Source organism: Pleurodeles waltl, chromosome 3_1 (genome assembly GCF_031143425.1).
Source record: "Pleurodeles waltl isolate 20211129_DDA chromosome 3_1, aPleWal1.hap1.20221129, whole genome shotgun sequence".
NCBI lineage: Eukaryota > Metazoa > Chordata > Amphibia > Caudata > Salamandridae > Pleurodeles > Pleurodeles waltl.
Genome location: NC_090440.1, coordinates 1,993,692,722 through 1,993,981,079, shown reverse-complemented (window position 1 = coordinate 1,993,981,079; position 288,358 = coordinate 1,993,692,722). Strand labels below are relative to the sequence as shown.

General features: G+C 44.2%; 1 protein-coding gene across 3 annotated transcripts; it reads right to left on the bottom strand.

The window, feature by feature from the left end:
* Nucleotides 1–110,565: 110,565 nt before the first annotated feature.
* Nucleotides 110,566–279,426, bottom strand: YPEL2 (yippee like 2). 3 transcript variants are annotated; one of them, XM_069226418.1, is made up of 6 exons: nucleotides 279,237–279,426; nucleotides 209,153–209,334; nucleotides 187,353–187,674; nucleotides 141,638–141,681; nucleotides 128,939–129,047; nucleotides 110,566–117,903 (listed from the first exon to the last, which is right to left on the bottom strand). In XM_069226418.1, the coding sequence occupies exons 3-6, from the start codon at nucleotides 187,467–187,469 to the stop codon at nucleotides 117,814–117,816; spliced, it is 360 nt and encodes a 119-aa protein (XP_069082519.1). In that variant the 5' UTR covers nucleotides 187,470–187,674; nucleotides 209,153–209,334; nucleotides 279,237–279,426; the 3' UTR covers nucleotides 110,566–117,813. The 3 variants fall into 3 exon arrangements, with proteins under 3 accessions (XP_069082519.1, XP_069082521.1, XP_069082522.1); XM_069226420.1 differs by lacking the exon at nucleotides 209,153–209,334; XM_069226421.1 differs by lacking the exons at nucleotides 209,153–209,334; nucleotides 279,237–279,426 and adding an exon at nucleotides 260,420–260,532.
* Between the last annotated feature and the right edge of the window lie 8,932 nt (nucleotides 279,427–288,358).

Below are 288,358 nucleotides of genomic sequence, written 5' to 3'. Positions count from 1 at the left end.
GCGCATATCCAGTTAGAGCCATGATTTTTTACTCTAACCTGACTTGCACCATTTTTTGACGCACAACCCCCATTCTTCCCTACAGCTGCGCTGCCCGGTTAGAGTAATTTTTTTTACTCTAACCAGCCCGCAGCGGCAGCTACCGCCAATCCATAAATAAGGCACCCGCCTGGCGCATTGGAATGGCGTTAGCCGGCAGTAATTTTTTTGACGCAAACCAGCGCTGGCACTGGTTTGCGGCAAAAAGTATAAATATGGCCCTTAGTGTTTTAGTCTTTAGGCTACACAAGTCAGTGGTGTTTCTAGAAGACATTTTTAAGGTGGGCATAGAGGCGGCATAACAATGCTTAATCTGTAAAATAAGTGCCAGGGTCAAATTCAAATGCCTCCAGCACTGCCTGAAATCGGAATTACAGCATACCAAGGCTGTCTCGTCGCAATTCCAATCTTAGGCCTACGCCATCCACTCCCACACACTCCTTGCCCCTTTCTCTCATTTTGGAAAGTTCTTTTTCCCCTGATTTGTCTCTTTGTTACTGTTTTCCTTTCTTTCCCTTCCTCCTTCTTCCCCCCTGTTCTGCCTTTCAACTCTTGCTCTCGGGCAAAGTCTGATGATTAAAAATAAGTAATGGTTCTCACAAAAAATAGTACTGGTGGGCTCCACCTACAGCCACCAGCTCAAATTATGCACTGGGCCTCAGATGAAACTGGTGGAGCCACCTACAAGGGCTGGTTTGAAAACTGCATGTGTGTGTTTCCACATGTGGGTTCAATGCACATGTAATCAAGGAGGGAGTATCACGTCTCATTGATTCCCCTTCGCATATATGCCAATAAACCCTATTCAGGCAGGGGACTCACGGTTTTTTAAGCTGTCTCCTGCCTGAAATTGCCTCTTCTTCAATAGAAGTCAATGGGAGAAGAACATTCTCCCGGTTATATTTTTAAAATCTCCCACTTTCCTCTTCCAAAATGTTGGCATGTATCCCTTCGATTAATGTAGTTCTGCATGCTGAGAGTGTCTTAGAGTGCTCTGCAATACCCATGGCTGGGCCATCCCATCCCCCAATGAATGCCACCTCCAGCTCCCTCCCTGCCTTCTAGTACCCAAGGCCTAGATTTAGATCCAGAGCTGTAGAAGGCCACTCTACCCTTCTGGTATTGGCCATCGAAAGGCCAGTGGACAGCTTATTACAGTCTGCCATTCATAGGCCATCACGGCAACCCATGGTGAGGAACACGAAAAGCATCATAAGTCTGACTAGAATTACAATAAAACAGGTTTTAAAAAAAGTCTGACCAAGACTGACATTATTTCTCAACACAGGGTGGCTTTTGTGGGTGCAGCATGGTTCAGCTGGAAATTGGCACTTTTTGACCAATGAGGGTTTACAAATGTTTGAGGCTGGGAACGGCTTCATATGTTTTTGATACATTTATAAACTTAGGGGCTTACTTACAAGCCCCTCTGAGTCATCTGGATGTCACTTTTAATGATGGTCTGGTGGCACACATTTCAGGACCATATTTACATTCCCTTCTGCGTGATGAAACATCACTTTTAGTGATGGTCCAGTGGTACGCACTGTAAGGTCATATTTACAAGGCCACATAAAGCCACCCTTGTGTTGTCTTGCCTCACCCTGCAACAGGGAGGCGTACCATGGGCGTGACAGTGGGTGTTATCATGAAACACCCATGGCATTTGACACATTTCCAGATTTACGAGATTATGTAAAACTGGGAATGCATCAAAAGCCTACGTTTCCCCAGGGGAGGCGTAAGGGAGGAACACCTAGGAAAAATACCTTTATTTCTCCTTGTTTTTCCTTTTTCTATGTGTACTGCATCTTGCATTTATTATTGTTTAATTTTGGGGTGCACAGCTATACGTATGTAGATTTTATTCATAATTGCTTTCTTATTGGAAAGGACAGATGCATGAAGAAGATTAGGGATTAATATTGTGTTAAATAAACCTTTAAGGAATGTTCAATAGCTCGCCTTCCATAGATGCTGGATAATCTTTCTTTTTATGGAATTTACCACAATGTTAGCTTTCTTTTCTTATTTTGAGTTATGGCCCCTCGTGATTGTTTTTCTGCAGGAAGTTGTCCCTTGCTACACAAAAACAATCACCCCAGCAATGCAGACACCCATGCATCATGGTGCTAGGGTGCAAGCATTGGCGCATGGTAGTCCATTGTGTGCCAGCGCAGTTGATCTTACAGATACGCACATTCCCGCCCTTTTCTTTGATGCAGGGCGGCACTGCAAGAAGGCTTGCAGCACTGCCCAGCACCGTAAACTTGTAAATATGTCCATTCGATTTTATCACAACTGTGAAACCATTGCATCTGTGTTTGTGAGTGAAAACAAATGAACTTCAAACTGAAATTATGTTTTATGGTTTCTAGTTTATATGTCTATTGAAGGGCTTATTTTGGTACATTTCTATGGAAACAGGGCAGTCAAGCACAACGCACTGACATTGATGAGTATCTTTGAAAATCATGGACTAGTTGTGACATTTTGATTTGAATTACCACTCAAAAAATGGAAGAAGAACTCTCAGAGTCCTGTTTGCTTTCAGTTCCTGCTGAGGTTATCATGACTTTTAAGGCCATTGGTAGAAAGTCCAGTCAAGTGCCTGATGTCCCCTAGGGCATCTTCTACCTTGGACCACACATAATTTATGTCGCTGGGTAAGACTAGAGTAGCCATATTACTCTATGTCATCATAGACAATATTTCTAGTTGTGGGTTTATCAAATCTCTGACATTAGGGGGTAACAGAGACATCCTAAGGCATGGGAAAAGAGGGCAAATGCCCAGAGACCCCATCATCCAAGGGACACCTCTGGGTTAGAATTCCTGCTTCACAAATGTTGCTCATAAAACACCTTCTTTTTTCTAATTTGACAGCTGAGCATGCATATGGCCAGATTTATGAAGTGGTTGGGCCAGGGCAAAGTCATTCAATGTGATGCAAAGCAATGTACACTCTTGCAAAAGTATTTACTTTTCAGTGCAAAAAGTGTTTTGCGTCGGAATAGTGTCCTTTTCTCAGCAAAATAGTGCTTTGCACTCCTTTGCAGCACCTTGCATCAAGAACTGCTACTTGGGTTTACCTTGGACATATTGCTGCACGCTCTCATAGTTCTTGACACAAAGTCAGATATACTAAGGCTAGCTTTTGCGTAAAAAAGTAATGCATCCTTGAAGCAGGTGCTATCATGAAAAAATGTTTTCATTTCTCCAAACATTCCATATATTACTTGAACTGCACACACACTGTCTATGGAATGTTCAATATTAGACTAGGCATACAATTTTGTACTTAAAGAGTATTCTTCCAGTACAAAATTTAGATTAGATAGTTTACACACACCTCTGCACCACGGTGCAAAGGTTGTATATGGCACTAGGCAGCCTGAATGTATGCTAGCACAGGGGAGAAAGCAACAGGCAATTCGTTAACTTACATGGCTTTACTAGACTTTCTCCCCATTTGCACAATGCAGCACAGAATTTTTGGTTGTTAAGCTGTGTTGCACTAAAAAATAGTAAATATGTCCCTTAGAGAAGTGTACGTCTGGCCTGCTCACCCTTAACCCTTCTCCTTTCACACAGTTGGTGGCAATTAAATTAAAAAATATGTGTCAATGTTCTCTTCTTACTTTAACTCCTCTCGTCTACCTTGCCCCTCCCTGTTGCCCTTTCTACATCTCTCATTATCTATGTACCTTCATCCCCTTTCTTCATCTCAATTCTCACTACCTGAGCTCTCTCTATCTCATCTTGTCTACCCTAACTCTGCCGGAATATAACTCTACATCTATATCTATCACCTCTGATTCCCTTTCTCTAGCTCAGCTCTCTCTCGTGCATCCCTCTGTACTACACTGCTTTCTCATTAGACCTCTGTGACATTTATCAAAAAGTCATGTAACACATCAAGACAATTTGCTTTGCTGCATTGTGTGACAGGGAGAGAGCAGAGATGAGCCATGTCCACTATGAGATGGTGCACTCTTGCTCTCTCCCTCTGCAGGTGCACTGACTGCTGCCCAGCACCAATGCAGGCACCCTTGACCCATGGTGCAATACTGCCTACATTGCAAGCAGGGTTGTTTTTGTTCAGAAAGGGACAACTTCCTGCACAAACGTCTTTGCAGCATAGGTAGAAAGATGAAATAGTGAGGAGAAAAAAATATATTTCTCCTTGTTGTGCCTCTGTTGGGAAGGTATTCCATTTTGATGCAACCAGGTTTACTAACCTTAGTAAATATGAGATTGCATCAAAATCCAAGGGTGGATGCATGGTAATGCCCATGCTACATCCATTGAGCGCCTTCCCAATGCAGAGTAACTTAAGCCCCTGGGTTCCAAGGATGTAATGGTTACGTCCAGTGGTACGGCGCTCGTGTGCCACGGATGTAACCATTACGTCCTGGCACCTGCCCTCAGGGGAAGCGCTAGCGCTTCCCCCAAGGGCCTGGGGGCAGGGATAAAAGGGGAATCGCTTCCCCTTCCAATCTGAAGACGCCCCCATCACTCTGGATGCTTGCTTTTCTCTTCCGATCGGGGATAGGGGAGATCGGAGAGGCATCAAAGGAAAGGACAGGCTTTTCCTTTCCTTTGATGTCTTTCTGAACATTTCTGCAGCATGATCTCATAGCGATCGTGCTGCTGAAATGCCTACTGGACACCAGGGATTTTCTTTACATTATGTAAGCAAAAAAGGGGAATGGCCCTTTGGGCAAGGGACGCTCCCCTGGAGGCCTAAGTTATTTTAGGCCATTTCTGCCCCCGTTGGGGGCAGATAGGCCTATTTTTATTAGGCCAAACCACTGGACACCAGAGATTTGTTTTTTTAATGCCAATTTCACGCAAATGAGCGACCCCTTAGGCAAGGATTGTTCCCCTGGGGGGCAATTTTATTTTAGGCCATTTCTGCCCCCCTTGGGGGCAGATTGGCCTATTTCTATTAGGCCATTCTGCCCCCAAGGGGGCAGAAACCACTAAGGCACCAGGAATTGGTGTGAGTGTGTGTGTTGTGTTTTGGAAGGCAGCCCCTTGGGTAAGGGTCGCTCTCCATGGGGGCACATTACTGTTGGCCATTTCTGCCCCCCTTGGGGGCAGATCGGCCTATTTTTGTGAGGCCCACCTGCCCCCAAAGAGGGCAGAAGGCCCACTAGACACCAGGGAAGATTTTGTTTAAAAAAAAGAGTGGGGGTATTGCCATATCCCCACCCCAAATAAATGGGGACAAATGGGGAACTTACCGCCGATCCACTCCCCGGAGGGGGAGGGGGGTGCAGAAAGCCTACTAGATGCCAGGCAATTAAAAAAACAAAATAATGGAGTGGTGGCTACCGAACAGTATGGGCATGGTTATGCCCCCACCCCAACTTCTTTCAACGGCAAGCAAGAGGACATTTGATTATTTGGGGTTTTGGTTTTACATTTGGGCCATGAGAGAACTCTCAACATTCAACTCTCAAAATTGTCTCACTTGGAATGGTGAGGGCTGCACTTTTTGGACTTTGCGATGCTGCCATCTAGAAAAATCGACGAGACCTAGACACATCTGAAAACTAAACTTCTGGGTGAGTCCAGGGTGGTGTGCTTCACATGCACCCTGCACCATTTTCTTACCCACATAGTCCTGCAAAACTCCAACTTTGTTTGAAATCACACATTTTCCCCATATTTTTGTGATGGATCCTTCCGGAATCCACATAATTCCTACTACCCAGCATTGTCACATCTATACCGATAAAAATTCTGCCCCACTTGTCAGCCTATAAACTTTTTTTTCCAAACTGCCATTTTGAACCCGCTTTGGTTCCCCCTCAATTTCGACATGTTTTTAGCTTTTCCCTGTCACAAGCATTTGCCCCACCTACACAAGTGAGGTATCATTTTTATCAGGCGACTGAGGGGAACATTGAATGGTAGGAAATTTGTGCTGGTGCGGTGATCACACACATAAATGTGGGGAAAATGTGATTTTTTTAGCTAAATTTGAGGTTTGCTGAGGATTCTGGGTAAGAAAACACTAGGGGATCCATGCAAGTGACACCTCTCTGGACTCCCTCGGGTGTCTAGTTTTCATAAATGTCTGGGTTTGGTAGATTTCCCTAGATGGCTGCTGAGCCCAGGACCAAAAACGCAGGTCCCCCCACAAAATCAGGTAGCTTTGCAATTGATGATTTTGATGTGTCCACATAGTGTTTTGGGGGCATTTCCTGTCACGGGCATTAGGCCTACCCACACAAGTGAGGTACCATTTTTATTGGGAGCAGTGGGGGAATGCTGGGTAGAAGGAAGTGTGTGGCTCCCCTCAGATTACAGAACTTTGCAGCATCGAAATGTGAGGAAAAGGTGTTTTTTCTGCTAAATTTTGAGGTTTGCAAAGGATTCTGGGTAACAGAACCTGGTGAGAGCGCCACAAGTCTTCCAATCCTGGATTCCCCCAGGTGTCTATTTTTAAAAAATGTACAGGTTTGGTAGGTTTCCCTAGGTGCCGGCTGAGCTAGAAGCCAAAATCCACAGCTAGGCACTTTCCAAAAAACACATCAGATTTCAATGTAAAAATGTGATGTGTCCATGTTGCATTTCCTGTTGCGTGCACTAGGCCTATCCACACAAGTGAGGTACCATTTTTATCGAGAGACTTGGGGGAAAACAGAATAGAAGAGCATGTGTTATTGCCCCTTGTCTTTCTCTACATTTGTTTCATTCCAACTGTAAGACAGTGTGTAAAAAAAGACGTCTATTTGAGAAATGGCCTGTAATTCACATGCCAGTATGGGGACCCCTGGAATTCAGAGATGTGCAAATAACCACTGCTTCTCAACACCTTATCTTGTGCCCATTGTGAAAATACAAAGGTTTCCTTGATACCTATTTTTCATTCTTTATATTTCACCAAATGAATTGCTAAATACCCAATAGACAATGAAAACTCATTGCAAGGGGCAGCTCATTTATTGGGTTTGGGTACCTAGGGTTCTTGATGATCCTACAAGCCCTATATATCCCCGCAACCAGAAGAGTCTAGCAGACATAACAGTATATTGCTTTCACAAATCTGCCTTAGCTGGAAAAAGTTATAGAAGAAAACGTGGACAGAAATCGCTCTTTTTTTCATCTCAGTTTCAATATTTTTTTATTTTAGCTCTTACTTTCTGTAGGACAACCTTGAAGGATCTAAACAAATTACCCCTTGCTGAATTCAGAATCTTGTCTACTTTTCAGAAATGGTTAGCTGTCCGGGATCCAGCATTGGTTTCACATCCATATCTGTCACTAACTAGAAGAAGACTGAAAGCACAAAAAATAGTCAAAATGGACCGTGTCCCAGTAAAATGCCAAGACTTTGTTGAAAAATGTTGTTTTCTGATTCAAGTCTGCCTGTTACTGAAAGCTGGGAAGATGGTGAATTTAGCACAACAAACCCTTTGTTGATGCCATTTTCAGGGGAAAAAACACATGCTTTCTTCTGCAGCCCTTTTTTCCCACTTTGTTGAAAAAAACACGGAAATGTTAGCTGTGTTTCGGCTAATTTCTTGGTCTCCTCCAGGGGAACCCACAAACTCTGGGTACCTTTAGAATCCCTAGGATGTTGGAAAAAAGGACGCAAATTTGGCGTGGATAGCTTATGTGGACCAAAAGTTATGAGGGCCTAAGCGCGAACTACCCCAAATAGCCAAAAAAATGTTTGGCACCTGAGGGGGAAAAGGCCTGGCAGTGAAGGGGTTAAGGCAGCGATTTGTGCTACCTTTCGTTACTCTGGATTTGCCAAGCCACGCACAGCCAGTTAAGATGGCTTAGTAAGTCTCACTTAAGCCCTTGAGTTGCTTTGCGTGATGCAACAGTGATGCAAGGACTTAGTAAGTCTGACCCCCTGTATTTCTCCTCTATCTACTCTTCTTCTCACAGAACGTCATCTCTATCTTTCACCTCTGCCTCTCCCTCCATGTCGCTACTACCTGACCTCGCCCTACCTATCGCAGCCCTTTCTTTTCCTCTTCCTCACCACTCTTTCTAATCTCACTATCTCATGTCTCTCTATTTCACATTTCCTTCACTACCTCGTCTCTTTCTGCCCTCCCGCTTTCTCTCTTACTAACCAAGTTCTCAATTTACCTCACAAACTCCCTTTGCTCTTGTTCTACATCTGTTCCCTTTCTGGCACCTCTCTGAATATCTTACTGCTTTCTGGCTATCTCTATTGCTCTACCTTCTTTTCTCGATAATCATCTCCTCTTTCCGGCTCTTTCTATCTCTCTCTGGACCACCTCCACCTTTAACTCACACCCTTCCCCTCAACTATCTCTTTTTCTACCTAACCATCTCTCCCTTGCACAACTCTTCAGTTCTGTATAAACATTGCCTTTCTGTCTATTTTTCACGGCTCTCAACCTCCTTTTTTTTGCTCTATCCTACATGCCTATTCTCTCTCTTCCTTTCTCTCTTCCCCACTACTCTCTTTACCTCATCCGTGTTTCTACACAAACTTCATTTTTTTCCTCTCTACCTTGCATTTCTTTTGTTTTCCTCAAGGTTTTCTGTCTACCTCTACCCCTTGCTGCCTTTACCTTTCTCTAATTCACCTCTTTTTCTACATTGCCTTTCTTCTTACCTCATCTCTTGGAGTACTGTACTCCTCTGACTCTGAGACAGACTCACTCACTCTCTCTCTCTCTCTCTCTCTCTCTCTCTCTCTCTCTCTTTCTCTCTCTCTCTCTCTCTCTCTCTCTCTCTCTCTCTCTCTCTCTTTCTTTCTTTCTTTACATAAATCTTCCTCTTTCCACATCTATTTATCGTTGTCTGGCTAGCTCACCTCTCTTCATTCACTTTAACCCTCTCCCTACCTCATACATCTTTCTACATCATGTCTTTCTCTACGTCCTTCACCCTCTAACTCAAATCATCGTCTGTTTCCTGCCCCATCCCATTTCCCTTACTCAGAAGGGTCACAAGTAACTGTCTAGTTGGAGAAGTGCACACATATAAATAGGACAAGAGGGAAAGGGAAGAGAAGAGAACTTAGAAGAACTGGGAGATATTAGATTTTTAGCCAATGGAATGGTAAAAATCCTCAGACCTGCAGTTTGATGTTCACTGTTGCAGCAAGAACACAAGTAGTGAACGGGGTTACATTTGTGATTACAAATATTTGGCGATTAAAACTGCAGTTTCAAGTGCTATATGCATGTATCTTATTTTGTAACTGAAGTCCTATTTCTTAGTTGGGTACTTGGGGACAATGTGGTAAGTTAGCTCAGTGGGTAAATTCTTCTCTGCAGAGATCTGTGTTTAAGCAGCAGCTCAAACGTTTGTTTTTGGGGTATGGCAGTCGGTCTAATTAATTCTTCCAAGGTTGATAAAATTACTAGCATTAGAGGTGCTCTAAAAAGAAATGCTACTATTTAAGCATAACTACTGCTTCTATTTGTGATGTAATACCACACTCAGTAAATACCAATGGTGCAGGATGGAATTTACAAGATGTGATATTTACACGTCATTTTGAGTTCTGCACCTCAGAATGGTGGCAAGGTTGAAATACTGCTTTTTCTCTGATTCCGAGGGGCAAAAACTAAAATGTAGCGGTTTTTCCCAAAAAGAATTCCACAAGGTTTTACCTGCCAAATATTGTGTGGGAGGTTGAGGTGCAATCGTCCATTTGCATATGGAACAGGGATTCCTATTGGACTTGCACTGAATCCCTGACTCTGATTCACAGTCTCTGTTCATAGCAACTTCCTGATGTATTGAGGCAGGTCCTACAACCCCTTCTGCTCTGCTAGGAGACAGTGTGACACTTTTGGCGGCCTGATCTAGACCTCACTCTAAGTGTTCCCTAAACCATCCCTCTTCCTGATAATCTCCTCTCAATCTGGGGAATTTAGAGGGGGGTCTTCCGGTATTCAGGTCTGCCAATTAACAATAAGCCTCTTCCTAGCTGTACCAGTGCTGGACTCTCTTAGCAATAGGTCAACGTGATCTTCTGCTACAGCGTCTTTACTCAGACTGCTGCCTGGATCACTGCATGCTCAGGATCCTTATGGTGTTTCAGTGGGCTTGTAGCTTACCACTCCACTACATATCCTAGCATCTATCGTGCCACTCCTAACTGAAACACTCAACTGCACAATGAACACACCTAAGGTGGTTAGCCAATGCTTCTCGCTGGAACACATCCCTGAATTCCGGGATACTATTCGTTCCTATAAGTGCCAGGGAAAGTCTTCGTACTGACCAAGTCTGGCCTAAACATCTGCATGCCAAGCACAGCCATGCTGCAGGACTCCTGTGGTGCCACTTCTGGCTGAACTGCTCATCTACTTGCCCAAGGCCCGCATGGTGCTGCACCTGGCTTATCTGTCTACATGACTGGGTTTCATATGGTGCCACTCCTGGCTAGTCCATCCCAAGCACACATAGTGCTGTTATCTGGGCCAGGCCAGTGGCCTCATACCTTGATCACTCCTGCGCATATCCTTGGCTCTGGCCGTGCTACTTTCCAATGCACTCCTTCTGCACAAGTCCAAAGATTCTCACAGGATCATTTATCCGTTCGGCTGCGGCATCTGTGGTGCTGCCCCTTTACAAGCCCAGGATGATGATGCTTCGCTTGTTCACTCATTTACGTGCCCAGGGCACTTCAATCCCAAGACTCTTATTGTACCAGTCTTGGCAGGCCCATTCTTCAACATGCCCAGTACCCAGTGAACCTCTTCTCTACACACCCTGACATCCTCAGTGAATCATTACTTCTTGTGCCCAGGGCACTGATACAGCGTTCCGTACTAATAATTTACCTGTATTTGGACGCTCTTTAGGCCGATGAATCTTTTGGCTAAGTGAGACCCTCTCCACCCTTAATCAGTCGATTTCATTAAATCAATAATCAATAACGAACATAAGCAATACCCTGATCAACATAACACTTAACAATTAATCCAGAATACATTTCGGCGAACCCTGACCTTTCAGTCAGGAATAACCACACCAGTTTATTCAAAGTTAGTGAATTTATTTCCCTATATTAACAAAGCTAGCACAATATAGATGTGTCTCAACACCAAATGATAAACATAAATGAACATTAATAGCTGTCCATAGCGGCGAAACAGGTGCAATCTATGCAGCATTTGAATAACAAGGCATTCGATAATAGCAATGCAAATCACTAATACTATAATCTGTAATGAACTAATTGCATACATTTAGTCAGCATAACAAGGTCTCAAATTGCATCGTGCAACAAAAAGGAATCCTCATCTAACCTCAAATTAGCATCGGCATGTGGGGCTTCATGCGAAAACAATTTAGCTACATCAATTTGGAAAAACTCCTAACTAGGGATCTTATCAAAATCAGCAGTTGGTTACCTAAAAGAAACACAATGCAATTTTACAATTTCCTTTCATATTTACCAATTACGATCAGCATACAAGGAAGTCTTCGTCTCACAGGTACCGTTTCTCGATCAGCATGGGACGGGGCAAAGGGGCAAGGTGGACGGGGCAATTGCCTCACGGCGGCAAGGTAAAACTACTACTTCATGCAAGGGATCAAAGTTAAGGTCTCTAGGGCAAGAATCATTTAAAGTCTCTTTCTCTCGATTAGAGAAAGCATCAAAGTCGCTTTCAAAATGGCGTCGCAGCAAGGTGGGCCATAACTGCAATGTCCTGCAAAATGGCGGGTATCGGGCTGGTAATGGCTGTAATGGCTGCAATGGCTACTTTCTTCTCGTGCACCTGGTTTAAATAGACAACAGTTCAAATCCAGTAGGGTCTTCCATTGGAGGGTTCATAGGTTGGCTTCAAATTGTCCAATCAAAAACAACAGTTCTCAAGCTTTTACTTAAGCATACATTATCCTTGGAGACGGGTACGCAAGTTGCAACATTTTATACCAATTAACTCACTTTCAGAGCTTCCATTGTCCGCACCTGCAGATTGACCTTGGAGTAAAGAGAGAAATATGCCAGGCAGGCACGAAACCTTAAGATAAGCATGTGAACGATCTCAGTGGAAAAGTACAGCTTCAAGCAAAAATACACGTTTATTAGCACATTGGAAAAATACGAGCATCTAAACCGTGAGACCAGGCAACTAGCCCGAAGCCTGCACTAAAGTAATGCTAAGCTAAAACATTTCAAACAAGCAAATCATAGCACACGTTTATGATTATGTCGGATTAATGCACTTCTAATACATCACGTTATATAAAGCACGCTTATAAATGTTGGCAAACTACTCTGAGGGCACATTTTGTCCCCGTACAATCTTTATTAGTTCGGCTAAAGTCACACATGATTATTTCTCTCTACGTTTATGCGTCAATAAATGTAAAACCTTCATTTCAGCTTCATCAATCCCTCCTCTGATGACTACTTGTCATCACACAAACTATTCCCACAAATTTTATTCCATTAAAATTCTGTCAGTTCTCTTTTCCTTTTAATTCCCCTAGTTTTTGCTTTATATTCTTCTGCCATTCTTTTCATCATTTTCTCTTCCTTCCTCCTCTTAATTCTTTCCATTATCATTATTATTCCCCTTTTTATTCCCCAAATTCCAAAAATGCAAATTAGAACTATTAGAATTCCCTGTATTATTTTTAGCAATATTCCATTCCAAATGCCCCCAATCCAATTTCCCACTGAAGCAAGTCCTTTTCCAACCTTCTCCCACACTCCTGGTTCTTTCAGTTCCTTCAAATCTGCACTCTCTTTTGTTAGATTAGCAAGCATAGTTTTAATCTTCACACTATTGTCTGGAATATACGTACAACAGTGTCGTGCACCAAGCATTTTGCAAACGCCGCCATCCTTTGCTAAAAGAATGTCTAAAGCAAGCCTGTTTTGAAGAGTCATAGCTCTTTCCGCTGCAAGTTCAGCATCTATCAGGATTATAGCACCTGAAAATTTTGTCAACATGTTATCCACTATAGTAGACAACTTTCTTATTTTGATGGAATTCAACACAACTCCTAATGAAGGAATCATGGCTCCAAATATATCTCCTACCACAGCAGCTGCGGTCTCTCTTTTCTGAATACGATGGGATCCAGATGTCTTTTGAATCATCGATGGGTCATCCAGTTGATAAACCTTTGGGAACACTATACCCAAATAACATCTCCCCCACCATCCCTTTCTAAGACGATAATAGCCATTATACCCACAAATGTAATATACACCTGGAATGACAGGGTCAAGTCCGTTCATCATGAATGTCCATTTGGCCTTAAAGATAAACGTATGTTTACACTCACTCGCTCCTACGAAAATGTTGTCATAATAAGATTCACCTCGATATATACAAAATTTCCCTACATGCCAAGCATCTAAAGCTATTCTCCCTTGTGTCTTTATTGCGGCAAAATCATAATTATCTAATGAAGTCCTCTTATGTAATTCCTTTTCTAATTTCGCATTCATGTGTGCCCTTCTATCATCTGTGCGATCTAAAAAGCTTATTTCTACTGCAGAGAGCGAGCAGGTAAGGTTTTCCCTATGAGCGTGAGCCGTTTCAAAAGGTTGCATTGGCTCGAAAAATTCCCTCATTATTTTAGCATCCCAATCTTTAGCAATCTGGCTTAGCTGCGCTATTATAGAAACATATGCAAAGGTAACATCATAATTTGAGTAAAAATACTGTATGTTAGTTTGACCATAAAATCTAGACATTACTATACTACATGTAATCCCGTATGTAAGAGGCATGTGGTGATAAGTCACCCCTTCCTTTACTGATGTCGGTATCTGTGTACACACATAACAATCTTTCGCATCAATAGTCTCAACATATTCTGTTAATAAGCGATAGAAAACGTTATACGAAAGCTCTTTCTTATCATGCAAGTGTCTCTCATCTAATTCTAGTCTTTTCAGTGCAGTTAGTTCAGTGACAGTAACAGGAGCAAAAGTAGAAGCATCAATTCTCTCATTCTCACCCTTTCCATGCATTGTAAGCACTATTGCCATTATTATTAGTACACATGCAATTATCAAGCCTATACACGCATATTTACAATATTTCTTTCTACTTTTTTTGCGTCATTATCTGTATAGAATCAGAGAGCTAGAAGCACCTATAAAGAAACTATTTGGCAATTCAGTTACGAAGCTGAACGAGCGCAATGTTCACACCGTCTTCTTCAGGAGGCCAGTCACTTATCGGTTAGCAGCATTTGTCTCAATTCGGCAATAACTCAGTCTTTTATCAGTTCAGCAAAAGTCTCATCCGGTTTAGCAATGTCTCAGCTGGTTGTTTGTATCACGTTGGATTGTAGCAAGCAATATCATTTATTACCCTTTTCAATCGACAGAGTCCATAAAACTTTTCTTTTCTATTGGTATCTCTTCTTCTTCGTTCTCGAGGCTAAGAGATACAAACTCGTCAGTCCAATCGTCATGAACTACATATGCCCATTCAGGACCGGAATATCTTCTGTTCGGTATCCTTTTCCTTTTCAGTTTTGCTTCTCTTTTCGATTCTGCTTCGCTGGTACTTTCCACTTTTGTCAAGTCTTTTTCTTCACTCGGGGATGGTACCACAACAGTTACTTCTTTTCTTTTCTCTTTCACTTTTGGCCTTTCTCCGTCGTTCAAACTTTCTTCAGTCCTTTGTTTTCTTGGTGATATACTTAGTCTCCTCTTTGCACCATGTCCATTTGATGGACCTGCAATCTTTTCTGAGGAATCTTGAACCTTTTCGTTCTGTTCTGCCTTGTCCCCTCCTTCTGGGGAATCAATCACGTTCTCTTTTCCTTTTTCTGTATCGTCTGCTTCTGGGAAAGCCTTCCTCTGATCAGGCTCTCCTGCTTTTTCACCTTTTTCGAGCCCTTCGTCACCGTTACTTTCTTCCGGCTCTTTATCACTTTCAGCTGCTTCAGGTTCCTTGTCACCTTCAGCTGCTTCAGGCTCTTTGCTACCCTCAGCTGCTTCAGGTTCTTTGGCACCTTCAGCTGCTTCGTCGCTGTCTGAACTTTCTCCTTGGTCTTCCCCAAGTGAGTTGGTCTCTTCGTCCTCAGAGAATATCTCTCTCTCTTCCGTTCCTGCCTGTTCACTTCCAGTTCTGTTTTGCTCTGTCTCAGCACTCAGCACTGTTTTATCAGGCACTGGCAGTTTCAGCGCTTCAACTTCCTCATCTGTGGGACACAACACTTTCTTTGTGTGACTGGCGTGAATCCAGTTGGGAACCCCCGCACACTTCACAGCAGTAGTTGTCGTCAGGATCACTTGGAAAGGGCCTTTCCAACGGGGTTCCAGACACAACTTCCTCACATGCTTCTTTACCACGACCCAGTCACCTGCTTTCAGTGCGTGTCCTGGACCTTGGATCGGTGGTAAGGTGGTTGCTTCCACCTGGTGAGAGAAAGAGCGAACCACGTCAGCCAGACCCTTGCAGTAGTCTAACACCATATCATCTGTAATATTCAAAAGCGCGTTTGCGGGAACTGCAGGAAGTCTCATAGCCCTGCCCATGAGAATTTCATGCGGAGACAATCCAGTCTTTCTATCAGGGGTGTTTCTCATTGACATTAGCACCAAGGGCAATGCGTCAGGCCATTTCAAATTTGACGATGCACATATTTTTGCCATTCTTGATTTCAGTGTACCATTCATCTGCTCCACCAGTCCTGATGCTTCAGGGCGATAGCTACAATGCAGTTTTTGCTCAATGTTCAGGGTTTCGCAAAGTAACTTTATCACCTCGTTATTGAAGTGGCTTCCCCTATCTGATTCTAAAGAGATCGGGAATCCGAAACGTGGTATCAACTCTCTCAACAATAGCTTTGCAACTGTAAGGCTGTCATTTCTACGTGTGGGGTATGCCTCAATCCAGTGACTAAAAATGCACACAATCACCAACACATACTTCAGACCTCCATGCACAGGCATCTCAATGAAGTCCATCTGCATTCGACTAAACGGGCCACTGGCCCTGCCAATGTGGCTCGCGTTCACAACCGTTCCCTTCCCCGGGTTCATCTGCTGGCAAGTGACACATCGATGGCAAACTGCTTCTGCAGCTTGACGAAATCTGGGGTTAAACCAATCAGTTTTGAACAATCTTATCATGGCATCTCTCCCTAGGTGAGCCTGCCCATGATAGAACCGCGCAAGCTGTGATAAGAGACTATTTGGCAAAACAAACTTTCCCTCATTTGAAACCCATAACTCGTCTGGTCTCTTTATACATTGTGATTTAATCCAGGAATCTCTTTCATCCTCCCTGACGTTATTCTGTAATGCTTTTAATTCATCTATTGTATCTACGACCTTCAAGGCAAATGCTTCAGCTGGTTCGAGTTCTGGCTCACTTATCGAATTCCATTCATCTCTGAGTAATATACAGTTCAAGGCACAAAATCTTGCGACTTGATCCGCATATGCATTTCCCAGAGAAACATAGTCCTGTCCTTTCGTATGAGCACTACACTTTACCACTGCAACTTCGGCTGGCATTTGAATGGCGTGTAACAATTCCCTTATTCTTTCCCCATTTTTCACTGGGGATCCTGAAGAAGTCAGGAAACCTCTCTGTGACCATAGTTGTCCAAAGTCGTGCACAATCCCAAACCCGTACTGACTATCAGTGTAAATGGTGACTTTCATCAATACAGACAGTTGACATGCTCTTGTAAGGGCTACAAGTTCTGCTACTTGTGCGGAATAGACTCCTTGAAGCCAGCCCGCTTCCAAGACACCTGTTACAGTACATACAGCATATCCTGCTTTCAAAATTCCCATCCCATCTCTTAGACATGAACCATCAACGAAAACAATTTGGTCATTTTCATCAAGCTTAGTATCCTTAATGTCAGGTCGAGGTTTTGTGCAAAATTCAGTCACCTGAAGGCAGTCATGCTCGACGTCTTCAGCGTTCTCAATTTCAGCATTTTATCCAGGAAGCAAGGTTGCTGGATTCAACGTAGTGCACCTTTTCAGCTGCACATTCGGTGAGCCCAGAATTATCGTTTCATACCTTGTGAGTCTTGCTCCAGTCATGTGTTGCGTTCGGGAGCGGGTCAAAAGTATCTCAACTGAGTGAGGGACCATGACTGTTACTGGGTGTCCCATCACTATTCCTTCACTCTGAGTGAGGCTGATACCAACTGCTGCTACGGCGCGCAAACACCCTGGAAGTGCTGCTGCGACCGGATCCAAAGTAGCTGAAAAATACGCTACTGGTCTGTTTATGCCACCATGGGCTTGAGTCAAGACAGACAAAGAACATGCATCACGTTCATGACAAAACAATGTGAAAGGCTTTGTGTAATCAGGCATACCTAAAGCTGGAGCCCTGCACATGCATTCTTTCAATTCAATAAAAGCATCCATCTCATCTCCTTTCAGCTCAATTTGATCCAATGCATCCTTCTGGGTCAATTTCAGTAAAGGCTTTGCTAGAGTCGAGAAGTTGGGAATCCACTGGCGACAGTAGCCCACCATTCCCAAAAACTTCCTCACCTCCCTCCTTGTCTTTGGTGGACTCATTTGAAGTACACTCGTTATTCTTTCCTTCATTATTCTCCGTGACCCTTTCTCTATCTGGTGACCCAAGTATTTCACTTTCTTCTGACAGAACTGCAATTTGGAAGGAGACACCTTGTGTCCATTCCTTCCCAAATGGTTCAACAGAGCAATGGTATCGGCTGTGCAGCCACTTTCTGTCTTTGATGCAATCAGTAAGTCATCAATGTACTGTACTAGGGTTGATTCGAATGGCAATTCTAATGCTTCCAAATCTTTCTTTAGAATCTGATTGAATATTGACGGTGACTCAGAAAACCCTTGAGGAATTCGACACCAACTGTACACTCTGTCTAAGAATTTGAAACAAAAGAGGAATTGGCTGTCCTCATGAAGAGGCACCGAGAAGAATGCTTGTGACAAGTCGATGACTGAGAACCACTCGGCATCGCAAGGGACTTGAAACATTATCACAGCTGGATTTGGTACGACAGGGCAACACTTTATTATGATGTCATTTATTTTCCTCAAGTCCTGCACAATTCGGACCTTTCCACTTGGCTTTATTAATCCCATGATTGGTGAATTACATGGACTGCTTAACACTTCTTTCAGTACTCCCTGCTTTACAAATTCGTCAATGAGTTGGGCAACTTTCATGAGGGTGTCTTGTGCCATGTGGTATTGTGGGGTCTGGGGAAAGATTGCATTGGGCTTTACAGTCACTTTCACTGGTTCCACTCCCTTCATCAATCCCACCTCTTTCCCTGTCATATCCCACACTTCCTTTCCGACTGTTTCCCGTAATTCGGCTGGAATATCTTCTTCAGTTATCATCGGGAAAAGGCAAATCAGAGGATACTCTTCATCGACAGTTTCCATCTCATCCCCCTTTACACTGTCCTCTTCTTCCCCATCACTGCTCGTCTGTATTTTTATTCCCTCGTTCGAACACATAATCGAACAACCCAATTTGCACAACAAGTCTCTCCCTAACAGTGCTATCGGGCTTGAGTCACATACCACAAACTGATGTACCCCTTGATAGTTACTGATGCTGACTGGTACCGGATCTGTTATTGGGTTCGTCAGGTGCCTGTTTGCTACTCCCACCACTTGAACTGTCCTCCCTGAGAGTGCCAAATTTGGTACTTCAATGCTCTTAACAGTTGAACGTGTTGCTCCTGTGTCAACCAGGAATGAGACACGATGACCCATTACTCTTCCCTCCACGTACGGACCCTTTTGATCAACTTCCAAGGATGCTGCAAGCACACAATCTCCTTCTTCTCCTGAACTTTCACTCTCCCACACATTATTTATTCCACTCTCACTGTGTAGTGGGAACTGTTGTACGGTGCCATTTGTACTCATTACCTGACCCGAGACCTGTGGAGGAACCATCACTTGCTGCTGACTCATTGGTGCCAAAGTTATTTGCATTTGCTGATTAGGTACCATGGGAAACTGCTGTTGCATTGGCTGCATTTGCGTCACCTGCATACGAGGCATCTGCATCTGCTGCGGCTGCATAGGTTGTAATCCCTGCAACTCATTTACGGTCTGAAAATTTGGGTTTGGACCTCTCATTTTCGGTCCCCTCATTGTCTGAAATGCATTGACATCATTGTTTTGCTGACCAACACCTGCACCTTCCTGCACCACCATCGGGCACTCGCGTTTCCAATAACCGACAATTCCGCACACGTGACATGGCATCACCTTTTTCAATGCCTGCACACCATTCTGAGTCACAACAGTGTTCAAATCCGGACCATTATTCACAAAACTTCCTCTGCCTCTGCCTCTCGCCTGTGGCTGAAACGCCATGTTTCCCTGCAACTGCTGCTGCGGTTGCGGTACCTGCTGTTGGAACCCTTGCAACCCTTGCAAACCTTGCAGACCTGTCTGAGCTGCTTTAAGTTGCATCATCATCACCTTCTCTTTCAACTTTTTCTGTTTCACTTCAATTTCGTCGCTACAGTATTTCGCATAATTCAACACCTCATCAATCGGTTTCGACTGCCAACAAATCAAATGCGACTTTATCATCTGACTTATCTCTGGTCTCAGCCCTTCCACAAATCTGAACACAAAATGAAGCATGTCCTTCGCCTCTATTGTTTCCGTGCCGCTGTAGTTCTTAAACGCCTTCAACAACCTCTTATAGTAACTATGAATCGACTCTTTAGCCTCTTGGGCAGTTCGATCGATCTTCTGCCAATCCACATTTTTCGCGGCCACCTTCGTCTTCAAATGCTCAATCACCTTATAGTACAGGCTCATCACCATAGGTGATGGTGCACCCGTCTCCCTGTCTCTTTCTGGCTCACTTATCGGCCAACCTACAGCTCTTTTGCAATCCTCCCACAAATCTGCCGGAACCACAATCTCAAAGAGAGTGTTCAGGTCTTCCCAGAGGCATTTTGCAAGCTTCACAAACCTGTCAGTCTGTTGATACCATTCAATCGGTTTCTCTCTCAGTTTGGGAAAATCATCCGTAAAAAAGACTGAATGTCGCTTCTGTGCCATGGTACATGTATTAATTTTCCCCCTGCTGTCTCCCTCATTGGTAACATGGTTACTGCATCACTACTCTGCGGTCTTTTCTCGTTGAGCTCTGAGACACTGTCTTTCCTCTTTTCCTTTCTCTTTACCCATCTGCTTTCCCATTTATCTAAGCACCTCCACACTTGTGCACTCTGCAACAATTCTCTAAGTTGGGCCCTCATGCCTGCTGACCTCATGTGTTCAAAATCTGTGGTCCCAAAATCCAATCTGTAGCTCCTGCTCAAGTGTTTTGTCTTGTCTATATCCACCCCGTTTTTGTCAGCTATTTCCTGCAAGCTTTTATGTACCTTATTCACTTCTTTCGTAATCCTGGGACATAGATACCTCAGCTCTTCTTCCGAGTAGGACTCTAACCTATTCACACCCATAGTCCCTTCCACCAATTCTTGTGCTTCCATGTTCAACCTGACCCTATTCAGATAGTCTTCTCCCTTCCCACTGGCTGAGCTTTGTGTGGAATTCAGACTGTTGAACCACTGTGTCAGCTGTTGCGCATTCAACCCCATAAGTGTAGCATTCACATCGACTGCCATTGATGGTTGCGGCAACTTTTCAGTATTCGATGACAGCGGTATCACCAGTGGGGGACTTGACCTCACCAGTGTTGACTGAGCACCTATGGGACTAAACTCCATCAAGGACCCAGATCCATTTGGCTGAGCCGCTATAGGGGTTATCCCTGGAGTGTTTTCTATGCACCTCCTTTCGGTCCCATTCTGCAGCATTGATCCCTGACCGTTCATACTTAAGTTAGGCTGACTGTACAGAGGTACCGGTGGACCTACAGTAATGGGTAGCGATATCGCATCTGGGTTTTGTCCATTTCCCATGTTCTGAGACATCTTCATTCCCACACTGTGGGTTATCATTGCCGGCATGCCCATCTGACTCCCCGTCATCTGAGCATGTGCTGTTCCCCCCTGCATCTGCTTTTGAGGCATCAAAAACTGGGTTGATTCGGCTTGTGCCAATGTCGGGTTGTGACCATTCTGTACTCCCTTTACGGTTGGATCTAGACTCATTCCTGCACTGTTGTCACTGCTGTAGTACCCTGGCATCTGCGGCTGATAATTTTCTGCTGGTTTCAACATGGGCACATCTGGATATATTCTCCTAACCTGCGGTATCTGCGGGGTGAACAGTAAACTCGGGTCCTTAGACCCCGATGATGCTCCTGAACTCTGAGTTTCACTGTTCTGTACCGGTGCCGGAGGGGCAGAACTGGTACTTGGACCTTGTCCACTCTCCGCATAAGGTGGTGGATAGTCGTTCAGCAATTGCATGATTAACTCCTCATCCTCTAACTCCTCTTCTCTTCTCAACTTTTCCTCGTCCTCTCTATCCTTGGAACACCTCCTGTTTGTCTTACAGGTAGCTTTCTTACCTGTCTCCTCTTCTTCCTTAGTAATTGCGGGAAACAATTTTATCCCCTGCAATACATCTGACCTCCACACCTTCTGTGCATTATCCCACCTAGCGTCCGCTAGTGTCTTTTCTACCTTTCTTATCCTGGTCTCGAACTTATTTTGCTGTTGCTGTCTAGCCATTAGTTCCCAAATTGCTAGAGCCTCAAACTGGGTTGGCCTTGGAGGCACCTTCATGTCGTACATCGCGAATCTCAAATTCTCTAGAATCCTTATATTGAATGTCCCATGGATCGGGAATGCTACGCTCCTATGTTTCTCTGTCAACTTGTGCCATTGCTTTAGCCAAAGGCACGGAGCTACCCCCTTTTCCTCCATTACAATGTAAGCTGGTGTGCCTTCGGGCGGCGTCTCCTCTCCTACGCTCGCTTTAATGTAAGACTCCCCCTTCATCGCACTCTTGAATGCTTTAAAAAATTTCATTTTCTCGTCTTTTATTTCACAAAGTTTGTAATCAATAGGTGACTTTAATTCCCGGAATACTCTTCGCTTGCCTTTCCCCTTCCAATCGAGCCCCACGGACTGCGTCCAATCCGTACGCGACCCTTCTCTGCAACCAACCTATCCCAGCGCGGCTCCTAGTGACGTCACACTCACACACACTGCGGCTGACAAAGCCTCGCGGCTAGTCCTCCTTCACTCAGCTCTTTTCGTAACAACTTCTTGCATGTATCCCGAGCTACCAAAAATATAAAACAGATCTGTTGGTTTACTACAGGAAGGGTAACACAATCGCTTCAGAACCTTAGGGATTTTTCACTAGACTCGGCAGTTATTCCATCTTTCTCGGCCCCCACTTTCGCAAGCAAATCTGACCCGCAGACCTACTCTCAACTTGTCAATGATCTATTCTAGTGCACTTAGAATTTTGTCAAAGCCCGAAGTCGAAGTTTCTTTCACTCCCTTAACACACGTACCGACTCGTTGACCACGCCCGATCAACCTACTAAACCGCCCAGACCACAACATAAAACAACATACTCCGGAGTCTCTTGACCTCGCAGGGCCCGTCTCAACAACAACAACCACGTGGACCTTTTTATGCACAAAGCGCCACACGCACATGAAGTTCGACGACTTCCCTACTCTCACACTCGGAGTCGCACCTCCGTTATTTTCTATGAAGTTCGACGACTTCTCTACTTCTACACTCGGAGTCGCACCTCCGCTATTCTCTAAAATCCTCGCGACCTTTTCACACAATCTGCGGCAATAAGCTGTGCAAGCGCAAAATCCTAACTTCACTCATACCATCACTAGTACCGCCAACGCCGATTCCACACCTCCATTCTCTCCATTCGCAAGCTCCGAGATTCCGGGAAAGTCGCGGTGGACCTAGCCCATCATCATTCTGTCAATCTATTTTACGCAAGAAAAATCTAATTCAACTTCTCGAACGGGGTCTCAAAGGGCGTAACCGTCAATTCAACACCATGTACTTTAAGAGTACGGGGTCTCAAAAGGCGAAACCATCAATTCAACACCATGTACTTTAAGAGTACGGGGTCTCAAAAGGCGAAACCATCCTCTGCTACCATCTACTGATAGAGCGTTCCGTACTAATAATTTACCTGTATTTGGACGCTCTTTAGGCCGATGAATCTTTTGGCTAAGTGAGACCCTCTCCACCCTTAATCAGTCGATTTCATTAAATCAATAATCAATAACGAACATAAGCAATACCCTGATCAACATAACACTTAACAATTAATCCAGAATACATTTCGGCGAACCCTGACCTTTCAGTCAGGAATAACCACACCAGTTTATTCAAAGTTAGTGAATTTATTTCCCTATATTAACAAAGCTAGCACAATATAGATGTGTCTCAACACCAAATGATAAACATAAATGAACATTAATAGCTGTCCATAGCGGCGAAACAGGTGCAATCTATGCAGCATTTGAATAACAAGGCATTCGATAATAGCAATGCAAATCACTAATACTATAATCTGTAATGAACTAATTGCATACATTTAGTCAGCATAACAAGGTCTCAAATTGCATCGTGCAACAAAAAGGAATCCTCATCTAACCTCAAATTAGCATCGGCATGTGGGGCTTCATGCGAAAACAATTTAGCTACATCAATTTGGAAAAACTCCTAACTAGGGATCTTATCAAAATCAGCAGTTGGTTACCTAAAAGAAACACAATGCAATTTTACAATTTCCTTTCATATTTACCAATTACGATCAGCATACAAGGAAGTCTTCGTCTCACAGGTACCGTTTCTCGATCAGCATGGGACGGGGCAAAGGGGCAAGGTGGACGGGGCAATTGCCTCACGGCGGCAAGGTAAAACTACTACTTCATGCAAGGGATCAAAGTTAAGGTCTCTAGGGCAAGAATCATTTAAAGTCTCTTTCTCTCGATTAGAGAAAGCATCAAAGTCGCTTTCAAAATGGCGTCGCAGCAAGGTGGGCCATAACTGCAATGTCCTGCAAAATGGCGGGTATCGGGCTGGTAATGGCTGTAATGGCTGCAATGGCTACTTTCTTCTCGTGCACCTGGTTTAAATAGACAACAGTTCAAATCCAGTAGGGTCTTCCATTGGAGGGTTCATAGGTTGGCTTCAAATTGTCCAATCAAAAACAACAGTTCTCAAGCTTTTACTTAAGCATACATTATCCTTGGAGACGGGTACGCAAGTTGCAACATTTTATACCAATTAACTCACTTTCAGAGCTTCCATTGTCCGCACCTGCAGATTGACCTTGGAGTAAAGAGAGAAATATGCCAGGCTGGCACGAAACCTTAAGATAAGCATGTGAACGATCTTAGTGGAAAAGTACAGCTTCAAGCAAAAATACACGTTTATTAGCACATTGGAAAAATACGAGCATCTAAACCGTGAGACCAGGCAACTAGGCCGAAGCTTGCACTAAAGTAATGCTAAGCTAAAACATTTCAAACAAGCAAATCATAGCACACGTTTATGATTATGTCGGATTAATGCACTTCTAATACATCACGTTATATAAAGCACGCTTATAAATGTTGGCAAACTACTCTGAGGGCACATTTTGTCCCCGTACAATCTTTATTAGTTCGGCTAAAGTCACACATGATTATTTCTCTCTACGTTTATGCGTCAATAAATGTAAAACCTTCATTTCAGCTTCATCAGCACCTATGGCGCTTCACTGCTACACCCCATATGCCAACCCGAGAACAATATTGCTCAGTGCGGACACCAGCCATTTGCATCACTAAACCTCTTTCTTCAGCAGCCTACATCAGCTTCATGGGGAGGCCAAAGCCATACCTAAACTGGCGCAGTTCACCTGCACGATTACTTGCACCAAGACACTGACATCCTCACATCAGCACATTCACCCAGTTGAGCGAAAGACCTGCCACGGCCACCTGCTGATCAGCATCACACAGACCTGTGAACATATGGGACCGCGCCCTCCCCAGAGCTCCTGGGATTCTACCAGCCCTTCTGCTCTCATGATTGTTAGCAGTAAAAAACTGTTAAAAATAGTTGCTAAGCGTTCAAGGATGTCAGTTCCAGTCGGTCAGGGGCACCAACTGGCCTTTGTCAGGTGCCGTGGCAGGAACGGAGGGACTGAGTGGCGGGGTCTCTGTGGCTGGGGAATGACTGTTCGGAGGGGCTTGCCGTGAGAGCGTTGGGACAGGTATCGGGGTTTGCTTGTAGATGGTGTTGGGGGACAGTATATAGCTCGTTCGAATGTCGGATATGCGGTCGGAGGGGAGGGGGGCACCCGATGTTTGCTTTACGGTGCTGTTTGGTTGTTTTGATGAGACCATCTGATTTCTCCCGAGGCTGTGGGAATGTGCGCATGTGCGATGCAGTGCTCCTGAGTCTTTGCTCTTTGTTACAAGCTATATTGTGTACATGTACCGCCTTTTACCAGTTCCCAATGTTTCTATTACTATCAGCATTGCTGTGATAAAATAATAAAGACATTTAAAATAAAAGAACCATGTTTACATTCTGTGGTGTCCACTCACGGCTCATCCCCTAGGACCCTCAGCAGCAAGTAGGCTGCTGATGAAAAGTAGGGCGAGGGACAAGAGGTCAACACTGCGATGTCATGAAGTGTCAACATTCATAATGCAATTCTCGGCAAGGAAAAAAATAATAGACTATGTTGTAAGTTGATCTGCCTCTTATTTGCAGCTACACATTGCCAATACTCATACATACAAAAAATAACATCACATCTCTACTGGATGGACGTGTGCTTTACAGAAGAATGGGATTATGCTGAATCTTAGTGACAGAAATCTAATTGTATTAAAAAAACGCTCATTTTATTTGTATCATTTTGTCCAGCACTAAACTAGCGTTTAGAGCACAAATTACTGAATAGAGGCAGATTGATTTAAGCAATTTGCACTTATTTAATCTACTGAAGTTCCTCACTTATCTGTATACAATATTCTGTTAATTTCTTTCTTTGAATCAATATTTGTCTCATATGAATGCTGGACAAAAGGATAGAAGGACTTTTTCCCTTTTTAGGGTCGAGCCTGCATTGCATGCGCTGCGCATGTGTTTCACACAGCGAGACGCTTTAGTAATTAAAAAGGGCTCGGAGCCCTGTCCATGTCACGTCAGTGTCTGTCATTGGCTTGTGGGCTTGCCTGTTAGAATCTGCTTGATTTGATTAGTGGAAGGCAAGCATATGTCATGCCTTTTACAGTGGTTAGCCCTCCTCGAACCCATCGACCAAGTACTGAAAACATGTGAGGCTCGCTGTTTTCTGTCCGGCTCGTGCACTACTTTTTATCTATTTTCCCAGCGCGATCTCGCTTGGCAGAAGTCGAGTGCTTGACATAATATCGTCCCTGTTACACAGTTAATTGCGCTTTTTCGGTTACGTACATAAATGCACTTTTGCCGATAGGTTTCATTATCAGTGAAGAGTCGGGTTAGGAGTTTACAACGCTATCAGCTGTAACACTAGCAAACGCGAGACCCGTTGCATTGCAAATGCTTGTTAGCTTTGTGATCAAAATTGCATTTTAAATTATAGATAATTTAAGTTATAACGTGTTCACATCATAAGGAAACAGAATAACCTTTTTGTAAGTAGGATTAAGCATATTGTCATTCATCTGTAAAAACACACTAGGGTCTATACAACTACATGTTATAGTAACAATTTTGTAGCGCATAAACAATGGTATTGTATATGGCGTGTGGTATTATGTATCAGCAAATAGCAGGCAAATTACTTTACGACTTAGTTTATTTTTACCTGCAGAGAAATACACTACAAACATTGCATACCTCCCTATGCCGTCTGCTGTTACAGGGGACTCTCTAATCTGGGGGTCAAAAGCCCCTTCACCATGCACCCCTAAAGTTATGGTGACTGGACGTCGGTTCTTGCGTTATTAACAAGGTTCAAAACTAGCTTTACAACCAGGTCACCATTGGTCGAAAGATTGACAGCATCCTTGGCCAGTAAAATGGCCAGGTAGAGATATGGCTTAACGTGTGTGATCCTCACCTTTCAACGTCCTTCATATATTATGGAGCAGAGACCTAGGGAACGAAGCACTGAGCCATTCATGATATTATCTCTGGGTGACTTACAAGCCACTCTCCAGGCAGGCCTGGATCTGATGTCATCTAATTGCAGCCTCACTCGCCTCGGTGTTTGGATTACACGGGTAGCCCTGGAGACTGCGGCTTCCCAGAACACATCAGCAGATGGTGTCAATAACTACATGTCCTCCTTTGTCCCTGCGGCCGTGTATTGTGCCTCAGTCCGAGGTAACCGGAGCCAGAGCTCACTCTGGGTCACAAAGGATGTAAACACAGCCAAGCCCTGACAAGAGACACCGCCAAGCGCACTCCACCTCAAGGTAGAACGTGCTCCTCTCTCGTTGAGCCAGGTGAGGGTGCAGCAGAGCTGGAATTGGCTGAAATGTACTCATAAAGAACCCACAAATTGGGAGTCAAGGTGTGGCAGAGGAAAAGAGGTGGACTCACGAGGGGTGGAGCTTGAAAAGCAGAGTCTGACAGTCAGTGTATACATTTACTACAAAAAAAGCTGCTGCAAAGAAATTGGCAACAAGGACAAATGTGAGAGTAAATCTGTTCTAGATTACTTAATCGGTCACAAAGACGTTGCATTTTAATATATCCTACAGGGTAAAGACACTTGCTGCAGAGATCATTGCGTGCCCAGCAATTTTGAGGGGATTATAATAGATAACCCTGATGGTTAACGGATCTGGGAGAGTTCTGTGTTTTGTCCAATCACAGTTTTGAAACATAAAGATGCATAGGCGGTTAATGTTCCTGCTGTAAAGCACATCATGTAACATGCAGATCACAGATGGGTTTTTTATTTAGATAGGTAAGTGGGCTACTTCTTTTGACACTGAGGTAATTTCATTATTTCCAGTTCATAAGTTGCAAGCCGTCTAATATAGCACAGCAATCTATTTACCACATCAAAGTAGTGCATGCAAGCTGTAAGTCATGGGTTTATATTTTTTATTTTTTTCTCATTCTGTTATTCTAAGGTTGAAAGGAAGGCTTCCTTTGGGAGATAATAAGTCTTCTTAGTACAGTCAACCACTATCACTGCATCATAATTTACATCCTGACTTTGTGTTCAGCCCAGCCATTCACTCGTAACATATAATATCTACAAATATGGATATGTGACTCCTACACCTTATAACCCTCATTATTTTAAGTAACATTTCCTGTACATTGATTTACACACTTGTATGATTTATTGTGCCTCTGTTTGTCATGTAAAGTACTCTGACACCCTACACTGCAATGAGTAGTGCTATGAAAGAATGAAATAAAAAAGCAGGTGCCATTTAAAATAATATGTTTGTAGTAACTCATACAGACAACCACACCTTCCATTCTTACAGTGCGAGCACAGCTCCCAAAGAGGGAGTTGAACAAAGTTAAACCAACTGGCTCCAAATCATAGTTTCTCTTAAGTACTTGTGACATGATAATAAGCTGCACCCCTTTCTTTTCTTCCATTGCATTGACTCCTAGGTGTTAGGCTTCAGATGGCTCCCAGCCAGAATGATACTTGAACAAAAGGAAGTCTGACATCCCTTTAAATCAGGCATTTGTTATGGCCCAGCTGGATGATAAAATAAAAAATAAAAAACCCTCGCTGGAAGTAGGTTTCTACTCTAAAGGGAATGCAGACAACATGGGGGTGCTGCTGGATTAAGTCCCGGTGTTGAAAAATGACACCAGGACAAGTTCAGCAAGTTTCCCTGGAAAATAGTTACCGGACCCGGTATTCGGCAGGTTCCCTCTACTTTCTACCACTTGGTGCTAAGGTTCTGGTGCATGGGCTCAAATTCATTATTTGCTTCGATGCTTGTGCAGCATATATGGCAGCACGGATCAACTTTTGTTCTAAAAAAGTTGATGTGAGCTTACTTATATATAGTGGATACAGTTTAGTAAATAATGGCCCCATAACCCAAATAGCAAACTCACTTGGCTACATCAAAATCCTTCACTATATGGTTCCCTCATTGTGGAACTCTCACACTCAAACTAAGGCAACCGTAAAACCTCCTACAATTCTGCAAAAAGCAAAAAACTTTCCTTTTCAGCATCTCTCATTGCTAACTATCTGTTCCACCTTATTATGTTCTTAATTCAATGCAATATATTTGGTGTAAGACATTTCCACCTTCCTGAGAGAAATTAGTTTTGCTGAAATGTAACTGTTCACTCGCTTATCCTGTTCCATGTATTGGTTCATTAAGAGCCATTTTCCAACTGGTTCCCTGCAAAGCCAATATCAGATTAGGGTAAGAGCGTGCTATAAGGGTGGTGGGAGGGTCGGTGCTGAGTTCCCACTCACCCCTGCAGGATCACTAGGAATCCTGAGTGCTGACATACCTGAATCAGCCCCCAAAGCACCACTGCACCTACTGGGGATGCTAAAGTAGCTGCAGTTGATTTAGGTTGTCAGATTGCTGAAATGTAGCAAGCAAGGGATCGGGTCCTCCCTGCGTGGCTGCACCACGATGGCTCCCACAATTGAGCGAAAGACCAAAGCTGAGGAAGCCATCTACCAATTCTGGGATTCAGGACCTTTATAGAATCTGGTGCCTGTAGGCCTGTGTAAGTTGGGCCGCTGCAGAAACCGAGAGGTTGAGGCGGCCTAATGGAGATTCGGGGGACTGGGCGGACTGGGCCTCTTCGCTCTGTGGCAATGAGATGGGCACAGCAGTTGAGTGAGTACTGGTCACCTGAAGCAGTTGCCTGAGGCACTAAGATAACAGCCCAGTGCAGGATTCTGCAGATGTTTGTGACTTGTGAGACAGCTGCAACGATGTCTGAGAGCCTGGAGACACCAGATTGTGATGGGCTAGGGGTGACAGCCAATGATAGGCTCAGATCCCCGCTGAGGTCTCAGAAGGCAGTCTGGTGGGAGCGCAACAAGCCCTCCCGCATTTTTCCCTTCTATCGAGAATGGATGGGGCACTCCTCTAGTCCTGATGTCTTGCCATTCACCTGGACTGCCTGAAAGATCACCTATTGGTGGAAAAGATTGGCAAGGGCTTGGGGTTGGACCCAGGCCCTTGTTAGTTCCTGGGATTGGGCGTAGTCAGGGCAATAGAGGGAGAAGGAAATTTACTCTCTAGAAAAGTGCTTCCCAAACCTTTTAAGAACTATGACACACTTTTTAGAACAACAAACGTTTGTTACTCACCTAGTTTTAATGGACATGGGACGGGTGATTATTTTTATTATAATTAAAACATCATGTTTTAGCCCATTGTCATTTACAGACAGTATATTTTCCATTGAAATTGCCACTAAATGTGCACAGGCATACATTTTTACTGATAAAACAGTATTGTACACAAATTATAGTGTTGTGAAATCGGGCTTCAATCAATATTTAATAATTGTGCAGCACCAACTAAAGTGTCTTGATTTGTTCTGATCCTATTAAAATCTTTGTTTCCAGTGCACTACAGGATTACAAAAATTGTGCTTCATTTATTCCTTTTTTAACTGCTGAGTGTGTAAAGTTAATTTACAGGCATTTATATTTTGTTCTGTGTTACAAAACATACACCTTAGAACCATTCCTTTCACACTCCATGTACCCCAGCAAGAATGTGACATAATTCACTTTACCTTTATTTCTCTGACAGCAGATTGAGAGGAGTTTGCAAACACCAGTCACCATCTTACTACACTGGGTGTTCCCGCTGGTGGTGTCTGACTCCCATGAAGCCCTCTAGTGGTGGTATGTGCGGATTGAGGGTCAATTAGAAGACAGACAATTTCTATTCGGCCTATGTTCCCCAGTAGCAACTCCAGTCCATGCTGCATACACTTTGGGATCTTCTGCTGACCCTTCCTCAAGGTGTCCCATGGATAAGAGAGGACTTTAATGTCATTTCTGACCCCATACACCTTGTACCCTCCCCGACTGGGCCGTTGATCGCGTTCCCAGCAGCTTTCTTCCACGGTGGACTTAATGGGGCTTTGTGGCGCATAGATAACTTGGCACCCCCACAGACATGCATACACCCATGCATTGGCAGCACATAAGACCATGTCGCGCATTAACTAGATCTGACTCCTGGCAATGCAACTCATGCAAATTGAGATCCTCCTCAGGGGCATATCATATCATACCCCAGTCCACCTTAGGATAGGCACCCCCATGGTGACTCTGCAACACATATGGCACTCTAACAGCTGGTATCTCACAGACCAAGACTGCTCTGACATTGTGGAAACTGAGATTTGTTAATATTTTGAGGTGAACAAAGGCACAGTGGCATCTGCCGGAACTCTCTGGGTGGCCAGCAAACCTACCCTTGGGGGTTGATTCCGGGGTATGTCCGAGGCAAAGAGGTGCACAAGTTGCCACAGATGATGGCTCTGGAGGCTTAAATCCTTTCCTTGGAGTGGCGGGTGTATCAACGGCTCTCAGCTGACCTGGACTGCAAGTTGACACTGGTGAGGTAAGAGGACTTGGAGGGCATCAACGCAATGTGTATTCAAACAGGAGGATTAATCCAGGAAGCTCCTATACTGGCTAGCCACTAGTGACAGTGCCTCTAGAGTGGTGCCCTCTGTGTTGCCTCTGGGAGCAGGGTCCAGAAGTAGCGCAGATCTTTTACGATTACTATCATGCGCTGTATGCAGAGACACCCAGGCCTCTACGAGAAATTGCACACCCGGTACTTCAGGACATTCCATTGCCCATGATCCCTCCATCTCTGGCCCAGGATCTTGATCAACTCATTTGTTGTTGAGGAGATCCAGAAAGCACTGTCCATCATGGCTCCGGGAAAGCCTCAGATCCCAATGGATTTCCGATTGAGTTTCTCAAATTAGTTAACCTCTCCTATGCCCCCACCTCCTATCGCTATAATTCGAGGCAACGGAATGGGGGTCATTTCCCCCAGAGTTGGACACAACAACTATTGCGATCCCTAAATCAGGCCAGCCCTTGGATAGGTTTTCCTTGTACAGGCCTATCGCCCTTATCAATGAAGATGTTAAGGTATTCGGAAAATTCTTAGCTAATCGGCTCAGCCATACCCTACCCTATCTGGCTCACTCATTTCAGTGTGGGTATATATGCCAAATAGGAGCACTCAACACTGTATCCGAAGGATCCAGATGACCCTCTTCAAGGCTAACCACCCACGAGGTCCTGCGGCACTGCTCCTAATAGAGTTTGAGAAGGCCTTCAACACCGTTGACTGGTCCTCTTGGAGGGGGTGCTGCAGAGAGCAGTACTTGAACCTCACTTTTTTAGACTCATTGGTCTCCTCTAGGCCAGCTTAACTTCCCAGGTTCAGGTTAACAGGATCCTATCACCACCCTTCCCAATTAGTAGAGGCACACACTAAGGATGCCTCTCTGCCCTCTTTTATTTGCCTAGAAGATTGAGCCCTTGGCATACCTCATCTGGTGCATTGATGGTCCTGAGGGGGAACGATCAAAAGAGCAGATAGCGCTACATGCTGACGACATTTTGGTGTTTCTGGAAAACCCACAGTTCTTAGGCTTGTAGCGTTTGGAAATCTTCAGTTTTATGGAGATGCCTCTGGATGCCAGGTCAGTGAATCCAGATCCTTTTTGGTACCTATTGGTGAGGACGAGAGCAGCTGTTCCTAGCATGCCACTATCCTGATACAAAGCCTATCCTTTAAATTTCTAGTGGTCTATATCTCCTGCCTCCCAGATTTGGCCCGGAGCCTTAAACTGACACGTCTGGTTGCCAGGATGAACAGAGATTTGCTGTGTTGGGGCTGTCTGCTTTTGAATATCGTGGGGCGAGTGGCCCTTTTTAAAATTATGATTTTGCTGTGCTTTTTGTATATTTTTTCTAACTTTCCCCACCGGGTCCCAAAGAGGTGGTTTCAGGTACTGACTTTGATGGTTGCCACCTTTCTCTGGGTGGGCGGCTGCCTTCGTGTAGCCTTTGTTAATGGACTACAGTTCCCATATGATGGGGGAATGGCAGACCTTTATGGTTACTACTTAGCTACGCAACTAGTTACAACTAATGACTGGTTCAATGGGAGATGGGATGACCCAACTTATCGGGTGCAACTGGCCTTGCCAGGCCAGGATGGGATACTGGGCTTACCTTATGGGACCCTGATCCCCTGGGCCTTCCCTGACTGTACATAGGTGGTGCCACTGTGCTGAAGGGCAGCACTTCAATTAATTAGCTGGAAGCACAGACTAACCAGGCTGTCCCCACTGTGGCAGGGACATGGTTACACCACACTGCCAGGCTGCAGGGGTATGTGAAGTGGGACATAATAGGCATCATTCATCTTAGAGATGCGTGGCAAGGTGTCAGCGTACAGACATTCCAGGAAATGCAGAAGCAATACCAGCTCTCGCACACAGTTCCACCAGTACCTGCAGTTTCATCATGCCTTGTTATCTAATATTCCCCCTGGTGTACAACTTCCAGAATTCAGTCCCCTTGAGGCTAAGATCTTGATGGGGAGGTTGGGCAAGGTAGCTATAACCCGAATTTACAGATCGCTTATTATTAATTCTCAATAGCGCTTCCCTGGACTACACAGGATGTAGGAAGGCCTGGGTGGGCGACCTCGAAGATGATAATGGCGTGATGCCAGATTTGCCACCAGAGTAGTTGCTATCTCCTGATGCCTCCGAATAGTCCAACTTAACTATTTGTAACTTACGTACACAACTCCCCTGTGGCTTCTACGAGCCAGCAGGGCCTTCCAACCCCCCCAGGGTTGCTTTACTGGGACTGTTTAGGGAAATGGGGGGACAGAGGATGGAGCACACGTTTACCAGGGTGGCAACACTGGTCGTGAAATGTGATATTGCTCACAAGTGAAAATCCCTGGAAACCCAATAGGTGGCGGAGTGGAGAAGGAGGTAGACTGGTGTGCCCAGCAGGAATGGCTTCTATACGAGGAGTAGGGTTGCCCCCACAAACATTTAATGACTGTACTTATGCATTGTAACTACTGTATCGACGTGCAGATGATGGTCATGTTGTACATTGTTGCTGTTGTGAAAATATATACAAAATTGGTTATTAAAAAAACATCAATTTGTCAGAAGACCTAGCCTGACATTTGACCTCTGTCTTTGAAGCACAGTAAATGTGACAAGATAAATAGAGAATGCAAAGGCATCTTTTTGTCATTACTTTCACTTTCACAACTTACAAAAATAAATGGGCTTGTAACCCATCATTGGGTTGCAACCTACAGTTTAGGAAACACTGCTCTAGATATCTGACTCCCTGGGACATAACCTTGGCCCAGAGGGCCGTGACTGAAAGACTCCTGGGCCTGTAACCTGTAAGTGCACTTGATAGATTAGACACAACGGGACGAGTGAAGATAGGATTTTTACCTAGTTTTATTGTTTTTAGTTATGGGGGTAAGAAATGCTTCTGGGATGGAACTGTGGGAAAGGGGCAAGTTGGGTGAAAGGCATTTGGTTTAACGGTTTGATTCCCACTTTCTCGGGTTTTCCTAGTTCATGCACAATGCCTGTTTTACTGAAGGTACAGTTCCTATGGAGACAACATGAGTCACACATATTATCCCCATGTGTGGGCCCGAGGTTCACAGAGGTCAAATGACAGCTGCAATCCCAGCCCCTATACATTTATTAGATTTGCTACCTAACCCACATGTCTGCCTTCAATTTAATGACTCAGAATGTCAATGGTTTGAATGACCATATTAAAAGCGGGACAGTCCTAAAGTTTGTGAAACGGAATTCGCTGATGGTCCTAATGCTACAAGAGACCCATCTCATGGGCACTAATTACTCCTTCCTTGCCCAATATGGCTATGAAAGGGTATATCACGTGGGACTCACTAGCGGGTCCTGATGGGTGGCTATCCTCCTGCATAAACCTTTTTCCTTTGTTATCTGCCAGACTATTTTAAAGCCACTTGGGAGATATGTGGCCCTTGAGGGCTTCCCCAAGAACTGCCAACATAACCTGTTGAGCATTTATGTTCCCCCACTTCTTACTAAGTCTACTCTTGAAGCCATTAGAGGGCTTGTGTTAGGAGTGCCAAAAGGGGTCAACATTAATGTAGGTGATTTCAATTACATTATGAGTGAAGTATACTCCACTATACCCCCTGTGATGAGACACATAGGAAGGAAGGGACTGGCGGAATTAGTTTGTATGACACATGGCAAGTTTGGAATACTCAGGATCTTGTATATACTCATGTCTCAGAAGCCCATAAGTTGATGTCCTGTATTGACTTGCTACTTCTCCCTGCCATTCAATTCCTCCACACAGCAGCTGTACACATCCTACCCCAAGGAATATCGTATCGTTTTGAGTTTTGGAGAGTATGAAGAAGGCTACCAACCGATATTGCACCTGGTTCCTAACTAAAAAAGTATTCACACAATTCCTATTGCAGGAGCTGCAGGCCTTCCTACACTTAAATAAAGAAAAAATGCATTCACTGGCTACCCTATGGGCACATAAGACAGCTACCATGAGAAAGATCACTAGGTCCTATCTGAGAGGTAGGGAGAGTGAAAAAATACAGCCAGTTTTATAAGTTGGAAACACATATTCTTGCCCTGGAATGGGAAAACCATGGACATCAGACTAAGCAGGTGACACACTGGCCCTCATTACAACCCTGGCGGTAAATGTCGCCTACCGCCATGCTGACGGCCGCCAAGATACTGTGACCGCGGCGGTATACCGCTACGGGTATTATGACCCACACAGAGAAATCCACCACTATACAGACACCTACACAAGTCCGCCACACCAAAGGTCAGTGATAAATTGGCGGTACCAAAACCCACACATTACGCCAACAGGAATACGCCCACAGTATCAGGACCCATGAATCACCGCGGTAAACCATTGGCGGTACACACCGCTGCGCTCAAAATACACACATACTAACAAAACTACACCACATTGGACAATTCAAAATACACACACCTGACACATATACACACACCACACCCACACACTCACACCACTATTAAACAGACAACCACATTACCCACAACCCTTTCAATGAAAAAAAAGATTGCCAACAGAGAGAGACACAAGCGAGGAGCACCCACTCAATCTGAGCCACAGAACACCATCACCCATACACCATCCATGCACCTCACAGCACACACCAAAACAGATCAACCCACACATCACCCCACACATCCTCACACATATCACTCACACCACATCCATGGCACCCCAAAGACACCCCAGGTTTTCAGAAGAGGAGCTAAGGGTCATGGTGGAGGAAATCATCCAGGTAGAGAGCCACAGCTACTTGGATCACAGGTACAGTGGACGTCCATTGCTAGGAAGATGGAGCTATGGTGGAGAATCATGGACAGGGTCAATGCCGTGGGACAGCACCCCAGAACAAGGGATGACATCAGGAAGAGGTGGAACGACCTACGGGGGAAGGTGCGTTCCGTGGTTGCAAGACACTAGGTAGCTGTACAGAGGACTGGCGGTGGACCCCCACCTCCTCCCCCACAACTAACAACATGGGAGGAGCAAATCTGGGCAATTATGCATCCTGAGGGCCTCACAGGAGTAGCAGGAGGACTGGACTCTGGTAAGTCAAATCTTTACTACTATATCCCCCCACCCTACCTGCATGCCATCACAAACTCCTACCCCTACCCTCACCCTCATCACTCCACCACCTCACATATACCCCACTATCACAACCCACCCATCTCAATACCAAGCCCGGCATGCCATAACAATCCATGGACCCCCATCACAGACCTTCATGGACACCCATCACCACAGCATGCCCATTAGAGAGAATCACCTAGCCCACAAAATAACCATGCACACAAGGCAAAGCTGAAAGGGCAATCACAACCATACAGGGTGACACACCCATTCACAAGATGGCACACGCAGATACAATAACACTGCATTTTCATCCCCATAGCACCCCTACTCAACGTCACCAGAGAGGAGTTGCCAGCAACATCCAGTCCCCCCCAGAGGAGGCCCAAGGTGATGACAGCAGCTCTGCACGCCTGGATCACGATGACCAACCTGGCCCATAAGGGACCTCTGGACAGTTGGATACCCTGCCACAGTCCCAGCCCACCACAGACCCTCCCCCCTCAGGAAACACCAGCACAGCACCCACCCAGCGGGCCCATGCCACTGTCCCCAGGACACGTCAATCAGCAGTGTGTCCACCACTACAGGGACCCCAGGCAACCCCACAAACACAGGACGATCAGGGGCCTGGGGTCAGTGGCAGTGGGCACACGGTTCAGGGGACAGAGGCACAGGACAACAGGGAAGCTGGGAGGAATGCTGTGTGACAGGGGGAGGACAGGCCCAGGGAACCCACTCTCCAGGAGGCACTCACTGACATCCTGGGAGCACACCACCATTACCAGGAGACCATGGGCCAGATACTGGCCAAGTTGCAGGAGACCCAGCGGCTGCAGGAGGGACAGTACCTGGGGATCAGGGAGGACCTCTACACCATCCTGGTCACTATTGCAGGGGTGCTGGCTGACATGGGCAGCACCATGAGGGAGGCAGTGGCACAACAAAGGGCCCCTGACACTAGCCACACCGAAGAACAGCCCTCCACCTCCGCCGACGCTAGTGGACAGGAGGCCCTGCCACAGGAACAACAGGCCACCAGCACCCCACTCCCTGCAGAAGGAGAACCACCCCGCAAACGGTCCCTGTGATCCAGGCAGAAGCCAGAGAACATTGCCAAGACCCCCGCCAGGAAATAGGACTCTCCTGATTGTCACCCTTCTGTCCCACTCTGTCACCCTGTCCACCTTGAACTGCCATTACTCCCTTCCTATGCCCCATTGGACAATGCATCTGTGAAACTAAGAGACTGGACTCTAACTGGACATTCCTCCACCATCACCCCAGCCCATTGCACATCCCCCTCTATGTATGAGCACTTAAATAAACACCCTTGGAACAAATACAAATCTGGAGTCTGTCAAATGATTGAAATATGTATTAGTACAACATTCTGAAAACATTACAAGTCATATGTACAGTTATCTATACATTGGTATGACCTTTAGTGGGCAGCAGTAAACATACCAGGAGCCAGAGTGGGCCACAGAGATCTGAAAATAGAGATGCCAAAGGGTACAGTAAGTGGCCATAGACATAGGGAAATCAGGCTGCCATGTACAATGTCCAACACAAAACTGAAAAGTAAAGTGAAGTTACAGTGTCTTACCTGTGTGTCACTGGAAGTACTGCTGTATGACATTACTTCTGTTGTCCACATCTTCCTCTGCCTCCTCTTCCTCACTGTCCACAGGCTCCACCGCTTCCACAAGACCATCTCCAGGCTCATCCTCCTGTAGAAAAGGCACCTGGCGTCTCAAGGCCAGGTTGTGCAACATGCAACATGCAATGATCACCTGGCACACCTTCTTGGGTGAGTAGTACTGGGATCCACCTGTCAGATGGAGGCACTGGAACCTGGCCTTCAGGAGGCCGAAGGTTCTCTCAATTATCCTCCTTTTTCACCCATGTGCCTCATTGTAACGTTCCTCTGCCCTTGTCCTGGCATTGTTCACTGGGGTCAGTAGCCATGAGAGGTTGGGGTAACCAGAGTCACCTGTAAATTTCGAGGGACAACTGTTAGACACACACTAACACTTAGGGACAACCTCATACCCAGGCACCAACATATACTGGATGGGGACCGTGGGCTCACCTATTAGCCACACCCGGTGCCTCTGGAGTTGTCCCATCCCATATGGGATGCTGCTATTCCTCAAGATGAAGGCGTCATGCACAGAGCCAAGATACTTGGCATTCACATGGGAGATGTACTGGTCCGCCAAACACACTATCTGCACATTCATAGGGTGATAGTTTTTTCTATTCCTGAACGCGTGTTCATTTCTCCGGGGCCGGGGCCAAATGCTACATGTGTACCATCTCTGACACCAATGATGTTGGGGATATGTCCCATGGAATAAAAGTCAGCTTTCACTGTGGCCAGATCCTCCACCTGGGGGAATACAATGTAGCTGTGCATGTGTTTAAGCAGGGCTGACAACACTCTGGTCAACACGTTGGAGAACATTGGCTGAGACATCCTTGATGCCATGGCCACTGTTGTTTGGAAGGAACCACTTGCCAGGAAATGGAGCACTGACAGGACCTGCACCAGAGGTGGGATACCTGTGGGCTGGCAGATAGCTGACATCAGGTCTGGCTCCAATTGGGCACACAGTTCTTGGATTGTGGCTCAATCAAGTCTGTATGTTAGTATAATGTGTCTGTCCTCCATTGTTGCAAGGTCCACCAGGGGTCTGTACTCTGGGGAATGTCTCCATCTCATATTCATCCTCAGCGGTTGAAGCCTAGGGAGGAAAACGGTGAGGAGAGGGTCATAATCACACATCTAGTGCAATAATTATGCATTTCTACATTTACAGAACCAGTATGTGAATCCGAGAGTCAGTTGTTGTGCCAATGTCTGCTGTGACGCAGTTAAGTGCCATGGCCTGTGCCTCCCTGAAATGGCGGCTGCCTGACCTGTGAGGCGAGACAAGTGGAAATGGAGTAATTCCGCTGGCGTTGTGCGCCGTTGCGGTAGGCGGTCGATGACCGCCGCGCAACTTCGCATTGGGTATCATTGGGCCCTATGGGTTCCTGGAGCCAATGGCGATGTACACCGGCGGTGACGGTACGCACTGCCGCGGACGTGACCACCATTTTCGATCTCTTCACTCACTTGCTACCTGACCTCCAACAGGAGAGGACCTACACTGCAAGTGCTGCTGTGTCCTGTGTCTGAAAGGGACAATGGCTCATGTGTCTGGGGAAAGGGCCCCTGCCTTCACTGTGGAGGAGTTGGAGATACTGGTGGATGGGGTCCTACCCCAGTACGCGTTACTCTACGGTCCTCCAGACAAACAGGTGAGTATACTGTGAGCATGATGCGTGGCCCATGAATGTATAGAGTGCTGTGTAGGGGTGGGTTGAGGCGTCCTGGCCAGAGTACTGCATGTACAATGGTCAATGTATGTGCGTCAGGGGATGGGAGGGATATGGTGGGCCATGAGTGTGACGGTCCGGACGGTTAACTAATTCCCTTTTCTGCTGTTGTTTTCCTGCAGGTCAGCGCCCATCAGAAAAAGGGTATTTGGCGTGCCATCGCCAAGGAGGTGCGGACCCTGGGTTTTTTTTACAGGCAGAGCACCCACTGGTGCAAACTGTGGGAGAACCTGTGCCACTCGGCAAGGAAGGCGGCGGAGGCCCAGCTGGGGCTGGCCTCCCAACAAGGAAGGGGTGCCCGTCGTACCCTGACCCCCCTGATGATCTGCATCCAGGCGGAGGCCTATCCGAAGTTAAATGGGCGCTTGAGGGCATCACAGCAGCCACAAGGGGTTGAGTACAAATTCTGATTCATTACTTAGCGCGTGTTAAGCTTTTACCTGGGTGGGGATGTGGACTGTGGGTGCCCCTAGGCCAGGGCAAACATGGCAGGGTAGGTCCCTTGTTGGGCAGGCTCTGAAGCACTCCAAACCCAATAGTGTTAGTGGGCATCTACTACTGGTCAGGGCCCTGTTTGTTTCAGGTGTGCAGCTGATGGCGTTAGGCATTGTACCGCATGGGCTGGTGACTGTTATTGTAACTGTTAGTGCATGGCCTAGTACATGGGGCTGTTCCCTGTGAGTTGTGTACGCCAACGGTAGTGTTGTTGCTGGCATTGACCAAGTGTATCCTCTGTCTACCCCCCTTTTTGTTTTGTCACCCTGCCCTTGTGTGCATTAGCATCATGTGGCAGAGGAGCAGAGGCACCGGCAATGGAGGGAGCTGCATCCCACATGGGCCTGGAGGCTGAATTCACCGACTGTGAGGGCACCAGTGGGATGGAGGGCAAGGGGAGCAACACGACGGGGACAGGAGGAGACACCACAGACAGCGACTCCTCCTCTGATGGAAGCTCTGTGCCCACCCCAACAACAGGTACAGCTGCCACCCCGCCTACCAGCACCGTCCTCCCAGCAGCCCCTCAGCGTGTTTCCCGTGCCCGCTCACCCAGGAGGGTGGGCATCTCCTTTGCCCCAGGCACCTCAGGCCCTGCCCCAGTCAGCCCTGCTGCCCTCAGTGAGGAGGCCAATTACCTCCTGAGATCCCTCACTGTTGGGCGTTCAACCATTATGAATGCCATCCAGGGTGGCGAGAGGCATTTGCAACAAACAAATGCATACCTGGAGGGCATTCACTGTGGCGTGGCGGCCCAACAGAGTGCATTTCAGGCTCTGGCCTCCGCACTGATGGCAGCCATTGTCCCTGTCTCTAGCTTCCCCCTCCAACTTCCTGTACCCAGTCCCAATCCCCTCAACCTCAACCTATCCCAAGCACACCTTCAGACCAAATCAACACACAAAAGTGGCTCAGGCAAACACAAGCACCACACATCATCCCAGAGGCACTCACACAAGCACCATCCCCATTCAGACACACCAACATCCACTGCCTCCACTGTGTCCCCCTCCTCCTCAACCACCTCCCTCCCAGTAGTGTCTCCACTCACACGTGCATGCACTACATCCTCATCCACTACCTACGTCACCAGCACGCCCATCACTACACGGCCCTCACTGGCAGTCACCACCTCCACATCCATGCACACATCCCCTGTGTCCTCTCTCAGTGTGTCTGTGACCCCTCCTTCCAAAGTACACAAACGCAAGCAATCCACCCACCCAACAGCCATCCACCTCCCAACAGCATCAAGCCCATGCGCCTGCACCCAAACTCAGCAGACAGACACCTCCTACAACCACTCCCTATTCCTCCACTCCCAGACCTTCTCCCTCTTCCCGCCCCAGTGTCCCTAGAAGATTTTCCTGGCAAATATTGACCTCTTCCCTACCCCTAGCCCCGTCCTTCTCATCAGGCCGTGGTGGCCAAAACCCAGCCCAGCAACTCAGCCACCAAGTCCGCGTCCACTGTGGTTCCTGCAGCTGTCAGAGGATCAAAGGGGGCACCCGTCAGCCCAGCCAGTGTGCCACCAACCCCTGCCAAGGCAAAATCCATTCCGCCACCTGGCAAGGTGAAGAAGGGGACAGCATCCAGCAAGGGGAAGGAGCCACAACCACCCAGCAAGGCCACCTCAAAGACTCCAGCTGCAAGACCCAAGGTGACACCACCATCTGCCAAGGTGAGGAAGGGGCACAAAACACCAGGCAAGGCACTTCTGCCATCCGAGGCTGCAGGTGAAGGCCTGGTGGCTACCAGCACAACTGCCAGCACCGCCACCTGCACCGCAGCAGCACCTCCAGCAGCCCCGCCGCTAGCACCGCCGCAAACACTGCCACCTGCACCGCCACCTGCACGTCTGCAAGCACCACTACTGTCAGCAGCAGCAGCCCCAGTGGGCAGTCGTCCAAGGCTGCAGGAGAGGGGCTGGAGCCTCACTCCACCATTGGCAGCACCCCCACCGGCACCAGCACTACCACCAGTGTGCAGCCGTAGCCACCGCGGGATGGAATCTAGCGCTGCCTCCATGGACTATCATGCATCCTGGTCACTGCAAATCTTGTGGCTCAGACACCCAGGTGAGGGACTGTGAACTGCCACACCCCAAGTGTTGCATCACTGGGCACAGAGCCCCCTCCAGAACCAGTGGAGAAATGCATCCACTCACCCTATCCTTTGCAGGATGAAGCACACTGGGCACAAAGCCCCCTCCAGAACCAGAGGAGAAAGGCATCCACTCACCCTATACTTGGCAGGATGAAGCACACTGGGCACAAAGCCCCCTCCAGAACCAGTGGAGAAAGGCATTCACTCACCCGATCCTTGGCAAGATGAAGCACACTGGGCACAAAGCCCCCTCCAGAACCAGTGGAGAAAGGCATGGACTTGAGAGACTGTGGCTTTGCACTCCCCAAGACCAGGCAGTGGGCAAACCACCCACTTGAGAGATTTGAGAGACTGTGGCTTTGCACTCCCCAGGACCAGGCAGTGGGCAAACCACCCACTTGAGAGACTGTAGCCTTGCACTACCCAGGACATCGCTGTGGGCATGGAGCCCCCTCCAGGAGCAGTGGCTTTGTCCCATCTTCCGGCTGAGGTGCACCCCCCGCTTCCCCCTGAGGTGCCTGTGTGTGTTCGGCCTGATGCCCCTGCAGTGTTCTCTCCGTGCTGAGGCAGGAGTCAAGAGTGGGCTTGGCCAATGTTATATGGCCCTGTGGCCCACGGACATTTTGAGTGGACAATGTATCGCCTTATGTACATATTGTATATATTGTAAATACTGTTTTAGAATTTGTAACATATATCTGACTATTTCTAATATGACACTCATTTGACTCAATTCCTTTTGTCCTTGCGTTCTTCCAGAGGATTACGGGGTGTATATGTAATGTTGTTGCATGTGTTTGGGTGTATGGTGTTGGGGGTGGGGGTGGGAGTGGGGGTGTTGCGTGTGTGTGTCACTCTCTTTTTCCTCACCCCTCCCCTGTCTGCTAGGTGCAGTACTCACTGTGGTCGTCGCCACCGACGTTCGTACTCCTGGTAGATGAGAAGATATACCAACATAGGTAACACCTGTAGTTCGGGCTCCATGGCGTCCTAGTTCTTCGTTGAGTGTTGAGAGGTGAGTGGTTTCCCTTCTGTGTACTGTTTCCGCCTTGCTTTTGATGGCGTTGGTACCGCCCCGGAAAAGTTGGCTGATCGGCGGGTTGTGATGTGGTGGGCGGTACATTGACTTCCGCCTGTCTGTTGGCGGTTACCGCCGTGGTGCTTTGTTGTAATGAGGGCCATTGTCTGTTAATAGATAATGGCCTCTTTTTTACAGTTCTCCCTGGAAGAGTCATGCCAATGTTGGGTTCCTATTGCAGAAGCTGCAGGCCTTCCTACACTCAAATAAAGAGTTTATGAATGGAGGACAAGTTGAGGAAGATGTTATATTGGATAGCAGCAAAAGACATTGTGACTCACATGCTTCCCTACTTCACAGATTGCACTGGTAGGCGAATCGCTGCTGCTTGAGATATTGCTGGGGATATTGCATTTGCCTTCGTTGACTACTACTCGTTGACTGTACGCTGTAGGAAAGTAGCATCTTTCTGGCATAGTTACCCCCACATTTTGATTGGTGTCAGTGTGTTTAGACTGTAGTATACTGGGAAGCTTCTAATCAAGACCCCAGTGTCAGTGCTCTCCCCTATAAATTTGGTTGTATGATAACTTTCTGATAGATACAACTACCCGTGGATTCCTCACCTTATGAATTCTCCCAATGTGCCAGTATTCAACCAACATTTTCTTCCTAGCTCCTCACGTCGACAAGGACGTCATAATTGCATGGCTCCGCACGCGACTCCGTCTGACGTCATCGGAGCCATAAGAAGTCCTCGCTGGAGTGCTGAAGTCAGTTCTCTTTTTTCCGCACCTTCGACATTAACATTTTTTTCCTACCTCTTGGCAATTACTGTTTCGAGGGAATTGTTTTAGAGCCCTACGATGTCTCCACCAAAAACAAATCGTGATTTAAGCCTTGTAGCGAGTGCATGGGTCACATGTCGGTGACGGATCTGCATGAAAATTGCCTGTGGTGCCTGAGATAGGATCACAACGTGCAGGGGTGCATGTCCTGCCAGGAGATGAATCCGAAGGCCTTGAAAGAGAGAGAGGCTAAGCTTGGCAAAAGCTAAGAAGGAGCAGAGAGGTCGCCAAAGATCAAAGGCAAGGAACACTTCGTCGCATAGATCCTCGAGGTCACAGAAGAAGCGACACCGACAGTATGTATCTCGACGTCGTTTGTTCCAAGATCGGTCTCGGTCTCCTCTGAGACGGCTCCACACGGCGTGGGAGATCAGCGCTACAGTGTCTCCTCAGCCTCAGAGTCCACAGGCTTCTCCGGCGCTGACTTTAATTGAGATTTACGAGTCCCAGGGGAGCCCAATAGCTCATTTGTCCCCTGCATCCACTCATGATCAGGAGTCGGGTGTACAAGCATCGGAGCCAGTCCAACCACCCCAGGAGGAGCAAGGGTTTCCTGCCTTCCCAGCTAAGGGGACCAGATCCATCTGCATTTCTCAATGCTATGTTTAGCGTATTTAGCAGAGTTATGGCCCCCTCTGGAGCACCTGCTGGTCCCACGGGTCAGTTGGCATTCACACTGGGGTCACCGGTGCCGTACAAGCAGGGCCCATTTGTACCCTTTCTTCCATGAGAAGGTACTGGTTCGGCACCAATGACGTCACCACCTCTATCCCGAATGATGGTGCCAGCGGTGCTGACGGAGTCGATACTGGCACTGGATGTATCCCGATCGGCACGGAGTGTGTATTCGCCTCCCTCTCCTCTGCCAGAGAGACCTTCTGTTTTGAAACCAGCGTCGTCAATGTCGGTTAACACTCTATCAATACCACGTTTGTAGTCCAGGGTGAGGTCGAGAAGGAGGGCCTTGAGATGCTTGGAGGAGCAAGAGTATCAACAACAACTATTGGAGGAAGGAGAAATTCCAGAGCCTGTGGGTGAATTTCCGGGCCTAGACTCTGCTAGTGCTTTTGATACATCCCTTGAGTGGGAATTTTCCTCCCCTGGAGGTGAACTCACAGCAGAGGCAGCTTCTTACCACGGTGAGATAAGAAAGGCTGCTGAATTTTTGGACTTACAAATATTGGCATCGGAGACAAAAACAAATATTTTAACTGAGGTGTTGCATCCATCGGCTACAACTTCTGAACCGCTCCTCCCTTTCAAAGATGCCCTCACTGAGCCCATTTTAGAAATTTGGAGGAAGCCTGTCACAACACCGGCGGTTTCCAAGTCTGTTGCTAGGAGGTAGAATTGCCCTGGGAGATCTTCAGTTCCGCTCACAGCATCCAACGCCTGAAAGCTTGGTGGTGCAAGCCTGTTGTTCTGCGCGATCAGCTCCTGGTTAGTTCCCTATGACTCCATCTCATAGGGAGTCTAAACGTATGGAGCAGACAGCTAAGAAGTGCTTCTCCTCAGGCAGCATGGCCTTAAAGTCTCTGAATGCAACAAGTGTGCTGGGGAGGTATTTCTATGCCTTAATGGACAGGGCAGGAGCAGTTGTACCAAATTTGCCACAGGATGTGCAGGGGCACTTTAATGAACTCCTGCAGGACAGCCAAGCGACAGCAAAGCAGGTCAGTCAATCTGGTTTGGACACTGCAGACTCAGTTGCTAGGGCTATGGGCACTTCTGTAGCAACCAGGAGACAAGCATGGCTCAGAGGTTCTGGTTTCTCCTCTGATTTTCAGGCTACGCCGATGGGCCTTCCTTTTGTTGGCGAGAAGCTGTTTGGGGCTAAAGTTGACTCAGCCTTGGAATGATTTAAAGAAAGCAGGGCTACTGCAAAATCTTTGGGTCTTCAAGCATCATCTTCTGCACCCTTTAGGTCTTTTCGAAGATTCAGAGCATTTGGCTAAAATCCAACATCCAGCAGACTACCAACCCTCTCTAGAGGTCTTATAGGGGCAGTGGGAGGGTTAGAATTAGTGAAGCCACATAGCAGCCTTCCGCTTCATCCTCTTCCTCTGGGGGAGCACATCAAGGAAAGCAGCCCTAGTTTTGTCTCCATATTCCAGCATGTTTTACCCGTAGGGGGAAGGCTGTTACATTTTTCCCACGAGTAGGAGTTAATTACATCAGACTCTTGGTTGCTGAGTATAGTAGGAAAAGGTTATGCCCTTCCTTTTCAGGAGTTCCCCCCCTTTCCCTCCCCGTCATTCATTTTACACAGAAGAGCATCTCCTGAAGCTTCAGCAGGAGATGCATGCCCTTTTGTTAAAAGGTGCAGTGGAGTTGGTTCCAGAGCAGGAAAAGGGTCAAGGATGTTATTCAGGGTATTTCCTGATTCCCAAGAAGGATGGTCATTTGAGGCCTATCCTGGATCTGAGGATTTTGAATTGGTTCCTCAAACAAGAGAAGTTCAAAATGCTGACCCTAGCACAGGTGCTTCTTGCATTGAACAAGGAAGACTGGATGGTGTCTATCGACTTACAGGATGCCTATTTTCATATCCCTATTCTTCAGTCGCACAGGAAGTATCTCCAATTCATGGTAGGGTCACAACACTACCAGTTTGCGGTCCTTCCTTTTGGTCTTACTTTCGCATCTTGAGTCTTCACGAAAGTGATGGCAGTGGTGGCAGCGGACCTCAGAAGGAAGGGAATATCTGTATTCCCTTACATGGATGATTGGCTGATCAAAGCTGGGTCCCCAGAGCTCGTGCTGCATCACTTGCAGGTGACAACCCAGTTGTTATTCAACCTGGGCTTTACAGTAAATGTGCCATAATCTCACCTGGAGCCCTCTCAGCGCCTCCTGTTCATAGGGGCAGTACTGGACACAACATTGAATTGGGCCTTCCTTCCTCTTCAGAGGATTCAGGACATTCAGGCGTTGATTCCAATGTTTCAGAAGGGAGCGGCTGTTCCAGTCCTCAAGGTCTTACGTCTGCTTGGTCTGCTCGCTTCCTGCATTCTGTTGGTCACTCATGCACATTGGCACATGAGGGCTCTCCAGTGGTGCCTCCACAAGCAGTGGTTTCAACACAAAGGGGATCTCGAGGAGTCAATACCGATCTCCAGAGACGCTGCAGTGGATCTACGATGGTGGGCTGTGGATGGCAAACTTTCTCAAGGAAGGCCGTTTTGTCTTCCACCTCCAGTGACCACAGTTATAACAGGTGCTGCCACTCTAGGGTGGGGAGCTCATCTGGGGGACCTAGAGATCAAAGGTCATTGGTGTCCAGTGGAACAGATGTTTTGCATCAATCTGTTAGAATTGCGGGGCGATACATCTGCCTCTCAATGCCTTCCTCCCATCTATTCGCGGTCAGTCAGTTTAAGTCTTGACAGACAACACTACTGCGATGTGGTACATCAACAAGCAGGGAGGAGTAGGGTCATACCTTCTCTGCAGTGAGGCCTGCAGCTCTGGTCCTGGGCACAGGACCATTGGATTTACATAGTAGCAAACCATCTGGCTGGAGTTGTCAATATATGTGAGAAGAGTCTCAGTCGGCATTTCTCGACCGATCACGAGTGGGGTCTCCATCCGGACGTGGTTCTTCGTGTCTTCCGGATGTGGGGAGTTCTCAGATAGACCTGTTTGCCACTTATGAGAACGCATACTGCCTGTCGTTCTGCAACCTCCAGTATCCAGTGCAGGGGGTGTTGGGGGACGTGTTTCAGCTCTCTTGGTGTGACCAACTGCTTTACGTGTTTCCTCCCATACCCTTGATTCCTCAAGTTCTGAGAAAGATTAGCCAAGATCGGGCTCAAGTCATTTAATAGCCCCGGATTGGCCAAGAAGGGTGAGGTACACAGATCTTCAACTCTTACTGTGCCTTCCACTCCATCTCCCTTACAGGGTAGACCTCCTCTCACAGTCGCAGATTCTACACCCCCACCTCCTGAGCCTGCACCTACATTCCTGGGGATTGAACAGGGTTCCTTTTCTCTCCCTCCAGAAGAGTGGATGTTATCTTATCGGCCAGGCGACACTTCACCAAGACTGTCTATGCCGGCAGATGGACAAAATTTGTTACTTGGTGTGGAGAGAGACAAATTGATCTCTTAAAGGCCCATTTATCTGACATTTAGCCTTTTGCCCTTTCCTTGGCACAGAAGGGTTGTGCAGTTGCAACAATAAAAGGCTATATGTCAGCGCTGTCGGCTTTTCTTTGCCTTCCTGATCAGCTTTCCTTATTTAAGTCCCCTATAGTTCTTAGGTTCCTTAAAGGTCTAATTAACAAGATTCCTCCCACTCCGTTTGTAATGCCTCAGTGGGATTTGAACTTAGTTCTGACTTTTTTAATGGATTCATCGTTTGAGCCTATGCATTCTAGCCCGTTGAGACTTTTAGTTTTAAAAACAGTTTTCCTAACAGCTATCATGTCAGCCTGACATGTGAGTGAGCTTTAGGCTCTTAGTGTGAAACCTCCTTTGACAACCTTTCATGCTGACAAGGTGGTGCTGAGAAACAGGGCAGCTTTCCTTCCTAAAGTTGTCACCCCCTTTCATCCGGGACAATCTACAACATTCTCGTCCATTTACTCTCCTCCCCATCCATCAAAGGAGGAGGAAAAACTGCACTGCTTTGATCCAAGAAGGGCTCTGAGTTTCTACATTGAGAGGACAAGAGACTTCAGAATTGATGATCAACTCTTCATTGGATATGTGGGGAAAAAGAAGGGCAAAGCTGTCCACAAGAGAACCCTTTGAAGATGTGTCATTCTTTGCATAAAGATTTGTTATTCGCTAGCAAAGAAGGTTCCTTCTGAAGGTATTATGGCCCATTCCACCAGGGCTAAGTCTGCCACTTCAACTTAGCTAGAGGAGTACCAGTTGTTGATATTTGTAAGGCAGCAACTTGGGCTTCCCTCCACACTTTCACATAACATTATTGCTTAGACTCAGAAGTTAGGAAGGATGACTATTTTGCCAGATCTGTTTTGCAGGACTTCTTGGTTTGACCAGTCGGACACCCAGCACCGAGTGCGGTATTGGTTTGGGATTCTATTCATAGGGTGAGGAATCCACAGGTAGTTGTATCCATCAGAAGAACAAGTTACCTACCTTCGGTAACGCTTTTTCTGGTGGATACAGTAGCTACCTCACAGTCCCTCCCCGTTGCCTGTCTGGTCATACCAAGACTTTGATTATCATAGATAGAATGTATATATATATTTCTCTTTTTATATAAACAGATATTGCGATCTATATATATATATATATTTGTGTGCATGTTTATATATACATATATATATGTATATATATATATATATATATATATGTATATATATATATATATATATATTTTTTATTATTGGCAAATGGTGTGCTTGTGAGGTCGGTATTCACCTGTTCGAAGGCATGGTATGAAATGGTGAAACTGACGTCAGCACGCTGGTGAGGACTTCTTATGGCTCCGATTATGTCAGACGGAGTCACGTGCGGAGCCGTGCAATTGTGCCATCCTCATCTACGTAAGCAGCTAGGAAGAACATTTCCGTCTAATCTAGACGCATTGTATCCACCAGAAAAAGCGTTACCGAAGGTAAGTAACTTGTTCTTTACATCCCACAATTGGCATACAGGTGCACCCATGTAAGTCCCTGATATATGGTACTTAGGTACCCAGAGCATTGGTTCACTAGGGGTCTCCCATAGGCTGCCACATGTATTACGCCACCCATGGAAGCCCATGCAAACTCTATTTGCAGGGCTGCCATTGCAGCTTGCGTGAAATGGAGCATGCACCTTTCACTTTAGATATAAGGCTTGCCTTATATCACGGTCACTGCACTTGGACACTTCAAGGCACCCCTATGGTAGGCCCTTAAGCCCAAGGACAGGGTGCATGGTCCTGAGTATGAGGGCACCCCTGCATGAGCAGATGTGCCCCTACAAACGCCAGACTTCAATCCCTGGGCTTTGTAAGTGAGGGGCAGCCATTTTGAGGCATGTAGTGGACACTGGTCAACACGAGTAGTACAACTACATAATGGCATCACCGAACCTAGGCATGTTTGGTATCAACATGTTCCAACATGTTGGAATCATGCAACTACACCGATTACAGTGTTAGTTGCATGATACCATGTAGTCTGGAGATTTCTTAGAAGATCCCCCAGATCTGCCTGTACAGCCTTGCAGGGTCTACATTGCCCTAGACACTGTTCTGTCCTGCTGCTGATGAGCCTAACTCGAGCAGGGGAAGGCAGAACAACGGATTTCCTGTAGGGCACTCTGCTTTCCTGGGTATTCACGGGTGGGGCACTATCGAACCTTTCTCGTGCCAACAGGTTACCTCGGGGTCTTTTGGGAAGGGTCCTGGAACCATGAAAATTCCAACTGTTACTGTCCTGAGTTAGCCTATGGGACACCTGGCTAGATATCACCTCTGCACACGGGCACCTGGGAGGTATCTATTACTACCTTGGGTAGTTTTGTACTTCCCAAGTCCCTGGGATCCTAACACACTTACCTTGGTTGGGCACCTCCATTCTACACCACTTTCTTAGTATATGGTTTGGCCCCTCCATAGATTCCCGTGTAATTCTATGCTTTTCCTCTTTGTTACTAAGTATATTTTTTGTGTGTAGTTATCTCCAAGTGGAGACATACCAACGTTAGGATAGTACTAGTGTTATAATAAAGAATACTTAATTTCTCTAACACTTGTGGTTCTTTCTTGTGTGAACATCACTGTCTGATTATTGTGGTATTGCAAGTGCTTTACACTTCTCACTGAATAAGCCTGAGACAGATGGGTCAGATACTTACTCAGGAAATCATATATGAAAACAAAACATTTACCACGCACATGGATATGGATAATGAGGTATTCTGATCCTCTTCTCTTCTTATGGACTGCCTGTGGTTACTCACTGCTTGATATAATGTATTAAGTCGACCGTGTTGTAATGTGACTCACCCTTCATAGTAATTGTTACATTTAAGGTAGTATCTGTGTTTCGTTTAAAAATGTAAAAGGATTTTTGTGTGCACCGAGTATATGAAAATTTCAAATAAAAAAGGAAAAAACACTTTTTACCATTAAATTAAATATATATATATAAGTTAACATAAATTAATTTATTTGGATATTATTTCCTAGAGGGTTCTTTTTCAGTGCCTGCCACCGTTATTTGTTATGGGTGGTTGTTATAGTAATAGTGATTGGCCAAGTGTAGTGCTGGGCATCTTCCAGGTCTGAGCTTGAGCACACTCAAACTGGACATTGGATCCTTGTTAGCTGTAGTAAGTTTACAATACTAAACCACGCCATGTTTAAGGGGTGGACACATGTAAGGCTACATTTTGTAGCACATTTTCACTCTGAAATGGTGAGAAGTGTAAGAGTATATTTACACATGTAGATTAACTCACATGTAAATTTACCTTTGTGAATAGGACGAAGGAAGCTATAGAAGTGTTGTTATTGGTAAAGTTGCCAAGAAAACTAAAGTATGTTTTTGCAACTATAAACATTGACCTATATACATTAGCTACAAAGCAAACACATGCTTTTCATAATATTCATAATAACAAAAAATCATGTCTCTCTAGTAAAAATCATGCTGAAATCGCTGCAGCAGAGACTCTTCCTGGCAACACGCACCACACATGTTCAACACCCAAAAGGGAAATGAAGGTTCAACTCGGTACGATTTGTGCACATTTTCAGAAAAATACCCTTTCTCTGCCGTGTAATCCTTTACCTGGGACCCAAACAAACCATGTGGGTGTTCACTGCCTATTTACCCCACAATCTGATTTACCCCTGCCTTTTACATGAGAAAAACCTCCAACCCTTTCCACAGTATATATAACCACAGTCTTGCCCTGGAACCAAGTATTCCTTTCCCAGTATGAGACTTAGTCACACAAAAATCTATGTGTGAGTATACCATTTTGCAAGTATAAAGAATTACAGTAGTTAGAAAAGGCTTTTGCCCATGTAACTTTCATGTGCAAATACCTTTCAGCACCACAGCACCCACTATCAATTTTATGTGCTTGTTGTCCAGTTAGTTTCATTAATTATCTTTATCAGACAAAGCTTCTCACATTTTCTACCCCCTACACATTCTCAATCAAACAGCCAGCTACACAAGTGTTGGACTTGGCCATTTCTGCAGGGTCACCACCAAACATTTTGCCTTCTCCCTACTGTTTTCTGAACCTATTTGTGTTGGCTTTTAGGACTCTGTGCACTTTACCACTGCTAACCAGAGATAAAGTATTTGTGCTCTCTCCTTTAAAAATGGTGAAATTGGCTTACACCCAAATGGCACATTTAATTTACTTGTAAGTCCCTAGTAAAGTGGTCCTACACGTACCCAGGGCATATAAATTAAATGCTACTAGTGGGCCTGCAGCACTTATTGTGCCACCCACTTAAGTAGCCTTTTAAATATGTCTCGGGTCTGGCAATTTTAAAATGCCAATTTGACCTGCCAAAATAATCCTTTTGCCATGCCCAAACCTTTCTTTTTAATACATATGTCACCCCTAAGGCAGATCCTAGTAGGGCTATATGGTGGGATGCACTGTATTTAAAAACGAGGGACATGTACTTCTAGGTTTTGTATGTTGTGGTAGTGAAAAGCTCTTAAATTCATTTTTCACTACTGCAAAGCCTGCCTCTCCCATAGGATAACATTAGCTTACCTTATTACATTTAATAAGTGATAACTTTCAACTGGCACCAGGTAAGAATGTCGGGTTTGGTCTCTAAAGAATTGTAGTGTAAACTCCTCCTTAGGGTACAGTCAGATTTTGAGTCACAATTCTGAAAATGCCACTTTTAGAAAGTTGCAATTTTCTTGTCCCAAACATTTGGTGCCTGCAGCCTGTGTCACATGACTAGATGCAGCTGGGAGCTGGTCTTCGTGTATTGTTTCCTGTCAGTGATACAAAGGGGGAATAGGTGCAGGATGGGCCATCTCTGACTTCATCTGGGGGAGGAACTGGCACCTACCACACTTGCACTTCACAAAGGCTCAGCCTCAGCACATTCACAATTGAGTTCACACTAGTATTTTGTGCTCCCAGAAAAGCTGGGGCCAGGACAGTGAGGTAGGGCATTCCTATCACCCTTGGGGTTGGAAACATCCAGAATATTTTACTTCAAAGCTGGCACCAAGTTAAAAGCTGGCATCCAACTCTTTAGTACACCTATGGGCCTGTGGAAGACTCAGGACTGCTGTGCTGCTCTGTTGGAAGAAGGGCTCTACCCTGCTGCCTGAGTGAAAAGGACTGGACATGCATCTTGAACCCAGGACCACCAGAGTGGCTGGCCTCCTGATCAGAGCCTCAGGGACAGAAAAGGCTCTAACCACCTTGAACCTAGTACCTGAACTCTGCTGTGAATTGTGCCCCCCTCCCCCAATTGGTGCCAGTTGAGTTTTGGACCCTTGGAAGTGTTCCTAAAGGAGCCAACATAGCGCTATGCATTCAGGCTCATGACCTTGCATTGCAGCGCACAACTACTCAGACCCGCTGCTGCGAAATGCATCCCCGAATCAGGACTTTGTATCACAAGTCTCCATCAACGGCATCCTCAGCGAAGAGGCAGGCCCACGCATTGCAAGCTTCATCAGAACCACTGCTGTGTGATGCATCCTTGATGAAGGACCTCGCCTCACTGCCCACAGCTCATCAGAACCACCGCTGTGTGACGTATCGTTAATTTGGGATCTCCCAACACTCTTGCAACCCAGAACTAAAGTACTTTCTTCAGCAGGCCTAACTTGGTCCCTGCACCCGGCCCATGCTCCATCGTGGTCAGCCTGAACTTGTGACTTTGTACCAGTTTGGCATGGCCAGATAACCACAGCTGGTGCTTTGTGCTTTTAGGTACTATTTTCACTTAAAGCTTTAAAATTGCATATCCCTGGTTCTACCGATTGGAATTTTGTTGTTTTGGTCACAAATAGTTTATTAAATTTTACTTTATTTTTATAAAATGGTGTGAAATTTTTCTTGTGTTGTGTTTTCACTTTTTTACAGTTAGAAGTGCTCTATAAATACACATTGCCATTAAGTTGAGTTAATCAGAGGTTATTTTGGGGTTGCTTGTGATTTCACCCTGACAAGAATTGTGGTTGCTGCTTGAGTAGGGTTCACTCCTCTCAACCAGCAACCCAATTTCATACAATAAGCAACTCTCTTTTCTTTGCATACACCTAGTCTCACATCAAATTTCCTCCTCCTAAGAGTGTGCTTGTGTCACAGTCTCTTACAGAATCCACTGTATCCTAACTTCTCACTCACACACCAATACATCTACAACCAAGCCAATTTTAGTTTATTGTGCACATGAATAGGTTGAATTTGATCTGTGGGGCTGGATGTGAGCTGCGATGCCTTAATGGCGCAGGCAGGCAGCATTCCCATTTTAGCCATGCACATTATGAATATGAGGCATGTTGAAGAGCCTTTGTGTGACAAACTTGTGTTTAGACTAGACTTGTGTCAGAACGCCTGTCAGAGGGTCACAGAGGACGCAGGGGCTACTGGAACCAGTCGTGGTGATTGAAGCCTTTTACTCGTGATGTCCTGGAGCGTGACCTACTCTGGATCAAGCTCAACTACGCCAGGCACCCCTTCTGCACTTGGCTCTCAGTGATAGCTGTGGACGACTATTCAAAGGCTCAGCAACATCAATAAATCAATGTACAGGTAAATACCTCTTTTATACATAAAAAGAAGAATTTTATTTCTAACTGTACACATTTAACCCCTTTGCTGCTATGCCTTTTCGCCTCCTGTGCTAAGTCTTTTTTTGACTATTTGGGGTAGTTCATACTTAGGCCCCTCATAACATTTTGTCCACATAAGCTATCTGCACCAAATTTGCTTTCTCTTTTTCCAACATCTTGGGGATCCTAAAAGTACTCAGGGTTTGTGGATTTCACTGGAAGGGACAAAAAAATTAGCCAAAATACAGCAAAATCTGGAATTTTGGGGGGGTGGGGGGATGAGAAAATAGTGCTGCAGAAGAAAGTAACTGTTTTATCCCCGCAAATGGCATTAAAGAAGGGTTTGCAGTGCTAAAATCGCCATATTCCCAGCTTTCAGGAACAGGCAGACTAGACTGAGAAAGCTAAAAATGTCAGCGCCGTTTTGGTATTTTACTGGGACATACCCCATTTTTCCTATTTTGTGTGCTTTCAATCTCCTTCCAATTAGTGGTAGAAATGGGTGTGAAGCCAATGGTGGTGCCAGAATGCTGTACATGTCTGAAAAGTAGACAAAATTCTGAATTCAGCAAGGGGTCAGTTGTGTAGGTCCTTCAATGTCCTATGGAAAGTAAAAGTTGAAATAACAAAATATTGAAATTGAGTTGAAAAAAACAGCCCCTTCTGTCTATCTTTTCATCATGTGAATTAGAGGACAATTCTCAAAATGACTTCTTTCTTACACACTGTCTTACATTTAGAAGGCACAAATGCAGAGAAAGACAATTGGTAATAACACTTGTCCTACAATTCTGTGTTCCCCGATGACTCTAAAGAATAATGGTACCTCACTTGTGGGAGTAGGCCTAGTGCCTGTGACTAGAAATGGCACAAACTTCAACATGGACACATCACATTTTTCCACTGAAAACTGACCCGTTTTTTGCAATGTGCCTAGCTGTGGATTTTGGGCTCTAGCTCCGCCGGCACCTGGGAAAAACTAGCAAACCTGTAAAGTTTTGAAAATTAGACACTAAGGGGAATCCAGGATGGGGTGACTTGTGTGACTCTCACCACATTTATATGAGGAGACTGAGGGGAACACTGGGCAGTAGAATATTTGTGGTTTATTTCTATTTGTGGAAGAATATGGCACAGAAATGCAAGGAAAATATGTGATTTTAGTCACATGTTGAGGTTTGCAGGGTACTGTGGGTAGAAAACTTGTTGGGATCCACAAGAAGCCCACCACCCTGTACTGCCCTGGGTTTCTAGTTTTCGAATATATCTAGGGCAGGTAGGTTTTCCCTAGACAAGAAGCGAGAACGCAGCCAAGTTGCTTACTTCTGTGAGGTCCCAAACACTCAAACTGTGAAAAAACAGGTTTTGTTAAAAAGACCCCTCACCCACCAACTTAGCTGGTGTCATGCTTTATCATTGGGGTCCCAACCGAGACACCTAGTGTGTCAGAAGTGTGCTTCAACACCTGATTACTGCTGAGCAGGTTTTTTTCGTGAGTTGGATTCCCAAATGAGAGGAGAAGTGCAATAAAAATGTCTTCTGGCTTCCCACCGTTCTTTGTACATATAGATACTGGTTGGATTTGGCACGATAATGAGTGATGGTTCATTTTATAACATTTTACTAACAAGAGATTTCACAAAAATAAAATGCACAGTTAATAACTGAAAGATCAAAAAACTGAACTAATGACTTACAGCTCATGAGCTATAAAGCTGTGACAAGGCACCAACCGCTTTACAGACCATTCATACTTCTTTTCTATGTGGCACATACAAGACCATTCACACTGCCATCCGAGGACCCAGCACATTACAACATTCTCAACAAAAGACAATGTTGAGACAATGTACACCCTGGCAGGGAAATACAGAAAAGACAATTATTACTGCACAACCACATAATTATCAAGCACACACACATACTGGTTTGATTTAGCACAAGGGTGAGTGATGGTTCAACATATAACATTTTATCAACGAGATTTCACAAAAATGAAATGAACTGTTAACATTTGGAAGGTCAAATAACTGAACCTGTGACTCACAGCTCAAGAGCTGTAAAGACGCGTCAAGGCACCAGTCTATTCACACACATTTCGTACGTGACACACACAAGACCATTCACTCCGCCAGTCGGGCGTCCAGCACATTACAACACTTACATCAACAAATAGTGCCATGCAAGGGCCTGTCACTTTCATACGCCCACATGCCTGACACAGCAATCACACTGACTTTCGGAGTGTGTGGACTGGCATTTGGCTAGCAGGATGTGTACTGACAAGCAGCAAATCACTTCTCACACACTACCTGCCAAGCGGCAACTCACACACACACTGCCAGCCAAGCATCAGTCCATGCACACCACCAGTCAACCGCCAGTCCATGCACACTGCCAGCAAAGCAAAAGTCCATGCACACCCAAAGCCAAGCGCCAGTCCATGCACATAGCCAGTCAAGCACTAGCCCACGCACACTGCCAGCAAAGCGCCAGTCCACACACACAGCCATCACATTTTTTTAATAAAAAGAAAACACAAACCAATTGTAAATGAATACAAAACTACAAACACAACAGCTCTAACTAAACACATACACTATTACCAACCATGAAATAGAACAAAAAATAGAAAACGATACATACCAAGCAGTTCACTTTTATGCTCACGGTTGCTCCCAAAAACTCTTCTGTGTGGTGCTGTCTAAAACATGCGGGCACACGCATCCCAGGTTTAGAATGACAGTTAGAGCAGTACATACGAGTTTCCTTCCACTCACCTCTTTGCATACAGACTCTATATCTCCTACTGGGAAAGTCTTTTTTAGATGTGGGAGGAATGTGATCAGCAAAGTTGCAATCTTTCAATTTAGCCACATCCTCCACCACTTCAGCTCTAGGACCACTTGCCTGTTCCACTACAAAGCTGCCTATCAAGGACTCCTGAAATTGAACAAATGTGATCTTCGACACTGGAGAACAAGGCTTAAATACAACAAAATCATTTAAGGTTGCTAACTGGCAAAATGGATAGCCAACTTCTTACACCAAATGTAAGCCTTACGAACAGCAGTGTAAAGTTCCAACCCCTGATATACTCTATCAACACCACCCATGTGTTTATTATACTCTAAAATGCACACAGGTGTGTGCACTTTAGCAGCCTGACCCCAAACAGTCACATTTGAAGTGCTTTCATCATGGATGGTAGTCAGCATGTAGACATCTCTCCTGTTTGCAAATTTCACAGCGAGAAGTTCATCACTATGCAAGGCACTCCACTGTCGCCTCTCATTTTTTTTTATATAATCAAGCTCTTTTGGGTAACATTGCGGCTAGAGTGGGTTGTGTCCACTTTGACCAATTCCATGAACAATTGCACACCAATGTAGACGTTATCTACATATAAATGGTGACCTTTGTTAAAAAGTCCTCTACAAGTTCCCACGCAATTTTCTCACTAACTCTGAAAGTGGACGGACAACCAGGGGGTCAATACTGGATTCCCTACCAGTGTACACCCTGAAATTATAGAAGTATCCAGTCCTAATATCAGACAGCAAATATATCTTAATTTCATAACGTGCCCTCTTGCTAGGAATGTACTGCCTAAAAACCATATGGTTCTTGAACAGAACCAATGACTCATCCACAGCTATTTCTTTCCCTAGAACATAGAGAACACAGACCTCTGAAAACTGATCTAAAAAGTAATCAAGGACAAGCCAATTCTTAAAAAGATGGTCATAATCAGGTTAGTCTCATGGCAACGCTAAAGCATTATCAACAAAATGCATTATCCGAAGTAGAAGTAAATACTGATCACGACTCATGGTTGTAGGAAATATAGCCATTGCCATCAAAGGACAAATAGACCAATACAAACACAGCGACGGCTTCCTTATCAATCCCATCAAAAAAGTTAAACCCAAGAACTTCTTCAACTCATCCAGATTTGTGGGAGTCCACACGATTGCTCAAGAGTGGGGCTTAAGTCTGGCACTGTAGTCTCTCAAATACTATGCAGCATACAATTAGTCTGCTCAATCATCTCATCCAAAAATACATCATCCATAAACAACTGAAAGAAATTTATAGGCAAAAGGTTTTCAGTATTCAGTCTATACCCTGAGACACCAGTAAAGGAGGGCAACGCCGGCTGCACCATGTTTGGGGCAACCCAGAGTTCGGCTCTTCCAATGGAAAGCTTTGCAGCCCCAGGCCTCAAACACATCAGTCTCTTCTTCTAATAGAGGCACTTCCTCCGCACTGTGAGTGGCTTCATCATCAGATGATTTTTCTCAGACACAAAATTCACTGCCAGAATCTTGCACTTCCTCCTCTGCCTCAGATGCAGAGTCAGTCTCATAATCTTGGTCAAAGGAAGATTCGAAAAGCATACCAACATCCTCCTGAGAGGTAATCCTGCAGCCAGCCATAATCCTTACTCAAATAAGTAACATGACAAATAAGTCAACGATAACCAACACAGTGTAAAAAAAAGTAATAAACAAAGTGTGTCTGTATCACAAAGACTTAATTACGCACAAAATGATACCACTCACTTGCCACAGACAGCTAGACTCAACAGCACGTACTCTGCACAGACACAGCAAGCACCAACAGTATCCCACCAGGAAAGCAAATTAAAAAAATGACTCACAAGACAACACAATACACATCATGCACAAATGCAAGGAGAATTTCACACATAATAAAACAGAAGCTAAACATGCTGACATTATTACACTATTTACAGAAAAACACATTCATGCAAGGAAATGGTACTCATTTAGAGTAAATAGTACACAAAATGTTTTCTTACCAATGCAACTACACAAACTGCAGATCAACCTATGCCAAAACTACAAACAGTAGTCGCAGCGAGGGAAATCAAAAGCTTTGTACTAGAATAAAAAGGAGAAATAAAACATTACAATCACAAATGCAAACCAGGACAAGAAATAAAACAATTAACATTATAAAACAGAAACACTTTCCCTGGTGTTTAGTGGTCTTCTGGCAGATGGGCCTAAAAAACCAGCAGGGAAGCTCCCTGAAATTGACCAAATAAGAAAGATCCCTGGTGTCTAGTGGGTTTTGACCCCCCGGGGGCCAGATCATCAAAATAAATGGCCAAACTAGCCTCTGGGGTGGAGGGCAAAACATGGATAACGAATGCCCCCAGGGCACCAACCCTTTTCTAAGGGGTCGCTCCTCAACATTTACCATAAATAAAAAGATCCCTGGTGTCAAGTGGGTTTTGACCCCCTGAAGGATGGATCAGCCAAAGAAAATGGCCAAACTAACCCTGAGGGTCCAAAACACAAATAATTGATGCCCCCAGGGGAGCAACCTTTTCCTAAGGGTTTGGTCCTCAAATTTTTCCCAAAAAGTAAATCCCTGGTGTCTAGTGGGTTTTGACCCCCCCTCCCCCGGAGGCATATCAGCCAAAAGAAATGGCTGTTCTAACCCCAGGGGGGGCCAAAACATAAATGATTTATAATTGCCCCTAGGGAAGCAAACCTTTCTTAAGGGGACTTTAGCCAAATTTTGCCAAAAATGTAGATCCCTGGTGTCTAATGGGTTTCAACCCTCCCCCCTCCTCCCCCCCAGGGCAGATCATCTGAAAACAAAATGGCCAATCTAACCCTAGAGGGGCCAAAACATAGGTGAGTTAGAATTTCCCCCAGGGGAGCGGCTGTTGCTGAAGAGGGCTGCTCCCCAAACAACAACAAAAATCCCTGATGTCTAGTCAGTTTGGATTCCTGCTCCGTAATCACAGTCATACCTGTGATTGTGGAGCAGGAATCCTAGAAATATAAACACAGGGGGGAAGGAAAAATGCTTCCTTTCCCCCTGTGTCTGTATTGTAAACAAACCCCCCATCTCCCACCCCGGAGAAGCACTTATCTCAAGTGCATCCTTCGGCCAAATGGGCTGGAATCCAAATGGCTTCCAGAGTGTCCTCAACAGCTTCTGATTATGTTGGCACGCCGTACGCGCGCTTACGACATCAGATGTCAAGCGGGAGGTGTGAGGGTGGCAGTGGCATTGCTTCTGCTGTCATCCCTGTTTGGGGGGTGAAATGGGTGGCCCACGGGGAGAGCGCCAGCACTTCCCCTGTGGGCAAGTGTGAGAATGGTACGGTTCTGGCCTCAGCACACACCCACCGCTGTTTCCGTCCTCAGCTTGCAAGGGGTTAAAGGAATAACAACATTTGTGAGCAACAATCCAATTCGCTTGAGGTCGGGGCTCTAGTGTTTATCTGGCAAATCCCTGTCCCACCCTTGTCCATGCAGTGTGATCATGGTTGTTCCCCATTCCCTGGTGGCCACATTGAGGGAATGCTCACTTGTAGACCTTACTCAAGAGTCCCCTTGGTGCCCTTACCATGGTCACTTGCAGCTCTGGTCCTTTTCAGAGGAGTTGGGCAGCTCTTGATACATGCAGCAGCACATAGTAGGTGCAGGCTCTCTCTCCCAAGTGGCACTGCCAGACTCACAGTGATCAGAGGTGTTCCCAGCTTCCGTCAACTTGGAAAGTTCAATTCCCCTGCATAGGGGAAGGGGTCGATCTCCGTGCTCCAGATCGGGGCCCAGCAATAGAGTGAAGTCCCAAAGGCATCCTCTGACTTCCTTGGGGTCAGACAAGGGGCAGGTCTTGATGGTAGGTCACAGCTTCAATTTTTCCAGGTGACGGCCTAATCTTTGGCAAAAGTCAGTACCGGCAGCCCCACGTGGCTCATCAGTTGCTGCAGTTCTTGCAGGCAAGGTGTAGCTGTCTCCGGTGTGACCACCGATACCACAGTGGCCTATTCTGGCATGTAGAGTCATCATCAAGGCTTACACAAGTCTTGCCACTTTGTCAAACAGTCATATCTATGGTGGCACCGCAATGAGGCAGTGCAGGCTTGGCGCTCCCCGACAGCACTCGATGCATGGCTCAGTCCATGGTGGCTCTCACCTGGCATACAGAGATCACCAAATCACTCCTGCACATGGGCAACAGCCCCATTGGTGCACAGTAGTCTCCACACACCTTGCACTGGGTGTCCTGTCAGTAGGGTTCCCTACTGGACCTCACTCCCTCCAACACTCTCCTCTTCCTCATAGGCACAATGGTCTTGGCAAGCAGACAGACGCTTGTGCTTCAGACTCCAGAGGAGGTCGTCTTGGTTTCCCTGGCTGATTTCCCCTCACCCAGCAGAGAGACTAGTAAGCTATAGCCTTCAGTCCTGATTACAGACAGAAATCTTGCACATCTTCCCCTTCTTATACAGCCCATCTGGCTGCCTGGCAGATGGCAAATTTTGGTGTCTCAACTTCCCCTTCTTATAGTCCATTTCCAGACACCAAATGCAATTTAGGGTCTGGGTCTTTAAAGTTTTATGCTGAGGTTGCGCTTCTTTTGAATTGCACCCTAGCTTTCACTTCTTTTCTCTTGAAAATCGGTCTGTCACAGCAGGAGAGTCTCCCCAACTGATAGAGCAAAATCACAGGCCATGGGAGTGATAAGCATTCATACCTGGATGTCAGCCACAGTGATATTGGGCTCCTAGACCTACTCTTTTTGATCCCCTTATCAGCCCCATCTCCTTGGGGACTCTCTCTTCCTTCCTCCAGTGTGTCCCATCAAACTCACAGGATTTCAGTAATACACAAATCTGCCTGGACGCATTCCTCTACTCCTCATGTCTTCAGGTACGCCTGGGCTTTCCAAAATGGAACCCAAGGTCCTCCATGCAATGTACCATTGCAGGCACACTTTCCACACAGTGTACACACAAAGCACACATACTGTCCAGTACTGTCACCTCCATGTATTATGTCACAGGAAGCGCACAAGCGTCAAGCACACAGTCACTCTGTGTGCATTGCTCAGGACTGTACTCTTTCTGCATTGTGCCATGGTATACTATTTACAAGCACACAAACTCACTATGCACGTGCTGCAAAACACTTCACACATCATGTATTTTATTGCTCCCAAGCACACATACACCCAGCACATAATTTCATTGCAATCACACTGCACAACACTACATCGCCCATATAATGCATTCCTTGCAGGCACACTATAGCTCAATAAAACACACTAATGTGTACTACACAGCACTGCTCTGTTCCTGTACAGTATCATTCCCAACACCGAGTCATGACTCCTGTGCTGAACAGCATTCTACATACAACTCATTTAGACCAAGAGTGAGTTAGGCACTCAGCAGGGGACCTTAAAAAATGGTGAGTGAGCCTGTAGGCCTCACTCCAGTGACATGGATAAAAATAACCTGTTCATTGTTCCTGATCACTACATGGTATGCGGCCACCACCACACTGGTGCTGCTTAAGACTTGGTGAAGGTGGTAGCCTTCCACTACCATGGAGGTAGCGCCTCCAAGTCTAAAAAGACTGCAAGCCATGAGACTGGCATATTTCATGGTGCACGTGCATGATCTGTGTTTACCTATAAAAACAAAAATGAGTATTAGGGATCGAGACAACAGTACACATGGGCACTCAGGGCAGGGAGAACAAGTCTTTTATCATGCAGAGGACTTTTCTATCCCACTAACTTGTGAATCAGACACCGGAAAGTGTTGCACTACAAGAGGAAATCCCCAACAGTGGCAACAGTGACAGTGGAAATTACTTTTTTGAAACTGCAAGCCTCACTATGAAAGACTGAAAAGTTGTAATTTGAAAGTGAAATAAGTGTTTTGAATTTTATCCCAAAAATAAATTACAGGAAAAATAATGATTACATAGTGGCTGGCTAATATCCAGGAAGGAAACAAGTGTTAGTCACAGACATACTACAAATATTGTACACAAAATATTAAGTAAAAATATTCAAAAACTGAGTGAAAATGTTTGTGATGGCATTACAGATTCATTATGATTTGTCAATTTGTACATGTCCCAAGATCCAACTATGAGCTGCTATGTAACTATCCAACTATGAACAGCAATTTAATACATGTTATTGGAGCTGGAATGACACCAGGCTTGCTCTTTAAAGGGTTCTTGTGTAAAGTGTACCCATCCCATTTACAGGGCCTCAGTTGAGTCCTGTGTCAATACTTTTTGTCACTGCCTCCCCACGTTGGGAGTAGGTGCTTTGCGCCCCTACTGCCTTCCTTGGATGTGGTATCTATTTCTTAGGCTTTCCACTTCAGAATCAAACCCTGATTCCCAGCACAGAATGTATTGTCAAAAGTTGATGAGGACATACATCTGAATATATTGTTGCCTTCACAAGGAAGAGTGAATGGCCCAAGGTTTTTGAGAGTCATTGAAACAGCTGGGCAAGCCCATATTGTTTTTAGTTTGATAAAAGCATGCATTGTGGGAGGTCAAACCTCAATGGCAAGTATTTAGCTCTAGAGTTACCGGAGTTGTCTTAGTAACAGACTGTGCAATCAAAGGAACCATTACTGATTTAATGAGCCATTTGCAGTTTCAATATGCTGGCAGGGCATACATGCACGGGCATGGCTTAATCTTTGAGTCAAGCAGTGTTGAGAACTGATGTTCTTCATTTGTCAGAAATATGATCATATTTATGAAGGTTGCATACCAACCTCACAGTCAGCCTTTGCATTCTTTGACATTTACATAAAGAAGAGACGATACTCATTACCAAATTAGCTGCGGCTTAGTCCTACCTAGAAGAAATGAATATATTTGCAGGAAGTATACAGCATTCCTGAGGAGGGAGTTGGAATATTTTAGCAGTGGTAAGCAGGAGGTGACAACAGTGCATAATACAGGGTAACTGAATTGAAAATCTAGAGTGTAGGCCTTGGAGTGTGTTATACAACTGATCACAATGGTGATGACTGTGTTGATGCATTTACAACACGTCCTGTATCCTTCCTGTTGAAAGGCTGTCCACACAGGCTAATGCGCCACTTGATGGTGTATTAAGGGATTGCAGAACACTGGCAGAAGAGTGATAATATGACCTTGCCAATGACCCACCTGCATTATGTAGTGAGTAATACATTAGTGAATCGCATTTGATGTGTAAGCTTGTTGGTTTACAGGTTGTTGATCATTTCTGGTGTAACATAGAGAGGAGCCATCTGTGCACCAATACAAGTCAACACAATTTTCCAACACACTGTGATCAGTTCAGAGATCATTTGCTAATGTGTGTTCATACGTCGTTGTTTTACGAAGCAGAAATGCGATCCGCAAATATTTAACCCAAGCTGGCACAAAGCACACCCATCCTCCAAGAGCCCAGTAAGGACAAATGCTTCAGCTGAGAAAACACCTGTTTAGGGGTATGCTTTAGAGTTGATCCTCATTAAGATAGGCAGTAATTGAGCTATTTTTAAGCAGGACGTGCTTTGGAACATCAGCTGAATGCGTCACAGCCAATCACCCTTCTGGACGAGAAGTGCGATGAATTTGTATTGAACTGCAAACTCCTCAGTTATGCAAATCAGTGGTTGGTCATTTTCCCTAAGGGTCTACGGTCCACTGAAAAATTCCAGACCATTATCATGAGATCTAGCAGAGCTGCCCCAATGAATAATTGGGCACGGACAGGAAACAGAGGCTTGAATAATAATTTCCCAGTTGCCTCAGGGTTATGCCACCATCTCTTGGGAGACCCATAATGCTGCTGGACAATCAGATGCTTCTCATATATGCATGAATGATGCGGAATACCAGATCAGTGTCACTGCTGAGTGATGTGCAGTTCCATACATGGTAGACCCAGAAAGCACGTGCGCAAAGAATGGACCGATGTACAGAAATCATGCACTGCGATTTACATGTGTGAAAACCAGTGTGCATTGTCACCATAGAAAAAGATAGGACAGAGATCTCGATATGGGACTGCTAGGAAGACTCGTAGGTCAGACAGGACAGCTGTCCAGCAAGTAAAATATAAAATAGCTTTGACTCAAATAAGAGGTTAATTCACGGTAGGCTTCTGGTAAAACAGCCTAATGTATTCTAGATCGTTAAGTAGGATCATGGATCTCTGTTTCAAAAGATGCAAAGACTCCAACCCCACTCTTGCTACCCTGATGATCCTTGCATGCCTAATCCCAGCACCCTTCCCCTCTCCACCATATACCTGCACTCCCATGATACTGGAGCCCCAATTCACCTTCCCTTCATCTGCACTCTTTACTGTAGAATCCACATCGAGCATAGCACTTCACTGTCTTATCACTAGGAAGCATATTTATGACTGGGTTGCTCCATGCTTGCACCATGCAATGTGGTGAATGTTTGGCACAAACCACAAAGTCATACTTTTGAAGTTACGCAAAGCCATTTTGTATGTCTTTGAATGGCTTAAAAATATGTAGTAAGGCAACACAGCGCAAATCGCTGCATTGTCTTACTCTGCCCTGGGTAGGTGTTCCATGGGCGTTGTGGTGTGTGCAGAGGTGGCTGCCGTAGATAGCAAGGGGAGGGGCGGTGGGACGACGGGGATGGGGTGTATATATATATATATATATATATATATATATATATATATACAGTATATATATATTTATTTTTTTAAGCTTACCGTTCGTCGCCACCTCCGTCTTCTCCTGCTGCCTTGTTCGTCCTTCTGTCTTGTTCTGGTGTCTAATCATTCGCTAGAACACCAGAAAAGGTTCCACAGCAATCCCTGGCGCTGCTTACATGCTAAACATAGAATGTAATCAGGATTGGTTTGAGCTGCAGTGACTGCCGCTCAGACACAACCCTGGGGCCTGTGCACTTTCTCCATGCTGGCTGTGTACACAGCTGGCCTGGAGAAACCTAAGTGCGCATGTGTGTTTGGACAGCCGTCTTAAGCCATCCAAAAGCACATGGGCACTTAGTGCACACAAGTTCTCATTCCCTCTCCCAACTCCCAAGACCCCACACCACCCCTCCCTGCACCTGCTGGCTGAACCAGCAGCAGAAAAATACAACTATATTCAAATATCGTTTCATTTTTCTGCTGCTGGCTCTTATCCAGTGGGCAGACGCTCCTCCGCCATTTAGGAGGAGCCGCCCATGGGTGCGTGTTCCCACGCAACTTCCATGGATTTTGATGCATTCCCAGATTTACAAAGACTTGTAAAGCTAGGAATGTGGCAAAATCTTATGCCTCCCCAGAAGAGGCGTAATAAAGAGAAATATCTTTATCCTGAAGCACACATAGAAAGAGGAAAAAGCCTCTCTGGATTGTTTTTGTGCAGGAAGGTTTCCCTTCCTGCACAAAAACAATCAGCATGCAACGCAAGCACCCTTGCAGTATTGGTGCAAGGGCATCTGGGTTGGCGTTAGGCTGCCAAAAGTGCGCCAACGCAGGGGAAAGGACAGGAATGTGCCATTTGGATAAATATGGTGCATTGTTGTCCCTTTCCTGTGATGCAGCGCCGCAAGGTGACTTGCTGCGGTGCCCTGAGCTATCACACTCATAAATATGCCCCTACATTTAGATTGTATGTGATATATATACGTACTGAGGTTGACCAGAATTCACATGTACACATTCCTGGCATCCGTCACAGCTCCTATTTTGTCCTGCACTACAGTTTGTGGTGTTCCAGGAACCTGTCACCCTATACATTTGTATGACGAAAACAAAGGATTTACGAGGAAGGTCAATATTTGGCTGGTACTGGGTTAAGAAACTGAAAAATGGGTTATTACCGTAGGCTTCTTTCTCTTCTCATGAATACTGTTTCTTCCCCCATATTTATCACATTAAAAGTATCCCTATGCATCAAGAACCAGAGACTGTGAAACCATTCTATGCTAGCCTGTGCCAGCCTCTGAGTCACAGACCAGTGCTTAATTTGTGCTTGTTGTTCCGGTGTTGATCACCGACACTTATTTTTCAGGGCCGGCGCTTATTCTTCTGCCTCAAGCATTTGCTGAGAGCAAAAGACACCTATGGGAAAGACGGAGGAAGAGAAAAACGAAAAAGCGTCACAAAAGGAGAAAGCAGAAAGCTGCTTGAGTGCGCTGAAGGGTCAAGGAGTGGCTTTAAATAGATTGAAGAGGCCTGAGATGGCTTCAGGATTACGCTGCCTCAGTATTCCGTGCTCGCACATTTAAATGCAGCAGCCGAGGAGGGCTTCGAGCACCGGCACGTTTTAATATACAAATTAAGCACTGCTTCTCCACTATATATTTTCGCAAGTTCATAGCACAACTTGATACACAGCATCACCTAAATGGTCTATTTCACTAATGCTCGGTTTTTCTGGACTCAAGAGAAACAAATTAACTGCTCATCGAGCACATACTGTTTAAGATGTTCTACATACAGCACAAATTTAAGGGGTAGATTTAAGGAAAGTGGCACTGCACCCAGTACCCTTAGGGCACCCCTACCGCCACCAGGTGTGCACCATATCTAAGATACGGTGCATCATGGCGCAGTGTAGAGGGCAATACGTCAAAAATGTTTACGCTATTGATGTACTGTTCAGGGTTAGCTAACATTTTGGTGCTAACCTGAACAGTACATAGGGGCCCATTGTAAACAATGGTGTGCCCCCTTTTAACGCATGCTCTGAGCAGGTGTTAAAAGTGCTGAAAAAATGACACAAAGAAATCTCTTAGATCCCCCCACCCCCCAACGGGGGAACGCCCCATTTGCATACATTATGGGGGTCATTCTGATCTCGGCGGTAAAAGGCCCTTATCGCCAGTCAGAAGACCGCCATAACACCGCCACGGCCGCGGTTAACCGCCACGGTCATTCTGACCCACAACGGCCAAACCTCCAAAAATCCGTCCTCCACTGCAGCCCGCCACATCAGCGGGCAGCGAGAAACTGGAGATGACCAAACCTCCACCGTCACGCCAACAGAAATACGCCCATGCCATTACGACCCACGAATCCACACGGCGGTCATTCAAACGCGGTATTCCATTGGCGCTACACACCGCCGCGGTCAGAATACACACACAGCACCAAAACACAGCCACATTGGACAATTTGAAATACACACACCTGATACACATACACACACCACTCCCACACAATCAACCAACTATAAAACACACACCCACATCACCCACAAACCCCTGCGACCATAATTACTGAGAGAAGGAGAGAGAGACACAGCAGACAATCCATAGCAAGACACACTGAGGCACACTACACCATCACACATACCACATAGTAGCACAAAGCACCACTCACCAACATACTTATCATCACATACACCACCCCACACCTCACCCACACCACCCCATGGCACCCCAAAGGCACCCACGCTTTTCGGACCAAGAACTCCGGGTCATGGTGGAGGAAATCCTAAGAGTGGAACCCCAGCTCTTCGGCTCGCAGGTGCAGCACACCAGTATAGCTAGGAAGGCAGAGCTATGGCAGCGGATCGTGGACAGGGTCAACGCGGTGGGACAGCATCCCAGGAATAGGGAGGACATCCGCAAAAGATGGAACGACCTACGGGGGAAGGTCCGATCGATGGTCTCCAGGCACAACATCGCGGTCCAGAAGACTGGCGGCGGACCCCCACCCACCCCTCCCGAATTCACATCGTGGGAGCAAGAGGTCTTGAACATCCTGCATCCTCAGGGCCTCGCAGGAGTAGCCGGAGGAATGGACTCTGGTAAATCCAATCTCAACTACTATATCCCCCCCACCCCACCAGCATGCCAACCCACACCCCCACCCTCACCCCCAACCCCCCAGCACACATCCTCCCTGACAATGTCTCACCAGCACAACCCACCCATCCCAACACCAACTCCTGCATGCCAACACAAATCATGGGCACCCATCACCTAAGCATGACCACTGCACTAACCCCCCCCCCACTAACTACCCTCACAACACCTCCCTCAAGGGAATGCCTGCACTGGGGGACAAGGGCACCCATAACACGCACGCTATTGCACACACAGAAACAATAACCAAACTCTCTTACCCCATGCAGGACCCGAACGACAACACACCAGCCAGGAGGGTCCAGAAGTGTCCATCCCACCACCGGAACAGGCCCACACTGAGGATAGCAGCTCTGTCGACAGTGAACCTGATGACCAGCCCGGACCATCGGGGACCTCTGGGCAGTCGGTTCCCCTCAGGCAGCCACAGGCCACACCAGACCCGACCCCCTCTGCCAACACCAGCACAGCTCCCACCCAGCGGGCCCATGCCTCTGTCTCTAGGACAGCTCAATCAGCGGTGTGTCTGCCACTACAGGGCACCCAGGCTAACCCAACACCCCAACAACAACAGGGACCTGGGGGCAGTGGTAGCGGGCACACCGTCCAGGGGACAGAGGCCGGGGGAAACCGGGCAGCTCGGAGGGCTGCTGTGCGACAGGGGGGGGAGGAGAGGCCCAGGGAACCCACTCTCCAAGAGGCCCTCACCACCCTCATGGGGGCATACCACCACTCCCAAGAAACAATGGCGACGGTACTGGCCAGGTTCACTGAGATCCAGGCACAGCAGGAGGAACGCTACATGGGGTTCAGGGAGGAGCTGAGAATCATCGGGACCGCAATGGGGACCATCGTCCTGGCCCTCCACAGGATAGAGGACGCGTTGCGGGACCATGGTGCACCACACAGGGCCCCTGTCACTAGCCCGGACCAGGAACAGCCTACCACCTCCGCCGGCGCTAGTGGACAGGAGGTCCCAACACCTCGACAGCCCCCCAGAACCCCACCTCCTGCTGAAGAACAACCACCCCGTAAGAGGAGCCTGAGACCAAAAAAAAAGGCAGAGTAGGATGTCAAGACCCCCGCCAGCAGGACATACCCCCTCAAGTCTTCCCACTGTCCCACATTGCCACCCTGTCCAACCATGAACTGCCTATGCTCCATCCTTCCACAGGCAAAAGGACAATGCACCTGTGAGACTGAGAACTGGACTCTGCCATGGATATTCCTCCACCCCCACCCATCACCCTTAGAATCACATGTACCGATATCTAGCACTGTAAATAAATCACATTTTGCACACAAATCTGTTTTGAGTCATGCTGTATTATTAACAAATGTATTACATATTACTGTTCAATTTCTGTTCTGTCAATTAGTCATGACAACATACCAATGTCAATACGCTGTATTTCATGGGCGAACCAAGCAGAAGTCAGGTACTGAGTCAGACAGCACTGAGAAGGGAAGGGAAAGGCAAAAATTAATGAAAAACATCTGTGGGGAACTACAGAAAGTACAGATGCAGGAGGCTATAAGCAATTGTGAAATGGCGTGGGTGATTCTTACCTGTGTGTTACTGGAAATACTGTTGTATCACTCTGTCCCTATTGTCTGTGTCGTCCTCAGAGTCTTCCTCCTCTTCACTCTCCACAGGCTCCACGGCTTCTACAACACCACCATCTGGACCATCCTCCTGCAGGAAAGGCACCTGGCGTCGCAAAGCCAGGTTGTGGAGCATACAGCACGCCACGATGATATGGCACACCTTCTTTGGTGAGTACATTAGGGATCCACCTGTCATATGTAGGCACCTAAACCTGGCCTTCAGGAGCCCAAAGGTTCGCTCAATCACCCTCCTAGTACGCCCATGGGCCTCATTGTACCGTTCCTCTGCCCTGGTCCTGGGATTCCTCACTGGGGTCAATAGCCACGGCAGGTTGGGGTAACCAGAGTCACCTATTAACCACACACGCTGTCTCTGTAGCTGTTCCATCACATAGGGAATGCTGCTATTTCGCATAACATACGCGTCATGCACTGACCCTGGGAACTTGGCATTTACATGGGAGATGTACTGGTCAGCCAAACAGACCACCTGGATATTCATTGAATGGTAATTCTTCCTGTTCCTGTACACCTGTTCATCGTCATTTGGGGGGACTAAAGCCACATGGGTCCCATCAATTGCACCAATGATGTTGGGGATGTGTCCAAGGGCATAGAAATCAGCTTTCACTGTAGGCAAATCACCCTCCTCTGGGAAAATGATGTAGCTCCGCATGAGTTTCATCAGGGCAGACAACACTCTGGATAAGATCTTGGAAAACATAGGCTGAGACATCCCACATGACATGGCCACTGTTGTCTGGAATGAGCCAGTTGCAAAGAAATGGAGGACAGACAGAACCTGCACTAGAGGGGGAATTCCTGTGGGTTGGCGGATGGGGGACATCAGGGCTGGCTCCAGCTGGGCACACAGTTCATGGATGGAGGCTCGGTCAAGTCGGTATCGTAGTATTATGTTGCGTTCTTCCATTGTGGACAGGTCCACCAGCGGCCGGTACACGCGAGGATTCCTCCTTCTCATCGCTAGTCCCAGCGGACGGTGCCTAGGAAGGAGAATATGGAGTACAGAGTCAATCCACTCACAGGTACGTACAACACAGCTTGCACAGTACAGGTAAATGTATGGGTTGATATGTTTGTATGTGTGCCATTGCAAGGCCTAGGCCTGTGTGACGCATTAGAAATTAAGCCATGTGGGCCCTTGAAATGGCCGATGCCTGACCTGTGAAGTGGGACAATGGGATGTGAGGTCACTGCGCTGGCGGGGCACACCGTGGCGGTAGGCGGTCGAAGACCGCTGTGCGAAGACGCATTGGTTAACATTGAAGCCTATGGGTTTCAGGAGCCAATGACGATGTGCGCCGGCGGTCGCGGGACGCACCGCCGCGGTACGCACCGCCGCGGGCGTGACCGCCATTTTCTATCTGCTCAATCATTCGAGACCTGATCATCCACAGGAGAGGACCTATACTGCAAGTGCTGCTGTGAACTCGGTCTGGAAGTGACAATGGCTGCTGCAACTGGTGAAAGGGCCCCCGCCTTCAGTTCAGAAGAGTTGGAGAAGCTCGTGGACGGGGTCCTCCCCCAGTATGCGCTACTCTACGGTCCTCCAGACCAACAGGTGAGCACACTCAGTGCACATTGAATGGGTTATGCCTGTGTGGAGGGGGGGGGATGTAAGTTGGTGGGGTGTGGAGGGAATGAGGAGTGCAACGCACGACAGATGAGAGAATGGGAACCATGACAAGGTTGGGGAGGGGGGGGCATGTACTCCAAACATGCAGATATGTGACGGTTTCTCTTTCCCACCCTGTACATGTCAAACAGGTGAGCGCCCACCAGAAAATCGATATTTGGCGTGCCATCGCCAAGGAAGTCCGGAACTTGGGGGTCTACAACAGACGGGGCACCCACTGCCGCAAGAGGTGGGAGGACATCCGCCGCGGAACGAGGAAGACCGCAGAAACACTGCTGGGGATGGCCTCCCGACCTAGGAGGGGTGCCAGTCGCACCATGACCCCCCTGATGTCCCGGATCCTGGCGGTGGCCTACCCTAATTTGGATGGGCGCTTGAGGACAGCACAGCAGACACAAGGGGGTGAGTATCCGCACATTCTCCTATCTGTATGCGCATTGGAGGCGTCTGGGTGGGGGAGGAGGGCTGTGGGTTACATTAGGCCAGGGCGCTCTCTGTAGTGTAGTCCGCTCCCTTAGGCATGGCCCTGTGCCCCCGCCCCCACCTCTGTAGGGTGCCAAGTGCAGCTACCCATGCTCCAGCATCACACATGTGCGCGTGTGTTGTCCCTAGACCTGTTTGCCTAGTCAGAAGTACTGAGTAGTGTACCCCAAGTTCGCGACTTAGTGCACGAGGCACCTGTGTCTGTCCTCTCCGCAAAGGGTATTGCTAAGGCATGCACTCAACTTTGTTTCATTTCTCCCCCCACCCTAAATCTTTGTCTTCTTGTGTTTTAGCATCATCCGGCGGAGGAGATTTGGCGTCGGAGCAGGAGGGAGCTGCAGGTCACCAGGCCCCGGTGGGCACTGACACAGACACCGAGGGCACCAGTGATCCGGAGGGCGAGGGGAGCACCACAATGGGGGCCGGTGGAGACACCAGCGACACGGACACGTCCTCGTTTGGGAGCTCCCTAGCGGTGGCGGCACCATCTGTGCCCCCCGCAACAACAGGTACAGCCGCCACCCAGCGCACCAGCACCGCCCTCCCAGCAGCCCCTCATTCTTCGCTCCGTGGCCTCTCGGCCAGGAAGGCACGCGTCTCCTTCGCCCCAGGCACCTCAGCCCCTGCCTCTGTTATCCCTGCTGCCCTCAGTGCGGAGCTCATTGACCTGGTGAGGACGGTCATTGTTGGGCAGACTACCCTTCTGAATGCCATCCAGGGGGTGGAAAGGGAGGTGCATCGGAGCAATGCCTACCTGGAGGGCATTCATTCGGGTCAGGCTGCCCATCAACGAGCGTTCACTGCTCTGGCCTCAGCACTGACGGCAGCCATTGTCCCTGTCTCCAGTCTCCCTCTTCTATCTGCCTCCAACCTTTCTCTGTCTCCTGTACCTCAACCTATCCCATCCACACCATCAGACCAGCCTGCACACACCTCAACACCCAAGGCCAGCTCATCCAAACATAAGCACCACAGAAAACACAAGCATTCCCCCAAGCAACACACAGATGCAGACATATCAACAGTCATTACCACCTCTGTGTCCCCGTCCTCCTCGTCTCCCTCCTCCCTCCCTGTGACGTCTACACTCACACCTGCATGCACCCCAACATCAGCCAGTTCTTCCACCACCAGCAAACCCTCCACTACAGTCCGCACACCTGCAGTCACCACCCCCACTGGCATTTACACGTCCCCTGTGTCCTCTCCCACTGTGTCTATCACCCCCTCTTCCAAGACACATAAACGCAGGCAGACACCCAAACAACAGCCAACCACCTCACCACAGCCTACGTCCCAGTCACCTGCACCCAAGGACAGCACACCTGGCTCTCATACAACCACATCCTCTTCCTCCACTTCTCTCACCACTACTCCTACCCCTTACCTTGGTCCCAAGAAAAATTACCTCTCCAGTTTTGACCTCTTTCCCTCCCCCGACCCACCCCCTCCAACTGGGAAAAGTCCCAAGGGCACCTCAGCCACCACCAGCCCAACTTCTACAGTGCAAGTGGTGCATGGCATGTGGAGTCCACCCTTTGGCGGCAGTAACACTTCGGTGAGCAGCAAGGGGACAGCCAGCCCCCCCCCCAGGCAAGAGGACCCGGAAATTGAAGGGCCGCCGTGAGCGGACAGAGACGGCTGCCCCCAAGGAGGTGACTCCGGCCACTTCACCGGCCACAGCAGCCAGGGGAGGCAAGGGCCCGAGAGTCCCATCTAAGGAGCGGAAGGACAGCAGGGCGGAGAGGACAACCACCAGGAGCGCGGAGCAGGAGGGCCCCACAAGCCCCATCCCGGCTGCAAGGGACGACACCAACGGGCCCAGGACTCACTCCCCGAAGGGGCCTGACACAGCACGGTCGGAGGGCGAGTGAGCAGGGTGTCCAGGCCAGGTATGACTCCCTTGACATACTGCAAGAGCACCGCTGAACAGGGCCCCGCCGTGAAGACAGGTACCACTGAACAGGGCCCCGCCGTGAAGACAGGTACCGCTGAACAGGGCCCCGCCGTGAAGACAGGTACCGCTGAACAGGGCCCCGCCGTGAAGACAGGTACCGCTGAACAGGGCCCCGCCGTGAAGACAGGTACCGCTGAACAGGGCCCCGCCGTGCAGAAGAGCACCGCTGAACAGGGCCCCGCTGTGAAGACAGGTACCGCTGAACAGGGCCCCGCCGTGAAGACAGGTACCGCTGAACAGGGCCCCGCCGTGAAGACAGGTACCGCTGAACAGGGCCCCGCCGTGCAGAAGAGCACCGCTGAACAGGGCCCCGCCGTGAAGACAGGTACCGCTGAACAGGGCCCCGCCGTGAAGACAGGTACCGCTGAACAGGGCCCCGCCGTGAAGACAGGTACCGCTGAACAGGGCCCCGCCGTGAAGACAGGTACCGCTGAACAGGGCCCCGCCGTGCAGAAGAGCACCGCTGAACAGGGCCCCGCCGTGAAGACAGGTACCGCTGAACAGGGCCCCACCGTGAAGACAGGTACCGCTGAACAGGGCCCCGCCGTGAAGACAGGTACCGCTGAACAGGGCCCCGTCGTGCAGAACAGCACCGCTGAACAGGGCCCCGCCGTGAAGACAGGTACCGCTGAACAGGGCCCCGCCGTCTCAAGCACCGCTCCGCTGGGCCCTTCCTGTCAAGCACCGCTCCGCTGGGCCCTTCCTGTCAAGCACCGCTCCGCTGGGCCCTTCCTCTCAAGCACCGCTCCGCTGGACATCGCCATGTCATGCACCGCTGCGCTGGGTCCCGCCGTCTCAGGCACTGTTTATGGTTCACTGTGCCCACCATGCCTCCTCCTTGACCAGTGGACTCTGTAATCCACCTGAGAGACTGTGGCTTTGCACTCCCCAGGATGGTCCAGTGGGCAATCCACCCACTGTAGAGACATTGAGAGACTGTGGCTTTGCACTCCCCAGGATGGTCCAGTGGGCAACCCACCCACTGTAGAGACATTGAGAGACTGTGGCTTTGCACTCCCCAGGATGGTCCAGTGGGCAACCCACCCACTGCAGAGACTTGAGAGACTGTGGCTTTGCACTCCCCAGGATGGTCCAGTGGGCAACCCACCCACTGTAGAGACATTGAGAGACTGTGGCTTTGCACTCCCCAGGATGGTCCAGTGGGCAACCCACCCACTGCAGAGACTTGAGAGACTGTGGCTTTGCACTCCCCAGGATGGTCCAGTGGGCAACCCACCCACTGTAGAGACATTGAGAGACTGTGGCTTTGCACTCCCCAGGATGGTCCAGTGGGCAACCCACCCACTGCAGAGACTTGAGAGACTGTGGCTTTGCACTCCCCAGGATGGTACAGTGGGCATGGTGGCTCCTCGTGGATCTGGCGTCGTGGACTCATGTGGCTGTGGTGGCCCCCCCTTCCCTTCCCCCTGAGGTGCCTGTAGTTTTGACATCAGATGCCCCTGCAGTGTTCTCTCCAAAGGACTCAGGTCTCGTGTGTGGGCTTTGCCCTTGTTTCGCAGAACCTTGGCCCACGGACATGTTAGATTCGTAGGATGTGCAGGACTTGTTACTTCAGTGATACACTGATGTGTATATCTTTTTGTTTTTTGTAAATATTTTTCACGGTTGCTCAATTATTTCCAGGTGCTTTTTTTGTACATGAAAATTTATTCCAAATTTGGTTGTGTCATTGTATTTTTAAAGGGTCTTTGTGTGGTGTCACTGTGACTTCCTGCTCTGCATTGGTGTGTACATATTGGGGGGGTGGGGGGATCGCATATGTGTATGCACGTAACCTTTCTTCCTCCCCCCTCCCGTGTGTCGTAGGTGCAGTACTCACCGTTGACGTCTGCGCCGGAGTTCGTACTCGTGGTAGATGAGCAGGTAGACGAGAGCAGGTATGATGTTCAATTCGGGTTCCATGCTGTCCGGATTCCGCGTGGAGTGTCTCGAGGTGAGCGTTTTCCATTGGAAATGTCTGTTCCCGCCCCGGAAAAGGTGGCGGATTGGTGGGTCGTGATAGGGTGGGCGGTACATTGTCTGCCGCCTGGCTGTTGGCGGTGACCGCCGCGCTGTTTGTTTGTTCCGCCGTGGCGGTCGGAGTGTTAATGCAGCGGGCTGTGTTGGCGGTTCCCGCCAGGGTCAGAATTGCATTTTTTTGACCGCCGGCCTGTTGGCGGGTTGGCTGCCGCTTTATCACCGACCGCCAGGGTCAGAATGACCCCCTATGTATTGCACATGCATAATGTAGCACAAAGGGTTACAAAGTGGTACAATGCATGCATTGCGCCACTTTGTATATATGGCGCAGGGAAAAGGCCACCTTAGCGTCAAAAAAATGACACTAACACAGCGCAAATGTGGGGCTAGGCTCTCTTAAATCTGGGCCTAAGTCTCTTTGGACATGAAAGGATTAACCTTCAACATCAGCTGGCAGGATGGAATCAAATATAGGATGGGATCATCGGCAAAGCCTATGACTTTCCACCCTTGTTCCTTGCTTGTCACTGAGAAAAAAGAAAACTGTTTTCAAGATCAGTAAACTTGCCAGGCAGGAACGCAGTGAATCAAATGGACATGCTGTCATAAGCATAAACTAGAAATAAAAGGCGAAAGCATAAATGTATTGTGCACTTTTTCAAAGACAAGTAGGTGAAAAACCATCTCAGAAATAATGCAGAAATAGATGCTAGTTATCCTTTCTCAGTAACAGCATTTAGTCTCCCCTTGCCGGGAAGCGTCCGAACTGCAAGACCACAAATGCCATCATTGTCAATGATTTTAGCTCCTGGACAAATACTCAGTAAACCTTTATCAATTTTCAGATTAAACCGACATTGAGAACAGAGGTTTTTCCTCTAGAGCTGTCTCCTCTGCTTCAAGAAGAAAAAAATAAGAAACTAGCACTTAGCTGTAAGCTTGTAAGCAGGAATTTCATATTTGTACAGAACACCCTATTCACTTTTTCAGATATATGATTTCCTTTAATCTGGTATTGCCACAGTGGCTATAGAACCACGTCTAGTAAGTCTATATACCGGGTTATTGTGGCTTACTCTGCGACAATCAAAATGATTTCTAGCAACTTGCACGGTCCTGCTCTATATCGAGTGATGTCAGTACTCTTCACACGATCACCCAGCAAAGAGATTTCATCAGTGACCATCAAGGTAACTCTTACAAAGAGTATGCTTCTAGTTGTGTGTGGAGTTTCTACTCCATCATTCAGTATTTTGAAACTTCACCAGGACATAGGAGGTGTCTCCAGTTATAGTTGTTCCTACCACTGCAAAAGATATCTGTGGCTGATAAGCTAATCAAGCACTGTCTGATCTCCAAATCACTATCCCCTTTTCTGGTCCATCCCCTATGAGGCGCCCTCTACTCCTCAACCTAGGATCACATAGAGGAAATTATTCAAAGATTGTCAGATCCGCTTCAATCACCTGCCTGCCTTGACATAATACCTTCAAAATTAAAAGACCTGGAGCGAACCAGTAGTACTCCAGCCACACAAATTTCTGGCAGATAGGTTTTCAGGGAGCCCCTGTTGAGGAAACTCCAGATACTAGAATCAAATGTAATTGGTGTTTGCTCTTGCAGCATTCATTTTAGGGGGCGAGCCTGCAAGAGCATGTGCTCTCCCTTACGAGACAGTGTTGTCTACAAAAAAGGACTTTGAGTTCACTCACTGCTTTCCATTTATTGGCTCTCTGCTACTCTTCTTTGCAGCCTCCTTAATTGGCCAGTGCAGGCCAAACATCACTTGCGACCATTTCGGTGGAGCACGGACCAAGCACAGATTGATTCAGCTTATTCAGTGCCTGTCTGCTGCTTCCAATGTGATCGAGGTGCTATTTCTTCCCCTCCTACTCCCACATTTGCTACTCTGATTTCAGGTCATGTTGCACAGTAGCTCATGCTGATGTGTAACGTGACTAAATAACATTGATAAAGCATCCATGAAACGACCTGGAAACCCTAAGGATGCCCACAGAAGAGACTGAGCAAAGCGAGATGAATTTGTTCTCTGATGCTTCCACCGGCAACGCAAATTGGCAATTTTACACTGTTTTTTTTTCTAGTGAAGTAAGTTGCCAAATCTTTACTTCTACAAGATGAAGTTGGAAGGTATCAGTGTGCGAATACATTTATTAGGAATATTTTGAAGTTCAGTCAGGTTGTCATTTCCATGACACTTCTGTTTGCGTGAGAAATTGTTTTATGTGCTTTCCCTCTTGCAGCTAAAATATTTCCATACTTAGTAATGTGAACCATTTTTGCAGATGTTTAAAACCTGTTTGGAGCTTGCACTGATGTATAATTTACACACATTATCACTAAGTACATTCTGTCTTTATTAGAGTTGCTCATAGCTCAATTGAAAGGTTTAGACTTAATCAGTTGCCAATCAGAGAACGCTGAATATAAGGCTGCTTCTTTATCTCTTGTTGCAGCTCAGACACCTTTGAAGGAACGTCGAGTTTACAGTGTCCAGGGTACCATCATAAGTGGGTCATTCACGTGGATAATGCCAGCCTCTCCCTACTCATTGACATGAGTAGAGATTCCAATTCGCAATATGGGAGACCAGTATCTCCTCACAAGTTACAGATCAGTCTCCTTACCTGCTGTGGTGGAGAAATAAAAAAACTTTGCATCTCCTGCAAACCTTGGGGGCATATTTATACTCTGTTTGCTCTGAATTTGCATCATTCTTTAACGCAAATTCAGTGCAAACTTAACTCCATATTTATATTTTGACTCTAGACCCGTCTAGCGTCAAAATATAGGAGTTACCCATTTTTTGGATGCGTGAACCTACCTTGCCTCAATGAGATGCAAGGTAGGCATTCCCATCCAAAAAATGACTCAAAGCCCCATGTGCCTTATTTATCCTCACGTGCAAAAAAGGTTCACGGGTGGGAGGCAGGCCTAAATAATGGTGCTAAGCTTGCTTAGCACCATTATTCAACACCGGGGTCAGACCAGGCGTTAGGAGACCTGTGGACCCATTTCCATGGTCAAACACCATGGAAAGGGCCCACAGGTGCCGACCCCAAAGCCCCAGGAACACCCACACCAGAGGGACACCAGAGGATGAGGGACCCCATCCCAGGTAAGTAGGGTAAGTATAGGTAAGTATTCATTTTTAAAATGTCTAAGTGCCATTGGGGGCCCTGAAATGGGACCCCCTGCATGGCACTGGGTGCAATGGCCATGCCCAGGGAACACAGGTCCCCTGTGCTGGCCATTGGGGTGGTGGGCAAGACTCCTGTCTTTTATAAGACAGGAGTCATGTGGTATGGATGGTTTTGCCTCAGGAAATGACGCTAGGCTGGTTACCGATTTTTTTTTTTCCTCTAACCAGCCTAGCGTAATGTTTTAAGGCAAAACCCCCTTCCCCCGGACAGCCACCCGGCTAACGTAATTTTTCCTGATGCTAGCCTAACCTCAGCGCCGGCTTGCGGGATTCCATAAATATGGTGCCCGGCTGGCGCTTTGGATTGATGCAAGCCGGCGCTATACTTTTTGCGTTTATGCAGTTTTGCGACAAAAAGTATAAATATGGGCCTTGATTTCTTAGCATAGCAAACATTATTTTGTGGTAAGGTGACACCTCAATGGCCTCAGTATGCAGGTCTAACTGGGTAGTGTAGTGTTGTATGAGTAGTAATGACAGGCTCCGTTTGGTTCCTGAAGGACTCTGTAGAGGTGTGACGTGAGCGTTTGGGTGTGGTGACTGGATTTCAGTTTTAGAATGCTGAGTTTGCACTTGCATGCAGAAGCATAAAGACATGTAAGACCAAGCTCTGTATGTGGTGTGTTCATTTTAAGAGTACCCACTCCAGGGAGGACGCTACAACTGGCAACAAGATAGGGGATACATAACCCGAAGAACCAACATTGCTCTCCCAGAGAATTTGCAGTGGCCCAGCAAATTAAGCACTGTACACGACCAATTTTTATCCATGCTTAACATCAGCCATGAGGCTGTACTACTTGGCTAAAAGACATTGGCAAAGCCAATAGCTCTCACATAGGCAAGACTTATTGGCTTTGCAAATGCTCTTTACACATGGTGTGGACTTTTGGTAAAACTATACTGTCCTGCTGGACTTCCTGAAATTAATCTCTTTAGAGCATCAGCTGTCAGTCTTCGCACAAGCAAAATTAGCGGTCAGTAGTACAAACCACCTTGATCAACCCCCAGAACGAGAGACTGCAGTAACCAACTCCCCATCCCAGTTTTGCTGATAGTACATTGCCACTGTAGCACTCGTTAGTGCATGAACATGATGGTTCTCCACTGAGGAGAAGAAAGTCAACACACCAACTGCATTGACCTCACTGTATTCAATTGTTTTATGGACCCTCTGCTAGTTGGAGACCTTTTGGAACTGGACTGACATCAATAAGGCTGCATGAAAAATATTTCTTTAAGGTTGGAGTCGGATCTTGAGAATTCTTCTTAACAACAGATAGTTGTGTTTTCAATCCCAAGACACTTATGCTGTTTCAAAGCTCTTCCCTGTTCTGGAGACTGCTGCGACACATCTCCCAAAATCAGCCCTCTACTCCTGCAGGGATGTATATGTTAAAATGATCACCTGAAGCCAATCTGGCTGGAACAATTTCCAAGCCCAAATGTTTTAAATGGTGCTTAGTTTGAGAAAAAGGATAAGTGCAGGGACCCCCGAGCTCGCTGCAAGCACTGCCTAGTGCTGGGATTGCAGAATACCAATGTTTCCTAGTTTTGGTTCTACCTCATTACTTTTTCTTCCACCACTCTGCCTTTTGGTCTCCTTATCTCATGAGTGACTTTTAAGTTTTCTATCACCAATTTCTTTCTCTGCCATTGTTTTTATATAATTTTCTTCTTCCTTCCTTCTTCCTTTTCTGTCTTTCCTCTGTTGCTCTGGGTCAAAGTCTGACAATGAAAAATAATTGCCTTTCCCCAAAGAAAACTGTGCAGGTGCCTAACACCTGGAACACTGGGCACAAACTAAGCACTTGTTATTCCCACAAAGCATCCATGAAGTAATTATTTGGTCCTGCATAAGTCCACAGAACTGACTCCACTGCAACCTGTAGCAGTGAGGTACTCAACTTCCAACTTCCTTGGGAGACATTAAAAATAAAGATGGCCACAAGCAATGCAGACCGGAAAAATAAATCGTCTTCAAAGTCCTCAAAACACTATATTGAAAAGCAATTACACCTATTTTTGTCTTTAGGTTACTATAATTTAAAGAAAATGAATTTTGAAAACTGCTTCTTTTTTTATCTGTACAAAAGCAATGTGACAAAAAGACAACATTAGGAGGATGAAAAGGGGTTAATAATGAGGTCAGGTTTATGGTAGGGGTCATGGTCAGGAGTTAAGTTATGGTAAGGGGTGAGATTCAAGGGTATGTTAAGTTTACATACCATTTTCCCCAAGCCAAATCCTCATCACACACATTCCTTGTGGATTTTATCTCTCATGGTACATCACCCCCTAGCATATCATCAATCAAGCATGTTTACTATTTCAAAGTCAGACACGTTACACAGTTACAAACATTTTAAAATACAATATGGGGCACAAATTACATAGTTACAAATGAGTCAAATCCCATTTTTCTAAACAAAATCGGTTCTGAATTTGTTTTAGGGATATATATTTGGAGAAAATATAATTACTCACGTAGTAGTTTATGACTGAAATGAAAATATAGAGTATGGGCCATCCCTGTATATAGTCAATGTATATTTAAAGTAAATATATATGTTAGTTTGATAAGGGCTGTTATGAGGAGTGTCCCCTTACTTCATGCCATGGGTATGCATTTTATAACTATGTAAATGTAATAACAAAAATGCTAAAACATTGGTCACGTTAACAGTGCCATTAGGGTTAAGTTAAATATCTCTTATTTTAGCTGGAATAATTTAAACACAGTATAATAAATCAAAAATAATTTAAGTAAATACATACTTTGGAAGGTTAAACTGTATTGGAGTAAAGTTAGGAAAATGAAAATGTGAAATGTATTTAAAAAAATGAAATAACATTAAAATATTTTTGTGTATTGAAGGATAGGGTATAGAAAGATTTAATATTAAGATTTAGGATTAAGCAAGTTTAGTTATTTTTTAAATAAGTGACTCCGTAAAAGAATGGGTTATCCAAATATCTTGTGGAAATAACTAAGATGAGAAGGAAATCTGGTAATCATGAAATTAAACTTCCCCATACCTTGACAAGAAAAGGGCAGACAGGAAAAGGCAAGGTCACGGCAGAAGAGGAAGGGGCATGCAAACAAAGTGTTAAGCATTTTATGCATCTTATGTTAAGGGTGGAGTAAAAAACAGGATTAAAGTTGAAGAGTGGGAGGGTAGTTCAAATTCATTTCTTTATTAAGGAATTTGCTACAGAAGGCTCCTTTTTGTAATTCATTTAATGCTAATTGAAATGTTTGATTATGAAAACGTTTTAGTAGGGAGCTCCTCATAATTGTATTTCTTCATTCAGCCATAGATACTGTTTATGAAGTTCTGCATCCTCGCTTTTGAGGGGTGGCTTTCCCAAAGGTAATATCCAGAATTGCACCAATGAATTAAAGTCATAGCAAATGTACTTCAGATGTCTTTAAATTTTAATTTAGGGAAAACACACGCCTGTAGAGAAGGTCACGCAAAGGAGACTAGTCACAATTTTTAATTTACAGGTGAGTAAATGTATGTGTGTAAATTTCTTATACTTTGTAGTAGATTTGCTACTTTTGGTTATTCACTGTGTCGGAGTGTAAACTTACTCCACAGACTTACATGTCTCCAGCCAGAATCAGTATGTAGAGCGAAATTTATTGGTGTAAAGGTACTTGTAGTTTTTCACACATAGGTGGAGATCATTTCCACCGCAGTGGAGATCTCCATATGCGAAAGAATGAAGAAAATGATTAAAGTTTAAAAAAAAAATATTTAATTATAAAATATAAATGCAAAATAAATTTAAACATTCTTTTTTACACAACTAAAAAATTTGAAAACATTACTTCTTCATAATAAATGTTTACTAAATAATTACATAATTAACCTACAATATTTATGTGATAAATATTACAATGTGAACAACATAAAATAAAAACACCTCACCTAGCATTTTATTATAAATATTTAGTAAATCAAATGGAATGTTGTGTTTTATTAATATTATTTTCATTTTTTAATATTTTGGTAATTATTTCATATTTTAAACAACTATTATTTTTAAAACTAATAATATTTTGGTAATTATTTCATATTTTAAACAACTATTATTTTTTAGACTAATAATTAATTATTAATTTTTCATAATGTTTTAGACTAAAACGAAAATATACATAGGCAGAATTTAAAAGTCAAAATAAGTTAATTATTTTAACAGTATTTATGTATTGAAGTGCTTGTGAGGGGCCTTGTGTGGTGCTAGATGGGCAGCAGTAACTTTAGAAGTGTTGTTTCCTAATAACAATGGTCTTTTGTGGGTGAGTGTTTGTATTAGCATGCCTCTCCCTAACATCCTTCTTATCCCTCCCTTAAACCCTCTTTACCCCTCCCATTTAGTGATAGACATTCCCCATTTTCCCACCACTCTCCCCAGTTCCTACCAGAATTACTATGAAGGGGTAAACTTACATGTGCAGGTATCTCCCATAGAAAATATAGGTGTGACAGAGAGTTCCACCTGCAGGTTTACGAATTGCATTTTGTAGTAAGTAGTACTACTTTATGTACTATAAAATGAAGTTTGTGAATCAGACTCTACAAGCGATCCAACATAAAAGAAGAGTCACTTGACTTGGTAAACTGTTTATCAGAGGGAGGAGCTATATATATAAACTACCTTAGATTCAACCACTATGTCAAGTATCATCACAAAAGCCTGTGCAGGTCAAAGTTAGCCAAGCAATAGTGTTGCCATTTGGAAATGTTGTCCTCAGGCACAAACCCTAGTAACTCCTTGTGACAAGACTTGATCAGAACCTGGAAGTATGTATCCTGCAGATCTAATGACACTGACAAATCCTGTAATTTCAAAGACTTATTCTGGGCCACAATCACCATTTTGAATCTTTGTTGACCCAGGAATCTGATTCAGAAATGCTGGTTCAGAATCTGTTCCTTTGAGGCTAAGAAGAACCTGTAACGAATTCGCTCTACATCTCCTTTTTCTAGGAGGATTAATACTTCTTTCATCACGATATTTGTTAGGAAAGAGTGTGAAAGGAAGACAGCGTGGAGGAAAAGAGATTATCTATAAGAATTAAAGGAGGTTATCTTCCTCCATTGCAATAAACAGCATTACACACTTTTCCCAACGGGACATAATAAGCTTTTAAGATTACACTTCAAAATGGATTTGTGCATTTTCAATAACCAGGACAACTACAGGCTCCATATGCTCTGCTTTGCCGGAACTGTCTTGCCGGCAAGGCCAATCTCTAATGCAAAGTAGTACCTCTGTTCTGTTTAAAGCTCTTCAAAATGTTTTCATTTCTAGAAGGAGCTTTCTGCAGAGGGCATCTCCACCAATCTTGCATGAATCTTCTCCAAACAGGCGGATGACCATATTGCAAGTCTATCAACAGCCACACCCATACTCACTGAGCAAGCCACTGTATATACTATATCAAGGCTTGCATGGTAGACTTTTTAGAGGCATCCCTCACACCTCACCATGTCTCACAGGGCACTATCCACTGGCCACCGTGAATGCAGAATCAGGAACCAATATAGCCAAACTGCCAGAAACTAAGCAGCATATTTATACTCTGTTGGCACCGAAGTTGCATAATTGTTTTAACGCAAATTTGGTGTAAAACTAACTCCATATTTATATTTTGACGTTAGACAAAGTCTGGGTATTTTTTTATTTTATTTTTTTTGCCATCGGGGGTCCTAACTTGGGGTCCCCTGCATGGCAGAGGTTGCAATAGCAATTCCCAGGGGACACTTGTCCCCTGTGCTGCCTACTGGGGTTGTGGGAATGACTCCTGTCTTTCCTAAGACAGGAGTCCTGTTTTTGGTGGTTGTGTGCCAGGAAATGGTCCTAGTCTGGTTAGAGGCATTTTTATTTTGCCTCTAACGAGATTAGCGACATTTTCTGATGCACCCCAACTCCCCTTCCCTACCGCCACCCCCACCCGGCTAGCGTCTTCTTCTAAGATGCTAGCCCAAGTTTAGCATTGGCTTGCACCATTCAATAAATATGGCGCCCGGTTGGCGTTGTTAAATGATGCAAGCCGGCGCTAAACTTTTTGCTGCAAAACTACGTTAGCACAGTTTTGTGGCAAAAAGCTTAAATATGGGCCTAAATCTTTCCTTTCTCAAGCATCAGAAACTAAGGTGTCAGAAGAACACTTGAAGAATTGAGCCGGTTACAGCCTATGATTGCTTACTTACTACTTGTCACTAAATTAGTAGAGCAAAGGTAGCTCTCTTCAATGCTCCAAAATTGGCAGCAAAAAGGCCTACTTAAAGGGGAGCAGGCAAAAGGTGAGGACTAACAATAATTTTTATTTTTCTACAGATTAATCGGTATGTCTACTGCTCCTGCATTATTTGAAACTTTCAAAAATAGTGAACAAGGATCCAGAACCCTTCCTTTGTACAAGTTATCTACCATACTTGCATTTAGTAAATCAAATAGGAGTCTCAAGTCTAAGCTACAGATGTTGAACCCATTTACTGATCTTGCTTAGGGCCTGGCTCAAAATTAGAGTTAAACTCTTATATCTGTGGGAGAAGTTCATTTGGCACAGAGCCTCATGCCAACAGAGTTAAAGAGGCTGGAGTACCTTAACCTATCTCTAAGCCACTGGCAATGACAAGTATCCAAAGCAGCCACTGCCTTGCCGCATACTAGTGGCCAACTATCTCAGGCAACTGCCTAAAAGGAATAAAGAAGATAAGCAAAAGTGGATTAACTTAACAGAAATCAAAACAGAGACTCAAAAGGTTAAGATTTGTATTAGAAAATCTTTGAAATCAAACACTGAGGGGGTCATTATGAGTTTGGTGGACGGAAAGGCCATCTGTCAAACTCTTGCGGTCAGGATGACCCAGCAGGAAACAGCCTACAACATTGACGCCGGCTCATAATAGAGCCGGCGGCATTGCTGCAGTGCGTAGGGTGCACCAGCAAAGCAGACAGTGAACAGCGTGACAGGACTGGCCATGGGGGTCCCCGCACTGCGCATGCCAAGTGCATGGGCAGTGCAGGAGTCCCCCTGGAGCTCCTCGCACTCCATCTCTGTCAGCCTTTATATTGCAGTGCTGCCCTGGTGGAATAGGACCACCAGCACCGCCAGTCCATCCTGTGGAGGTAAACTGGAGGTGCTAGCTGTCCCACTGTGGCGCAAGCATTACAGTCGTAATGTGGCAGTCAGACCTCCGCCAAAGCGGTCGGACCACCGCTTTGGCGTCGGTCAGACCACCAAGCGACATACAAATGGTGACAACTGATACTTATTAAATTGTCTGTGCATTTTCACCAATCGGAGTCCTAAAACTCATCTGTTCTACTTATGACGGTGTGTCAAACTTTTCATTGATAGACTCCAATTTTTCTTTTGTAATTTACATTTGAGAGCTGTGTCCCAGAGCACCTCAATTCTGCATATTTTTATGCTGATTATAGCTTACAATAGAATACTCAAGGATGTAATCAGGCCTCTGGAGCCTTTCAGTGCGGGGTGCCCCAACCCTTTAGGGGGCCCTCAACTCTTCAGCGAGCCCATTAATTTCAAGGCCAATGAATATCTGTGAGATGTGGGCCACTCAGGGCCCCCACATCACTCTGCAGAAGTGCCCCATCATTTAAAGTTATACCACTGGGAATGATTGGTTCAATGAGGGTCCAGGGGATCCCATCACACCAGTCTTCCATCCTCACTGTAGTCCTAAGAAATGGGCACTGTGATTCACGTCAGAAGACCTCCAATAGTTGAGTAAGAAGTTACAGTGTTCAGCTTTAATATTAAACTTGAAGAATTTTTTTTAAAAGCCTCACTTCCTAGAGTCTCCATCTCTGGCAGCTGTTAGTGTTGTAGCCAGTGTTTCATGGGCCTTAGCAAAAGAAAGAAAGTGATTACCGTATTTGAACTGCGAAATACCACAATATTGAAGGTTCAGAGGCCCCCCTCCGGCCTCTGGGCCCTGGTGCCACTGGACGTGCTGTACCCTGGTATCTCTTGTCTTGTGCCTGCCAGAGTACCCGTCCTACCCTCACCCTAACATCGCTAGCCTCCATCCAAAGTATCCAATCCCTCTAAACTAGATCAGAGTGTTAGTCTATATCCTACAGCTCAATATTTAAACATTTGGGGGTGTAACATCCCACACATAGGGTTGCCGCATAGCCATTTGATACAGGCCTGACTTACATTTTAATGTACCAGCAGAACAAAAATTAGTAAAATCACCTAAGGCCGAAATTGTTTTTCCTTTTTATACTTAAAGCAGTAAATATAAGAGAAATACAATCTAAAATGTGTTTACAGTTACAAATATGATCAGATTGATCATTAAAGTAAACAAAATCATAAAGGGAATGTTTAAAATGAAAATAAACAATTTTACATTAAGTTCTATTTATACATCATGTCCAAGCCTTTGTAGACTCTCGAATGGTCAATACTTTTGGGTGGTGTGGGAAAGGTGTTAGCCCACCCCACAACATGTTCTTTCTGCTTTGATCTTTATAATCAAACTTTGCCTCACAGCACAATCCGATAAAACAGTAGCTGCAGTGCTGAGGAAAGGTGCAAGGCTGTGGCTGGCTAACTCCTGTCCACAGGTTCTGGAGAGCAAAGGTGTGGCGCACAGAGCAGCGGGCAGGGCTGGCGCTTGGCATGGGTGAGCTGGGCCCAGGCTCAGGGTGCCAATCTTCAGAGGGGCAAAAAGTACTGCTTGCATAAAGGTCCTACAAATAGCAACATCATCCAGCTTGGCTCCAGTAATTCCATCTAAAGTGCTTAAAGTCATTCTTAATGTGCTGCAATCAATAGTTTTTAGCAACCTATCAGTCCCCTACCTTGATCTATCATCTACCTCTCAACCCCTCCGGCCACACTTCAACACTCCCCCTTAACAAACAACTTGGAACCCGTCTGAGGGAGCTAAATTGTGGGTGATTAAGGTGAGCTGGGGGAGGTATGTAAATGTTTGTTCTGAGGCAAGTCACTGCTTCGATGTAGCCAGCCAAGGAATGACCTGTCAAAAGGGCCTGCTGCCTCATTTTATTCACCAGCACTAGCGAGAGCAGCACATTTCTTTCTGCCTGGGATGCTACTGGAGTACTGCCGGCCCTGGTAGCAGGCACCTCAGGATGGAGCCCCCAAACAGCAGTAAAAGTTGCTCTGGAGAAGGGAAAAACAGAGCAGCAAAGAAAATTAAGGATTTATTCCGCTCACCATGCCCAAATGTACCTGCACTAATAGGTGGAGACAAAGCCCACCTCCTTCGATACAGTGATGCTGACCCAATCATGCATTTCTGGTACCAGTAAACAGGAGCTGGGAAAACACCGCAATGTTTGCCAGACAACAAAGAGAAAGTTAGAGGAATTTAACACGTGTGTTTTTGCCTTGGCTTTTATGCCGTATCTGGGAGGGCCAAGGGTAATGTTTGGGTGGGCCTGGCCCACCCGCTAGAACCAGGACTGGTCTTCCCCAGCCTGGGCACCTGCCAAAGAATACACCACACATGGAGCTATGTATTACATGTCTTTATTCGTCTGTGTGTAACCACAAACTTAAAATTCTAAACCTTCATTCACTTCATCACATTCTAACACTTATATCATCACTCTATGGAGTATTTCAGGAGCCAAAATTGTTCTGTCATTCACACTCACACAACACTACACATCCTCCTCTGGTAAATACATTTTTTTTTTTTTTTTTTACAAACGTGCACAACCATAACTCTTCAATAAGCCTTTTTTGCCTTTTGAAGGCTAGTCCCGATTGTGTCCTAGGAAACTGGGAATCAGCAACAAGAATGTCCATAATCTGTGCTGGAGCAAAAACAGTGTGTGATTTTCCAGTTGTCTTTTCTGAACCAATCTCTGTGTTGACATCAGTATCTGATGAGTGATGAGCCACATGTCTGAGATGCAAGGAATCTTGTATGATGGATTTCCCAGGACCCTGGAGAGTCTCCATGTGTCCTTTGCTGGTTACAACATGGAATGGCTCTGCATCAAAATGAGCATCAGATGTACATTTTCTTGGCTGACAGACAAGAGGTTGAGTATGTTGGTTTCATGACTAATGTGTCTCCTCTTATGAAAACAATGTCTTGCATGTTGTCTCTTGTTGGCATAGGCCTTCATTTTCTTTTTACCAAGTTTTTTGTACTGGTCTCTTCATCAGTTCTTGATCTTGTGTTGGTCCACTGAGGTAACTTGGTCGTCAATGCTCTCCTGAACAACAGCGTTGCAGAGCTTTCACCTTTGGTTGAGTGAGAAATCGAACCGTAAGCTAGTAGGGTAGGATTCAAGACAGTCTTGAGGTTGAGCCTTTCTAATGCAGCACACCGAACAGCTTCCCTTAATGTAGTCATGAAATGTCAACAAGGCCATTGGCCTGCGGCCAAAGAGGTCTGTGCTCTTCTGATGCTTCACATTAAGCAGATTGAGAAAGTCTCTGAATTCTCGACTTTTGAAAAGTGGGCCATTGTCAGATTTTAAAATTGCAGGAATGCCCTGTGTCGCAAAGATGCCATCTATTCTCTCAATGGCTCTTTCCTGAGTGATAGATGAGAGATCTTCTTTTAATGTGTTCGTCCACAATCACCATTAGGTGATGTCCATTGTCAAGTGGACCGAAAACATCAACAGTAATTCTTTCTCATGCATGCTTCGGCAATTCTGACACATTTCAGGCAGGGTGAGTAGCTTTTGATGACAGGCCGTTGCATAAATGACAGACTCCCTTTCAACTCTCATTGAGATGAGGAAACCAAACTCGATCTCTGAAAGCTTGTTTTGTGGCAACAATTCCACAATGTCCTCATGGGCTACTTCAATAATCTGTTGTTGCAGACTCTCCAGAATGACAATTCTCGAACCTCCTGGGATAATACCTTCTTGTGTCACAGACAGTTCATCTTTGACAATTTTAAACGTCTGGTATTCTCTGTCATTGGTAAAATGTCGAGTATGTTGGTTCCATGACTGATGTGTAATATTGTCTTTCAGGTCTAACATGTCATTATCCTGACTCATGGACCTGACAATTTGTTCCAATGAAATTGCAGCTGGTGAGTTTGATTTCACAATGAATGTTATGTAGGCCTCAGCTGTCTTAAATGGGGTACCTTGATACTGTATTGGCACTCTGGAGAAGTAGTCGGCATGGATTTGACTTTTCCTGGATGATACACAATTCTGTAGCATGAAACGTTTTCAATATAGGAATACGTGGGAATGTTCACAAGCCCACACCACTGCTAAACTTCCTTTTTCAGGTTGGGAATAAGCACATTCAGTCTGGGACAAATATTTGCTTGCATATGCCACAAAATGTCTTCTAGCGTTCGGGTGTACGTTGTGCTGTGCAAGGATTGCACCTAACCCGACAGGGCTAGCGTCAACAACAACTTCTGTGTGTAACTTTGGATTAAAATATGCCATTTCTCTAACATATTCAATAGCTTGTTGATTCTCTTAAACGTTGCTTGCATTCATGTGACCAGTGAAATGAAACCTTCTTTTTCGACAACTCTCTCAATGGAGCACTCATAGTGGCAAAGTCTTGTATGTACCTAGAACAATAACTGGCCATGCCAAGGAATGAGCATAACATGGAAGCATCTTGTGGGGGACTGGCAGCTGACAATGATTGTACTTTAACTGCATCTGGTGCAATGTCCCCGCTATCAGAAAAGATCTGTCCAAAGAATTTTAGCTTTGTCTTATTGAATTCACATTTCTCAGCATTTAGTGTTAAACTTGCATCAGCAAGTAAATGAAACACCTGCATTAGAGCTTTATCGTGCTCCTTGTGTGTAACTCCAAAAACCAACATGCTATCGTTATAGTTGAAAGCATTCACAACATGCTGTATGATGTGTCTAATGACATCTTGATAAATCTCTGCTGCTGATGACACACTGAAACTTAGACTCTTGTATTGAAACTGACCAATATGTGTAGAAAAGGTTGTAATGTACTTGCAATTCTCCTCGAGTTCCAACTGATGATATCCTTTATTTAAATGAAGTTGTTGAAAGAAGGCTTTCGCAACATTAAATTGTGTTATGTCAGCAATGTGTGGACCTGGGTGTTGTTTTCTTTCAGTTGCCTTGTTCACTTAATGTATATCCAAACAGATGCGTACAGCTCCTTCACTGTCCTTTTTGGACACTACCACTATGGGACAAACCCATGGCGTCGGACCAGTAGAACGCTCAATGATGTCATGCGTAAGTAATGATTCAAATTCCTTTTCAACAGCTTCTTGTAAATGCAATGCAATCCTTCTGTGTCCTTGAGCAACAGGACGGACATCCTCATTAATATGCAATTGTACTTTCATAGTCTTAAGTTTTTCTAATCCATTAAACAATGAAGGGAACTGACTTACTATATTGTGGTGAGCATTCATATTGTAGTTCACTGAGATCAGCCCCATATCAGCAGCTTGCTGAAACTGAGTAAACAGGCACTAGATGCTGTACCTTGAAGTATATGAGTGGGCACCTGTACCTTTGTTTTCTGGTGTTTCATAGTTGCCACAAATGAACCACTACTTTTCAAAGGTGTCAATGAAGCCCATTAGTACACTTTGGTTTTCAATGGCATCAGTCGTGTCAATGGAGATACTTCATTATATTTCTCCTCAGGCATTATGTTTAACAACACTCCACTGTCGATGATGAAAGGCATTGATCAGCTATTTACCTTCAGTGTAATCTTTGGACAGTGTTTGAATGAATTGGATGCTTTTTCATGTTGACTTTTCTATGACTGCTATTTTTCTTTACATGTCACCTGTCTAAAATCTGTGCATTTTTCTGAGGTAAACATGACACTGCACGATCATCTTCTTCACTTTCACTTGTTACTAACAAATTTCTCAATGATTATTTAGATGACTATCGACTTCCTTTGTTGTTGATTTGTTTCAACTGATGTTGTTGCTTGCCTTGTGTGAGTCTGTTGAGTATCGCTCCTAGAACAGTCGGTTGGTCAGCCATTTTGTCTTCTCGCCGTGATGCACTTACTTTTTCCATTGCCTTGAAAACCATTACAAAATGGTTCTCTTTACCACAGCCTTTGCACATCTGTCCAATGGTGAGACACTTATCTTCACATGGAAATGATAATCTACATCTGAAACACAACTTCTGTTTCCATAGAGACATCACCTTATGTTCTTGAGCTTTGTGCCTCAGCTTGCTTTTCATGTTCATGACTGACTCACTTTGGGCACTTCCGGCCTCCATGTCAGCAGCTTGTCGATCAGCATGGTCTTCAGCTCTGGTAGCTATGAGAACTCGATCCAGACTAAGAGTTTCTCTCAATATTCGTAGTCTGAATGAATCTGACAGGCATCCGCCAATAACTCTGAGATGTATTGCTTCTTGGTCATTACATTAATTGAATCTACAGTGTTTGATGTGCGTATCTAGTCTCTCAAAACATTTGTCTATGCTTTCACTAACTCTTTGTCAATCTTGACTGAAAATGTACCTTTCGTAGTCTACATTCAGCATTGGATTGAACTTGAGATTCAAGGCTTCTTTAATTTGACAGTACATAACTTCATCAACTAACGGCTTTGACTTCTTTTATACCATCCCCAGCAGGATTCTTCAGATACGTGATAACCTTTTTGTTATTGGTTTCTTCTTGCGCATCAATTCAATCTGCAAATGTCTCTATCCAAGCAGTGCATGTATTGTCAATATTTTGCTTTTTTGAGGTATCAAATGGTGGTGGTGTTTTTAGGAAGGTAGCAGCATTAAGGCTGTTCACAGTAGTGGCTGACACTATGACTGAAGATCTCTCTGACTCCATCTGCCATTTATCAGGCTATGTTCCATTCAGACTATTTGCCTGGCCCTGTGACATGCTGGCCTCTGGGTCATCTTTTATGCTTACGGGAAATGTGGCCTCTTTCTTGGTCTCCATTGGAAGAATGGCCTTCTACGGGGCTTCTCACCACTTCAGGTATGGACAGCTCCCTAAGTACAATCCCGGGCACTTCTCTTAGTCCACTTCTGTCAGCAGTGTGATGAATCTCTATTTGGTTCAGTTAAGCAGATGACCTTTCCTTGTATCTCAATTGCTGCGTTTTCAGGCACTCTTTTGTGGTTTTGACACCTGGTTGATCACTGCCTTGCAGTGCATCTGATCGCCAGGTTATCTAGTAATTTGCTGTCACTATTAGCTATGTTGTGTACCCATTTTAGTTATAGCTCCATGCACGTTATTTTAACACACTAGACCGCTGTGCACTTTAACATAGATACATTTTATTCAGCTTTGTCTTATTATTGTTACAATAACCATTTTTACGGTCTTGTTTTATTTCCGTCTATCTAACTGTTTTTGTCTAGGCCAGCACTCTGTTCTCAAACAAGACATTCTTGATCACTCTGTGCTTTTTCCAAGGATACAGCACGGTACATTGCCGGTGAACATGGTAGAAGTTTAGGGGCATATTTATACTCCGTTTGCGCCGAATTTGCATCAAAACTAACTCCATATTTATACTTTGGCGTTAGACGCGTCTAGCGCCAAAGTTCATGGAGTTAGCGTAATTTTTTTGCGTGAACACCTTCCTTGCGTTAATGATATGCAAGGTAGGCATTCCCGTCTTAAAAAATGACTGTGATGCATATGCGTCGTATTTATAATCCCGGGCAAAAATGACGCCCGGGAGTGGGCGGGACTAAAAAACCCGCATTTGCGCCGGATTTTAGCGCCTGGGTCAGGGCAGGCGTTAAGGGACCTGTGGGCTCAGAATGAGCCCAGAGGTGCCCTCCCCTGCCCCCAGGGACACCCCCTGCCACCCTTGCCCACCCCAGGAGGACACCCAAGGATGGAGGGACCCACCCCAGGGACATTAAGGTAAGTCCAGGTAAGTTTTTTTTTTTTTTTTTGTGGCATAGGGGGGCCTGATTTGTGCCCCCCTACATGCCACTATGCCCAATGACCATGCCCAGGGGACAGAAGTCCCCTGGGCATGGCCATTGGGCAAGGGGGCATGACTCCTGTCTTTGCTAAGACAGGAGTCATTTCAATGGGGGATGGGCGTCGTAAAAAATGGCGCAAATCGGGTTGTGGCGTTTTTTTTTGCCTCAGCCTGACTTACACCATTTCTGGACGCCCATATGCCATTTTCCCCCTACGCCGGCGCTGCCTGGTGTACGTCGTTTTTTTTAACGCACACCAGACAGCGCCAGCGGCTAACGCCGGCTAACGTCATTCAATAAATACGGCGCCGGCATAGCGCTTCAGAATGGCGTTAGCCGGTGCTAATTTTTTTGACGCAAAACTGCGTTGGCGCAGTTTTGCGTCAAAAAGTATAAATATGGGCCTTAGTCTCCAACATTCGTAGAAAATACACATCTTTACCTTAGGACACTTTTTCAGAATATCTGCTGTGTTATTATACAAACACTTACTTGTCCCTTACACGTTAGAGGGAGATTCCAGCCAGGGAACCACAACTGTATGCTGATTGCCGAATGCTTTGCAACAGATGCTAACGCAGACCGCAGGCCTTTGCTCAGGTATGGGGGTTGATGTCTTCCCAGGACCCTGAAGGGCAGACTTGAGCTTAACATGCTGTGCTCTATCCTGGCCTAGGTAGGGATTAGTCCATTGACAATAGTGACAATATGATAGCTCTGTTTTTATGCTTCACTTTTCTCGTCACAATTTTAATACTGTCATGTTGTGCCGTCCTGGTTATTGCAGCTCACGCCTTGCTATCTAAGATGCAGTTGTTTTATTAAACTCATTATTGAAACATATACTGCTTCTGTTTGTCATTTATATATGAGACTGAAATGTAAATGAGAGAACCGGATGAGACCTCAGTGACCACGACTTCCCTAAGAAGCCCAATATGTCATGCGCTTGGCTGCCCAGTCATCCCTATCCTTGGGTAGAGATAAGGCACTGTTAGTTAGCCGGAGCAAAACCCAGTTTGGATCGATAGGTGTCCCCAGCAGTGGGTTAGACTAAGTCTCCCACACCCCGGGCGATTCTGCCACTCAAAATCCAGTAGTCTCATTAGAATAATAAGAGCCTACGCGATAGCTACACTTTCAAAACCTGGTTGTATCCACCTTCAGCAGTAGCACTCCGTATACTGTATAACTTTATTTGGCATAGTAGCATGGTACCTTTCAATATGGCCTTGCTAGTAGTTTCTTTGCCAGTGATGCATAGACTTCTCCGTTAAGCTTTCTTTATCTTCAAACGCTTCACACCGGAAAGGGTTACCCTTTGACTCCACATACACCAAAGGTTGATTCTGCTCTTCGACGAAGGCACACATGGCATTCTCAAGCAGTTTGCTTGGACCACTGCAAACGCGCTGAGAGAGCACTGTCGATCTATGGGTTACTTACCCTCTCTCTCATTGCCAGTTGTAGCGTCCTCCCCAGCCTTGTTACCTGCCAAATAATACACCACACACAGAGCTGTGTATACGTCTGTGTGTAACTGCGAACTCAACATTCTAAACCTGCATTTAGACTAACACTCACTCTACAGAGTCTTTCAGGAGCCAAAAGGGTTCTGTCATTCACACTCACACAACACTACAGACACCACATCCATGAGAAGTGGGTTTTAGGCTAACTTTTTTCACTAGGACATCCACGTGGGCTTAACCCTCACAAGTAGGGAGGTAACAGTTATCAAAAAGGAGAAAAGAAATGTGAACGTTACTACCACATTTTAACACTAGACACAATTTATTAGAATTACTGACACCAGCACATTTGACAAATATAAGTGCTTTCTGCAGCTTGCATTACGCACTAAAGAAACAATCACAAAACAAAAAGCATGTAATCATTCAAACACACAAAGGCAAATTAAAATAAAAAAGCCCAAAAACAATACAGTTCAAGAGTACTAGAAAACATTGTAAGTCAGACAAACTAGAAACAAATTTTACATGTCTTGTTCCCTCAACTAACGGCCCATGGTCATAATTTGGGTTTAACGTGCAATGTCGATTTGTTTTCTTGCTAAATACGAATGATGCATAACTGTTTTAAGTCTCTGTTGGACGCACACGATTCTCCCCTGAACTGATAGCCCTTAACCGGCAACGAGACGTTCCCTTATTAAGCAGCTCTTTGGCACATATTACGCCATCTGTCTTCTTGTGGCCTCAAATTATCACAAAGTAGGTATCCTTGGCAATGTCCTGTACTGAGTTTTTTATGCTCCTACGACCAAGTAGCTGGAGCAGCTCGAAACGAAGTGTGACAATTCTGCTTTCTTGCCACATGCACAAATTTCAGTTCCATCCAGGTTTCTCTTCTTAAGCCAAGTTTCTTTTGTGAGTCGCCCACTCCTGCCCGGAGTGAACACTCTCCATTTTTCGACAGTTTGTTAGCATGATCCTGTAGGTTTGACGCAACTGCGAGGCACCAGACAGGCCCAATAGCTGTTGCTCGTGGTATCTCTCTAGGGTCTACCAGCTGAACTCTTGACAGTAGGACGCACACGTTTTCTAGACCACCTCATACATGTGAATAAGCTAAAATGGCATCCCTTGAGAGGAGACCTGGCCTGGCAGTTAGGGCTGGATAGTCCCTACAGGCGGAGGCCCGAAGCAGGTTTGCATACTGCTGGTTCCTTTTTGCAGTGACATGGTGATTAAAAATCATGGTTTGGGTTGCAGCCCTGGGATTAGTTCAAGCGTTCTGCCCATTACTGTTTTGCTTTCCTAAAACCGATCTCCAGGACTAAATGAAAGGCTTCCACTTTCAAAGTATGCATGTACTTTCGCTTAGAACTAATTCCCGAATGTTCCGTCCATGCCTCAGTAACCAAGGTATGGCAGCTTGTATGTGGTATCTGACGTTTCAGAGCATATTTTTTATCCGTGCCAATAGGCATCAATTGTGAATGGAGCAGTGCTTAATTTGTAAATAAAAACGTGCTGGTGCTCAAAATCATCCTCTTAAACTCGTGGCTGCTGCAATTAAATGTGGGAACAGGAATACTGAGGCGGCGTATTCCTGAAGCCATCTCCAGGCTCGTCAATCCCAATAAAGCCACTCCCTGCCCCTTCAGCTCACTCTAGCAGCTTTCTACTTTCTCCCTTTGTGACGTTTTCGTTTTTCCCTTCCTCCGTCTTTCCCATATGTGTCTTTTGCTCGCAGCAAATGCTTGAGGCAGAAGAATAAGCCCCGCCCTCAAAAATAAGTGCCGGTGCTCAGCACCTGAAACAACAAGCACAAATTAAGCACTGCAATGGAGCTACAGATGATATTAATCTCAAGGGCTATGGTGGGAAACCTTTTTGCAGGTGAAGCAGCATTTTCTGGAACTTTCCAGCTCATATTATGAAACAGTACTACTCCTAGGTATGGGAAGATGTAAACTATCTCCAACATGTTCTCTACAAGATAAAGATCCTGTCAAGCCTCCTTGGATTTGCAAGAGCCAATCCGTTTTCAGAATAAACTGTTATTTGTTTTTGCTCCACCCTTATATCTTGTGTTTGTGTTACATTGCATCTGATTATGTGTTAAATTGATACACGGCTGCCATTTTGCTTATAGTCTGTGTTATGTCATTCATAGAAACCAATCTTTTCTAGAGGTCTAGTTTTGCAACCTAATACAGGTGCAGAGAGGCCGGAGAGTACTTAAACACAACTGCCCTGCGACAGTTCAGGGGACAGGCTGTCTCTGGCAAGCCAAATGTGCACTTGAGAGGCTCTTTATACACAGCAGTTCCCTGGCTAGTGGGTATCTTGTGGCGCTGGTCCCGAGGAATATTGGAAACGGGTCTGGGTCAACAGGCGAACAATTAGTTGGTGCCCGCAGAAGGTTGTATTACTGGTACTTACTTGTGTAACAGCTTGTGTTTAACATCTGGGGACCCCAGGGCGGGCGATTTTCTGGGCTTTATAGTATTTTACTGTATTTAGATAGGTGATAGGATTAGGCATCAGCTTTGGCAGTTGAAGGGTATTTCTTGCTGTTTATTTTTTATTTTCACTTTTATTATTTTGATATGTTGTAATGATTTTAATTAATCAGCTAATAAAGATTCATTCATTCATTCATTCACTTGAGGCAAGTCGATCTTCTTCCGGGCACTGCCAGATGTGCTTCAGTTCCACCACAGCAGTACCGCAGGAAAGCAAGTCCTTACATGAAACATACTCTTGTGAATTCTTGCTGTCATCATTGACAACAAATACCGAATTTCAGCCTGTTGATTCTCCTTAGTTTCATTTAAAAAGATTCCCCAAACACACCTACTAAGAGCTCTGCTTTACAATGTGTAATGGGCAATTAAACATTGTTTTGACATTCCTTGTCGCTAATAGGATTCAAATACCGACATCTGGTTATCCAAAGCCAGTTCTCCAGTGAGGATGAAATGCTAGTAAATGTTAGACTTTTTTTTTAGACAAGCTAGATCGGACAGAAAAGGGAGAAAATAGCATTTATCGCACATAACTCACTATCTATCCAAACACTTCATTCTACTCTCTCAATCCAAGATTCAATTCCATATGTACATCGATCCAGGATTTAGGTCACTATCCATACGTTTTATACTAGGATTGAGGTGGCCGTATTGTATCCTCATCTGTAGACCACCTGATTCTTCATTAGTACACTTTTCCTTATTCATGGAAGAAAATCCTGATTTACCCTCCGTTTTGAAAATCTTGTTCTCCTTAGGGTTCTTGATCTGTGGTTCGAAGCCCCTACTGACCCAGCTTTGACCCTTTTAAATGACCCTTCTGCACTGAACCTAGAGCTTCAGAATTGAGATCTGACACATCCGTCAGGCCATCTACTGGAACCTGTGTTTTCAGAGTCTTACAAAGGCTCAGCAGCCCATTTGCTTCTCTGGACAGACTTCTTTTCAATCCCATTCAAAAATGAGATTTCTGCCATGCTAAAAACTCCAAATGCTCCTGCAGTCCTAAAACACATCTGGAAGAATTGTAATCTTAGTACCTGGCCTTATTTGAACTAATACACAGCTCCCCAACTACTGGGGTCAAAGTCAATTTCAATGAGGTACTTGACAAATTCAATACTGCGCTTACTACAGTGTTGGACAGCTCCCCTCCTCTTGTAGAAGCAGTCAGCCATCTTATATAACGATACATAAGCCTTGATTTTCCCCTGAACTTAAACTCTCCAACTTAAAGTAGGGAGAAAAGAAAGGCTGTGGCAAAGGTTTTATGATCCAAGACATAAAGTAGTCTACACCGAGGCTGCCACTACCTAGTAAAATATGAGAGGACAAGTAAGCCTCCTTACTGGAAAGTTTTATGAAGGCCTCAACCTAGCTATAGAACATTTTCAAATCATTTCATAAATACATGAACTGAGAGGTCAAAAGTGCAGCTCTACCTTGTCAAATCAAATCTGTGAATATATTACCAGTCCTCGTTTCCTAGCTGATATTGTTTCAGCAAGAACAAATTAAGCATCTACTTCTGAATGACTCAGAGTCTCTCCTGAATCTCTTCGAGGGTTCACTCTCAGGCATCTTCCCCTACCTCTAGAAATCCACAATTGCGAAGTCTTTGCCAAAAAATATTGTTCTTAACTCTCTGGACTTAAACAACCTTCTCCTTGCTTTCCTACCTGGGCAGAGTATTAGACATTTGCTGTACTTGTGCTTAGTAAATTTTTTATGAGGCTAACACTTATGGACAACAAGTAGCTTTCTACCCAGTGCATAGCACCAAACTGGTAGTGCTATCCGCTGTGGAAGAGTGGAAGTAACATGTTGACACCGATGACATTAGGATGCTGGTCCCTCTAGGCTTGTTGGAAGCTTTTGACACCATAAACCATAATATCATATTCTCTTCTCTACTCTGGAAGAAATCAGCTTTAGGTCACAGTTATACAGTGGATCACAATCTTCCTCCCAGACAGAAAGCAAACGGTACTACTACCTCCTTTCTTATCGGTAATAAAATCATTTACCTGTGTGATTCCCAGGGGGCCATTTTATCTCCGTTTCTCTTAAATCATTAGCCTCACTTCTCCATAAGCAGGAGGTTAGGTGTTACTTATATGCAGATGATGTGCAGCTCAGCTTTGGTCTTCCTTGCTCTCTGAGCTCGAGGAAGGTCACTCTCCTCTCACCAATATACTATCTCCGGTTCGCTGGTGGAAGACCATCAATGTTGTACATCTGAATCCAGCCGAGACAATACAACTTTGATTCGCCTGGACAGTTTGGATAGAGGGGCAACGAACGTGCACATGTGAACATGTAGCGCACGCAGGCACGCACGCACACTTTCACTCACCAGCTCTACATCACAACAGGGCCACGCGTTCCTTGTTTTATAGACGCCCAACTGTGCTGCAACATCAATTGTGTCTCATAAAAAGACCTAGATAGGGGCAACTCAGCATCTGAAGAGACCCTCAGCTTAGACGTTTAGTCCCACTTCAATACCCATTGCTTTTCTCTGGGTTTTTGATTTGGAAATCTGTTCACCCTAGCCAAGATGAAATATCTGTTCATCCTGACATCTACTTCTCACTGGGTGTCAAAATTGTGGCCTGAAAGTATGGGGCGCTCACCCGTCCTGCTAGAGAAGCCAGCAATCACTGGGTGCTTTCTAGAAATTGTCCTCTCAGTAGAGTCTCAATCCACTACAGTGGGCTATACTTGCTTTGTCCAGCTCAGGACTTAAGAGAAGATCGTACCTCTCACCGAGGCAAACCTTCGTATCACATCTCACACTGTAGTAAAGACTGTAGCCCATCAAGCTTTGACTATGTTAACACAATCTATTTAGCAGCCCGAATAAAGCCTGCATTAACTTCAGCTCATCCAAATAGGGCCGCCTGCTTAGCAGTTAGCACCACTGAAAGAGCCCACAGGTTAGGGACACTTCACTGGCTTACAGTTTGACCAAGGATACTGTTTAAGGCCATGGCAGATGTCCACAGGGGTGATGGATTGACCCATCCAGAAGATTAATACAACCTTCGACAGAAAGGACTCTCGGGTTCTCAGCATCAGTGTGTCACAATAGAAAGTGGTGTGCGAAGTCTGCACGGACAGTGCATTCAGCTCACTGATACAGCATGCAGAAGTAACTGTGATAAGAAAAAATGCCTCAACAGTAAGGACCCGCATATAGTAACAGTGCCTAGGTTTGAATAGTATGCAGCTCAGAAACGTAAGCACCAGCTTAAGGTTCCATGAGGCATAACGAAGGGCCCTTTCAGAATCATGTATGTCAAACATTTTAAGAACCTTATCGCAACAGGTGACCTGAATAAAGAAAGTTGGTCAGGCAAATATAAAAGGCTGAGAGTGCTGACCTGCACCCTTTAAATGTGCCCACGCTAAGCCTTGCTGGACCAAAGATAAACAACAGAACATCTCATTATTTGGCCATTAGTGGATGAAGCTGACAGTTCCTACACCAATCCACAAATTTTTCCACTGACCCGCATAGATGGTTTTAGTCACGAGGTGCTCAGCTGAAAAATAACATCCACAACTTTCGCAGGTAAGTCAGAACTATGTAGTCGTTGTCGCTCAATCTCTACACACACACACCTGTAGACTGTGGAAACTTGGGTGCCGGACCCTGGCCTGTTACTGAGACAAGAGGTCCTCCCGGAAAGGCTGACAAATCAGAGGGCAAATGCTTAGGCGCAACAGATCAGGGAACCTCATTCTCCTAGCCCAATCCAGGGCTGTCAAAATTAGTTGGGCCCAGACAGTCCTGACCTTCCTCAGAACCCGAGGCAGCTATGGAAATGCATATAGAGGTTCTGCGCTCCACTGCAGGCTGAATGCATCCTCTACGAAATCTCTTGTCTGGAAGTCCAGTTTGCAGTAATCACAGCACTGCATATACTATATGGGGGTAGAAAGATTCTGCTACAGCACCCTCCACTGGATGAAGATGTACTGAGCCACCCCGGTATGAAGATGGTGTCTACCAGCTGACATATGCTGAGTCTGTTTACACTGGTGTTTAGTAACCCCCCACCCCCATCAGGGGGTCTCCCTGGTAGCCAAAGGCACAGTGCTTCCCAGCCCAAGATCCAAGACTCCAAGCACCCTGCTTGTTGCAGTACCAAATGGAGATTGTGTCGTCTCCCAGGACCTGCACAGACCTTTTCTTGATAGCTAGGAGAAAGGCTTTCAGAGGCAGCTCGGCCGATGGCACAAAGCTCCAGGAGTTTAATATGGAACCTTCATTCCACTGGAACCACAGACCTAGGATCTTCACCTCTCCAAGGAGATTATCCCATCCCAAACATGACGCATCCATTACTGAGATCTCTAGATGAGGCAGGAAGAATAGCCTGCTGCATGACAAGTTGGTGTGCACTTGTCATTAAAGATGCTGGGTTGTCTCCTTTGACGTGGAAATGTTGCTGAAAGACATCCTCAGTGCTAGGCCCACTTGAAATGGAGATTTTACTGCAGAACCTACATGTACCAAGAAGCGCAAGGGACCAGGAGGATGCATGAGGCCAGCAGTCCAAGAAGCCTCAGAACCAATCTCATAGACCCAGGTTTAAGCCCACAACACTGTAACATATCCTGAATGCCCTTTGCTTGCTGCGGGGTGATAACACTTTGAATGTCCTGTCCAAGATAACCCCTTTGAAGGGAATCCTCGGTGTTGGCTTTGAATAGGACTTCAGTTCACTTATAGAAAACCCCAGGGATGAAAGACGAGAGACTGTGGTTCAAAGATAATCTGTAGCAGAGTATTGTGGCTCAGGGATGATCTGTAGTGGACTAGTACAGGAATTTATGTATCCCCAACTTGTGAAGGTGGGGTGCAACGACCACTGTCACATTCATGAACACCCAAAGTGTGGAAATAAGGTCAAAGTGTAGAACTGTAAATTGGAAATGCTCAGGCCCTACCATGAACAGAAGGCAGAATCTGTGGGACTGCATGATGGGTATGTATTTGTACATGCCCACAATTGCTATTTATCAGATTGTGTCTATGGCTATATATTTGTAAATGCCCACAAATGGTGTGGGTCACATTGCATCTAAGCCAAATATTTATTGAAATGTCAATGTGAAATATGTATGCCAGCCAAATGTCAAGAAATCTGAAGTTATGAGTAAACATAAATCATATATCCATAGAAACAAGATTAATTCCAGCGTGGCAAGACCTTTTCATGAAGGAAGGCATGAAATTAATCAGATTAGATTTCAGATCTGTGAAATTGTCTATCAAAACTCAAGTGGCAACAATAGTAAACTATTGCTCAGGTGAGAACTATGATGAATTTAATTGTTAAGGAGTTAACACCTTGATGGTATGTATGTAAAATCTTAATTGTTTTTCTTTTTATGAGATCTTTATAAGACTAATGATCCCACACTGACCGCGAAAAGAAGGACAGTGGGTATTTAGGACACAAAATAATAAGGAAAATGGATTTATAGACTGCGAACAAACTACAATTGATACTTATGTCAATACACGTCTAGACTTTCTTTTATGATTAATGCCTTTAATTTTATTTTCATATACTTGGGAATTTTATATATTTTCATTCTCTGATGCACAAGAGTGATAATATTTTTTGTTTACAGTGAAGCAGATGTATTTTCTGTTTACAATCAAATACTTGATCACATGACCGATCATGCACCCGATAGGTTTGAAGGATGGAAAGTACGGGCTTGTACCGAGTCTTGTGCTTGAAGCCAGCTGCTGTATAGACAGCACACAATCAGAGAAACAGAAGTCAGCATAGACAGAGTAAGAATAAATGTTACCCAGAGTAACGAAAATCAAAATAGCATTCAGTTAATCACGATTTTTGTTTGTTTTATTGTTTAATTCTCGTTTGTATAACCTTTAGGTGATGTTCCCCTGAAGATGGTCTCTAAACGCATAGGGAATTAAAATACACTGTTAGATAACAATGAGCCTTGGAAAGTAATGATGAATTGTGTGCTGATAATGCATCATACTGATTGGGGAAACCAAGTTATAATTCTCCTATAATTATTGACGTCTTCTTTGAGTGCACTGATTTTTGATGAAAGACAAGAGTGAGGTTATATACGACTGTACGACGGGCACAGGAAAAAAACATGCCCTGCATATGCAAGGATATCGTCAAATTCGCCAGGTCCAGCACAGAAAAAACTGGTATTGTATTTTGAAATTGTTCTTACATAGGAAGGCATTCAGGGGGTGAATATCGAAAATTCGGCATGAGCCCTCCGGCATTCCTGGGCACCAGGGGGTAGCAGGAGTAGCACAACTTGCCCTTTTCTGATTTCAGTTCTCGCTCGATGTCATCCTTGGCCAACAGTGACTTTACTTCCAGCAAAAGGACGCAGGCATGATTTGCTGAACCTTTAGTAGAAACAGGTGTGATACGAGGGGAGGATGATAGGATGGTGGGGCATACCCATTTTCAACAATCTGCAGCACCCACCAATCTGAAGTGATGGATTCCCAGCCTACTACTGGCTGCACATGGTCCTGCAAGGGGAAATCAAAGCAGCTTGAATCCTCTGTGGCGGATGAGGAGGTGGAAGATTGCTACCCATGGTGGTGTCCATAATCCCAACCACCTCTACGTCCTTTGGAGCAGTGTAAAGTCTGGCCTGGCTGCTGTACTTGATGCCTAATTACCTTGTAGACGGCTCACCTTTTAGAGCTTACCATGGCTTACCATTTGCATGTGCCAAAACTGAGGACTTGTTGGACCTGGTTATTATTAGAGTGAAACTTCTTTTCCCAGCACGACTTTTATATGGTTAACAGACGACAAGAAGAGTTTTGTTATAGGGCGATTTATCTACAACTGTTTGCGCCTTGAAAACATCTTGTTGTAGACTAAAGACCTGTCGGCTGCCAGATTAAAATCAAGATTATCCACAAAATCTGAAGAGGTAAAAAAAAAAAGGAAAAGAAAAAACGCATGGACTAGTTGATTAGAACAACATTAACAATTAACAGAGTTCGGAGTGCTCAAGTGTCAAAGTATTTACTGCCTGCTGAACAGGTTGTAAAGGTTGCATTTGTCTATAGGTCAGACCCGCAAGTATACTCTGAAATATCTGTATTGCTGGTGATTGTGGCAGGCTAGCGAGAGCAAGTCTAGAGGTCCATGTACAATTGAGCATAGTGAGGGTGGAGCAAGTTGTTCATCACCTCATCATCATCATCTTGTGGTATGTTCTTCGGCCTGTGAACTGCATCTGAATAAGAGCTGAACAGGGCCTCCAGCCTCTTACAGTACTGTCTTGAGAGAGGCTTTGGATCATCCAGTGTTGAAGGCTGAGTTTTGGTAATTGCATAGGGTGACATACGTTTAGCATGGGCCAGCATCGGCTCTGGGTCAGAGATTGGGTTACAAAAGGCACCACTATAGTTGGGACTGGAACAGTCAGGACTGGGTACCTACGTGGTTACAACCGACATGGACAAAGGATCTGGAACTGTGAGCTGGCAAGGAACAAGGAAAAGGCCCAGCAGGGTCAGTCAGATCTACAGAAGGACCCGCCGGAAGAAATGTGACTGATGCTGACTTAAAGGTCTGCAGCATGGCCTCTTTAAAGTCCTTTATCTGCTGTGGGGTCAACAATAGCTTGGGAAACTCTGAATTTGCCCAGAACAGCCTTGAAATGGTTCAGAGTCAGGTGACACCTGCAGAATAGAGCCCACTGATAGCAGATTTGTGCAATGTCTTGCCTGTTCTGGAGTGATGATGGATGGACAAGTCCTGCTTGTGCATATGGTGTGATTTGGACTTGTCCTGACTTGAGATTAGGACCCTTCCTATGCTATGAAAAGTGGACTTTTGCTTGCTGTTCTCTGATCGCCTCTTGGTGCTGCAGGGTGTATTTGCTGCACAACTTTGAACTGTGACTGGTATCTAAGCACCACAAACATTGTGTGGATCATTGACGGACATCCGCTTCCTACGTTTGCTGCACAGTTTAAAACCTGTTGTCTTCAGTGAACATTTTCCGTGGCTGTGTTGCTGAAATCTGAGGGCAGATTTATGGAAAGTGGCGCTGCATCAAGAGCAGCACCTCTTTCCCTGCGCCCCTTAGCGCTCCCCTACCGCCATGTGGGCACTGTATTTAAAATATGGCGCACCATGGCGCAAGGTAGAGGGCAATAGCATAATTTTTCATGACGCTATTGATGTACTCTGCAGGAGTAGCGCCAAGATATTGGCGCTACTCCTGTAGAGTACATAGGGGCCCATTATAAATAATGGAAGAACTGACATCAGAGATGGTGCTAATATGTGGCTCAGTGTTCAGGGCGGTGTGAAACAGTTGCAGAGTCCGATTGCGCAGTACACTGGTTCTCAGGGGGCAATTACTGTTGAAAATCCAGATCCAGTCCTGCGTCTTCTCGGATTAATCTAAAAAGGAGAATTCAGAAGTATTAATCAGAAAAAAATGTATAACATAATATTGGATTTCCTGGTATTTTTTCTTCTGTCCGTTTTTCTCCCATTAGTCTCCAAAGAAGAAAGTCATGCATAGCTGAAAAAAATATCTCCCTGTACACACCATTTGTGCATAGCGGTAACAGAAGCACCTTAGCTAGACTCAATCTGACATCAAAGGATCTGCTCAGGTTTATTTTCTGGTTCACTTCAAACATGGAGGCAGGTCTAGAGCACAACATGATAACTGAGAGTAGCGCAGACTCTCAAGTTATACAATTCTTGTCACAATCTTAAATCCAAAAAGGCCACCTATATAGCATCACAATGCTTCATTTATGCACAATGTGTATAAAGACAAAAACTTGATTGATGATAGATAGCCCTCGTCTGTAGCCCTCTTGGATTGGGTGCATTATGGCTGGACCCTCTACCTATTTTTCCATGGCCTTCAGGATTAAGTTATATTTATTCTCCTGTATGTTTTTTGGATTGCTTATGTGGCGTTTCTTGTAAAATATAATTAATATACTATTAGGCCGTAAGCGGAAAGCTTTATTAATAAAGATTACAATACATGCAACCACCAGCTAAATATCAGTATGAAAGCTTTTGGGATATCATAGTGAGGCCTTGAACTTACAATGTGCTGCATTTGCCTCCATTCCATTGCCTTCTGTGAAAATCTCTTCATACTTGTGCTTTCTTACAATCGGGCCATGCCCACAATGCCAACCGGATATTTATTGGTGCCCAAAATTCAGGTCTGCTGCTTATACGGCATGACACATTGAAGACTTGAATAAATAAGGCTACCTAGTGTACCCACTGAGACATGATGATGTTTGCAGGATGAGGAATTTCAGCCTTTTGAACAAAGTGAGCATTACGAAGACCCTTTATTTATTGGAAAATTCAATTTGCTGAAAACCATTTGGACGTTGAATCCCATTTTCTATGCATGACCCATCACAATTCTCTGCTGATACCACGAGAGTCACAGCAATGATATCCCACTCTTAAGTTAAGAATGTCAATTGATAACATAGTGGAAAACTATTTTTTGAAGGGAAGCACAATTTGTTTATGAGGAATATGAAGCAATTAAAGAGGGTGTTTTTAGTTTTGCTTCAAAGACTTTGAACTGGGTTTTTCTACAAAGTGCAAGCTGCAAATAATGCATCATCAATCCTACCCTGTCCTCACAACTATTATCATGGCGAACCTTACCTACGTGCCATCAAGAAAGAGTAAACGCAAGAGAATCCAACCCAATGTAGATGGGCTCCTGCTGACAGATGGTAAGAGGGGTGGGGCCATGTTACAGAGACAGGATACAATGTATAAACATAGGTAATGAGACTATGAGGTTGTGTCATGGAATCCTCCCTTAAACCTAGAACCCCATGATTGTCATCGGGATCACCACAACCAGACACTGACAATAGATCACCTTAGAAATTGACAAACATCTTTAAGATGAAGAAAAGCGTTGCTAAAGGACATGTTCTGGAATGAAGTGTGTAAATTAGGCACTTTAAGGTGTATATACATAAGTGAACTGCAAAAATGTCACCAAAAACTCATTGAGGAAAACGCACTTTTAACCCTTTGAAATATATTCTGTGCTAATGGAGACAAAGTGGGTTTTACTCAAGAAATGGGTGAACTCACCATTTCTTTAAGACGGACACAAACCCATGGACCGCAAACAAAAAAAAGCCAGAAGTGCTTCCTAATCATTACCCTAAAAGAGCTGCAAGGAGTTCCAGGCATTGTGAAGAAGACTGGATTATTGAGCATTGCCAGAAGATAAGGATGGGATGCTAGGATAACTGGGGATACGCCCTGCTCCCAAGAGGCTGGGTCTCCTTCTAGCTCGTAGCATCACACTCATGTTAGCAGTCTATCAAACTAACAAATACAGGAGCCAGAAACCAGAGAAGACTTGCTTATTAAGAGGGGAAAGTGTCCAAATTAAGAACCATTCTGAAGCCTTGAAGGTAGCTTAGGTTAGTAATACCTCCTCTGATTTGGCTTTGAATGCCACGGCAGGAGGGCAAGTGTGACGATGTAGTAAAAAAGGGAATACAGACAAAATAAAATGAAATCTTGACACTAAAAGGGTATTCAGAATCAGGGTGAAGTTGGACATTAACTAGATTGTCAGGTAGTTACAATATATTGTAAGTGGGCCTGGTGATCTTTTTCTGCTGTATCTTTGGAGGTACAATGGTAAAAAAAAATCACATCACCTGAAAACGCTAGCACCGACAGGTCTAGAAACAGCACTTTTACCCCCAATCGCTGGAAGAACAAAACCACGAAAACTGTTTTTTACATTTGCATGGTTTCAAAACTTTATTTTCTCAAATGAGCACCAACACATATTGTAAATATAACAGAAATAATGCACTTTCTCTAATACTGAGTAGCTATGTACAAATACATTAAAATGTAAAGAAAAAATATTTGGAAACACTGACAGTAAGTACAAAACAACATGCCAAAGTAAAAGCTTTAACAGCCTGTAAACAGAGGGGCAAAAAACAGATATTTTTCACATACATATTTTCTAAGTGGGACAAACTTGGAAGAATGTTATTCTCTGAAAAAAAGGCTTCTGTCTCGTGCAAAAATGCAGCACATTTATTCATTTCGGTGCAATTTGGCTTCTTCGGTTTGTAGGTTCTATTTATGTTGCCCATTCTTTATCTCTGTAAAAGAAAAGAGGCCGTGTTTGATAGGCCCTCCCTCAACCTCTAACTTGATAGCCGTCTTGGAAGCAGCAGAGGGGATTGCAATTGGAAATTCCAATAAGCGAACAGTAAACATTTGGGTTTTTAGCTATTTTAACAACTGAGGAACATGCAATCACCGCTCACTTGAAATGTCTGCTGAAGAATTTAGACACAAACAGGAAGAAAAATATACAAAAAATACCACTGTCCTAGTTCCATTTCCAATTGGTGTTGCCATAGGGGGTGATTTAGATTCCCGTAAGTTCCAAGACGGAGGTCAAGATAGGGTTGTCCTCGTTAACTATCACTCTTTTCACTCATTGTCATATATCTTCAGCATGGGGCTTCCTTGCCAATATAAGCATCTTGACAATTTTAAAAGTTACTTTTGTGGACCAGTTTAGCAGAGGCTAGGTTTCTCAACTAAGTTTTAATTATTAGTTCCCACCAGCTCTATGGTAGTGCATTAACATTTGCCTCTTGGAGCTGTTTTAAGATTAAAGTAATTCTCATCTACCACTCCATGTTTTTAAAGTTCAGTATCTTTACTTGAAGTTTAATAGTGAGCCTAAAACATTATCAAGGTGGTATGCTGGGATGATGAGCCACAATGCTAAAAGTAATGTGGTGGTTCATGTCAACAAAACACTGAAAAAGCAATTCAGACTCATAAGAACACCTTTGTTATTTTTTTACTACATGTGCAAAATGTTCTAGTTCCAGATTTTTATATGGCAGAACTTCTCTTATTCGTGGTGACGATGTTATTACCCATTAAGTAAAAAAGTGAAAATATATTATAACCTTTTAAAAAAAATAATTCCAGGAATCACAATCCAGACAGTCTAGGCCAAAACATCCCTCAACGTGGATTAAGCACTAAAAGGGAGAAGCACACTGTTGGGAACTAGGAGTCCAGCAGAAAAAAGACTGTCACCGGTGTACAGACACTCAAAATTGGATTCAGTTCACAGAAAACATTCCATTTATTTGAAGGTTTCCTGAACCAAGCTACTGTGATAAAAAAAACAGAAAAGTGATGAAATTCAATGGTGAATCCAGAAACAAGGTCGCTACATTCTAATCACCATTTCCAAGTGTGTAGACAGTCACCTACTCCTAAAATGAGAGAAAAGAACTTGCAGTATGTGAACAACTGTTAAGCATAACTGCTTCTTTTCTAGTTGTGTCCACATCCTAGCGAGGGAGGAAACAGAGGCAGAAGAATGTGCTGAGGGAAATGTAAACATTTTTATTTTCAGCAATGTGCATTCTCAGTAAAGCAAATATGAAATGTAAAAAAAGGTGCAAGAAAAAAACAAATATGTATATATTTATAAAGGATCTGCCCATAGCATTTCCGCTCACGGTGACCTTGAAATTTCTGTGCAGTGTCCCATTCGGCATTTGATGCCCAACCTCAGTGTTTGTAGCCCCGTGTGGGTCAGACTCGGTTCATGCTCATCATCTGCAATGACCAAAATGCAGGTTCGTGGGAGGGAGCACTGTGCAAACTTTGCATTTCCTATCAAGCAGAGACCAGGGACCGTTGCCACGAACGCCATGTGTGCTCCCCGTCTGGTAGATATTTATGTGAGTGACGCCCGCCCTAAAAGGTCACCTGAAGTTATTATTACTTTTTAACTGACAAACCCCGCCCATACGTGTCAGTTCATTTGGTGCCCCGTGAACTGTCGACGTTTAGCAGCTCTTTGGTGAAGTAAACTCAAAAAAGTGTCCTCTCTTACAAATCATTGTCACGGACAAATGTTATTTTAAGGCCAAAACATTAACAACCGCTTCGCCCACTTTCATATTCCGAGGTAGAAAAAGAGCATCTTTAAGTGAAAAGACATCTCCGCTTCGCTGCACCTCAAACGGCTGAAAATATAAGAAGCTGCAGTTGTCTCACTTCCGCCTGCACCTGGACCTGGAGTTAAGAGAGGTCGCAGGATTCTTCTTCCTGGGAGATCTCCCGTTAAAAGAACAACAACAACTGAGAAGGTTTCCCTGCACATCGGGGCACCTGGAGACCGTATTTAGGCTGCAGAATACTACATCAATGTGCAAAGTCGTTAACACGGGCGAAGGGCACAGGGTGCTCACAGATGTTCGGGGTAGTAAATGAAACAATCTGAACAGCTTCTATGATGGCTTTCGATAAACTTAGCAACTCAAACTAGGGCGGGTGAAGCTGGGGAATTTGTGACCGAAATAAAAAAAAACAGTGACCAAGGAACGTCCCCCCCTCCCCAAGTTCGGTCATTCTGCTATCTTACTAGGGAAACGATAACGTTTGTGTGGGTTTAGGAGTAAGTATGGGGCTAACCTACAGGGACAGACAATTTTCAGGTCATGCACATTGTTATTATGCCACAGACGTGTATTCCTCCCCTCCACCAGTGATGTTAGTGCCCTCTATCATTCTCAGATAACCTGAGCATCTGAAATGGAAGAGTTTGGGCCACGCTCAAAGAGAGAAAATGCATCACTGAGCTCATGGGGCATGAAGGTAAGGCTATTTACACACGCACATCCTTGCAGAAAGCCATGAAGGACAAACATGACTACTGACAGTCACTAAAGACTGCATGTTGCTCACCAAGAAGCAGTAGCCATGGCAGAGAGCTTACAACCTTCATCAGGCTTTGGCCGCATTCATAAAGGGTCATAAAGGATCTGCATGCTGTGCAACAGACAGCTGGAAACATGGGTTAACAATGTTACAACCATTTTATTCCCTATTAGGGGTAAATTTACTTTTTCTTACAAACTAATCCATATTACTAGGATTACTGAAAGGCAATCCCTTCAAAAATAATAATAAGGCGGATGACCTTTAAAAAATGCACACCAGTTCTGTGGAATACAGGCTCATAGCCCTGCCTACTCATGGGTCAAGCTACAACACTAGGGGTCAGAATATAACTCCAAGGTGGCTACTGTGAAATTAGAGTCAAGAAAATGCTAGTCACAGACCATAAAACAAAAAATATATAAACAGGACAAAAGTGTTCTCAGTCAGGGCTCCGAGATACTCTAACAGCACCACAATATATTATTCACAAAATTAAATACTATTTACAAGAAATTGAGTTTTTCCATAAGCTAAAGGGTTCTTGTATATATTATTCTCTGAATGTGTTCATTGGTTGATTCAATGCCAAACAGACAATAACACACCCTTGCAGAATTACCACATCCAATTATGCACGATTGCTTATAATCAACAGAATCGGCCAGCGCCATCTTTGGTTGTGCTCAGAATGTCATTTTTTCTGCAGTAACCTCACCGAGATCAACCTGATGAAAACGTTTTCCTTCCCTTCACCTACCACCAAAAAAAGCGTTTTGTCACAGATGGGGAAAGAAAGCTTACTCCCAATATATTGCACACGAGTATTCACCTTAATATACTCTATTACTCGTCTTTTCATTCAAAAATGCACCTGGTCCCAAACACGAACTGGTCCCAAATTGGAACTTCTTGATAAGAATATGAAATTCTGGCCCTTGTTCCCTGGCAGAGAATCGTCTGTCCCACAAACCTTCAACTGTGGAAATTCTACACAAACTGTAAACAGATCCAACATTTTTTTAATTAACCATAATCTAGGGAACTTTGCAATTGGAGCAGTTGAATTTGCAAGCAGATTAACATTCTGCACTGGACAATAGCAGATTTCGAACAGAGGCTGAGCCAGGGTTGTCTCTAGGTACTTTTCCCTGGCCCTGCACATTGCATCACATGCCACAAATTTGGTCATGTAATACCAGAAAGCTACCATAACGCAGCACATAGTGGTGAGTAAGAACGCGGACTCAACCAGTTCATGACAACAACAACAAGAGGCCAGATTCACAACTTCCAACCTAAGAATGACTAATTCTTGGATTTCCAGGAGTAAATCTCTCACAACAAAAATGTTTTCCAAATCAGGCTCTAGGTACTCAGGCTTCTTCGAAAAGAGGGGCATTTCTTTTCTATCAAAAGTGTGCGACTGTAACAAGATGTTGCACATAGAAGGTGTAATCCCATCCTGATGCTGAACACTGCGTTGTTGCATCCACGGACACGGAGCTTCAGCACAGGCCTACAATAACGCCTCTTGTAATTGGACAATTTCTGGGGTACCAGGTGCCAGTGTGAAGGTTTGTTAGCCACCCTAGGTGTTCACACAGTAAATGTTGTACTGATCCAACACCCCTTCTTAATTTTCTTTCACACAGAAATGAGCTGGGTTTACTTCATATTCTCTTGAACTGTGGACATTGACTTAATTCTGCATGGGAAATGTGCCCCCAATGAGACGTAGAGAACAGAAGCGTACATTTCTAACTGCCACCACAGTCCAACGTAATCTATATTTAAGGATGATTGCACTTAAGCTTTGTTGAGAAACTCCTGCCTGACCAATTACTAATGATTGCTTTTGAGGAAGGCTCAGATGAATTCTGCACCATTTCTTAATACTTCATGGCCAGGCTTCGATACAGTTAAACCGGGTCGGAGAGGTAAATAAGCAGTATACAATCCAATGCCAGACAACCAAGGGACTGCACCCGAACTGTATACTTTTTAATTTGCAGCTCTGTAATGTATGCAGGCATCAATTTCTCACTCTCCTGAACCTGCACCCTCCTCCGTACTAGAAACCAGTGCATTCTTTAGGAGTCTAATGCTCAGATCTTTGACGTCCAACAACTGGGCCAGAAGCTATCCAATAAACGTTTTAGGATACACTCTGGATTTCGATAAAGAAACGTTGCCCAAAGGAAGAAAAATCAAGTAAAAAAATCCACGCAATGAACCGAGTCATAATAGGGAATCAACAAGATTGACGGGGCAGGCTTTTCCAAAGCAGACAACATAATGTAATGGATGTTACGAGTAAAACAGACTCACTCACTTAAATTATTCTCTCTTTTTCTCAGATATTTTGACACATTAGTTAATGCATGCGTTTAGTTAACCCAGCAATATAACATACCATGAATGATTCTTGTGTTACTGCTGTTCCCTGCCTAGGCCCAATGTTCTTGAATGAATTCCATGACAAAAGAGACTGAGGGTTGAGGAAAGGAAGTTCATTACTTTTTGAAGACACCAAAAAAAAAATATGATCCTAAATACTTATTCTGCAGGACAGATATTCATGTCCTTACTATACACCTCTTGTTCTAGTAAGCATTATGATTTGTCAGGATCTGCCCGGATGTAACTAAGCTCACCTGTTCAAGCCAAATGCTGATGCCAGCTACATATATTGTACTGGGATAATAATATTTTTAGAGGATGCTGCCTGCAGCAGCCTCAGCCAAATTTAAAGGGCCAAAGAGAGACAGGGTGGATACTTGTGCAAAAGTGACACCAAGTGGCTGATTCCATAGATATAACAAGTGCCTTCAGCCCAGCTCTTATTCAGATCGGTCACTGTGGTGTATACCATGCTCCAAAGGAGGGCCCTTACCACTGCAACTGCAAAACCGGGAAAATTACTTAACCTTAGTCAAGCACCTGGTCTGGTTGGTGCAGCCCAGAAATAAAATAAATAATATAAATAACTACAACTTTACTGACCACCGAGGTTACTGCTTGTGTTGAAACATCTCCGGATTATAATGAGGATTCACAAATCATAAATATTTGATTTTGTGACATTTCTTTGGATTACGACTGGGAATCTCTTACTCAAAGGTTTGGATGCCATACCTCCAGCAGAAGAACTCTCTCACATCAGGGCACTGTTCATTTCCAGTGGATTATGTGAAGATGCCACCAAAAATCACAAAGTGCACTCAGGGCAGAAAGAACACTAGCAATACAAACTGCCCAATTTAATCCATCCTTGCTCAGTTTCACAAGCTGCCCTCTATCCAAGGCATCTGCTGCTACATCCCATGTCATCTCTTCTCGCAGAGCTGTTGTTCAACCCCTTAAATGCCAGAACCCACAATTGGAATGTGGGACAGTCCCTTCTCCCTGTATGAATAGTCATGCCTGGGCAGAGAGTAGTCCTAACACAATTCAATACACTATGCAATCTACAAAGCAGCAAAAGTTATATCAATGACATTTACTTCCTCATTGACTTTGCAAACTCATGCATTGATGTGTTGCGGTTCTACGCTGAACTGTGATTCGGGTGCCATGTTTCAATTCATATGCAGCAGGTCCTTACCATGCACTTGTTGATGACAATGAATGTGTTTTCATGCCAGAAAGTGTTTTTCCACCGCCCCACCGTCTAATTCTCGAGTGCTTCCTACTTAGAGATACAGCTTAAAGTTTGGAGCATTATGATAATGCAGAAAAAGATTAATATCGAGTCTCACAGTGCATCACCGGAGGGTCAAGGACCAGAATAGGAACCCGTTCTGCTTAAGCATAGGGTCTCCCTTGGACAACCCCAGCCTGCGACTATTTACCACCCCCTCCCACCCACTTTCTTTCTAGGACTTCCATCTCCCTCTTCCTACAAAAGCAGCATAGGCCCCTCCGACGAACAGCCCAGAGCACTCTGCTTCAAGTCCACACATGAAAGTGGAACGCTACCACGCTTTGAGGCATTCTTATTTTCGTCTGTCCCGCCAACTCTAAATGAAACAGAGAAGAAGCTGGAATCAAGTCACAAAACTGATACAAAAGCGTAAGGTGAGCGAGAGAAAGGAAGGGGTTTCCAGAGCAGTGAGAAGTGTGCAGACCAGTCGCCAGGGAGGATGGAGGAAAGTGCACCATGCGACCCGGTCTCTGAATGTATGAGCCAAGCACAGAGTCACTTGCTCGTGCCAGGATACAATGTCCAGTTAAGTGGCAATTTTTTTTTTCAGGTGCCTTATTCAGTCCCAGCCATTGTCCTTAATCATGTGGGCCAACTCGATGATATACTTTCCTTCTTTGTACTTCTGACTGCTTTCGAAGGCATGCTCCTAGAGGAAAGAAAAGCAAAATGGCCCTCAAAAAGTGGAAAAAAAGTTAATCTCACTGCAACTATGTATTGCTCTTTACCTGGGATAGCCAAACAAGACATACTTAGCGACAGTTGGCAAACTAAAACCTCCCATCATGCTTATAATACAATACTGACTTTCAAATGATAAAAAGGGGCTGCATCCGCCAAAATAGAACTTCACGTCATGTCCAGTGTACACAGAGACCTCTGCAGCACATGCGTTATCCACACAATCCAACCTATCTGCTTAGAACTGGACCGTATGGTATGCTCCTAGCCTATGAGCCAATGGCCATGGAGGGGAGAAAGTGTTTGAATTTTGGCTGCTGCGTTAAAAAAACATAGAAAACGTGTTGACGGTGGACCCTGTATCAGAGGAAGAGATCTTACAGCACTGGTGGTTGATAACAAAATAAAACCAGCATTTGTAATGCAATAGGTCTCGCATTTGTGAGAGTTAGAGCTATTGGTGTTGTAAATGACAATGTCTTTTACCTTTGAATTTTGGTGTGGAGTGGATGTATGTGGTGTGAAGTGGAATAATGGGGTTTTACTGGAATTGTTAGTTGTGGAATTGTGTGGGGTGGAATTCTGTGGTGTATTGTATTTGTGTAGTGGAATTATGTGGTATGGTGAAGAGACAGGGGTGAGAGCTGCACAGAATAGGTAGAAAGGAAGACAGAGAGATCTGTAGTTTTTTCAGGAAGTGGTGAATGATCTCGAGGCAGAGGAGCAGAAAGAGTGTGTGAGAAGGAAGGGGAGAGCAGATGACAGATGCATAAAGAGGGAGCACCTGTGTATGCCCAAGACACCCTAAGAAGAGGAGGATAGCATGGGTTTGAGGGACGGAAACCTTGAAAAGGTATGAGAAAGAAACTGTGCTTGAAGACCTGAAGTGAACCACATGAGAGAGGCGGGAAGAGTGTGTGAGAGAGCAAGAAAGAGGGGTGAGAGAGACTATGAAAGAGGGAGAGAGAGAGGGACGAGCAGGAGGGGTACCGGGGGAAGGGGGCAAGAGGTGGACCAGTGGACAGCATGAGGAGGTACAGGAAGCAGAGCACAAAGGCAAGTGAAAACAGAGTGATAGCCTCTCAGAGGACATAAGCTATTATATGTTATGCCGTGATTAACTTCATGATGTATTGCACGGAAATAGGAGGAATCATTTATAAAAGCTTGTGCAGACATCCTTGGGACCGAGAGGAGTTTATTTTTTGCTCTCTCAGGTGGCTGCCTGTCGCTCTATGTAATTTCTTTATTCAATGAACACCTGTCTATTTGGATGCGGGCAGGGGCTATAAATTTCCCTTACATTCCTCACTGAACTACTATTTGCCAGCTTTTAGTACGCATTGTTCCATGGTCCAAGGTGGAGGGAATCAACGAGTCAGTGTCTATAACTGCACCACATGCAACTATCTTGAATACCATCACATGGACTCTTGGGGTTAAAACAGCAGATGTTTAAAGAAAGCCAAAGAGCCTGCAGCCAGGGGCACAAAATGATGGCAGGCACCCTTGAAGATTGGGTGGTAGAGCCTGGCCTCGAGTCACGATCCTCAATGAATTTGTGATGGTCTCTTTCACCTTACGTCATCTCACGGACATGGGCTCAGTATAATCCCCATCCGGCCGTCCTTCTAAAACAGTAATTTATTTGGGGGGGGCAATAACGCATTGAAGGGGGACTAAGGTTTTTGTTATCACTTACCAAGCTAACCCTCTTGGCAAGCACTGAAGCCCTATTTCAGACCATCACATCTAGTGTCACCTACATGGCAGACAAAGCCACCTTCTTGCCATGCCTGCCAGAGCCACTTGCATGGTGAATACTGCAACCTCTTAACCCCATGTGAACCAGTTCCATCTGTTGGCAAAAACTGTACTCATTCTCACTCTGTGCCAGTAAGTGCTGTTCAAATGGCCACTGCCATGTTTCATGCCAAGTACCACTGCTTGGCAAACACTTAAAACTTTAGTTCACACTATCAATACCACTTGCATGGTCTACGTTGCAGTCCATTTTCACACCTTGGCAGGTACTACCCAGAAAATAGGCTCTATGAAACAGGCGTTGTTATGCAAATCGCCTTATTAATTTTAGCTACGGAAGACTGGCTACTCTGTGTGCATGTCCGGTTGAATTACCATGTCGTGCTGGCTGCTCGGGCTCTTACAGAGGATCACAGGTGAGGCCGTTAATCAGATAACCAGCTGGTCACAGCAAGTGAGACGAGATGCTTTGCTTGACGCAGAGTTTGGATAAGAAGTAAGGTACATGTTCCCACTGGTGCATACATCGAGGCACAAGGGGAGTGTTGCCCTCTGTAGGAAGCCATGAGAGGTAAAGCTGTAGAGGCCACAAACCCACTGAGAAAGATAAAGGTGCCTGTCTAAGGCATAGGGACACACTATGTCCACTAAGCTCAGGCCACCACGCAGTGTACTATGCAGAAACACACAAAATGAACCATACAACCTATCGAGGCACTTGTCACCCAGTGAAGCCTGGAAGAGGATCTGGTGCAATGGCCAGAGCTGCCGACTTTGGAGCTGGGGAACCAGGTTTGAGTCTTGGCGTCGGCTCAACATCTGCTATTCTGGATAAATCAATAAATCTCCCTCTGCCTACCAAAAATAAATGTGTCCTTGTGTAAGGTAACTGCTGCTGGTGTAAAGTGCTCCAATACCTTTGGGACAAAATAGTGCTATATTAAAAAAAGACAAAAAAAAAATGCTAGTGTTATAATGTTCTGTGAAGCTACTCTTGTAAATATGTGTGTGTATTTACAAGCCTAGTGTGTGTGTCTATATATATATATATATATATATATATATATATATATATATATATATATATATATGGAAAATGTCACTTACCCAGTGTACATCTGTTCGTAGCATCTTGTGATACAGATTCACATGCTATGCATATCGATTCTGACATCTAGTGTTGGGCTCGGAGTGTTACAAGTTGTTTTTCTTCGAAGAAGTCTTTTAGAGTCACGGGATCGAGTGACTCCTCCTCTTCGCTTCCAATGCGCATGGTCATCGACTCCATTGTTAGATTGTTTTTTCCCGCAGAGGGTAAAGGAAGGAGTGATAGAGTATATAAGTGGAAAAAAGAGATGTCCATGCAAATGTAAATGTATATACATATGTACAAATGTGTTAACTTAAATGACTACAGGCTTCCGGGGAAGAGGGAGGGTGCATGTGAATCTGCAGCACAACATGCCACAAACAGATGTACACTGGGTAAGTGACATTTTCTGTTCGATGGCATGTGTAGCTGCAGATTCACATGCTATGCATAGACTACAAAGCAGTTTGTCCTCCCAAAATACACTAGCCTGTAGGAGTTGAAGTTGTTTGAAATAATGTTCTTAGAACAGCTTGTCCTACTGTGGCTTGTTGTTGTGATAATACACCCACACAGTAGTGTTTAGTAAATGTATGAGGTGTTGACCATGTAGCTGCTTTAAATATTTCAGCCATTGGTATATTTAAAAAAAAAAGCCATTGTTGCACCTTTCTTTCGTGTAGAATGTGCTTTTGGGGTGATTACAAGTTGTCTTTTTGCTTTAATATAGCACGTTTGTAAGCGCCTTACAATTCATTTTGTTAAACCTTGTTTTGATATAGGATTGCCTGTATGTGGTTGTTGAAAGGCTACAAAAAGTTGTTTTGTTTTCCTAAATTGTTTAGTTCTGTCTATGTAGTACATTAGAGCTCTTTTGAGGTCTAATGTATGTAGAGCTCTTTCTGACACAGATTCTGGTTGTGGGAAGAAGACTGGCAGTTCCACTGTTTGATTGATATGAAAGGGTGAGACTACTTTTGGTAGGAATTTTGGATTTGTTCTTAGTACAACTTTGTGTTTGTGTACTTGGAAGAAAGGTTCCTTAAGAGTAAAAGCTTGTATTTCACTTACTCTTCTTAAAGAAGTAACGACCACTAAGAAGGCAACTTTCCATGTTAGAAATTGAATTTGGCAAGAGTGCATTGGTTCAAAAGGTGGTCCCATAAATCTTGTAAGCACTATATTTAGATTCCAAGATGGAATTGGTGGTGTTGTTGGTAGAATGATGCGTTTTAAGCCTTCCATGAAAGCTTTAATGGCAAGAACTCTAAATAAAGAGCTATGTTGAATAGTTTGTAAATATGCAGATATTGCAGTAAGGTGTATTTTTATTGAGGAAAATACTAAATTTGATTTTTGCAAATAAAGTAAATAGCATACAATGTCTTGTATTGATGCTGTAAGAGGATCTATGTTTTTAGATTGACAATAATAGACAAATAATTTCCATTTGTTTGCGTAGCACTATCTAGTAGTGGGCTTTCGTGCTTGTTTAATAACTTCCATACATGCTGATGGGAGTTTTAAATATCCAAATTCTATGACTTCAGGAGCCAAATCGCTAGATTGAGAGCATTGGGGTCCGGATGTCTGATTTGACCTTTGTTTTGTTTTAACAGATCTGGTCTGCACGGGAGTTTGGAGTGTGGTACTACAGATAAATCTAGTAGTATTGTGTACCATGGCTGACGTACCCATGTTGGTGCTATGAGTATTATGTTGAGTGAAGTTTGACGCAACTTATTGACCAGAAATGGAAGGAGTGGGAGAGGGGGAAAAACGTAAGCAAATATCCCTGACCAAATGATCCATAGAGCATTGCCTTTGGATAGGGGATGTGGGTGTCTGGATGCGAAGTTTTGGCATTTTGTGTTTTCGCTTGTTGCGAATAGATCTATGTTTGGTGTTCCCCACTTTTGAAGTACTTGAGGATGAATCTCCCATTTGTGTGTTGGTTGATTTCTGCTGAGGATATCTGCCAACTGATTGTCTATTCCTGGAATGTACTGAGCTAATAGATGTATTTGATTGTAAATTGCCCATTTCCACATTTTTTGGGCTAGAAGGGATAGTTGGGACGAATGTGTCCCTCCTTGTTTGTTGAGATAATACATGGTTGTCATGTTGTCTGTCTTTATAAGAACATTCTTCTGTTTGAGAAGAGGTTGAAATGCTTTGAGGGCAAGGAACACAGCTAATAACTCTAAATGGTTTATGAGTAGCTGTTTCTGTTTGACATCCCATTGCCCTTGAATATTGTAATTGTTTAGGTGGGCTCACCAACCAATCATTGATGCATCTGTCGTGATTATGGTCTGAGACGCAGGGTCTTGAAACGACCACCCCTTTATTAAACTGCTGTGATTCCACAATTGAAGGGACAAATGTGTTTGGCGGTCTATCAACACTAGATCTTGAAGTTGACCATGTGCCTGTGACCATTGTTGTGCCAGGCACTGTTGTAAGGGCCTCATGTTTAGTCTTGCATGTGGGACTATTGCTATGCAAGATGCCATCATTCCTAAGATTTTCATGACAAATCTTACTGTATATTGTTGACTTGGTTGTATAAGTTAAATTAGATTTTGAAAAGCTTGTATCCTTTGTGTATTTGGATACGCTAGAGCTAGTTGAGTATTTAGGATAGCACCTAGATACGGTTGTATTTGTGCTGGTTAAAGGTGTGACTTTTGGTAGTTTATCGAAAATCCTAGTGTGTGCAGAGTGTAACATGTATGATTTTGGCATTGTGTACGATTGCTTGATTTTATTAGCCAATCGTCTAGATATGGAAAGACATGGATGTGTTGTCTTCTTAGGTAAGCTGCTATTACTGCTAAGCACTTTGTGAACACCCTTGGAGCTGTTGTTATCCCGAAAGGTAACACTTTGAACTAGTAGTGTTTTCCTTGTATGACAAACCTGAGGTATTTCCAGTGTGCTGGGTGGATGGGTATGTGGAAATACGCATCTTTGAGGTCTAGGGCAGTCATAAAATCTTGTTTTTGTAGCAGTGGGATAACATCTTGCAGAGTTACCATGTGAAAATGTTCTGATAGGATGTAAAAATTGAGGGGCATGAGGTCTAATATTGGCCTGAGGGTGCCATCTTTTTGGGGAATTAGAAAGTATAGTGAATAAACTCCTGTTCCTAGTTGAGACTGTGGAACTAACTCTATTGCTTGTTTGAGTAGTAGAGATTGAACTTCTTGTTGTAACAGAACTGTATGTTCTGGGGTTAACTTGTGATACCTTGGTGGAATATTTGGAGGAGTGTTTATTAATTCTAGACAATAACCATTGCGGATAATTGATAACACCCAGTTGTCTGTGGTGACATTGTGCCAATGTGTGTGGAACTGCTGTAGTCTTCCCCCCACAGGAGATCTGTGGAGTGGAAGGGAGTGAGGGAAGTCACTGTTTTGGCTGTGGTGCAGGCTGTTTAGAGGTTTGGAATTTACCTCTATTTGTAGAGTATTGTCCTCTATATGTGCCTCTAAACCCACCTCGCTGGTACTGGGTTTGGTAAGTTGGTTTTGCTTGAGAAGTTGATGCCTCTGAGGGTTGTGGTCTGAAACCGCCTCGAAACTGAGGCTTACGAAATGACTCTCTATATGGTGTAGGATAGAGTGCACCCATTGCCTTTGCTGTGTCTGAGTCTTTTCGTAGTTTTTGTTGTGTCCACCTCTGGACCAAAAAGATGTTTCTTTTCAAAGGGCATGGTTAACACAGCCTGTTGTATTTCTGGTTTAAAACCAGAGAAGCGCAGCCAGGCATGTCTAGGAACAGTAACTGTTGTGTTCACACTCCTTGCAGCAGTATCAGCTGCATCAAGGGCAGTCCTTATTTGGTTGTTACTAATAGCTTGCCTTTCCTCTAATACCTGTTGCACCCTCTTCTGGTACTCTTTTGGTAGATGCTGTATGATATCCTGCATCTCATCCCAATGGGCTCTATCGTAACGAGCTAGTATTGCCTGGCAATTAGCTATCCTCCATTGGTTTGCTGCTTGGGACACAATTCTCTTTCCTGCAGCATCAAATTTTCTGCTCTCCTTATCAGGAGGGGGTGCATCTCCTGAGGACTGGCTATTTGCCCTTTTTCTTGCAGCACTAACCACTACGGAATCGGGTGGCACCTGATGGGTGATGTAATCACGGTCAGAAGGTGCAGATTTATACTTTCTCTATTCTATGTGTTCTTATTCTTGCTTTCACAGGCTCATTAAAAATTTGGTTTGCGTGCTTTACCATGCCTGGTAGCATTGGGAGGCATTGGTACCTAGAATGGTTTGAGGATAATGTATTAAACAAAAAATCTTCCTCTTGTGGTTCTGTGTGCATTGTCACCCCATGATAGGCTGCAGCCCTGGCTATAACCTGATTATATACTGTAGTATCTTCAGGTGGAGATGGTTTAGAGGGTGTCTGGGTCGTTGCTTGGGATGGGATCAGGGTCGTAAAGGTCCCATGGATCAGCAGTGTCTTGTTGTGAGTCAAAAGAAGGCACTGGAGAATGCATTGGTGTAGGACTTGTTTGAGGAGAGGTAGGCAGGTGAGGAGAATGAGGAGGAGAAGACTGAGGAGGTGTTGGCTTCTCTTTTTGTTTTGACACTTTAGCTGGGGGCTGTGCATTGTCCAATTCCTCCTGAAATGCCAGCTTTCTCTTTGTTTTTAAAGGAGGTGCTGTGATGATTCTCCCGGTTTCTTTATGGATGTGTATCCTAGACTGTCTCTCATCCAGAATTTTAAGGATTGCTTCAATTTCTGACTCTTTCTCAGAGGTTTTATGGCTTTCTTGCAGTCTTTTGGAAAGTCCTTGTTCCTCTGTATAACCCTGCCTTTTCGGTTCTGAAGTTTGATTTCGAGATCGAAAATGATGAGGAAGGACTAAGCTCCGAAACAGTTTTTCTAATTTTCGACTTCGGAAATTGTTGTTGTCTACTGGAGTCTGAAATGGAGCTTTTAATAGTCTTTGTCGACTCCGAAGTCGTTGGAGGCATGGCCTTTTTCAGTTCTGAACCCGAGGGTCAGACACCAACAGTCTTTTTTTGGGCCGAGCCATGGCCTTCCGGCAGTGGCGCACTCAAGGCCTTCTGTTGTTTCTTATGTGGGGGTGCAAGGGCAGACGTACTCACATGCTGGCCGGCTGTGATGAGTCTGTCTTCCTCAGATTCCTGCTCCGACTGTGTCACGGATAGCGACTGCTGTTTGCATTTGTTCCTCTTCTGTAACATCAAAATGTTTTCTGCTCTTTGATGCCATTTCCAGCCTTCTCGCTCTTCGGTCCCTAAGAGTCTTTTTCGATCAGAACCATCGACAGGCCTCGCAGTTTTCCTCCCGATGGTTTGGAGAAAGGCAGAGGTTGCACGCTAGATGGTGGTCTATGTATGGGTACTTAGCGTGGCACTGAGGGCAGAATTGGAATGGAGTCCTTCTCCACGGGGTCGGCCCGAATAGGCCCGAGTTGGGCGCGCGCGTCCCAAAGGGCAAACAAAGTTGTTTTCCGACGGTACTGCGGTTTCGATGGAAGAAGAATAACGCGATCGATACAATACCGACGAAAAGGAAGTTTTTTTTTTAAAGGCAATCGATACAATACCGACGAAAAGGAACGTTTTAAAAAAAGTTTTCCGAATCGAAATCTCGGAGTGAGAGAAAACACGTCCCAATCTAACAATGGAGTAGATGACCATGCGCAATGGAACCGAAGAGGAGGAGTCACTCAATCCCGTAACTCTAAAAGACTTCTTCGAAGAAAAACAACTTGTAACACTCCAAGCCCAGCACTAGATGTCAGAATCAATATGCATAGCATGCGTATCTGCTGCTACACATGCCATCGAACATATATATACACACACACACACACTTACATGGCTATGAAAAAAATACAAATAAATGGGACAGGCCAGATATGGAATTAAGACTAAAAGCTTTAGTTCTATTTGTTTCTGGCCTGCCCCCTGGTTTTGCTTCTGAAAATGTGGTCACCTACAACGGCATCCCTTTATCACTCCACGCCACAGAGGTGCACAGGCACATATGGAAATGAGATGAGGGTTGGGTGGCGGGTTTAGGGGGGGGCAAGAGTCATGGGGACTGTGCAGTCTGAGAGGCCCAGCACGACTGGCCGCTCCTCAGACAAAAAGTTAAGTTCAATACAAGCTGCAGCGGCACTTGTGTGCAATGGAGTGGTGAAGAGCAGGGGATAGGGGTTGGGGGAGGGGCAGAACTTCGTGGACCCTCACAGTATCATGCACCTGCATTGCCAGAGCCATAGGTGAAGTGGCTTTCCTGGTTGAGGGGCTTGTGCCAGTCCTGAAGCTCAGACTAGCCATACCTGCTCGCGAGGCACGAAAACTCATCGCTGCCTGGTTAACAGCCCTTGCCCAGCCGGCTGAAACCATCAAGTTGCGGAGGTAACTAGCATTTTAGGAAGATGTCCTTGTGGGGGTTGGGTGGCCTTGATAACCCAGGCCTATCGCGGGTTGGGCCAAGCGCAGTGACCAGATCCTGCAGAGCAAAGTCCGAGGGGGGCAGGTAGCCCCAGCTCAGTCAGTAGTGGAACAGCTGACAGATGAAGGATGCCCCAGTCAACAGTCAGCCCATTCCAAAAAATTAAAACTACTTCAACTAGACACTTACAGTTGGTACACAAAAGCATTTAGTTTAGTACAAGTACCATAGTCATGCAACTTCGAGCAGCGTCAAAATAGGAATGGATTTCATTTCAAAAAAGGAAAATAAGAAAGTCAAAAGAGGCCCTCATGAGGGAGCATTGAGAAGGGGAGGGGGAAGAAATAGTACATCGGGAGCAGCGGATGGGCATTAATTAAGTTAAATCAATCAGTGCTTCGTCCCCACTCCAGGGACAGACCGAAAATGCTGCGAGGCCTGAAGTGGATGAATTACGAGGCTGTAAAGAAGAGTGTCAAGCAAGCCAAAAAATGGTGAGCGACAGGTGGGCTCCAAGCCCTTTACTAACTACAACAGTGTCTCGCAAGCTATACGAATGCGTTAGTGCAAGCTATTGCAGGCTCGCCCCTAAAAAGGGACACCTTAAAACACCCAATTTATTTAAGGATATAGAACATGATTTTGCATCCATGAAAAAAAAATGTTTCGAATAGAGAGCAAAAATTTGTACTACAGAGCGAAGGTTAAATGTAAATAAGAACTATGGTAACAGCATGAACACATATTTACGAGATGGACTGTAAGCATATGGAACAATCAGTGGGTGACTTCTTCAGTTCCAGATATTAAAATATGAAGAAGTACTACTCCTCCACGCTCAACCACTACCTCGCTGTAAAGTTCTCTACAAACATTTTAGGTCTGGTTGGGAACACAAGCCCACTTTGCTTTCTTGGTAGGCAACTATTGTCACTCTATGTCATTCTAATTACTAGTGGAAAGTCAATTGTGAGGTGCTTAATGTCACAGCCACTCACACCTCCTGTGAAAATGTTAATAACTCAAAATCCTCCACGACTAAAGCATTCCCTCTGCCATCCCCTTTGCCCTACTCCTGCATGCACCTCCGCCTCTCCTTCCTCTCGGCAATGCCCTCCTGCGAGAAAGTGATTCCACAGATGTACTACCGTTTCGATAAAAGAGTATTTTCTCAAGCTACTACTGGCTTTTATTAACAGAAAATGTCTTCTCTAGTTCTCCCAAGCAACATGATTGCATTTCTTATCAAAACCAAATTTCCAAGCTAACCTACTTCTCCATTTAAAAACGTATCATGCCAAACCCCACTCAATCCATGAAGGTCAAAAAGCACATTGCAAAGTAGGAAACTTACTAGCATACAAACTACGACGTGGTGCATTCTAGGTTCGTTATTTTCATCAGACAGATTTCGAGGATTTTGCCAAATGGAACAGGAGGGCCTAATACAGAATAAGCAACGCTGCACCTGAAGATTATGGTGGGCTCTAATGTGAGGTGTATGTGGGCAACTGAGGAGACAGCATGGCATACCTAACTGTCCATCAAACTCTGGGTTTCTACATTAGCAATTGCCGCTGAGTACCACTAGGATAGGATTGTCCTTATGCTGGGCCTATACAGACCACACTGTATAATTAACTAACCTCCTCCCAAAAGTAAGAATAGCCAGCATTGTGGCGGGTGCTTACGTATTTCCAGCCTAGTGTGGTTTTACAGTTTTCACAGTAAATGTCAGCAACGGCGTGCAGCCCTGTAAGCAAGACTCGTTCTTCTGCCGGACCACAGCCCACGTTCACTCTGCAGAAAAGACACAAGCAACATGGAGTCAGAGGAGACAAAACGTTCTTGTTGCTAGCTGACTATATAGTACTACCCCAGGCTTCATATGTAACCCTTAAGTAGTCACGAACTGGCCTATAAAAACGGGGGAGATGAAGACCAATAATGCACTCAACAACGACAGGCAACAGACTTGAAACGGAATTTATTTTTCCCAATGCCCTTACAGCCTTTCGGGTAACTGTTTGAAAATATCCTGAGTTCCCATAGTCGCACACATAGACATGTAGGAAAGGGCTTGTGAAATCATTTAACAAGTTTATCAAGAACCCCTCAAAACAACAGGGGCCAGGGACAGCAAGGGAATGGGCTCTGCTCCATCATAAAAAAGCACTGACAAAGCCAAACAGTCACAACTGGAAGTGCAGCTGTAGCTATTGCCAATGCTTGTTTGCTTCGGAATTGCACTAAGTATTTAAAAAAATCCAAAATGACTAAACGTATGTTGACAGGGAGCTATATCGAAATTATTTTATTTGATGACAAAACGCATTTCATGGTTACTACAGATGCATCTGCCAGCAGGACAACCATCTTGGAATGATTTTTATTATAAAGAAAAGATATTCCATGTGGGCTGACGCACAGGTGGCCATTTCAAATTTTATTGTTATACTTTATTATGGTATTTAACGCTTACAACACAAGCATTACCATGATGAATGTTGCATTACAATGCAGATAAATACAACGAGGGGCGCTTTTAAGTACTTTACAATGCAAGATTTTAAAATGCAGGTAAGTTGTTTGTTAATGGAAATAAGGGAAGTTAAGGGATCTAAGCAGCATTTTTTAGGGTTCAAGGATGAGTAAAGGTTTGGGATAGTAAGGGTTTTAGGACTGTTAGAGTTCAGGGATTAGTAATGGTAGGGTTAGGATTAGGGTTCAGGGTTGAGTATGGAGAAGTAAGGATTTAAGGGTTCGAAGAAGTGTAAGGGTACGAGGTGCTAAGGGGTGCTTAGGGTTCAGGGGCAGGTAAGGTATGGGGTTTTATTTGACAGCCCACATTCATTTAAAAAGGGGTATTTTGGATGTATCAACACAACACACGGGTTGGAGCTATGATGATGGTGTTTGCCGTTTTTTGCCATAACAGAATAAAGCTTCACTTTGCAGCAGACTGTGATCGCAACTGTTTGTTTGGATACAGCCTTAAATGAGGACCTTTTAGACTGGATAAACTGCTTGTGGATATATATATTATATAAATATATGATGTTACTTACCAGTAGACATCTGTTTGTGGCATGTAGTGCTGTAGATTCACATGCTGTGCATAGCTCACCATCTAGTGTTGGGTTTGGAGTAGTACACTTGTTTTTCTTTGAAGAAACTTTTTGAGTCACGGGATCGAGAGACTCATCCTCTTGGTAATAGTGCAAATGGGCATTGAATTCTCTGTTAGATTGTTTCTCCGCAGGCGGAAGAGTAAAGCAGTGAAAATAGAGAGTAGAATAGAAAATATGTCCATGCTATATTATGTACATATGTACATTATTTATATATTATTAAATTGAAACATCTACACGCACCCAGAAAGGAGGGAGGGTGCATGTGAATCTACAGCATTACATGCCACCAACAGATGTGTACTGGTAAGTAACATTTTCCGTTCGATGGCATGTGTAGCTGTAGATACACATGCTGTGCATAGACCGTCCCTCCATAAAGCGGTGGTTAGCGTGCAGGAGTTGCAATTCTTTGAATGAGTGTTTTAAGTACAGCTTGTCCAACATTTGCCTGTTGTCGTGCAAATACATCTACACAATAATGTTTTGTAAATGTATGTGGTGTAGACCATGTTGCTGCTTTGCAAATATCTGCTATAGGTATGTTATCTAAAAATGACATAGATGCACCTTATTTCCTAGTGGAGTGTGCTCTAAGTGGTATAGGTAATTGTCGTTTTAGCTTTACTATAGTAAGTCTGAAAACATTTGACTATCCATCTAGCTTTAGTTATTTTAGATATAGGCTCTCCTTTGAGTGGTAAGAAGAAAGCCAAATTTTTTATATATATATATATATATATATATATATATATATATATATATATATATATATATATATTACATAAGAACCCTTTTAACATACAAAGTACGTAGAGGTCTTTCTGCTACTGAATCTGGTTGTGGAAAGAAAACTGGTAATTCTATTGCTTGATTATTATGGAACTGTGAAATTACCTTTGGAAGGAATTTTGGATTTGTTCTTCACACACTTTTTTCTTTATGAACTTGAAAGAAAGGTTCTTCGAAAGTTATACCTTGGAGCTCACTGACACGTCTAAGGGAGGTGATAGCGAATAAAAAAAGCTACTTTCCATGAAAGGAATTGTAGGGAACAGGAGTGAAGTGGCTCAAATGGTGGAGCCATAAGGCTTGTGAGTACAATGTTAAGATTCCAAGATGGGGCTGGAGGAACTCTTGGTGGAATTATTATTTTCAGTCCTTCCATAAATGTTTTGATAACTGGAATTCTAAACAAAGAAATATGTTGTCTGTTTTGAAGATATGCAGCGATGGCTGCTAAATGTAAACGAATAGATGAGTAAGCTAGATCTGTTTTTTGCAGTTGTAATAAATATTGTACAATGTCTTTTACTGTTGGTTTGCAAGGGTCAATGTTTTTTGTTTGATAGTAGCAAACAAACCTTTTCCATTGTGCAGCATAACATTGTCTAGTTGTAGATTTGGATGCTTGTTTAAGGATATCCATACATTCCTGTGGGAATTGTATATATCCAAATTGTATGACCTCAGGAGCCATTTTGCTAGGTTGAGTGATTTGGGATTTGGATGTCTTATTTGACCCAGTCTTTGTGTCAGGAGTTCTGGTCTGTTGGGAAGCTTCTGATGTGGAACAAGTGAGAGTTCCAAAAGTGTTGTGAACCATGGTTGACGTGCCCATGTAGGGGCCACTAGAATCATGTTGAGGGAAGACTGTTTTATCTTCTGGACCAGAAAGGGTAAGTGTGGGAGAGTGGGAAATGCGTAAGCAAATATCCCTGACCAACTCATCCATAGAGCATTGCCCTTTGATTGAGGGTGTGGGTACCTGGAGGCAAAGTTTTGTCTTTTTTTGTTTTGATAAGTTGCAGATAGGTCTATTTGAGGTGTTCCCCACTTTTGGAAGTACTGGTGAAGGACTTGTGGGTGGAGTTCCCACTCCTGTGTTTGTTGCTGCATCCTGCTTAGCAGGTCCGCAAAGTGATTGTCTGTCCTGGGGAGATGGTGTGCCACTATGTGAATGTGGGGATGAATTGCCCATTTCCATATTGTTTGTACAAGATGAAACAGTTAATGAGACTGTGTCCCTCCCCTGTTTTTGAAGATAGTACATGGCAGTCATGTTGTCTGTACGTATCAACACTGTCTTGTATTGTAAGTGTGAAAGGAACACTTTCATTGCTAAGAATACTGCTTGCAGTTCCAGGTAACTGATGTGAAGATACCATTGAGTATTGTTCCATAGCCCCTGAACTGTTAGGTTGAGGAGAAGAGCTCCCCAAACGGTGTTTGAGGCATGTATTGTGAGAGTTATCGGAGTCACAGGGTCTAAAAAGGGTCGCCCCTTCATAAGGTTTGTGGTGTTCCTCCAATGCAGAGAACGATAAGTCTGGCAGTCCAACAACACTAGATCTTCCATTTGACCCTGTGCCTGAGACAACTGACGAGAGAGACACTGCTGAAGCGGAGGCATATGAAGTCTGGCATGAGGTACGATGGCAATACAAGATGCCATCATCACTAACATTTTCATAACGACTCTTACTGTATATGTCTGGTTCTGTTTTAATGTAGCAATTAATGTTTTAAAAGCCTGAACTCGGGCTGAGTTGGGAAATGCTAGTCCTACCTGTGTGTTGAGGATAGCTCCTAGATAGGGTTTTATCTATAGAGATTGCAGATGAGATTTGATGTAGTTTATGGTGAACCCCAGAGAATGTAGGAAACAAATTGTAGTCTGAGTGTAGCTTTGACACTGTGTGAATGAGTTGGCTTTGAAGAGCCAATCGTGTAAAAAAGGGAATACATGAATCTGTTTTGTTCTGAGATGTGCTGCAACTACTGCAAGACATTTTGTGAATACCCTGGGAGCGGTTGTGACTCCGAATGGTAATACTTTGAATTGGCAACGTTTTCCTGCAACTACAAATCTTAGGTATTTGCGGTGTGCAGGATGAATAGGAATGTGAAAATAAGTGTCCTTTAGGTCTATCGCATTTGTGAAATTGCCTTGTTATAATAGGGGAATAACATCCTGAAAAGTGACCCTATGAAAGTGTTCTGATACGATGTAGTGGTTTAAGGGTCTTGAGATCTAGTATTGGTCTGAAAGACCAATCTTTTTTGGGTATTAGTAAATACACTGAGAAAACTCCTGTTCCTTGGTATTGTAATGGTACTGGTTCTATAGCCCCTTTTAGAAGAAGCGAATGTACTTCCTCTTTGAGAAGAGTGAGATGATCTTGTGAGACTGTGATTTCGAGGGTGTATATTTGGTGGAGTGGAAATGAGCTCCAGTCAGTAATCATTTTGGATAATTTGAAGTACACATTGATCTGTGGTAATTTGAGACCATTGGGGGGAAAAAGTTGTAACATTCCCAATACAGGAGTGGTGGGGTTGTTTTGTTTTGTTTTAAGTCCTTATTTAGTGGCAGGTGAGAAACCTCTAGCCATGGATGGTTTTCCTCTTCCTTTGTTATTGTTGTCTATATATGATCCTCTAAAGTAACCTCTAGTGTATTGAGAGGTGGACTTTGATTGGAAGAATGTTCCTAAAATGATGATCGAAAGCCCCTTGCAAATCCGGCGTGACAAAAAGTACCCCTATGTGTGCTGGCTTGCAGAGCTCCCATAGCTTTGGCAGTATGATCGTCTTTGTTTATTTTTTCAAGTGTGGTTTCCACATGCTGTTTATCAAAAGGGCATATTTAAAACTGCCTGTTGTACTTCCGGTTTAAACCCTGAACATCTGAGCCAAGCATGGCACCTAATGATGACACTGGTGTTAACACTGTGTGCTGCTGTATCAGCAACATTAAGTGCACATCTGATAGAGTTGTTGGAAATTGTTTGTCCCTCATTTACAATTTCTACCCCCCTTTTTTCGATGCTCCTTTGGTAGATATGGCTTCCCAGTGAGCTCTATCATACGGGGGTTACAACAATTGTGCACTCACAATTCGACAGTGATTGGCTGCTTGAGCTGCCACTTTTTTCCCTGCCTCATCTAATTTTTTTTACTTTCTTTATCAGGAGGAGGTGTGCATCTTGTTGATTGGCTATTAGCCCTTTTGCGTGCAGTAGAGGCAACAGCAGTCTGGAGTGATCTGTGTTTTTAGAAATAAAGGACCAGTGGGTGCAGCCTTGTATTTTTTATCTACTCTGGGAGTAATAAGCCTTGATCTGACAGGCTCTTCAAATATTTCACCTGTGTGTCTGAGCATCCGTGGAAGGAACTGACTTTCCTGATGTGGTGCGCCAAGGGTATCAAATAGAAAACCCTCCTCTATTGGATCAGTGTACATATGTACATTGTGAAATGCTTCTGCCCTAGCTATACCTCATTGATTTGAGGTGGAATCCTCAGGTGGTGAAGGCCTAGCTGGGTAAGGATCTGGATCATTTGGTGTAATAGGATCTGAATCATACTCATCCCATGGGTCCTGCTCATCTAATGTATCCCCTAAATCTTGAGCCCCACCCGGTGGTGAACTAGGTGTTGTGAAACATAAAGGAGGGGGAGATGATGGTGGAGGAGTATGTTGTGGAGAACTATGTAGAGGTGGAGAAGTTTGAGTAAGAAAGGAGTCTTTTCTTTGGTAGTCTTTTTTGGAGGTGGAGAGGAATCAAGATTCTCTTGGAAAGTTAATTTCCTCTTTAAAGGGGGCAGAGGTGATGCTATAATCCGCACTGTTCCTTCTTGAATTTGAAGTCAGCGCTACCGAGCGTCCATGACTTCTAGAAATGGTTCCACCTGTGATGAAGTGGTGGTTATAGACTGTCCAGAGTCACTGAAAGTCCTTTCTGATATTTTAGATTCTGAAGTTTTTTGTGGACCACAAATTTTCAGTGCCAAAATTGTAGCTGGATGTTTTTTCTTTTTCAGTGCCGAAGTGGTTGGTTTCGAAGTTGTCGTCACCGAAGCACCATGTATTTTTGGTCTTGTCGGAGCTGAAATGGAGGCGCTGGAGGTCGATGTCGAAGATTTCTCTTTGGCTTTTTTAAGTGCAAGCTGGAATGTGGGACATCCGAATGCTTTTCTCAGCTCCGACCATGGCTGGAAGGGAGTGGGTGACCAGTGACCTCTTTTGATGGTGTTTTGATCGATGGAAAAGGGGTCATTTTTTTCACAGTTTGTGCTGCCTGTAATGGTTGGCTCTCGATACCAGACTGTACATCAGAGTCTGAATCTTCAACAGAGAAGGCCCCTTCCTGTTCCAATTCTTCTTGCGCATGCTCGCTGCCAAAGATGTCTGGTGTGCCATCTGGATGTCAAGACACCATTTCCATCTGACGAGCTCTTAGATTTCCAAGTGTCTTTTCGAATAGAGCGGCACGCTTTGCAGGTCTGCTCGTTATGGTCAGGAGAAAAAGACAAATTACACACCTGGTGGTGGCCAGTGTGTGAAAATTTTGAGTGGCATCGAGGGCAAAACCGAAATGGACTATGTTCCATTAGGGCTGCATACTTCGATGTCAGGTGGAAGAGTTAGGCACGAAAAGGGCCCAAGAGGGCCGGTTTTCGCCCGAAGGGCTGATAATTTTGATTCTGAATATCGAAATGGAACCAAAAAATAAAGTATTGAGGAAATCACGATCGAAAATGATACAGACGATGATAGAAAGATGTAAAGAATCCCGTTTTAGACTGTATGGAGCCGAGAACTCAGAGCAAGAGGAACACACTTCCGAACCAGACAGCGGAGAGAAAATCTAACAAAGGACTTGATGCCCATGTGCACTATTACCGAGAGGAGGAGTCACTTGATCTTGTGACTCAAAATGTTTCTTTGAAGAAAAACAAGTTGTACTACTCTGAACCCAACACTAGATGGCGAGCTAAGCACAGCATGTGGATCTACAGCTACACATGCCATCTAACATATATATTTACTTACAAAACCAAAGGTTACAGGGACGTTATATTTAGGTTCACATTTTAAACGTACCAAACAATAGAAATTCATCAGTTAGAGTTAGAGTTATCTCAAGTAACTATAACTTGTGCCCTAAGATTCTATAACTTGCACCCCCACCCAACCCCCCCAGCTGCTCTCGGCCCTAGGGATTTCATCCTTCAGCCACGTGGCTATCAGCACCCATCAAGTCACAGCAAACAGCTTATGTCCTGGTGGTGGGCACCCCAGGACATAGCAGAAGCCGGCCCCCGGGGCCTATATTTGCTTCTCAAGGGGGGGCAGAGCAGCCACACTCCAAATGAAATAGCCCCAGGGGGATGGTCCCCAAGGCCTGGGTGTCCGAGACAGACCCCTATCACTTCTTAAATTAGGCCCGAGGAAATGGCAGTCTGCGGGGCTTTGGGGGGGGGGAGGAGGGGAGAGGTCGATTGGCAGGACCCCTGTATTACTTTCCATTAATGCTCTGGCAAGGTGGCGGTCCCCGGGGCTGCGTGGGGAGGCCAGGCGCCCCCTCACCACATTAGTTTTACTTTGGTGCCCTGAGGACGTAGCATTATTGGGGCTTGGGGGGGGGGCTGCCCCCTCCAAGTTAGTTTTCATTAGTGTCCTGGGGTGGTGGTGACTCCCGGGGCTGTGGGGGGGTGTTGTGCAGCCCCTGCATTACTTTTGACTAGTGCCCCGGGTAGATGGTGGTCCCCCACCCTGGGAGGTGGTGGTCCCCAGGGGTGTGCGGGGGGCATTCAAATGGCATTGCTCCCAGGACTTGGTCCACCTGTGGGCCTCTGCATTATTAATTTATCAAATTTTGAGTGGATCTGCCGCGACTTCCACTGAATTTTTTTTTTAAATATATGTTTTTTTGACAGGTTTGGGATAACGGGCCAGGGTGTCCCTACCCTGGCCTCTTTTTTTAATGTTTTTTCTTGGATACGGCTGAAGCATGGCTGCCAATACTTTCTTGTTGAAGTGTTGGCAGCTAATCAGATCTCAGCACGAGATCGGGAGGGTTCGCGAAGCCTTCGAGTCCCAATAGATACAAATATGGATTTTCTTTAATATCTCAAAAACTACAGAATGGATTTACACCACATAACAAAAAGAGCGCTTTCTGAACCAAGGGCTACCTTTCAGCCATATTTGGTGTAAATCCGTCCAGTGGTTCGGGCGTTATCACTGTTCAAAATCCCTATGGAAAAAGGAAAGGGGAAAAAGCGTTTTGCCCCCTCCTTTTTTCGCCGCCCCCACTTGACGCATCACCCCAAAACTTTCCGGACAGACATTGAAGTAAGCGTCGTATTTTTTGGAAGGTTTTGTGAAGATTCATCAAACTGCGCCAAAGTTATTAGCAAAACAAAAAACACTTTCTATAGAAGCTAGGTCGTAACTATAACAAACTAGTTTGTCATGTTCAGGCAGCGCTGGAGCCCAGCACAGACTGTTGCACCAGTGGCCCCTGACTACCGAAACTCTGTGGTGCATATTATTATATATATATATATATATATATATATATATATATATATATATATATATATATATATATATATATATACACACACACACACACACACACACAGGAAAAATAAGGGTTACAATAATGTTATAGTTAGCTTGTGCCCCCGCCATACACTGCTTATGACCTCCCAAATTACATCACTTGCAACATTTTATATGACATAATTTAGGACATCTGAATTGACATTAGTGATTAAATGACAGATAAAATCACCCAAGCTTCTTTGGCCTACATTGCTCTAAACAGATGGCAGTGGTGTTAGGGCTATGAAATTAAGTGCAAAAAAGGTTAGAATAATGTGAAGCATCATTACTGCTATCGTATATACAACCCTCATAGGTGAAGCAACCTTGTGTTATGGCAAGTGGCAACATTGGCCATTACCATACACTTCATGGGTAGCAGAGTTCATGTTGAGTATCAACGACACACAAAAGGGTAACTTGTACCACACACAATGTTCAATTTGTATACAACTGTTCAGGCAAAACCATGTTTCTTCAAATACTCAAGCCCTAATCCCTGCTACAGTCTTCACCTGTATCAAACCTTCACAGTCACTGAAGCTACTTTGAAAAATGAAGTGGATATAAGTAGATAATTGGGTACTGTAAACAGTGTTTACTCTATAGAGAGATACACTGTACCACACTGTAGAGAGTGAAATCGTCATGAGAAATACACTACAGAGTATTTAAATTTATCTACTAAGAACAGTGTACACTCTATGAAAAATCAGTCCAAAGAGAGACTAATCACCTAAAATAACCAAGATCTGAAAGTGCTAAAGATCATACTACCTGCAGCCTTCATACTGTAGTGAAAACTTTACAGAGAACCTATCTTCTGAAGCAAAACAAGCACAGTTACATAGCTTAGTATACGGTGCATACAATCTTCTATGCTATGTAGAAAACTGTGATGCTGAGATGATTCTGTCTAATAACTCGAGGCTGCTTACAATATTTAGTACATAGACTGTAGAATCTTTTCCCCATTGGAAGGTTTTTCTGCAGAGCCAAAAAACTTGTGTGGAATATGCTGAACATAAGTCGTCAACTGTTACCTGCATACAGGGTTACTCTTCAAAACAAAGCTTTACAATGTGTTCAATACTTCTACACACCTATGATGCATTAGGAGCACATGCATTCTGTAAACACCTACACCTATTAGCTGGACAAAGGCTGTAAAAAATTAGACAGAAAAATAATACAGTAGTTATCTGCCACTAGGCAAACTATAAAACAAAACATACTCATTGGATGATGTTATCAGTGATGTCATAAATGTCATGGAACATGTCATGAGTGATGTCATATGTAAGGTCATGAGCAGTGCATATTGGCGGCACAAGTTATAGTTAGCTCTGCTGGCCATGCACAGCGGAGGGTAGTCCACAGGACTTGGCCTGCTCCCAGGCCCTGTGGCCAACCCTCCCACCCCCAGGAAGCCGACCCCAACCCCTCAGACCAAATTAAACAAAAAGGTGTGCGGTGTCTACCTCCCTGTGCCTTAATACGCCCCAAGGACTATCTCCTAGGGCCAAATTCAAAGAGGAGGGGGTGTGCGGTACCCATCGCCAAGCCTTAATATGCCCAGGGATCCCAACCCCCTTAAGGCCAAATATAGATATATATTTTTTTTTTAAAGGGGAAGGTGCCATTGGGGCAACCTCCCCCATATGCCAGGCCCTGTGGCCTAACCCCTGCATGCACCCCACCCCATGCTGAACACAGCATTTGCTGAACACAGCATTTGGCCGTAAGCAGTTGGGGTTGAGTGTGTGAGTGGGTTTATTATTTTTTTTCTATTGTGCCTGAATCCGCAGATCCTTTGGGAAGTTACACTAGGGGCCGCCTGAGCCCTAACCTGTTTCTTGACCCCTTACGTAATTTTTTACTTTATTCACCCTCACCGCAACCCCTGAAACGACGAGAAACAAAATGGCTGCCACAACTTTTCCCTCCGGTTGCGACCAGCTAATCAGGCCCTTCCTTTTCGCCCGGATCTGCAGATCACTCGCAGGTGGATTCACAAAGGATCTGCGTCCCTAGATATCTATATTTTTAAAGGTTTACAAACTCCGAAACTGCTGAACAGATTTTACCCCCTCCCAAAAAAGATAAAAAACCACAATCTGCTGTCCAAGATCTAGCTTTCTGCCAAATTTAGTGTAATTCTGTTCAGCCATTTGGGCTATGGCTGTGTCTCAAACTTGCACAATCCCCATAGACATTGCATGAGGAAAAATTGTTTAGGGACCCCTCCCCTTTTTCTCGGCCCCCACCCAATGAATCACCATGAAAATTTCCAGACAGCAGCTAAAGTAACTGTACACTACTTAAACAATTTTGGCAAGATTCGTCAAACGACGCCAAAGTTATTAGCAAAACAAAAAAAGCTTTGTCCATGGGAAAAGTTAGTCCTAACTATAACTACCTATTGGTTATCGCCGGAAGGTTTTATATATATAGTTTTTGTTACAACATCCAATGCAGCATAAAATATCACAAGATCAGTGCCTTGTATCACATGTGTGAAAAAGTATTCACTGTAAGAGCATGCATTGTAAAAACTGGCATTCCTTTATTATTAATTTAGGATTGGCCAACAGAATAGTAAGTTAAAAAATAAAGTACACATGAATGGCTGTGAAAATAAACAGAAGCAAGCAGCCCGGTAGAAGTGCATGACGACTTGGTCCTCACAATAAAGAACTTTAATTTAAAAGAAAATTACCATAAAACATAAAGCAGGCAATGGTAGTGGGAGATAATCTGATAAGCTTTGCGGGGTGGGGAAGTGGGAAGAGAGAACAAGTGCTAAGAGGCCAGAAGTGTAAGGATACAACTCCTCCAATCAGAAACTATGGTAATGAAGGCATACTTCAGGCACAGGACAAACACAAGCAAAGGGAAGAAAGCTATCAAATAAGTAGCATGGACCTGAGATAGGCACAAACGCCTTTCCATGATGAGTGTGGGGCTCACCCAAAGCCCACTCTGTTTATATTTTAGAGTATGGAATGCAATGCTGACCTGACTGAGACACACTTCTAACATCACAACAAATCTTTGCCTGAGGACCCGTTGGGATTAAATGACTCGAACACAAACAATGCACCACGTCTCCAGGTCACAACTGCCATTGGTAGGCTAAAAGGTGTGGGCATTTTGACAGCATGCAAACAGCTTCCATAATCAAAAACTGCCACCAGAGATTTGGCTCCTTGAAATGGAGGCGACAACGGAGTCCCAATTTTACAACCCATCAGTAGCTAATTCAGCCACACTGTATTAGGGAATACTGGCACGGGTCATGCTTTGAACGATGCAACAAAGAATTTACCTCCCTAGTTAACACAGTTACTAGCCCTGATTTCCAGACTGCTTTACAAAAACACACTGACATAAAAAAAAATCTATTCTTTACAGAATAAAAAAGCACATCTATTTGCATCTTTACACAGTTAATTGTACAGACCAATCACAACATTTGTATTTCAACACACGTTCTCTAAATGCTCAATCAAGCTGGGCCTCTCCCCAGGGGGCAGTGCTGTGTTGGGGATTAGCCCCCATTGGCCCCCACCAGCGTTTCCACCTTAGCTCACTATGGTATCAATTTTTTCGGGCACTATGTTGACGCTTTCACCAAATTAAAAATAACTACAGTAACTCAACTTTGAGCAACTTACTTATTCCAACATGAGATTTGAGTCATCCCATAACAATTATATTTATTTTGAGACCCATCATTTTTCGCATTTATTAATACACTTTTCCAGTTTTCTCATCTCACAGCGCCCGTACACTAGCAGGTCTCTCTGAAAGCCAGTTCCATCCCAGCAGAAGCCGCAGACTGGAGAAAAGGCACTCACACTGAGTTGAAGAGGTAGGCTCGTCCCTGGCTTCCTTGGAACGACTGCAAGGCAAAAACAGACAACGGTTGATCAGAGGAGAGAAGCTGCCGAAAACAGTAGTCCAAATACTGGTGTGGGCGCAGGATGCGGTTACGAGATCAAAACACCCAAATGCATCTCAGTACTATATGCAGGGCAAGGGGTTAAACACTGAAAATGGTCAGCTGAAATCATCAGAGGTCCTGAAGCTGCCACCCGCAACACTGAGCGTCAAACATGGCTGATCTTACGTGGGCCAGAGAGAGAGAGAGTGGGACCCAGCAGTCAAACGCTAGGATCCCAATGCCCCTTCATGCAACTAGACTTTTAGCCAGTATCTTCATTCCCCATGTGCCTTGCCTGACCACCTAAAAACATTGGTAGCTGTGAAAGGATGACGTTTTCCGTACATTTTATATTGTCAATTAGTGCCACTTCTTGTCAACGGAGCTGCTAAGAGCACAGCTAGTATTCATACAAGAGAAAGATCTGAATAACTCAAGGGCAGAGGTTAGGGTTATGCCAATGAGGATGTTGACTTCCACCCTTCAGAGGAGTAATGTATGACCAGCGGCTTAATTGCACAGCTGCAGCATTTGTTTGAAGACTAATGACTAGACAATCTGATACTTAAAGTTACAGAATGCTTGTCTATGTCCTTTTTGGAGGGCAGTCTATCTATCAAGCCGGACACAGCGTTTCCAAGCGAAGTTTACATTGGACTATGGAGGGAATAATATATATAAATAAATAAATATATCTTACCTTTTAACTAGGATTTGCTATGCAGGTAGTTGGGTCTGGAACTGGATCTTGCATGAGCAGCGGTGAAATGGCAAGCTTGTGTTTCATCAACTTAACATGTTACAGACCCAATTAAGTAAAAGACCATGCTGATGTAGAGACCTTTTTAGCACGGTATTCCGTGGGGTATCTTTCTTTTGTGGGATCAATCTGCAGCTAGAACCTCCTTTCATTTAGTCTGACAGCATTGCCGGTCAATGTTGTATCCTCCTGCCACCTTCACTTTCCCCTCACACTTGACATGAAAGGAAACATTTTTTCGGGCGCACGAGAGTGAGAAAACTGGTGTTCCGACACTGTAGACTGCAGCAGAATCAGAGATAAAGGCCTGGCCCAAAATTTCACAAGGTCCCCTTTGTGTAAATCCAGTACACAAAGTGGCTACCAAGAGAAAACATGGGATCAGCTTTAACATCTGCTACACTACAGAGGGGGTTGAGGAGAAGGAGTTGAGAGAATCCCAAGCTTGTACACAAACAAACTACAAGGCAATGGAATTCATAGTATTTGTATTCTCTTAAGTGAAACATTTTTCTCTATTTCTAAAGTCTAAACCATTAAATTATGGGGATGTAAAAGTTAGCATCATCCAGATAAAAAGGAGGGTGAGTAAAAGTGTGAAAATGTTGCGAATCATGATTAAGAAATGCCCATTAACATCAGCTTATAACTGCACAGATGTTCAACAAGCCCGATGTAACATACTGTGTCTTTAGCTGCTGTATCTGGACCAAGTGGGTCAATTTATGTACATATGCTGATACTACATTAACTAGCCGCAAGAGTGCAGTGCTCAAATATTCAAACCCCATTTACTTAAGAGCTAAATTTAAGCATTAACTCCACCACCGTCCTTTTGCTCTGCATCCCTTTGCCTTCAACGTCTCTAAGGTACCATGAAAACACAACAGTGTGTATTGTCTCTGCCACCAACTCAGGATCTGGAGTGCTCTACCAACCACCATCACTGAGAAGCTAGAACCTCCTCCTCGAATTCAGAGCTGCTAAAATGTACTATTGCCCTACCCCTTCCAGCACTCCTGGACATCTCCTCAGGGCAAAGGCCATGTGGTGATTTACGTGTACAGCGCATTATACGAACTGCCTAAATGAATATCTATAATACCATTATTCAAAGAAGATAAAGAACACCATGACCCTGATTTAAATATTGCTTTGCATTTTACAAAACGAAAACAGAGCCTAAACAAACATACTGGAGATCTGCCTTCTGGGATTTTCTATTCAGTGGACTCCTCTAATGATTAAGTTGTGTGCCGTAAGAACCGTCCATGCTAACAGGTGTACGCAGAAAAATCAGAGGCTACTGGAATGTACGTCAATGGTTTATAGGCTTTAAATAATAAGTAGCCAAGGAAGGAGTATAGGAAGGAGTATACATTTTTTACTTGGTCTCCCTCAGACTTCTGTTACTGATCCTGCTCCTCGACAGGCTGCGGTTGAGTACACCACTGACTGTTAATGTAGCTCCTCTGCTGCTGCTTTAGATGTTTGTTTGGACTGATAAAGATACAGCCCTGACATAGATCATGTGCACAGATAGGCGGTCCCTCTGGTAGCCCCTTCATTTATGGACATATGCTTAGAATTAGGAGAACTTGTACTTGATATATATGTATATATATATATATATGGAAAATGTCACTTACCCAGTGTACATCTGTCCGTGGCATTAGTCGCTGCAGATTCACATGCTGTGCACATCCCGCCATCTGGTGTTGGGCTCGGAGTGTTACAAGTTGTTTTTCTTCGAAGAAGTCTTTTCGAGCCACGAGACTAAGGGACTCCTCCCATTTCGACTCCATTGCGCATGGGCGTCGACTCCATCTTAGATTGTTTTGCCCGCAGAGGGTGAGGTAGGAGTTGTGTATGCTAGTAATAGTGCCCATGCAATGGAGTGAATGCGTATGTACATAATAAAGTTTTAAGTAATATATTTACAAATGTACAAATGTTTAAGATCTACTTCTAAACGGCTACAGGCTCCCGGGGAGGCGGGTGGGCGCATGTGAATCTGCAGCGACTAATGCCACGAACAGATGTACACTGGGTAAGTGACATTTTCCGTTCAATGGCATGTGTAGCTGCAGATACACATGCTGTGCATAGACTAGTAAGCAGTTATCTCCCCAAAAGCGGTGGTTCAGCCTGTATGAGTTGAAGTAGTTTGAAATAATGTTCTTAATACAGCTTGACCTACTGTTGCTTGTTGTGCAGTTAGCACATCTACACAGTAGTGCTTGGTAAATGTATGAGGCATAGACCATGTTGCTGCCTTACATATTTCGTTCATTGGAATATTTCCTAGAAAGGCCATGGTAGCACCTTTCTTTCTGGTTGAGTGTACCTTTGGTGTAATAGGCAGTTCTCTTTTAGCTTTAAGATAGCAGGTTTGAATGCACTTAACTATCCATCTAGCAATGCCTTGTTTTGAAATTGGATTTCCTGTATGAGGTTTTTGAAAGGCGATAAATAGTTGTTTTGTCTTTCGAATTAGTTTTGTTCTGTCAATGTAGTACATTAGTGCTCTTTTGATGTCTAATGTATGTAGTGCTCTTTCGGCTACAGAATCTGGCTCTGGGAAGAACACTGGTAATTCTACTGTTTGATTTAAGTGGAACGGTGAGATTACTTTTGGTAAAAATTTAGGATTGGTCCGTAGAACAACTTTATTTTTGTGTATTTGAATAAATGGTTCTTGAATGGTAAATGCTTAAATTTCACTCACTCTTCTTAGAGATGTGATGGCAATTAAAAATGCAACTTTCCACGTTAAGTATTGCATTTCACAAGAGTGCATGGGCTCAAAAGGTGGACCCATGAGTCGTGTTAGGACAATGTTGAGGTTCCATGAAGGAACTGGTGGCGTTCTTGGTGGTATAATTCTCTTTAGGCCTTCCATAAACGCCTTTATGACTGGTATCCTAAACAATGAAATTGAGTGCGTAATTTGTAGGTAAGCAGAAATTGCCGTAAGATGTATTTTAATGGAAGAGAAAGCTAGGTTAGATTTTTGCAAATGTAGTAAGTATCCTACTATTTCTTTTGCAGATGCGTGTAAAGGTTGAATTTGATTATTATGGCAGTAATAAACAAATCTTTTCCACTTATTTGCATAACAGTGTCTAGTGGTAGGTTTTCTAGCCTGTTTTATGACCTCCATACATTCCTGTGTGAGGTCTAAGTGCCCGAATTCTAGGATTTCAGGAGCCAAATTGCTAGATTCAGCGATGCTGGATTTGGATGTCTGATCTGTTGTTTGTGTTGTGTTAACAAATCTGGTCTGTTTGGCAGTTTGATATGAGGCACTACTGAAAGGTCTAGTAGTGTTTTGTACCAAGGTTGCCTTGCCCATGTTGGTGCTATTAGTATGAGTTTGAGTTTGTTTTGACTCAACTTGTTTACTGATATGGAAGAAGTGGGAGAGGGGGAAAAGCGTACGCAAATATCCCTGACCAGTTCATCCATAGTGCATTGCCCTGAGACTGATGTTGTGGGTACCTGGATGCGAAGTTTTGGCATTTTGAGTTTTCTTTTGTTGCAAATAGATCTATTTGTGGCGTTCCCCACATTCTGAAGTAAGTGTTCAGTATTTGGGGGTGAATTTCCCATTCGTGGATCTGTTGGTGATCCCGAGAGAGATTGTCTGCTAACTGATTCTGAATCCCTGGAATAAATTGTGCTATTAGGCGAATGTGGTTGTGAATCGCCCAATGCCATATTTTTTGTGTTAGGAGACACAACTGTGTCGAGTGTGTTCCTCCCTGTTTGTTTAGGTAATACATTGTTGTCATGTTGTCTGTTTTGACAAGAGTGTATTTGTGGATTATTATGGGTTGAAATGCTTTCAGAGCTAGAAATACCGCTAACAGTTCTAAGTAGTTTATATGAAACTGTTTTTGCTGAATGTCCCATTGTCCTTGGATGCTGTGCTGATTGAGGTGTGCTCCCCACCCTGTCATGGATGCATCTGTCGTTATTACGCATTGTGGCACTGGGTCTTGAAAAGGCCGCCCTTGGTTTAAATTTATACTGTTCCACCATTGAAGCGAGATGTATGTTTGGCGGTCTATCAACACCAGATCTAGAAGTTGTGCAACCTTGCGTTTGGGACAATGGCTATGCATGAGGACATCATGCCTAGGAGTTTCATTACTAATTTGACCTGTATCTTTTGGTTTGGATACATGGCTTGTATGACATTTTGGAATGTTTGGACTCTTTGTGGACTTGGAGTGGCAATTCCTTTTACTGTGTTGATTGTTGCTCCTAGGTATTGCTGTGTTTGACACGGCAGAAGGTGTGACTTTGAGTAATTGATTGAGAAACCTAGTTTGTGTAGGGTTTGTATGATGTAATTTGTGTGTTGTGAACACTGTTTTTGCGTGTTGGTTTTGATTAACCAATCGTCTAGGTACGGGAACACATGTATTTGCTGCCTTCTGATGTGTGCAGCTACTACTGCTAGACATTTTGTAAAAACTCTTGGCACAATTGTTATTCCGAATGGCAACACTTTGAATTGGTAATGTATCCCTTGGAATACAAACCTTAGGTACTTCCTGTGTGAAGGATGTATTGGTATATGGAAATATGCATCCTTTAGATCCAGTGTTGTCATGTAGTCTTGTTGTTTGAGCAGTGGGATTACTTCTTGTAATGTAACCATGTGAAAATGGTCTGATTTGATGTATGTATTTAATATTCTGAGACCTAGTATAGGTCTTAGAGTTTTGTCTTTTTTGGGTATCAAAGTACAGTGAGTAAACTCCTGTGTTTAGTTCTTGTTTTGGTACTAACTCTATTGCTTCTTTTTGGAGCAATGCTTGAACTTCTAGTCCTAGAAGATTTATATGTTGTTTTGACATATTGTGTGTTTTCGGTGGAATGTTTGGAGGGATTTGATAAATTCAATGCAATAACCATGCTGGATAATTGCTAAGACCCAAGTGTCTGTTGTTATTTCCTCCCAATGTTTGTAAAACTTGGTTAGTCTCCCCCCCACAGGTGTTATGTGTTGGGGATTTGTGACCTTGAAGTCACTGTTTGTTTGGAGGAGTTTTGGGACTTTGGAACTTTCCTCTGTTCCTTTGAAATTGTCCCCCTCTATATTGTCCCCGAAAACCTCCCCGCTGATACTGGCTCTGGTAAGTGGGCTTTGTTTGTGAGGCTGTGGCTTCTGTGGTTTGCCCTCGAAACCCCCCTCGAAATTGTGTCTTTCGAAATGTGCCTCTGCTCTGTGGGGAGTAGAGTGCGCCCATGGCTTTGGCCGTGTCAGTGTCTTTTTTAAGTTTTTCGATCGCAGTGTCCACCTCCGGCCCAAACAACTGCTGTCCGTTGAATGGCATATTCAGCACAGCTTGCTGTATCTCTGGTTTAAATCCTGATGTACGCAGCCATGCATGTCTCCTTATTGTTACAGCTGTGTAGACAGTTCTAGCAGCTGTGTCTGCAGCATCCATTGCTGACCGTATCTGATTATTTGAGATACCCTGTCCTTCTTCTACTACTTGCTGCGCTCTTTTTTGGAACTCCTTGGGTAAATGTTCAATAAGGTGTTGCATCTCATCCCAATGGGCCCTATCATATCTGGCTAGCAAAGCTTGAGAATTTGCAATACGCCACTGGTTTGCTGCCTGTGCCGCCACCCTTTTGCCTGCAGCATCGAATTTTCGACTTTCTTTATCTGGAGGTGGTGCATCTCCTGAAGTATGAGAGTTGGCTCTTTTGCGCGCTGCTCCCACTACAACAGAGTCTGGTGTTAGCTGTTGTGTAATGTACACTAGGTCTGTTGGTGGCGGTTTATATTTTTTATCTACTCTTGGAGTAATGACTCTCCCTTTAACAGGCTCCTCAAACACTTGTTTGGAGTGTTTTAGCATTCCGGGTAGCATAGGAAGACTCTGATATTGACTGTGTGTGGACGACAGTGTATTAAAAAGAAAGTCGTCTTCAATGGGCTCTGAATGAAGGCTGACATTATGAAATGCAGCTGCTCTTGACACCACCTGTGCGTAGCCTGTACTATCCTCTGGTGGCGTTCTGGACTATTATCTGACACTGGTGCGTCATAAAGGTCCCATGCGTCAGGGTCATCTTGACTCATTCCTGTATGAGTTGGGGATTGCATCATTGGTGGAGTGGCTACCGGTGATGGTTGCGGAGAGTGATGTGGGGATGGTGGTGGTGTTACTTGTTTAGCCACCTTTGCGTGTGGCTGTTTGTCTTTGTCTTGGAAGGCAAGCTTGTGTTTCATTTTGACTGGAGGAAGAGTGCTGATCTTCTCTGTATCTTTGAATAAAGAGCCGTATTTGTGTGTGATCTGGCTCTATTCCCTGTAATTCCTGTCCAAATCTATGTGTCTTAATTTGTGTGGACAGTCCTTGTTCCTCAGTGTAGGAACTTGTTTTCGGTTCCGAGGCCGGATATTTCGGTACCGAAACCTTTTCGGCTGCTTTTTTCGGCTCCGACGAAACCTTTTTTACTTTCGGCGTCGTGCTCTCTCGGTGCCGACCCGTTTCGGTGCCGCTGTCTCGGTGCTGAATCTTCTCTGAGCCACTATCTCGGGCCTGAGATTGCTGTGTGCCGGCATCTCGACCGGAGTCGGATGACTTCGACACCAGCTCGCCCTTTTTCGGTGCCGATGAACAGTCACCTACTTTTCGGGTTAAGCCATGGCCTGTTGGCAGTGGCGTCCCCTGGGCTTTAGCGCTTTTCTCGTGAGTTCTTGTTTTCAACGTCTTACTCACGGTTTTCGGCGTTTCCTCGGGATCGATCTCCTCAGAGTCCGACTTCTGGGTGGAGAATGTTTCTTCCTCCTCCTCGAAACGCTCTTGTCCTGTTGGCACCGACGCCATTTGCAGTCTTCTTGCTCTTCGGTCCCCGAGTGTCTTCCTGGACCGAAACGCTCGACAGGCCTCACAAGTATCCTCCTTGTGTTCTGGTGACAAACACAAGTTACAGACCAGATGTTGATCTGTATATGGATACTTGTTATGGCATTCTGGACAGAAGCGGAATGGGGTCCGTTCCATCAGCCTTGAAGAGACACGTGGCCGGGCCGACCAGGCCCCGACGGGGATGGAAGAAAACCCCAAAGGGCCACCGGAGCTCTTCTTAATTCGGTGTCGATCTGTTGTAACTAACCCGATACCGAACGCAAACAACGATTTTTCCGAGATTCTAACTAACTTTCCGACCCGAAACACGGAGCGAAAAGGAACACGTCCGAACCCGATGGTGGAAAAAAAAACAATCTAAGATGGAGTCGACGCCCATGCGCAATGGAGTCGAAATGGGAGGAGTCCCTCGGTCTCGTGACTCGAAAGAGACTTCTTCGAAGAAAAACAACTTGTAACACTCCGAGCCCAACACCAGGTGGCGGGATGTGCACAGCATGTGTATCTGCAGCTACACATGCCATCGAACATATATATATATATATCCTGTATGAAAGAACCTAAACAAATTAAATGAGGTAGGAAATGTATAGATGGAAGTCTTGTGGACATAGAACTGAAACTAGGACTGCAGTCAATGCCCACCATCCCTAAGGTCGCATTTTTTAAAAATGTTCTAGCGGCCCGAGTTACATTCATTTATTTTCCACTTTATTATAACGCAGCTGTGTCTAAAAAGCGTTAGTGCAGTTTATAGATAACAAAAGAGAGTTACAATGAAACATGCCGCTTAATTGAAGCAGGTGAATATGTTTCCGAATAATGCCGAAAGTGAGGAAGGGAACACCGCACAATGCAAGGAGCACATCTGACTCTGAAGACCTTTGACTTGGACTCACACCGTGAACGGAGAAGACTTTCAAATCCAACAAAGAATAGACATCAATGTAAATATGGAAATCTACATTTTATTGTGAAACTCAAACAAAAAATTCCACCGTTTAGATGCGGTGCTCTTGTGCTTTCTCGCTATGCTTGCGCTATATAAACGCCAAGACGCGCTTGAATTCCCCAGCGCCGCCCGCACACAGGACGAGCCGGGGATCCTTTCACAAACTGCTTGTGTTCTTCTGAACAACGGCCACTGGTGACAGCTAGGCGTGTTTTCTGTATTCATTACGACAAAAGCAGTATAGTTGTTCCACTACTACCTGTACATTTAGGCAACATTCTCCTGCACTCCTGACCCTCAGTCTGCTTTGTACCGTTTGGGGGTCACTAAGACTGGTGTCTATACTTCATTCCTTCAGTGCCGCGGAGAGATCCAGTCGCCTGCTCCGGCGCACACAGTCGGACATTTAGAAATCTTCCCCTATTTAGAGATCTTGATCCCATTGCCTTCCGAGGAGGCAGCGCCTCTGAATGCACTGAAACTGCTGAGCGGCCGCCACGCTAAATGTGGCTGCTCAGCATCCTTTTATGTTTTACAGGAAAAACTCTCAAAATGGGAGCGTGCTTTTGTAAAACAAATACCTAATGAACTGGACATGCCGGCAGTCTTTTCCTCAGTTGTGGGTGCAATTTCTTCTGTTCAGGACCGCTATGCTTCTCCTGGTGGTGGCGAACAAACAAAAGAAGTACATCTAAACACACCCTTTAAAGAGCAGAGGGTCTGATGTACTTGCACCAACACCTGCAAGTCTGTGGTGTTTGGTTTCAATGGAGGCAGCACCGGCAGAAACCTAAGATTCCGGCCGACTCTAAACAGAGTGTGCATGCTATCAGTTTGGGTGAAGGGGTGCTCCACCTCGATTGTGGCAGGGTGCCCTAAAGGCCAAACTCGAAATACGATCATTAATTATGCTGTAGTCTTGCATACTCAGGAAAAATAAACTGCTGGCTACAAGTACTCGGAGTTGTTCGGTATGAAATAAAATATAATTAATATTCTGTGGTTATATACTAATATTTTACCTTTTTTTGTGAATCTGAACTTTACAGTGGCACAGTAGGTCGACAACGCAGAATATGTCTAAAATACACCCTCATGTTTTATATTTTATTTAAGCATCTAATTCTATATTTTTATTAAATATATTTTTGTACTTTCAAAATACGTCCTATTGTATTGGCACAGTATATGAAGGTATCCCATATAGGAGACATACATTGATATACTAATTATTTAGTGGAAACTGTCGACGAGTAGCCCTTTAAGCCAACACTGCAAATGGAATCATCTGTTCCGACCAATGAATCTTGCAGCAGTGACCAAGAGCACAAGGAGGAAGCCAAGCTTCGTTGATGCTCACTAGAAAGCACTGACAACAGAAAGGTCAGAGTAACCAATCAAAGTATTGACTGACATTTCTATTCTGGGATCTGAAATAGAATAAGCCAAGGCATCAGTAAGAACTATAAATAGGACATTATCAGCCCTGCAGGATGAGGAAACACTGCAGCACTGGCCACACAGAAAGACACCTCTGATCAGATACTCCTCTAAATATGGTGGGTTCCAGGGAGCTCTGCGGTTGCAGTACCTGTTTTGGAATGTACGACTTACCGTACCGATGCACTCTGCTGACTCAGAAAGCAGAGGCCGAGGACCCCAAGCATTGGCACTGCACACAGTGGTGTTCCTCTCCCGCTTCTGTTATTCCATGATGTGATCCACTGAGAAGAGGAACAGTGAATATCTGTGCACCCTGGCATCTGCCGGGATGCACCGGCATTGCTGCAATCTTTTCTCGATCCTGACTGTGATACTTTAAGCACAGCAGATTGTGATGTGGGACGGGGGTCTCATTGCTAAGTGGCAAATTGCAAGCAGCCAATCAGACGCCAAGTGTGCCTGAAAATAATTTGTGTGAACTAGTCCCATACATCAGCTAACAGTGTCTAAGACTGGGGGTGATTTGAGTGGCTGAAGAGAAAATGTACATGCGAGAGGGCAAAATCAGAAGGACTGGTAAGGGGAAGCAAGTCTGGACCCTTTAAGGGGGCTCAACAGTTCTCCTCTGATGGGGCAGAGGGGACAATTTGCATTAGGTTTACTTAGTCAGCCCCTGGACCGAGAAACTGCCCCCACGCCAGTCATCTGTTTGCAGCCACAAAGAGTACGAGAAGAAGTGGGACACAAGCAAGGCATGTGAATGCAAGCGGGTGTGTGAGGATATGTAGCACGCAGACTGCTGGTCAGGTGCAACATGTTAGACTGGGCCTCCGAGAGAAATCACCTCGCGGGTTTCTCGATCACAGAGGCAGCCCTACGCCCCTAAAGTGACAAACACCGACATTTCTTAAGTACCTAATCAGCTCTTTCTTACACTCGGGCATGCAGCTTCCATAACATTAGCTTTTTTACAAGATGGTTCTAAGACACAGTAATCCCAGGGGGTACGAGAGATTCCAGGAGATGGGCTCATGAAGAGGCAGACTGCTAGTAACTCACTCGCTGCCCTTCAACCTGGCAGTATGTGGGAGCCTGTGAACCATCATTATAATCTAGGCCAGTGGAGTCCCACGGGGATCACACGGGCAAGAAGAAGAATGTTTACTTGTCTGTCATGGAAACATAATATATTAGATCTATGCTTGTAGAGACTGAGAGGAGTGGTTATACTCCGACCATCTGCATACTGTTCGCAGGTTGACCCATTCTTGGGACGGGGCTGAGGTTGGGGGTCACTTCGAATAAAGAATCGGAGAATAAACATTTGCTTCTCTCACAACACTGATCTGTGTAGACAACAGCCACCCACGGTTTCCATATTTTCCCTCCTTCTTCTGAATAAGCAAGCGCAGTAATTAATAAAATGGAAGAATCAGAAAACAAGTGTTACTTGTGTTCTGCTCTGAGCTAATCTATGTAGTTCTGCTGCTTAAGGAAACGTGTGGCGGGAGGGTGTCTGCCCACCAGCATTGACACCTTGATCATCCACGGCTTACTATAAACAGACTGCAAAGTGGAGAGGCGGACTACGCAAGTGGAAACCTGCTGTCACTAAAGTTTACATCGTTTACTCAACGTCCTTAGATACCATAGCGCCTAAAAGTATGAAACAAGTACAATTCCCAAGTTCCTCCGAGGATGGGGCATTCTGCGAGGTGGCGAGTGAAAAGCAGATGGCAGCAGGTCTGCAGCTTTAGCCGATTAGGCCCTGGGCCTATCACTTTCCTTAATACAAACGTGTTTTTTTTTTTTTATGGAGGACGAGGTATGTGCCCAATATCTAGAATTCAACTGGCGTCGTAAGCAAGATACAGTATTGTGGCAGTGATGATTCTGCTCAAATAGCAGTCAAAGTGTTGAATGGGGAGTTTCTACTTTGATCTAGAATTCAATTAATACTGGGTCGTTTTTCGCCTCCATGCAACTCACTTCAATGTTCTAGGACTGACTGGCATAAAGGGGCCTCAAGAAAATATATACAAGTCTGGCAACGGGGCATGATATAAAATGTCGGCCAAAGGTCCAGACGCTGCTTTACTGTGTCAGAAACTACTGCTATGCCAGGGGAGACAACTTATACTGGGACACTTAGCGTTGAAAACGTTACCAAATAAGTCGATCTTCCCAACTTACCACTGAACCTGAAAGGCGGGTAGTGCTTTTGCACTGTCAGATCAATTGTGACTGATTACTTCACCACTACCAGACTTCCAGAGGAGTCTCTGATGTCGCCAGATAACAACAGCCCTCTGGTATGGCCCTCTGCAACAATAAATACCCAGGAGGTTGCTATGGTGTAATACCACTTGACACATTCAGCTATGCCACAAAATATTGTAGGATAAAGTTCGGGGGTGGCAATCTCCCTACAGGTTGTGTAAAACACAGGTACACAGACTGCAAAAGCAAGGTACAGTGAGACAATGACAGACAGATGAAACCCACTTGTGCACTGATGAGAACCACTTTCTTTGTCCAGGACTGGTAAATAAGCATGAAAGTGAAGGCTGTGTCTTTTCAGTTGCCACAGGCATTATTAGGCTTTTTAGGTCGAGCGCGCAAGCGCTCTGACCTGTTCTAAACTATCTGTGGGCTTTTAACCACGCGCACTGCACGCCCATCACTATCATTCGTTTGTGGGTTTGCCTTTCAAAAATCCTTTATCATTGGTAAATGCTTTACGCTTGTCTCCCCTTTGGGGGCGATTTGGTTACCGCCTTGGACATCGACCCGGTTACATGCATAATTGCACAATTGCCGACACGTTTGACTGCGAGCAAACTTCTTTTTCCTCTTGTGTCTCTCCTCTACGCTCATGCTCAAGATGGCCATGGCCCTTTATATCGGCTCGCTTATGTCAACTGTTTTACTTTTCCTTTTCAATTTAAGTGGCAAGAAAAGTCCAGTTAGGAATCTACAACATAAACAGCTCTAACTCGAGCAAACGTGAGACCCATTACATTGCAAATTCTTGATATGTAATTGCTATTAAGGTAAACCAGGTTTGAGCAGTGGTAGTCCTCTGAGTAAGGGATCAAAAGCCCTGGTGCTGGGCTGACAGCCAACTGAATTAGGAGGAACTTTATCAAGGCCAAACGAAGCTGAACTGCAGCGTGACGGGGCAGCCTGGTATGAGGGTGGTGTTCTAGAAGCCATGCAGTGAGAGGACTCCACTTCCGGCATTCTCTCTTTTGCGCTTCTTGATTTCAAGCCTTTGTTACCATGATCCCTTGTGTTATGATGGACAATGGAGATAGCTCAATTTTTGGCAGGTATGCTGGTGTGCCCATTCTTGCTGTTTTGGAGGCGATCAAGCAGAACTGAAGATGTACGCATGCATAGGTCCTTGATGATGATCATTTAGGGTTGGTGAGAAGAAGTTTCTTTTCTTTCATCTTTCCAGAATGCAAGCATTGTGTGTGCACCTCCTTTCAATGCCGCCACAGCGGAGTAGTGGCACAGGTGAGCTGTGTGTTTTGCCCCTCCAGATGGAAGGTACCCAGGGCTTTAAGCATTGTTCAGATGTCGATTCTGGTGAAGTACAGCTGCACATTGCCCAACAGTCAAGGCTGGTGCCAGACTGTCTTGGTGTTCTAGCCTATATGGGTGTACTCTAGTTGGAATCTTCATGTGTTGTTGGGGAAGTTTTGGTGTTAGATCGATCTTCAGGATACAACCATTCTAGTAAAGAGGAGAGCAGGTTTATCTGGACGACTTCAATGTAAACCTCAGCTTTGAGGTGGGAGCAGGACTGGAGAAAATTATGTCAGTTTGAGGGCCAACTGAGAGGTTGTAGCTTTCTCTAATAATAAAGCTGCTTTTATAGCACCAACCATAAGCCTACTGTTTCTAAGGGGATGAGAACAGTTTTTAACTTTAACATAATGCAATAGTACTGAACTAGAATCCTGAAAAGCAGAGTCAGTGATGAAGAGGATTCAAGCCAATGAACTGCAGGCTACATTTCCACAGCAGGCGCTCCTCTCACTGGATTACTCTCTGCCAGATAGTAATAAATATATAATGCATAGGAAGAGGATGGGCTAGCGGGTGGGGGTGGAGAGATGAGGGTACATCTCATTTTGCTGATGTGCAAAATAACTTCTCTGGCACCTCAGCAAGGGACATCTTTCAGTGGAGGAAAACAATGCACGTCTGCAGCAAAGGCCAGGGGTCTATTTTAGACCCAGGTTTACAGTACGAGCTTCTTTTTCTGGAGCAGAAAACATGGCAGGAGTTCCCCTGTGCCTGATTATCAGTGCGGGTGGGTGATAGACGAGAACCGATAAGCGTCTCAAAGCACTAGTGTCCTCGTTCAAGCCCTCAGTGGCTGTAGACCACAGCTCACGATAAGTGGAGGGACGGGGTAGTAATGGTCAACTAGCAAACGAGAAATGGGCCTGAGTGACATTCTGAGCTTCAAAAGCACACAGCACTGGGCCAAAGAGCCACTTCTAACTATCTTTTTTCTAATTGCTTAGCTCAAAAGCGCCTAATAAATCCTTCTGACCCGAGCACTGGGGAACTGGAAATACTCCCCTTGTGTCGACTCCAAGTGCAAGCTGCAATACGGATCTCACTCAGTCCACCGATGAAAGGAGGCCGGAGTTTGAACAGCCCACGGAAGCAGCTATTCAGCCACTGACGCGTTAACAACTTTGCTCTGGTATGAGGGCCCTGCTCGCCAGTGTTGGACTTCACCCAAAAAGGGTTTAAGATCCAACCGGGGGAGGGGTGGCACGTATGTCTTCAGGAAACACACAATGCCAACACTGTCACTGCTAGGGCCCGGGCCTGTCCTCCGCTCTGCAAACTTCCTAATACACTAGTAGTTTAGCCGTCTTCACCGGCCCTAGCCTCACTCTCTGCCCTGAGAAGTGGCCTGTCCTGCAATCTCCCGAGCAAGGCCTCGCCCGAGGCTCACGGCGAGCTCTGCTGCGATTATTGTTCTTGGCGGCAACCCTGTTCTGAAGCCGGCGGCCCTGCGAGCGGTTCAGGCAGGAGTGATCTACACAGAGGGAACATTTTATGAGCACAGAGCCATAAGCGCAGGAGCCACAGCCCCAAACTAACAGCTGCCGCATTTAGAGGGACCAACATGTGTTATCTAGAAGGAGTGAAGGCACGCACTGCAGGGTATGTACCACACATCTGCCATAGATGTTTAACCTTACCATCACCTGCTCACAATGCTGAACTGTGCACAGCTTCCCTTGCTTAAACCTGCACCGTGTACTGCCGAAAAAACTTGAAGTGGCGGACTCCAGTAAAGTTCTTAGCTTCTACTACGGGCATGGAACCACTGTTTGCCAATCTTTTTATGGTGCTACCAAAGAACAGGTTCACAGAACTATATTATTCATATTTAAGAATGGTGGTTGCGTCCTAGGCGAGTCAGAATTACGTTGGTTTGACAACATAGCGTGTATACTATTGTATAGCATTAGCACGGGGAAAAACTCAAAGCATTAAGAGAACATGCATCCACATACGACAAGATAACTACAATACAATGGAATTGAGAACTAGTCCATTAAGTTAGAGGACCAGGTCACTCAAACAGAGGCCATGGAAACAACCCACTGGGTGTCACAAGACGGTGAGTAGTCATCTTCAAAATGGTCTTGGCATCAAAAAAGTCTGCAGTTCTAAGGGACCAAACTAAATACTAGGACATGCTGTGCTGGTGGGATTTGTTATTCACCGCCTATCTTAGTGCAGCCATTCGAGAATAGGGCTTTACAGCTCCCGAGACAACCTAGACACTAGAGAGCATTATACATTTGGTTGAATACACGTTGAAACTGGTAACAAAGATTTTATAACCAGGAATAGATTCATAAAGGGTACTGATACCCTAAATATGAGGGAAACAACTGAGTGAGTACTAGGCTCCATTGCATCTCCCACTTCCAATCCAGGAAGCTTCATTTTGGGTGGAAATGAACTCTTCTTCTGACAGGGCTATTCTGTAAACAGAAGGAAGTGTGGGTGGCTGTAGTCTGAGCCAGGCCTTCACCGAGGCTTCTCTATTCACATTTTGTAAGGGATATTACGTTTTTGGCCTTTGCAGCCTTATGCAAGACCACTACAATTGCTTCATCTTCTGAAACACTACAGCTGCCTTAATGGCAAACCTTGTCCTGGTGAGCTCTACCATCTTTAATTGAAAAGACAATGTCTCAGCTGATCAGCAAGGTATGTGTTTCTGTCTCACCACTTTGGTATACCGAAACCTTCCAAATGTTTCACAAGATGTGGTTACTGTACTTGAACCTGTATAACAAAACTATGGGGAGTATATTTGTCACATGCACACAAATTCAAAACGGTGCCTACAAGGTAGACAGAGTTCAGGATAAACCTACCCTGATCATCCAATAAGGATTTCAGCAGGGAGGGAAATATTTATTTAAACTCTATTATTCTGGGAAGAGTATGAATAAACAACCCTGTTTCTTAGCCACTTATGCTTAAAGGTGGTTAGACTTGAGGTTGTAAGGTGTTACTTTGCCACCAGGGGCTTAGTTGGAATTGACAACATGGTGCATCAGAGACATCTCCTTTAACCAAGATGATGATTACAGACAAAATACATTATGCTGGAAATCTGTGAATCTAGATTCCTGTCCCATTGCTTTACTTTACCACAAACTTTGCTGTTGTAGGGTGGCACCTGCAACAAAAACAAAGCCAAAGCTGCTGAGGAAATTCTCTCACATTTCATTTGTGTTTCTTCTCTCTTCCTGCCTTTGCATCATGCTTTGAACGGCAACATATTCTACCCCCATTGCATCGTTAGAGGCAGAAGGTTCACAATTTTTCCTGACAAAGGGCAAACAATTTGTGGTGGCCTCAATGAGTTGTGGGAAAGTTACACCTATCTTCAGAGATGAGAAACACCCTTTTGGCAGAGTGGACAAGTTAGAAATTTTAGAAATCATAACAATGTTGAACTGGTCAACAGCACTTAACCAGTTCCATGCGTTGGACAGCAGCTAGCCATTCGATGCTGCAGTGCTCGCATGCGTCAGACAGCTCTCGGCTGTTCACGCACATGGCGCTTGAAATTCCTCTGGTGCAAGCACCAGAAGGGTTTCTTTTACAAAGAAACAGCCTCGGGAGCTTGAGGAGAGTTTCCTCAGCCCCAAGGCTGTTTCTTTGTTTTCAGAAGCCCAAGCAGCCCAGGATCCCCAAGCAGGGATCTGCTTCACTAGACACCAGGGATGGGGAGCGACCCCATGGACAAGGGCTTTTGCTCCCCCTGTTTTTTTGCACACTTTCAGTCTTTCTGCCACCCTGGGGGGCAATAGCCCTCGATCTGCCCTCTAGGGAAGGGGCAGAAAGTCCACTAGCACACCAGGGAATTTTATATTTAATTAATGTACGAGTGGGGGCATTGACAGGCACCCCCCACCTCTACATTTTTTTTTTTTTTTTTAAATAGACACAGTTTTTCTGCCCCCCCTTGCTTCCACCCGGGGAAGCAGAAAGCCCGCTAGGCACCAGGGAATTTATTTTCTTTTGTTATTAGTGTAGACCCAGAATGGGTATGATAATGACCCCCCCCCAAAAAAAAAAATGGCCACAGTCTTTCTGCCCTCCCCCTTGGGAGGCAGACTGGGGCAATAGTACCCTATTTGCCCCCTTCCCTCCAGGGCGCAGAAAGCCTGCTAGGCACCAGATACTATTAGGGGTGGAGGCTGCCCAGAATGGGCATGGCAATTCCCCCACCCTACAAAATGGGCATAGTCTTTCTGCCCTCCCTGCTGACTAATCTTCAAAGCATAGAGACTCTTATTGGAATATAAATGGATATACAATGAACATAAAACCAATCATACTGCTATCACAGCAGTAGGAAGAAAAGACCACCTCAATTGACAGAAAAATAAAGTAGAGAAACTGAAATCAGTAAGAACACAGATATATCTATAAACAAAAACGAAAAAACAAGAGTGGAATCTACAGGTTACAACAAGACACACATATTAGCACATTACAACATGACATGGTTTCCAAAAAATGGTCAAATCAACCCACTTCAAATAAAGTCTATGCTTGTGACCCAATTAAATTCAAAGGGTCACATTGTTACGTTAGTTCTGAGTCGACAACGTTTCAACTCTTTAAAAGAATACAGGGTCTCATCTGGACTAAAGAGATAAATGGGGACACCTGTTAAAAAGCCAAAAACCGTGTGCACAACACCAACCGTGTAATCATATAGACATGGGTAGCTTGGTACACTCGAAAACCTAAGTTACAATTAACAGTTAGTTCTCAGCGTGCTTGTGATAATCCTCCATCCATTCCTGCACAAAAGTTGAAAATTGTGTAAGCTACCATGTCAGACAAGGTATAAACGGAACTGTTTGTGGACTCCTATATAGCTAAAGGAGGACAAAGTAACCACCTAGAGCTAGGGCGGATTAAAGCAGCATGCGCAAGGGTAGCTAATTACTGGGCTCAAATATCTAAGCATACGATCGGGCCATATCAATGGCGGGCTCCGAAGACCTCACCACACTTATACAAGGCAGGCATAAGGGTGACTGAAATATGGGCTTGAATTCCCGAAGCACACGGCAGCGCAACCCCAACGCAGGGCTAGATGGATCTCATCTTATGTTGTAATGTGGTAATACGTGTGTCCTGCTGTAACCTGGGATGTCAATACAATTGTGTTTTATGTTCATTGAATAGTTTAGGTTAGTGGATTTACAGAATATCCATTTATATTCTAATAAGAACCACTGTGCTCTAAAGAATAGTGTTTTGGCCCGGGTTCTTGTTAGGTAGGGCTGCCTTTGCTGTTTGGTAGAAACCCCTTGCTGATTAAATCATCTGACCCCAACAGCAAGGAAAAGGAGATTTGACTCTTTTGGGTGTTGATTTCACATATGGACTAGCAGAGCTTGGCTAACTCGCAATATTGTCCCATTTGCAATGGTGAACGGCTACACTTTTTGGACTTAGGTAGGCTGCTACCTTGAAAAACTTACCAGACCCAGTCACTTCTGAAAAGACATCTGGGAAAGTCCATGGTGGTGTGCTTCAAATGCACCCCACACCATTTTCTTACCCACAACGATCTGCTAACCTCCAACTTTGCCTAAAGTCTCGCATTTTCCCAACATTTCTCTGAGGGAAATTGCAGGAATACACAAAATTCCTACCACCCATCATTGCCCCACTTGTGCCGATAAAAACTAAGCCTCACTTTTGTGGCTGGGCCTAGTGCCAGCGACAGGAAGGGATCCAACCGAGGTCAATAGGAGTGTCCACGCAAGAGCGCCCATTGTCCATGGTTTGATCTGTTCCTTTCATGGCACTAGACCCAGCCACAAATGCAGGGCAGCATTTTTATTGGCACAGGTGAGGCAATGCTGGGTGGTAGGAATTTTGTGGATTTCTGCAGATTCCAGAAGTGTCCATCACAGAAATGGAAGGAAAACCTGTGATTTCAGGAAAAGTTTGAGGTTTGCAGGGCACTGTGGGTAAGAACACTTAATGGGATCCACACAAGTCACACCATCCTGGATTCCCCTAGGCGTCTAGTTTTCACAAATGTAGAGGTTGGGTAGGTTTCCCTAGGTGCCAGCTGAGCTATGTATGGTCCAAAACACTGGAAAAAGAGGGTTGGGTTTCAGTGGAACAATGCACTGCATACATGTTGTGTTTTGGGCTGTTTCCTGTCGCGGGCTCTAGGTCTACCCACACAAGTGGGGTACCATTTTTATCGGGTGACTCGGGGGAATGCCGGGTGGAGGGAAATCTGTGGCTTCCCCAGATTTCAGAACTTTCCATTACAGAGATGAGGAAAATGTGTTTTTTTAGCCAAAGTCTACGGGGTGCAAGGGATTCTGGGTAAACAAAACCTGGTGGGAACTACGCAAGTCAGCCCCCCAGCGGCTAGTTTTTAAACATGGACAGCTTGGCTAGGTTTCCCTAGGTGGTGGCTGAACTAGGGTCCAAAATTTGGAGCTACCCACATTGGAAAACAAAGATGACATTTTGAAAACTATCCTCAAAATCATACGATAGTATGGGTTCCCACAAATTCAGTGATGTACAAATAACCACAGCTCCTAAACTCTATATTTTGTGCTCATTTGAGAAATACATTTTTCAATCTGTATTTTGCTATAAGGACTGGCCTATACTTGGTACTTAATGAAAACCCATTGAATGTTGCAGCTTAGTTGTTTGCTCTGGGTACCTTGGGTTCCTGGAGAACCTAAAAACCCTATATATCCTCGCAACCAGAAGGGTCTATCGGACGTAGTAGTATATTAATTTTGTCAATTAGCCACTGTGACAAAAAGTTATGGATGAACATGTCATCACAAATGATCGTTTCTTCCTACTCATTTTCAATATTTCTTTATTTCAACAGCTATTTTCCTTGAGAATCCCTTGAAGGATCTACAAATGACTCCTTGCTTAATTCTGAATTGTGTCTACTTTTCAGAAATGTATAGCTTTTCTTGATCACCTATGGGTTTCACACTGTTTTCCACCACAAACTGGAAGGGCACAAAAATAGGGAAAATAGGCTATCTATTAGAAAAATGCTAAAACTGTAGGACAACATTTGTTTTTATTGATTCAGTTCTGCATGTTCCTGCAAGCTGGGAAGATAGTGACTTTAGTACAGCAAACATGTCGTGGATGCCATTTTTAGGGGGAAAACCAGACACTTTTACCTGTAGCACCTATTACCTACTTTTCCTAAAACATCTCAAAATGTTGCAATATTTTGCCTTTTTTCTTGGTTTTCTCCAAGGGAATCCACAAACTCTAAGCATCATCAGAATCCCCAGGATGTTGGAAAAGAAAGGACACAAAGTTGGCATGGATACGTTTTGTGTAGAAAAGTTATGGAGGCCTAAGTGCAAACTACCCCAAATAGCCAAAACACAGCTTAGCACAGGAGGGTGGAGGCAAAGTCTTAGCAGCGAAAGGGTTGAAGACCCATACTGACTATGGTCGACCTATTTTATTGATGATGTAGAAAGTGGGAAAAGGTAAACTTTGAGGGCCACTATGTGGAGTGACTGTACATAGAGCAAATTCTGATGTAGGCCAGGCAAGTCCATGGAAGACTTAACAATGAAGGGTGCAATGGGACATCCCATTATTTACAATGAAACCAGCTCTGTTCACAGCATGTAAAAAGTTCACATCTACACAATGAATTAACATGTATTTGAGATCATGTCATGTGGACTGTACAAGCAGCTGCACTAGAGGACTCCGCTCCACTCGGCTCTGGTCTGGAGGGCTCACATTCCATAATGGAATCTTGGTTCTCATTATTACCTGTGCATAGCACAATCCCCACAGACTAGGCAGGGGAAAGCAATTCTGAAGGGTAACAATTTCCTTTTGCCACCAAGAGCCCCACCACTTACCAAGCCAGGCAAATTCCTACAGTGTGTCTCATAAGCCATATACTTGTCACTTTTGGTAACTCACCATTCCATAGTGCAAGATTAATTTTTGGTCAGCCGCAAGGGAGACTTTTCTGGGTGGGGCTGATAAGGGAAGTGGTGGGGAGGTTGGGAGCCCATGCTACATTCCCTATTCAATTGCAGTCCTGGCTTACTCTTTATTGAGGCTGAAGAATGAGAGCACATGCCACCACAGTGCTGGTAACTATTTATGTTCTTATTGACCTTAAAAGCCTAACATCAGACAGGGCTATGAAGCTTCTTAGGTGCTAGTAGAAGCAGCAGCAAGTAGGCCAAAGACTCTTATCCCAGGCTCAACAGAGCCATTCAGAAGACACTTGGATGAATCCAGTACATCACTGGTGAAACACCGGGGAAGCCATCTTGGTCCCAAACACTACAGGGAGATGGGAAAAGTTCCCTTAAGCAGGAGGTTGGGAGTCATGAATAGGCAGCTGCATCCACTGCTAGTTAGGACCCTTCTGTCTTAGTCAAAATATTTCAGTTTATCCTCACAATGTATGAAAATGCCTTCACATATTGCTGTTCTTTAGACATTTTTACAATGTAAACTCAAGAAAAATTACCAATTTTTGCCTACAAATTGGATCTTCTCAAAAGGCCGAGAACTGAAAATATCCTTTCACACCAACATTTTCTTGCAAAAACCAGGCCTGGGTGAAATTTTAATTAGGCTAGCATAATTTACATAACTTTGGGATTTTTGTGTTATGTGAAATTTAAAAGAATTACGCCATTAGATCACTTTGCATACCTAGGGCACCATCAAAATCGAAACAACGAAAGACCATTTGCATTTCTCTGTTTTTATTTCTGTGTGTGCTTTTCTTCTTTTTTAAAAAAAAACAACAGTATTTAGACAAAGTTTGGATGTTTTCCTCATCGACAAAAGGGGAAAACAGGTCAATTGTTTTGTGACTATAAATAGACAATCATTGTTTTCTGAAAAGAACCTTTTTACTCATTTTGTTTGATTGTGCGTTTGCACTATGTTATATTTACTCCTTTTTCTTCAACAGACTTGTCCCAGAATAACTAACAATTCATCGAGAAAAACAAAGGTATTTTAGGTCTTGACAGCGCAGTTGTTGCCAGACCTAACATAGTCAACAGTAAAAGAATTCCAGTACTACTGAGAGAGACACCGGGCCTCATTTTTATTTATTGGAGTACAGCATTTTATTCAGCCAAAGTTGTGTGCTTCCGCTGAAAACCGTTTTAATCTTCTGGGAAGATTTAATGCCCAATACAGCAAGGGTGAGCTGGTTATGGTGGCAAGTCACTGCTCAAGGCTATGGGCAGGATCAGTTTATTATGAGATGTTACTATAACGGCTGGCGACCTGACATGTTTTGTGAAAAGCATATTTTAAAGTTATTAGGCAATTAATGGTGGATTGCAGTAACTCTGTATTAAAGACTGCAGGAGGTACTTTGTTACACAGAACACACAAATTGCTGTGGCAGACAAGGTGCTAGTTAGCCCCAGTTAAAAAAACACAGGAGGGTAACGTAGACTTGCACTATGATAATACTTGTGAGGTCCCCTTAGGAGAGATGGTGTTTTGCGTTGCCAATTCTAATTCTGCGTACATGCCTTGTGGAAAAGGTTGCGCTCAATACACTAGACTAAATTGGCTATGGTGACAAACCAATGATAAAAGCTATAGGCCTGACTAGTGCACTAGGAAACATTGGGGGTTATTACAACTTTGGAGGAGGTGTTAATCCGTCCCAAAAGTGACGGTAAAGTGACTGATATACCACCAGCCGTATTACGAGTCCATTATATCCCATGGAACTCGTAATACGGCTGGTGGTATATCCGTCACATTTGGGACGGATTAACACCTCCTCCAAAGTTGTAATAACCCCCATTATGTCTGATGTAGATTAGTAGAAGGGGACTTCTCAGTATGTAAATAGGTACAGTGCAAACAAGCACTGGTAAAGGCAATAAGTCAGAGTTGAAATTGCTAATTCAAGAAAACACAGCATTACCCTATGAAAGCCAGAAATATGTAATGAGACATAAGGGTCTAGCTTCAAGGCTCCCTTGCATTCTTTTTCGTTTCTATGTGAAATTAAGATCTGTTGATAAAAGAGCCTTCATTATAGTTCTTGGTTTCTTTCTATGTCACAGAAATGATAAAAGGACCGAAATGAAAGGCCCATTGCTTCCTGTGCTTCATTTCTGATAGGATCAAAGAATGATTGTAATGAAGGCAAGAAACCCTTTAATATTGACCACCTTTCGTTTCTGTGAAAACGGGAGAGTGGAGGAAGAGGAGCCTTAAATGATAAAGGCTCCTCTGCAATCCTCTTATATATAATAACCAGATGACCGCACTAGTGAGGTTTGGGCGGAAAAACTAGGAGACACAAGGATTGTCAAAGCTGCTGCATTTCTGCCCAACGCTGTTCCTTGTGTCAGAGCAAACAGTGGTGAGGTATCACGTGTCAGATGGACAACACCAAAGCCACGCCAGAGCCAGACTATGTGCAGACTGTGTGTAGGCATGCTACATCAAAACTATGCGTTCAGCAACTCGAATATATCAAGGCATATCAGATTAGCACCATCAGTACTGCAAGTCAGGCAAGAATTTTAGAGAGATTCCATCAAGAAACATTTCACTGTTCTGCTATAAGAAACGTCTAATCCCCCATTGCATACTGGGGCAGTGGACCTTGTACAACTATAGTAAATAGTCTCCCAACCCCCTTGCTGAACAACGCTGAGTTGCTCTCCAGCTAGGCTCACATATACTTGCATACAAATTTTGGAGTATCCATGCAAACTGTGTCCAATTAACGTAGTCTTTTTAAACAGGAAACAGTTGGGAGCACACTGCCTCACATGCCAGAATGGAGTTTGTCCCATTGCATTATGGTAAATGCAGTACTGTAGATTTTCATCTTAGTGGGTGCAGGTAGTGCAGTATAATTCTAGACACATGTTTCCGGGTTTAGCCCTTCATCAGTATAGAGCAGCAGGCTTTTTTTCTGGGGTTGCTGGAAATGCTGCCAACGTCCTCTCAGGTCTCAGTACCACTCACTGGCACACAGGTGCAACAACCAAAGCTTGTCAGCTTGCTGGCCCAGGGAAATCTTTTAAAACTGTGCTGGGATGAGAGGCACTGTGCTCCTCCACCCCCCTTGAGTTTAAAAAGGCTACCTTGAGCCAATGAGCTGATGAGCCCACCTGGGATGCACCTGTGTCCCTGTAGAATGGTACTGTGACCTGTGAAGATTTGGGCAGCAAACCAGCAACCCCAGATGACTTTTCGCTGTTCTCTATTACTTCTGCTCTCTACTGACAAAGGGCTAAACCCAGAAACACATGTTGAGAGATATGTGTAATTGTATTTATATATCGCTTACTACCCTTGACGAGGCGTCAAAGGGCTTTTCGGAGAGTAGCACGCTACTCTGGAACCCAAGAGGGATTAGTGGTGGATAGGGAAATAGGAGTACAGTATTAGTAGGAGTTAATTTGAGCAGAGGATATGGGAGTTTGTTAGTTGGACTGACTAGAGTAATGGAGGGATAGAGGAGGGAAAAATCCAGAAGTGTTAATTGGGAATTTATATTAATATGATGAGGCTCACGATGAGTAAAGGAGAGGTGGAGGAGGGAAGAGTCTGTGGAAAGGCATTAGGGAGATCATAGTAGCAGGAGGGGTTTTGAATGAGTCAAAGGTGAGATAAATGAGGGAGAATTTAGTAGGGTTGTTTAGGAGATCATAGTAGTAAACTGAGGTCTAGGGTGAGCTAGATGTGGTAGAGGAGGGAAGAGCTTAGGCAGGGTTATTTTGAAGATGAATGTAGTAGAATGGGTTTGGGATAAGTCAGAGTGGAGAGGGAGGATATATTGATAGGGATATAGGGTGATGGGGAGACAGAGTAAAGCTTACGGGAGAGTAAAATGTATATTATTTTTAATTTATTATTATTTTATTTATATAATTTTTTGATTTAATTATTTATAACGTGAATTTTATTTATAGATTAATTTATTTTTTCTCTAGTACAGTTGGACTAGAGTAATAAATATATATGTAAATACATAATAAGGGAATATATGTGCAAGGAATATATTAATGGGTATAATAATATGAGAAGTAAAGTAAGTTTGTATAAACACAGACTTTCAAGATTTGTAATATTTGATGTTAATTAATAAGTGTACTTTTCTAACATTCATTTACCTTTCCTCAATTTCTATAGTGAAATGCTTGCTATTAAATAGTTAAGATAACATTTGCTCATTGCGATGTAAAAAAGAAAGCAGGGATTCATAAGTATCTAATATAACAACTTATCTAGGAGCTATGCAATGACCTATGGACATGTTATCAGCACTGCTTGCACCAACTTTGGAGAAAAGATACAGCAACTTTGAAGTAAGCGTATTGCATTTACTAGGATGTAATGGGGTGAACTGTGCTGGGATGAGAGGCAGAGTGCCCGCCCCCCCTTGTGTGTCCAATAACCTAGGCCCATAGTGGCAAGCAATGAATACCTACCTTTGAAAAGAATCCTGTGCCCACAATGGCAAAGCCACTGAGAATACAATGCTACCTCATTTGAAATGAATCACTTTAAAAGAAAGAATTAGGAGCCCAGATTTGCATACTTGAGAGATATGTCGTACAAACCATGACGCAGAGAATCTGGAAGCCGGAAAGACTTAAAAGCAATTATGAAGGTTTTCAATGGATCAACATTTGTTGCGTTCATTTTTGAAGTAGACACAATCCCAATAGGTTGAAGTCTATGCGCAGCAATTGCAAAACCTTTCAGAAGAATAACATATTCATGCTGCCCAGTAGTCGTCCAGATCATGCTTCGTTAAATTTGCTGGAGTATACTTAAGCAGATTATTTTACATTTGTATCGAGACATAGAACCTTCTGTTAAACATCCAGCTCAATATTCACACATGCCAAGCGTTCAAGGGGGACTTCATATGGAAGACTGCTGAGGTCTCACCAACTCTACTTCTTAGGACACACACACACACTTCAGCTGTGCTTCGCATAGGATGCATGACTGCACTGTTGTCAGGAAACATGTGCAAGAACTTATGTACTTAAAATCACATTAACAGCAACAACTGGTCTGCCTTTCGTCAATGCCCCCGGGTTAAAAGAGTAATACCGAAGTTTGGTTGATGAAGGAAAGAAACACGAATACGGCCTCGTAACTGCAAGAAGACAGAAACAGCTGGGTAAGTCAGAGGGCTTTCCAATATTGCAACAGGAAGAGCATTGTCTGCTGAGGGCAGGGAGAAGATGGTATTGGCTTGTTATGGCAGAAAGAAATACTACTGTCAGATAAAACACGAAAAGGGCACATGGAGGATGGAGTAAAACGAATGAGCATTGCTGCACCAAGGGTCTTCTCCAAAAAGTCTTCTTTGTGCTGCATGCTACTTTCTTGTCGCGATTTCTTCTTCCTATCAAATGCCAGAAGTAAACATTTTTATGGCAGATATTAGCTTAACTGAACGTGTGTAATGCAATGAACATCTACAAGTAACTCATTATGAACACATTTTATTTCAATATGTTTGCTAGCTCCTCATTGCTTATAAGATGTTCAGAATCAAATATTGGAGAACATGGCCTATTACCTTTCAGTCATGCGGGACAGAGCACCATGTTCTGGATACGTCAACCAGCCCAAGCCTCTGAAAGCACATCAGAGCTCCTAACCGTAAGACCCAACCCTCTGACAGCACATCAAACTGTCTGATAGCACATCAAAGTCCCCAACAATCTCACAGTAACTCAAAATGCTCAATCAACTAGTACAAACACTTTAAAGTAAACAGAAAACCTATTTGTCCTCAGGAATATTTTATCTAGCTAAAAGGACCTGCATTGACTGATCTCCCAAGACAACGCATTGACTACATAGCTCTTCGGCCCCCTGATCAAAAAGCTGATGCCGCCGCTATAATCACCATGAATTTGGAGAGCTGAAACGCCCGCCTTCATCAGGTCCAGAGATGTAATACATTGGCATTTTCAGCCACTATGGTCATAGACCTATTACAAAAAAAGGCAAGAAAATAAACTTTTCTTTTCAAACCAAGAGACTAGCAGACAAACAAAACAAATGTGGCAACAAAGGATCAAAAACAGAACCAAACCTGTTCACGTTTTAGGAAACATACCTCAGCAGCTCTTCTGGGGGTCGTTATACCCCAAAGAGTTCTTGTTCTGATGGTAATGCTCACAGCAGCAGCCTTATACCGGCAGAGTGGCCACCTCACACCACGCCGTCAGGAAACCAGGTTTCCTGCCCTGTGTTTTTATGCTATATTTCAATGTTAGAGCTACTCCAATCGGTTCAGTGGAAGCAAAGCAAGACAACGCCCAGAATGCATTATATTGTCATATAAAAAAGTGAAAGTGGCTATAAAAACGTCTGAGAGCACAGAATTTCGGCACATAATCAGAGACCATTGTTATTCTCTGCCTTGTCCCTCTAAAGCGCTCTGCCCCTCTGTATCCAAGGTACTGACGTGCTGTATCACGAACAGAAGTAAATAAACTGACCACAGGCAAGGGAGACTGGTCTGTAATAAATGCCATTATCAAATGATGTACGTGAAATTCATGCCCACATTGAGACGTATGCCTGTGTTTGTTGCATCAGGATTAATGCTTCTATTCAGTGGACCTATTATTTCTGTATCCAGATTCATATTTTCACTTGTCTGGTTTCAATGACTCATCAAATGTTTATGACAAATGTTGCGTTCCCAATAGAATGTGGAAAGCAACCAACACCCCCACCAGAATGTAACACTACTGGTTTCTACAAATTATTATTTTTTAACGGAAAATGGCTGATATTTCTACTTGGCCCATCCGCCACTTGTACTGTTTCAAGGAGCTGGGGACAGTCTGGACTCTGGAAGGGTGTTTTCTGTACAGTCCTGGGATTTTATTTGACCAGGGTCTGCTTTGTAGGAGGGGAAAGCCAATGAGAAATTTGTCAGTGAATGTGCTGAATTACGTAGCCCAGGACTGGGCCAATGTGTGCACTGCTACTTCCCCTAGAGCGGTCTATCGATGCACGAGCAGCACCCAGGGCGGTCTCACTGTGTATAGGCGTGATTCGTGCCTGCGAAGCGTGAATCAGATGGTTATGTTGTAGAGCAAGGGTTTGACAATTTGGTTGTACCTGCAAAGGTGATAAGCACCACAGTGTCTAGTATATCAGATTAGTTGAGCGAGTTACAAGGACTCTACTCAGCAGTTTAAATGCTCCAGGGCTTTTAGATAAGATAGGGACGGCTCTATAAAGACATCATAGGTGTGTGACGATTGAATGACAGTGTGGCAAACATTCAGAGAAATACAATGTATTTGCATTCAATGTACTTGGGGATCACATATTACCATGTGTATGGCTTTTGAAGCCAAATTAATTTATCTAATGTATGGTGCTGGTGTTTTAGTGTATTTGGATGTTAACCCATTCGCTGCCAGGCCTTTTCCCTCTCAAGTGGCAAGCCTTTTTTTGGCTATCTGGGGCAGTTCGCGCTTAGGCCCTCATAACTTTTTGTCCACATAAGCTACCCACGCCAAATTTGCGTCATTTTTTCCCCCAACATCCTAGGGATTCTAGAGGTACCCAGACTTTGTGGGTTCCCCTGAAGGAGACCAAGAAATTTGCCAAAATACAGCGAAAATGTAGTTTAAAAAAAATAATAAAATTGGGAAAAAAGGGCTGCAGAAGAAGGCCTATGGTTTTTCCCTGAAAATGACATCAAAGGGTTTGCGGTGCTGAAATCACCAGGTTCCCAGCTTTCAGGAATAGGCAGACTTGAATCAGTAAAACTCAATTTTTCAACACAATTTTGGTATCTTACTGGGACATACCCTATTTTTACTATGTTTTGTGCTTTCAGCCTCCTTCCAGTTAGTGACAGAAATAGGTGTTAAACCAATGCTGGATCCCAGAAAGCTAAACATTTCTGAAAACTAGACAGAATTCTGAATTCAGCAAGGGGTAATTTGTGTAGATCCTACAAGTGTTTCCTACAGAAAATAACAGCTGAAATAAAATATTGAAATTGAGGGTAAAAACCAGACACGTTTTACTCTGAAACTTTTTCCTGCGATGTCAGATTTTTTAAAGCAATATACCATTACGTCTGCTGGACTCTTCTGGTTGCGGGGATATATAAGGCTTGTAGATTTAATCAAGAACCCTAGGTACCCAGAGCCAATAAATAAGCTGCACCTTGCAATGGGTTTTCATTCTATGCCGGCTATACAGCAATTCATTTGCTGAAATATAAAGAGTGAAAAATAGGTATCAAGAAAACCTTTGTATTTCCAAAATGGGCACAAGATAAGGTGTTGAGAAGCAGTGGTTATTTGCACATCTCTGAATTCCGGGGTGGCCATACTAGCATGTGAATTACAGGGCATTTTTCAAATAGAAGTCTTTTTTACACACTGTCTTACATTTGGAAGGAAAAAATGTAGAGAAAGTCAAGGGGCAATAACACTTGTTTTGCTATTCTGTGTTTCCCCAAGTCTCCTGATAAAAATGGTACCTCACTTGCGTGGATGGGCCTAATGTCCGCGACAGGAAACGCAGCATGGACACATCACATTTTTACATTGAATTCTGCCTAGCTGTAGATTTTGGCCTCTAGCTCAGCCAGCACCTAGGGAAACCTACCAAACCTGTGCATTTTTGAAAACTAGACACCTAGGGGAATCCAAGATGGGGTGACTTGTGGGGCCCTCACCAGGTTCTGTTACCAAGAACCCTTTGTAAACCTCAATATTTGGCCCCAAAAAGACTTTCCTCTCATTTCGGTGACAGAAATTTCTGGAATCTGAGAGGAGCCACAAATTTCCTTCCACTCAGCGTTCCCCCAAGTCTCCCGATAAAAATGGTACCTCACTTGTGTGGGTAGGCCTAGCGCCCGCGACAGGAAATGCCCCAAAACACAACGTGGACTCATCACATTTTCCCAAAGAAAACAGAGCTGTTTTTTGCAAAGTGCCTAGCTGTGGATTTTGGACTCTAGCTCAGCCGGCACCAAGGGAAATCTAGCAAACCTGCACATTTCTGAAAACTAGAGACCTAGGGGAATCCAAGATGGGGTGACTTGTGGGGCTCTCACCAGGTTCTGTTACCCAGAACCCTTTGCAAACCTAAAAATTTGACCAAAAAAAAAAACACTTTTTCCTCTCATTTTGGTGACAGAAAATGTTGGCATCTGAGAGGAGCCACAAATTTCCTTCCACCCAGCATTTACCCAAGTCTCCAGATAAAAATGGTACCTCACTTGTGTGGTTAGGCCTAGTGCATGCGAAAGGAAATGACCCCCAAAACACTATCTGGACACATCCAAATTATCAAATACAAAACTCTGTTTTTGTGTGGGGTGGGGGGGGGGGGGGGTGGAGCACCCACGTTTTGGTCCTGGGCTCAGCAGCCATCTAGGGAAACCTACCAAACCCAGACATTTCTGAAAACTAGACACCCGAGGGAGTCCAGGGAGGTGTGACTTGCGTGGATCCCCCAATGTTTTCTTACCCAGAATCCTCAGCAAACCTCAAATGTAGCTAAAAATCACTTTTTTCCCCACATTTCTGTGTGGGATCACCGCACCGGGACACATTTCCTACCACCCAACGTACCCTACAGTCTCCCGGTAAAAATGATACCTCACTTGTGTAGGTGGGCCAAATGCCTGTGACAGGGAAGAGCCAAAAACATGTCGAAATTGAGGGGGAACCAAAGAGGGTCCAAAAGGGCAGTTTGAAGAAAAAGAAAAAAAAAAAAAAAAAAGTTTTAGGCTGACAAGTGCAGCAGAATTTTTATCGGTAAAGATGAGACAATGTTGGGTGGTAAGAATTTTGTGGATTCCTGCAAATTCCAGGAAGTTCCATCACAAAAATGTGGGAAAAATGTGTGATTTCCAGCAAAGTTGGAGGTTTGCAGGGCATTGTGGGTAAGAAAATGGTGTGGGGTGCATGTGAAGCACACCACCCTGTAATCAACCAGATGTTTAGTTTTCAGATGTGTCTAGGTCTTGTGGATTTTTCTACATGGCAGCGTCCCAAAGTCAAAAAAGTGCAGCCCTCACCATTCCAAGTGGGACGATTTTGAGAGTTACCAAGCTCTCATGGCCCAAATGTAAAACCAAAACCCAAAATAATCAAATGTCCTCTTGCTTGCAGTGGGCTTAGATGTTTTAGCGTGCGGGGGGAGAGTTGAAAGACTGTTACCCTCCCTTCAGTTGGGGTGGGGGCATAACCAGGCCCATACTGGTTGGTAGCCACCAACCCACAATTTCTTTTTTTTTATTCCATGGCATCTAGTAGACTTTTTGACCCCCTGGGAGTGGATCAGGGGTAGTTGCCCCATCTGCCCACTGGTGGGCAGAACAACTTTGGCCCCATTTATTTGGGGTGGGGGTATGGCCAAACCCCCACCCTCTTATTTTGAAAAAGGAAATCTTCCCTGGACTCTGGTGGGCTTTCTGCCCCCTTGGGGGCAGATGGGCCTTCCAAAAATAGGCTGATCTGTCCCCAAAGGGGGGGGAGATATGGCCAACAGTAATGTGCCCCCCAGGGGAGTGACCCTGGCCTAAGGGGTCGCTCCCCATACATAAAAACATAAAGTAAATACAAATACATATATATATATATATATATATATATATATATATATATATATATATATATATATATATATATATATATATATATATATATATATCCCTGGTGTCTAGAGGTTTCTGCTCCCCCTGGAGGCAGATCGGCCTAATTATATTAGGACGATCTGCCTCTGGGGGGCAAAAAATGGCAAAAAATATTTTATCCCCCCCCCCACAGGGATCCGCCCCTGCCCAAGGGGCCGCGCTCCTTATAAGTTAGTATAAAAAATAAAAAAAAATAAAAAACCCTGGTGTCTAGTGGCTTCTGCTCCCCCTGAGGGCAGATCAGCCTAATATAATTTAGAAATGACCTTATAAATAATTTGGCTTCCCACATATAGAAAAAAGGAAAAATTAACCCTAGTTTCTAGGGTTTTTCTGCCCCCGGCAGAAATGGCCTAAATATATTATGCCCCACCCTCCCCTCCTTGAGGAGCGGCCCTTGCCCAAGGGGCCGCTCCGCTTAAGCACAAGTATAAAAAAAAAAAAAATCCCTGGTGTCTAGTGGTTTCTGCTCCCTCTCCCCCCCCCGGGGCAGAAATGGCCTAAAAATAATTTGGCCCCCCCGGGGAGCGACCCTTGCGTAAGGGGTCGCTCCCCACATATAAAAAAAAAAAAAATAAGTAAAACAAACAACACCAAATAATTATCCCTGGTGTTTAGGTGTTTTCTGCCCCCCCCCGGGGGCAGATCAGCCTAATTATATTAGGCCGATCTGCCCCCGGGGGCAGAAATGGCCTAAAAATGATTTGGCCCCCCAGGGAGCAACCCTTGCCCAAGGGGCCGCTCCCCTCATTCAACAACAACAAAAATAAAAAATCCCTGGTGTCTAGTGGGCATTTCTGCTGCCCAATCGCAAGAGGAAAGGCCTTTCCTCTCCGTTCATGGCTTTCTCAACCCCTCCAGTGATTGGAAGAGAATTGCAAAAGCATTTATCTTCCGATCCGCCTTGGAAGCTCAGCGTTGATGTCATTGCGCCCTGGGGGAGCGGGGGTTGGTTTTGGAAGGGGAAGCGATTCTCCTTCCAACCCTGACCTGGGGGGGTTCCTCGGTGTCCCGTGGCGTATAGAGGGTTAAAGGTGCACTGATTTACACAGATATCTCTTACCCCATGGTATACATGTCTGCATTCAAGGTTACACATTAGGCTACGTGCCTGCAATCTTTACACCTACATGCATCGGTACCGTCATTCTACGTAGCCCTATCATTGTTCAATTAGGATTCAAGTCATAGGATGGGCGACCCCAGAACTACGCTTGCATGCATTACATAAAAACGAAGGCATTCAATTTAGTTTCCTGTTCGTGCACGTCTAAGTCAGACATGCTTTTCTATTCACAAAGGTATGACAGTAAACAGCTTTCTTTTCAATTTAAACGGTCTTCGGGCCACACAAGGTAAACTGCATGGAAAGGCTGCTGAGAAGGCAAACGTTCCAAAGTACTAAACAGACACACTCAAACAAGGGCAAGTGTACCAGGCCTGACAGTCAAAGGAAGATAAGGTCGACATCGCCCCAAAGGGAAAAAAAGTCTCTCTGTGTCTGTCTCTGTCTCTCTCAGATCCCTGTTCACAATGCACTCTGTATGTGAGATGTTCATCAAGAACTCGTAGATATTCACATGTTTACACTACTCCCAGCTTTGTAAAAAGAACTTGTTTAATCTTCTAAGGTGAAAACAAATCATGTGGAAATATGCGTCTGCACACGTAACCACTTATCTGCAATGAAAATATGTTTGTCTTAACATGGGAGTGTTCCATATCTTTACCACCCTTTAAAGGCCTGCCTTTTGTAAGGGTAAACGTACTCACGTTACACACATTTCCAGCTTAGAAACCTGTCTGCAAAATCTTCCTGAAAACCCTTAAACTGATGTGTTTATGGAGGTTCACTTCTTCTCGAGGTACCACTGCTCTGATTAGACTATCTGTCCTCATGAACTCTAAATGTACAACAGTAGAAAAACGCCCATGCTCACAGATTTTCTATCACAAGCTAAATTTACAAACATAAAATTCCACAAATCTGTACTCTTTAAAGCAAGACTCAGAATTAATGTTTTGTGGTCGCAGCCCTAAGTTCTGCATATGTGCATAAGAGAATGTATGGATCAGGTGTCGGTGTTATTTAGGAAGACAAGTCAACGTCACAACTTTCTGAAGTTCCACGAAGAGAACCCGAGGCCAAACAGACATGTCCAAATCAACACATCATAGTTGCCTGAGATAATCCAGCAGCAAAGCAAAGTAGAGGAACCCTACTAACCTCTGGTGTTTTAGTCCAGAACCTTTGGTACCCATTATGTGGTTCAAAAGACTTCATTTGAAAGAAGCTGGGTTACTAGAGTATGGGAAAAAAATCTTTGCTTTTTGTTCACTAGCAGTAGCATGTGCTGTGTCTCCAACAAAATCAACCACAAGTGGGGATCATATTAGTCATCATGTGAGAAAGGCTCTTTAACTATCCCTAGGGCTGGTACGATTTCTCCTAGCACCAAAAACACCTTCAAAATCCTCATCAAGATCCAGTTAAGTTTGCAAGTTCTTCAGTACTCACAATCAGCAGTTTCAAAGGAGCATACACAAATTAGGTCAGAAAGCACCAGTGGAACATTTTCACATCAAATCATCAACGCTTTCTTAGATAGCACTGGCATTCAACAGATTAGTGGTGGAAATGTTCACTACGAAACAAGAAAACACGAGCAGCAGTCTCGACTTCCCCACTCAAACTCATATGTGCATTGGAATCGGGCACACTGAATATCCAGCACATTGGTATCACATTGATTAACTCCTTCGATGTGCATAACGGAACAGTTCTGTCATGCATACCTGTGCTTGTGTAGTGTGCTGAGGACGGAACCGTTCCATCCTCATCACACGCACTCCAAATACCTCTCCTGTTTACAGCAGAGGGACTTTGTTTATCTAAACACAGCCTCGTGAGCTGGCAAAGAAAGGTACAGATCCAACTGATGTCAAAAGGAGTCCCCACGTAAGGGCTCCCTTTAGCCTTGGTTTGAAAAGTTCCTGTCACTGGCACTAGGCCCAGCCACACAAGTGTTGCAGCATTTTTATTGGCACAAGTGGGTCAATGCTGCGTGGTAGGAATTTTGTTGATTCCTGCAGATTCTGGAAGTTTCCATCACAGAAATGTAAGGAAAATGTGTGATTTCAGGCAAAGTTTGAGGTCAAAAACCTCATGGGATCCATGCAAGTCACCCCTCTCTGGATTTCCCTAGGTGTCTAGTTTTTTCAAAATGTGCAGGTTTGTCACGGTTTCCATTGGTGCTGGCTGAGCTAGGGTCTAAAAGTAACAGGTATCCGCTTTGCAAAAAAACTGTTCAGTTTTGGTGAAAAAATTGATGTATCCATGTTGCATTTTGGGTCGTTTCCTGTTGCAGGCACTAAGCCTACCCATAAAAGTGAGGTACCATTTTCATCAGAAGATATAGGAGAATGCTGGTTGGAAGGAAGTTTGTGACCCTGTATAGATTCCAGAACTTTACATCACAGAAATGTGAGGAAAATGGGATTCTGGGCAAAACAACCTGGTGAGAGCCACACAAGTCACCCTGACCTGGATTCCCCTAGGTGTCTATGTTTTTAAAATGTACAAGTTTCCCTATATGTTAGCTGAGGTATGGCCCAAAAACCATAGCTACCCACTTTGTAAAAAAAAGTGCCAGTTTTGTGTGTAAAAAATGAATGTATTCATGTTGTGTTTTGGGCCGTTTCCTGTCACGGGCACTGGGCCTACCCACACAAGTGTAGTACCACTTTTATTGGGAGACTTAAGGGAACACAGAATAGTAGAACAAGTGTTACTACCAATTGTATTGCTCTGCATTTGTACCTTCCAAATGTTAGACAATGTGTAAAAAAGAAGTAATTTTGAGAAATACCCTCTAATTCACATGCTAGTATGGGTACCCACACATTCAGAGATGTGCAAATAACCCCTGCATCCAAACTCCTTATCCTTATCTTGTGCTAATTTTGGAAATACACTGGTTTCCTTGATACCTGCTTTTCACTATAAATAATTTACCATATTAATTGCTGTATGCCCAGTACACCATGAACAACCATTGAAAGGTGCAGCTCAGTTATTGGCTCTGGGTACCTCAGGTAGTTGGTGAACCTACAAACCCTATGCATCCCCGCAACCAGAAGGGTGCAGCAGACAGTAACTGTATATTGCTTTCGAACATCTTCCAAAGTTAGACAAAGTTACAGATAAAAACAGAGACACATATGGCTGTTTTTTTCAACTCAATTTCAATTTTTTTTTTTATTTCAACTGTTACTTTCTATAGAACATTGTGTGTTGTGTAGAACATTGAAGGGTCTACACAAATGACCCCTTGTTGAATTCAGAAGGTTGTCTATACTTCAGAAATGTATAGCTTTCCAGGATCCACCATTGGTTTCACACCCATTTCTACCACAGACTGGAAGAAGGCTGAAAGTGAAAAAAATAGGAACAATGGACTATGTCCCAGTAAAATGCCAAAACTGTGTTCAAAATGTGTTTTTCTAATTCAAGTCTGTCTGTTCCTGAAAGCTGGGAAGATGGTGATTTTAGCACTAAAAACCCTTTGTTGATGCCATTTGCACAATTTTTTTTTAAAAAACAGACTGTTTATTTTGCAGCACTTTCTCTACATTTTTCCCAAAAAGCTCAAAATGTTGCTGTATTTTACTGATTTTCTTGGTCCCCTCCAGAGGAATCCACAAACCCTGGGTACCTTTTGAATCCCCAGGATATTGGGAAAAAAGGACACAAATTTGGCGTGGACAACTTATGTGGACAAAAAGTTATGGAGGCATAAGTGTGAACTACCCCATATAGCCAGAAAAGGCTTGGCACAGGGAAGGAAAAGGCCTAGCCGTGAAGGGTTTAAGCCTGTGCCAAAATGTCCCACACAAACCAAACTGCAAACAACATTCTTTTTTAACTATACACTTCGAAGGACTCTTATACAAACTGGACCGATATACAATGTCGCCAGGGGTATAAAGTGATGTGTAAATAATGAATGAATGACCACTAAAATATGACGACCGAGAAAGCACTGTATAAACTGGGAATGGCTAGATGTAGGCAGAACACCTCCAGTACCCCCTCTAATATGAAAACTGTGATAGCTCCAAAAAGAGAACCTCCAAGAACTTAGAAAAGGCAGTGGGCTGCCAGTGGAAGACAGCTGTGCATGGTAAGAGGTTTTGAGGAGGCAATGGAATGTTTTCTCATTTCCACCACTGAAATGCACTTCTTGCGAAAACCAGCATGGGTTCGCACTGTACTAACATAAAAGGGAACAGGTTCATTACACACAGGATGATCTAGAGCATACAGTCACAAAAAGCAATGATTTCTGGGAAACATCGATTGTGAAAGCTAAGGACACACAAGTCCTGTAAACCCACCTCAATCTTTTACTCCCTCCTGCTCACTAGACGCCGGTGCTGCAGACAAGATAGGGAGCTGGCCAAGCAGGACCAAACTGCATTTTCCAGACCATAGCTTCTGCCTTTAAAATCCTTGCGGTAAGGCACCCACAGTTTTTGCAAATACCAGTTTGCATGTCCTGCAGGACATTTTACTGCTTCATTAAAATGAAACGAAGTGTCTTGATGAAATTTGGTAGTTTTAATAAAGAGGCTGTCAATTGCTAATGAAAGTTGGGCTTTTACGTTTGAGCAGCTAGGACAACACCTCCACCCCCAAAGGAAAGATTGCCAACCTATGGTGCTGGCTCATTAGAGCCTTGCAAGTTTTGGTTTGAGCCAATTAATTACATTTCATTTCGAGCATTTTGGAAATATTAGATATTAATCACTTTGTCATCCTAGGAGGACAAGCATGGCAACCCCATGAAATCCAGCGTCACCTCCTTGGACAAGGAGACTTATTGTAGAGTTGAACAATGCATGTTTGCTTGTTATTGGCTGCATGGTTCGATGGATCTTCCTTACCTTTGGCTGAAACAGTACGCAGCTCTTCCACTGTCTGTGCCCAGGATCATGTTCCACAGGTCTCCACATCGATATCACACTGTGGAACTTTTCGGTACTATGCAATATTCATGGAAGAAAATAGCATATTTACAGACTGGGTCTCTGCTTTATTCACCTCTGATACCACTGGAGTGCTGTATATGGTTTCCCTTAGGACAGGAGAGGGCTATGGTGGGGGTGTTAAAGGGTTTGGATTGTGATTTTTACACTGACGAGATCCTTAGTAGCTAGAATTAGGTGTGTGCACAAAGCAAACCACGGACTACACTTTCACTACTAACGGGCACGCCACACGATATGGGACTTACTGGGTGAGTCCCTAGTGGAACCCTTGGAATTACCCGCCGGAACCCTTGGAATTAACCGTCTTAACTTACTTGCTGCAAGCGACGACACCCCAGCCCATGATCGCCAAACTGTATGCATGCTCACAGGAGACTTAATGGCCTGGTGCCATCAGGGTTGGACTGGAATGGCAGGAGGACTTAGAATTAGTGATTAGCAATAAACAATGGACTTCCTGTTGTTCAGTGGTCTGAACCGTTTCCCTGAATGGCCAGCATCGATTGATATACTTCAAGTATCTCAAGTGTTTGTCCTACATCCCGGCTCAGCTATTTCACTATGGCCTGCGCGACAGTTCTTGCTGTTCACGCTGTGGCGAGAATGGTGCTGGATTTGCTCATGTGTCATGGCTCTGCCCTGGTGTGCAGCACTTTTGGCTCACGGTTATCAGGGAGCTGCAGGAGATCACGGGTGAGACTGCTGCGTTTACCCTCCTTTTAGAACTGCTGGGTAATGTGAGAAACGTCTCGAAAGCCACAGGTGACTTGTTGCTCTAGGGCTACTACTGGTGTGGTGTAAGATATTGAAGCTTTGGATGAAGGGCCCTCTCCCAATATTGTAGGACTGGCATTCTGATATGACATACTTCTATCGCTTATCATAAACTCATGCCACTCCACAACTATCAGAGGGATATTTGGGTACCTTATCTAGTGTTTCTTGGGTGTGCCAGGAATGGAGAAGCTGCAGATGCAAAAGATAGTGAGATAGCATCATAGAAACTCTGATGGGTCGATGGCCGAATGCGCTTAGGGTGCATTATGGATGCTGCGATGTGTGGTGTTGCTCCTTGGCAGGGAGAGGATTGCTGAGCGATCCTCTGCATGGTGCCACCAGTGGGGGAGCTGTTTGCTGGGCCCCCAGAGTAAATGCTGCGAAGGTTATAGGGTCGGTAATGGAAAATGTCTGGTTTCTTGCTATGTGATGTCATTTGTACTGTCTGTTATACCCTGACTATTGCCATACTGACTGAGCGCCCACATGATTTGCTCTTGGGTACTCTGTGCCTTGCCAGTGATTGTCATGACACTATTCACTGTCTGGCTGTTCCACATAATGAAAACAAAGCTTAAAAAAAATGTTAGAAAGTTTAAATCTGTATCACTTAAGGTTTTCCATGTTCTTCTCACCACATCTCCTAACACTAACTAACATAGCAATATCACCATATATTATCCAATATTCACCTCACTATCGGACACCACCAAAACTATCCTACACCATACTACCCAACTGTATCGATACTACCTATTCATGTTACAAAATCATGCAACACAATCTCTCTGGTCACCGTAACCTTTGCAGCTATTGCAGGCTCTCCCAAACAATCTCACAACCTCGGTGCAGTGAGTGGGACTCTCCGATTACCCAATATAATTTTCTTTTATGTAGCTATAATTCCGCGTTTTCAGGCTCACACTTGAGCCGTGTATTATACATATTATATATTCAAGTGACTCCCATTACTTGCTTCACACCATCATGTTTAGTACCCTGCCACACAGTGCAATTTAGCTACTGTTGTTATATTACTCACAGACCCATAATATGGCGAAGTTCTTGTTTGGCTTTAGTGCATGTTTGACTCGAGCCTGTTCTTTTCTACCGAGGTTTTAAGGCATAAAAGGCATCCCAGTCCTTCACCAAAGATATATGTTCCACTGGTTTATTAGCATCAGAATGGGGTGGAAGAACTGGTGTGGGATTTATTCAGGGCCTTGTTTTTTTCTGTGTTTTTTTTCTCTCGTTCGCGCTATCCTCTTGCTTTTTTCCTCTTTTGATCCTCTCTTATAGGTGAAGCTTCCACTCTTGGCTTTACTATTCATCGACTGCAGTATGAGGCATCCAACTATGACAGCACTTGACCAGACTAACTCTTCCAGCACAAGCTCTCGGAGGGGAAAATAGCAACAAACTCCCTTTACTCTGTAAGTGGATCCTCCCAAACTCCAACACGCTAATGTACATCCATCACACATTCAGATTTACCCATAATGTCTGCTCTCAAAGTACCCTCATTAAACACAAAAGTCCTCAACCACCCTGTTAAAAGGGAAAGGAAACTGCTCCCAAAAACTAAAAAAAAAAAATATATATATTGTATTCTTAGGAGAGACTAAAATGAGCTACTGGGGGGCCTAAACAGGAGATTGGGCTGAGTGGATGATATCACCTGCTCAGATGTGATTTAAAAAAAACAAGAATGTCATAATTACACTAATCTTCAAGCGCTCAGGCCTAGCAGTGATTATGTCTGAAAATGATAATGGGGTTAGGGGGCTCATCACCAGCATTCAATATAACACACAAAAGTTTGCCATAAACACATTTGCCCCAAATACGGACTCTGACTTCGGGAACGTCTTAGCAAGAAAAGTTGTCTCACCTTCACATGGCACAAACATCCTTTTTGGTGGAGATTTCAATCTCCCTATGGATGGTTTAACAGACAATCAGCTAACAAGTTCCACCTCTCCAAGTTGCATAACACAATGCACAATATTTGCATCTCACACAAACTGGACGACACGAGGAGGCTACTCAACCCTGACAGCACACCAAAGCTACTCCTTCATTGATTACTTACTAGTTGATTCTGCACACCTACAACATTTAACAAACCCCACAATAGAAATTATCATCATCATTTCACACAATGCATGTAATCCCCGATCATACAAGCTAGTCCCCACACACAAAATTAACGCATGAACCCAGAAATCAATTAAAAAGTAACCAATGCTGAAGATCTTGAAAAAAACGTTCCGATAATCATCCAGGAGAACTCTAATTCACGCAGCCCCTGTTGCCTATCATACTCTGGTATAGACTGAAATAATAATCATGATAGCAAGAAAAATGAGGATTAATTCGAAAGTAGAAAAACAGTCAAAATAAACTAAAACGATTGATAACTTTAAATTAAAACCCTTACAGCTCAACACAAGCAGTCAAACACCCACAATCATTTAAACGCCCTAACAAATTAAAATACGAGCACAATAAGATTGGTTGTAAAAGAGCCCATCTATGATTCCAAGCACAGAAAACAAAATAGCTATGTCACCTAAATAGAGCAGGAAACCTATTGGTCTCCTATGTCAAATACACGAGAAACAAAGCACTAGTCATTGATATCAAAGATAAATCAGGCAGCATTGGAAAACACCTTTGACAAGGTTTTGTTGCTTTTCTGCAGGCACACCTCTGGAAGTATGACCTGGGGGACCACTTCATTAAAATTACAACGGCTCTTTGAGCTTGCCCACAGCCAAGAATTAGTCAATGGCATCCTCTATAAACACAACACTCGTTAGGGCTGCCACCTTTCTCCCCTTCACTTCCTTGTGACAGTCAACTTTTTCCTTAGACTTACAAGTGGCAACCCTAATATCCACAGTATCAAATTTAAGTCAGATAATGTCAAACAGCAGCACACGCTGACAATATCTTATGAGTCTCCTCTGTGGCCAATACACCCATCCCTGAACTCCTAGAAGTTATCAAGCAATTCTGTTATACGGAGTTACATCCTAAACAAGGATAAAACTAAAGTCCCTGCCCTAAACCATCTGTGCTTTTGAGACTGAATCAAGAAAACAGGCCTACTTTGGCAACAAATATTTATCAAATATTTAGGCACATGCTGTTCAAATGATCTGCATGAATCCATCGGATAATGAAGAAATAAATACCACAATAATATATGAAACCTTTGAGGTATGGTTTGTATACGAAAAGGTGGGTAAGGGTTTAAGTCCCTCAAAATGATGATCAGCTCCGCCGTCGATATTCTCTCAAGTATGGTTTCAATTAGGCTCTCACAAACCTTTTTCACTTCCTGTTCCTATGGAATAAGGAAAGAGCAAAACTATCGTACAAACTGCCTTTAAGTAACCTCCCTAAATGGAGCTAGAATGAAAAAGACCTCTCCTAACCACAACACATCCTACCCAACTTATCAATGTAATCAATTAAAGCTAAAAAATCTAACAGATCAAACTTGACACAGCAACAACCCTCTTGCAGACCAACAAGAAAATGACTAACCAAATTTCCAAATCTTATCGGGTACCTCAAACGTAAAAATAAATAAAAATAAAAAATAAAATAAAAAAATAAAAATCGACAGCCCTTTTAACTTTGGCCCAGACCGGGCACACAAAGGTATCGCCCTTATCAAAGACTTGCACTGAAGCGTGAGACTGCTTACCTTTTCGGAGATACAAAGCACTTACTCCCTTTCCAACACTGACTTCTACAACCTTAAAACTACAAACAAGAATCTCAAAACTAAGGGCCTGATTACACCCTTGGCGGAGGGGATTACTCCGTCCCAAATGTGACGGATATTGCGCCCGCAATATTACAGGTCCCATTATATACTATGGAACTTGTAACACTACGGACGGGCTATACGTCACATATGGGATGGAGTAATTCCCTCCGCCAAGATCGTAATCAGGCCCCAAGCCTATAAAATAACCAAGATCTGTCAAACCTGCTAAATAAATTGTGTTGCAGGCCACGCAGCCTCACAAATGTACAAACTAAGCAACACAGACAAATGCAAAAACCCATGCTAACTGCAGATCAGATGAGGGGTGATTCTTAGAAACATTAATATAGAACCCTTACTTGCCAATACAAGGTCTACTACATGTTAAAGTAGCCTAAAATACAAACTCATCCCACTGGGTGCCAAACACTGCATTTCAAGGCACCAGGCCTTTTGGACCCCAGCCAAACTTGCAAAACCAGGCCTTGTGGATTTGGATGTTTTTTGGAACTGCACAGAGGTCACCTGGGACTTATAGCATATGTTATTTAGTTGCAAATGAATCAAATCAATCTGGGAGAAACCTTTCTCTACTACAAAGATACCTTTTAGGTCCATGTTGATCTAGACTTCCGCACGGTCAGCGTAGGCCAACTAACAGCTCCCAACATTAAACCTATATCGGACCCAGATAAAAGACTTATGGACTCCCAACATGATCCCTCTCTCGAGCCACGATCGAAGACTCGTGGACTCTCAATAGCAATGCAACTCATCTTTGTGGACTGAAAGCGACACCGCCCAACCAAATAACCATACACCCATAGTGGGGGACTTGGATTGCCTACATCTGACGTGCTCACAATTCATCAGACAACTCTACACAATCTTCTACACTCAATCCCCCATTCACTGTTCTTACTTGTCCTCACACCCACACCACAGTACACTTCCCACTACCTCTGCTTCTCTTCTACATCTTCATCACTGAATGCTCATGGAAGATGTTCAAACTGATATTCACATTTGCTGTGCTCTGTAATGTCATCGCTGGGTATCTCCACTGCAGTGCATTCAAACTGCACCTTCTACTGCTCTTGGAAAATATACATTGGATGACTCTGTACCAGCTCTCACTTAATTTCAATAAAACATTGTAAAATCGAAAAGAAAGACATAGGGCCTGATTACGACTTTGGCGGATGGGATACTCCGTCACAAACGTGATGGATATCCTGTCCACCGTGTTACAAGTTCCATGATAACCTGGGGAACTTGTAAAACAGTGGGCGGAATGTCCGTCTCGTTTGTGACGGAGTATCCCATCCACCAAGGCCATAATCGGGCTCATAGTCTAATGGTTAGGGAATCTATGTTCTATTCCAAGCTCCCCATTCTTGTATACTGGAGGTAAGGATCACTATCCATTCCAGATTTTCGTTGCTATATATTAAACTGCTAACAAAACGTGGAATCTTTGTGTTAAACCTAACACAATCTTCTACTTCTAATAAAGCAAATGACAAGCTGAGGGGTATCAAATGTTACGGGTACTGTGCTGATAGTTCTTATTTTATAAAAGAATAAGTACTACTGCCCAAAACTCTATTCAGAAGCCCGCTACCAACGCTATTACATTTCAGTACTCTGAATACCAAGGCTGCGTAGACTGAGCCCACCTTCTGCTTCTTTAATTGATTATCAGACACTCTCTTCCCTTTTATACCATTCTTGCAGATTTCCGCCTTCTCTCTATGTGACGCGTTTTCAGTCTTGCTCTTTTTCCTTCTTGTGCATTCTTTGCTCTCTAGCTCTTGGGAAATGTCTAAGGTGGTAAAATGAGTGTCAGTGGCCCCCACCACGGACTCAAATTAAGTACTGAATGTGGAACATTAAAGACTAAGGGCCTGATTTAGATATAGGCGGACACGTTACTCTATCACAACGGTGACAAATATCCGGTCCTCTGAAATCTAAATCCCATAAAATGTAATGGGATTAAGATTTTGGCAAGTGGGATACCCATCACCGTTGTGACAGAGTAACTCGCCCATCAATATCTAAAATAGGCCAGGTGTATTGCTCAGTAACTCTGGGGACAGAGAAAGGGTGCTAAAGGTAAAGACAAAGCGGTTAGTTCTGGATGATGCAATGGCTAATTTCACTAGGACACCCAAATTCTAACCTTAATTATTTTTTTTAAACTGTAATTCTGGGGAAATCACTTATATCTATGCTCCGCCGGCATATAGACTGGCAAAAAATGAGTCTTCCAAATCACGCTTAACATCTGTATGTATAGCTATGTAAAAGTTGGCCATATAGAAAACAGGTGCCGCTCAGACCATTCTTCACATAGCTTACTGTATGTCAATGGGATATCAAATTCTCAGTCCTGCAGTCGCCTTTAAGAAATCATTGTACTTGCATACTCTTAACTCAAACCACGCAGCTGAATTGGTCTTGGGCTACAACTCCCTAGATATATTTCTGTTTTTCCACTAAAAGTCCTGCCATTGAAACAGCGTCCAGCTACATGAATTCCTTTGGATGTGACAATTTGGAGGAAATAAACAGAATGGCGCTACAGTATTAAATTTTTGCCAGGTTCGGAGTCTTAGAACCGAAAAATAGTAAATGATTCATAAACACAGAAATGCTCCCAAGAAGCCACATACCTTGGAGATGAGCTCGTCGTGGTTGGCAAGGTGTGCTCTGCAGTGGATACAGCTGTATGTCCGGTGGCAGGAGGGCAGGTATGCCTGAAAGGTCTTGGACCTAGTCATCTTCACCATTGGGGCAACCGAGCGCTGGGTGAATTCCGGCGTGGCCCAAGAGGCGCTCCCGCAGGAAGGATCGCACGGGAAACAGCGGAAGACGCAGGTAAAGGCCGTGGTTTGAAAGATTGAGGGTGTGGGGCAGAAGCCACACACTGGAGGAATACAGCTTTCACTGGGTTAGGGCTCTTTGACCCAACATTTACTGCCAATTTTCACTCACCTGTTAAACAAGAGTACATCAATGTGGTTATGGTTCATTTACCATAAATAACAGCAACCAAATGCAATCACACAAGCGAAAACGTACTGAAGAAACTAACATTAACGTACAGCAGAAAGGTTAATGATGATAACATACATAGCGAATAAAGTGTATCTATTTGTTGACAATTACAAACAACTAGATGTACTGTTTTTTTTCAGAACCCCTGGATAAACTTACTAAATTCCATGTCAATGGGAATCCAAAGGTGCACCCTTTAACTTTATTTTTAAAACAAATATTACTGTCAATCAGTCAAAATACTTTTATTCTGCTGTCTAAGCCATGAAAACACATCAAGCAGCATAACAACGATACAGATTAAAATACAAGATTAAGTACATCAGTAAAACAGAGGTATTAAAACGAACCATAGCTGACAATGTACTACATTTAAGGATTAAAACTGCAGTGCTAGCAGAGCCAAAACCCTAATATCTCTTCTAATACTTAGGGTCTGCACATGTAACTGATTATAGCATGACAAATTAACTCAAAGTCTAGGCACTGCAGAAATTTAAGATTCTGCCTAGCCGATCTAAGATTTTCATGTGCAAAATAGGATGTAAAAATTGAGCTCTGGGGGTTTGTGTTAAAACTACAAAAAACACAAAGTGAATAAAGGCGGTTATTATCTCAGACACAAAAAGGCAGGGAAGAAAACCAACTACCCTGTTATAGAAAAGCCAACAGAAAGTGGACTGTACACAGCGTGAAAGGGGTTAGATAAAACCTAAAGTTCCGGGTTTATAATCCAAACTAGATTCAGTTCTATTCGTTCTACAGATGTAAGCTCCTTGTGTTAGTGTACAGTATCCATAGCAGTAATATTACTTTTCCTTTTCAAGTCCCTTTTGTTTTGGAAAAGGGTTAGAACAAAGGACCTCGACTTGCTATCAATTTCACTAGTTGATTAAAATAAGTTTGGGACGCCAAGTTCTGTAAATGATCTCCTAATATAGGCTAGCCCAGCATATTATCTCCATGATCCAATTTGGTACAGTCTGCAAGGGCCTGATGTTAAAATTTAGCTTGGGGGGGGCACCCCCCATTTTTTCAGCCATAACAGAAGTGGCTCAATTTTATCAACTGCTCTTTACAACGAAAGCCTACTTCAATGTGGGTAATGATGTTGGAGGTATTCTAGGGACTACGGGGTGGCTCTTCAGTTTGGGTCGAGGAGCGTTGCCCCCCTGCCAGCAGCAGCAGCTGCAAAACCTTTACCAGAAAACGATCATAAACTTGGGGGTGACGATGAGTGAGGAGCAATGCTCAGCACTCCCCTTCAGAGCACATTTGTGTTTGACTGGCTGTCTCAGGCCGGCCAAACACACATGTAGAAAGGGCTCTCTCCAGCCCAGCAACACAGGCTCCCAGTCTGCCTTGAAGTGCCCTGGCTGGGCGCTCCCAGCCAATCCTGAAGCTGCTCTGAGCAGTGTCAAGATTGGCCGCAGGGCAGGCTGGGAGCCTGTACCTGAAGCATCCGGAGACGAGGGAGAGAAGCAGCAGTGAGGGAAGGCAAGTGGTTATTTTTTAAAATTAAATTTAATAAATGTTTATTCCCTCCCTCCGTGCACCGCCCGCCCCTTCCGCACCTCACAAGCCATGACTGCTGCGAACAATCTTCCAATTTGTTTTTAATAGTTTGTAAACAACCAGGATCCTCATACCCCCACATCATGTCCCCATAAGTGCTCAAGGAAAAGCATTTAGCGTTATAAAGAGAGATTAATTCTTTAATGGGCTTTTGTTTAACTCTCTTAGCAAATTTATAAATAGGATTGACTGCATTTGTTATTTTGAGTCCCCTCTGGGCCAAAAGCATATCCCTTTCAAAATTAAACAACCATCATGATCGCAAGATAATTAAAAGTTTGAAACCTTAGTAATAAGAATCTCATCAATAATGGCGAACCTATGACAGCGTGTATTGCTAGGTCCACAGATCATGATGTATGATTTCTTATGATTAACACTTAACTTCAGATCCCCCATGAACTAAAGGAGTTTAGTAGAAGCTGTTGCCCATTAGCAGTCCGTGACATGAGCACACAGTTGTCTGTGTAAAGGAGGACTGGCAGTGAGCGATCCCCTATCCTGGGAAAATCCTTCCCATTGGCCTGCAATACTTGATCAAGACAATTATTATAGAAAAAGAAATAAAAAGGAGGCTAATGTACATTTTTGTCTAACCCCCTTTTGAACCTTACAAAGGGGAGTATATTCCCCATCAGGGCTTGAGCTAAAGTGTCTAAGTGCAAGTGCTTAAGGAGCTCTATTAAAGAGGTTTCTACCCCAGATGCTACTGTCACATAATCAACCTCCACAAATCCAGGAAGTAAAGCAAAAGCCGATACTGGAGAACTTCACCCACTGACATGGAGCTTATGCTCCAACTGCAGCACATTTGTCTACTGTAAAGAAATTGATTAGAGAATTTTTTACTATCTAAGAGTTGCACACAGGTATACAGTTTGTGGAGTACCATCATCAGAATCAAAACACAAAATGACTTCTGGAGAAAGATCTCTCGCCTTGGGATCATATCCACAATTTGTGCAACGTCAGGGCAAGTACACAGCAGACTTCTGCTTTTTGGAAAGTACCCCATGGTAGAGAGACAGTATACACCACGAAACTCTGGCCAGGTGACACTGATTCAATACTCCTTGTCAGTGGAGTACTCAGCTGGTTCGCACAGCAGGAATCAAAGTAGGGTGTGAAGTGGTGTCTTTTGGAACTCTTAAGAAGTGACTCTTTGGTGGATTATTAGTGCCAGATTTAGATTTAGAGGGTTATAAAGAACCTGCCAGAAAACCGACTGAGGTGTGAAGTACAAGTTACTTACCTTTGGTAACAAAATATCTCGTAGAGACATATTCTAGTTGCAGATTTCTTACCTTAGAATCTTTCCCCAGGTGTCAGACTGGATCCGGAGATTTTTCTTCGAGCAATAACCTTGCACGTCGGCAGGTGGTGTCGGTCGACTCCGCGGGCATTGTTGTCGTTATGGTCGCCATGATGACATCGGAAGTAGTATACAGATGACGCCCTCACGCAGTGACGTCAGTTTCTTTTAACGACTTTCCACGCCAAAGCTCAGAGCTGCTAAGAACACTGAGACTGGTGTGCCAGAGCTAAGGACCTGAAAGGGGGAATCCCTGTCCCTAGAAATCAGTTGGCAAGTGGGGAGGATGGGCGGGCGGTAAGGAATCTGCAACTAGAATATGTCTCTACCAGATATTTCGTTACTGAAGGTAAGTAGCTTGTACATCTGATAGAGACTTCTATTTGCAGATTCCTTACCTTAGAATAGATACCCAAGCAATGCGATCCTCGGTGGTGGGCTGCGAACCAAGATCATACTAGGAAGTCCTGAAGGACCAAAATAGCCGTCCCGATGGACTTGACTGTCCAGGCAGTAGGGCTCAGCAAACGTGTTCAGGGATGCCCACTTAGCTGTCTGGCAGATATCCAGGACAGGAACTCCGCGTGCTAACCCAGTGGAAGCAGCAGTTGCTCTGGTGGAATGAGCACGCAATCCTTCAGGAGGTTGCTTTTTGGCCAAAGCGTAGCACATTTTGATGCAAAGAAGCACCCATTGAGAAATGGTACGGTTTTGCACCGCCTTCCCTTTTTTGCACCCACATACCCAATGAAGAGTTGATCGTCCACCCCAAAATCTTTAGTACGATTGAGGTAGAACGCCCGCGCTCTTTTTGGGTCCAGACGGTGGAGTCTCTCCTCCTCATGGGAAGGATGTGGGGGTGCGTAGAAAGTAGGCAGAGTGTTGGACTGGCCTACATGAAAGGGTGTAACCACCTTAGGAAGGAAGGAAGCCCTAGTGCGCAACACGACGTTGTCAGGGTGCACAGACAAGTATGGAGGTTTTGAGGAAAGGGCCTGAAGCTCACTCACCCTGCGAGCAGAGGTGATAGCGACCAGAAAGACAGTTTTGAAGGTGAGAAGCCGCAAGGGACAATTATGCATTGGCTCAAAGGAGGTGCATATCAAGTAAGTAAGTACAAGATGTGAAGACGTAAAGGAGGCCGGAGTTCCACTCGAGACGAAAAGTGTCTCCCAGCGAGTGCCGCCTTGGAAACTCTGCAGAGGCGAACCGAACTAACCAAGGCTCTCCCCACTGCTGAAAGAGACCATGGGCCACCTCCGGATGGAGACACCATTTGTGACCGGCTGTGCATCGACGGCTGAATTTGTCCACTCTGACGTTGAGGGAGCCCGCCAGATATTGAACCATCAGGGTAATGCCCTGATGTTCCAGCCATGTCCAGAGGTGTAGTGCCTCCTGACAAAGGGTCCAGGACCCTACTCCGCCCTGTTCGTTGGAGTACCACATGGCGGTAGTATTGTCTGTGAACACCTGCACTACTTTCCCTTTGAGAGAGGGAAGGAATGCTTTCAACGCAAGCCTGATTGTCCAGAGCTCCAACAAATTTATATGGAGCCCGGACTCCGCCGGAGACCAGAAGCCTCTGATCTCCGCCTCTCCCATGTGGCCACCCCAACCCAGAAGTAACGCATCTGTCACTATAGAGAGATCTGCTTGGGGATGAAAGAGGGATCTGCTGTGGACCCAATTTGGATTCGAAAGCCACCACTGCAGGTCTTTCGCAGTTCCCTCCGAGATCTGGACCAGGTCGGAGAGATTCCCCTGATGCTGTGCCCACTGGAACTTCAGGTCCCACTGCAGAGCCCGTATATGCCATCTGGCATGTGCTACTAGCAGGATGCAGGAGGCCATGAGGCCCAGCAGCCTCAGAGTCAGTCTCACCGAAACCCAAGACTGAGGCCGAAAGATCGGGATCATAGCCTGAATGTCTAGGACTCGTTTTTCAGGAGGCTAAGCCCGAAACTGCACTGTGTCCAGAACTGCTCCGATAAAAGGGAGCAACTGAGATGGTGTCAGTTGTGACTTCGGCACGTTGATAGTGAACCCCAGCGTGTGCAGGAGGTTTGCCGTAGTTTGAAGGTGGGAGACTACTTTCTGGAGCGAGTCCGCTTTCAACAGCCAGTCGTTGAGGTAGGGGAAGACTGAAACCCCTAACACAAGGGCCGCTGGTAGGGCCGAAGGGGAGCATGGTAAACTGAAAGTGCTCGTGACCTACCACGAATCGTAGGTAACGTCTGTGGGCAGGCAGGATGGGGATGTGGAAATAAGCGTCCTGCAAGTCCAACGGTACCATCCAGTCTCCTGGGTCAAAGGCAGACAGAACCTGAGCCAGGGTGAGCATTTTGAATTTCTCCTTCTTGAGGAAGTAGTTTAGGTCCCGAAGGTCTATTATAGGACGCAAGCCCTTACCCTTCTTTGGTATCAAAGTAGCGGGAATAACAACCACGACCTACTTCTGGCACATAGACACACCCGATGAGGATCCGTCATCAACATCGTCCAATGACAGTCCTCGCATGGCTTGAACCCGGTCTTTGGGGACATCCTCAATGAACCAAAGTCACACAGAAAAAAACTTGACTGTCTTAAAATAATCTCTTTGATTCTACAGAAGGGGTTTTCTGGGCCTCCGACAGTGACTAGGGCCATTGGTAGAGGTAGTGACAACAGCCACTGTCTAGGGCCTTCAGTTTTAACAACATGGAGGCACTAGCCTGCTGTCATTGTTTGGTCCCTTTTGTTAGGAGTGAGGACGTCTCTAAGGAGTGGCGGCAGGGAAAGTGGTGTGAGAGAGTCACAGCATAGTAATTTCCAGCCATCTCCAATATACTTTGACCTGTGCAGTACATACTAGACTTTGCAATATAAGGCACCTGTGCTAAGATTACATGAACCTGGTCAGAGTCCAACTATGACTGGTCAATAGAGGCAGCAAAGTTTAGACAACATGCCATACATATATAGGTTGTTTGCAGCTACAGAGGGGTACAATTATGCTCTGCACCACCAACACAGGTTCAGAGAGCAACCTGAGACTTTAGATTTTTGAGCTGTCAAACTAAAGGAGCAAGAGCATAAACAATCACACAGAGAGGGGTTCAGAACCTCATGTTCTCATTTCTCTCAGCACCAGATGGCCAGGGCCATCCTAAAAACCCGCAACATCAGACAGGCCACCAACAAATGTGTGAGGCCACCAGGGTCAGAAACCTAAAATCCTCCAGAACACCTTGACCAGGGCTTCATCGTGGCAGTAGGCACTTGTCCACATGCTAAAGCAGTACTGCTCACAGTGTGGCATAGTCAGAAGGTGTACAGGTAAGATGCAATTCTGTAGTATAAAAAGCTGTAAAGAAAGGGAGAGCAAAACTCATTCATGGATGCTGAAATATAGGAGTGTGAGCTTCAAGTCTCAATAGAAGAAACTTTGAAAAATATCATGAAGCCTTCAGTAATTGCCAAGAAACTAAGTAATTGCCACAGGCACAACAATTACAACTATCTTCAACATTGAAGAAGAAATTCACAGACTGTTTCCAGTCTCCTTCCTGCTTTTGATGAACATTCCAATTTATATTCTTACCCGAAAACCAAGGGTTGTCAGAAGAATAGCAGTAACCTACTTAGATAAGAAAACTCCCTTGGTGTGTTCTGTAGAACAAATTAAATATTTTATGTAAATGAAGTTCAGAAAGCACTGGCATGCATGTGTAGGTTCTGAATTAACTTGTCATGGCTATTAGATAGATCACCATGTATGACTTTGTACTCTTAATGGTTGACAGACAACTTCTACATTCCATGTATCCTTAATATATCTAATAGGTCTTACTCTGGTTGTGCATTCGCATGTTAGTCAATAAGGGAATATATTATAAAAAGTAAAATGTGTGAGCATCTTCAACTGTCACTCTATGATCAAATCCACATTTCAAGGCAGAAAAATTCAATCAAATTTCAAGCGTGGGTCACTTGGATATCTTCAGTCCCCAAGCTATATTTCAAAATATGAAAAAGTCTCCTTTTGTAGGGTCCTTTACCAAAGAAGATGGCCACACAAGAATGCAATAACCAACCATCTTACCAACCAAATACAATACTAAATGGGAACCATCACACCCTTTAATAACAAAAAAACCATAAACAGTAATATGTCTAACAAATAATTTGGAATAATTGCCTATACAGTGGTGTGGAATTTTTAAAAATATCTACTTGTCCAAAAGACAAGGTGTTTCAGAAATCTAGGAGACCGGTACAAAATCTACTTGTATCTTTTGGTGCTATGTAGAGAGGTGAAAAATTATGGCACCGTTCTCATATCAAAGCTTTGACAACTACCCATCTGATTATGTTATGGCCCTTTTTATATCAGGGTGTTAATTGCAGCAAGGCCTTGATTTTACCATCTTTCTGTAACTCTTCACACATTAGTTAGAAGCAGGCAGTGGTTGACCGTTCCAGGACTAAATGCCTTGTAAGTCTGTGCACACCCACAAACTAACTAACATGTTTAAAAATATTCACCAGCTCCTCTCCAATCCCTTCCAACACGGATAAAGGTTAAAAATCTAACCTTGGCAATTGCAAGAGTAAAACTGTTCTCAGGGTGGGAAAAGAATGGGATAGGTGAATTTGGAATCAAATTTCAGCACAATTTGATCATTAATCTTTTAAAAGCTTTTTAAACCAGTGATCTGGCAACTGCCTAAACAAGACAACTAACTGGAGCACATTCAGAGCCTCTATGTTTGGTAATTTCTTTCAGCGGGTGCCTCTATAATCATGATGTGTTTTCTCATAGCTCACATCACCTCAAGACTAACAGTGAATGAGGTTTGCGTAGCACAAGCATTGCTTACTTAGCGGTTATTTAATGATATGCCCCATCTACAAGCAGTACTGTTAGTAAAACTATGCTAATTTTAACTAAGTTCTTAATAAAAATGATTTTAATGTATATTTATGTTTATAAGGCCGGCAAGCTGAAGCAGGAAAGCGAGTTACGATTTGGATAGTCTTGATACTAAAGCCCCAGGGCAGACACCACCCACCCTCTATCGCCAGAGTTGAGAATCGGCTACACCCATGCATTTAAAGGTGGTGTTTCTACAGATCCTGTAGTTCTCAGCATATAACACGAAAGGCATAAACGTTTCTGCACAACTGAAGGAAAATCTACTAATTTACTAGTAGACCAGCTGCTTAGAAATGGAAGCAGCAAGTGAACATTTAGAACAAGATATTATTCATAAATAGATAAGCATTGCACTTTGAGGCCACGCGTGATTAAGAAAGGGCCTTTACAGATAATTTGTTCAAACCCAAGGACACCATAGTATGTAGAAAGTGGTGGCATCATTTAGAGCGCAGTGATAAATTGCGATTTTTAGAGATAATCTGTCCCTCTCCACAGGAAGAAGATAGGCAATCTCTCCGCACAACTTGTTTTCCAATAAATGGTCTCAGAAGACCGTCTATCAATCCTGCACTTACATCAGATTCCTGAATCCCTACTTGCACTGCCAAGCAAACATACACTTGAGATTGAGACAGTAAATCGCCTAAAAATAGAAATTCAGGCATGCCAAAACACGGTGCAGCAAACGGGGCTGCACTGTTGGACGTGTTGTGTTATGCCTATGGAAGGATGGATTATCTTCCAAAACATTAGCTCTGCTGCGAAAAAATCTAGTGGCCTTTGCTGGAACTCCAGTACAAAACTGCACCCATAACTGATATCACGGTAAGGCCTGGCAGAGGAAAAGGGCATCTCGTCATGAAGAGAGTGCCACTTGAGCCCCAGAAGTGTCAGAGGCAAAGTAAGGCATCTGGTTATGTACCATTATAATGCCACTTAACCGAATTTAGGTAAATCAGGATTACCAGCAATTGTCACCATAGTGCATCATTGGTAATACATAACAGCCATAGCTGCGAGGCCTCTGCCAGCAGGGAAAATATAGGTTTCCCCAGCACCACTATTATTTAGCACCCACATTTTAGCTTTAAATATATACTGCAAATTCAAGAATTTTTCTTCAAACAACTTATGAGTTCTGAAAAAAAAACACATTTTTATCCCGCATAAACTCTTTTCAATATATATGTATATTTGACCACGCAAAAGTTTGTAATTTAGTGGACTCTGGGCTGTATAATGGAGTGATATTTGCAGGTAGCTGGAGATCCACCGTGGGTCACTAGCTGCTCGTTGGAGAAACTTGTTTTAGTATACATATGTGCTGTGGTTGTCTATATTTTCTGTTCTTTGGTTATTGCATTTCTGTATTTTAGGTACGGCTACATACGCTCGGTCAGCTTATACCACTAATATAATACACACAGAGAGACCAGCTTGCAACTGGAAGCCTTTATGTACGTGGTTTTTCGTTTTATTTTTGGCAGATTAATATAAAAGTAAGGGGGCAAAGGCACAGCATGAGAATTACTTTAGGATTTGCTACTAAATTCTGAAACTCCAAACGTCGTGTTCTTGAGACGAGACATCATACGAATGCCACAAGATCCCCAGGGAGAGTACCGCAGGCCCTCACACTGCTACTAAAAATTGTAAATTCATCTGACCGCTGCACGGCGCTTCACTCTATCATATAGACCGACAGAGAGGCCTCAGCGTCGCCACATTTGGTGCCAGAAAACCGGGGAAGACCAGAGAACGACACAGGAGCCCGACACAGGAGCCCAGAGAAAAAAAAAACAGCAGCATCACCGCAGCCGAACCTAAACCTGACCCAGGATTCGCAGTCAATGCAGGGAGAGTTCGGTGACCCGTGCCTCTCATCACTGTGGCTCTCTCCCGTTGCCACAACTGCAGACCCAACACTTAATGCATTGGCCGCTGTTACAGGCTTATGTGGGCCATCTGACATCTGCCCTCAGGATGCTCCTAAGATCTCGGTCAGTCCAAGCCCAGGCTAATCGATCCAAATGTGTGGTAGACCATGCAGTGGGAACCTGTAATCTGTGCCAAATGAATGCTGGCCTGCCAACTACTATTTTACAACATTTGCGTCCCACTAAATCAAAAGTCATGTAAGTGAAAGCCATATCTATCTATCTATCTATCTATCTATCTATCTATCTATCTATCTATCTATCTATCTATAAAATAGGACCAAACACAATTCAAGAAAGTGTTACTGCTAAGTCCAATACATCACATTTATGATGAACAGCAAACTATCCTGCATTTACTTACGTTCAATCAGCTAAATCAGTTGACACAAGAATATCCAATCATTACAGTCTACATCGCAGATATCATCCCAATTTGTTCAGGTGTCCGAGTCCATAATCAGCAGATTGGAGGATACATTAGCACCTTAGAACAGTGGTTCCCAACCTGTGGTCCGGGGACCCCTGGGGTCCCCCGAGAGCCTAGAAAATTAAAAAATATTAACAAATATTGACAAATTAGGTCCCCAGCTTCCAGTAATGACTCAGACGGGGGTCCCCGGATTCCCATGATGATTCAGTGGGGGTCCCTGAGTTCCATTAATGTGAAAGTGGGGGTCCATAGAAATCAAAAGGTTGGGAACCACTGCCTTAAAACAAATTCAAAAGAGTACTTCTTAGGGGGGCTTCACATCATACGGAGGTAGGGGGAAGGGCGTAATAGTGCTGGCAAGAAGTCATTCCAGTCCATTATATCCTCCACCAGTTTTTTGTCTTTCCTGACTCACATCTTCTGCCACTGCTCATTCTCCGAGATCGTTCATCCAAGCTTTTAGGGTTCCAGGCTTTGCGAGTCATCCAACTAACAGATATTCTGAATTTAGCTAAGACCAGAGCCAACCATAATGCTTTCAGTGCAAAACCAAAACCAATCATTCAGTTTCTATAGAAATCCAAGAAAATGAAAAATGACAAAAGGAGGGGTGGAAAAAACATTCGCAAACTAAAAAAATACTATGTTAGCAACATATCACTTCATTAAATGCACTACACTTCAGAGACACAAGCCTTAAATATATGAAACGATAAAAACCAAAAGCAAGATGAAGGTATTCAATACAGTAAAAGTTGCAAGATGTACTAAAACACAGACAAGGGACAAACAAGGTACAATAACATCCAAGTAGTAGCAAAGCAGTAGCGTGCAGTAACAACGAGCATCAACGCTTCAAATAAAAAAATAAAAAACACAGATTGATAAAGGAGCTGACAGAGACAACCGATAGCGACATAAGGATGCAACCAAAATAATCCAAAAGGTGTCAAGTCACATGTGCAAGCAAAAATCTTACAAGTGAGTGGGGACAAATAATGATAAACATCAAGCAGTAACAAGGCGAGTTCATAAACCAGCAAACTAAGTTGCAAAGGAGAAACAACAAGCAAATATGTTGGGAGAAAAGCAAGCAAGTAGATATAAATAACACCAGAATCTTAGCCTCCACTACATGCAGGACTCAAGGAAAATGTCAAACACTAATGTAAAAAATTACATCGCTCTACAAGAAATTGCGGAGTTCTCATCCGTGGCAAATAAATCCTTAAGAAAGACTTAACAAGTACAGACAAGTTAAGCAATAAGAGACCAACGTGCGACCATCTCTTGCACATTAAACAGCTCGACAATACAACGCTGGTGGGTATTATGGAAGAAGTGAAGTCACAGAAACCTTTTAGGGCTTTTACTTCAAATAAACTATTTGTGATTGAGGGATAAGTGGACAAAATACAGATGAGGGCCAACAATAAAGAAGCATAAATAGATAGAATTGAGTGCCTTCCAAGAAGACTACAGGATGTGCAATTTCAAGAAGACTTCCTTTGGTGAACAGAGAAAAATCTGGAAAATAGAAACAGAAGGAACACAGTCAGACCTTATGGACTACAAGAGGGCAATGAAAGGAATGTCATCATTACCCATCCTGACACAGTCCTACTGAAGCTGCTTGAACTCCCAACAGATGTGACTCTAAACATTCAAAGAACACACCAACTTGATCCACAAATAGGTGCCACAAATAACCCCAATCCAAGAGGTATCATTGTGAATGTCCTATAATTTATGATTGCCAACATGGAACGGGAAGCTGCCACCCAAAAGAATAAAATAACTTTTGGGAAGGGAGACAATTGTATTTCACCAAATACCTGGCAACGGCCACAGTGGAAGAGGAGAAAAGAAAGGTTGAAATGAGACCCAAAGAGACACTAAACCGTACAATCTGATTAAAACACCCTGAGAAATGCAAAGATACCTATAAAAAGAGGAGTCAAAGACTAACCCCCAGATAAAAGATCACACAAGCTGTCAATGTCCCACATCAAGTTACCCTTTTAAAATAAGCAGGGCAGTGTGCTCTACGTCTGTGTAAAGTGACAGCTTGCAACAAGATACTCGCACCATATACTCCAACCCTTCTGCAATAATCCCTTTGACTGTCACAGCTGTGAAAACAGCACAAGGAAAGTAGGCCACCAGGATTCACTAGAGCTCAAGAAACAACACTACAGAAAAGGCAATCCAGAACAAGGGGAACAATGAAAACTACAGCACCGAGAAATAAACTCAAAAAGTGAACGTATCTACAATAAAAATAAAAAAAACTGATGGAACCTGCATAATATAGCAAGTCAGGTACTGAAAATTTACCATACCAAAATAAGCTAGGGTATCTGGTATCAAACAGTAACGTTGATGAATTATATCTTGTGGAAGCTTAAGAGGTTAAGCAATCCAATCAAACAACAAAACACTCAGTAACGTACAAAAACTAATACACTCATCCAGATGAGAAAGGAACTAAAATTCTAGTAGAACAATGAGCCCAAGAAAATGTTAAATTAAAGGTAGTAACAAATGGTGTTGCCACTCTTACATCAGAAACTGAAATCCACTCTCATCACTGTGAAATCAGATAGCCAATGGTGATAGGTGTAAGCTCTGTCTTAATTGAGAAGGTCAACTACAACCTAATTACCTAAATGCCATGACCTCTGACGGCAGATCCAGGATCTTGAGAGGGAAGCCCATATCCCACAAAAAACACAGATTCTAGAAGGAGACTATAGTATCTTTAAGTTAGATCCTTCAGTAGTGCAGTTGGAGACAAGAATCTCATGGATGTGTGTAAGACTGTGCATCCATATGCGAAGTTCACATTCTTCTTTCTTTCTCACAAAATTTTCATATGAAGATAGACTGCCTTTTTGCCACCAAGAACGTGTTCAATTCCATGACTACACAGAAATTTGATCAATTCTCCCCACTGATTATGTTCCCATATCGTTCAAATTCAATTAACAATCTGGCACCAACAGCACACCATGACTGCACCCAACACTGCTCATCTGAATAGACCATCCCTCATGCAATCTCTTAAATCTTTCACTATGGAGTACTTTAAAACAAATGTATCCTAAGATGTTTCCTCTGAATCCATCTGAGATATTTCCAAAGTGGTACTCTGAGGAACAGTTATCACATAGGTGGAAAGGAAAAAAGAAACCTTCAAAGAATCCAACAATTACTGAAGGAGCTGTTTCCACCATACAAAGCGATTATTCAAGTTAGACTTTGTGCAACTAATGCATTCCTTCAGAAGCTAAAGTATAAGTCAATAAAAGGTGCACACAATCAGCAACTCATATTTTATGTATCAGGCAAATAACTATATGGATGGAAACAAGGAAGGCAAGTTGCTAGTTAACCACCTCAAAGCCAGGAAGGAAAAATCCATTATCACCTCGGTCACCAGAGAGCTTCCAACAACCATGGGTCTGTTATGCAAAGTAGCTAAATGAGCAGGAAATAACAGAGTATACAAGCTCTAAGGAAAAGGAAAGCTCCATGTCCCGATAGGCTCCTTCTGGAATGTCAGCAAACTGCTCCAAGGTAAACTGGCTCTTAAATTTCTCTCGCTATTCAATCATTTCAAAAGCTCGCTCAGCCTCTAATTATATTTATGGAAATAACAAGCATCCTCATTCACATATAACAACCCCTATTGACAAATACCTTTTTGAAGTATCTCTCTAATAAATGTAGACTGTAAAATGTATCAAAAATACTTGCTACATGTCTTTACAAAATTCCGAGGTATAACCATCATGTCCCGTGGCCTTACCAGGTTGCAGGTGAGAAATTGCGGACAACACCTCTTCTTCATGGATGTCTTGGTATAAACGCTTAGCTTCCGATGGGGGCAGACAATCTAATGGAATGCGTGCTAGGTAAGATGCGGTGTCTCCCTCTGCCAAGTGTTCCGCCGCATAAAGATGAACATAGAACTGTTCAAAGGAGTGAGCAATTTGGTCATCCTGTATCAAGAGTTCCCCCTGAGGCCCCTCAAACTCCACTACCCGCTGCCTGACCGCTTGGGTTCACAGGCAATGAGCCAGAAGGCGCCCAGTCTTAGTGCTCCCTGTAAAATATTTGTGCTTAGTGCATACTACAGTGTATGCCGCTCTGTCCATATCCAAAACTTGAAGTTGTTTGCGTGCTACGGTCAGCTGACGGCAGATCTTGCAGGACCCTGTCCTTTTATGATCCGTTTCTAGGTCTTTCTCCTGCTTCTCAAGCAGAGTTCTTTTATCCCTCCTTTCTTTATTGAGTCGCGCCGCTAGGGCGATTAAATGTCCGAGTAGTAATGATTTCAAGGTGTCCAAAAGTATAGCAATAGGTGTGTCCGAGCTGTCATTGTGCTGTAGAGACTCAGTTATCACTCCTGTTAGCTCCGACATGTGTTGCACTGGTGAGAAATCTATGATTAAGGTGCCAGGTGCGGTATTGGGGGACCAGGCCTGGGAGGAGTATGGTAGTGCTCAGGGGGAATGGTCTGAGAGTGCTGCTGTCTCTATTGGTACCTGAGAGATAGATGTCAGAAGTCGGGGCGTGGCCCAATAGAGATCTATTCGTGCCTATGTCTGGTATGCTGCTGAGAAGAAAGTATAATCCTTCTCTATGGGATGGTGGCTGCGCCATACATCACCGATTACATATTTATTTATCTGCTCCAGATCGTGTGGAGAGAAACGCACCGGTCTGTCCCACCCATTGCACAGATCTGTCTACACTCATATCAGGTACTAGGTTGAAATCCCCTCCAATCAGTACATCTTTATCAGTGGTAGCCATCACCTGACCCAGGGCCTCCAAGATAAAAACTTCTTGATATTCATTGGGTGAGCAGAGGGTAGCGAGTGTAAAGGTGTATTGTGATGCGAAGTGATAGAAGTCTACCAGGAATCTCGGCCTGCGTCTGGATCACTTTCCCAGGAAAATGAGTCCAATAGAATCGCCACCCCTGCCTTCTTCCCCGTGCATGATGAGAAATATTGTCTGTCGAACCACATGGATCGCAGAAGCTTCCAATCCGCTTAAAGGAGATGTGTATCCTCCACTAGGCAGATATCACATTTAGACTTGCGCAGCAATGATAAGAATGTTAATCATTTTGCGGGTGCATCAAGCCCCCACACATTATAACACATGATGTGTACCATACTGTTTCTGAAGTAGGGGCGTAGTGATATGAGGAAGACCACAAGCTGTATTGTTGGTGCCCCCGTCATTTTAGCCCTGGCGGTCGACGACCGCCAGGGTTAGAATGACCCCCAATGTCTTTTACCTTTGAGTTTTGGTTTGAAGTGTAGTGGATGTATGCCAGGTGCGCAGCAAACCTCCAAGATGTCACTGTAGATGAGAGGACACAACAAGGCCACCATCTTGGGAGTATTTTTGCCTCATTCCGACAGAATAGCTGTGATACTGTAGAGATGCAACCATTTCTAGTGTATTTACCTAAACTTTTATAGCACCAAACAAGCCACAACCAGAGAATAAGGGGGTCAAAAGAGCTAGGAGCAAAGAAAAGAGGACAGCCATATAGTTCTGTGTGTTAAACTTTAAAATGAATTATTCCTCTTCACTGACAATAACAACCTAAACCATTGACTGTATACAAAGAGAATAACAGAAGAGGCAGCTTAACTGTAAATGATTAATAGCAATATTGTTAAGAATGGCCTGCTTTGCAGCGCTATGACATGGCACAACCCGCATTACCAAGCACAATATTTTTTTTTTTTAAACAAGTTATTCCCAGACTGCCCAAACATGAACCAGACAAAGAACCTAAACAAGAGGATATGGGGTAAGGGACAGAGGTGCCGTCTTTGGAGCTGGGGAACACGGTACGAGTCTCAGTGCCAGCTCAACATCCTGTGATTCAGGACAAATCACTTAATCTCCCCTTACTACCAAAAATGAATGTGCTCGTGTGATGTAACTGGAGCTCATGTAAAGCGCTGTAATACCTTTGTATCAAGTTGGCGCTATATAAAACTGTAAATATATATATATATATGCGCCTCACAGACATCACAAAGAAACAGCAAGATGCCCAAAACCATAGAAGACGAACAGCATACCGCCATGAGCAAAGCGGCGAGGCAAAAGGAAAAATAGTGCCCCACAGTAAGGTACATGCCACATCATGCAATAATCCATATATCATGGTCAGTTTCCAAGGCGGTAACAAAACAGCCTCAAGGCAGGACAAACGTAATGCATTTACCAATGAAAATATAGGGATTTTTGGACGGCAGGCGCAGGAACGAATGAAAGTGATAGCCGTGAGATGTGCGTGGTTAAACCCCACAGAATAGATAACATGTTGAGAAGAGCAGTGCTTCAGCGCTGCTAGGCTCGACCTAAAAATTTACAGGTTTGCTAAGATTCCTTAGGTTCTGCCTGATCTAGAGCCCAAAATCCACACCTAGTCACTTTGAGAAAGACAGGTCACTTTTGCATGGAATAATATCATGTATCTATGTTGCGTTTTGGGCCTTTTCTTGTCGCGGGCGCTAGGCCTACCCACACAAGTGAGGTACCATTTTTTTCTGGAGCCTTGGGGAAATGCTAGGTGGAAAGAAGTTTGTGGCTCCCTTCAGATCCCAGAACTTTCCATCACAGAAATGTGAGGAAAATATGTTTTTAGAAAACTTTTGAGGTATGCAAGGGATTCTGGGTACCAGAGCCACACAAGTCACCCCAATCTGGATTCCCCTGGGTGTTTAGTTTTCAAAAATGTACAGGTTTGATAGGTTTCCCTAAGTTTCGGCTGCGCTAGGGCCCACAATCCACAGCTAGACACATTGCAGTAAACGAGTTCTGTTTTCAGTGGAAAAATGTGGTGTCCACGTTGTGCTTTGTGCCGTTTCCGGTTGCAGCTCATAGGCTTACCTGCACAAATGAGGTACCATTTTTATCGGGAGACTTGGGGGAGTACAGAAAAGTAAAACAAGTGTTTTTACTAATTGTCTTTCTCTGCATTTGTTCCTTCCAAATGTAAGACAGTGTGTAAGAAAGAAGTCATTTTGAGAAATGCCCTCTAACTCACCTGCTAATATGGGTACCTACAAGTTCGGAGGTGTTCAAACAACCACTGCTTTTAAACTCCATATTTTGTGCCCATTTCGGAAATACATAGGTTTTCTTGACACATACTTTTCATTCTTTATACTCTACCAAATAAACTGCTGAATACCCGCTACACAATGAAAACCATTGCCAGGTGCAGCTCAGTTATTGGCTTTGGGTACCATGGGTTCTTTGTGAACCTACAAGCTCTATACATCCCCACAACCAGAAGGATCCAGCAGACATAAAAGTATATTGCTTTCGAAAATCTTTCATAGTTACAAAAAGTTACAGATGAAAACAGATACAAATGGCTGTTTTTGTCAACTCAGTTTCATTATTCTTTATTTCAACTATTACTTTCTATAGGAAAACCTTGAAGGATCTACACAAATGACCCCTTGTTGAATTCAGAATCTTGTCTACTTAAACGAAATGCATAGTATCCTGGTATTCGTCGCCACTGGTTTTACACCCATTTCTACTACTAACTGGAAGGAGGTTAAAAGCACAAAAAATAAGGAAAATAGGTTGTGTCTCAGTAAAATGCCAAAACTGTGCTGAAAGATTTGATTTTGATACAAGTCTGCCTGTTCCTGAAAGCTGGTGATTTCAGCATAATACCCTTTGTTGATGCCAATTGCAGGGGAAAAAACAGACTTTCTTCCGCAGCACTTTTTTCCCCATTTTCCCCCCAGAAATCCAAAATGTAGTTGTATTTTGGCTATTTTCTTAGTCCCCTCCAGGGGAATCCACACACCCTGGGTACCTTTAGAATCGCCAGGATGTTGGGAAAAAGGACATTAATTTGGTGTGAATAACTTATGTGGACAAAAACCTATGGAGGCCTAAGCATGAATTACCTCAAATAGCCAAACAAAAAAGGCTTAGCACGGGGTGGAAAGGCATAGCAGCAAAGGGGTTAGTTAACCTGTCATGGTGAGGCCTACCTGACAATATTCAGATTATATTTACACTGATAATACCATGTCCTATTTTTGCTCCACTCAGATAATGCCTTGTTCCCATTTTCCCCTCCCTCCATACTTTTCTTTCAAAATCTCCCCAAAACTCAAAATATCTTTCCCTTTCCAAAGAAATATTCTGAAATCACAACCAAGAAGCTCCATCATCTGAAACCAAAGGGAAGAGAGAACTTCCTAGACCTCAATTTATTCCAGCCCACACCAATGCTTATACTGGCATTCCAATAATAAAACCCTCGAAGATCGAATGGAGCCTCTTCGGGCTTAACTCGAGGCTTCCCTCATTAATCAGATCCCAATAACGGTTTACTCCAGTAAAAGAAACTGGATAACTAAATCTGAAACTGTAAATCCCAGGTCTACTAAGAAGACAAGCGGCACTTATAACAACACACTCTTGGGCGTCACCAAGAATGAATGGGTTCATAAATCTACTTCGTTATCAAATCCTTTTAATACTACCACCCCAGACCTTCAAGGAACAAATGATCCACGCAGGATAACAGTTACTTAAGGACAATGCCATCCTAATCTATCAGGAGATTTAAAACCAATATTCCTTAAACAAGAAAAACACTATGTGAAGCTACAACAAAATATCGGAAAAGACACAGACAAAACTAGGAAAGGTCCAGCAGGTGCTTCAAGTCGCAATCTTTCTACTTTATCTTTGCTAGGGCACAGTGGTCTTTCAGTAAATTATGAAGACAACTTGTGCAAAAGATGAACCCAGTGAACATGTTTTTAAAGCCTGTAACTGGAACCCTATTGGGCTAAAATCCTACGTTCCACCACGGACAGCATTTCATATGGCTCTAAAAGAACTTTTTTTGATCTCACTCCTCACTCCCAAACTCTCACTACCTAAGGACTCCGTGAAGGTTGTGGATCTCACAACAGCAGTCAAACTCCAGAAAATGACAACATGCTGGAAAAGTCACTGAACCATTCATTTGTCAGCTCTAAGAATAATAATAAAATTGCAAACAGCACAACGCAAACATTGCTAAAGTACACATCGTACTATTCGTGGACTAACTAAACAAGACAAATACATCAACAGTAAGAGAAGAACTGCATCATGACGAAACAGTTGGGGCAGGAGCTCCTTTTCAGATTTATGTAGGCCTCTACTTCCACAGATGCTACTGTGTGTTTCTAGTCACATATCTGCCCCTTCACCATTTACCCACTCCCTTCTCTCGATGTTTCTGTCCCTCTCTGCCATACATATAACACTTTTAAAATCAAACACTCACCATCTTGCCACATATATAGTGGACTTTTATCCTAAGCTATAAGTGACTTTGTTTTGCATATTCACCACCAACCTTCCCCATGCATCTCTTGAACCCTTTCACTAATGTGCTAGTATACCATGCACTGTGCTATTGTTTCTTAACACCAATAAAACATATGTAAAGAAAAAACAGACAAAGGAGCATAATGTCACCCCCTTAGCAATTGGTTGTTGTGCGTGATCAGACCAATGTACGATCGCTGGTGGTTACGACATTCATGACATCTGAATTATTGCAGATTTTCAACATATAGCCATTTAATTGATGCATTAGACATATTCATTCTCTCTCTCTGTCTCTCTCTGCTTAAGTCATGCACTCAGAGCTTCATGGAGAAGAACTTGAAGAGAGCAGGGTAGATCTTCATGGAGAATGAAGCAATAGTCTTCAGAGCAACTACAGGTGTATATACCTAGGCATGGATGATGGGTGGGTGGTTTGCACAAGGTCAGGCAATTCAAGGTAACAGAGCAAACAGGACGTGTCCTGCTTATTTTTAGGAAACATGCGCTGCATTGCAAGACGTATTGTTTACAATTCAGTGGGTTTACAATCCTCTCAGAGCATACCATTAGTTTTTTTCTGTTGTCACTCTCATTTCCAATCTCTTGATTGCTTAGCTCCTGTAGGCTTCCCTTACTTTCTTAGGTTAGCTCCTCCTTGGAGCATGTTCTTCCTAGTCTTTGTTCTTTCTCATCTTCTGGCAACACACTTAGGGCCTGATTACAACTTTGGAGGAAGGTGTTAATCTGTCTCAAATGTGACGGATATACCACCAGCCGTATTACGAGTCCATTATATCCTAGGGAACTCGTAATACGGCTGGTGGTATATCCGTCACATTTGGGACGGATTAACACCTTCTTCAAAGTTGTAATCAGGCCCTTAGTTTTTTAAAATAAGTTTTTCAGTATTATTCCTGGGCATGCAATACACTTCCCTTATATTAACACAAGCATACTGTTTCTTACTTATGTTGCTTTCATTCAATCTGCCGTCTCTATCGACGCTCTAGTAACTTACACCTGCAATTGTACTGATCTACACCACTTTACACTACTCCACTTTAAGACACTCCATGCAACTCTACTGTGCTCCATTCTGCTGTACCCCACCCTACTCTACCCCATTCCACTGAACAGCACTCCATGCCACTCTATTCTATGCCACTCCATTCTTCTCTACTTCACTCTATACCACACCACTCTAAGGCACTTCATGCCACTCTATTCTGCGCCACTCTACTCTGCTTCACTCTACACTACTCCGCTCTATGCTGCTCTACTGTATGCCCATACACTACACGTTACTCTACTCCTGTGTCCTCTACGCCACTAGCTTTTAGCCATACTGAACAGCAACCATGGCGCTGTACAACTTGGCTAAAAGACACTGCCAAAACTCTCACATAGTAAATAGAGACCTATTGACTTTGCCAATGCTCGTTTTCATACAGCCTTGGAGTCACACCTGGTTCATAATGCTCTCTGGTACTGTTGAACGAGCCAGATGTGGCCCCAAGTCTGTTTGAAAAAAATAAGTAGGACGCATGAGCCCAGTATCTGTCCCAAGACCTCAATGATCTCTCTCCCCAGTTCACCAAGCAAAGCTGCAACTCCTACTGGTAGGCAACGACAGGCCACCATAAAACGAACAACCTTATCAGGACACAGTGCGATTATAGCACATCAAAGCTGAGCAGTAAGCAATTCCTCATAGCTTAACTTGAAATTCATAGTAGAAACAAGTGCTGTTTTCAGGAACGTTCTTCATTAATTACAAAAAAGCGAACAGGAAACATTTTTACATTGTTTTGGGAGTACATTTTTAAGGAACAAACCTCAACTTCCCTATGGTATTTGTTTCCTTGTCGCACGCTGATGGGGTTTATGGCTTCCCATGACAGATTTTCAGGCTGTACACAGATTTGCATTCAATGAAACCAAATGGAACTAATTAACACAGACACTGGTGGTCCTGAATATGAGGCATAGATCCGGGTCTTCGTTGGACATTCTTGCCCTATACAAAAAAGGTAAACAAATGGCATTGTCAATGTTTTAACAGTTTCCGAGTGCCATATATATTTATATATAAAGAGAGAGCGTGAGAGAGAGGAGTTATACTGTTTTCGAGATACGTGAGATGAATTATTTCTCGGAGATAAACCTGCCACCCATCTTAGGTAAACATGACAAAATATGAACAGACCCTTAAAACTCCATACATAGGGACAGTAATAGGGTACGGTGGCAGGGTGAGGTGAACAGAAGGGAAGATTATATAGGTCACAACCATGAATCCCTTGGTCTCTGGTGAGACACCTTGTTTCAGGGAAGGGTGCCTTTAACAGGGAACAAGACGGAGAAGCTCAAACTTGCTCCCCCTTCTTCATTTAAGAACTGCGATATAAATAACTTTTAGCTTCCCTGGAGTAGTGTTTAAATTGTAAACTAGTAGAGAAACCAAAACCTGACATAAGATGCAACCTGACAGGCCCATCCACCAGTCTTGTGCCTAGACTTGGCAGAAAAGGCTTACCTGAAGCTAGGACTCTGTGCACATAGAGGGTTCTGTTACACTGGGTCTCCTAACCCCATCTTTCAAGGGATGCTCCTTTCCCTCTGTTGGGCTTCCGCTAGAGAAACTTTGTCGGACGTGATACTTTTGGTGTTTGATGGAGCACTGAGTTCGCATCAGAGCAGTAATGCAGGGACCCGCTTGAGCCCACTGGCCCAGGCGCTGGGTTGATCAGCATCTCTGAAATTCCTGCAGGATATCTACTACTGCACCCCCAATAAAGGACATGGCCTCCAGCTGTGCCTTGTACCACTTGGCACTAGCATTCCTCAATGTTTTTTTAAGGTCGCTGAGTGTATGTACTGTTCAAGTTTCCATCACCACTTTTAGAAATCCCTTTCAAATATTCCCTAAAGATTTCCATGGAGGAACGTTTTCCAGTGATTATCATCAAGCTCCAATGTGTTATTACAATAAGGGTACAAAGTCACTGAACATTGGTCTTTTGGACTGCATTTATTAACCTCTGCTGAACTGAATGTCTCAATCACATTCCGTCCCCACCTCATGGTAAACTCCGATGTCTCCAGCAGTCTTTTTTTTTTTTTTTTACAGGCTCAGCACATTTCGCAACGAACGGTTGAAACTGCTTGGTGCCAGTTTGGGTGAAGTGGGGCACTGCCCCCTCCCACATGAATAAATCCTTCTATCTCGGTGTGCAATCGAAAGTCAAGCGTGGATGTGTGTCCACTTACAGAATTTGGTTACATTTGCGTGTTATCAGTGCGTAACATGCCTCCGCAGGGGGCTGCATTCTTAAGCAAAGCAATTGCAACGAAAGATGCATTTTATTTGGAGCATCGCTTCCCGGATGTCGCAGCTCTGCTCAATGTACAGCCGTTTAAAGCCTGTACCCAGCATTCAGCTTGGTTATCCTGAAGAGGAGATTCTTACCTACTTCAGCAGAATATTCACGCAGATGCCATATGTCTGCCGGAGCAAAGTCATTTGTAATAGGAGCAGGGTTGTCTCTGGGTTCTGAAAAAGCTTTGAAGACAAGGATGTGCAATAAAAGAAGGAAAAACGAGTTTGAGACCAGGATCAGCAGATAGGGAGTGCCTGAAAACACAAGTCTGATAATCAAAGGGTGGGGAGAAGAAACCACGAAGCTTGAGTGGTGTAGTAACTTACAATCGGTTCCTGGGTCCTAGGGCTGTATAACACTGATAAGTCTGCTCTGAGTCAGTGTTTATCAGGCTTTCATCAGGTACTGTGGGTTGGAGGGAGAAGCCAGCTTTTTAGTTTTTACAGGCTAGGCTACACAATAGTCCTGCTGACCCAGGACTTCGTGTGACATGACTTTGACGGTTGGGTATACCTTTGTTACTTCCTGAACTTTCCAATAGTAGCTGTGGTCAGGCATTCACAGTCAAGCTGCTGAAGATGCTGGGTACCGTGCCAAAGTCAAGTTTCTCTTTTACTTCCAGTGACCCTCTTACTTACGCAGGACCACTGCTGATGTTATTAACTCTGGGTATCCCAAACATTGGGTGTCCAAAGATTCCTCTTGTTAGGGAGTCAGCTGTTTAAGGGTAAACCGGGTGCAAAGAACAACAGTGTCAGATCTCCTGTGCAGGGGTCAAATTAGATTTTAGAGTGCAGCTCAGTGCATAGAACGAGGAAGAGGAGGATGTCTTGAGCCCCACCCAGGCAAAGAACCAGTGCTATGGCATGTCCAGAAATATGTCTCTGCAGAAGAGAGGCTTGGGATTGGGAAGAGAAAGATGATTCGCACAGGCTACAACAGGGACCTGTTGTGCCAGAGAGATTATTTACATGAATACTCCCATCTGGTTACTAACGATGGGAGAATATTTTTAGGGTCGAGCCTGCGTTGCATGCGCTCGCGCATGCGTTTCACAGCGAGACTGTTTTGTATTTAGAAAAGGGCTCGGAGCCCTGTAAACTTCACGTTAGTGTTTTTTATTGGTTGGTGGGCTTCCCTAATAAAATCTGCTTGCTTTCATTAGTCGAAGGCACGCATATGCCTTTTCCGGTGGCTAGCCCTCCTCCAGCGCAGCGACCAAGTACAGAAAACATGCAAGGCTCGCTGTTTTCCATCAGGCTCGTGGACTTTTTTTTCTCTAATTTACGAGCCCGATCTCGCTTGGCAGAAGTCGAGTGCTTTACATACTTGATTTCACTTTTTCGGGTTATGTACATAAATGCACTTTTGCCCGATAGGTGAAAAGTCGGGTTAGGAGTTTACATCGCGATCAGCTCTAACATGAGCAAACGCGAGACCCGATGCATTGTAAATGCTTGTTAGTTATGCCAATGAGGAGTCCACAGCTTCACATACCTGATGGGTCAGCAGGTCACTTGAATGCAGCCTCTGAATTAAGCGGGTTAGAACTTCTATTGCTCAGTTGTTCTCTAGTCCAGGCATAATCCATGATTTGAGGAGAGTGGAGAGGCTGATGTTTGGTTGCTCTACTTGCTGGGATGTTCGAAGGTCGACAGGCAACAGGCAGGTAAGTAAAACAGGTCTGGGTCCTTTAAGGCTGTCATCCAGTTTGGCCACAGCTAGATAATGAAGTGGGAACTAGGTCAACACTCTGTTGGTCATGACAGTTTCCTCAAGACATACGGAAAATCAAGCACTGCTATGAGGTGTAGGTCTAGAGAAAGAGGAGCACTCTTTGAATTTTAAAGTCACTGGTTACTGAGGAAGCCACACATTTTCTTAGGCTTCCTGCCAGGGAAATCTGGAAGAGGATGGATCAGCATGAAGATTTCACTATTCCAGATTGTTCGCATATAGTGAAAACACTCCTTTTATAATAAGTGTCCAATGTAGCCTCAGAAGGGCCAAACCCATGCCAACTTTAGATGATTATTATGACAATGTAAATACATTCCCTTTGGATTTATTCCAACTAAATACATTTTAATCAGATATTCTTAATTTCAGGCATTGATCTGGCTTTTATTGACATACACTGAACATACCTTCCATTGTTATGGACCAATTTTTCAGGTAAAATATAGTTACATAACCAGGACTAGTTGTCTAGCTGTTATGTCCAACAATTACTTCTCAGACCTGCAGAAATTAGACAATACCAGACTCCTAATGCAGAGGTCACTGTAGCTGGGGCGGTTCCTGCAGGATGCTGAAAGAGGCACAGCCACAGCTCCTGCTGAACGAGCGAAGGCTAGCCACCGGAAAAGGCATGACGTATGCTTGCCTTCGACTAATGAAAGCAAGCAGATTTTATTAGGCAAGCCCACGAACCAATAAAAAACACTGACGTGAAGTTGACAGGGCTCCGAGCCCTTTTCTAAATACAAAAGCGTCTTGCTGCGATACGCATGCGCGAGCAACGCAGGCTCTACCCTAAAAAAGTATCTACAATTCTATATGCATAAAGGACAAGTGACTCATCATCCTCGATACACCAAAAAAGTGTCAGAAAACTCGACAAAACGGTCCGAGGGTAGCCTTCTCCATATCTGCACACAGGCTGGCGTGGAAAGAAAAGAACTGATGTTTGCGCTGGGGTGGCACCTATGTATGACCTCAACATCACGGCGAACACAATGCCAACGACGCACGACGAGTCGATCAATGCCACCTGACGGTGCACAAGGGTACTGCGCGAAAAAAAAATCTCCAGATCCCGTCTGACGCTTGTGGGAAATTCTAAGATAAGGAATCTGCAACTAGAAGTCTCCGTCAGATCAATATGTGCAGTTTCTAAGAGCCAGGTGTTCTAAAAAGTAATTCATTGGCAGATCTAACGCAGTTGCAAGGGTGTTCAAACAATTTTAATTGCTTAGAAATTTCCACTTTAGAGCTCTGTCTTTTAAGTGATGGGTGCAAGAAAAGAAAAAGAAAAATATAGGATAACCACGTACAATTTTTTTTTGCAACTAATTAAAGTAGCACGATCAAAGAATTAGGGCCGTACCTGAACTGCCTGACACTGGAAGATCAGGAAACGCCTGACACTGCAGACACCAAAATCTGCCATCAATAGCCCATAGACAATGACAGCGGACCAATATCTCTCTTGGGGGCTTTCTGTACTTAACGGTATGATGAGAGCCCATGTTCGCCAATAGCCAGATACCCATTTAGGGTGATCAGAGACAGCATACCCATTTGTTCTTTTTATTGATGTCTTTTGTGGTTTTTGCTGAAATATCTTATGTAATGGATTTGGGTTCTCTCTTTACAGTGCTCCAGATACCCTTGGCTCATGTTCATGCTTTATAGAGCTCTAAATACGTAACAAAGAATATTAATGGAAACTGATTTCTCTTGTGTGCAAATGTACTGGGCTGGGATACTATGGACAATTACTTGATGTTTACACTTCAGATGAGGCATGATCATACCAGTCCACACAGAGGACCAGTACCCAAATTGGTAAGGATCTCCTGGAGCGGCAGACTGAGGTAGGGACAAACTATCTAAATGACTATCTAACTCAAACTACCTGGAATCAGACTCGGGTCTGTGAGCTCAAGTGAAGAAGTGTGGAGGCCTGTTTGTGGCCTCCTTTATAGCCAGGAACGGTGAAGCACTTTTTCCACTATAGATGCTTTGGAAGTGGGATATTTCTACAAATGATCATGAATGGGAGTAACAATATAATTATTTAGTGTCAGGTTAAACATCATCCTTCAATAACATTGTACAAACATCAGAGGGGCCACTAAGTTCACAATTATTTCACAGAATAAGCAATGCAAGTCCACTGTGTTCTTTGCTGGGCATGGCCTCCAGCTCAGACACATACATGTACTAATCAGGATTAATGCATACATGCTACAGTTTAACTATTGACAGTTCTAAATGTGTTGCTTGGAACTTTCAAAACCAACTGACAACTGCACTATGGAAAGACTAACGACGTTTGTTTGTGTGTTGAAATAAAACATTACCATGCTATCGAAAACATACAACATATTCTATGTACCAGTGATTTGGAATATGAATTTAACCAACTGAATATTTAACTATTGAACCTAATGACATTTAAAATGTTACAGTACAATTTACCATTAATAAAATATTTAATCAATTTGCCAAAACATTGCTGCAGTTCTGTTTCAACAGCAAGTAATGTTTGTTTTTTTTATGACAAAATCTGACACCTTCATTATTGGATTTAATAAGATGTGTAAGGAAAGGTCTCTTTTTGAATTATCAACCCCACACATTTTTGGACTGATGCTGCTAGTTTCTGACTTTGAAGTGCACTGTGTCCTGCTAACTAGGCCTTGATGCACGTGCTCTAAACCCTCAACATGTCTGTGCAATTGGACAATACCTGCATAGCACATTTAACTTACCTTTAAGTCTCTAGCATATGGTACAAAGTGCATCCAGGCCTGGTAAGTTAAATGTCACAAGTGGACTGCAGCATGCATTATGTCACCCAGGGGAGTCCATGCAAACTTTGTCTGCAGGCCTGCCATTTGCAGCCTGCGTAAAATGTTGCACGCACCCTTCCACTATGGGTCACTACACCAGGTCACTGTAAGTCACTTCTATGGTAGGCCCTTTCAGCCCAAAGGGCAGGTTGCAGGTGCCTCTGTGTGTGGGTACCCCTGCATGAGCAGAGGTGCCCCTAGGAACTCCAGTTCAAATTCCCTGGACTTCATAAGTGTGGGGAAGCCATTTTATCTATGTATCGGCCACTGTGGTCAGCTACTTAATGGTAACTCCGAACCTGTGCATGTTTAGTATTAAACATATCAGAATAATACCCCAATACTCATTCCAGTATTTGTGGCAGGTTTCCAAGCACCCTGGAGGTTCCTTAGGGAATCCCCCAGTTCTACTCCTACCAGTCTTTCAGGGTCTGCAGGCACTGTGCACTGCTACAGCCCCCCCAGACACAATTCTGTCCTCCTGCTGCTTGACCATCTCGAGCAGGGGACAGCAGAACAAAGGATTTCCTGAAGGAGAGGGGTACCATCTCATCTCCTTTGGAAATAGGTGTTACTGGGCTGGGGAGGGGTAACCTCCCAACACGCCACCGGACTGCTTTGATGGGCACATTTGGTGCCCTCCCTGGATAATCCAGTTTGCACCAGTCCAGGGACCACTGGTCCCCGCTCTGGTGCAAAACGCACAAAGAAAAGGGGAGTGACTACTCCCCTGTCCATCTCCACCCCTAGGGTGGTGCCTAGAGCTCCTCCAGGTGGCCATTTGGATCTGCCGTCTTGAAATCAAGATGTGCAGAGGCCTCTGGGAGCATCTGAATGAGAAGGCCAGGTAGCTGAGGTCATTGACCCCTCCTGACATGTGGTCACCCCAGAGAGTGACCAAGCCCCATTTTTGGGCTATTTAGGGACTTCCTTGAGGGTGGATCCCCAAATTTGTCGTGCAAGATACTGCAAAGGACTCTCTGCAAGACATCTTCTGCCCCTGGCCTCTGGAATCACTGCTGGGCTACACAGGAACTGAACAAGACTGCACCTCCTGAGAAGACTTCTCTTTGCAACATTGTTTCTGCGGCTCCTGTCAGCATTCTGCAACATCTCCACTACTGTGCATCCTCTGGGGTCGGCAATACTTCAGCTGCACCAAGAAGGACTCTCCCTTGGAGCAAAGGAGTCACTCCCATGTATCCTCAGGCACCTATGGCAACAACGTCTGGCTTCTGGGATTTTCTGTCCGCCGGATCTGCAAAGATTCTCTAATGCAGGTAGTGGCTCAGAGGGATCCCCTGGGTCCTCTCTGTCTTCTGACCAATGTGGGAGACGGTGAACCCTTGTCTCTGCCACTGGGATAGAACCCCTGTACACCGTAACTGTTGCACCAACCAAGGCTTGTTGACTCCTGTTCCAAGGGATCTTAAGGCGCCAAGTAGCCCCGGCCCCCAGCACTCTACCTCAGCAAGGACAGTCTCCTCTCTGGAGCTTCAACGACGTGGGACTCCTCTACAGGTGTGTTGATTGGGCCTCACTGCGACTTACTGTGCCTACTGCCAGTGGGTTGCTTGTGGGGATTCCGACTGCTTCTTCTGGCTCTCCTATGTCTTGAGGGTCTGTCCAAACTCCCTTCTAAGGGTCGAGTCCCCAGGACCTTGCAGGTGCTCCACAGCTTTGCAAACCATCCAAAAGCTCCTTTTGCATTTGCCTGTGCTTGTAGGTGGTTCTCCGGACCACTGACCTGTCTGCAATCCAGCGACCGTCGCGGGTCAGCTCGAAGGTGACTTGTGGGACTCCTCTGTAACTCCCAGACTCCGCAGCTGGACTTCATCCATCACAGTCGTCCCAGATCTTCAGCTACAGAAGGGTGGGCATTGCCTCCTGCCCCACCAGGGCATTCCTGCGTGAACTGGACTCTGTTCCCTTCTCTTGAAGGTCACCTACGCCCAGAATCCACCTTTAGGTTCCACTGGCCTGGTCCTGCTTCTGCATCTCTCCAACCACGACATCCCCATGATAGCCTACGGCAAGATCGGGTAACTTACCTCTCTGCACCCAGCCGCTAGGTATCTTCTAGGTACTTACCTTCTGGGGTACCACTCTTCTCAGCCCTTAGTTAACCACTCCATACACCATGGTGGGGGACACCCTTTCACATTCCACTTTTTTTTGTTTTTAAAGTATATGGTTTCCCTCACCTATAGGGCCCTTGCTAATTTATGCTTTTCCTGAGGACTTATTAGTGTATATTTTGTGTGTTCATAACTCCAGAGGGAAGTATACCAATGGTAGTCTAGTTTGGTATGCCTGTAATAAAGTACCTTTACTTTTGCAACACAGTGTAGTTCCTGTCATGTGTGATAAGTTACTGTGTGAATAGTGTGCTATTGCAAGTTCTTCACATGCCTTCTAGATAAATCTTGGTTGCTCATCACAGCCATCCTAGAGAACCCCAGCTGCCTAGACACCAACACTAACTAATCAGGGTTGCCAGGACCCAGTATAAGGTGTAACACCATAGGTGTCCACCACACACTGGGCCAGCATCCTACATACCCCCGGTCTGTAGCTGCCTGTCCTGCCTAACAATGGTGAAGCTTTGCGGAATGGCCTGCAATATATCCAGGTAAGAGTCCTTCTTGAGCCATGTCTCAGTCCAAAAAAATAATTGTGCCCGGCATATGCTCCTGTCAGGAATTCCGACTTTGTGCTTTGCCAGCGATCAACAGTTTATGGAGAAAAGTTTAAGAGAGTGGCAAGGTCGTGATACAGGGCTTGTTCCAGCTGCCAACAATATGGGGGTCAGGAGCACGAACCCGCAGTAGTCACAACAGAAGTCCACATAACAAGGTTCAGCAATCGACAACAAAGTTTAGGTAGGGTGTAAACCCAATAGTTCATGTTTAGTATAAGGACTGGGAGCTGGCCTGAAATGACCAGGGGTCAGGGCCCTTGGTGCCATCCAGGAGTAGGCGGGCTTACTTTGGCACGCAGTCACTCTGCGGCCACGCACTACCCTTGTTTTAAGTAGCTAAGCTGCAGAACGACAAGACCGCTAATCTAAAGACGGCAGCATGAACACTCCCTAGTCCGCGTAGTTTGAACGCACCACTGCAGACTAAATGCTAAATATCCAAATGTCTCAAACCATTAAAAATGCCCCAATATAGTTTTCCAGTGTCCCCAATAAAAACAATTTTTGAATAAAGTCCAGCAAAAAAATTAAAACAATGGAATCCGAGACGTGATTAGTAGCAGCCTTATGATAATATTACAATGTTCAAGAGTACAGATAGCAGCAGTGTATGTGCAAAATAGAGCCGTAAAGTGCCTAGTGCAACAAGATTAACCATGTGGCAGCAATCAAACTAAATTGAATAAGGACTAGACTGTTAACCTAAAGATGGTGGCCTGAACACTTCCTAGTCGGTATGGATTGAACACGCCACTGCCAACTGAATGCTAAATATCGAAATGTCTGCAACCATTAAAAATGCCCCCAGTATAGTTTTCCAATGAGCCCAATACATTTTTTTTTTAAAATAAAGTGCAGAAAGCAACCTTCCTTTTTAATATCCAAGTCCAAAACCTTCTTTTTTAATAAGTCACCACTAAGGCAGACTTTAGAAGGACATGTTTTCTACGGACAGTGAAAACTTGCCATAGTCATCTACACTGTAGCAAGGCTGGTAGTTGCATTGCATAACATTGGATTACACTACCCAACTGCTAGGTGCTATCTTCAGATTTTGGACCACCAAATGTAGTCAAATTAAGCTGCATATTTAAGAGCCGCTAGCGCCTCCAGAGCTTCACTTTTTGCAACACTCCAGTGGCGCTGACCAATGCTCCATATTAAAAAGGAGGTGTAGCCACTTTTTGTGGCATTATGCCTCCTTGTAAATTTGGGCCCCTCCCATGCAGTTTTTTGCATTCTGTAGCGCACACAGAAAAAGCAAAATGCCATGGATGATTGTATATGCGCAGAAATGTCTCCCTTACTGCACATAAACAGTCATTCCAAAATGGCGTTTTTATACTTCTATGTGTGCTGCAGTTTGCAGCACACATAGAATTGCCAAATCACCATTATAGATTGTTTATGTCCAGGAAGGTGTTCTTTCCTGCACATAAACAATCTATCCCTTCAACGCAGACACCCTTGCACTATGGTGCATGGATGCCTGCGTTGGTGCTAGGCAGCTTAATTCAGTGCCGGGACGGGGAGGATGCAGTGGTGCACCATATTCCTGTAAAAAAAAGGCACATCCCTGGGTTTCAAAAGTGCTGCGGCACTGCTTTGTGAGGCAGCACCGCGCTGTGCCACTTTTGCATAAATCTGGGCCCAATTGTTACCTTGTGACTTCAGCAATAAGGCTGAGTTTAATGTAACTTAACACAAAGGTGACTTTAGAATGTCACCCCTTTCCTGCACCATATTTTTAGTAGCCTTTTCTAATTACCTACAGCAGTTGTTATTTGACACAGCGTGCTGCCCTACTGGCGGGAGGTGTGAATGTCTCTTAGCAAAAGGTAACAAAAAGCCTGTTGGTGGGAAACTGTATGACCTTCCCCTAATTGCATGGCCAGGGGGCTGTGGCAGCAGATGGCCAAGCTCCAAAGGGCCAGCTGCCTAGCACAGGCAAATGTAAGTTACAACAAGGCTTGCCCTCTCTTTTGAATAGGTAGACAGCCTGGCATATCTTCCAGAGGAGGTAAACCTGTTGCAGAACTGGTTTTCCAGGAGGAGTTGCTCAGTTTCCTGGACACACCTCATGGTGTGCTATAGATATGACCAAGGTAAGGAAGGTTCAGACATCTTGCATCTGGGCAGAGAAATTCACTCTGGGATTGTTTAGCGTCAATCCCCCTAGACTGTGATGTAAGAGTTCATAGAGTTGCTTGTGGGAATTTCACCCTCATTTGTTATGGAGTCTTCCTCATCCACAAATTTAAAAATTGGCATAAAAGTGGCACCCCTGGCTATCAGTGTGAGAACACTACTAGGCTTGGAAAGAGCAGGCAATGGACAGCACATGCTGAACCTCAGAAAGAAAGCCTGCATCAGCTAAACCAAGACAGAGCTTCAAAAAAGAAGTGCTACACCTGCTGTTGACTTTATGGTGTGAGAGTCCACACGCCTGGATCTGCACCCAATTGTTGTCAAGGACCAGTGAGTGAACTCCAAGGCCTAGTTGACTAGCCTTCTGTTAATCCTCAGGGATACAAAAACTATATTATATATATATATATATATATATATATATATATATATATATATATATATATATATATATATATATATTAAAAAAAATAAAAATAAAAAAAAAGGCCCTGCACCTGCAAAGTGCCCAGCTGACCAGTTACCACTGGACTTGCCCTGTACTCCACTGGTAGAGCCCATGAAATTGTGTCCTAGCTCCCACAAGAGATACCCGTGTGTCCTGGATGCTTAACTGGTGCTAGAGTTTACTCTTTGTCCCAAAATTACTGCAACTTGTAAGCCTAAAAGACATTGATTTTTGGCAGAGAATCAGAGGCTCACACACTACCTCTACTTTGCCAATTCAGAGGTAGCCTTGAACTTCTCCTCCTCTGAGAATCAAGGCTCTGATCTTTACTACCTATTGACGTAGAACCCAACAGCAGATCTAAGTTGCAGAGGACTCCACTGACAAGCCAGTCAACAAGAAAAAAACATGAAAAGTTTCTAAGTGTGAAGATAATAGTTTGACCTGGACCAGTCTGACCTCTGTCGTCTCAAACTTTGACTCTAGTCCGGACCCTTGTGTTTGATATGCATAGACTACCACTACAAGTGAAAAGCAATAATTTATAAAACATTTTGAGTGAACTGCCATGAGTTGGACCTGACATCCTTGGGTCAGTTTTCCCCAAACTTTTTACCATCCATTATCCTATCTTTGCTAACTTTGTTTTAGCTGGCCTTAAGACTCTCCACACTTTATCACTACTAACCAATGCTAAAGTGCTTGTGATCTCTCCTATAAACATGGTGGCTTATACCAAATATGCACATTTATTTCACTTGTAAGTCCCCATTAAAGTGGTACGACTTGTACACAGGCCTGTTTATTAAATGCTATTAGTGGGCCTGCAGCACTAATTGTGCCACCCATGTAAGCAGCCTTTCAAACAGGTCTCAGGTCTGCCACTGCAGCCTGTGGGTGCAGTTTTAAACTGCCATTCTGGCCTGGGAAAATAAACCTTTACCAAGCCTAGAACCTTCCTTTTTAATGTATATAAGTCACCTACACCATAAACCCTAAATAGCCCATAGGGTATTGTGGAGTGGAGTTGAAAAATTGGACATGTACTTTTAATACTTTGAAATTAATTTATCACTGCTGCAAGACAGGTCAGGGCAGATGGAATAGGTGGCCTACCTCTCCAGTATGATAACATTGGGTTACATTATTACACTTAATAAGTGCTAACTTTCAACTGGGAGCAGGAAGAAAGGCAGAGTTTAGCATCCAAAGAATTAGAATTTAAAACCCTCTTTAATGGTAAACTTGGACTTTAAGTCACAATTCTGAAAATCCTACTTTTAGAAAGTTGCCCTTTTCCTGTCCATGGTGTCTGCAGCCTGTACCATGTGTCACTGAACTAGGTGTAGCTGACAGTTAGTCTTTGTGTATAAATCCTGAACAGTGAGGCAAAGGTGAATAGGTATCGGCAGCATGGAACATATCAGACTTGATAAGGGGGAGGAGCTGTCACCTACCACACTTGCACATCACAAAGGCTCCCCCTGAGACAAGCTGGGACGACAGCAGGGAGGCAGGCAAGTCCAAGTATTTTTGGGGGTGGAAACCTCCAGAACCTTCCCCTGCATCAACGTGGCTACCAGGTATAAATAATGGACCCTCAGACCCAACTCTTGAGTTAAACAGTGGACCAGTGAAAGGCCTAGAAAGACTGCACTGTTGCTCTAAAAGAAGGACTCCTACTCTGTTGCCCTGCTTCCTGAGTGAAAGGACTGGACCTGCATCTTGAACCCACGACCACCAGAGTGACTCCAAGGGCTAGTTGGCTGGCCTCCTGATCAGAGCCTCAGGGAGAGAAAAGGCCCCAACCACCTTGAACCCACCATCTGGCCTCTGTCTGCTGTGAGTCCTACCCCCCCACCTAAAGTGGTGCTACCCCAATCCTGGACCCTTCAAAGTGGTACTGCCAGCCCAACTATGTCCATGTGAGCAGAACCGACACAGCGTGATGCATCTCCTCACAGCTGCATCTGAACTGCTGTAGAGCAACACATCCCCGACTCAGACACTGCGCAGTCGCCTCAGAACTACAGCAGTGCAATGCATCCTGGGGACAGGCCTACGAATCACAAGCCCCTAGATGAAGGCAACCTTGACAATAACACAGGACTACGCATTGCAGCCCGAAATCTTCCTCGGAAGTGCCAGTGTGTGATGTCTCGTTGATGCAGGACTTTGCATCACAAGCCCCTCATCAACAGCATCCTCAACGATGAGGCAGAGCATGCATCTCAGCCCTGCAGCCCTTCCAGAACTGCAGCAGTTGCTTCCTCAATGTGGCATTGCACAACACTCTGCAAACCAGGATTTAAAGATAAATTGTTTAGTGGACCTCACTGGGTCCCTGTATTGGGCTCATGCCCCATTGCAGCCAGCCTGAACCTGTGACTTTGTCCCCGTCCAGCGCAACCAGATAACCACAGCTAGCACTTTGTGATTCCATGCACTGTTTTCACTGAAATCTTTCAAAATCCTGGTTTGCAGAGCGTTATTTTCTACGGAGAGCGTTTTGATTTATTCACCAGATGGTGAAAAGTTTGGCATCCACGTTTATAAGTGAAATGGGTATATGAGCCAAATTTATGTTTGCCTTTCCCAGGTTTGGGTATTACAGTGTAACTTTTCACCAGCATTTTAGTGGCACAGTTGGGCCATGAACAATCCAGGTTTATCCCTCATCGCCACTGTTGGGAAAACAACAGGTGAATCCTCCATCTGGTGAATAAATCAAAGCACTCTCCGGATTCTTAGCAGCTAAGACGAGCCTCGAGCAGCAGTATGGGTCAATGGGGTGCTATCGACCCCTTCCCAATTGGCAGGGCAAAGAAACAGGGCTAGCTGCTGCCACCCCTGTTATTTATCCTTTACATGAAGCATATGGCACAGAGGGTTATGGATGACCCACGTATTTGTGGAGTGAGGTTTTGGGGGGGGGCGGGTGGTAGAGGGACAGTACTCCATCAGTCTCTGTGAACGATGTGATAGTGGCAATGTGATAGTGGCACTTGAGCACCCTTTGAGAGCTCCAGTGGCCTTTCTGGATGAGCTGGGACAGTTCGGAAAGGCCTCAGACTTCCACATCAACCTTAAAAAAGAAATATCACTGGCTCTCAACTTCTTGGTCATACCTCCTCTACAGGAACAGCTGTATTATTAGAGTGGATGGACTACTTTGTGTTGTATAGCAAAGTGCAAATAGCTTCCACTATTGGCGATACAGTGGCCACCAAATACCGAGCCTTACTTCAGTAGGTTCATACAGACCTTGCTCAGTGGAAACACTACTGCGGGAGGGTGACTGATCATGCTACCAAGGGCTCTATTTTTGTTCCAGGCCTTTTCTTACACACCCCCTGAGGTCATGCTTCAGTCTCTCCAGGCTGCAATCAAAAGCTATGTTTGGAAAGGACAGAGGTGTGGAGATTTGACACCCGGCCGGAGAGGGTGGTCTGGGGTTCCCTCACCTCCTGCACAACTACCAGACAGCGCAACTTCACTTCCTGGTGGAGTGGAGCTGTAAGGATTCTCAAAAACATGGGTGCTTTATGGATATTGTGACAGCAGGGGAGCATCTCTGCTTGGGGGCTCTATTTCTCCCCTGTTACTAGAACCACCATCGGGGATTGGGACTGAGTCACCACTTGGAAGAACTTGACCTCGTTCCTGTCACTGTCGATGCCTATCCTAGGAAGCTCAGAGTTTATCCCCCCGCCTTCACTCTACAGCTTTTTCAGCCTGGCAGGTGGATGGCTCTATTGGTCACCTGTTTGATTCTGAAGAGCCCATTCCATTTGATCAACTAGAAGTAGAATATGGCCTGCCAGAGGGATTACGCCTGTGTTACCTGCAGATTTGACATTGGGTTATCCATCCAGATGTCTGGGAGAGGAGGGGAGGCAACAAAGGGAGCTTACGCCCTTTGAAAAGTAGCTAGTATCCAAAGAGAGTGAGCAGCACATTATTACTAAGGTATACTCTCTTGCTGCAACCCCACACAGGGGGGAAAAAACAGGATCTGAAACTATGGTTTGGAGCGGACACTGACACACAAGGAATGGGGGGAAATCTATCACACCGCATGCAACACCGCAATATAGAAACTGCCACTAAAATTGCAGGTTACTGGTATCTAAAGTCTGCTTGACTACACAGTTAAAATCCTAATTGCAGTGCAGACTGCTGGAGGGGCTGTAGTGCTCCAGGGATCTTACTCCACTTTCTATGGGCCTGTCCGAAACTCACAAGATATTGGGGTGCAATCCTGATGGACATAGCAATGTACTTTGACACACAGCTGCCCCACCTTCCAGCATATATTATCCTGGGGCTGTGTAACCCTTAGACCTTTCCCCTTAAATCTAGGAAGGGATGGCACATTTGGTTTGACACTGAGCGTCACACACTGGGGAAGAGAGAAACTGTGTAAGAATGTCTGACTCTTGCAATGACTCATAACCTGGCAGCCTATTAAGAGTTGTGAGAATCGTCCATAACGCTGCTCTGTGCAGAATTTTAAGAATTGACCTACTTTATGTACCTACACTTAAAGTGACTAACAGATCCAAGTGATGTGACACAGATGGGTAGACGATAGGGTGCGGGACACATACAGGTCGTATGATGCCTGAACACAATATTCTAAAGTGAATATAGGGGAGGGGAGAGGGAAGGATGGGGTAAGCTGGGCATGGTTTGAGTTGTTTATGTCTATTTTATTCCTGTGCAGCACCCCATGAGAGGGGGCCCTACCGCATAATGTATTTCTGTACAATTTACACTGGAATAATAAACTAGATTTGAACCATAATTCTACCTGAACCTTCTTAACTGAACATTTAATAAAATGGCTGGCACCCTTTGAAGGGGACATTGTGGAGCTTTCGTGGCATAAAGCGTATTTGAAGCAGATACCATTTCTGACATAATACACACACCACTTCCATGTGCCCCACTTCCTACGCTTCTTGGTTATGTTGCCAATATATCTATTGTCAAGAGACAACTAGTGGCCTTACTGTTACCACTGGCCCGAGTGTGGATGAAGGGTCCACTCTCTAGGTGAGATGACTGGTTGAGAGACGTGACCTTCAGTAATGAAGAAGCAGAAACATCTGCCTCTTTGCAACCTCCACAGCTGAGGGCTAGGGACATTTGAGTGCATTATTGGTAATATATGCTTCACTTAACGGCTGTCGAGGTGACCTCTACTACACCTTCTTTCAGTGCCCAGCCCTCTATGGATCCCAGTTGACCTATACCCATCCAGAGTCCTGCATGCCACTTCAGTACTTCCTTTGCTAAGCTGAACTTTGATTTCGCTGAGGTGCTCCCCTTCCCCCAAAAGTGAATAAATTCACCCACATGTCTCGATTTAATGTGCTTGATTAAGATTAAGGTTCCCTGTCTTTACTGATTTTTACAGAAAAATACAGACAGAAAACCATTTATTTTCCTGTCTATATTTACTTTTAAATGCAGATAAATACATAAATTGGGTTGCTCTTTGAGTGATTCTAAATGCTGTCAATCATGACTGCCAGGCAAATAGCAGTGAGGATTGACAGGTAAGGTGGTAAAAAAGGAATACATTTTAGTAATTAGGCTTAAACAGCAGTAGCTATGCACAAGGCTAATATTAAAATGTGCATCTTTTCATATAAATATATTGATTTGTGATCTGTGGTTATTCATACCACTGGAACCCGTCAGGCATTCAAGTAAGAGTGTACATTTATTAGGTAAGTAAATGTGGAAATATGCCAGTTTCAGCTTTATTTTTTCACAAACACCAAAATAAAGGTGGATAGATAAAATTAGCAAAAAATAAATATGATAAATACAGACGGAAATGTGAAATAAAAAATAATGAATAAAAAAAGTATCATAAGACCAGGAGCCCTAATAAAATTCATCACTTTTGGTCAACTTCTGCTGTGTTACCTTCTGCAGCGTGTGTACTGAAATGAGGATGCCTAGGTTTTAAAAACTCAATAAAAAGATTTTTTTAAATAATAAAGCGAACGTGAGCAGGGCATAAAAAAAACACTAAAAACACACAGATCCAGTGTGTCGGCTGGCACAAAGTTACATCAACATATTATAACCCATCCCCACCCCCTTCTGTGAAGGAAGATTAAGAAAAGATCAAATTCTTCATTGGGTTTCAGGGTGTCGTCTTAATTGACATTTAAAAAAAGAAAAAAATCTGGATTTTCATATCAACAGCAGCAGAGATGTATGTAACCGTTTCCTAGTTGAAGCCATTTTCCTATGACCTGGATACCACAAAAACAGCAGACCTGTTTCCATTACTTTTATTTACTGAATTCCATGACTTATCACAAAAAAGGGTGCAGCACTAGTTTGCGCTTACGTGGTTCAATTGTTAGCACATTTAGTTGGAGACCCCGTGTGAATAACTATTGACAAACTTCAATAAGATATCGAAAACTGGATTACTGATGATACGATTCACTGAAAATGTGGGTGGACCATTTTAAACATAAAACAATTTGAGCCACTCAATATTGTTATACTTATTAACTATATAGTCAAAGGGCAGCTCACTATCATATGGAATACTTGAATGTATTCAGTTGTTTGGAGAAATTCTACGATTATGACTGTCGATACAGTCTTGAAAAGAGCAATTTAACCGAAATACCAATTAGGTCGTTTTGCAAGCTTTGAAAAATAAACCAGGAAGAATTTTGGATTAAAATGTCAAGACAAGAGCGTGTTATTAATTACATTTTATTATGTCTCTTTGTCACTGAAGCGCAGTGCATGCAAAAACAAAAGTATTTCACTTCACAGTTTTTATGTGGTTGTTACTGGTTTTCACGGGGAAGCTAGGAAGCTTGGAACAAGCAAATAGGCCATATTTAACAGCGGGTGGAGCTAACGCGTACCGGCAAGCATTCCTAAATAATTCAGACGAGAGCTGACAATTACAAGCATTTGTCAGACAAATTAAAACAATGCATCTTAAATATGTAGCTGACGTGTAAGTGCTGAAGAAGCAGCTCGTTAACCGATAGAGCAGCCCTTTAAATGAAACCTAGCAACTCCTTAAGTACTTCTTGGGGACAATACAACTGTAAAGAAGCACATAATTGCACTTCAACCCACAAACAGTTCAAAAAGACAAGATATGGAAGACAGATCCACTAAACTCTTGCACCTCGGGAAGATGTGCTCAATACATCAGATTTCAAAGCGACGCGAGAGATGTAATTCAGCAAGTTTTTGATGCATTCCCCAAGTTTACACGCATGGAAAACGTCGATTGCCTATAACTCAAAGGAGAGGGTGTGATTTTGGAATGGCATATGTGGGCAGAATTCAGGAAAACAAGTAGGATATGTTAGATAGGTTCTTGAAAATTATAGAAGGATTCCGCCTCAGTCATTAACTCCTGAACTCCCATGCCTACCCTCCTCTCTTGCAGGAAGTGGAGTCAGGTCACAGAGGGCCGAGGACAATTACGGAGATTCTAAGTCCAAGAATGGATAGCTCATTTGGATTTTATTCATTTAAATAAAAACATTTTCATGGTGTTAATCCTGAAACGTGACATTGTTCAACTAATGAAACCTTCAATGTATTTTCAAGCAGGCTGCCAACCTGACGGTCTTGTCATGGAGTGTGTGAGTTATTGCGATTCCCTGGCTGCTGGTTCTTCACCTAGGTAAAGCAGGTCTCGAATAACGATCATGTGGTCATTTCCGTTATCTGTATTTGATACCAAACCAACTATCTTTTAAGTATTAAAAAAACAAGAAGGGTGATAATGCTAAAGACACAGGTTAAGAAGTGGAGAAGGAGACAAAATTTAGAGCCTAGCCAAAAGAAGGCAACTAGACAATTGCTTTGATGAGAATCTTCTTGGTTTCTATGAGAACGAGATCGTATTTGAGAATAAAGGACCCATTACTATAGGAGTCTAAATATGCATTGTTTTCATACCATGCCTCAGACTGCTGAGAGTCACCTCAGAATGCATGGAAGGGAGGTAATACAAATACTTCTGCAGGCACTATAAAGGCATAATCAGAAATGAGATACACGTTTTTTGTTTTTTTTTCAGCCCAGAGATGATACTGAGTCTGGAATGGTCGAGGGGGACAAGGAATCACTGGACACAGTCTCATTTGGGACCCAAAGAGACTGTGCACCAACCCAGGGGATGATATGTCTTAAATATCCAACCATCAAAAAGAGCCTGGATGCCAAAACTGAAGTGTGCCAGAATGTATGGTGGAAAGAAGATTCGGGGAGACAGTGTGTTGTTCGGTCATTGCATGACAGAAGAGGTGGATTTTCACCAAAACATCAGAGAGCTGCGATTCTTCGTTCTATAGGCAGAGTATTCCAGAGCGAAAAGCCCAGTAAAGAGACATAACCACAAATATTTTCGATCTACCTGGAAGAATGGCTAGTTTAAAATAGATTAATTTGGGCTTCTGTAGGGTTGGCCCAGGGGAACTGTCATGCAGTACTTTGTGGATTAGCCACAGGATTTTAAATTCATGTATGCTTTTGACTAGAAAAATGTGTGACGTTTTCATGGTGGACAGGAGATAGGCCTTTCATCTCAAAACGAAAATGATCCAAGTTGCATGGTTCTGGACTGTCAGCTCACTTGGAAAGATCCTTTTCCAAGTGGGCAGTGAATACTTTTAAAGAGTCCTGCAAGACGCTTCCTTCTTTATTGGGAGAACGTATTCTTGGTGGCTATGCTAATTTAGTGAATGTAGGTGAGATCATGTTGATCATCACTCTTTAGATAAATGTATTTGGCACCGGTGAAGGGGGTGGTCCCACAGAATCAGGTCAGATGAAAGGGACAGGTGAAGGGTTAACTAGAACCCACAAACGGGATCTCATTCCTACTATTGTGACAGCAGATTTAGAGACCAGGTTCATTCCATGTTGGGGTTCACGCAGGCAGCTCTTAAAATCAAAAGGGAAATATAGCGGTCAGTTTTACTTGACGATAAAGAACGAAGGCAGTAGGCTCAATATCAACCGGATAGGTCACAGATGCCATTCTCTTGGTGCAATTAGGAAGCAGGAGAGACAAATTGAACCGGATCACATTAAAATCTCTCTTGGCACCCCAACAGACAAAGTGAAATCCTTACTGAGCCCACAGCAACTCAAATTCCTGTCATCTGTCTGGTTCTACAAGTGTGTCATTGCCTGTACCCTTAACTTCATCACTGACATTGTGCAAAAACAAGCATTTGCAATGCAATGGGTCTCGCATTTTTGAGTGTTAGAGCCATTGGCATTGTAAATTATAATGTTTTTTACCTATGTGTTTTGTTGTGTAGAGGATGTATGTGGTGTGTAGTGGAATTATGTGTGTTGTATTGGAATATTAGTGAGGTGGGAAAGTGTGTGAGAGAGAAAGATAGATTGGGAAGAGTGTACAAGAGAGAGAGATGGAGGGAGAAGTGGAAGGGGCATAGGGAGAGAGGGGGGTGGGAGAGGTGGACCAGTGCACAGCATGAGGAGGTACAGCTGGGTAGCATGTATTAGTAGGCAGTATGGAGAGGAGATAGGTAATGTAAGAGAGGGATGAGAGTGCAAATAAAAGGGGTGGAGAGATAAAGGGAATACATGTGAGATTAATGGAAACTGAGGTAGTAGAGTTCATAAAGACGCATGGAAGAATGGAGAACTACAAGGGGATCAAATGAAATGGCCGGAAGATAGAAGGACTGATGAAAAGAGGAGTATAGAAACATACAAAGAAGACTGGAGAGGTACAGTGAAGAGATAGATGGGATAGAAAGTAGGGACGTATTGAAGAAATAAATGAGAAAATGGAGAGTAGCAAGTGAAGGAGGGCAATAGAAAGAGACAGAAGGGAATGTAAGAGGGAAAAAACAAACACAGGGGAAAGTAAAGCGGTAGACAAAGTAGCTTAGTAGGAAGGCTGAGAAATGTACAAGAAAGGATGTACAGGTGCCCAGAGGCTGGTAAGAGAAAAACATGAAGAATTAGTGTAGGACAGGCCATTACTACATACTCCCCAGGATAAATGTAGATCAATCTTTCATAATTTACTTGGACATATAAAACAGTGTGCTGATTGGACTGTCCCATATCTATAGACTGTAAATTAAACTTTAAGGTGCAATTATCATTCCGGTTCTATCCCAGGGTTGTGGGATGATGTAGTTATCTTGGAACTAGACATGTTTTCAACTCTATTCTAAAGTATATATTTTCTTGAATGCATTGAAACCAGTCTGTTAGGTTGTTCCAGTGCTTAGTAGCTTGTACTGAGAAAGGGATATTTCCTATGGAGTGCTTGGAATAAGGTGGCGTGATCATCCTTGGTGCAAGCCTGGAACACAATGTTCAATTTATTCTGTAATGCTTGAATTGAACTTGTTGATATAGTGATCTTTTTTCCTGGGATGTTCTGTGTACAATGTGGAGAGCTTTGACCATTGTTCTCCTAGTTAAAGTTAGCCAATTGAGTGATTGCCGGACTGGAGACTTGGTGAAGGTGGAGAAGGAGCATTGCGGGAGCATTTTGTGCAAATTGTATTTTGTGTTTAATGAAACTGCGAGCGCTAAAGAATAAGTTGTTGGCACAATCAAGATTGGAGATCAAGGGGGAAATTTAATACGTTTTGTCACAACACAGCACAGCAACGGAAGTTGCTGAGCTACATTTTTTCAAAGGAGAGAGAAGAACGGTGCCATATCTACTAAAATATGGCACTATGTTTCTCTCCCCCTGTGCTGGTGCACTTCAGACTGTCATGTGCCAATGCACGCGCCCTTCTACTATAGCAGAAAGGTGTGTGCGTTCTGTTAACCATGGGTTTTGTGCTGAAGGGTACCCTTAAAGCACAAAATACTATGGTTTGGTAACGTTTAACACTTGTTCCATTTTGGTTGTGTGCTGCACAGTGCCAAAGACAGGTTGGTTTTCTCATTTTCCTTAATTACAGACAACTCCAGTACACGTTTAGCTGCTAGGCTTGCCTACTATTGCTCATGCATGAGGCAGGGACGTTGCTACTGCCCATTATGGGTATTTGACTCTTATGTCCCCTCATTTACAATGGGCTAACACGAAAGTCAAATATGCTAAATAGTTTGTCCACAATGAACACCAAGTTCTAAGGGGAAAGTGCTGCATGCAAAAAGTGCTGTTTATCAGCCGTTCACTGCAGGATTCCAATGTGCCATCTACCGAGATCTATAATAAAAAGCAAAAGAATCAAGGGAACACAGAGGCAAATTGCCCACACAGAATATGCACAAACATGATTGTGAACTATTATTGCATGGACATAATTAGAAGGTCTCCAAACTTGTCCAGGCCATCTGAGACTGTCGCAGTTTGAGTTCTATTAGAAACCTCAATGAATTCTAAAGACTTGCAAATCTGAACCCAAATAGCAGAGTAAACACACAGATACAGATATATGTCATGGAGGAGAGGAGAGTGGGAGGATACACACAAAGTATTCAGGAGCGGTGTAGCATTGGGCTAAAACCAAGAAAGAAGTAGAGAAAACAGACATGAAGGCAGAAAGAAAATACTTTGGATATCAGGGGTGCCCACTGGGGGCTCCCCCTTGTTGAAATGAAACATCACCCAAGAGGAGGAGGAACAGGAAGGAGTATAAACATAACTGAAGTAACTATGATACTGGATCTGGTAACTGAAGAGGAGGAAACTTTTCCCGCATGAAGGGACCGCTGAAATAGAAGTATGAAAAAGATTTTAAAAACAATAGCGTGGAATGCCCCAATATTGTCAAGCATTCTGCACAGTTCTCTCATTGTACAGGTTGCTGTTTACATAAATGCTAAATAAATCTTTGTGAGGACAGTCCCTGTCCTTGAAAAAGGACACCAACTGCCTGACTACTAAGGTCATTTACGAACAAGACTTGAACTTAGGTTCCCAAATGGCTTGGGTTTTTCCTGCAGCGACAGCACGCATCGACCCAAAAGGTACAAGAGTGTTTTACATTTGGTGGAGGACACTGAGGGAGGAATGATCGGAACGGTGCTACCATGCTACAATTCTATGTCAGGACTGGAGGCTCCGATTATGCTTCTCTTTCTTCGCTTTAATTTTGACAGCAGCCAATCAAAAAGTATACATAAAAAAAAACTACAAATCGCAAGTGTATCCATAACACGCGATAACCATAGAGGCAGTCACCCTATATAACACTGACACTCATTAAACAACTCCTCTTTATTTGCTGCTTTGCAGCCAGTTAAGTGCTTTTATTTTTCCTTATTGTTTATTTGTTACGGCATTGTGTTCGCACTGCGAGCTCATGGTTGTTTAAACATTTATTGCCTGGGGAGAGTTTTTATACCTCCCCGGGGCAGCCGATCAGCTCGCCTCCCCTGTCAGTGGAGTGGGAGCAGGGGAGTGCGTACATGCGGCGTTGCCGCGCAGTCCTCTTTCTATTGCCACAGCTTTTTGTCCAGCACATATGCCCGAAGCCAGAGTGCTCTTGAACGCGCTGAGACACGTGTGTTTTGTCTCTACACGATTGCTGGCTGTGTTCTCCCCGTTATACACCCCAAGCAGTGCTATTCTTAGGGTTGCAATAATTTTGATACAGGCTGGGCCTGTTTTCTGTTTGGGCAGAGCTCCCTCCACATCCTAACTAATATATTTACCTTGTTTCAGGGCTGATATTCTGCCCCATTTGGCCAGCATCACCTATTGTTCTGCTCCTTCGGAGCCCTCTTTATTTCTTGTCAGCATGGCTGCTTATGATGACCAAGGAGGTGATGAGTATTATGTGGATGATCCTTCTGGATCTTTTGAGCAAGACCTTGTCTACGCTTTAGATGCTGGGGTGCATCATACAGTCAAATCAAGCCTTGGCTCAGGCTACCAGGCCCATTAAACACCACCTTATTGGTTTTGCCGAGCAGCAAGGATGGGTGGCTCCCTCAGGGGCTCAGGCGCTCACAGAGCTTCCTTGTCTGGCAGTTCACAAGCCCTCAGACAAGGTAACAATCCGCATGCTGCAGACTTTGAGAGCCTTATCAGGTCCCTGGCCAGGGATCATGACTTTAATACTGCTTCCTCCCAGAAGTCTAAGTCGAATGAGGATTTAGCTTCTTTCTCATCTGACCATTCCTCTGATCAAGGGGATGATCCCCCTACTCCCAAAAGCGCAAAAAGAAGTCGCACCACCATGAAGAGCCTATTCCTGCTCCAAACGTCCTTACTTTTGAACCGGAGGACATTGTTCATCCCCGATCTTCCCTATGGTTGCCTCCAGCGGAAGTTGCAGCCTATGTGGCATAGGTTTGAGAAGGAGGTTCGCTTCAGATTGCATTCTGAATGTCCGAGACCTGATTTTTCCCTGTAAAGTAACTGAAACCCCTGAACTGGATCCTACTCCAATCACCTATTTGCAAAAGTTTTCAAAAGACCAGAAGAAGGGCATAGATCGTGCCTGGCGTGGGTGCCAGAACAAGCTTTTGGACGTGACTGGCCCCTTGACCAAGATTTTGGAGCTGGGTGTTCAGGCCAAGGAATCTGGTGAGTCCATTGACCCTGATGATCTGGTGGGTTGGGCTCAAATGACCCTGTGCTTTCTGGGGAATGCTAATTGTGTGATTTCCAATAAACGTCGTCGCTCCATATTGATCAAGAGGGATCCCAAATTGGCAGACCTTGCTTCATCCGATTCAGGTCCTTTGGCTCAGGGCTTGCTTTTTGGCTCTTCTTTCCTTAAGGAACTTTCAAAATTTATGGCAACTTATGCTAATTTGGACAAGGCCCAAGGGTCTATCAAAAAGGTTCTTTGCCCACTTTTTCAAGGGGGCCAGACGCTACAGAGGGCGTGCTTCTGGCCGTTTCAGCCAGCAAGGCCCTCAACAAGGTTACTACCATCAAGGAAGAGGTGGCTACCGCTTCAACCTTCTACCCTTCCCGTCCGAGAACAGGTCGCTTCAGATTCCGCAGAGGGAGATCTGGAGGCACCCAATCCTACTCCCAGGATGCAGGATCTACAGGTTAGCCTGATTTTAAGCTCGGAGGTTGTTTTGGGGGGCAAGGCACAGGGTTTTTCTGCAAGCATAGCGCAAGATCACTTGCGATGCTTGGGTCCTGGAGACCATTCGGGGCTTCAAGCTCGAATTTTATGAGTTCTCCCTCTCAGTCGTTACTTCCCCGTCCGACTTATTTTTCCCTTCAAGAGGGCAGTTTCATTTCTGCAGAAATCTCATTGCTTTTGAAAAAAAGGCACTCTTGTTGAGGTTTCAAAGCATCCTGTAGGCTTTCTCAGCTCAGTGTTTTTAGTGGACAAGAAAGGGGGTGGCTCCCATCTTGTTTGGAATTTAACGGATGCTTGGTTTATCGTCATTTCAAGATGCAGGGCATTCACTTATTGAGGGCTATTCTTCAGGAAGGAGACTGGATGGTTCGTTAGATTTAAAGGATGTTTATATGACCATTCCTATATTTCCTCCCACCCGTCATTTCCTCCAGTTTCTGTGGGAGGGTCTTTGTTACGAATACAAGGGACTTCCTTTTGGCCTCTGTTCGGCCCCCTGGTGCTTCACAAAGGTGATACGACCGGTAGTAGAGTCCCTCTGTGCGTGAGGGGTGCGTCTAATACTTTACCTCAACAACATTCTTATCATGGCTCAATGTACCAGTCTAGTCCTCTCCCATCTGAAGTGGTCCATTTCCCTTCTTAAGGATCTGGGGTTCATAATCAACGCCCGAAAGTTGGTCTTAATCCTGTCTCAGCAGGTAGATTTTCTGGGCTTTTGGATAGATTCCATCCTAGCTCAGTTGATCCTTTCCCCCTTAGAAGATTCATCTAATCAAGAGAGAACTGAGGTTACTGTTGTCCAGACAAACTGTATCATTGAGGGCGATTGCCCGCATGGTGGGCCTGCTCTTTTCCTCCATCCAGGCGATATTTCCGGGGCCTCTACATTACAGAGCTCTGCAGAGGTTGAAAATTTCTCATCTTCAGAGAGGCCTCCGGTATGAGGACCAGGTTCCCCTTTCGGAGGAGGGTCGCTTGGAGATGAGTTGGTGGTTAGACCACATAGAGGCTTGGAATGGCAGGTCTATCTTCAGTTCCTCCCCGGAAGTTGTGATAGAGTCCAATGTGAGTCTCTGGGGATGGGGAGCCCATTGAGGATCTATTTCCACAGGGGGGTGGGGTCATTGGTCCAAAATTCGAACTGGACCTTCATAGCAATTGTCTGGAGCTTCTAGTGGGCTCGTTTGTAATCAAGAGCTTGTCCCCTTGCAAGGCAAATTGTTGTTTACTTCTTCAAATGGACAATATCTCAGCAGTGAGATATGTCAACGGTTTGGGAGGGACCAGATCTCGCATTCTGACAGAGATTGCCCAGGATTTTTGGCACTTGTGCCTTCAGCACCGGATCTTGGTGGTGGAGGAATAACTGCCGGGGAGCAGCAATTCAGCTGCGGATTGGCATTCTTGTCACCTTTGGGATTTTAGTGACTGGAGGCTTCACACCAAGGCTCTCCGCGCTCAGAGGGGTCCTTTCTCGATAGATCTTTTTGCTTCCGACCTCAACTCACAGATGAAGAGATTTATCATTTAGAGGCCAGATCCGGAAGCGTTCACGACAGATGCCTTCCTCCAGGATTGGTCTCTGGATCGGGGGTATGCGTTCCCACCCTTCCTGATGATTCCCAGGGTGTTGGCTCAGATCTGTCATCAGAAGATGGATTTTATTCTGGTGACTCCTCTCTGGAGGTCCCAGGCATGGTTTCCAGTGGCTCTGGAATTAAGTTGCGGACATCCTCTCTTAATCCCGTTCAGGCAGAACCTCTTTCTGGATCCTCTGGGACTTCCTCATCCTCTTATTCTTTAGGGACAGCTGGCCCTAGTGGCTTGGTGTCTTTCAGGGAAAGATGGAGTGTTCCAGGCCTTTCACAGGAGTCGTCCTCTTTCATTGCGGGATACTGTTCTTCCAGTACCTACAAGAGATATGCTTCCGCTTGGAAACAATGGTGTTCTTGGTGCAGTGCACGAAACGCTGATCCTTCTTCAGAAGATTGCAGTTTAGTCCTGAATTTTCTGTCCTCTCTAGCTTCGTCTGGTTTGGCAAATAGATGGGTTAATATTTATCGGTCGGCCATTTCGGCTGGTTATTTGCCAATAGAAGGTAAACCAGTGGGGGAAATCGCCCATCGTTTGCAAGCTTTTGAAAGGTATAAATTTGGTTAATCCCCCTCGTCCTCGTTATTCTACCCTTTGGGGTGTGAATGTTGTTTTACGATTTTTAGAGTCTTGGCTGGCTAATAGATTCCTTTCCAGGAAGCAACTTTCGGCCAAACTCACTATGTTATTATGTTTAATATCATGCAAGTTGGTATCTGATGTTAGAGCCCTGGATTTAGCAGGCAGGGATTTCTCCCCTGAGGGAGTAACTTTTTCTATTTCCCGTCATACTAAGTGTAATTTGAAATCTGTTTCTTATCCTAGTTTTGTCAACAATCCCAAATTGTGTGCAGTACAATGTCTCAGAGCTTATGAGTAAGTACAGAAGAATTTTGTTCTGATATGGGGGGGTACAGTTATTGATTTCATTGGTTAAACCTTATCACCCTGTTTCGTCTACCACTCTGGCCAGATGGGTTTGCAGGCTTTTGGGTGACGCAGGCATTGATATTTCTAAATTTGGCGCTCATTCCACTAGAAGGACCATGGCCTCAAAATCTTTTGCCTTGGGTTCCCAACTAGAAGACATTTTAAGAGCTGCAGATTGGTCATCTGAATCTACATTCAAATCGTTTTATTATAAACCTATTGTAGATATTGCATAAGTAGTGGTGGGTCAGCATTGAACAAGCATAATCAGAGCCTCCCGTCCTGACATAGAATAAAAAAAAAAAAAAAAAAAAAAAAAAAATCTTTCTAGCATTCGCGTTAAGAATTTTTCAATTCTATTAAGGACACAGAGGTGCAGATTATCCCACCCGCACTCTTAAAGTTGTGATTGGTTTATTGTTTTATAATTCTTTACTTCATTGAAATCTTTACTGTATTCCAGTGCTTTTCCCTCCCTATAGGATTATTTTATCCTGGTTCAGTTTTACAGCTTGTTTTTTTCATCTCCTTACAGGTACTGAGGACAAATGATTCTGGCGTGTCTCCAGCGCATTATTCTGAGGATACAGACGGATGTTGGATTTCGTCCCTCTTCTTTTTTCAAGTTGGTCTTCTTGGTTTCTACTCTACGGGCCTTTTGATGTCCTTTCAGCTTGTGTATTATGTACTCAAAAATACTTTTTTGTGTTTGTTCGAGCAAAGAAAGAGGAGTTGTTTAATAAGTGCCAGTGTTATATAGGGGGACTGCCTCTATGGTTATCATGTGTTATGGATACACTTCGGATTTGTAGTTTTTTCTGTGTATATTTTTTGATTGGCTGCTGTCAAAATTAAAGTGAAGAAAGAGAAGCATAATCTTCGCCTCTGTGTCCTTAATAGAGTTGAAAAATTCTTAACACAAATGCTAGAACATTTTTTCTTTTTACACTGTTTTTTTGGGGGGGGGGGAATCAAAAACGTTATCTTGATTGCGTTGTGATGAACGCCCTGCCTGATCCTACAACGGACGCAATAGGAACTCGCCATTACAGACATGCGCCTTGAGAAGATTTTTGATCTACGAATGTCAACAACTGATTTTTTTGTTCCTTGAATGAACTGATGGGAGTGCACCTATGCACACACGACGGAGGTGTAGTGAGGTGACAATCAAGCATTGGCCTCACATAGGCCTCTGGGCATACTCAATAACTGTGACAGACACCATGGAATGACTGCAGACATGTACTAGCCACAAGCGGCTAGTGCACCTATATTTAAGCCCTCGGGATGAATGACAAGCACTTAATAAAAAAATAAAAAACACTAAAGAGGGAGAAGTAGGCAGCGGGGTAGAGGGGAGAAAAGAGTACCTCAATCACGTCAGGAGCAGAGGACAGGTCCTAATTAAGTTAAAACAATCAGTGCTTGATCCCTGCTCCACAGACAGGACCGGAAAGGATGCCAGCCTGCATTAGACAAATTATGAGGTTGTAAAGAAAAGTGCCACGACAGTCAACAAATGGTGAGCAAGAGCGGTCTCCAAGCCCTTTTCTAACTACAACAGCATCTTGCAAGTGATACGCACAAGCTAGTGCTTGCTATCACAGGCTCTACCCTAATCACAGTTTTCAAAAGTGTGAATCTTGACTTTTCCTACTAGTCTATGGTAGAAAACACGCCCCCAACTTGGCTTAGAGGCCTAGAAGTCAAATAAATTAGGTTTCAACGGTTTTTCAATCATTTTTGTAAATTAGTCCTGATGAGCTCTGCATTGTCACATTAAGGTGACCCCAAAAATACCACTAGCAGTACAAGGGGTGTCAGGTAAAGACTGGAAGAAAAAAAAAAAAAGTTTATGGTCTTGCATCTATTACATTGCATCCAATACCTGTCAAGGCACCTGCTACATAGCTAACCACCCATCCAGGCAGTATTACCCACTTTCAACATTTGTAAAGGAAGAAGTGACAGGCAAGACACTGCATTAAGTTCCTCCAACTAATATACTTTCCAAGATTTTGCAGAGTGAGAATTTCACCCATTTTTATGCTTCAGGTGATCATTACTTCACGCCAGTTACATTGCACGTCTGAACACAGCCAATAGTCCTTGTCTATGTTAGACCTAGTGGCTCTGTTGGAGTGGAGTGGCGTGGAGTGGAGTGTAGAGGCTTGGAGTAGAGCAGCACTGAGTGGAATGGATTGAAATGGCACGGAGTGGATTTCAAGAAAGCGTGAAATGGAGTGGCAATGAGTAGAGTGCACTGAATGGAGTGGCACTGAAAGTTGCCAGAGTTGCCAGTGAATTGACCTCTTTCGCTTCAAAGCTTCATGCTATATAAATGTAATTATTATGCAATATGTTACCAGTTATTTTGACCTACAATCTATATAAACATCTGATGCCTTTGATCCGAGAACTCCCATGTTTACAAATAAATGCATTCTAGACCGGGGGCGAGAGAGCAACATATATCTTACCTGTTGGGAATAAAGGAGATGGAACTAGGTGGTGGCAGTGTTGTGGAGCTAGACATTGGGGCAGGGTTGAGTGGTGAGGGGGAGAGGAAGAAGCAACACTGAGAAGGGAGGGGGAGAGGAACAAGAACATCAATCACAACATGAGGAGAGGACTTACATTAATTAGGATGAATCAAGCTGTGTTTGATCCATTCTCCACAGAAAGAAAAGGAAGTGATACCAAGCACCTGCTGGGCAATTAGGAGGCAGCGAAGAAGAGGGATAATGTTAGACGTGGCATCCTTGGCATGGTTTGCCCCTGTCTTTATGCCTCTGCCTCCTACATTTTTTACTGTGTGCTGGATTTCATTTTTGCTGGTTTTGGTATTCTGGGCACTTTACCACTGCTGATCAGTGCCAAAGTGCAAGTGCTCCCTGTGTAAATTGTGATTATGATTGGATATCCATGATTGGCATATTTGATTTACTAGTAAGTCCCTACTATAGTGCACCTTGTGTGCCCAGGATCTGTAAATCAAATGCTACTAGTGGGCCTGCAGCACGGATTGTGCCACCCACAAGTAGCCCTGTAAGCATGGTCTCACACCTGCCACTGCAGTGTCTCTGTGTGCAGTTTTAAACTGCCATGTCGACCTGGCAAGTGCATCCACTTGCCAGGCCCAAACCTTCCCTTTTAGTCCATGTAAGACACCCCTAAGATAGGCCCAAGGTGGCCCCATGGGCAGGGTGCAGTGTATTTAAAAGGTAGGACATGTAATGGTGTGTTTTACATGTCCTGATAGTGAAAAACTGCCACATTTGTTTTTCGCTATTGCAAGGCCTATCTCCCCCATAGGTTAACATAGGGATTGCCTTGAAATATCTCTTAAATGTAACTTGCCATTGAGAGCAGATAGAGATATAGAGTTTGGGGCTTCTGAACTCACACTTTAAAAATACATCTTTTAGTGAAGGTGGTTTTTAAATTGAGTGTTTGAAAATGCCACTTTTAGAAAGTGGGTATTTTCTTGCTTAACCATTCTGCATCTCTGCCTGGCTGGGGAACACACGTCTGGGACAGGATGACAGTTGGGCTGGTTGTGAATTCACTCCAGACAGTCACACAAAGGGAGCCGAGGTGTGTCCTGCATATCCTGATGGGTCTTCATGAGCCAGAGTGGCGGGAGGAGCGGATACTTGCACCTGAATAGGGCAGTGTCTGTCCTTACACAATACAGTCTCCAACCCTGTAGAGTGTGTTTGGGACCAGAGCAGGAAAGGCAAGGTCTTGTGCACTACAAGGACTTTCCTTCGAAGCTTGCCTACTTCATAAGCAGGAATGAGTACAAGTACTGGACCCAAAACCCCAGAGACTTTTAGAACACTTCTGGATAAAGAAGAGACTCTGCCAAGGAGAAGAGCTGAAGAGCTGTGAGGAGGACCCTTTGCTGGGTTGGCCTGAAGTTGCTGCTTCTGCTTTAGAGAGGACAAAGAATGGACTTTGCTGTGTATCCTGCTTGTGAAGTTTCTCCAAGGTATGGACTGAGCTTGACTCCTATTAAGAAGTTTCAGGGACATCAAAGACTTCAGCTGCCTGCCCCTAGGTTCTCTTGCCGAGGACCCTGACTTGCCAAGAGATGCCCACTCCAGTTCCTGGGCCCTTGGGAGTGACATCTGGCAGAAAATCAAGAAGAACCAGGAACACCAACTCCAGAAATGGCGCCGTTACCAGAGTCCGCACCCCTGTCTGCACCGAGGCCGTGATCCCCACTGAAGTGCGACGACCAACATCCCAGGCTTGACGCCACTGTAGCACCTCTGAAGTCGCTTAACATTGAGTCCCAAGTACCTTGTCACTAACATCCATGACACCTTCCTGCGCTGCGGTGCCTGTGGCCCCGTGGTGTGGCCATGACCCCGTGAGGTCGCTCCATCGCATCTTGACGTGTTAGACTCATTGACCCTGCCGGATCATGAAGAACCGACGCCACACTGCCGACGCCGCCTCACCTCTGCTGCCTTCGTAGTCAACTAACACCTCACCTCCCCTGCATAGCAGTAAGGAACCAACACCTCACCCGCCTGTGCAGCAGAACAGAACCGACACTGTACCGGCTCCAGGGATGCCTCACCTTCCCGACTCTTTGCCGTGTCTTTGACTCTACCTTGTTTCTAAGGTACTGTACCTGGGGCTCGTGCAACTCCGTGACTAGCACCGCACTCCCTTGCGAGTGGCGTCAGACTGTTGGGAACAACTCTGTCACGACACTGTGATAACACCAGTTGGAGCTATTGTGTTTCTAAGCACCTTATTGGGATTTAATCTTTAAAAATTCGTACCTTTGCTTATGAACGTTGGATTTTTGGTGTTTTGGTCTTGTTTTACCCAGATAAATATTGGCTATTTTTCTAAACTGCTATGGTGTCCATTTGTAGTGTTTTTACTGTGTTACTCTGTGGGGGTACAAATACTTTACACACCGGGTCGGAAATAAGCCTGACTGCTCGTGCCAAGCTACCAAGGGGGGTGAGCAAGGGTTATCTTACAAGTTTAACTCCCTTACCCTGAGTATAGTGAGGGTCCCTATTTGGACAGGGTGCAAACTGACTGCCAACAAGAGACCCCACTACTAACAGATAATTATGCAAACTAATGGTAAGCAATGGGTGGACTTTAAGCCTTTTATAGTAAACAATACACCTCGCAGCAATGACAGCGCATGCAGATGAGACCTTAAAAAAAACAATATATATATCGATTACGGCATATCTGTGCAAAATAAACATGCTGGCATTGGTGGAACATCTTCAGCTAATGCTAATGTAGTGTGCAGATATTTAAAAGAAAAAAAAAAAAAATAGACAAATTAGCTACTAAGTGAAGCATGCCTTTAGATTCTATCCCTTGCCTCCCTGCCCACTTGTCAAAAATAATCGGTGGATTTGCAGCTACAGGATAAATAATACCCACAAAAGCAATACCACAGCCAAACTCTGGGGTGACTGATGGCCACTTACTTTGCACCTGAACAACATAATCCATCAGTACATCTGTATGTCACTTGATTGGTAACTATTCAGAGCCAGACCGCAGCATTCTACAATATAACTAAAAAGGCATAAGGCAACAAGCAAGGCAGATATGTACTGACTGAAATCTTGTAGTTTTAATATTGTAGAATCTTGCAAGGAAGACCATCCCTAGGACTGTGAAACAACTAACATTACACTCAATGCACCAAAAGTTCAGACTTCACCAAGTGTTGTGTTATGTTAATTTGTAAAGCACACTATCACCCGCAAGTGTATCCTTGTGGTGAGCAGGTGTGCATGCTTAGCACTGCCTATGGTAGGTTGGCTAATTTAAAAGCCAGGTCTTTAGCTTCTTGCAGAATACAGGAAGAGAGGAGGGGCTATGGTGTGGAGCAGGAGAGCATTCCATGCTTTAGTAGCAATGTAAGAGAACACCTGTCATGCACAGCAGAGGTGTCTGGTGGAAGGAGAGGTAGGTGTGTGTGTGTGTGTGTGTGTGTGTGTGTGTGTGTGTGTGTGTGCGTGTGTGTGTTGAGTGTGTGTGTGTTGAGTGTGTGTGTGTGTGTTGAGTGTGTGTGTGTGTGTTGAGTGTGTGTGTTGAGTGTGTTTATTGTGTTTCAGAAGCCAGTGTAGTTCCCTGGGGTGTGGTGTGATGTGAGTTGTGTGAGGGAGATTGGTAGATGAGTCAGGCTGCCAAGTTCTGGATGGTTTGTAGTCTTCTAGTGAGTTGCTTGGTGACCCAGGCATAGAGGGTGTTCCCCATACTTATACCCGCTGGTGACTAGGGTGTGACCGGGTTTGTTTAGGGCAAGAGCTCTGACATGTTGTATTCTCTGTGGGCTTTTAACCACACCCACTGCACGCCCATCACCATCACTCGTTCATGGGCTTGCCTTTCAAAAATCCTTTGTCATCATTAGTAAATGCTTTACGTTTGTCCCTCCTTGTGGCAGTGTTGTTACCGCCTTGGCCATCAACCCTGTTACATGGATAATTGCAAGTTTGCCAATACGTTTGACTGCGAGCAAACTTCTTTTCCTTTTGTGTCTCTCATTAGTGTTCATGGCGGTCGTGGCTCTTTGAATTGGCTCGTTTATGTCAACTGTTTTACTTTTCATTTTCAATTTATGTGTCAAGAAAAGTCCAATTAGGAATTTACAGCGCTAGCAGCTCCAACTCAAGCAAACGCAAGACCCATTGCATTGCAAATTCTTGTCATTTGTTGCTTGGAAGTCATTTAAAGATCTTCCTCAGCATCTTCAGCAGTCATGTCCCGTCTGCCTTTAAGAAATATTCAGAAGTTTCTGACGCAGGCTCTGGGTGTGACTGTGGGCCTGATTGCAGGAAATCAGTTGGAATCTCAGGGTTAGGTGTTCTTGCCGAAGGTCACTACGTCAGTCTTGTCTGTGTTGAGCTTGAGACAGTCGCCTTTCATCCAGCTAGTGTGTTTGGTCATGTTGGCAGTGAACTTGTTTCTTGTGTTGGGAGTATTGTCTGAGAGGGCATAGTCTTCAAGTCTAGCTCCTCAAAAAAAGCAGAGCTCAGTCTGGGAACACCTACTGTACCAACAAGACCTGGAGAAAATTGGGCATGAAAGACCACCACTGTAAGCAAACCATTTACTGGATTTTGTATGACGCCACCATCAATGCCTTTAAAAATATATAAGGATAGCAACAGTACACTTGGTGAGATAAGGTAGCAGAGTATTTGCTCATTTTTTTCTGTCCTTCTCTACTTTCATAGAGATTTCAAAATAAAACATAATAAATAGCCACAAAGAAGGTGAACATCTAAGAGAGGCAGATGCAGCAATCTTATGTGAAGCATATGGAGGATGAAATTCAGACAGCTGCACTGTGACTGGCCAAGAGCAGAATAACCAAAATTGGGCAAACTACGGCCGACCAAGAACAACAGGAGAACATTGGTGTTTGAATAAAGTGCTCACTATATAGTAAAGTGAGTATTTAACTCAAAATTTTAGAGCAGACCAAAAATGAGAATTTTACGCAGGTAACTAAATATGTTGCTAAAGGGTTACCTCAATAAAACAGCCATACCTGTGAAGTAGAAATTACAACCTAATTAGAAGACATGTATAAATTAGAAAATGTGCCCAGACCATTCAACTGAACTAAGTTAAATAAAAGGTTTAATGATTGTTCCCTTGCTACCAAGCAGAAAGTCAACCACATAAAGCTCCCTCCAGTGTTCCTTGAGAACAGAGCATCAGGGATTCACTAAATGTCTAAGATAGGATTCCTGCAAGTACTACAAAAATGTCTGTCAGTTACTTGTGCACTCAGGGACCGTCTCAGTCTACTTCTCACTGCCCTATTCAGAAAGGCTGGCTAGCTGGCACGTTAGATGTAGTGAACTCAATATAAATTCAAACAAGTCTTGATTACTGCTGCCCTCGATTTTTTAGAGTGTAATTTTTGTGGGCAGGTCAGTAAAGATCAGGTTAGATCACATGGAGTACCAGGAGAAACGTATGTGGGTCATGACTGGTTATATATCCCCAATATTCTGATCTGCTTCTTTTTCCCCCCTAAACAAAACGTGTTGGTGGGTGCAAGCACGAAACTCCATAGTGGTTTGTACCAGCTGTCCGATCCCGACTTTTTCTGTTATTACCAACTCTCCACATATTTGTATTTACTTATCCAGGATGTTGCAATCCAGAAAAAGAAGACCTCGACAACAACACCATGATCGTCCAGAATCCCTAACTATCACTGAATCAAAGAGACAGGAGCTGCCATTAAAACAGCAGAGTGAAGATGGGAGAACCTGAGGAGTTGCAACTGCATGCTAAGCATGCACCTGTGCACACTCCTTGGCCTCCTGCCCCTTGTTTTTCTCATAGTGCCCTATAGTCTTGTTCTGCCTCCATCTTGGAGGAGCATGGTAACTCCCAGAAGACTTAAACCTGAATGCAGAAGGAATGCCCCTAGACCACAACAAGATTCCCTCCTGCCCATTTGGCTGTGCAGAGGTCCAGTAAGGGCTCAGCCCTTGGGCCCCTCTTCTTGAGTTGTTGGAGTGAACAACAAAACCCATTTAATGACCATGAGACCCAGTTAATGACTTTGACCTCTCCAGTGTGGACTACACGTTTTCGGTTTCTTTAGTGTTCACAGCAAATCTTAATGCCTTTCATTTTCAAAACAGAGTGCCTCTGTACCAAGAACTATTGAGGCAGTAGGGGTACCACTTACGGCGCTGGAGCCAGATGATCTTAAAATCCAAAAAACACGAACTGGGAGATAATAATTCCTAATTATGACCTAAACCAGTGGATGATCAGACACCTCTTTTTAGCTTTGGGAAGATTCCCAAAACCAAATCATAACTTCGTGGGCCTATAATACACCGGACGACTGGGTTGTTTTGATAACGACCAGGAGGAGCTGGGATAACTGGACTTTAATTTCCCTGATACTCAATGTGATCTGACCTGATCTTTCGTCTAAAAACGTCTGGAAGAAATATGTAGTTTTGGACGCGCCTTGCAAGTATGACCTTAGTTAAGTTTTACTTTAGTACCATTGTCTTCTTTGAGCAGTCTACTATCTTAGGAGCGAACCAGGGAAGAGGCGTCCAGAGATCAGAGGTTAACCTCAACAAAGAAATTAAAAGAAAGGAAATGAAAGGAGAGAGGGAGGGAGAAAGAGTTGGAAGGAAGAGCGAAAGGAAGGACGTATGAACATAAGGAAGAAACTGGATGAAAGGACGGATGCAAGGGTAAAGGAACCGATGATGCAAAGTAAAGCAAGATTTGAATGGGTGGGTGAAAGTAAGTGTCTGGAATGATGAAAGGCTGGGTGGATGGATGAATGGACATCTGGATGGAATGGTGTAAGGATAGATTGGTGGATTGATAAAAGGATGGTGAACTGGAGGGATGGCTGAAAACGTATGGATGGATAAAAGTATGGATGAATGGTTGGACGTGTGAGTAGAAGGATGGATGCAAGAGTAATGATGAAAGGGTAGATGGATGGAATGGTAAAAGGATGGATGGGTGGAAACATGAACAGATGGATGGATGTAATTAAGGCGTAAAGGATTGCGAGACAGATGGACGGAAGAATAAATTAAGGGACATCATCTAGAGTGGGTCGATTTTACTTGCCTCGGTCATTTGATGGCGTTAGAGGGGTGGATCAAAGTGGGGGTATTTTAATTTTCTGGCTACTACCTTGATCCATGGTACTCAAGTCTTATGAAATAATAATATCAGCCCATTGCTTCAATGAGAGGTTCTGTCAAAACGAACCAGAAAAAAGTTCCCATACTGGTCTGGTTACCACAGATCTGCTGTCTTCAGAGCACAACCATTGTTAATTAAAAGGAAATATATTTTTTAAGTCGTAACCCTGACAGTCCTTGAGTTAGGACTCTGACTGAGAAACTTTGCAACTAGGACAGGCTTTGGAAGCCCAACTTTCTCTCTCAAGCCAGGTAAGAGTTGCCAGTCTGTAGGAAGTTGCTTGGTGGCTACCAACTGATGTTTATGGTTACTCAGTTTAACAGCACTCATTTTACCGACTTTGGAAGGATGAAAACCTTGGTTGTGTGTATGTATTTGTCCACTAAGCCACCAAACCTGTCTGGGTCCTGTTGCAACCAAGCCAAAAGCCTCACCCTCGGACATGAACCTGGCCTCGGCATAATGGTGGTAATCCCTGCCTTTTTTCAGACATCAATGGTATGAAGGTGCATGTGAAACCTAGTGCATTGGTAAATTATCGTTTCCATATTCCGGATGAGAACGCCAAACAGGGCCCACTTCATCTGCTTGGAGACCAAAAGTGGGTGGACAATGACAATTTTAGAGGACACATTGTGGTTCCTCCCGAATAATTTTTAAAGATTGTGCAAATGCGGAGGCCATAATGTGTAGAGAACATCATCGTCGTTACAAAATATGAATGGAGACAATGAACGCTAAATCCAGCAAGAGGAACACAAATATGGACCAAGTCACTCCAGCTGTCCGCAAACCACTCCCACCCGCGCCAGCAGAAGCAGAGGATGCGCCGTGGCAGAGGCACGGTGCTGAGCATTACTCAGCGACTGGGGAGCGTGTCCTTTTCGGGCAGCTTTTCAATTATGCACGAGGGCAACAAAAACAAAAGGAACATTGTCTATCATTTCTTTAAGGGGAACAAAGCACCAGCTGATGGGCAATTGTGTGATTGGTCCACCTCGGCAGGTTTAGCTACAGCTGATAAAAACCGCTGCGTATCAAAAAGAAACGCTAGAACATGCCAGGCCAGTCGTCGGGCAGCAGAAGAGCCAAAAGCACACAATATAGGGCCATGCGATGATGCCAGCTCTGCACCGGGGAGGAGGGGATAATGCACAGCAGCTTGCAGCCAGCGACACCAGCACAGCCAGGAACACATACATGGAGGGGTTCAGCGTGTGGAGAAAGGTAGAGAGCACAGACACGTGGGAGCAGATTTATAATCTTTTAGTGCACCGCAGCAATTTACGTGCTGCACTGCACAAGGGGGAGAAAGCAGTGCAGATTCAATATTTGCAAAGCCATTTGCAAAGCCAAAAGGACTCCCCTTTTGAGACCCATTGCCTTACCAACGCCTTTAGCATGAACAAATGTTATTTTTATATATATATATATATATATATATATATATATATATATATACACACACATACACACACATTCTTTTTTCACTTTATATAAACAAAAACATTTTAAAAAAATTAAAAAAATGCAATGACACAGCCACGTCATTTTGTAGGTGTGAACAAGTGTGTGACTCAGGCACCATTTAAAAAAAAATATATTTAACTGATTAGCTTGCTTCTTTGTATCTAAGAAGCAGCTCAAAGTGCCTTTATTTGGAAATACGTTCTAATTAAGCAATTTGCTGCCTAGCCGTCCAAAAAAAAAAAAAAAAGAAACAACGCTGAGAATTGTTTTTTTTACTGAGGTTCCAGCAGTCAATAGGGGGGCAGGTAGGTTGCGAACCAGTGGGGAGTCTGGTGGGGAGGGTGAAAGTAGAACATGAAGGAAAGCTGTATGTGGACAGGGAGAAGCTCACAAGCAAGAGAGCAAGCAGGACCCACACAGAATGCAGGAACAGGAGCACATCGGTGAGAGAGAGCACCATGGAGAGGGAGGTAAGCAGACTGATGAGAGACAACAACAAAGAATGCTAGACTGTGGGGTGGGGGAGGAGGGGAGGCACACGAGGGAGACAACTGGAAAACACATGAACTCTCAGACAGCTTAAGCAAAGTTTTTATTTTAAAAAGTAGTGGCCTTAAAGTGAGCAGTTGGAGGACACAAATAAAAAGAGAGAGCGAGAGAAGAGAGAGAGAGAGAGCGAGAGCGAGAGCGAGAGCGAGAGACACACACAAGATAAACAAAGCAAGCCAGAGTAAGAAGCAAGCAAATGCTAGTGGCAAGAAAGCCAACCAGTGTTAACCACTGGTTTGGCTATAAGCCCACTTTAAGTCCGTTGAAAGCAGACAATGTTGTATTCAAGCAGACAGCTGTGCTATCTGTTAGCCTCAACCCAAAAATGTGTCATAAGGGCTCTCCCATAGCAACAAGACTGGTGGATTTGGGGCAGCAGCACCTCTGTGTTGTAGGTGACTGAGTCACTCCCACATCAGTAGGCAGCTGTCGGCCCAACCCTTCCAGCTCACTGGCAGCACCTCACCCAACCGGTAAAGGTGATTTGTGCCTGCCTTTCATGGACTCTGAAAACCCCTCAAGGAAATTGTGGTGGAAACAAGTCTTACGATTTTCCCTCCACATACAAGTCTTACACACACACACACACACACACACATAGGCACGAAAAGAGATACAGGACAGTTTTCAATACATTTATTGAACAGACTGCAATCTATGATAAACTGCATGAGCTGCAATGATTACGATAATGAGAAATAAAATAAGGATTGTGAAAAATCAGAGAAGTGAATATAAACAACCCCAACATATGTCATAACATGAATACACAATTCCTACCTAAGAAGACTAAACTCTAGCCCCTAAGTGAGAGCATGGAGATAAGCAAGTCAAATCTGTCCGTACAGTGTCCATGAGAAGCACACCTCACCCCAGTTACCTTGGTACAAGGTCAGGCCGCCAGTCTCCAAATCAGGATCCGTGGAGACACAAAGGCGGAGGTCATCGGAAAACCGGGATGCAGCATAGATGGAAATTCTGTCTGGAACCCCCTCTAATGACCTTTGTCCTACAATATGTTTTTATAGGGGACATGTTTATGCACAGAAGCCTGACGCGGGTATGTACCTAAGCGCTGGACTGTTAAGGCAGCCTTTGGGTCGGCAATACAAAATACTATTCTGTGTGCTTCACATTCCGTTCTTGTGATTCAGAGGAAAATAACATACTGCAAAGGATGTCATCCATAGCACTGATAATTATGCTTTCTTAGAATAGCAGCTGATAATGAAATTAAAACAAAACCACCAATGGTATTAGAAAAATAAAATGAATACAAATGACAGAGCATGGTAAAGCCTAAGCTAAGCTATTACTGTGCCCAAGCAACTAACTAAAATGGACAATGACTTGCTGCTGCTCAATGCCCCTGCGCTTGTGCAAAAACTGTCTGCCTAATGCTACCCTGAGCATTTGCACCATGGTGCAGGTAGGAGGTTGTAGAATGTCCAGAACAGGATTTGTACTGAAAGCATAGCCTTCCATTTCTCCTTGATAGCAAAGTACCTTCAAGAAAACTTAATTTTTTGGGGTACACAAAGTCTGGTCTGGATCTCTTAATATCTTAGTCATCAGTTGACTTTACCATGAAGCAACCCCTTAGTAAATCTGGACCTTGAAGTGGTTATGACAACGTGTATTCACATAATCCTTTCTGCCTGAAAGGCATTTTAACAAAAGTTGTGGTAGTAACTAAAATCCAAAGAAAAAAAAAAAAGTAGGATTACTTCTTGCTTGCTTAATACATTTTTTTTTGTTCCAATTGGAGGCACCTTACATTTTTTGGCCAAAATCTATTATTATCATATTATTGTTTTCAATGGTTAGCCAAAATCAAACTTAAAATGTTCAAACAGGATACTTAAATCTAGGGTGAAACAAGAACCCAACGTCATTAGGCAGAAAAGATTATTTCAGAGAGTTGAGAAGCATGGCTATCAACATAGATACCGACTGGAGGATAACACCCAGGAGACTCCAACAGACTGCAGAGTTCCCTACCCTTCTGCAAAATGCCCACCTCTACTTAGGTTTTCATTAAGAGGTCCTCAGGAAATACGATACAGTATTACTACACCTGGAATTACCAACACTTTGGGGTATAGTACTTACTGGGTGCTGTATTGCTGCTTATGCTGAATTACTCCTTAAGTGGGTAATTCCCGATAAACATTACTTTACTTAAAGAAAATGTCACTGATCTAGAAATTTCATATCTACGCCAGGAAACAATTTTTCTACAGGGTTTTTTTCCTACATTTTAGGCACTTTTCCCCACGTATAGTCAGGTTTTCACATGCTGACTAAGTCATTAAAAAAATGAATGCACGTTTTTATTGTACATCTCCTAACCAAAATTTGGCTACAAACTTGCACTTTCATCCAAATTGAATTATCAAGGCACCTGTAATGTGAGTAGCGGCCTCAAGCTCATCTGTTGCTCTTATACTAAACCTATTCCTTTATGTTTATTTCAGACATTTTAAATTATATTTGCACTGATATGGGTATTACTCCTAAAAATGGAAAGTGGTTTCATGCACTTACTTTCCCTTTAATGTAGACCATTTACATTTAACTCTCAAACCCTCGCTGATATCATAACCTCTGTTTTAAAACACTGCTTATCATGGGTATACTCAGGAGTTTCAATGTCTATAGGAGCTCCTCTTTTCATTCCCTCTTCCTTATTGAGCAGATTCTTGTTGTGTAGCCGTTTCTTTTTCATAAAAATCATGTTAGTAAACAGTATGTATAGAAACCAGAAAAGCCACTTTAAGTCTCAACACAACACAACGTAGTTTGTCATCAGAGCCATGGTAAGAATGTGGAATGAACCAATCTTCACAAATACTGCAAGTATTTACGGGGGCTATTCCCCATGGGATAGGCGCTTAGAGGACAGAGTGAAAGGACCTTCAAGCAGCAAATGGCTGGAGTAGTCATCTATGGGCTAGTTCTGAGCCACTGGCAGGCAGATTTACTGTGCCCCCTGTGAGAAAGTGACCCTTTTTGCATGGTCTCTCTAGTGCTCCCCCTTTTATGGGACTGTATTTGATGGCTTAATATGACTCTTTGCATTAGGAAACTGCTAGTTCCCGGTACATGTGTTTTGACATCTGACCACTGTGAAGGATTGGCTAACCCAAAATATCATAGTTAACTTTCAAGTTCTGCCAGAGCAGTATGACATCGGATAAAAGTCAGTGGCATAAATGACCGGTGTCATTTGTGGGCTTCAGTGTAGATTTACAAACCAATATCGGAGGCTTTAAAAACTTGATTTAAGGCCTGCCAATGCAATGCTTATCATACTAGTACAAAGCTGAAGTATGCAGTGTCAAAAGACAGCAAGTGACCAGATACAAAGTCTGATTTTCACTGTTTAGGTTGCTGCAGCCATTTCCCATTGTAAAAATATACTTGTAAATCAAAGTCAAAACTTTCATAAATTAGCTTGGGAAATAACTATGGAAATCATCCATACACTGTTGCAAATTTGATCAAAAATCTTCTGCGGTGAACACAGATTTTTGCTAAATATGCTGAAGACATTTTTTTCTAAATAATCTTCACTGCCTGAACGCTTGGACAGTAATTAATTCCATTCTGTCAGGCTCTCTCTACTCCAATGGCAGTAGTAAACTATTTGATAAGGATTGAAATATCTTTCTGGGAGAAACCAATGGCTTAGGCTTCCAATCCTTGGCAGGAAGAAGTCAGTTACAGGCCACCCACCAACCATTGTCTTTAGATATGGGAATATACAAGTAAATATAGACACACTTCTGTTTGTGTGTATGTGTTGAGAGGCTAAGGGGTTAGGATCAGTCTCTATTTTCCATTTTACATCCAAGGCAGAAGGTGGAGAGAAACCGTCACCATGACCTTCAAATTCAACTGCTTATATAACTACAGCCAGCCAGGTACAGTTTGTGTCCAAGTTTAACATAATCCACAATACACTAAGGAAGCGACACAAAACAGATTCACTGGAAAAGGGTACTTTTAAAGATGGCCACCACTCTAGCCTGTCCTGGCCAAGGACAAACTATTGTTTCAAGACGACAACTCAAATGCCATTCAGAACTGACAAACGGCAAGCCTTTTTGTGTCTCTTTTATGGTTTTTATGAATCGAATAAAGTATTAAAGAAGACAAGCCTTTATCTCGCCAGCTTGGGTAATCCTACCAAAAACAAAATACTTGCCGTTTCCTCTCCTGTAGAGAGCCAAAGATAGAGATCTTGGAAGGAAACCTCAAAGAACGAAGGAGGGAGTTAAACCATAGCCTGAAGGAAGCTAGGAATCAACATTCAATCCCTTTCTTGTTAGAAGATTGTACATCACATTTAGGCTGTCATTTATGGATACATCAAAGGTGGACTTTAAGTGGGATAAAAAAGTGGAGGGTCTCTAGAGGGATGTGGCCTATCTAATTAAAGGTGTGGCTTAAAAAAACTAAATTACTGCGATTCCCACAGTGTGCTGCTCAACCAGTAGTTTGGTTCCTCTGAGCTTTGTTATTGCATCTAGAAACATAACACAACAATTGACATACCCCTAAATTACCCAGCACTACTGGTTTTGTCAATGGGTGTTAGCCGTTTAGGATACATGAGTAACAGCACTAATTTTGTTGTAAATAATACTGAAAATGTTTCAATTGTGAAACTGTGAATTGAGTAACACAGGTAAAACAAACGGGAACTAAACGTGATGTGGATTACGTTTCTTACATTCATTGTTCAGAAATCGATCAGTGTTATTAGTGGGAAAAAAACTCAAGGACATGGACTTAGAGCCTGTTAGGGACCCGTTTTAATGTCTGTTTTTAGACTGAGCATAGCAACGACGTGTTGGTATCTATGTGGGCTTTTAACCACACCCACCTCATGCCCATCACTATCATTCGTTCATGGGCTTCCCTTACAGAAATCCTTTGTTATCATTGGTAAATGCTTTACGTTTGTTCCTCCTTGCGGCAGTGTTGTTACCGCCTTGGCCATCGCCCCTGTTATATGAATAACTGCACGACTGCCAATATGTTTGACTGTTTGCTAACGTCTTTTTCCTTTTGTGGGTCTCCTTCGCGCTCACGCTCATGGTGGCCGTAGTGCTTTGAATTGGCTTTATGTCAACTGTTTTACTTTTCAATTTTAATTTATGTTGCAAGAAAAGTCCAATTAGGAATTTAGAACGCCAATAGCTTTAACTCGAGCAAACGGAGACCCACTGCACTGCAAACGCTTGTTAATTCCTACCGAATCTCAGACCTGGAGGAACCCAGCCCTCTTAAAGCCCTGACTACCTTTGCACAACCTGACCTAGTAGGAAAACAACTGCCACGAAAAACGAAATGCACTGTAAATGCCAACATTTTAATAAGAATTCAGTACCACGAATCTGGTAATGCCTGGGCTTCGTTGAACGTAATCCAGAATCTTGGGTGTCTGGGAGTAAAACAAGGATGATTACTTTCAAACTACAGCAGATTACTATTAGTGGGGGCGAGGGAACAAAATGGAAACAGATCTCAAGGACATGGAAATTGGCACCAATAGCATGTCATCGTTCAGTCATTTACTGACAATGTATAGTGGGACATTGGGCAAAACTTCTGGCACACTGATGGGCTTTACAGAAGAGCGCTGTGGCGCAAAAGGCATTTGTGCCTATTCTTTGAGTTTGATGGACACTTACACATTACCGAATGGACTGCAACACTTTTGAGCACTCTTCTGTAATACTGATTAATGTTTACACGGAGGACAGCCTTTCTTTCTATTATGGTGCACGGTCCTAGTCTGTCTGATGAAGCATAGCTCAGTTTGGAAGCACATGTCATGTTAGTGTAAAATGCCCAATGGAGTCCCACTTTTAGCCCCACACTGGATGTGACGTAGCTGGAGCAGATGGCACTGGCTCACGAACAGGGAGGCATGAGCAGGGGGGGCACGATGAAAGGAGCATGAGGGGAACACTGATTAAGGCCAGAGAGATATGGCAAGGCTAATCAAGTAGCACAGTACTGGTGCGTGCTGGAGATTCAAGAACAGGCAAAACAAAGGTGCTTCTGGTGACAACATACCCCAATCATTCTCCAGTTAAAGAAAGCCTGGAAGTGGACAAAAAAAGTGCTGTAGAGAAAACAAACCACACACCGAGAAAAAGGCAAACTGTGGTCTACCAGATCCGCAACTTACAAGCTGAATGAACAAGCATCTGCAAAGCCAGTAGGTCTCGCCTTTGGGACCTTTTGGTTCTGCCGATTATATCCAACATCACTAAGATGCTGTGCAGCATGGCCAAACATGAGCACAAACACAAGTGGGATAACGAGGCGACAGAGGCTGTATCATTCTGTAGGCGTGCACGTGTGATGATGTATGAACAAGTATTTAGGCATATGCGGCTACAAAATTACATGAGCACCACTTTTTACCGATCCATGATAGATTAGTAAATAGGAAAAAAAAAAAAAAACACTAAAAGTAGTAATGTGAAAGAGCTTTCTATTTTTTAGGGCTTAGGGGCTGTCAGAAAAAAACAGATTCGGGTGTGTGGGCAACGGAACAGTGTGTTGGCGGACACAACAGGGAGTGGATGGAACAGGAAAGAAGCACCGCACGAGGACCAGCGACACAAGGGAGAGACACAGGATCGAGAAAACATCTGGGACTCAGGAGGAGCACAATAGAGAGTGCTTGCAGCACAAGGGAGACAGAAACACAGAGCAGGGGGGATGGGGGCGGGAGCACATTCGGTTGAAAGCTGGGCTAAACACTGTCCTGGAGTGCTTAAGCAAAAAGAACAAATAAACAGTTCCATAAAAGTGAGCGGTGGAAGGATGGCAGATGGTAAATAGGCTATGCTCCTCCTGTAGAGGGACAAACACAGATATAAAAGCTAGGACAAGGAAAGCCACTGAGTAAGAAGCAAGCAAATGAGTGCAAGAATAAAGTTAACCAATGGTAAGTAGTGGACGTGCGGTATGTGCATGCGAGTTCTTGGTAATCCCACATTAGTTATTTTGCAACCAAACACCTTGTGCTCTCTGGTAGGCTTCAACCCCAAAACTCAATGGCACCGAGAACACTGAAAAGGGTGAACTAAGGGATAGACCAACAGCTCAGAAGATGTCAGAACTAGAGTGCAACACGCAGGAGCTAAGAAGGACACCAAATCCAGGTAGAAAGGTCTTTTTCCATCCAAGAAAATGACATAAGTGTCTGCCAGTCCAATATCAAAACATCAGAATGAGAGAGGAGAGTTGTCCCTAAACGTTGCCCTCTCCAAAAGAGATTTACCACTGGACTGCATTCCCATACAACATTTCGTACACATGGGCCTAGAGATATTTGAGAAGAAAAAAAGCTTTGAAGAAGTGAAGGAAGGTTGAAGAGGAAAACAATAACAAATGCAACACCATCTGCTAAACAGGTGTTAACCGGTGATAAATAGTATGTCTTCTGTAAACAAATCATGTTTATAGTAATCAAAAAGGCCTAGGCATAAGATAAAGACCAAGAGAGCCACTTCGGAGACACAAATATCCCTCTATAACCTTTCATCTACTGACAACAAGAGACTCATTACATTATTTGTTACAAATATGTAAATTACAGTCAATAACAGTGGGAGTACTCATCTCACCTTCACACAGGACAACTACACTAGCACTTCTAGGTTGACACATACTTTTCCCCCCTCCTAAAATGATAATTAATACATCCATTATAACAATGCTTCCTGGAAATTCTGGAACCCTTCACATAGCACAGGGAAAGCATTTTGTCTGCCTCCTTTATTGTAGAGGCACAGAACCAACCCTCACAACTGAAGACCAACAAGCAGCAATAGCCTCTTTCCCAGATCTCTGTACACATCAAAAATATCACAGCAGGGTCTTGGTTCTTAGATGTAATGTGCATGTCACTGTACCCCCTTCAAGGATTCGTGTCCATAGTTTGGACTTCATTCGTAAGACAAGGCATGCAAAGATAATATTTTAGACGATATACAGCAGAACATTAGAGTAGTTTAAGCTTCTAATATTCAGTACACATTTATGTTGATTTATTTCCTGTCCTACAATTACTATGACTGCTGTCACAGTGCCAACAACATTAACAATCACCTCGCTCATAGTATATATTGAGAGGGTGTAACAGTGTTTTCGTCCTGCTGTGATGTGGTATTCATCTTAAGAGTCACACTGTGTGAAGATACTCAGTTAAAATCCAAGAGGGCACAGAGATTATTCTTCGACTCTCGCAATTCATGCAACTGTAAAGAAAATACTAATAAAATTAAGTTTCACAAACGGAAGCAAGCAAGTCCCCATCAGTTACAGTACAAGGGAAGGGATAGTGTTTTACCCTGCCACATTCAGCGTCAGCTGAAGAACTTCTTAAAAAGTAGCGGGACATAAATAGCTGGTTCAAACTAAGTGAAGAGACCAGACATTCCACCAAAAGGGGGAGGTTAGGAGGGAGGCAGTGTGTGTGTTGAGGTGTTACTGGGAGTAGTAGAATATGAAACTTACAGAACTTACTTGCAGGGCCCTACATGAAATATTCCAATACTTGCATGGTGTGCCAAACAAGCTGGATTATTCCCTGGGTACACCCCCAAGAGCATCTGGTAAAATGGCAGCAAATGAAACTGCATTTTCCTGCTCTATGTTCTACAAAGTGGCTAAACGGGCATAGGGGTTATGGGCAATGAAAATAACTTCAGTATGCAATTTGTTACTGTCTCCTATCATTTCCTGCAAGTTCCTATTTTTATTCACGTAAAATGACTTAGAATCTACTGGGAGAACACAGGGTGAGACAGGGATACGTTTAATCGAAATATCTGTCAGAAGACAGCAGTCCTTTCAGCCAAGTTAGACAGATCTCACGTGCTCAGGATACAAAGCTCTTATGAGTTCAGACAAAAGACATTCGTATAATGTCTGATCACAGACAACAGTAGTGTTGATAATGTCACAGAAAGCACTATAAACATAGATGATGAATTGTCTCCATATGAGATGTGAAATAATAGCCACAGCGGAAAGTGCCCTCTGGAATAAGTGTCCAGCTAACCATAAATTATTACCAAATATCAGCTTTAAAAAACCTAAGTAAGATTAGGGAAACATTTTAATTGTTCCGAAAGATATACTTGAAATTTTCTGAAATCTCACACACATTGTTAACAATTACTAGCTTTAATACCTCAATTACCCCCAAAGAAAAGCTGATTATTTTTACTGACATTTCTTCTTCCCAAATACAAACTGAGTGAAATTCACAAGTCCAGTCCTGAAATAATTTCTTGATTTTTTTTTCTCCAAGAACCCAGGTGTACTACATATGGACATAATCTCTGTCAAACACTCGTGTATCACGAACATGAAGCACGGATATCAAATGATATGTTAGTTGTAGACACTAAATGTCAGTGAAGCCCACTCCAAGGTAGGATGGCCATCAGAAGCCACGGAGGGTCACTGTATGCCTAGATGGACGCCTCATGAAGAAGCTGTTCTAATACCTAGGATGCCCACAGAATGCACTAGGGTACCATAATGCTTAGGATGCAATGTTACAGATGAGCCCCATTTGTAATGCCTGTAACGAACACATTATTCTAACATAACTAGCTTGTACCAGGGCCACCATAATGGAAACGGTGCCCTAAATCTGCCAAGGACAGCCATTGTATGCTCGGACTACTGTATGTGCTCGGAAGCCTACAATATGTCAAGGAGGGAAACATTATGCCAAGGTCACATAAGCCACATTTACAAAGGTGAGAGGCATTATCTTGCCTAGAATGCCCAAAATTCTCCCTCTCATTCTTTATCCTCATTCTTCCACAATTTATCCAGCTGGATCAATGCTTCTTCCTTCTTCTCTGCCTAAGTTACTGAAAGTCCACAAAGCATTGGGAGCACACAGGTGCTGCAGCAGTCTGGAAACTGCAGTATAATCATCATACTGGTCCTCTGCAAAGATCTTGTACTCCCTAAAGGCCTGAATGACTGACAGCTCTGGGACCTTCAATACATTGTCAATCACTATGAAGCATGCAGGCGCTTGCATGTGATTTGCAAGCCTTGCATTGTTTGTCACACTACATGTGTGAGGGCTGGACAACCTGTGATATCAGGCTAACTGCTTAAAGCAGAGGGTTGTGGTGCCTACTGTAGCTTTATGACAGAGCCCCAAGTACTCCTCCCCTGAAAAAAGCCTAGGCCCATATTTATACTTTTTTTGCGCCGCATTTGCGTCGTTTTTTGACGCAAAAACGGCGCAAACTTGCAAAATGCCATTGTATTTTGTAGGTTTGCGCCGTTTTGCGCCAAAAAGCGGCGCAAATGCGGCGCTAAAAAAAGTATAAATACGGGCCCTAAACTTTAGATGTGTCACAAGGTACTGTCAAACCCTGATCAGGGGGCAACAGAGCAGACATGAGCTACTAGGCCCCTACAGTGGTGGTTGAGGCTGTTTGCCACTGGAATTTGTCCTATTATGTCACCACAAATTAGGCTAAGAAACCCTTTCTGCATTTGACACTCAGGGTAGTGAAAACGAGCAGTCTAATCTTCTCAGAAAGGGGGCTGTGGGAATTGGTGGGAGGGGCAAAATATCAGAAATCAAGAGAAAACCAAGAGACACAAAAACATAATGCCTAGCCCAGTCCTCATCATTTAAGTAGAAAGTCGTTGTACTCTCCTAACAGAACTAAAAACTACGTGATTCAATGAAAACACAATATAGGGGTTGCATTTACCAGTAAGGAGCTATACCCATCCTCTCTTCCCGCTTGGGATGGGTCTAGGACTACAGTCCTCAACACACTATGGCTTAACCATCGATCAGGCACGGGTGCCAAAAAAGTGAAATTCTCTCAGGCCAAATGCAACAAAGTTCAAGGTTTTTTACCGCTCGGGGAAACATCTCTGCCTAGTGCGGCAGAGTCTTTTGCAGGCCAGTCTCTTGTTCAGGAGCAGGCTAAGCCCTGGGTTTACCTGCAGGTTATCTAGGCAGCTGTAGTAGTGTGGCGGATGTGATCGGTGCTCCTAACATCATGGCACAAGGAGCTTTGCCTTGGGGCAGGGTTAGCAGGCCAAGATCAGCAAGGCAGGTATCACGAGCTGAGAGCTTCCCAGACAGTTGCAAACAGAGATTCAAACTCAACGATTGTGGCTCTGCAGTGGGTGCATTGCCTAATGAAATAAAGACGCTCTGTAATATCTTATTAACTACAATCATAAGACTTTGGGCCTAATTTCAAGTTTAGCGGCCGGGTTATTCCGTCACAAACGTGACGGCTATCCCCTTCGCCGTATTACAAACTCCATAGGCTATTATGGGATCCTGCTACGGCGGCCGGGATATCCGGCACGTTTTTGACAGAGTAACCCCTTCCGCCAAACTCTAAGTCAGGCCCTTTATTTGGTATATGCTGTAGAAAGGCACAGCAACATCCCCCTAGAGCTCGAGCAGTGTGTACTCACCAGAGATGCGTCTGTCCTCCATGCTCCTGATTGTTGAAAGCTGCCCCTACATACATGCCCTCCAGCTTCGGATATAGAGTAGGCTGGGTTCCTTGGGAATGCAAGGCTCATCTTGGGCTCTGCCGCTTGTATGTGCAGATATTTGTGGGCTCCTCACGACAAGGATGGATTGGTGCAACAGCCTATGCGTTTTACTGAGTCACCTTTTATTTTTGTCTGCCCTGGTTTTGTCACCGTTCCACGGGATCTCGTTAAACCGAGCTGAGAGAAAGGAAAACAAAGATCTGCATTGGGGGAGAATTTGGCAGCCGACTGCAAAAATTACGTGGTCCTGGGGGAGATTTCACAAGCTGTCCGCTCACAGTAAAACAGGTCTGCTATTGACACGAATGTATGTAAAGACTTTCCACAAAGAACTGAAGCACTGTGCAGGTCATGGGAAAGGGAAACGAGGGGGGGGGGGGGGCGCACATCGAGCGGGAGGCGTGCTGGTCATAACATGGAAATGAAGCCACCCCAGCAAGAGCTCCTATTACCTCTGTAATTTGCTAAATATAAACGGGCTGATCACTGCTGCCCACAAATGCACGACTCGCACAAGGGCGTATCTTGCATATTTCCGCGCTGTGTGTTTTATATACTGTGCAGGCCGTGTTCAGTCACCTGAGCATCCATCTGCATTGCTACATGCTGCAATTAGTTGAAGGCATGGCCGCAGAATCCATTCTATCTGTTAAGAATGAGCTTACTCCCGACTAAACCATCCTCTGAGCCAGGAGACAGAACGGGGGTTGAGCGCCCTCTGCAGCGACCTGCGTACCCTGTTGATCAGGTAGAGATGAGGGGAGGTCACGCTGAGATTTTCGTCCTTTAAAGATCGATAAAGTAAACACCACCGAAAATGGTGTCAATTATTAAATATAGGGGGCAGTTTGGTGCCTGGCCTGTGTTATATATTAAAGTTTGAGGTTTTTCATATTTCAGCTAGTGACGAACAACATGGAGAGGTAACTGTTCAATTCTCTCTACTCCGCAAATTTCTGGGGCACTTAACTCTCGATCTTCCCGAAGGCCTCCAACAAATGAATTCCTTAAATATATAAGACGACTGGAATGGCTCTTGGTATATATGGGAAGGTGGAGTTTAAATTACCCAAATATTTGCCCTTGAGTGAAATGTCTCTGGAAGTGAGTGCTGTCTTTCTCATAAGAAAGGGGTATCTCGACCACCTAGACATGTTAACCTATAGACATAGCGTACAAATAGCTCTCACAATAAGGGCCCCCCACCTTTTTTTGTGTATATAAACTGCAGAAAATCTCCTAAAGCATGTATTTTTTTTGTTTGCTGTGGTTTTCCTCATACAACAAAATGGCTTGAAATCACTTTAGGAGAGCTCCGAGATAGCACGGCACTGAACTTTAAAAAAAAACATGAAACATTAACCATCTAGTATTCTTTTGCGGGTGACCCTTGAAAAAGTGCTACGCGAAAGGTCACTCACCCCTTCCCAGGTAGGTTCAGAAAGCCCCCCACCCTCAGCACAGTTGAGTACAGCTGCTGTGGGCGAAAGACTGCAGAGCAATGGTTCATAACAAGATGCAAATACGCTGCACACAGGCTGATGGGAACCAGACACAGTATAAAACTCAAGTGCAGGAGTGGCTTCCAAAGCCACAGACCGCTATTGTTCCATTTTTATTCAAAATAGGCGAGTGTTGGTACAACAGAAAGCCATTGTAAGCTCGTGTTCTCTGTTTGCTTATGGATGGAAAATAAGCAAGCATTTGTAATGGAATAGGTCTCACATTTACTGGAGCTGGAGCTATTGACATTGTAAATTTATAACTGGATTTCTTCCACATTCATTGGTCAACCCTGCTGCATATTTTGGTCCCTTCTGCCACATAATACCAATGGCCCTGCATATACCTAAAGGACTAGTAGGCCTACTGGAATATTTTTTCAAACAAGGCCTTAACACACAATCTATTCCCAGGTGCAAAACAAAAGTTCCAGCCATAAGAAAGCTTACAAATACACTGAATGGAAGGATGGGGTATTGTTTTGGAGGTCCCCATTAACCTAGTGGGGGGACCAAGAGATGATCTAGACAGAAAGAGCATATTGTAGTGAACAGGTTTTGAAGGTGGTCCCATTGTCCTAGGACCACCACAGGCTGAGTTATGAGCAAAAATGTTTTGTGAAACAAATGCCCTGCAAAGCATTATGGGGTGAGTTTCCGGGTGCCGCAAATATTGTAATATGTTGACTGTAATGATCAGAACAGCTTCTAGAGGACACCCCAATAAAAATAGCATTTCTAAGAAACAACGTCATGTACCCATATAGTTAGCCCCTAGAAGGCATAACGACATGAAAACAGAATGGCAGAAAATAATGCAGTGTAACCATATATTTAGCCCCTAGAAGGCATAGCGCATTATACAATTTCAAGGCTAGCAGGCCTACTATAATGATATTACAAACTACTCAACTGTAAAACAAAGAGTTCCAGTTATGAGAGAGCTTAAAAAGACACTGATTGGTGGGAGGGTTTATTATTTTAGGGCCCCCACTAACTTCGTCTGGGGGTATAGAGATGATGTAGATAGAAAGAGTATGCTGCTGTGAATGTTTTGGTGGTGGTCCCATTGTCCTAGGATCACCACAGGTTGAGTTATGTGCAAAAATGTTTTGTAAAAAAATACTTGTAAAGCATTATGGGATGAGTTTGAGTGCTGCAAATATAGTATGACTGTAATGCTCAGAACAGCCCCTAGAGGACAACATAATAAAAATAGCATTTATAACATGATCAAGTAACCATATAGTTAGCCCCTAAAGGGCATAACCACATGATAGCAGAATGGCAGAAAATGATGCACTGTAAGCATATATTTAGCGCCTAGAGGGCATAATGCGTTACACATTTTCAGGGCTGGCAGGCCTACTGCAATGATATTACAAACAAATAAGGCTCTTAAAACATTAACTACTCTCGGCTATAAAACAAAATTTCCAGCCATGAGAGAGCTTCAAAAGACACTGAGTGGTGGGAGGGGTTATTATTTGGGGTCCCCACTAACCTAGTGTGAGGACCCAAAGATGACCTAGACAGAAAGAGTGTGTTGCATTGAAAGTTTTGGTGGAGGTCCCATTGTCCTAGGACCACCACAGCTGAGTTATGGGCAAACATGTTTTGTAAAAGAATGCCTGCAAAGCATTATGGGGCGAGTTTCCTGAGTGCAGTGAATATTGTTGTATCTGCTCTCCCACTCTATCGGGAGAGCCACTTTGAGGATTTATGTGTTTTTGTACATATAGCATTTATCAATTACAAGTGCTTTTATGAAAGCTATGGAGTGTGAATGGGAGAGCTAAAAGAAATGACTCTGATTAGGTAACAGTGTAAACAACGTGACCAGCGCTTCAATACCACCATTAGTTTTTGCACTGTTCTGCGCTGTTCGCACTGTTACTGCCATGGCCGCCATGGAGCACGAAGGGGAGAGACAAAAGAATAAAATAGCCCACCCTGAAGTATATCGGCAATCGTGCAATAATCCATGTAACAGGGTCAGTCCGCAAGGCAGCAACAAAACCATCCCAAGACTGGAAAAATGTAAAGCATTCACCATTGACATTAAGGGATTTTTGAAAGGCAAGCCGAAGAACGAGTGAAAGTGATGGGCGTGAGATTGGCGTGGTTAAAAACCCACAGAATAGTTACAGCAGGCCAAAAAGCGCTTGTGCGCTCAACCGCAAAACGGGCTGCACTTCCTTTCTCAGTCATAAATGGCATGCTTTGAAATTGCTTTCTGTTCCTATTCATGCTGCAGATGTGTAGGGCCCAAGTGTGTGCCACCTCAGAAGAGCCATCCGCTCATGGGCAGACAAACGAGGCACCTCTGGTTGTGCGTTTCAACTCTTGCTGCAGGGCTGGTGAGGAGCTGGTTAGTCCCCACTGCCTTGAAAGGTTGTTTAATCACAGACAGAGGTTAGATCATACAAGCCAACGTACCTTGGTAGGAGACTCTCTATGCCCCATCCCTGGCCCAAACTACACCAGCCTTTCTAGACACCCTGCAAAAGGGAAGGGGCGGCACATGCATCTTCCCAGTGACGCACGCTGCTCTTACCACAAGCTGCAGTGAAAAGAAAAAAAAAAAAACAGACGTGAATCAGCAAAGTAGGTCTGAAGGTTTAACAAACCTACAGTGAGAGATAGCTGCAGGGGGCTCTGAATGGGATATTCTCTGCATCTCAGCCCTACATGCCGTATGTTTTTTTTATGAGGATGCCCCATTTATAGACCACCCATACATTACTCTATGGGCAGTTACATTTCTTAATACCATCCGATAAGAAGTTTAGTGATATATAGGCCCTACATCCAGATGAAAATGTCTGGTTAGCCAGGCCCACTTTCTGGGGTTGCCTGACCCAGAGAACTTTGTGTTTTATTCAACTCAACAATACTTTTGTATGGACCATTAGCTATTTAAAGCTCTGTACTGCAGATGTGCAGTTTATTCACAAGTATAACACCTTTAAACAGAAAAAGCCCTCTCTATTCAGATATCCATTGCCCTGTTTGTCCCATGTAGCCTAGTGGCCAATAGTTGTTGTTTGGAGGGCCATGGGTCTGTAGCCTCACTAAAGACCCCAAATATCATCCAGAGTGAAACGGTTAGTCCTTCTCTAATTAAAATCACAAGCTGAGTGATGGGTTGAGTAGCTTTGGGATAGGAATGCTACCTGAACTGTAAAAAGGCGTGCCTACGTCTGTGCAGAGTGCTCAATTGCATATGAAACTGGTATCCTGACTTTTACTCTGGCCTTGACTTAGTGCTAATCTAGCATATGTGCAGAGGCTTACTTATGTCCTGGGTAAAGCAAGATTCAGAACCAGTTCTGTGATCCGGGGGGCACAAGTGTCCTCATGTTGAGCACTGGACCACTGAATAGAGCGATGAAAATTAAAGGTCTAAGATTTGAATGCCGCCAAGTGTGACTCAGCCAACCACCAATTTAAGGTTAAAACAAGACGTTCTATGGAGTGAATATTAGCACTATCTAGGATTTACATTTCAAACAATTCAGTTTGTGGTGTTGGCTACATAAATGGTCAATAATAAGTATGGAAACACTGAACCCTACATATCGATCAACTGGGAGGGACTCTTCTTGTTTCACTACTCTTTGAACAGAAGCCCTTGACACCCAAAATATGGATATCTCTGGTGAGCCCTCCCTGCAGAGGAAGGATGAAGCAAATCCAAATTCAGGCGAGCAGTACACCCAACTTTTATTTTCACTTTCCCTTCTTCACTAAACTTTTGAAGAACTAGTTGTGCTAGCCATTTCAATTTCCCAGTCACTGGCTGGTGTCATTTAGACTAATGTTACAGCACCACAAACATTAATCTATAGAGAAATTATCATAGAAAATTGTGAGACAACCCAAGTGATCAGATTATTCTTTTTTCTCCCTTCAAGGGCACCCTTAATCAGGCAAACATTTTTGTCAAAGTTTAAGAGTGCAAACCAACAGTCTTTACCAATGAAAGTTAACCTGAACTGCACTCCACTGTGGTGGAGATTTCTACTGTGTCCTGACTACACTAACTTAAGGTCGGACTCTTTAAAACTAACAAGCATTTGCAATGCAACGGGTCTCGCGTTTGCTCATGTTAGAGCTGATCGCGTTGTAAACTCCTAACCCGACTTTTCATCTATCGGCAAAAGTGCTTTTATGTAGGCAACCCGAAAAAGTGAAATTAACTGTGTAAAGCGCTCGACTTCTGCTAAGCGAAATCGCGCTAGGAAAATAGAGAAAAAAATAGTCCACGATCTGACAGAAATCAGCGAGCCTCGCATTTTTTCTGTACTTGGTCGCTGCGCTCGAGGAGGGCTAACCACCGGAAAAGGCATGACGTGTACATGCCTTCCACTAATGAAAGCAAGCAGATTTTACTAGGCAAGCCCGCAAACCAATGAAACACACTGACATGACGTCAACAGGGCTCCGAGCCCTTTTCTAATAACTAAAGCGTCTCGCTGCGATACGCAAGTGCATGCAATGCAGGCTCGACCCTAAAAAGAGCATATGTTTAGACACTTCAGTGATCTCATGTACCTGCATTCCTGCCAACCATGAAGCGCAAGCTTTGCTTGCTGTATCTCCTTTGTTGAAAGCAACTGTGAAACACAGCAAAAGGTTATTTTTGCAATTTTTCCAATGTAGCTTATGTTGTATTCTTAGGGTATTACAGGTGAAAAGAGACTCTTCCTTTTAATCTTTCACTTCTCAAAGGGGTTTAACAGAATAGTTTTGTGACAAAATGCCTGTAGATCAAGCAAACCCAAATTCTGTCCTCAAAAATAGCAGCCGAGAAAACACTGCCACTACAGGGAACAGTTACAAACAATCACAGGGAAAGCCAATAGGTCTCACTTATGGGAGAGCTACTGGCTTTGTCAATTTATTTTAGCAATATGCTGTATGGCTGAAAGTTAGAGGAAATAAATGTGCTGACACAGCCAGCGCTGACCATGAGGTGTAGTGATCTGTTTTCTTAGTATGGGATTATTTTCGGTTTCCACAAAAATACAAAAAAGTTTAATTATCTTACATCCGAGCTGAAGTTTGCCGTTTTGGCAGCACATAAAGACAGCACCAAAAAGGACATACAGAGCATGGAGGGCAGTGCCGTTTGCATCTTTGTAGCATCTTGACAACTGCTGCATGACTTCCGTGGGCTTTTTTTGTGGCAGAACAAAGAGGTGAAGGTACCTGCCAAACATACTGAAGGGCATAAAACAACCAACAGTGCCCCTAAAACATTTGTGTAATGCCTGAAGGAAAACAGCCTTTCTCTGAGCAGCCTTTGATACCCAGGACCATCACCACGCAGCTAAGTAAATGAACCTTTACCACATAGGTACTATTTTTGTTTAATTAACGCTTTTTATGCCATTAAAAACGTGTGATTTCAGGGTTTAGGGATAGGTAGAGGTAAAGGTGACTTGAGGGTTCAGAGGGTGGGTAGAGGTGACGGGAGGATGACTTGAGGGCTCAGGGTTGGGTAAGGATAGGTGAAGGTGACTTGAGGGCTCAAGGGTGATTAGAGGTAAAAAGGAAGGGTTCAGGGATGGGTAGAGGTATAGGGAGGCAGTGTTTAATTTGAGCCAGTGGCTGCTGGTGGGGAGGGGAAGCACCTATTGTTCCCCATAGGACTTATTGATAGCAAGTGAGGGAAAAGCGCACAAAGGGGAAAGACACAGGAAGAGAAAGACAGCAAAACCGCCACAGAGGCAGAAATTAGGAACCTGCAGAAGTGAGAAACGGACAGGGAGCGCTCATTAGTGTATTAAAGAGGCCTGAGGTGAACTGAAGACTACACAGCTTTGGTATTCAGCATGCTGACATTTAATTTCACAGGTCGTAGGATTCTGAGCACCTGCACTTATTAATTTACAAATTAAGCACCGGGTAGAGATAAAGGGAGGTGAGGTTGACTCAAGGGTTCAGGGATGGGCTGAGGTAAGGGAGACTTGAGGACGTGGAACACCCGGTTACTGTCCAGTATTATAGTGTGGGCTGGTATTGTATATATGTTAGGGTTTTGTACAGGATAAAATGTACAGTCGTATGGTATGGCCTGCTGTTGGATATTGTGGTATGGTATGTTATGGTATTATATGGTTTGTTACTGTATAATATGCTATGGTATGGCCTGTTATTGTATAGTGTGGTATATGTCTTGGTCTGTTATGGTATAGTGCATTATGGTATGAGGATAGTATGGTGTGTTATCGAAGTATACAATCTATGAACTGCTAACAGCACACCCACATGCAATTAGGCTAGTGCCGATATCACCAGTTGGGACAATTTAAAAACATGCAACCTACGTTGGTTTGTCCAAATTGGGCAGGAAGGCGCCACTACAAATAATTTGACCAAAAGAAAGATGAGTATTAAATAAACGCACCTTTAATCAATGCTGCAATACATATGTTAAATTTTAATAATTTGTGTTGCTCTGCAGCTAAGAAAAGACTGGCCGGAGTAAGGCTTATTAGAAAGTGAAGTATTGAAAAATCTGGAAAGCAAACAAACAATGAGTGAGGGAAGCAGCAGGCTCAAGATGAAAAACCAAAAATGAAGGGGCATAAAAGCAGCTAAAAAAAAACGAGACAAAATGGTGTATGAGAGTGTAAAAAAAAAAAAATATATATACAAAAATCCAAGCAGCAGACAACTAATCAAGAAATCAATCAGTACCTGGTCCACGTTCCATGGAAGAAAACAGAAATACAGAGAAAGTGAAGCAGAATGCATAAACACGCTCACCAATGAAAAGGAAAGAAGAGTGACAATGAATCCAACCAATGAATGGTAAGTAAGGCTTAAAAGCCCCTTTTTAGAGTTTTTCTTTTTTTCAACAATAGATTGTTGCAAACAACAGCCCTGCGCTCTGTCTCAGGTGACAGCGAAATAGAACACAAAATACGTCCTCCATGAAAATAAGAGACTTAACTATTGGGAAACAAGAACCATGAAGCCCTGAGTAATAAAAGTACTGGTCGTGCGAAAGTATGGGCATGTGAAAATAATGCATGCCCTAGAAGCCCCCAATACGAGTGGACTGTATAACTAACAATAGAGCATACTGTATGGTCACCCAGAAGAAATGCAAGAATGCTGGGTTCATGAAGGATGAAATAGCCACATTTTAGGCTTTAAAAAGAAAGATATCACATAAAGTACGATAGGTTGTTGCAAACACCCTGGAAACTATAAGACTTAAGGCATATATTGACTTTGCTTAGGGGACCAAGGGTTAGAGTCAATACATGTTCTCAATAATTCCACAAATGTCTTATTTATGCTCATGAATTTCAACAGCAAGCTCATCACTTACAATACAGCACAAGATTAACAAGACAATATCAAAAGTAAAAGGCCATAGGTTAAAAAAACAAACAGATAGAGCCATAGTTTTTCATATTTTATGGACATGCTATGCAATGATTAAGATCTAGGACTGGGTGGCCACGATAGTTCCAACTGGAGCAATAAATGTGTACACTCCTAACACTTAGCTGCTAGGTCCATTGCCCACCAAGAAGGAAGAGCTACAGCAAGGGTCTGATCCTATTACTGGACAACAGAAAATTAGCTACGTCATGGAAATTTAGTTTAGGGCCATCTGCTGCAGAGGATTTTAAAGATGTTATCACATGGACGGCTACTGAGGCAGATGAGGCAAGAAAGCCCAAAAATACAGATGGCAAGACAAGGGAGATTGACTGCGTGAATGGGGCAGGGAGACTGCCAAACCTGGAACACTTGGATCCCTTAAAAAGCTATACAAGAAGAGTTTCATGTTGTAGTACTAGCATAATTGGAAGGAGGAGGAAAGGTTAATGAAAGCCTTGATAGTGTACAGTCACAATTCTGGTAGAGCAGTCAGGTCGTAATTTTCAAGTATATGCAGCAAGGTTTGCTGGGTGGAAACACTGAACAGTAGCCGTTTTGTAAAACAGTAAATATACTTAAGATATAGACATATAATTTAAAAAGGTAACAATGAAAAAATAAAAGCTCAAGATGCACACAAGTTGATTAAACAAGTATTTGCAATGCAATAGGTCTCACATATTTCGAACAAGTTGTCATCCTTTGACAACAGCACCCACGAGCAAAAACAAAAGAAAAAACATGATTGGAAACTGAGAAAGGAAGACTTGGCAAAATAAAAGAAGGTTAATTTTCAAAAATAAAAAAACGTTGCCATGTTGTTTGTCCTGCTGGGCACGTTTTTGCCAGTCACAAGCCTTCTGTTTGCTGGGCACCCGAAGTTAAAAAGAACAAAATAGTACCTCAATTACTTCAGGAGCAGCGGACAGGTACTTATCAATTAGTGCTTGATCCCTGCTCTACACAGAGGAATGGAAATGATGCCAGGCGTGCCTTGACAAATTAGGAGGATTAAAGAAGAGTGCCAAGCAAACCAACAAATGGTGAGTGACAGGCAAACTCAAAGCCCTTTACTGAACACAACAGTGTCTCACATGGGCTATCGCATGCACTGCAGGCTCCACTCTAAAAAGGGACTTTGACTGAGTTTTCCCAAGAATAGTTATCCGAGGTTATTGTGATTGATACAGAGATTGACAATTTGAATGCAACAAGTTGCCAACAGGGGCCACTAACCTTTTCAAGGTCAAAACGCAGGAATCTCTTTAGTACTGGGGGGTGTCTGCTGCTAAATCTGAAAATCGCCTAAACCTCCCGTAGTGAGTATATTGCGATGTACATGTAAAGCTGCTTCATAACAACCAGCCACACCACCATACGCTCTGTGACTGCACTTCATAAATAATACTTCTCTTTGACACGGAGGGGTTCTTTGAAAGAGCTTATTTCCCCATCACCTTATCTCTATACTGTTTGGAGACCCCTCATACTAAGTGAATTACTCTGGGCACTAATAAAGAAAAAAGTTAAAGCAACATTTAAAAAAACAGAACAATAACGGACAGGTAATTTCCCTGCAATCTGCATTGACGGTGCACGACCCGTAAATGCCACTCTGCCACGGATAAACCCCTTATCCGGATAAACCTTCTCTCGTGCCGGTGATTGGGGAATCTTTATTCAGTCACAGCGGTCTAATTTAACTGAATCGCGCAGCCCTCAATTGGAGAAAGAAAAGAAAATATTCTGTATATCTATTCTTCTGAAAAAAGCCCAATTCCTACTTGGTTTAACGCGCGCGCACCAAAATATAGCAACTATAGAGTTTTCCTTCCCCATTACTGCACTTAGATGACAGCAGATTATACGTTTGCGGCGGGTCGAGTGTTCGAGAGTATGCCTGGGTTTTTCAAAGCATTACAAAACGTAGAACAATTAAAACCCTATTGGCCCAAAAATACACGACTGCTGTTTAAAGAACTGGCAAATCTGTTCGTTAAAGACTAGGCCTGAAGCAGCTGCTACACTCAGGCAGATCCCAGGTTCTCCACCGAGGTGCAGGACAGTGTGTGGTGTCCAGCAAAGGTGGGGTGCTAGCCTTGAAAGAGTCAACAGTCCTCAACCTAGTGACGCAGCTGTTATCTCAGATTAAATTCAGCATGTCGAGTAATTAACGCAAACGGCGTATTATGGAAGCTTAAAGATGTTACACCACAGTCATTCTGTAATTTGTTACATGTTCAAAGGGTAAGCTGCAGGGTTTGTCAGATGCATTTAAATGGGTCTGGATATTCCACCAAATACATCAGCAGCTGAAATTTAACCCTTGGTAGCCAAAATAGTTTGGAGCCTTACATATAAGGAAAGAGGTCTCTCAGGATGCACAAGCCCTCATCCACCAAAGCGAAATGCTTCATCATTGGGCTGTGCTCCTCGCTGGGTGGTGGCAGCAATACTCAGCAGGCCCTCAAAGGGGTCTTTACGGGAGATCTTTTTATGAGCTGTATGTCTGGGGTTCTCGACGGCATAAAAAGAGCCCTTTTATGAAGTTGTGAAGGAGGTGTAGTAGACTGGGATGGAATGTGTTCACAAACCGGGATCAACCAACCCTTTCACTGGACATTTATTCTCTGGAATTATTCATGCCAAGGTTAAAACATAAATGTGGACCTGTCAAGTGTGGTGAAGAGCGTGTGGATCTAAAATGAGGTCAACATGTTTCTTGCCCAGTCAGCCCTGAACGGGTTTGTGGCATTTCATCAGGATCTGAAGTTGAATACCCTAATCTTTTTGATGGGTTCAAGTGTTATGATGCCGGATGTGTGCAAATGTCATATATCCACATCAGAATTTTTTATTCTTTAGTAAGAGTTTGTGGTGCCATGTGACTTATGTAGACCACAGTATCAGGGCCACTTGCAGTATCCCGGAGCCGCTTCTCATCAGGCACAGCTTTTGCTTTTTGAAGAGAGGCGCGGTGAAAGCCTACCTGCACAGTTCTTGGAAGCAGGTAGGCCCTCTTACTCTAAACTAAACAGGTTACACTGACAATAAGAACTCTAATTTAAGAGTAAAAAGCTTCTGATCTAGATGTAAAATGTGCACACTACTGATAGCCATAGTTTGTCTATGCATAGGAATTCGTTCTGGAAGCGTATGATTCCTGAACAAAGCCCTGCTGGACAGTGTACACTAACCACTGTGCCAGATGCAAGGCAGTGCCTCAAGCACTTCAGTCTTCTTTCAGAACCAGCACAAGGGTGAAAGCACCAGCAAGATTATCTTAGTAGCTTTGGCTCCTCACTGCCTTTTTTCCTTGTGCAACACAGTACAGCAAATTTGGATGGTGTGCTGCTTTGAGTAGAAAAATAGTAAATCTGGGCCGAAATGCTATGGATGGGCAACAGACGTGCGAGCCTGCTTTCAGCGCTCCTGGAGCACTTTAGTATTACAGGAGTAACAGGATGCTTGAGCAGTACCTGCTGTAATACAGATCACGCCAATGCTACATGTACACCAGCAAGATATCTATGGGAAGCAGTTACCTCATTTGCATGTGGATGTGACACCATGCAAATGAGGAAACACTCTGTGCCTGTGACGTATTACAGAGGCAAAGGTGCTATCAGGGGCTGAATTGACTGGGGACCACATTGGTGGTACATAGACAGACCACATGACCCCCCCATGGTGACCTTTGATAGAGGGGCAGGGTTCAAAGAAGTGGTTCTATTGAAGCACCCAGACATCCCTTTGGAAGTGGGTGCAGTCACATCAAAACACCTGCCTGCAGGGAGATCTTTGCCCCTTCTCTCCCTCCTTTCAATTGCAGGCCATTACTGCCTACACAGTGAATGGAGAACCAGCAGCTTCAAACAGACAGTCCGCCTTTCACGAATGCATGCACTGAGTTCACATCTGCATCGGGTCCAGTCAATTCACTGTCTCAGGGCACACTGACCCAGTTGTGTCCAGCGCACCCATTTAAGGGTGCGCAGTGGAACAGACCAAGACAGTATAACCTATTGGTAATACAGACCATGCTCCTTTCATACCATATCAAGACACCCAGCGCCGACTACCTACAACTCACTCCTGCTTTTTACTGTGAGCTACAAGTGGTTTTGAAAACCAAGTGCCTTGTTAACACGGCTCACTGGTTTCCTCTCTCTTAACTCACCTTTCAAACTCCTTCCTCTCCCTCAAGCGATTCGAGGGGGCCTAACGGCAGTATAAAGCTGTATTCAAAATAAATAACAAAACTGAAAATCACTGGAAGCTAATTAGCAAACTTAAGTCGAGTAGTAATCGAAGGTAAACGTACTCAAATTACATTCTGATAGCAGAAAGATACTCTCTCTCTTTAGGTTAAATCGATATCCAACTGCGGGGTGGGCGCCCGCATGCTGCCAGGGTTATATGAGGGTAAAATCAAAAGATCTAGTGTGATGTTCAAGCTCGAGGTTATTAAGGTAAACCACATAGGTTATTTAGGCAAACCGTAGAGTCACTGAAGAAGGCACCTATCACCTGCAAACACCACACCTGGCAACGAATCTGCCCTCGAGGTCTAGTACACTGACATACAGGATTTTAGGTCACCGGGACCAGAAGGGCGTGCAACAGTCAACCACAAATTCCCTACATACACGGGCCATGAATGCACCAGCAGACAGTCCAACATAAGCAGAGCGGTGACATCACTAAAGAAGCAGCCGAGCCCTACCTCACTGAGGAAAGATTTGGTGGCAAAGCTTCCTCCTCTGGCGTGCTAGACTGTAAATAAACAAGTAACTTCCTTCAGTCTTGGCAGCCGAAAGCGGTTTATCGCAGAGGTAGTCCCAGAGATTTAGGCTATCGCCAATGTCCACTGTCTCTCGCCAAACTCCCAATCTGTCTACAAAGCCCATGTGCCACCTTTTCACATCCAGCACTGGTCCACCACTCGTTGCAGCAGACTCACCATTCAACATTTAACCCAGGCCCACCCTCTCTGCAGCAAGCGCACCTTTGACATGCAGCCTTTTGTCCACTACTCCCTGTAGCAGGGCCGCTTTTCCACATACAACCCAGATACACTGCTCTCTGCAGCAGACTCACCTTTTCACACCCAGCTGGGTCCACAGCTGTCGGCAGCAGTTTCACCTTTCCAAATCCTTAACTGTTCCTTTCAGAAAGCTCGACTTGCCAGATCCATGCATAGCCCATTGCTTTGTGCAGCATGCCCACCTTTCTATATCCATTCCTTGACCACTGTTCTATTGGGAAGGCCGACTTTCCACCTTTATCTCTGACCCAACATTCCTGGCAACACAACCACCTTTCCAAACTCATCTCTGTTGCACTACTTGTTGCAGCGGGTGCCTACTTCAACATACAATCTTGGCTGTCCATTCAATGCATTAGGACCACCTTTTCATGCCCAGCTCTAGTCAACCACTCTGTTCAGCAGGCCAACCTCACTCTACTGAAGGCCATGTGTAGCGCTCACTACAGCAGAAACCTAGCAGATCTAGTCAATTTCATAGACAGACCACATGACCCCCCCATGGTGACCTTTGATAGAGGGGCAGGGTTCAAAGAAGTGGTTCTATGGAAGCACCCAGACATCCCTTTGGAAGTGGGTGCAGTCACATCAAAACACCTGCCTGCAGGGAGATCTTTGCCCCTTCTCTCCCTCCTTTCAATTGCAGGCCATTACTGCCTACACAGTGAATGGAGAACCAGCAGCTTCAAACACAGTCCGCCTTTCACTAATGCCTGCACTGAGATCACATCTGCATCGGGTCCAGTCAATTCATTGTCTCAGGGCACACTGACCCAGTTGTGTCCATCGCACCCAGTTAAGGGTGCGCAGTGGAACAGACCAAGACAGTATAACCTATTGGTAATACAGACCATGCTCCTTTCATACCATATCAAGACACCCAACGCCGACTACCCACAACTCACTCCTGCTTTTTACTGTGAGCTACAAGTGATTTTGAAAACCAAGTGCCTTGTTAACACGGCTCACTGGTTTCCTCTCTCTTAACTCACCTTTCAAACTCCTTCCGCTCCCTCAAGCGATTCGAGGGGGCCTAACGGCAGTATAAAGCTGTATGCAAAATAAATAACAAAACTGAAAATCACTGGAAGCTAATTAGCAAACTTAAGTTCCTCCAAGAACCTCAACTCTGCTGCTCACTGAGCAGGGCTGCTTTTCCACTTTCAATTCTGGCCCACGGCGCAATTTAACATGAGCACCTTTTCAGTTATTTTCTGTTGTTCGTGCCTGCTGCAACAGTCAGACAGTTTTCATATCCAGACTCGGACGCAATATGCAACGGATCAACCTAGTCACATGTGCGACTGACTACCAGATCTGCCACTGACTCCAGCTCACCTGTCCCCGTGGCACAGCTCACGGGGACTGGTAACATTTTCAAGTCGGGCTCGCAGCAGCAGGTTTCCCACTGAAAGGATGACTAAGGGCAGCCCCCTCTCCTTCACTTGAGCTTTTTAAAGCGTCAATCAAGTGATGCGAAACAGATTACCAAAAACTGCACAATTCAGCTAGCAATCCTGCTGCAGTACTTGCACCACGACACAGCCAGGGACCACAATGCCAGCTGCACAGTGCGGCCACCTGTCTCTTTCAAACGAATACTGCCCCACAGAATGAGCGACCATCTGAAAACAAATACTATATTGTTTATTGCAAGGCCAGGATTTCAGGAAAGTTCCATAAATGCGCTGCGTTATGAAGCTGCACAAGAGTAAAGACGAGTAGCTGGGCTAGAATGTGATGGGTAGCTGAACATGCACTTTAGAACTCCAGTTTTTTTTTGGAGCTCCACTGCTTTCATTACCCCCATTAACATATTGCCCACAATACTCCTCGAGGAACCAACGGGTCTTCAACCTCCAATGGACGGAACTCTCTGGCCCCTATGAGTTCGCCTCCCTAACATTTTCTTCAACTGAAAACAGGCAGACACCTCCCTTTGACCCCACCGCAATTCTACAGGCCACATCCGGAGACCTTTCCTCCACCGAGCAACAAATTTACTTCCATGTATACGGACTATTAACTCAAAGTGTCATCCTTTCTCAAATACCTCAACTTCATTGGGCATACTTCACTGATCCCATGGCATCTGTATCAACAAGCATGTTCTACTCAAAGCCACTAGATAGGGGGAAACTCCCTAGTTTTCTTAAGAGAGCCGTAAATATCCTTCAAGTTCTGTACTAAGAATGTGATGAGTTTTAAAATCAGATGGAAGCCTCTGTCAACTTGTACTCCGAAGAAACCCGTGCCCTCCTCAAAATTTCGGGTAGATTAGTGCCAGTAGCATGCTCAAACTGTGCCTAGAAATAACTGAAACACGTCTTAATAGGCCACACCAATGTCCTATATACAATTAATTTTCCAAGCAAGAATGACTACACGCCATACACCCATCTTTTCAAGTAACATCTCCTCTTGAATAATGATCCCTGCTTCCACCTTCCAACCCTCCTTTCTCTTTTGCACCCAGTATAAATACCCTCCATTTCCTTGTACTGTCTCCTACTAGTCATCCCTCCTTCCTTTCAATACCTAGTTCTACTACTTGTCATCGGATCCCTTATTGTGTTCTCCATCACTGTGCAGCATGCCATTGACTGGAGCTAGGATTCCACCACATTAGCAAACTACATACATTGCACCTCTAACCCAACCATACTTAGAGAATGAGTGGACTCCGTTTAGGAGTACTGAGAACATTGGCTCAGTACATCTCCAACATCAGCAGCACATCCACACCTTCTGCTAATTAATGCATGCAACTGCGGCGCACGGGAACCGGCACACATTCTGCTCCAGCTGCTGGGCAATATGAAGCCAGTAGTTTTTAGCATGTCCCATGTCTGCCGGTCCTAGCCCTGACCCTGCTAACACTAGACAGACTCCCCTTCCCTTTTTAGGGTCCCGTGCATTTCAGGCTTTTCAGCTGCCTTCACCAACAGGGCCGAGACATGCAACCCTCGCACTTACCCTTGTAGGAAAGGGCCACTAAGTGTCAGTGTTTGGAATGGTCCTTAATCCCACCTCAGGATCCAGGCATGCTAACCATTGCTCTGCTCCCAAGAGCCAATATACATTAATGCTTGCCAAGCCAATAAAGCAACAATGAAGGCCTGTCAACACCGCTTCTCACGAGCTATATATGTCAGGCCCAACTCGTCTTTCCCTTTATCACGTGGAAACACGCATTCTCGCAACAGTCAATTCCCAGACAAAGCCAAGCAAAGTAGCAACCACTCCCATCACGAACCATGCATGCTATTCTTCGGCGCTACTCCTTCCATGAGTTCGGTGCTAGACCCTGCCACAATCCTGCTATCCACCCCCTGCCAACAGACCTATGAAAGCATTCGACCTGTCCCTAATGGACCACTTTGAAGCCTTACTCCCACGTACACGAGTCAGCCCGCATCTTACACTTGTAGATTGTAATTACTTGTACAGTGTACTGTGACCAGGGGTTTCTCAGTGCTACAATAAGTAGCATATGCCAGCCTTAGTCACCAATCTACCCCAGGATTCTGGCATGCTAGTCTCAAACGCAATCTACTCGGCAGATATCTTGTACCAGGACTAGACCCTAGCCCATCCGTGATAGTTTAAGTATACCAAACCTACGTTAAGCTTTGCCCCGGGCCCATTTAGATCACATTCAGACACTGGCGTCCTACAGCATGCCTGCATGCTCCCGGATCCACACAAAAAAAGCAAGTCAGTCATGACATCAAGATCTATGCATGAAAGTCCGAGCCCCTAAACACATTAATGTTGGCCCCTTATCACTCCGCCTAAAACATACGCGTGCTTACCATTGCCCTCTACGTCTGCCTCCATGCGCAGCACGCATACCTGGTGCAGAAATTAGAATACGACTTCCCTCTGTACCTCTTACATGCCAGGCACAGCAGTCATCTCCTTCCAGAGAAACCCGAAGGCCAGCCACAGCCTTTGTGACAGACATTAAGGATGTAGGGTTTACATTCAAAGCATCAGGACCAATCCATACGTGCCTCAGGCGATATCTTCCTTCCCCAACCTACAAGGTCAAAAGACTGTTCCGAATGAAACCAGGTACGCAGTCCTAATGCCTTGTCCACTTACCACGCATACTTGCCCATCTACCCTCCTGCTAGTCGCAATCCAAACATAACACTTACTTTTACCCCCAACCCCAGACTAATTCCTAGCTGCCAAAGCACTACAACTCAAACCTCTTCTCACTCAACATCCATGCATAGCATTCGCCCTCCTTTAGTGCCACATCATTTAACATCACTCAAGCAGAATATTTTTGTGTGTGCAGGTTTTTGCAATGTAAGAACAATACCAGACATGCCCGCCAGAAGGCATGTACCACACACACAAACACTCAAAGAAAAGCCTACACGTTTCAAACATACAACCCAAACTGAAGCGTACCAAAGAAAACACTGTGCATTCCCTCAACATCACAGAAATAGACAAAAAAAACACATAACACTTCTAAATAAAAAACATACCTTGAAAAGAAAGACATATCCCGCAAAGTCGTAGACTATAAAAAAAAGCACGTACCCTACCGAAAAATACCTACCAAAAGAACACCACCGCATAACACCTTCTAAAGACACAAACACTGACTACTCAAGTACCATATGCCCCCAAAACGAACAGAGAAGCTCGTCGCCCCTCTATGCCTAAAATAACACACTCTGCAATCCTGCCTCGATTACCTTCCCCTCAGCCCCCGCTCCCCTTTACCACTCAAATCAGACAGACTGCAGTTCCTTACCGGCCACAGGCTGCAGCCACTCTAACGACACCAGCAGGGCGTGCAGCCTCCGCAGGCTCTGCAAGGGGACACCGGGGCAGCTAGCGGCGGGGGCTGGCGCGCCGTCCCATGTACGGTCCGTGCTCTCTTTAAAGGCACACGCACCACGACTGCGTCTCACCTCGCCACTGATGTTGCCAGGTCTCAAATCCAAAACAAGCACACTCCCCCTTGAAAAGAAGCCCAAAACAAGCGCACGCCCTACCAAAAGAAATACAAAACAAGCCCAGCCCACAAAAAAATTACAAAAAGCCTTACATGAGGATAGAGAATCTTGAAGTCTTATAAAACACACAATCGTGTCCTGACAATTTATCACATAGCATCTTGAAACTATACTCTCCATTCTTCGCAAAATTAACCTCTGCGAGGGACTGAAAGCAGGCTCCAACGAGTCCAAAATGTGCAAGAAGGGGAATGAGACTTCTGGATCAACTGCCTGCAGCCTATACGTTTTGTGCTTCCTTTTCGTTATATTGCACAATTATTCCGGTTTGACATTATTATGGTTCGTATTTGTGATCAATGTAAGTTAATTCATCCACGTACTTCCGAAAGTAAGTACTAGAATCAAAATATAGGTGTTCCACATCTTTTCCCGATATGGGCTTTTTATTATAATTTATCAGAGGGTGGTGATCACCTTGAGCCTTGGATTAGAGTTCAGTTTCTGTTCTTTAACTTTTTTCATCTAGGAATACCGAGGATGTAATACTAGTGATTCTATTCCCCGTCACATGTGCCCTAACAATGTCTGGCCCGGAGTGTGCAGTGCAGCTTGCTACTGAGCAGCCGATGTTGTCACCCACAGCCTATTTCCGTGGCGTGCGGTAAAAGAAGAGTCAAAACAAGAATTTCGGGAAGGGGAGGCTAAATAACCATATATGCTCCCCACCCCAAAACATATCTAGCGATTGGGCAATAAAAAATAACCGGCGTCTCCTAAAATGAGACACCCTCACACCTATACCTTTACACTTCAATATCATAACACATAGCTTTGCTGGCTTGTCAGTGACACCTCGACTCACCTATAGCTGCAAAATGTTGGGTAGCAACATTACTTTAATTGGCTACCGATAAAAGTAGCCTTCGCCCGTCTCTTTTTTATCCAATGGCTATCATCAGAAGGGAATGGGCGGAGGAAAGTCGGTGTATTTATTTGCTGTTCCCACACAGGCGCGCGGGTGAGTTAGATTGCTTTGTGCCAGACAACAGCTGTGAAGCGGATGACCAATGACAGTAGAGCCCTACCGACCAATGACAGGGCGTCCACGAAGCCAGCATGGGAGTTCTGCGGAGACGGATGACATGTAAACAAACTAAGCTTCGTCTTAAAGGGACAACGCAAGTAAATCAACCTGAAGGGATTCCAGTGTCCTGTCAGGCCTAGTCAACATGACGCATCTCGCTTTAACGCGATCACAGTGATGTCATTCCAGTGTGGTTATTATATGGCGCGGCTAGGGCCCGCTAAGGTAAGCTGTTTTATAAATAGGAACCCACGGACATATCGATCATACCTGTAAACCTGTTGGCACGTGTATCTGATCAACACAGCCCAGTAACCCACAACAGCTCTAAAAACGAGCATTGGCAAAGGTAATATGTCTCGCTTTTGCGATAGTTAAAGCAATTGGCGTTGTAAATGACAATGTCTTTTACTCATGTGTTATGGAGTGGATGTATGTGGTGTGGAGTAGAGTGGAACTATGTGGGTTGGATTGGAATGTTTAGTTGTGGGATTGTATGTAGTGGATTGTGTAGTGGAATTATGTGGCCTGGTGTGCAGTTGAATTATATGGAGTAATTATGTGGTATTGAGTGTACTGGAGTTATGTATAGTGGGATTGTGTTATGGAGTGTAATTATGTGAAACGGTAGTTTGTGGTGTGGAGGGGTATGTGGTGGAGTTTAATTATGTGCTGTGCTGTTGTATTTTGTGGCATGATGTGGAATTCTGTTGTGTGGATTGGGTGTATGTGGTGTGTTGTGTAATTGTGTTCTTGAGTTGAATTATGCGGTTTGGTGTTGAATTATGTGGTGTGGAATGGAAATATGTAGAGTTGAATTGAGTGGCATGGAACTGTGTGCAGTTGAGTGAAATTATGCTGATTGGGATTATGTGGCATAGTGTGGAGTGTATGTGGACTGTTGCTATGTGGCACAGAGTGGTTTTATGTGGAGTGTATTTATGTGATATTGAGTAGAGTGTAATTATGAGGAATTGAATCGTGTTGCATTGAGTGGTATTATATAGAGTGTAATTATGTTGGGTGGTATTGAATTATGTGGGGGTGAATTGTGTGGTGTGGGATTGTGTGTTGTTGTGTGTCACACAATTTAAAAGGTTTCTGTGCACCACATAAGAGCCATCACAGTCCTTTGTTTATTTTTGGTCTGTTTTGTGTGAGAGGGAGCATGAGGGGTGGGGATATACAAGCCCTGACATGTTTCATGGTGTGTGTGTGCTAGGAGGGCTGCTAATCTGAGTGGAAACCTGACCACGGACACTGCTAGGCGGACTAGAGGCTCCTTGACCCAACTACCCACATTTATTATGGGGGTGTGCCACACCCCGAACACCCCTCCCGGAGCTGCGCCCCTGCGTTTATTATGCAGGCCATGTGTGTAGGAAAGTACCATCTTGCCTGGCATGTTACCCCCATATTTCACTGTATATATGTTGTTTTAGTTGTATGTGTCACTGGGACCCTGCCAGCCAGGGCCCCAGTGCTCATAAGTGTGCCCTGTATGTGTTACCTGTGTTATGACTAACTGTCTCACTGAGGCTCTGCTAATCAGAACCTCAGTGGTTATGCTCTCTCATTTCTTTCCAAATTGTCACTAACAGGCTAGTGACCAATTTTACCAATTTACATTGGCATACTGGAACACCCTTATAATTCCCTAGTATATGGTACTGAGGTACCCAGGGTATTGGGGTTCCAGGAGATCCCTATGGGCTGCAGCATTTCTTTTGCCACCCCTAGGGAGCTCTGACAATTCTTACACAGGCCTGCCACTGCAGCCTGAGTGAAATAACGTCCACGTTATTTCACAGCCATTTTACACTGCACTTAAGTAACTTATAAGTCACCTATATGTCTAACCTTTACCTGGTAAAGGTTGGGTGCTAAGTTACTTAGTGTGTGGGCACCCTGGCACTAGCCAAGGTGCCCCCACATTGTTCAGGGCCAATTCCCCGGACTTTGTGAGTGCGGGGACACCATTACACACGTGCACTACATATAGGTCACTACCTATGTGTAGCTTCACAATGGTAACTCCGAATATGGCCATGTAACATGTCTAAGATCATGGAATTGCCCCCTCTATGCCATCCTGGCATTGTTGGCACAATCCCATGATCCCACGGGTCTCTAGCACAGACCTGGGTACTGCCAAACTGCCTTTTCAGGGGTTTCACTGCAGCTGCTGCCAACCCCTCAGACAGGTTTCTGCCCTCCTGGGGTCCAGCCAGGCTTGGCCCAGGAAGGCAGAACAAAGGACTTCCTCAGAGACAGGGTGTTACACCCTCTCCCTTTGGAAAATGGTGTTAAGGCAGGTGAGGAGTAGCCTCCCCCAGCCTCTGGAAATGCTTTCATGGGCACACATGGTGCCCATTTCTGCATAAGCCAGTCTACACCGGTTCAGGGACCCCTCAGCCCTGCTCTGGCGCAAAACTGGACAAAGGAAAGGGGAGTGACCACTCCCCTGACCTGCACCTCCCCTGGGAGGTGCCCAGAGCTCCTCCAGTGTGCTCCAGACCTCTGCCATCTTGGAAACAGAGGTGCTGCTGGCACACTGGACTGCTCTGAGTGGCCAGAGCCAGCAGGTGACGTCAGAGACTCCTTCTGATAGGCTCCTTCAGGTGTTGCTAGCCTATCTTCTCTCCTAAGTAGCCAAACCCTCTTTTCTGGCTATTTAGGGTCTCTGCTTTGGGGATTTCCTTAGATAACGAATGCAAGAGCTCATCAGAGTTCCTCTGCATCTCTCTCTTCACCTTCTGCCAAGGAATCGACTGCTGACCGCGCTGGAAGCCTGCAAAACTGCAACAAAGTAGCGAAGACGACTACTGCAACTCTGTAACGCTGATCCTGCCGCCTTCTCGACTGTTTTCCTGGTGGTGCATGCTGTGGGGGTAGTCTGCCTCCTCTCTGCACTAGAAGCTCCGAAGAAATCTCCCGTGGGTTGACGGAATCGTCCCCCTGCAACCGCAGGCACCAAAGAACTGCATCACCGGTCCTCTGGGTCTCCTCTCAGCACGACGAGCGAGGTCCCTTGAATCCAGCAACTCTGTCCAAGTGACTCCCACAGTCCAGTGACTCTTCAGTCCAAGTTTGGTGGAGGTAAGTCCTTGCCTCCCCACGCCAGACTGCATTGCTGGGAACCGCGTGTTTTGCAGCTACTCCGGCTCCTGTGCACTTTCCGAGGGAATCCTTTGTGCACAGCCAAGCCTGGGTCCACGGCACTCTAACCTGCATTGCACGACCTCCTGAGTTGTCCTCCGGCGGCGTGGGACTCCTTTGTGCAACTTCGGGTGAGCACCGTTTCACTCCACTTCGTAGTGCCTGTTCCGGCACTTCTGCGGGTGCTGCCTGCTTCTGAGAGGGCCCCTTGTCTTGCTGGGCGCCCCCTCTGTCCCCTGACGCAATTGGCAACATCCTGGTCCCTCCTGGGCCACAGCAGCATCCAAAAACCCTAACCGCATGACTTGCAGCTAGCAAGGCTTGTTTGCGGTCTTTCTTCAGCAAAACACTTCTGCACGACTCTCCACGGCGTGGGACATCCATCCTCCAAAGGGGAAGTTTCTAGCCCTTGTCGTTCTTGCAGAATCCTCAGCTTCTACTGTCCAGTAGCAGCTTCTTTGCACCCACAGCTGGCATTTCCTGGGCATCTGCCCACTCTCGACTTGATCGTGACTTTTGGACTTGGTCCCCTTGTTCCACAGGTACCCTCGTCTGGAAATCCATTGTTGTTGCATTGCTGGTTTTGGTCTTTCCTGCAGAATTCCCCTATCACGACTTCTGTGCTCTTTGGGGAACTTTAGTGCACTTTGCACTCACTTTTCAGGGTCTTGGGTTGGGCTATTTTTCTAACCCTTACTGTTTTCTTACAGTCCCAGCGACCCTCTACAAGGTCACATAGGTTTGGGGTCCATTCGTGGTTCGCATTCCACTTTTGGAGTATATGGTTTGTGTTGCCCCTATCCCTATGTGCCCCCATTGCATCCTATTGTAACTATACATTGTTTGCACTGTTTTCTAATACTATACTGCATATTTTTTTTATTGTGTACATATATATTGTGTATATTTGCTATCCTCATACTGAGGGTACTCACTGAGATACTTTTGGCATATTGTCATAAAAATAAAGTACCTTTATTTTTAGTATATCTGTGTATTGTGTTTTCTTATGATATTGTGCATATGACACTAGTGGTATAGTAGGAGCTTCACTCGTCTCCTAGTTCAGCCTAAGCTGCTCTGCTAAGCTACCATTATCTATCAGCCTAAGCTGCTAGACACCCTATACACTAATAAGGGATACCTGGGCCTGGTGCAAGGTGTAAGTACCCCTTGGTACTCACTACAAGCCTGTCCAGCCTCCTACAATGTATAGCTGTCATCATGCAGGGCAGAAATGAACTGTGGAAAGCAGCAAACAGGAGGAACACGTAAAGCCCTAATGTTGCGGTCCTCTGCAGTACCACTTGCCACATTCACATACAAGCATACTTGACAATTTCTCTCATTTCCATACGTTTCACTCATGTTTGTAATCACCTCTGAATAGAAATACGTCAAATTTGCCTGTAGATTATTGTTAATTCCTTTTCTGAAAATTTCCTTGTGTTAGGATTGAGTTGTAACTCTGAGAGTAAAATACAACATGACAATTTTATTACACTTGAAAACTAAGCTACCATATTTGATCACGCATTCCTTTAGTTCTGTGTTTGCACTTTGTTGTTCGACTTGTGCATTAAAACTGCACTGTCTATTTTCTATAGTTGTCAACAGTGTGTCTCAGCATAAGACACTTCAACACATACAGAAGACACATGCAAATAAACTTAGAACGGTGTAATGTGAGACAGTTTTATGTAGTACACCATCAGAAAGATTGGTTAATATGAATGAAAATAAATGCTTGGCAGTGCCCACCTTTCTCTTCCATTCCCATGTCACACTTCATAAATACAGCTGCTACTTTCGGAAGACAGATAATTCAAATATAAACCTTTCAGGAGAATACAGAGAACATTCTGCAATTATGAAATTAATCAGAATACAAGTAAGCCTCTGCCCTTCCAAGAAGTCAGTCCTGGCATATAAACACAAGCCTAGTTTCATCGGTTACCAACCAAAAGAAACTTTACTGCCAAATTTTAGCGTTGTGACATCATACTAGTTACAGACGTTAGGAGATGCTATTTGAAGAAAGAAATTTCATGGCATCTTTTAAGGTTCCGCGTTGCCTTTTTGGCCATCTCAGCACATGCAAAATATACCATAAAATAAAGTAACATTTATGTAGCACATGTTTAATGAAGAATTTTTGAAACATTGTGAATAATGTAGCGTTGGGTTATACCAAATTATGTGTTAACGTGTGAAGAAGAAAATGTTTTATTCTTATTAATTGAGAGCTTGTCAATGTGTCACTATTTATTTTGGGATACTTTTACTTAATGCCGATTTTGAGTTGATCATTTAACACTTAGAAATCTTTGCGACTGAACGGTATTATGTGTTTCTCCACGTAGGCGCATTCTTAGAACTTTACGGAACTGCTTTCAACATGACGCCTCTGTTAAAAGCAGTTTCCCTGAGCACAAAATATTGGCTCTTGAGAAAAAAACAACATTTCTGTTAATCTGATAAGTGTGTAAAATAAACACATTTAACTGTGTTTCTCAAGGTGATAGAAAAGTTTAATTGATATTTCCGGATATACTTTGCAGGTGGTACAGGACATAAGGTTTCTCCAATTTAGTTGTAAAATAATTTTATTAATGAACTATTTAATTGAAAACGTGTTTGGGGATACGAACCCGTGTTTTATCTGAATCACGTATATTAATGACACTTCTATGATTAATGTTAACCTGATCAGCGGCATAGCAAGGATGCAGCACTCAAGTGAAGTGTTCTTAATTAAATAAACAGGCAGCAACGAGGAAGGGGGCGGGACGGGTGCACTGGCAGCAATGAGGAAGGGGGCGGGACGGGGGCACGGAACAGGCGCTCTCTGAAAACAGCGTCTGATATCTGTTCTCGGTCTCAAATGCTCTGCAAATGTGACAAGATAAGATGAAGATTGACAGGCCTGTTTATAGAAGAGCTCAGAGCAAAAATGCTCTGCAAATGAAAATGGAAGCTTCACCAAACATGAGCAGGGAACTAAGAATAAAATATTGCCCCAAAACGAACAGATAAGCACCAAAGTGGTAAGATGTAGTTAGACGCTGCTCCGTGAGAGGAAACAAATGACAACAAGGAGGGACAAAGAGGAAAGAATAACCACTAGGAAAGCAAGATTTTTTAAAGGACAATCAAAGTAACAAATAAAAAGGCAATGGGTCAGTCAATCAATCAAGTAATTTCTTAAGCGCACTACTCACCCGGTAGGGTCTCAAGGCGCTGGGGGGAGGGGTAGTGGCCGGTTACTGCTCGAAAAGCCATGTTTTTAGGTGCTTTCTGAATGTTAGTAGGTCTTGGGTCTTGCATAGGTTGGTGGGGAGGGAGTTCCAGGTCTTGGCGGCGAGGTGGGAGAAGGATCTGCTGCCAGAGGCAGTGCGTTGGATGCAGGGGACTGTGGCGAGGGCGAGGTCGGCGGAGCGGAGCTGGCGAGTGGGTATGTGGAAGTTTACTCGTTCATTGAGATAGGAAGGTCTGGTGTCGTGGAGTGCTTTGTGAGCGTGGACTAGGACTTTGAAAATGATCCTTTTGTTGATGGGCAACCAGTGTAGGGATCAGAGGTGGGTGGATATGTGTTCGTCGTGAGGGAGGTTGAGGATGAGTCGTGCGGCTGCGTTCTGGATTCGCTGGAGTTTTCTCTGAAGTTTGGCTGTGGTCCCAGCGTAGAGGGCGTTGCGGTAGTCCAGTCTGCTGCTGATGAGGGCGTGGGTGACTGTTCTTCTTGTTTCTAGGAGTATCCATTTGAAAGTCTTGCGTAGCATGCGAAGGGTGTTGAAACAGTAGGATGATATGGCATTGATTTGCTGGGCCATGGAGAGGGATGAGTCCAGTGTGATGCCAAGGTTGCATGCGTGGGTGCCAGAGGTGGTCCGAGGGTGGTGGGCCACCAGGAGTCGTTCCATGCTGTCTTGTTGGGGCTGAAGATGATGATCACTGTTTTGTTTGAGTTCAATTCAAGGTGGCTTGTTGTCATCCATTTGGCGGTGTCGAGGAGTCCGGCGTGCAGGTTAATCTTGGCGGTGGCTGGGTTCTTGGTGAGGGAGATGATGAGCTGGGTGTCGTCAGTGTAAGAAATTATGGTGATGCCGTGGAGGCGGAGGATGTTGGCGAGAGGAGCCATGTGGATTTTGAAGAGGGTGGGGCTGAGGGAGGATCCTTGGGGGACCCCACACATGACCTTGGTGGCTGTAGACCGGAAAGGAGGGAGACAAACTCTTTGGGTTCTTTCGGAGAGGAAGGAGGTGAGCCAGTCCAGGTCCTTGTGGCGAATTCCGGCATCGAACAGGCGTGTGCGAAGGGTTTGGTGGCATACTGTGTCAAAAGCTGCAGAGAGGTCTAGGAGGATGAGGGCGACGGTCTTGCCCTTGTCCACTCTGGTCCTGATGTCGTCTGTCCAGGCGATGAGGGCGGTCTCAGTACTGTGGTTCTTGCGGAATCCAGATTGGGAGATGTTGAGTATGTTGTTTTCTTCAAGGAAGTGAGATAGTTGTGCGTTGACTATCTTCTTGGCGACCTTTGCAGGGGTGGGGAGAAGAGAAATGGGACGGTAGTTTGTGAGGTCTTCCGGGTCTGCTTTGGGTTTTTTGAGAAGAGCGTTGACTTCGGCGTGCTTCCAAATGTCTGGGAAGGTTGTGGTGTTGATGGAGCTGTTGA

What these genes read in the sequence shown, in the direction of transcription:
- YPEL2 (XM_069226418.1), bottom strand. Translation starts at nt 187,469, where the DNA reads ATGGTGAAGATGACTAGGTCCAAGACCTTTCAGGCATACCTGCCCTCC. An exon ending in GCCTACCTCTTCAACTCAGT is followed by an intron (nt 129,048 to 141,637) that starts GTGAGTGCCTTT and finishes TCTTTTCTGCAG; the next exon opens with AGTGAACGTGGGCTGTGGTC. An exon ending in CCACACTAGGCTGGAAATAC is followed by an intron (nt 117,904 to 128,938) that starts GTAAGCACCCGC and finishes TCTTTCCTCTAG; the next exon opens with GAGCATGCCTTCGAAAGCAG.